A 202184-nucleotide genomic window follows, 5' to 3' on the forward strand; every position below is an offset into this window, starting at 1 on the left:
CGTGTGTGTGTGTGTGTGTACTTTTCTCATTTCATTCTGTCTTATTCTCTGCTCCGTTCCTTCGTTTCTGAATCCATCACTCCATTCATCTCCGCTCCTCGGTCGAAGATCGGATCTTTGCGAGCCGTTTTTCCTCGCCTGCAAGAGCAATGTAGCGAGAAGATGTATAATTTACAACGGCCGTTTGACCGGGAACCCGTTCTGTTCCCATACCCCGGTACGCCAGCGTTAGAGTCTCGCGAGCTGTTCCGTTCCGTTTACCCGTTCGGCTGGCTTTTTCTTTTCCCGCTTTTTGTGTTATTCTGTTTTCTGTTCACCTTACATCTAAAGTGTATTTTGTATCTTCTTCATTTGTTACCTTCAATTACTGTGTCTTTCTGCTTCGTTTCTTGTTCCTCTCGATTTTGCATCCTTTTTCTTTGTCGCTCGCTATGATCTTTTTCCTTTTTCTTTCTCACTTGCATTGCTGTTTCATTTCAAAGACTCGAGAGTGAGCGACTCTCTTTCGCGAAACGGAGCTATCCCTCTGGACATCGTGCACTTCCGCCCTTTTCCCTGCTAGCTTTAGCTTCTTCGCCACAGTGTGTGTTTGCGCTCTTTTCAAACTTCGAACAGGGCGCATCGTTCGCGAGGGTGCTTCCAAACCGCGAAAACGCTTTGAGGACAGCAATTATCTGTTTTGCCTGGGCTATTTGGAGAGTTTGAATGTTTTATTTAGTTTTATTTAAGGCTTGCTTAAGCTAGGTTTATAGGATCCTTCAACCAACGTAAGCCCTCCCATCTATTATCTGCCACCAATCCAGAGAACCAATATCGTTGGCAGATAGCAACCGATAAGGAAGGAAAAAGGAGCTTTAAAGTTTTACCAACATTACGACCAAAACTTTTTTTTCTGGAAGCCATCCTCGAAACACACATCAAATCACACCCGCCCAGGCTATAAACACCTGACCCGGCAATAGCTTTTAAATCCCTCCGAAACCATAAGCGTCAAACTCCGGCTTGAAGCTCTCGACTCGACCAAAAAGAAAACAAAAAGCGACACCATAAAAAGACTCCCGAAACGGAACGAAACAATAATCTCGTTAGGCGATGTAAGCTCCGAGTTTTGTCCGATGCCGCGCGATGGCAACGCAAACGATGCACCGGAAAGTCTTAAAGTAGCTAAGATAAGATGAAATAGTAGACTCACGTAAAAAGTCAACCAAGTAAAGAAAAGCGTGTTGCCCCCTAAACTTGCTAGAATTTCTTCTAGGTTCGTGGTAGAAGAAATCTTTTCTTTTCCATCTCTCTTCAGGGACTGTGTCTTCAGCACAATGGCCACCCTGAAGAAGGTGGGATGCAGGGGGAAGCTGTTCCTGTATGCATCTTCGAAAGAGAAGCAACGAGAACAAAAGGGCTACAGTGCCGAGCAAAGCAAACAAATGCAGGCTGCGGAACGGAGCTAAAGCAGCATAATCGGATAGTGTACGCTCTGACGGTACTGCACTTTGGGCAAGTCCTCGGGCATGTTTGTTGCACCCGTACGGTGGGGTTGGGAAAGACGGTGGAGTTGCTGGGGGGCTCGTCAAACTGGTCAACAAAGAACCGTCTGTAAAGCTGAGCATTACTACTGCAACTGCACACTGAACCCGTCCGCCCGGACAGCCTGGCTGCTGGCCGTGCAGCATTTATCAGCAAACACGGGCAAACGGTGAACTGTGCTCATACCCGGAAAGGGGGTTCGTAACCGAGGGTGGGCCATAATAAGCCCAGCTTCCTCTAAGCCCCCACTCACCCGCCCCAGGAGAAGATTCGTTTCAGTGAAAGCATGGATGGCAGCAGCAGGCATCTGCTTTGTGCAGGCATGCGAGAGGCAGCTCAACAGAAGCCAACAGTCAACAGCGGCCTCCAGCGCCAGCCAAGGGCCGTGAAGAGATTTCCGAATGGGTATTGTGCTAAAAAACAGATCTCCGGTCTTCGACCTACCCCTCGCGGTAACGGGTTGGACGAGGGGAAATAGGGATTAGTTTTATTGCTTGTAGCGATAACCGGTGGCCCTTTGCTGTTGGTGTTGTAAAATTAATACATTATTCTATTATCACTATCTTTATTATTTAAGCGTTTTAAAATGTTTGGCCTGATGGAATAATACGTGACAGTTAAATTATTTCTCTTTATCAAAGTTCTCAACAAATAAACTGTCTACTGCTTTAAATTTTAACTGGCTGCTCGGGTTGGCAAGAGGTGGAAAGGGATAAATCTTTTGCGGATGGAAGAAAGAAATTTGGGGTGGTCAGGATTCTGGGATGAAGAGTTAATGCAACCATTTTTCTGCCCAACCAAGGTTCGCCTCTTCGACACAAAAACGTAACGTCGTTAGCCAAGAAGGTCGTCGTAGCATCATATATAATTATTCAGGAAGACCACAATAGCAAAATAGAGCAATGGAATGAGAACCTACCTTGTAGACAATATCTGATCACTGACGGGTACTAGACTTGAACTTGGAAAAAATTGCCTAAATTCCATAACAGATAAACAATCTCTTTTTCGGTCTAATAGGGTTTAATTAATTAGAACTATGCGGTCCTACGCTTGGGAGGACCAAATACCTGAGAATGAACTCAGAGTTGTTCACATAAAATTGTTTGAAAATGTGGATCTTTAGCTAAAATATCTCCGTGCTAAACTTACTGCTTTAGCATCCTAAAAGTCGACATAGTCGGCCAATCCCATTCTGTCCCTTAGATGATTGAAGGTTAGTAAGACAGCAGGACGGAAGAACAATTCACTCGCCCTTAAACGGACGAAAATACGTTAATAGAATAACTCTTATCTAGTGCAGAGAAGATCGCAACTTCATCAAATCTAAATCGGATCGAATCCCAAAATATTCTGAATCCAGCAATTATGGTCCAGTCCTAACAGAAACAGTTGAACCACCTAATCTCCTGAGACCCGAAACTGCCAACTCTATTCAAAACACTTCTGCTACTTCAGTTGCAAGCAAGAAGTTTAAATATTTATTGGTGCATAACTAGGGAGCAATACGAGAACCTTTGTAATCGTTTGAAGAAACTCGTTCAAATTTACAGTAGCGGACAAAACTATACAATCATCGCATTTTTCAAAAGAGTCACGTGAGGTTTTTTTCATAATTTTTGTTCACTATTTAAGGTTTAACAATAAAAAAATACTTTCGAATGTTCAATCTTCCAAATCAAATTGAGCCACGATTTTTGTGTGTCTTACCTGTGTATCTTGCCTGTGCAATCAATTGCTGATACTTGATTGCAAAACACGGTACAAGGAAAGGGAATTCTGGACAATAACTATGCAAAATACCTATTTCACCTATGCAAAGTTTTACCATAACCAGAACTTGATAATAACATACCTTTGTTTCAATATTTAGTAAGCATCGACGCGTGTTGTAGTCAACTTGATGATACGAGGGTCTGATAATTTGAGCCAAAGCTTAACGACTCATTCGCCGTTGGATTGATTCTAGCCGTTTATTACAACACTCAATGTTTGGATGTATGGATCCGGATGCCTTTGATGATTGATTTTTATAACAAACGTGCCAGACTACAATAAATTACAGGGATTTTCAATTGATAAGGCAATAGCATCCATTTTTATGGCAGGCTTCTTAGATGAAATGGCAAACAAAGCTAGTTGATATGGAAACGGCTTCAGATCATAGGGAAATCAAATATCTTTTATTGTGATGTCCACAGATGGTATTGTCATAGTAGTCGTAGATATTGCACGCACTTACCCGAGCGCTGAAAGGACGCGTACAATGTCAACGGCTACTATGACAATATCGTTAAAGTACATTACGATAAAAGGTATTCGATTTCCCTGTCATCTGAAGCCGTTTCCATATCAACTAGCTTTGTTTGCCATTGCATCTAAGAAGCCTGGCATTAAAATCGAGGCTATTGCCTTATCAACTGTAAAACCTTGTAATGCATATATGGTCGATTGAGTCTTCATTTCTCATTAAATGTATGAGAACCAACGATTTCCATTTTTTCGGATTTTTTTTTTTCGGAATATGGTGCAGTTTTGCAAAGCGTCTTATTATATTGCTTTATTTATTTTATTTTATTTTGTTTCAATTTGATGCAGATATTGAAACAAAAATAAGCATATCATAGTAGTCGAGAGTAGGGGAACGAGAAATGATATTCGCGTCAAAATATCGCCTTCAATCATTATCAGCCATTTTAATACAAGCATTGTCAAAATAGGTGTGACCACAAAAAAATCCATTAATGAAATTCAAAATTATCAATTTGCTTCAAAAATTTAAAATACTTGGTTTGTTTTGGAGAGCTCTCCTTAATACTATTAAACGTAAAAAAACATTCAAATGTTAACATGGGCTAGATCAATTACTAGGAACAAGATGATGGTGTCTTTATTTTGTACATCACTGTATGGCACTGTTTTTTTCAATCTTTCGAACGCTTGATAATTTATTAGCACCATTTCAGTTTACGACAGCAGTTTTTTATTAAATCTCTCCTTTTAACAAAAATATTGCAATTTTTCAGCCAAACCCAATAATATCTGTCCCGTTGACCCTCGCCTTTCTACGGTGCTTGTGTACGCAAACCTTCGATCACTTTAACAGAATGATTCCGTTTCCTTTCCTTTCCTCCCCCCGTTATCGAACCCACTACGGTACAACAACAATTTGCATACTTTATTATCATCGCACGTTTGGGGGAATGCTTTCGTTTTGCACAACTTCGAGAAGACAAACAAAAAAGCGTCATCCCTCCAAACGGCCGGGTAAAAGCAAAACAAACACATTCCGATTTCCCGATTTCCCGTTACCTTTTACCACGAATTTATTGCGCAACAATGTCACCGGCTCGATCGTGACAGAACAACAAAAAAAACCCCATACGAAAGAACACCAACTCCATGCTGAGAGGGCAAAAAAACCCGGTCCAACCGATCAGCCGACGAATCGGATCATCAACCTTTTCAAGCTTCACCGTTACGAATGGGCCGATTATTTTGAGGTTGAAAATTGAAGTTTTCCCCGCAAACAACACCGGACACCACAGCACACGGTCTACCCGTCGGAGCTTAGAACTGGTGTAACACCAATTTGATGGCCAATTGGGTTGGCAGCGGCAGCGGAGTCAGAATCAGATCATCCCTGATCGGATCACCCTGATGGAACCGACCGCCATGCATGTGCTAGAGGGTTGTGGGTTTGGAAAGGTTTAAATTGATTCCGCCAACAAATATCAACCCAACCCTTTCTCCGCACCAGGGCCCGATTCTGGACAGCGATGGTTTGAATCGCGTCCTAAGTGACAGTGTCAATAGACGCGACTCACCCAAACAGTGGTTGCCTCGGACATGATCTGGTCAGTTTTTTTTTTCTTCTGATGGATCGTCAGCAACACGCACCATGGAAGAATCAACAAAACTCCACGCTTTTCTGGACGAAACTCACGCCCCAGCTTATTACACGGCCAGACGAATGATCGGTCCTCCTCCCATTCGGGTTTTTGTGCCTTCCAATGGATGCCTCTGCGCACGGACCACGAAGACGGACGCACATTCCAGCATCCGCAGTGGGATGGGTTCTGGCAGACGAAAGGTTCCAGCAAACAAGACTGCCCGCAACAGCCCCGGTTTCGGTCGTTCGCGCGAGAACCATTTACCAGAATGCCAGAAAAAGCATGAAAATGAACCCCCAAAATAAAATACGCACGAAGCAAATCGGCCCAGCCATGGCCGATTCTTTCCGACCAGCTCACCGAGGTAAACATTCCTGTTCGTTAATAACACGCACACCCTACAGACGAAAAAAAAATCACCCATACACACGCGCGCGGGGAACTTTGCTGGAGGCCAAAATGGTCTGCCAAAGTATGAAGTTATGCATGCCCCAAAGGGATTCCAACGAGAACAGAAAAAATCAGGCACCGAAGCAAGAGAAATGAACATTGGTGTAGAACAAATGTTGGATGTTCCCCTCGTGGGTCCCACTGTATAGGCCCTTGAAAGCGCCTTTGCAACTTTGCAACATACAAAAGAGTAAGCACCAAAAAAAAAGGACAAGTTACGCCAGAAGATGCAACAGTAAGAAATCATAAAACATAACCAACATTCCCACCCAAATGAAAAGAAAACAGCGAATCATTTTTTTCCTCTTCTACCCTATGGATACAATGGCCTGCAGCGAAGCAGGAATCAACCACACGGGCAAAAAACAGATTATGGTTGCCCAAAATCTGTGTGTTCGCCTTCATCGCAAGGCATCGACCACTCATAATCACGTTTTTTTCTGTTAGTCACGTCTTGAACTTGACACTGAAAACGATCCCACCTTGCACGTTCGCGTGTCTCAAGGGAGGCTCAACAGCTTCAATGGCGGCTTGAATGGTGTATGGTGGGTTTGGTGTTCGATTACATCAGGCGAGGCCGTGCGGAGTCGTGCAATATTTTGACCCGTGCTTTGACGTTGCTTAACAACACGTAAACAACACCATTGTTTGACGGTGCTATTGTTGCTTCTTCTTCCGTAGTTAAAGTAAATAGACCCTAAGGAAGAAAAGCAGAAAAAATGATCGGATTATAGCATCCGAAGGCGGCTTATAGTCACTGATGAATGAAGTGAAAAATTAACTGATTTTTGCGATTTTTTATCCGATTGTTCCATGATTCTACCTAACTTTTTGCAGCATTTTGTATGAAGTCTCTATTGGACGGACAAAATATTACAGTGGTGACGGTTGATTTGGTTTTATAATTTAATATTTGCAGCCCATTAAACATTCAAGGGAATATATTTGAAGATCCACTTCCACAGAACTACAACAACATTTCATTTCTGAAGACTAAAATTGCTTTTAAAAGGATGGATTCTGGCCACCAAACTCAACAGTGCCACATGATGAAGAAACAATTGAGGAAATCCAAATTTTGTATTGATTTTTTATCACCAGACTGTTTTACAGGGTTTCCGAGTAGAACTAATGATGTGCGAGCCATTTCTGGGCAATGGCTAGGATGAAGTAAACAATTTCCAGGTAGAACTGGCGATCTGTTACCCTTTCTAGGGTATGGCCAAGTTGAACTAAATTTGACAAAATTTGACATTTCAGTTCAACCTGGCCATCCTCCACTTCAACCTAGCCTGTGTCTAGTTCAACTTGGCCATACCCTAGAAAGGGTAACAGATCGCCAGTTCTACCTGGAAATTGTTTACTTCATCCTAGCCATTGCCCAGAAATGGCTCGCACATCGTTAGTTCTACTCGGAAACCCTGTAATACTAGTAAACCTTGATCCGGGGGTAAGAATATTATGCGGGGTACATGTTATGGAAGACAAATAGGATCCGCGATCTTAGTGTCTTGCTAGATTCTTAAATTCACGCAGAGTACATAGTAAACGGGCTATGTTTAATAGTAAACCCATTAGGACCACTAAATTTCGATTCTAGGGTACGTATCAACCTTCTTCTTTTTCTTCTTCTTTATTGGCCAAACAACCTCTTTACTCTTTAGGTCCGGCCTGCCATCTATGGCTTACTGGACTTATTGATACTGCATAGTTGGATAGTCAGCCCACGCTAAGGGGGTTCGGTCCAGATGGAATTTGAACCCCGATCCTGCCGTGTGAAGACCATCACCGCTGTCGCATCAACCCCCTAGCCACCCTCCTTACACATCAAGCTTGTAGTCTATATTCTGCCCGTTGGATTGAATGCATCGAAAGTGTCCAAAGAAAAATGGGTTGCTTTCCAAGTGATCCTCGACGGTATTGGCTGTGATATCGATTAATAGCTGGATGGAAATACACACACACACACACACACACACACACACACACAATGTACTTAGGTTATCAGAACAACAGGGAGAGATCAGAACAACAGGGAGAATCGCAGAGATATAAGAATTGAGGTATGCGAGTCTACTTTACTCATGTACATCGTATAACTCAAAAAGCGACTCAAATGGGCCGTTGACATCCCTACAATCAACCATGTCAGTCTTCTGTTAAGTGTTGCGCTATCAGCCACGGCAACTAATGCGCTGTCTAGGCCTGCTGCAGAACTTCTCGAAACTGCTGACGGTGTGGTGCAGTGTTTTTGGCGAATATCCACTACCATTTCAGTTTGAACCTTTCAAGCCTCTCCAGCCCATGTGTTTAAGGGCTTAAAAGATGGATACGGGTTGGATCGTCCTGTGCTATTATCATGACATAACTAGAACTAATAGGAAGTCTAACAAGAGTAGCTTTAATAAATGATACATGCTAATCTAGGACCTACTGCTGTATTGTCAAATGCTTAGTTTTGTTGTATTATTATCCCCTAAGGTTGGGATAATCTGCGAAGTCAAGGAGGTAGGTGTTGAGTACTCGATTTTAAAGTTGATTTGCAGAAAAAGAGGACCACCAAAGCAATAGTGGCAATAATAAAATAAATTTATTTTATTATTTATCTATTAAGTATAACGGTCCGATGCCGTATTGCCGTATTCGATGGGGGTTGGTTTGGTCCGGTTGTCTATTGTGGGTCTGGACTGAAACAAACAAGCACAGTTATTTTGACAGTACAAACAGCCTATGATCGACCAAGTCAACATCGAACTCAAAAGTGATCGGCGGATTCCATCTCGCAACAGCAAGAGTTACTCCACTGTTTACGAGGCTGTACCCGCCGACCACTCCCGAGCCCAGCGCCAACACAGGTGGACCCGCTGTATCAAAGCTGGACTGACTTGCAGCACACTGCTACAGACGAAACAGCCTACCTCCTCTTTACGGCAGTATGGAAATCACCTTCGAATAACATTGTGCCGTCAACGCATCACCTGTTGCACTACATAAAACACTTACTACAAAGACAACACTACGAATAACATAAAAGGAATGGCGGATATGGATTGGAAGGATAATGAGGATGCGGAATCAAAGGATGAGACCGTTGTCTCTGGTGAATCGGAAGATAAACCTCATGTAAGCGAGGTCTTTGGTCGCCAACACTTCTCTTATTTCTGTACCCGGTCGTCTGCCGAAGCTCTCGACTGCGCTCAACAAGGAGGGTCGGTTTCAAACTCCTCGCAGGACCACAGAAGGTGATCCACATCGTGAAATCCGTCACCGCAGCCACACACCTTTGTCTGAGCCAGAGTTATACGCTGTAAATGAGCATTAAACGCGAAATGATTCAACATAAGTCGAGACATCATGCGTATGAACGCCCGGTCTACAGAGAGCCCACCGAACCAAGGCCGCAGGGACACTTGCGGAGAGATCGAGAAAAGGAATCGCCCGAGATCGTCCGCCTCCCACAAGCTCTGCCAGCGAGACAGGAAAAGTTATTGTGGTAGACGAAGAAACTCTCGGGCCGAGATTGGACGGTCGTAAAATGCGCCTTGTTGGACGCCTGTTTTGGCCAGTGAGTCTGCCTTCTCGTTGCCGGGAATTCCACAATGAGAAGGTACCCAAATTAGCGAAATCCTGAACGCCTTGTCGAACATGGAGCCAAGCAATTCTATGATTTTAATGACAAGGAAATCCTGACTCTTAACAGCCTTCGGGGATCTTAGTGCTTCGATAGCGCTAAGGCTATCTGTAAAGATGAAGTACCTATCCGAAGATCTCGCTGCTATCATCAATAGTGCGTACAAGATTGCGGCAAGTTCTGCGGTGTAAACATTACACGGCTCCCGCAATTTGAAAACGCTTCGGCAAACTCACTAAAACACCGATGCCGGTGCCCTCCTTAGTGGATGATCCATCAATGTGATACTGGCTTATTTGGTCTAAATACAGTACTATAAATGTTAAATATACTACTGTGTCCGAAAAATAAAGTGACTTTGCGTTTTTCTCTTAAATGGTTTTTGTATTAGGTCAAATGAAGGTCGTCACCTTCGAAGTAATCCCCTTCCAATGCAATGCACCTCTTCCACCTCTGCTCCCACTCCTCGAAGCAGGTAGAAAACCCGGATGCTTGGATGTCCTTTAGTTCCGCCGTCGCTGCGGGTCTATCTCCTCGATAGAATCAAAACGATGTCCTCGAAGCGGCAGTTTTAGCTTGTTGAACATCCAGAAGTCGGCTGGTGCCAAATCTGGCGAATACGGTGGTTGCGGAACAATATTGGTGTCAGTTTTTGCGAAAACTCCCTCAAAATGATTTCAGGCATTTCGGTACCAGGCGAGATTTCACCCGCTTCAACCCCAAAACATCTTTTAGGATGGTGTTGACCGATGCTTTTGAAATCCCAACACTTTCTGAAAGGTCTCGTATCGTCAACCGACGATTGTTGACAACCAAATCCTTAATTTGGACGACATGGGCGTCGTGGGTCTAGGTGGATGGTCTCCCCGGACGGTCCTCGTCTTCGACCTTCTCACGGCCATTTTTAAAATCACTGTACACTTTTTATACATTTTTAGTTGACAAAGAGTCTTCCCCGAATGCTTTTCGTAACATCCGTAATGTTTCCGCAGCATTTATTTAATAGCGCAAACAAAATGTGATGCAAGCGCGCTGCTCCACAAACTTGGATATGGTCAATATGGACGAAAACACTTGGCGCAGCTCCGAAAACAATTTGTCACTCCTATCCGGGTTGGTGTAGTGACTTGAAACGTGGCAGATCTGTCAAAAACATACTTATTGACAAACGAAAAATAAAAACAAGGGGCTACTTTTGGCGCGCGAAATTTGGCATCCAATGTCACCTTACTTTTCGGACACAGTAGTATTTCTAATTAGGGGAGCGCCATTTCACAACCTGATGTCACAGTCACCCAAAACATTTGATAAGGAAGTAATTATTTTGAACTCAGATAATCGCATAGTCTAAATAATAATTTATTCGTTATTGAGAGCTTGGCCATATTTCTTAATTATTTTACACAATAATATACAATTCACACAAGCAGGAAGGCATTTATTTGGAGTCGCAATAAAAAATGTTTGAAAATATTAAAGTTACGCACAAAATAGTTAATCAGGAAACGTATCGGAATCTATAGAATTAATTTACTCCATCTCCTATCAGTAATCGTAAACACCAATATTTTCCACACACAATCTGCTTTCCGTTGGATTAACTATCTCGCCTTCAAGCATGAAACACATCCTCCAAAAATCACACTTTCCTCCCCAAACACACCAACAAAATCGATCCTGCCGTTCTTAACTCCCTTTTTGTCCACTGTCCACTGTCCAAAACTCGTTCTTTGAACTTTGAACGTGCACACAGATTGTGTCTAAACATCCTCGAGTTAATCTACTAATTGCTTTCTAGCTTTTTATCTGTTGGCCTCCCCTTTATCGGTACATTGCACCGTACGCACAAAATGCTTGACCCAGTTACACGACGAGCAGGGCCAGAAGCAGCCTCAAGCCTGGCACTCTTATCAACGTTCAGTTTTTGTTTGTTTGTTCCGAGCAGAAGAATCTGACCCAAATTCATTATGACATTTATCCATTAAAATTACTTCTACCGCTGTCGCTCGATCGGCCGCTGCCACACTGGATATAAGGGTTTTTGTGTTTTCTTGTCTTTTTTTGAAATTTCAATTTAAAATTGAAATAACAGCCGACAGCTAATGAGCCGGATGGGTGAAAAACGGGACAACCGAACATCATCGGCATAACGGCACCTCGGAAAGTGGTTGACATGAGCCGCCCCATTGGACAGTCCGGCTGGATGGAGTAGATTCGTCACACGAATGCAACATTAATATCACCACCGATTTAAGCGCCGTCGGTATTTTTTGTTGTTGTTGCATCACAAAAGCTGATGATGAAAATGGACCCCGCAATGGTTTTGTGATGATGTGCAGCACAACATACAAACGGCACACACACACACGAACAAAAAATCTAACAGGACATTCACACTCGGCAAGCGGGGAATCCGACATGTTTCAAATGCATGTGCAGTGCATGTTCATGAGGGGAGCGAGGTTGGCTGAGAGCCAGAGGATCGGGAGCCGTGAAGTTATGCTGTCAAACGATCCGACGATGGCATCCAGCATCCAATCAACCATTCTCCCCGTCGAATGACATCGGATTGCATTTTTCCTAGAACCATTCCCGTTCCACTGTCCCCATCAGGGTGTTCCCTTTTCTGTGCGTGTGTGTGTGTGCTGTGGCGGGTGGTGGGGTGGGTGGCTCGAAGGGATTTTAGCGATGGGTGGCACAGCCCGTCGGATGATGTTCTTTGTTCCGCGCAGCTGTCGGATTAATTTTCTTTCATTCTTTCTTGCCTGCATTTCGATTCCTTGCCTGCGCGCCCGTTGGCGATGATGGCACCGGGTACGCTTTTTCCTCTATCTTGAGCTTCACCCGGCAGCAGTTACGGGGTTAATTGTTCACTGGATTAGTGATCCTGCAGCCGGTTTCCGTGCCCCTGCTTTGCGAGCTGCTAGCCGTACCAATCTGATAGCCTGTTATTACAGGATGTATTTTTGTGTGTACGATGGTGGTGTATCTTCCCTGCCGTGTTACCTTTGCCCTTGGACGGGTGGCTCTAGTGTGTGTGTGTGTTTGTGTGCGTTTTTTTTTTTAATATCGCATAAATAGCTTAGCCAACCTATGCAGAAAGGAAATAAAGCATTCCGCTGTGCAGTTGCCTTTGGTTGCGAACTGAGATGAGACTTTAGTAAATCCTCAAAAAAAAAAAAAGATGAATGAGGCTGCATGCTGGTATTACATTGCACAATTGAATTGCTACAATTTCAATGTTTTTTTTTTTTTGCACAAAAGGTATTTAACCTTTTACTATGTTGCCTTAAGTAGATTCGAATAGGTGAAGTGAATTAGTTAGAATTTTATTTTCTCGCAATGATAACACACTGATGGATACAATGGCAATTTTTTTATTCGTGATGAACGGCCTGGCCCTATTGCTACAATGGCGAATTAAAATGAATACCATTAACCAGGTATGGATTTAAGAAAACCAAGCAGATCGAAGAAAGGTGGATCTTTCATCAGTAGACAGTGAAGTTCTGAGGGTTCATTGCGTTTAAAAGTACTTGGGATACTGGAAGTGAACCTGCTCACGGTCGTTAAACTGTCGTTGATTAACTGTCTGACTCTGGCCCAGATATCGGATAACATGTGTTAAAAGTCCCCAACATCCATTCTGCTAAGGGACTTCCAGAGCATTGGTCTGCCACTGCCAATAAGGTTAGTTTAATGGAGGCTAGGAAGCTCTCTACTATAGACGCGTAACTGAAGGGGCCTTTAACGCCTTTCAGTCCTAATGATCTTGTTTTTAAAGACGAAACATTTACCAAACGAGCAAGGAGACCTATATGTTTAAAGAGCCCTAAGCGTTTCTAAGGGTTCCACAAAGCATTCTCCAGAACATATCACAGGTTTTTAAAGACCACATTAACAGGTTTTAGGACATAAATAAGCACTTTAATCCTGATGATTATAAACTGTGTTTTTTGTGGGATCAATTTTGAGTTCAAGACACCCTGAGCTTGGTCAAGAGTCATACGGAAGTGCACGGATCCCAAACTGATCGAACACATATTTTGTAATAAGTTCGACCAGCTCCTTTGGTTGATAGTTCGAGTTCGAGAGAGCTTCTTTGGTCGATGGAAAAAATAAAAAAAGCCATGAAACATTTTTAGAAAAATATTGTTTTACAATTAATATGAACGAAAACTTATTTCAGTAATAAGAGTAAAAAGTAAAGCAGTACCGGTCCGGCCATTCTTTCCGAATTTAAAAAGGATAATCGTAATATAAAGGAATTAAAAAGGCGAGCCACTACTGAGTTTTATACTGGCATAAGTTAACAACAGGAAGGGATTGATATCAAATCCTAACCGAACAGCTTCTTGAGAAGCATTACTGGCTATCTAGTTACAGGTACATTAAGCGAAGGAGATCTAACAGTAGTTAGCAAGGCGTATAATTTTCTTACTGCTCGGTCGGCAATTTTTTTTGTTACTTGTTTTATTCTATTCCAATACCCCATAATGAACAGTTCCTTCAAGTGCAAGAATTAAACCAGTTCTTTATGGTCAAATAAGAAGTAGGAAAATAGGAAAGAACACTGTAGAAAACATAATCATAAGCATTTTAACGTGACAATCGTGTTAGGAAAAAAAAAGATCAAACCTGCTGAAAGCTGAACACATAGCGAAAAAGAGCCATAAGCCCATCTATCAAAGTTCTTACTCGGTCAACTCTTGGCTGAGAAGTACCAGGTCTTACCACATGGTTAGGAGCGTAGTAGCTCATATCCGTTGGGTCTTCACACAGAAATTAAATCCCATCCAGAATCCTAGGCTCCTCGTACGCAGGACTCAAGTCTCAGAAAAAATCTACGCTAAGGGTCTAGAGTTTGGTGGAATTCATTTGTGCGAAAACTGGCCTTGTGAAGTTGCAGAGTCAGCGCTCTCTCTCTCTCTCTCTCTCTCTCTCTCTCTCTCTCTCTCTATGCTTATGCAAAGACTACAGACCCAGTAAATTCTAGTTCTTATGGCATCTTACCGTTGAATATACCTTTATTCAAATTTTAAGGTTCAATCGGCTCAAGTTCCATTAGCTTAGCTTAGATTGTAAATATATCTTCCACTGTCGACAGGAGTGCATAGCTTCTCCATTAGCCGATGGGGTGCTTCTACAGGGTGCACCTAACTGTTTAAATATGATATTAAGCTTACCTTGGAAAGATCGAAATCATCATCATTTCCTCCTCCTTGTGAGAATCATAGCTCGGTGAGGCAGTCCTACTACTTGGGCTACCCCCAATAAAAAAAACCCCTATTGTGAAACACGAACTACTCTAACGAATCCTCTCAATAGTATCAATCCCTGGATACTGTTCGGATCGGCAACTAAGAGCTATAGGACCCGTAAGTAATCGTAATCGTGAAATAGGCGAAAACACAATATTCTCTATGTTTACTCGCAACACAAATCTTCTTCTTATTTAACAAATACAGCCTCAAAAATCCTTAGCCAGCCAATTATTGCTTCCCTTGCCTTTATTCTATCCATAGCTGGATAGTCAGTCCTGCGTACGGAGAGGCCTGATCTGGACGGGACTCGATACCCGGTCCTGTCATATAAAGACATGAGCCGCTATCGCCTATGCTCATTAATTGTTACCTTCACGATACAGAATTATAGCTAAAAACACATAAGTTGGCCTAAAATAGGTATTTGCTCCAATTTTAAATTTGCTCCAATTTTCCCTACCAAACCTTTAAGCACCTGCAAACATTGTCTAACACTTTAAAGACAACCAACACAATTCCGGACACAAAACACGACCCAAAATCCAACAGTGTATTACGCACCCACCCACCCAAAAGCGTCCGACGTCATGAAAATAGGATACGATTATCGCCGGTGATTAACGGAAGCTGTGATAATGCCCCCATGGATCCCGAAAAAAAAACAACTTTGCAAAAAGCTGGAATGCGTGACGATGATTAAGCTCATTTACCGGAAGAGACTGTGGACGAAACATGTAGCCAATTCATCCATCATTCTGCGCTGCGGCAAGGTCAGCCCGAACAGGAATCGATGGATTAATCGACCGGAGCACCAGCATTACTTAGCACGCGGCCCCAGGGGTTGCTTCCCCCGGAAGGGAAATGAGCGATCAAACCCACATCAAGGGCAGGAAGGATATTTTCCGTATTGGAAAACGGTTTTTGGGAATTTTCTACATAAAAAGCTCGCTGTTAAAGCATCTTGCTCTCGCTTTTGCGTACAGTGTATCGATTTTTCCGGGAGCCTTCTTCGACACTGTTTAAATTACAGCACAGCTCGGGTGTGTATGTAAAGTACAGGCACTTAACATAAATTGTCGACAGTTTATCAATGCCATCCAGCTCGGCTAAAGCACAGGAACCGTTTCGGGGTTTGAGATAATCAATTTATAGACCACCTGGTTTCCCGATGTTCCCTGATGCTGGGTAAGATACCATCTGGGTACAGCGCTGCTACATGCAAAAACAGGGATAATAAAAATAAATCATGAATGAACGCATATGTTCATCCGGCCCAGGGACACCACAACAAACTCTTTCATTCACTTCACTTAGAACCTTTGTTTCGGAATCCACACTCCGTTTGGTTTCTATTCAACAGAAATGTTCCCCGAAACGGAATGTTTTTATGCCATTGATATTCACGGAAGCATCTCGGGAAGGAAATTAATCCACCATCCTTCGGTTCCATTAGCTCCGGCCAATTCTGCTGGCTGCTGGAAGCCCGGCCAAAGCTACAAACTTGCACACTTCTTCCAATTTACACTAAGAAAATACATTCTATTCGTAATGAATTTAAAGCGCAATTTATTTTTCCCGCTTTGCTCCTTCGTCCTTGCCCTTGGACGGACGGCTTGCTCTTGTTTGCCGTTTTAATGGTAGCGCGTTCGTAAAACCTTCTTCAACCCCACCATACTAAACTTGCGGGAAATTTGAGCACATTTTATTGTACGCTTGCCATCGCTGTGGCAAGTGAACGCGTTTTTATCTGTTCGCAGTTCTCTCTCTCTGTCTCCCTCGCGGTCTCTCGATTGGCTTTGTAAAATTAAAATGTAGTTGATGGGAAGCAAAATCCCACAAGAAGGCGGCAGTGTAACGTCGTTTTCCACCCGAAAGCGGGTTGAATCATTTATCACATTTGCGCTAGTTTACGACACCACGAGCACGGTTTTGCCACACCGAATTTCGCCACCCCGGGCAGCGTCTTCAACCTTCGAGTCCACCCAGCGCCACGTGGCGTGCTGGGTGAAGCAACGCGATAAAGCTCTCAAGTCCTTGACTTCCTCTGGTAAGGTGGGTACAGGGACAGGGCAGATTGAACGAATTGCTTGAAAAAAAAAAGCCGTAACGATGAAGGTGGCTCCGTCCGTTTTCTAACCGCTTTTACCCGCGAAGTGTGACGAACAATTGCATTAAGATGTTGAAAGAGTAAAAATATTTACATTTTCCGGGTTGAACCGCTGGCTGGCTCGCTGCAAACTTCAGGGTGGTATGAAAAACGGGGAGCGAAAAAAACAGCAAGGAAACAACCAACTCCCACTTTGGATCGAATTCGATGCATTTGAAAATGCTATTTGTACGCCTGCAACCGTCAAGTGACGTACCGAAATTCTGAGGACGGAGAATAAATGCTGGCTGGAAAGCTCGTATCCCAACCCATAGGGCTTCTCAAAAGAGGAAGGCTTTAAATTATGCCAAGCACGCAACTTTATCCTGATTTCGTTCAGTAGCGGACCACAGAGGGAAAAAAACACAAACAACGCTGCCTACGGAGCACCAGAACGTGCAGTGCCTGTGAAAGTGGTTGCAGTTTTGTGACAGAAGTACGAATAAAATTTTCACTCGCCTTTAGAAATGGGGTAAACCGCTTTCGCTTTCTTACCGTGTGAAGCCTTCAACCGTGGGCAATGGGCAACCTTAACAGTTGCGTGATCAGGGGAAAACATTAAAGAGACTCACTTAAGAATTGTATTGAATATTGGTTCAATGCTAGGTTTTATAAGCATTGACAAAAAGCTTTATAAAGGAAGTATATAATTTAGAGACTCAATTAGACAGACCGGTACATGCATACCATCTGAAAGCAACATTTTCCTCCCTTGGCAATATATATTCTTGAAGATGTATCAAGAATGAATTGATGTCGTATCAATATTCCAAGTGTAGGGAAGACAACATTACGAGACATCAGATTTGTTGGATTAATAAAGCCAAATTATAGAAAAGCGGTTCGTTGGCTTTAAAGTACTGCTCAGCGATCTGTGGTCACCGTCGGCCAGCATCCATACTAACCGTATTGCGAAAGTGCCGAGGTCTTTTCTCAGGTTTGCTTTCCTTAAAATCCTTTTGCTCTGTTTCGATACATTCCCTTTGTTGCGAGGACAGTTTTCGGATATTTGATTTGCAGTCCCTAAACAAACTCTTCGTTCCAATTGCGGCCTGTTAAAGCATCTGTCGCGGGATCTAGCTAATCCAACTTTGGCTCAAACACCCTTTTTCTGATTAGTTAGATCAGCAGCAGAGCATGCATCCGTAGAGTGGTGGCCTAAGGATGATCAATCCCTGAGACGACTGGAGTCGTTCTAGTGAAATTTTGCGAGGATTAATAGTGGTCCCTGTGCGCTCCTCGGGATCAGTTTGGATTGATTTTAAGAAGTAAAGACCATTGTAAACCCTTGATGCAAACGATGAAAACAAAAACTAAATCAAGATAGGAAGAGGCTTTCTAGCAATATTAGTTTTATTCTCTCCAGAACTTTTTCGTTTTCTCTGGTTTAATCACTACATGGGTTATGTCTGCTTTATAATGAGCATCGGTTTGATAGAAAATGAGTCCAGATGAGCTCTGCTCCACGAAGTTGCATAATCCTCATATTGATTCGCATCATACCGATAATATATGCGCCAACTTCAATGTTAGTCCATGATATCTCACCAAGCTTCGCGCGCTATTCCCCCTCTCACTATCACCTCCTATCAATCTTGGCGATACAATACTAAAGCCCTTGGTACACTCATAGACAACTGATAAACATAGACTAAGTAACACTCATGGTCCAAGTGAAGAGACTCATATAACACTAAAGCATGAAAAAATTAAGAATTGTAATATATTAGATGTTACATTGAGTCTTAAGGATGTTCTTGATTTCTTTTTTGTTCAGTTATAGTATTACACCGTTTTCGAGCCCAACCAAACAACTGACAGGTCCTTCTAAGCAACTTTAAACCGTAAGTAAACATTCGCCGTCTAACTAAACTTCAGTCGTCCAACTAAACAGCGTCCAACCGTAACTAAACATTTTCAACCTCCAACCTGATACGATGACGTGATTGGGAGTTGGTTACTTCGTTAGAATTTTTTTCGTTTTGTTTTGTTTATTCAATGCAAAATAAGGTATTTAACTGAAGCAAAATTATTTTTCTATTTTTTATAAGTATTCAATTCATTCCTTAATCAGTAATCTCTTCTCCCATCAAACATCGCGAAAGTTAACCCCACATATGGTGAAAGTAATTTTCACAATTCCTAGTTGTTATTATTGTATTATTAGTATTAGTATTAGTTGTTATTGTAATACATGTGTGTGTATGTATGTGCATGTGTTTACCGTTGAATTACAAGACACGCGAACGCGTACTAAGAAGTAAACCCTGTAGTATATACATTTGGTTTGGTTGGAGGTTGCAAATGTTTAGTTACGCTTGGACGCTGTTTAGTTGGACGACTGAAGTTTAGTTAGATGGCGAATGTTTACTTACGGTTGACTGTTGCTTAGAAGGACCTGTCAGTTGTTTGGTTGGGCTCGAAAACGGTGTAAATTATGTAGATTGATCCCTCTCTTTCCCTCGATTATGGAAACTTGAATGGAACAAGCGCATGCACGCCACTGTACTCACCATTTTCGAGCGGAGGATTCTAAGGACGTTCTTTGGTGGTGTATGCTAGTAGTACGTGAGGAGAAAGAGACCGAACTATAGCTAACTGAGCTGTTTGGCGGCGCTGTTATCCTATCGGTGACCAAAGCTGGAAGGATTCGATGGCTGGCACAACTGATAAAGATGCCGGACTCATGCCTCACCAGGAAGGTGCTCGTGGTTGGAGGAGTGCATCTCAAGACTGTGTTTCCTGGAACTATGATATGTTCTTTGGACGTGCTCTACCCTGACCAGGCCAAGTAGAAGAAGCACACCGAATTACACTGTGTTAAAAGATATCAAAAACTTCAATCTCCTCTTATATACAATAAAATATTCAGTCGCCAGAACGTATCCAACAATTCCCATTCCCTTTCCAATGTCAAGCTACAAAATGCCCGGGAAATGTCAATGATGCTTCGCTTCACACATATCCCGTAGATCCTGCTCAGAGTTCCTCTTTATCAAATTATTGCTGCTGGCTCTCGATCACGTTATTAACATGGCACAGTAAATTAACTTCTACCGGTGAACACCGGTCTAGTAGTATACGGTGGAAAATGCAAACAGCTGCTTAATGCATCCAGTCGTACATTATATACCCTTGTTCCGGGCAGAAGCATAATGGCATGCATAGCATCGGACAACCCGTTTGTCTTGCCTCTTTCCTCAATGATGGTAATGACAGGTGCATCTGGCACTCTAAACCCATACAGGACGATGATGATGTAGATGATGATGCTGATGTGTCCCGAGAAAATCTTCCGCAAATCCATTACCCAACCCTACCAAACATAGGGTGGAGGCCGATTTTCTCCGGGTGGATCTTCGTTTTTACATAACGTTTTGTTTTTTGTTTTAAAGTCCGTTTTTATGAATGAAACTGTAATGCATTTTATGTAGCACGACGCTGCACCACTCACATGAATAGCTGCTCGAATGTATGATAATCCTTGCACATGTCGAATTAAAAACGTTGGGCAAGCAGGAAGAATAATCGTAATGGCCCTCTGTTGTGACGTTGGTAAGCTGGCACCGGAACATGGCGGCAACATTATCATAATAAATTAAAAAATCATGCATAGACATTAGCCATGGACAGACGACTACGGCTAAGCAAATCCCTACCAGGCGGTCGCCTTTTTTCCCCTACACACTGTTGTTGCCTACTTGGGCACTGGCAATGCATAATGATTATTATTAGCGAGCGGCAAGTAATAAGTCTTGCTGGAGGATTTTTTTGCTGTTTAGGTCCCAATCCAGTCGAAGCACCAGAACCAGTTTCGCGAAACCAGATGTTTATCATCAACAGCGTTCTAGGAGGCAGAAGAACGGCGCACTCGTGAAGGAAAAGCTTGCACCCAACAGACGATTGCCGTATTACTTGCTGGGTTTGCGGAGCGTTCGGAAGGAGACGAAGAGAGACAGGAAGATAAGATAAGAAATCATTCAGAGTCCAGAAGCTCGAAGAATGTTAAAGACGAACGTGGGTTCGGGTCACATGACAGAAGAATTGCTTCAGAACAGTTCCTCAACTTTTCGATTACTTTTTCATGTTTACAGCTCAGTAGCAACTTTGACGGTTACAGTATGGGTTTCTATTTGGAAGATCAACTTGAAGGAAGATATGTTTTTATGCTAGTTGTTTGTACCGAATTATAAGATAGTTCCCTAGCTCCCTAGGTAGAGAATCACAGTTGTTTGTTATTAACGATCCATTCCACCATTGTCCCCATCAAAAAAAGTAGTTTCCTTCTCATCGATCCATCATGGTACGGTTTGCATTCCAGACCACGATGCCGGTGCGAGTGATAATGGTTTGCCATTAAAAATGTAACGCAAAAGGCACCCTTTGTGTGTCAGTGCAGTAGGGTAGCTTTTCGTGGCAAGTGATTTTCCGCTTCCCTGAATCGTAAGACATGATCGGAGTCTTTATACAGCCACATCATACCATCCCCATGATAGATTTTCCCGCGAAGCTAACTAACTAGCGATATCGAACGCATTACGCCTACAAAGTACGACAGCTTGGGCCAGAAGCAAACAGCGCTCCCAGTAATGGCTCAACGGCAGCGATAAACCGACCGATGGCATTCGTGTCGGGCAGCATTGGAATCGTCGCCGCTCACGAGATACATCACGAGAGGCTGGTGATAAAAGGTGAAAAACACTTACTTTGGCACTGCGAGGGGGGCCGTAATTTCTCTATTCCGGCTCAGAACACTATAACACTTCAGCTTTGCCAAGCCAGTCGGGGATGGGTGAGAGGATTCCTGCTGCGATCCGATCACGTGCGCTTTACGAAAGGATTATCGGTAATGCTATCGGGTCGTGTTGGATGCTGGTGGAACAGTGGGACAGATACCGAGGTGTGGATGGAAAGAAAAATATCTGGGTGCTATTATTTGTCTGGTTGTAATTCATTTACAATTCAGTCAGAAGATTGTGTATTAATAAAATGTAGAAAATACATGGCTTCCAGTAAGTTTGCAAACACTGCAAAATAAGGGCCTACTTATGGGAATCATAAATTGGCATTTTATTTCCTTTGTGTTTTTTTCAAGCAATACAACCGTTCTTTAAATACGCCACAAGCAGCACGCACCAAATGCATGAGTATTTATGTCCCAAATTTCTAGTACGATCGTCTTAAACTGGCCCATATTCCTGATCGTATATTTGCTTAGTAACGTATACTGGGGCAGCCCGGTCGCAGATGCGATAGCGGCGCAGGTCTTCACACGGCAGGACTAGGCTTCAAATTGCATCTGGGCCGTTCCTCCAAAGTGAGGACTGACCATGCAACCATGTTGGGCCAAGAAAGAAAAGAACGTATACACAACACTAAGAAGGATTGAAATAAAAAAAATCCAATCCAGAAAACAGAATAGCAATTGAGATTCATTTTTAAAGCCTCTTAAATTATTCCGACACCACATTTTTACCACATTTTCCAAATTAGATGGTGCACCATCCTCCTGGAACACGTAGAGTTGATCTCGATAGAGTCAGTCGCTACAAGTTTCTGAAAACAGTGATTTTTGAAGTACTCCGCACTGTTAAGGAGAATTTTTAAATATTAATATAAGAACGTTTGAAATGCTTATAACTGCCAAGAGAGGATCATCTCGTGTCGACTAAACTGTATGCCATGAGCAGTGTCTAGCCGACGAAGTGTCTAGGAAAGTGGAATCAATTGGGCTAAGTTTGTAAAATTATCTGTTATATTTTATTAATTTTATAAACTGCCTTGTTTTTTTAAATGAGTACTACTCGTGGATGTTGCTTCTGCAACGCAAATACATGTTTTAAAAGTTTTTGATAAAACATTAAATCTTAAAAAATGGAATGAATACATCAATATCTAAAACACATCAAGTATCTTAATTTAAAAAAAAATCATTTCTTGCCCTTGCAAACTGATTCGAATATTAGCAAAACATAAATTAAAAACGTTCAAATAAAATAGTTCAAAAATATATTTAAGTTTAACAATATTGTTTAAAACTGATTAGCGTGTGTATTATTCTAAAAAGAAAACAGATATTTGTATAGCTCCGTTAGGGACTGAATAAAACAATAAGCTTTTTTAACAAAACTTGAGTGATTTACAAGATAAGGTTCTGTGAATGATTGATCTAAATCATTGTTTGAAATCCTTTTGATCATCAGAAAAATGGGAATAAATAAATCAACTGAAAGACTATTTATTTCAATTATTGTCTTCCATTCTTTTGTCCACCTATTCGACCCAGTGTGCAGGTCTCGGTGAAGTCGAGCCGGATCTATATCCCGGAAAAAGTCGTGCGAGTATTCTAGCGTTCCGAAGTACGTGACGTGTTTTACGTTAATGGACTCCCGTGGCCCGCACAAACGAGCCATGAAGGTGCCAATTGGCAGACAGTCGCCCGTGTTCTGAGTCTCCTCTGCTGCAAAAGAGTTCTACACGGCTATATAATTGACATCAAAATGTTGTAGAGCACACCGGAGACACATCCGCGCAATTGCAAAACAGCGCCCACGAAAGGCTCTAGGCATTGCCGAGCTGCATCTTCGGTAGCGATGCTGAATGGTTTAATCTTGATAAGAGTCTCACCTTCCAGCTTCAGCCGGTTGAGTGTACTATTCCCTGTAGTCGATTGAATTCAACAAAACAAAAAAATCTCCACTCAACCGTTTCAATTAAATGCTTCGATAAGAGCATCCAAGAGGCAAAACATCAAATAGAACCAATTAAATGAAGGTTTATGCAGCAAAAAAACTGGACGATTTAATATCCAACCGTTTGCGATGATTTAATCTCATCACTTCCGATGTGCGATAAGAATTGTTCCTTTCTGGAAATCCATTACCACTTGGCCCGCTCGTCCTTCGGTTTCGATAATGCGCGTTATAACGATGCTTCTACGAACTGAGTAAGCGAATTTTATGAATATGAATGATTTTATTAAACCTTCGCAGAACTCATTTTCATCCCATCGATACTAGGTCGAGCCTGGCCGAGAATTATCCTTTCCTCGAAAGTGCAACAAATGGAATCGTCCGTACAGAGTGCTTTCGTCCTATGGCTAACATCAAAAGCGATCCCATGTTTCTCACTAAAGCGTTGGCTTAACTTAAAGCGAATCTGAAACTGTTCAAGGGCCATCTTTAATCTGCAATGCACGCTCTATCATAGGATCGATGGTGGTATCTCACGCTCCACGAAAAACTCTCACGACTCCGACCCAAATCTCGGCCATCCCGGGGGGAAAATAATCGATTAGTTCGCGCGTCCGTGTGCATTCCATCCCTGCAGGAATCAAATCACTGTGATATCACGCAAACTCGCCAACTGTCGTACCAATTTTACCCGGAAGTCACTCAAATGACTGCAATTATGGTTCCATTTCAACGGTACATCAATATCCCTGTGTACGTCGTGTGTTTTGTGTACTTGCGGTATGAGCCCCTCGTTTTCGAGAACGCGACCACTCAACACTAGAATTAGCGTTCGGCGAGATGATCTTACGGCTCATCACGATCCGAGCTGATGATCGTCGGGGTAGAAGTTATGGCCGTCAGTGTGCTTTCTCCTGGTCACACAGTTTTTCAGCGATGGCGAATGGCAATTTTCGTCGTTATTTTCTTCTCGCCACCACGCAGTGGTGCAATTTAAGTTCCATCACGTCGTCGTACATTACGATTCGCGATACGCGCACCAAACGGTGGGCCGATGTCGTGAGCGACGCTTCGAAATCGTGGCACTGGAAACTGCAAACTGCAAACGATGCCAGCCCGAAAGCCGCACCGTTCCCGAGTTGTGTGCCAGTGTTGGAAATGTGAGAAACCAGGCTCCTCCAAGAAGGATCTGGTTCCGGGCAACCGCATGACCATTCGTAGATCAAACGGTGTGGATTTTTATGGTACCGAGAACGATACCATTACGCCTTCTAGTTCTAGTTCGACGTTGGGAGTTGCATTTTTGCTACTGACTGAAGTAATTGAACGTTTCACGAAAGTAGCGAAGATGCAGAACTGCCAGTAACGTTCGTGGGAAAAGAACTTTACAAATCAATGGTGCTCGGCGATGCGGATGCTGATCCATCGCACCAAACAACTTCGTGGAAAATGGCCAATCAGTTGCTGGAAAGTGGTGGTAAACATGTCAGAGAGTAGGGATGACAAATTTAATACAGTAACTAGTCAGCACTGCATTTCTCATCAAATGCATCAAACATGTATATATGCTCCGAATGATTTACGCCCGAAAGTATGCAATCATTGATAAGAAAATACTTTTTAAAAATCATTTTGAAAGGGGATCGATTTTGGGTGAGACTGTGTCGTGTAGGAAGTCTTTATACGCACCCCAAGATTCCGAGGAGACTCCTGTAAGTAATATAAAGAGTTGGTCAGCAGCTAAAGCTTTTACGAATATCTTTAATCAATTTTAGTTTCCTGATTGACTTGAGGCTCGAGTGGATGAGTACTTCATCAGGGAACAATTTTCTTGATGAAGGAAATACCCGTTGTTTGTAATTCGAAGTTGGTTTACTTTCTAAAGACATCATCATCTTCAAAGCTAGAAATTCTTGATGAGTATGAGTAAAACTCTGCCGGGATCATATTGCTAGCAATTCTTGAAGGCTCTGCTTAAGATGAGCTGGACAATGTTAATTTAGAACTTGACAAAAACATTTCAAATCTGTAATATAACGACAATACCAGGCTGCTAAACTGTCCATTTTATCTTTAGCAGTGTCGAGAGTGTGTAACTGAGCTCAATTCTAGCTGTAAACACCTGTCCAGAGTCCAGAAATCGACTACTACTTTACTAGTTAACCTCTGAAATCCTGTAAAGCATTTCGCAATCCTTCCAACCATCATTGTGTCCGGATGGCTTCACCTTCTTTAGTGCATCTTCGACTAAAACCAATAACTTTTTGACACGTTTCTTCAAATCATGCAGGTGGACGCATGGCCAGAAGACAATTTCTCATATCAGGGACTTGAAGGGATCAATGGGCCAAATAAACAAAGAAACGGTCCAAGCACAAAGGCAACGAACTTGCTGGTGTACCACTCTAATAAATTTGGTTTCTCATTAGGTCATCAGTGATGAGACGGAGTTTTCTGCATATTTCTTGAATGTAGTAGTTAACACTGGGTTTACAGGACCCCTTGCATTTGACACATTCCAAAAACAGCAGAATTCATGGTCATAATTACTATTTGTAAAACGATTATAATTTAGAGGTTACCACAAGGTATAAAAATAAATGCATAATCGGGGCCGCGTATATTAAAATAGATGTAGTGTGAAGAACTATATATCACATCGTTTTGAGTGTCTGCCAAGGGTTTTAAAACTCGGTAGCAAGTCAAAAAAGGAAGCAAAGAAGCATGGTGATGGGTTCTTTCGAATGGACCCACAGTACTACTCCAAATCCGACCAGTTCGAATCCGATTCCAATTCTGAGGAACTGGAATCATCGGTTCCAAACAGAACCGTAAAAAACCTGCAAGAACTATCGGAACCATCAGGAATCGTCGGAACCTTTTGAAACCATCTGGAACTGCGGAACCGTCGGAACAGTCTGAAACATTCGGAACCGTCTGAGACCGTCAGAACCGGCGGAATCAGTGGAACCTTTGGTAATTGATCCAACTATTTTAAAAGTTTTTGTGAGTTGATAATTTTAATGATGCTTGAGCGTTGGGGACGATGCAGAACTGTATTGCTTGCGTGATGAAATACTTTGCAGAAGAACTAAAGGATAGCTCATAAGTTTTTTTTACTAGTGCGTTATATTGGTTTTATCACGTTGGTTTAATGCAGTTCCAGACGTTTCCACCGATTCCGACGGATTTCGGACGTTTCCAAACGATTCCGACGATTTCGACGATTCCGGAAGATTCCACCAGTTCTCGAAGATTCCAACAAATCCAGACGGTTCGTTTGCTACTACCTTTTGTAACTATTTACTTTTTTTTTTGGAATCGGTTCCTCTTTTTGGCCAATTGTGTCTTTAGAAAATTAACAAAGCAATAATATGTTAACTTGAAACCCGATAAAAAAAACCCAATATTTCTACCAGGGATATATTAAAAGCCCGTTAAAAGTAGAAAACTGATAAAAGCCATGAATATACTTAAATGTATTTTTGCTTAGAATGAAATACACAATATTAACTTAGTTTAATCCAGTTCAGTCTAGAGTTTGGACGAAAGAGAGTGTGTCTCTTCGTACACCCTATCCTCCCTAGTGATTGGGAAAGTCCCTCAATGACTTCGAGGAACTGTGACTGTCAGGTAAAGAAGATTATTGCTACAAAATTCATTTCATTCATTTTCACATATAAAATATGACCCAACGTCCCCCAAAACCGAACTCCCGGGTCACATCTTCGAAACTCCAGTCAAATTCCATCAAACAAGATAAATGTAATCGGTTCTCTTTGGAAGCACACGTTTGAGCGTCGAACAACTTCCAAGGACCCAATGAAGATGCATTAAGCAAACAAGATGATACACCCTAAATTGCATCATCAGATGAAAAGTTTCAATTTCAATCATACTTTTCATGGCAGCATGGCCCGTACCGTAGAACCGTGTTCTGGTGGCTCATACCGGCGGGTTCATTTGCGGTGTGATTGACGGCCGCAGGGAAATGCGACAAATCCACACCCCAACCATTCATCACGCGGGCGTGCCGGGGAATTCACGTTCAACGACAGTTTTGTGTGATAAATTTTGCGAAAGAAGTTCACGAAACACGGTTCACGAGCACTTTGGGGTGTGTCTATCTGGGTGCTTTTTACTTCAAATGCTGTTTCAAACCACGGGGAGAGCATCTCGTTTCGTTTCGGATATTGGGGCTGAAAATAACGATCCATTTGAGTAAGTAAATGGAGTTTGTGTCCCTTTCCTGGATGTAGTTTCTATTTATATGAATTTGCAATGAATATGTTAACAAGATTAATAAGTTTGAGGTACTGTGTTTTTGGGGGCACGTACCGGTCAGTAGTAGAAGTAACAGACTTGACGTGACGCCGTATGGTCAAGGTGACGTATGGAGACGAATTATGAAGGTATAAAACTAACGAAAATTAATAAGGTTCTGTTTTTGCCTTATATCTAAAGGAATGCTCGGCTGTGGTTGTGTGGATTGCTCTATTGTTGTGTATTGATATGATGACGGTAGTATTGAGTGGTGTTTTTGAAACGAAACATCATCCTTCACTGTTACAAATCTGAACTGTAACAAAAAATGCCATCTGAACAGCACAAACATTTGCCGGTGAACAGTGTTCCTCAAATATACAAGCAGTAATATCACTATCTCGACCAGGCCAGTAACGAGCTCACAAACTATCGGCGAGTTCCATCCCGTAACGGCAGGATATCTGCTAATCACGTGGTAATAAACCAGAAATGGCAATCATGATCTAAGGCACCCAAGGTTGTGATATCATGAAGAGAGAGAATGTTAACCTTGGTGATCACACCTTGGAAGTCGTCCAATACTTCACCTATCTAGAGACAAAGGGCAGCACCTACAACAACGTAGATGATGATACTCATCAAGGGTGCTGGCTGCCAGCCGGTCATACTACTGCCTGAGTAAACTTCTTAATTCAAAATACCTCTAGTTGCTCCAAGCTTGCGGGAGCCTATGCGGACGGCAAGCCGTGAGGCGCGAATTTCTGTCGGGTAAGAAGCTGCGGAAGGAGGGCACTTGGCGCAAGACCGTGGTAGGCGGAGTCCGCTTCGTTCGACGACGGAAAGGCAGCGGGCATAAACTGCTGCTTGGAAGCCGACTGCATCGAGGACCAGTCACCTTTGCGGCTGATCGGTGTCCGACGGAAGCCGAGCAACATCCCGTATGTGGGAAAGGACAGTAGAGGAGACGTTAAAAGGAGAGCTCAAAATACTGTACAAGGATTTCACCATCGTGTAGCGAATTCGATATGCCAAGCTCCGGTGGACTTGTCATGTTATGAGAATGATACCAGACAACCCAGCCTATAAAGTAATTTTTCACCATAGACCGTGAGCGATGTCGAAGATTGTAACGCCTGATTGGTAAGCAAGTAATATCGAACATAGAATCATAATGTTTTTTTTTTTTACAATCCACTGATTCTTTTCATGTTTATTGTTGAACATTACCTTTTCTTAACCTATGGTAGCATTTTATATCATGCTACATCAAATTTTATTTTAAAACTGACTGTCTAAACATCAAAATCGGTTAAGAGCTTTAGCAGTTCTAGACAAGAGTCCAAAAATGTACGTCAATTTATTCGTCATCTAATGGAGCATTGAGAAAGTATTTTAGAAACGCGAAAACTATCCTAGAACAGCTACAGCTCCAAAAAAGCAAGAAAAATCTGAATTCAACACAACAGATCATAATACTTCCATCCACACCCTCATTTTCTCAAATTGTTCCGTCATTTATGCTTTGGTGAGGGTTAGTATTTAGCGAGTAAGATAATTGTTAAGTCACCTGGAAACTGTGTCAATAAATTTATTTTATAATTTAAGCCAAATCAAGAGTTTATTGATAAAATCAAAAATTCACTTGAGTAAATCCTGATAAACTTCAAACCTGGAAGCGATTTTCACTATCAATACATAACGATGTTTCAATCCTATCAATGAGAATGGAATTCAAAATTACTTTACCAATTTATATTGCAACTATTTACATATGCACGCTGAAGAGTGTGGTATGCATTTCACGCACCGTGAGTGTAAAAAATGACTTATAAAAGATTTGTTTTGCATTTGAAAAAAAACACTCTCCCTTGTGTTATGAATCCCATCCCGCATATATTTAAACCGCAAAGCGAGGCATAATAGAAATTGCAATTAATTTACCACCCAAAATCCCTGTGGCAAGGAAAACGGATTTCCACACGCACACACGCCATGTAATTTCCCTTTTTTCTATCAACACTTTTAAAACAAAATCACTTCAAGAAGGAGGTAGGACAAACACACAAACAATGTAACAGCTCCCTGTAGCATAATGTAACGAGCGTGTAATATTCAGGCTTCGGGCGATGAACACACGTTTAAAGCACCTCCCAACAGCCCGACGATCAAGCGTACCGCGATCAAGGACCGACAACAACTTTTCCGCTGCTCATTGTTCTGTGCGCAAAGTACGCGAGCAAATCGGGCGGGTTGCAGTTAATGGATTTTTAAACTCGCACAATTTAAAAACTCATTTTCCCACATAAAAGCTTCGTACGCGATTCAATTAAAAGTAAATTCGTTACTTAACCACATCCATCAATCCAGCTGGCGTGGCAGTTGCACGGCAAGACTGCAAAGAAAAGGGAAAATCAGCTAGGAAAAGTTTCCCCCCACTGGAAAGTGTCAACACGCATCGATCCGGTGAAGCGTTTGAGGGTGGAATTTAAAGGGCTATGGACACCGGTTCTTCTTCCATTCGATAACATTTACACCATATAAAAGGGAATTATTTTGAATTATTTTATTTTTGTATTTATCTCATTAAGCCTTGTTCGGCCTACATAACTATTCGCATCTTTAGTAGAACAAAGAACAAGAATCGTCTTACATATAAATTCAGGCAATGATATGCAGGTTAGTATGTGTGTAAGTATTATTCATTTTGTAAAGTATTTAACCAGATTTAGTGCATCTGAATCCCTCGTTAAGTAGAGGTCGTGAGTGTAAGGAACCAACTAGGTGCCTGATAGGTTCTTTTACCAAGAATGAACGGGGAATATGAAGCCTCATGGGAGTTTAGTCGAACATAGCAGCAGGTAATAAAAAGAACGAGTAATTTTTTTTATTAATAGATTCTGGTCGGTCAATTCGGTATTGTTGTGAAGGGGGCTAAATAATAAAGAGAAATTTAAGGCTTTATGGTTCCTTAAATGGAACACTTTAGACATAGTGAACTTGTGGTGTTCTTGCTGGAAATAGCTAGGAAAATTTCTGAATCGCGAACTACATTAGCTAAAGGAACTGATATCCCACCGAATTTATAATCGAACAAAATTGGTTATCTATTTCTATGAAACGTTGTAACCAAGCATTTGTTCACGCTGACACTCATTTACTTCAAGGAGGACCAAGAAACAAAAAACAAACGGACAGTTTTGAAGGATAGCACAGTCAAAAGGTTATTTTTATTATTTTGTTTATTTATTTAAAACCAACGGACAGATTAGCATTCTCAGATTTGACGACGAACATAAATTTACGGTTTCGTCATCAGAACTCGCCGCAGACATTCCCTATTCGAACCACCCGTTTCACCGACCGAATTGAGGAGAGGACACATAGAGACGAATGGGTCACGCGAACCACACGAGATTAGGAGCTCTGGGATTGATAGAATTGTTCGAGAATGGAGCGACCTGACTGGCACGTTTAGACCCACCGACGAGAGGAGCTCTGGACAATCTATATTACCTTTAAGAATACCAACAATGAAGGCAAAATGAGAAGAGGCACGTGATCGACAAAAGGTGATGGTGACGCATTTGTCGTAGCTCATAGACTCAGGGCGTTTCGCTTGTTCCAGGAATTGAACTCACAAAGCCTTAGGCTTGAAGAAGTAGATCCTAAGGCGTCCATAGTTTGTCATCGAGAAGCACAATCAACAGGTTGTTGATGTAGAGTACGAAAAGCAACGGCCCAAGATTACTACCCAGAGGAACACCGGAGCATGCACGGAGTGATCTTGAAGTGAAGAAGGCCAGCCTTACTGAGTAGGAACGATTCTAGAACTGAACAGGTACAATTCTAGACATATCCCCAAGGGAGTTATGCCTAGCCTTAGTCGAGTTGGTAAGTAGAACGTAAGTAGCACAGTATCAAGGCACACATCCTCCTGGAAGCAGCGTTCAATAATTTGTGGCAATTGCTAACGAATTGCACTAGGATCATCGTTGTGGACCTACTGGGCACAAAACCATGAGATTAACACTATCGGCTAGTAGGGGCTCATGAACCAAAAGCTTAAACATCTTGACAGTTATGCCACGAATAGATTTAACACAGGCCTAAATAATTTTAAATCACCAGCATACCGTAGTTCATGGCAATCAGGAATCGCATAGACAAAGTTATTAATAGAAATGACCAATCAGCAGTAGAGCGAGAATCCTGCTTTGTGATACCCATGAAGTGTTAGTGAAAACGAAAGCGTTGATTTTTACTGAAATGCTACTATTGATTACAGAGCTTGAGAGCCATCGAAGCAACGCATCATTGGCATCATATTTGGAGAACAAACAAATTGGATTTTATGCTGCAATTTGGGAAGAATCCATGCTGGTCGATCGAGATGACGTGCTTGAATCCGCACAACAGAGGCCGACAAATGAGGATGCCCTCATCAAAGCTGATTTCAATTAAGGAAGGAAGCATTTCGGCTGTAATGATTTGTAGCACAATGTTGTCTAGAAGGAAACTGAACCTTTTTCTAATATGAACCAAATCTGATAGAAACTAAAGCATCGCACTATAACTACGATAGCTAGGAATTGTTTAACGACCCATCAGCGAATGCAAGTATCAGCTCTTTTATTGCAGAGGCTACATCAGCTACAGAACAAACAGGCAGAGGATTCTGGTTGATTTCTATAGTCTGTTTCTATTTCTATGTGTACTAACAGAAAAGCAGACTTTCAAGCTTTGCATTCATAATGGAAATTAATGGTGAAAGATCCCTATCATCATCACAATTACAACTTCCATACCTCGGTCCTATGGTATCGGAAAAGCTTCCGCACACCGTGATAATGATACGTAAATTTAATACACAGCTAAATGGATTAAAAGAAAACTTGGCGCGCTCGCGCGCTCTTAGATTCCCAAAAACCAACGACGCAAAATGAAATAAAATATCACAGCCACCATCTGAAAGAAGAGTGGCTGTTTCCCCATAACTTACGCTTCGCTACCGAATGTGCTAAATGGGAAGCAGTATTTTTAAATTAACCGATTACCACAACAGCAGAATGGTGGTTTCTTTCGCTGTGGACCTAAGGGACCGTGAGTCCAACTTCAACGTTCCAGAATATTTAAAGCCCATCAAAACAGCTTCATCCTGTCGATGGATAGTCTTTAAGCCCGATCCCAACGCTCTTGCTACTGGCCATTTCACCCATAAACACCGCAGCCTCGAGTAAGCGCTCGAGTGGTTGCGTGCATGAATTTTTCGTCAACGACACGGTCCGGCTCGGGCTGTTTGGGACGCGGCGAAAAAAGTGCGTTAACCGGTAACGGTGGATTTTGCTGTTTTAATTTTGATTTTATCACCCACTTGGCCACGGTCGTGCACCGTTGCACTAAGGGTTTTCTTGGGGTGGGTTGTTTTTCCACGTTTCATTTTATCTGCACGCACTGGTGAAGGTGTTTGATATTCGGGGAAGGAGAAAAAAATTATCTTATAATAAGCCGTGGGACGTTGGCCCTACACCAATTTGCATACAATTTTCTAGAAGGAACGTAGCACGGGTAGAATTCGTAAGAATTTTTTGATTAACATTAACAGCCGTCTCCTTGGACGAAACCCCGTTACTTATCGGGTGAGAGATGCCGTCCAGGCATTTCTTATCTTTCTAGTCGTTTGTTTATCAATTTCCGCTTCATGGCTTTATGTTGTTGCCGAGTGGAAGTAACAACGCCGTTGGGCCTTTTTTCTAGTAGGTTTCAATTCCATTCTGCTCAAGTTCAAAGTCACAGCGCTAGATTTGAAATGTTTTTCCGTTCAAAGTTCTCATCAGATTTATAGTCGGGGATCAGCGTCAGTCAAGAGTTTACTTGGGAACTGCTCCTGACTCTGGACTCCATGGGCCTTAAAAGTACAACCTTGGGCAGTCTCGATAGGCTCGTGTTGGTGTTCTAGACTTTCCGGACGTTTATGCAGAATTGAACAGTCAGTTAGTTATGGTGATCCAGTCCAATTGATCTCAAGACAAGTCCAAGTGAGCTTGATTGTATTTTATAGCATCCAAACAACTTAGTTTGCTATCGGGTTTAAACTTTAAGAATGTTTGTTGGGTTTGTCCGATGTTTGTTCTTCTAAAAACTTCGAGAAAAGGTCTAGATAAACGTCTAGCTACACCATTTGGCAATAATATAATAAATGATAAAAGACTTCAATCAAATAGCATCGATTGAAGGCAACAAGTTTGCTATGTTAAACGATGATCAAGCGTTTATGGGAAACTGCTTCCTAAACTCACTATTCCTAACAAAATATTAATGTCCTACCTGGGTTTTTTAATCTCAAACAACAACTGTAGCTCTTTCTCTTTACCTAAACAGGGCGTTTGAAACAATATCTAGGCCAATGTTGTTAGATTCGCTAAGGCGAATAACTATCAGAGATAACGAGTTTCGATGATTTCAGAGCTACTTAGATGCTCGCACTCAACGGACAGTCTTCGACAACCAGATATCCAGTGCTGTGGAAAACACCCTTGGAGTTCCACAAGGGAGTGTGCTAGGGCCTATTCTACTTTTAATGTACATAAATGATATGAAAGGCATCTTACAATTTTGGGACATTAATTTATTTGCTGGCAACACGGTGATCTTCATCAATGGGCATTACTTAGAAATAATTAATAAACCCATTGAAGATCTGAAAGCTATCAATTCCTTGTTTAACGTATCCTCGTAGTATAGAAAAATTCTCAATCAACTCAATCCATTCAAGCAGTCAGGTATGTCATCATTATCATCATTATGGTGTTTAACAGTTTTCACAATCTCTTAATACATAAAGCCTCATAAAAATGACTATAAAACTGACTATTACAGCTATCATTTTCGTCATGTCGAAATCATAATATAAAAACGCCGGGCGTCATAAGATTGTCAAGACGCACAGACTTTGCGTCGTAAGATCAACTATTCTTCTTGTTTATGAGCATTAACACTATAAGAACCTTGCGACTTAAGAGTCGCTTCTGAGAGCGCATCCCCGAAACCAGGACTTCCTACTTTACTAAGAGTTAACTCAAGTGACAGAAAGCCAAAAATGGCAGGCCGACACCTTTCTAGGTTGTAGTGTCAAGGAAGTAGAAGTATCATTGTTTTTTATGCCATTTAAGAATTACACGTCTTGAGATTGGTCTCAATTGAAAGAGAATTGCACCATAGTTACAACTTTTATAAAACTGAAAAAGTTTCTAGAGCTACTCAATGAACCTTAAAAGCTAAGCCTCCAGCGTAACCCGTACCTTATTTGCAGAAAGGATATGAAGTATAAGAATATATGAGCTTCCTTGACATTTTGAACAATACTTTGAAAGCTTCTTCTGTCGCGAGAAATATGTAATGCATATCGACTGGATTACACATAACAATAACTTCTAAAATAAGATCATAACCATGTACAGTTTTCTAAAATTAGAATCTAAATGTAGGCCTAGAATTGCGATTTCAACAACTAAATGGACTTGAAAGAAGTCCAAATTATGAGTAAAAACTCATCTCACCAAACATTTAAATTTATTCATGAGGATAGTAGAAATTCATGTCCTGATTGTTTAAATGAATTCTACAAGCAGCTCATTTCCTCGAACACCACAATTTCACTAAGGAATAATATCTTGTTCGCTCTAGACGTATTCTAAGTATCGTACAGATTAACTTCCTTCTGAATAGCCTACTCAAACGTTAAAAAGTTGTGCTTGCGTCCTCAAAACTATTAATCATTTTTCAGAAATGTTGGCCAACGATTACTTTACTCCGTTCATGGTTTCAGAGAGATTGTCGCAAAGGCAAGTGTGATTTAGTTACACCTTTTTATGTTATATCATTCAATTCTTCGAAAGCTCACTTTCGTTCTTTCGATTCATCTGATTGATTTCCATAACCTGCAATAAGGTAATCAACTCAACTGATGCATGTCTGTCCGTGATACTTCACTCTCAGTTCAATACTGCCTAAAACAAAGACATTCAAGATTAAAGCGTATAGTATTTCTAAATTCCAATAACATACTAACCAATTTTTATTTTATTATTTACTGTCTCAAACTCAAAGTTGAAATAACATTATGTTCCCCACCAACAAGATAGCTAGTAAAAGTAAAAAGAAGAAAAAATCTTTCCCAAACTGTAATCACGCCCAAGCTGACCTCTGACCATCCGAATCCCATCAACGGTTACCGGTTTCTGGTCAAGAAAGTAATTTGCATACTTTACAGTTTCCGTCCTCCCCACCGTTGGCTGACGGCTGAAAACATTCCAAACCGGCCAACCGCCAAGCACTGGCATTCAAAAGCGAGCAAATTATTTAACCGAATTCATTAGCACTGCGATTCAGTAGCTGACCGTTCAGAGTCAGTATCTTTCACCAAGAAGCCCACTCCAAGAAAGTGTTTTTGCACATACTCTGAACGGCATTCCTGGTGTGAGGTAAAAAGGCCCAAACACTTCGTTCTTCGTTGGGCTGTAAGAACGAGTTTATTGAATTATTTCACTGCGTGCAGAGCTGCTGCACTGCCAGTAATCATGTTAAGGGGTTGCTTGCCTTCCGATTCTAAACGAAACCGAAAGCACGGTAAACCACATGCCACTTAATAACGGCCACACACATGTGTTTGTGTGGACGTGGAATGGGGAGTCCCTTCAAGCTGATGACAGTTAGGAAAGAGTTTGTCCCACCACTGAGCGGGATTAATGGTATGCGGACTAAATGGTGGCGAGACAGAGAGCTTCCTGAGAACACTGACCAAGCGCCACAGGTCACAGGAGGTCGAGATTTTCTGTTGGCATGTTTTCAAGATTCAACGAAGATCGACGAGCTTTTAAACTCTTTATTACTCTAGGTAATTTCTAAAGAATCGTTACAGAATATTTTAGGAATGAAGTTTTGTTAGAGCTTGGTTACAAAAATAAAGTTCGCTGTACTGAATGGAATCTTTATTATTTTATCTACCCAACAAGGAAGTCGCGGTTGTAAAGTCGTTATAACGCTGGCTTCTATTAGACAGGACATTATATCATCTGTTCTTCAGTATGCATGGACAGAGTTCCCTGCAGGTTAGACGAGTTAATACATAAAAAATATATTTTAATCGCTTAAGGAAATGTTTCTGACAATACGGCGTCAAGCCGTAATCCTAAAAATATAAATAAATAAGGAAATGTTTTAAATTGATATTGGAATATTCTTCTATTTAATTCAGTCTCATATAATGAAAGTTCTGTTAGAAGTTCCAAAATAACCTTCACCTGATATGGGAACATATACATAAATTCTGCAGCACAAATCAGCACAGAGAAGTTAGTTTCTGTACACTGGACACAGAAGTGTACAAGAAGTCTTCAAGTTTTCTCTTCTGATGCCAATACATTTGTTGAATGATTTATATTACCTCCAAAACAAATAAAAAAATCCATGAAACCCTCCTTTAAAAATTATATTTTATGCAAACAAAATCATCACGTTGTGCATAGTTTCTAAAATCTTTGTATAAAACTATTTTTATGAAATGCTGTCAAAACTATGACATTTTTATAAGGAACGTTCAATCCATCTATGTTTCAATAAAGTCAAGTGTTTTACATTGTGTTGCAGTGGTGACCGAAGTCCGGTGGCCGTGGTGATAACGGCGCCCCGATCTTCACACGACAGAACCGGGGTTCAAATCCCATTCAGATCGCCTCCCCGTACGTAGGGCTGACTACTTTAATACGGGTAAAATCAAGTCACAGAGAGCCAGAAATGGCAGGCCGCGGCCCCTCGAGGCTGTAGTGCCTTTTAATCCTTTTTTAAAAGCCTTTTAAATGTAGTGTGATTTCAAATCCCTCACGATGCTTGTTTTTAAGAAATCCCTGATGTAGTCTGATAAGGGCTACCAGAGAACGACTTGTTGCACATTTCCCCCTGGCCCATTTCCATCTACCCACACCATAATTCTTCTCCCAGCGCTTCAATGTGACATTAAAATTACTCAATTACCATCCGGGCAGCAGGAAGCAATCTATCCAGCATCTTGCGTCTCATTATCGAATCAAATAGCTCGATCAACGGCATCGATCAATCAAACCATGTCGCGTACGGCATTTAATCGCTCCGTGCCGTCGTCGGATCGGTGCCTGAGAATCGTCTGCCCTCTGACCGAAAAGGGTTGAAGCACCGAACAATCCACCCGATGCAACAATGTCAACAAACTTTTGTTCGTGCCTTCTCCGCTAGCCCTTTGGCTGACCTTTGATTGCATCGCCGAGAAACATTCGCCTCGAACTTGAACGAGCGAGAGCTCTTCGCTGCGCCCAGGAAGCATCACTTGATCACCCGGCTCCCGCACTCCGAACGGGCCATATTTCATCGTCCGCCGATCGTGCTTTGTGTTCGTTGTTCGCCTAAACCATCTCCCATCATCATCAGAAGCAACCCGCCATCTAGCAACAACAGCCCGCCGCAGCCACAACATCTGCGCAATGTCGTAATGGGCTGTAGGCTGGTTGGGGGAGGGGCGGGAAGTTGGGGTTATGCTGTCCAGCCGATCGGTCACTGAACCCTACCTACCGTTCCCCAGAGCAATCTTCCCGAGCAATCCGTACCGCAGCGCAAGCCGGAACGCAAGAACGCCGAAGCGTTTTGCAACGTGCAACAGTTGGACGAACGAACGAATCCACTGCGCACCCGGCCGGGTTCTGGGTGCAATCCCCGGTGCAAGCGAGAAGAATGCCAAGACCGCGCACGCTGTTTGGGGCTATTTATAGACTCATAAATTACTCTTCCATCGTATTTATCATTACCCATAGAAGACGTACCACGGGGTACACACACTTTTCCCCGGGTTTGTGCACAATTACGTGCCTGCATTCTTGGCCCGATCATAGAGCCCACCGGTTGACCGATGTGAGTCGATCAGTCGGTATATCGATCGCTAGAAGAATATTAAAAAAGGGTATGGTGTGGTCGCACAAAAATAGGTACATAGCTAGTGCGCCGCGATACGTTCGCGCAAAACACAAAAAACTTGCCCGCTCGATCAAGCGACGAACCCGATCGAGCGAGCGAGTCGCTCGTATCTGTCAACGATCGCCACCATGTGTCATGAGTCATACGCGCGTTCTGATGCTCTCTCCCTCTCTCTATCTCTCTCTCTCTGTGGCCTCTCTCTGTGCCAACAGCGCGTCCTGTTCCCGGATCGCCAGGCTTTGATTGTCATTTTCCGGCCACCGTACAAAACCGTCCCGGCCAGACGGCAAATAAATCATTGCGAATGCATTCTTTCCGCGTGTCTTTTGCCTCCCGAGTGGGGTTTACCGGGTTGGGGGAAAAGCGGAGTAACATCTGTCCGCACTTTATAGGCTTTCGTCGGCAAATGCTGGACAAAGTTGATCCTTTTTCCCCCTCCATTACGATAGATAAATCTTGCTGTACGCCGGACGTTCTATCCTGCCGGTGGTAATTACAGCGATTAAAGCACGCGATCGGTCCTCGGTTCCCAGGCCGCACGAGATGATGCATGGTGCTTTAAAATAGACCGGCGAATCGTCGAACTGTCACTTTGTGGTCCAACCGCTCCAGCTCCAACTCGCAATGTCAATCCGATCGAGTACAAGAAACCGATCAGACGATCGCGCAACAGGGAGAGCACTCGCCGCACAGGAAGATGTTGCTGGGAAGAACGGCGATTATTGCCTCTTGCACATGCATCATCACCACCACAACTTCGCCTCCCCAAAGGCAAGGGAAGGCCTTTTTACATTTCGCTCCCGGGCGTACGGTGGAATCGCTTTATTTATTATGCTCATCCGATTATAAGCAATTTAAATTTATTCACCTTGATGGCGGGCGCTTCCGTCGCGTATCGACCAATGCTCGCTTGGACGTACGCTTCGACCAATGCGCCCTTTTCACGTGCGCTTCTTGTGGGGCAAAAAGGGTGCAATGAATGCATTCCAATTACGGTGCCACAGTCTAAGATGGGTTTGCTAAGCAGCAGCAGCAACGGCCAACGTTTTGCACATCGTCTAGGTACGGGATGGACGAGTGTTCTGTTGCCCAGTAGACGATGCTAGCGAATGCCATCTTTAGCGATCCAATTCTTCTGCTCATGTTTTTGTGTTGTGTGCCGTTTGCATTTAAGTATCCTTGCGGGTGGGGTCGGAATGGCGAGAGTAAAAATGGTTCTGGGTGAATAGTTGTTACCGGGGATGGCTTGCTGTGCGACGGTGACCTACGGACACAAAGGTCACCAGAGGAGGGGTTGATGGCGATTGAAAAATGCATCTCACCTAATGCATTATACGGCTCTTGGATACATGCACGTGCACGTGGAAATGGATGTAATGTGCGCTGCAGGACTAACCCGACCGAATGGGCATCTAATGCGCTAGAAGACATACGATTGGAAAGAAAGTGCATGGACTGATGCTGTTTGCATGTTTCCTATTATGAGAATTACTTACAACAATTATAGACGTGTTCAACATAAAGAAGGCGTGCTCTCAAGATCGAATTTATTTCACAACGTTACTCTTTATATCACTTCCACCATAAAAGTCTGGACAAACTGCGAAATTGTGATGCAGTCCGGGGATGTTGCTAGCAACTCTTTTTGCTCGCTGGCTGGACATTGAGTGACCTAAAGAAAAGGTTATGGATTTGGCAGGTTAGAAAGTGGCTAATAACTTTGGCATTTATCAAACCCATACATGCTGCCAGCAACGTCGCTAGACGGCTAGTTATGTTGAATTTCGAAACGACTTGTTTTGCTCCCTTTCGCTAGAACTCTCTCCCATGTTTTCTGAAGTTTTGCCGCGTAAAGCGGTAGGTTCCTAAAACTGTTTAACCAGTACATGGGTTCAATTTTCCACGACAACTTCTTTAGTTAAAGATTAATGCCCAAATAGTCCTTTTGTGGCCCATATGAAGGGTCTACTATCCAGCAACGAGTAAAAAATTATACCATCCTCTTGTGATAATATTTGAAAATTTGCTTCTTTTTCTTCCCTGGCACTACAGGTCTAGGTTTATGATTTCTGGCCTCCTGTGACTTGATTTTTTTTAGAATGGTAGTCCCAGGAAAAGTTGAATAGGTAAAAAGGTACTATGTATGGGGAGGGGCGGTCTAGATGGGATTTGTACTCCGGTCCTGTCGTGCAAATCGGTACCTAATTAGACACGAATTACTTCTGCTGAATGATTTATTCTCGACTCTCTGGGCCATAAAAAGCAAGCGATAGAAAAAAAAGCCCAACATATTTCTCTGAAATGTGTAACTCAATAACAATTTGCGTGACAATTTTCTGCATATTTTATCAAACATAAATTCGAATAAAAAATCGTGAAGCTCAGTTTCTGACCTAGAACAGTGAAGCTTTATAAAATAAAGACCTTCTAGAACGAGAAGAACCTCATCATTTGGAAAATAATCCAGTGTGTTGAATGTTGATGCACATCTCATCACTGTTTTTGTTTCATTAAGTGAGCTGTCAGTTATTAGTTAACGAGTTTATAATTGCATTTTGTCCTTCACTTCTTCTTCTTCTTCTTCCTTGGTACTACAACCTCGAGAAGTCTCGGCCTGCCATTTCTGGCTTTCTGTGACTTAATTTTACCCGTAGCAAAGTAGTCAGCCTTGTTGTGTTTGCCGCGGAGCCTCTTATAGCTGTGTATGTGATATCGCTTAGTAACCTGGGACACGTCTGATGTGGTTAACAGCTATCATCGATCTGCCTTTATTTTCTATTACAATAAGCATCTCAGCGCTCTCGGATCAGCACTCATTTGTCTGAGATCCTTTATCCTCATCTTAACCCTTAACATCGCAACAAACCTTACGTCTGGATGGGATTTGAACCTGCCGTGTGAAGACCGGCGCCGCTGTCACCTCGGCCACCGGACCGCCCCTTCACTTAATGTCTTAAAAAAGTTCTTCATCGATAAGAAAAAAAGAACGATTGTCAAAAGGCCTATCCCAGGATCAGTCGCCCCTCACAGCTAGAAACACAGCTAGGAAACGAAAGCCCTATTTCTAGGAAACGAGAGCAGCCTATTTCTTAAATTTTATTTCAAACATTTAAATTTAAAATCAGAGATTTCTAAACAATTCTACGGCGTTTTTTAACCGAGAATATTCCTATTTGTAATTTTTAGCTTTAAACAATTGTATATTTGTAGCCAAAAAAGGAGTGCGGCAACCAACTTTCCAGTCTATTGGTATTAATAATTTATTTCCTACATCTAAATAACTAAAATATATATGACGTAGAGGTCAATGAAACTCAAAATTCATTTGCAATATTAACCATTTCAACTAAGCAAAATTCTAGCCTACCACTCATTGAAGCCATTAGGTCGCTTAAAACTGTACCATCAAAGAGGTGCCTTCTATCACTCGCCATAAACATAATTGAAATACGAGCACGCAGAAAGCGTGTGCCATTAACATTGCTAAATAAAACTGTCCTCGTTATAAACATTTATCACCTACAATCGAACCTGGACAAAAATAACCCAGGCTCTACACAATTCATCCACGGCACAGGATTTGCGCCGAAACCACAAATGCGTATGGGCCCACAAACGAGTGGGAAACGACGAGGCTAGATGTGCAATAAATGCGTGGAAAACCACACAAACGAATGTCGCTTTAGCATATTATCGACCAACTTTATCGGTGATCGCTGTGCATGTTTCAAGAGCTCGATTTCGATGCCCGGCCATGTCTGGCGGACTGGGCAGTTGGAGGACAAACCACTATCGCGCAATGTCCAGTGATGCATTTGGTGGGCAACGACACACGCTTCGGTATTGTTTTATTTAACATTCATCATTAGTTCCGGGATGTTATTGAGCATACAAGTTCTTTCGCTGGAAGTTCATTTGATATTTTATTTATTCAGAATATTGCGTTATAAACTACATTTACCATAACTAAATTTTGAAAGTCTTTAAAGCATGAAAATTCCAATCTTATTCAAAAAAAAAGTAAGAAAGACAATTCAAAGCACAGTTTTGAAGTCGTTTAAAAGACAAATGCGTAGTGGTTTGAAATGACTGTTTTAGTGACCATTAATGACATGCTGCCTAAAAGACTGCTCATTAAAGAAAAACGTTCCTTCTCCATTGTTTCGCGCGCTGAAGACTTTTCCCATCGCAGCCATCGTTGTGACATTGAATTGTCACCACGACCAGCAGCAGACGACGGAATCATTTGTCCCCTTAGCATCACGCCACATTACGTGACATAATTATGTCGATCCGGTCACTTCCCACCGCGTCACAAAGCTTGGCCATTACTTGCCCACTAAAAACTAACGATACGGGCGGTCAACTCATCTGGCAGAAGATGGTTCGGTTACCAGCCATTGGTTCGCGGCTTCTTTTCATCCAGCCAACCCGGGTGATTTGTCATAAATGTTCGCTTTGGGATGTTCTTTCGGGTTTGGGTGACTCTCTCTGTCTCTCTCTCTGTTTTATAAAGACACATGTCACGTGAAGGAATGGAATTGAAAAGTAAAATCCTCTACAAAGACATCACAACACAATGTTTTGGCCCATCAGTGAAGATGAAGACGGATGCTCGGGCACCCTTTTCGATGACGGGTGCCGCACGTGACGATTCGGCATTCCGTAGCCAAAGAAGCTGAAGCAAGTCAACGAACGAGCCGTAATCAGTGCGCCAAACCAGTGCGAATGTAATTAGTGTTACGTTCACGAAGCTCCCAGCATAAAGCGTAAGCCTCCCTCGGGGGAAAACTGAGCAAGCACACACACACACAAAAAGAGGAAAGAAGATCAACGAAATCGAAAAATACCCTGCCTCACGCGGCTTTGGGAAGCAACGCAACAACAACACGCCAAAGAACGAACATGAAGAAACAAAACTCATCTCACCACCGGCAAACGTCCGAAACGTCCCGGTAAGGCGAACGGACGCATGAAATGTACGCCAGCGACCGACCGGTAGCGCCTCGAGCGCTCGCCAAAGAACGATGCCGAGAAGGTATAGGCTTGGACCATAAGTCATTAAACTTCACAACACATAACCCATCGCATCGACGCAGGACGCACTGGTCGACGACGACCCGATCCACTGCCCAGGGTAAGAGAGGGGGAGAGGAGGAGGAATGGGAAGGGTGGCAATCGATTACGATGCAAAAACTGGGAAGAAACATGGGCGAAAACCTGAACAGCCGCCACAGAACACCCGCCGTTGCTGGGAGTTGTTCGGCCCAACCATTCGGACAGGGAAACGCATTCCTGTGTGCATTGGGATGCATTTTGTTCTCGCGGTTTGTTGGAACACCAACTGCAGCAGTGCTTGCGGGAGTGTATTGTATTCAAATGGTTCGGTTGCAATGGTATGGAAAACATAAGTCGATACATTTATTAGGAAAGCATCGTGGTAATAAGAGGCCGTTTCTCATTTTAACTCTAATGTTTATTACGAGCAAAAGAATTACGAGCAAGTGATCGTTTAATTGTTTAAAATATGTTAGGTTCACATATAAATAGAGCAAATTACGGTAGCTGTAACCAATGAATTGTTTTCATATTTTTTTTACATTCTTTTCACCCAACTACTTATTTACTCACTTTCTTACTTACTTACTTGCTTACTTACTTACTTACTTACTTACTTACTTACTTACAGGGTTTATCAGTTGATAATTTAAAAGCATTGATCTTGTTGGTAGGCTCCTTAGATTAAATGGTAAACAAAGCTAGATGAATTTGCGATGGCTTCAGATGACAGATGAATCGATTGCATTTTATTGTAAAGTTTCCACATGATATTGTAATCGCAGCCTATTATATTGTACACGGCCTTGCAGCGCCCGGGCAAGTGCGTAACATACAGGTATATATGCGGGCTGTGAGATTGTCACAAAGACTTGCTTTGAAGTTCATTGTGTTGGGAAAGTGACTCACTTACTGAATTAGTTAATATTCAAAAACTGGTTCCTTACGTAAAATTACATTTCGTACACCACCGCTTTTCTGCACGGCTTTTACTGCTCAATCTCACTGCCCCGCGTTTATACCAGTAAGTTAGGTACTTACTCGAGCGTTAACAGGTTGTGTATAGTATCATCGGCTTCGATTACAATATCATCTGGTAACATGTCAACTAGCTTGGTTGACATCTAAGGAGTCTATAAAAAAAGATCGACGCTTTTACATTATCAACTGAACAATCATGAACTTACTTACTGCGCCTTCGTCTTCGTAACCAATTTGCCCCGTACCACTCCATCTTATTTTGGACCTTCTAGTCCCTTTTTTTTTGTATATTTACAGAGGCCTTGGGGCTCTGGGACTTTATCTGTGTATGCCCTATCTATGGTAAAACATACAGCTTCCAAGCCCATCTTCATTTGGAACCCCCACTGGGTAGTCCAGTGTCATTCTCATGGGACGACCAACCCGTTGAAGTCTGACGAATCTAAGTCTGACGAAAGCCAAAAATGCTTCTGAATCAATTTCGTCAGTTTCGGACAGAGCTCATGTCTCAGAGGCGTATGTGAATAGTGAGTCTATATTTATGTTCATAAATAAGTTCAAGTTGTACGGCTGCAACGTAAAAGCCTTATTATAATATCGCTGATTCCTGACTATATCTCTAACTTTATTAAACAATTAGGATGTCAAGTGTATAAGTTTAGGCTTCAAAGATGATCGACAACTGCCATTCTTTGTTACCTCATAGCACTTTATACCAATTCTAATAAGAGAAGTCCGAAATTAATTATAAATTGTTTACTTTATCTTGAGCGATGTGGATAATGATCTTCTTGTAAATTGTTCACTTAGCAAAATGATCAGGTCGTTTTACTGGAATAAAAAATGAACTCTTTATTCGATAATGAGCAGAGATCATCTTAAAAACTCTCTAACACCTCAATTCTCTTTATTCTTAACATTCTATAACTAAATCTCAAATACAAATCTCAACCCAATTCGCTTGTTAACTAGCTTCACTAAATGAAGGAAAGTGAAAGAAACGCTTGGTTTGACGCATTTGAATAGTTGAAGTAGAATGTCACGCTGTAGAAATTCATATCCATATAATCAAACCATCCCCTGGACGTGCAAAACAGTACTTTCGAGGAATGAAAACGCTGTTCTTCAACGGAAAATCAACAATTAATAGTAAAAATTCCAAATGAGCCTCAGAGAGAATCTTTCAGGCATAAAATACTCATGAACCTGAGACAAACTTGTGCTCATAAGCATCGTTCCCGGTAGCCAACATAAGCCGGTCGATAGGATGAGTGTGTTCCAACTAAAAACAAAATCGACTACTGCCTTCAAGATGGCACAAACACTTCATCAGCACCCTGAAACAGAATCATCCATGTCATTTAAATGACAGGAGTTCTCAGAATTGAATCCTTTTCTGAGAATAAAAATTCGGACTAGCAATATCCTTTCTGAGTAACCGATATGCATATTTAGGATATGTATACTTTATTTTTAAATAGTTTTTTTTACAGTAACTCCAATTCTTTCAACCGACACTGATAATTAATACCTGCAGGATTCGTATCGGGTTACACAAAGCAGTGCATACATTCCACACTGCAAAAAGTCTAAAACACGCCAACATCGAACCCGTCTCGCGATGATTATTCAAGCTCGTCTGCGCGTCCCATCCCTCCCGGAGATCCCTCTTGCGATGGTGACCAAGCATGAACGTCACGACAAAGCATAAACGATTGCGAAACATTGCCAGTGCATCGTACACTTCAACGGGCTACGGCAGAGCTCAACATAAACGACCGCCCGTACGACTCACCCCTCCGTACTTGGGCTGAGGAGGGCGTACACCCAAGACGGGCAGGATGGATTTCTCACGACCCATCCCATCAGCGATCAGGGTTCAAAGCATGAACTTGGCCATGACCGTGGCCGCGAGGTGCTCGCATAAGTACGAACGACCTGGAAAACTGGAAATCGTGTAATACAACCTCCCGTCCGTCCGACCATCCCCATGCCCCTCTTCGCCCCCCCATCCCGTTCCCGCGGGGTCTGATCTGATCATCTTCGCTGTGTCTTCTTGCCTCACTGCTTCACCCTTACATCATACCCGCCGGAAGAACGTAAACGCTGCCTGCCTGGAGCAACCTTCCTTTCCAACCACTCTTTTGCACTGTTTTGCGTCCGGGCGGCGTTTCGTTTTGTTCGTCGTGCTTCCAGCTCCATTTTTCGCTGGAAACGCCCCATACAAAACCGCATCCCCCCAAGAGCCGATGACCGGTTACGGTGAAACGATGAAAGCAACTGAGCTTTTCGGGAAACGGAGCGACGTACATTGAGCGGATTTTTGGAGGTTTCTTCTTCTCCAAATCAATCAGTTACACTACAATCACCATGAAATCACTGGTTGCCCCGTAACAGGGCTAGAAGCTGAGAACAGAACAGAATTTCATCCAAAAATCGGTCCAAAGTTCTGGTGGCGAAATTGCTCCAACACCATCGGACAACAGCCTTCATTGAGGCTTCAGACCGGTACTGGGAAACGAAATTCGGACATTCCCTTTTGTCCGGACGACTCGAAACCGAAAGTTCGGACTGTGGCTGCGGTGCGATGGTCAGCAAAGCAAAAAGTGAAACGAGAAATTCGTTTTCCAGATTTTCTGGACTACGATAACATTCGGTGCGAGTTTCACTCTTGGGAGGAGCGTTCGGTTCGGAGCTGCTTGAATTTCCTATTCAATGCAGATAAGTCTCGCCCCAAAAAAAAAACAAAAAAGATAACTGGGGAACCTCAAAAATCGTATCCAAAGCTTCGTTACAATTTTTCGCCAACTCTTTCTAATTATCTGCATAGTTTGCTTACCACACAACTGCACAACCGGCGATAGAGTGAGCATTGATTGGCCGCAGTAAAGGACGGCAGGCATACTGAGCCGGTTGTGAGCATTGTGAGCAGCTAGCAGATGCAAAATGGGAAGCCTGCTAAAATAATGCCTCTGCCGGGGAAAACTTTGTTTAAATGTGGTTCAATTCTGCTTCAATTATTTCCCCCTTTTTTCAAGGGAAAGTTCACTGGTGCACGACAGGACATTCGCTTAAAGGAGGCGCATGGAGTCCTTAACTCCGTTACACGCGAACAAGTAAGCAACCGGGGAGTGTAACCGCACGGTGGCATGGTACGCTGAGCTACGGGTCAGTATCTGCAGTGTCGGTTGGTCGGTCACAGGACAAATCAAATTACTTTTCGCAGTTACTTCACCAATCAGTGTCACTGTGTTACCGCAATCAATAGCGAGCAGGGCCGAGTTACAGTTGAAAGGGGAATATCTATATTTTTTGTTTCATAAACCAAATTAAGGATATCCCTCACCGTGTGCCATCTAGCCTTCATTTTATTGACCACTCAAATCTAATACAACTGCTTTGAAGACACTCAAATCTAATACAACTGCTGTTATGGATTATTTACACTCAAGAGATGAGGAGTGGCAATGACGATTGTACTATAGTGAATGAATTGTGATAGTTAATGAATTAACAACTTCAAATAACTTTAATTACTTATGATTTCATCCAACAGACATTATAAAAACATTTTTAGCTTAATTTTCTATGTATTCCACAAGGCCTCTGGAGTAACCCAAGCTTCGTTCGAGTTATTCTGCCATATGTGCTTTCTTGCCTTTGTTTACGTATAAGCTCAATGTAAAACCCTCTTAATCTGTTTTTTTACTGAACATCAATAGGAACTACGTCCACGGTTGTCTTAACCTCTCTTTTTCGATATGATATGACCCACCTCGTTTGATCTCCGATGGTACTATGGACATAAGCAAAACTTCTTCAATCGCTTTAATTTGCCTGCAGCCGTTTTGCATCCGACCAACATGTTTACCGTTCCGACCACTTCCGACGAGAACTTTGTCCCTGGTAAAACATCTGCTCAGGATTTTTTTGACTCCATTAGGATAGCTGCTTCGGTAAACAGCCAAACAATTCAACGGTATGCTGGGACCAGGCGTCTTTAACGGTTCGTGAAATCTCAACAGACTAGTCAGGCATGGATAATTGTTTAAGTTGTCAAATTTTGCATGATTTTGCATGAGGGGCGATTTATCGAGACGGTTTATGGGGGATATTTGCATAATCGGAACTGTATCACCAAACACGACGAGAAGAAAAATATTTATATTTATTAGCCTCCGTTAACCTCCAAAGGAGTAGGCTTATTGCAAATCGCGTGAGTTTACTACGGAAAGGGCTCCAGACACTGCTGGCATTCTCAAAGACAGATCGAATCAGGAAGAAATCAGGAACGGTCCAGTTGAGATTTGATTAAATTGAGTATTTTAAGTGCAAGAGTCGAATGAGATCTTTCAGGCCCAAAGCCTACGACTACCAATGTGATCGACTACCAATCGTTCTACACCAACGATTGACAACACTTGCTACTGATCTAAGTAGGTAAGTAAGCTGCTGAAGAAATCCGCTGACGATGGTTTACCGACCGAAACACCGCTCCACCGTTACCGAAAAGCTGACGACGTTGATACGAACTAGAAACACCACGACGGATCGATGAGGAAGGAGAAACGGAGAAGGGAATGTAGGTTTGGTTCAAAATTTGTCTTTTGTCAGTTAAACTTCACGGAGAGATGTCGTCTTTATTATAGTGTATAAAAATTCTGAAAGAAACCTTTCACTATAAATAAACGATAAAAAAATCATTCATGAAAAACATAAAAGTTAAATTAGCTGGCCTTATTCCATTGTCCGTCTCTGTATGCTCCATTCGTCACATCGACCAATATTTTGATGTGACACAAGCTTCCGTTTCCATAAAGGTGGATTCCCCTTATCGGCCTCACGAGAAAATTCAACTAAATAATCACTTCTTTGTCCAGAAATGTTTGTCATCCATCATCGCTAACGCACTTCCCAGAGGAAACATGCACTACATTGTTCCACGTAGTCTATATTCATACAACAGGCACTAGAAGATAGCCAGCAGCCAGTAGCATAAATTTACATCAAATACTCAACAACTCATAAATCGGACACACATTTCACCTGACAGAAGGGGGGAAACATTTCCCAACAAAGATTTGGCCTTTAAACCTTCACCGAAGGTATGAAATATGTGCATTGTTGTAAAACCCATAAATTCTCGCCAATATTTAATTTACTATCCAAACTAGAATCGATTCCATCTTTATTTAACTGTGGGATGAATATCAGTTATGAACCCAATCAATCCCACGAATTTAAATAAATAAATTTGCGCACGGAGAAGTATTTTAATCATAATTTCAGCATGCGTACCGAAAACCACTAGTTGAATGGCATGTAGATATTTATTGTGAATTTTCCACCCAAACTAACGGCCACCGATACCTTCCAGTCCGAACAAAGTATTTCCTTTCGCAGAAACCATACGGCACACGCATAACGGGGCTCGGGCTCGTTCGCCAAACCATAAAACCACACACACAAACGTTGATCGTAAAAATGGGGGAACTCCCCCCATCGGCTGGATGGGTTGATAACGAGTGGGAGGGAACGGGTGGAAGTGGAGGTGCAATCTGTGCCCGGCCAACCCCACATTACTGCACAGAAAATCATACAAATCGATCGATTTTGAGCTCTCTAATCAGCCATCGCATCTTTACCCATTTTGGGGTGGATTTCTTTTGCAGCAGCAAAAGCGCTCGTTATGCAAATCGATAAGCTGTTGTTTATTTTTATTGTCAATTTTACAACCCAACGCTGTGGGCTTCCGGTCGGTCGGTCCGGAGCGTTTGTGCCCCTGGCGGGCGCGCATTCCACTGAACCAGCAGCTCGAACCAGAATATTCTCCCGCTCCCTGTTGATAGGATAATGAAAAGGGGAGGGGGGTGGTTTTTCTGTATTGATAACGATACGAGCAAAGAGAAAAAGGAAAAAGAAAAACAGATTCCGATGCTACACCAAAAAAGAAAAAGCTGATTAAATCTGATCTCGCAACGGAAAGCAAACCGATCGCGCCTTTTGTTTCACCGACAAGTATCTGCTAATTATTTGCATGATTGGCTTTTATAGTTTTTCCTCTCTATTGCTATTTTCGTTAAGCTTCATTTTCTCCACTTTCCTGTGTGCCGCTTCTAACGATTTGCATCGCTTTTGTTTTTCGTTTTTGTCGGTGTGCCATTTAGATCCAAAACATCGGCGGTTCCGTTTAAGGGTCGAAAGAATCTCCCTCCAGTTCTAGTGCAAAGGAACCTGGGATGCGCTTTTGCTGGCTGACTTGAGCTTTATCATGATCGTACAGCAATATTTTTTGTATTCAAAATATTTTGTTATTAATTTTTACTAAATCCCTTTTAAAACAGTACAGATAAGATAAGTAGTCAGCTTCATTTTTCAGTAGCTATCAAGCCTCGGCTTCTTCTGCCTGTCTTTCATAGTGACTGCTACCACTATGCCAACTGTCAGACTTATGGTTTTTGTCTAAGAAGTCAAAAATTGTGGGCATGACATAAGAAGTCATAAAGCCAAAAGAAGTGGATTTCAAAATAAGGATACATTTTGCAAGATAATGTATAAGCATCCAACCTTTGAATTAAAAACTGTGTTTTCCAGCACCTTGTTGGTTGATGATAACTAGTTTATGAATGATATTCCTTTATTGCTTAAGCCTAATTAACTTCAACATAATTTCACTAGCTAACCGTGATTACTTCACAAGAATTACCTTGTTATGATCTTAATGTTTGAGACCGATCTATCCGAGGCAGCATCTGCGCAGGACTGATTATTCAGTTACAGCTAAATTTAGTCAAGTTATCCAGTAATGGCGAGTCCAGAGGATGTGCTTGATGTTCTGGAGAGAACTTAAAAGCAAATAATCGTGATATTAGCATATCCATATTAGTCGAACGTTCTATGATACAATCTCCAGCTTATCCGACAACAAGCTCTCCAGTTATTGTAACAGAGAGCTCATGATGTAGCAGATGGTAAAGCAGATGTTGGGAATTTACTTACCTGACGAAAAAAGGGTCGCTTCATTATATAACTTTATAGCACAAGTAAACACGCCTCTAATCTCCTTCAAAATCGTCATGAGCATCCAAAATTGCTGAATGGCCTCTTAGCCGCAGTCGAGAGGAAGAAGCTATAAGTGCTCAGAAGGATTTTTCACTCCGTTAGTGATTAGGCACTAAAGGTAAAGTAAAGTCATTTTAGGCTGTCGACAATGAAGGAAGATGCGTAGGAGGTCGAAAGGGATGCGTCCTCCAGAAATGTCCAGAAAGTTGGATTGACAAGACCAAAAAGCTATCATAGCGCCTGATAAAGAAATAAGTAAGTTAACCAGTAAGTACAGCTCGACTATCTGGATCTGCCGGATTGTAAAGCACCGATCCTCAACACTGTGAAATTACTTGCCCGTTTTTCAACCATAATTCCAATTTATTCTATTCAATTCCAAACAATTCTTAAGTCTCATGCCACAAAACTCACTTCGACACCCTTGCAAATTCTCCCAACTATTGAGTACTTGAGGGTACGGGTGCCTAACATGCAGCAGCTGCTACCACCAGCATCAGCATTAGCTTTTTTCGCGGTTTCACGAGCTCCGTATGCAAGTAAATTGCTAATTAGCGTGTCTGCTCTGCTCTTTCCGGCTGCAATCGCAAGTTTAACCATTTGTTTTTTTCTTCTCCCCCTCTACAACCAACCCGCTGCTTTTAATCCACTTCACATTCACAAACGCAGCGGTGGGACTTAGAATCGATTAATTTCCGACAATTTTCCAACGCGAGTGTACCGACGCAAAGGAAAGGAGGGGGATCCGCAAGTTCAGGAACCGTTTTACAATGCTGTACGGAGCTGCTGATCGTTCCATGGGCTGGACGATTGGTTACGAAGTTTGTTCACGTTTCCAGCGCGGAATTCTCGCGGTTTTGCTGTGGCATCATGACTCATCTGGATAGGAGAGTTCCCCATCGCTCCCTCTGTCCGTATGTTTATCGGCCCTCTTCGCCCGATCCTTCCCCGCTGCCCGTGCTCTCGAATGGTCAAGTGCACACCGTAGTAAAACCGGTGGCAAATGTTCTTACGTTCATGGTCCACGGTACGCGCGATTGTAATCATGGTCCAGCGAGGACCAACCATGGTTACGCTTTGGCTCGATGCAATGCCCCAAACCGAACCGATCGACCGAGACAGGGTGCGAATGGTTTGTTATTTAATGTGGCATGCTCTTATCGGCCGACGGGGATCGTAACGCAATCGATCGCGCCAGCATATGGCCGGGGGAGAGTGTGGTGATTCGTGGAATTTTCTTCCCCGATGAACGTTACGTTACTCCATTTGGGATTCTACCAGCCAAGCGCGTAACTGTACCGTATGCCGTGTGCAGCATATGGTGTCTGCAGTCCGGTGAACGGGCTTATACGGGCATACCAGCAGGCAGGCAGGTTTGTCGATCGCAATCGGGTCATGAAGAGATAAAGAGGGAAGCGGGGCTAGTAAACGATTCCTGCAATTCGCATAGACATGCTCTACGACGACGATGCCTCTGGACGAAACACTTTCCACACACAATGTAACGTCTTCGAACGTAGTATTTGTTTGACTGTCTAGCGTTCTGTTCATGATTTGATGTACAATGTATAGGAACAGGAATGGGGCAAATAGTTCTTGGCAGTTTCATTAATTTTATCGAAACTAGAACGAACCTTACCTGGGAGAAACAAATGCATATTGACAAACTTTGTATGCTTAGTTTGATAAATATAGTAGACTTCGTTACAAAGAATTTACTTGGTTTGGAAGATGAAAATAGATATACACTGATCTGTACGCCAAACAAGGCCACAACCAGCAAGCGGATTACCTTTATTTTTAATGCTTAAGAATCGTTAATTAACTAGAGTCTTTACAATGCACCACATCACATCAGAAATACGAGCTCAAGGTTTTGAAAATTGTTTTCAATTCTCCTTCGCAATGCAGCACATTTACCTGATAGTTAGTGAGGTTAGTCCACTGAAATGTCACTACTTAGACATCATCAAAGCCTTTGACAATGAGTGGCACCATGGGCTGTCACATAAACCAAAGGCCCAAGGCTTACAAAGTTAAAATTATAAAAAAGCTACCTAAGCGACCGGACATCAGCAGTCCTTTTGAACTAAATCCGATCAGAGCCCTATACCAACAGCGCAGGAGTTCCACTGAACTACTGATGTACCAAACATCAATCACCGCACTCATCTGTCTCTCTACAGAGATGTCACAGCAATGTTGTACAGCTCCTCATTTTTATCAAAGCTGCAACCTGGACCACAAAAAAGGTGTTGGAATTTATATTAAATACCTAAACGACTGGAAAGTAATGGTAAACAGCAGTAAAACTCCAGCTATTGTACTACCATGTCGAAAGCGCATTATGAACACAATTCTAAGGAAAGTGAACACTATCCAAATCCATCACAATCTTGTACCTTGGTCCTCTACTGAACGGTATGTTGACGTTGCATTTCTCAAGATGATCCTCAACCACCCGCCAGGATGCCGCACAACTCAGCTTCACTCGGGAGCTGGAAACCTTACCATCGGGGACCAGATTGAAGGGAACCCGGAGAATCTTAAATCAACATCTAAACATCCGATTTTAGAATGATTTTAGAATGATGGACGAATAGGCTGTAGAAAACAAATATGTACATATTTCAACTATTGATTTTTTTGTTAAATATAAGTAAAGATAGGTTTGATAAATCATCAAAAGATGTTAATAATATATAGGATGATTTCTTTCATGAAAGCAGCCTCCACTATCAGCGGAAATATCTGGTTTAAATAAAATGTTGTCCTTCAGACATATTTTCTAACAATGTAAACACTTGCCAGAAAGGAACCTGATAAAAAATATTATTTTAAAATCAATTATTTTTTTGTTCTTTAAATAAAAATACCAGGTAAGCAATAAGGCCTGGCCGTTCTTTATGATAGTTAAAACGTTTTATAAGCCCATCGTCAGAAGATATAAGATTGAGACGACTTACATCGCATATATAGTATAAGACTTCGTGGAAGAAATATTTTTTTCTATCAAGATGACAGTATTATCCGTTACGGAATATCTAGTCCGCAATCTATTTTTTTTCTGTAAATCTCATATGATTTTCCATACACAATAGTCCTAATTACCATGCTCGAGTGTTTGACAGCTCACTAAATCGAGACCCATAGGTATTATGGTTGTCAAATTGGCTATCTACTAGACAGTGCAGAGAGCTTAAAACTTAATGAAAGCTTTTTCTCTTACGGTCGCATTACGGTAGACAAACGGAGACGCGATTTTAACTCGATCTTGTAGTGTTTTTCTGTAAAGTTAAGAGTTGTGAAGAACGCTTTCGAAGGATTTCTATCAAATGTTACTAATTGTTTATTAACTTTTGTTTTTGTTGTTAGTTTATTTTGGAAAGAAAATCGATAGAGTATGTTCAACTTTTATCTCACACATACGACCACCTTTTCCGGCACTAGTTTAGTTGACTTGTCTATAAAAATGGATAGCATAGCATAACGTTATCCAATCAGTCAATTAAAAAACCTCTCTCATGAAGGAAATTTATCCAGAATTTGCTGTGAACCCCTCTTCTTTCTCGAGAAGGTACTAGTATTTTACAATATGCCCAGGATCGAAGACTCAGGTTTTTTCCCCCACTCGATATGTGATAAGACCAGGTTTTTTCTTTGAGAGTTCGTTTATTAGAGAACCGTAAACAGCACTAAAGTCATAAACCATACCAACCAACCAAACCAAACCATACATTAGATCTTCTCTTAAAGAACTATAATAAATAATGACAATGAGAGACAAACATGAAAATGATCGGAACTTACACCAAAATTAGCAGACAAATTAAAACAATATTAGGATACTTTTCCAGTTACTCAGACTCATCGACCTCTCCAGCAAGAACTTGAGATAAAACTATGCAGTATGCAATACGTGTTTTCAGTCAAGTTACACGATTTTTAGCAAAATTAGATAGGACATGGATGACATCATGCCATGGGGGCATCCTGTCTAACAGAGGATTTATTGTCATCGTCAATCGATTGAGAGTAATCGACAAAAAATTTAAAAACAAATAAGGGCCAACTCCAGTGAACTTATTTACGAGTTGGTGAAACGCTTCATTAGAGTTGAGCGCTCATGATTGTAACGAGCAAGTATACTTACATGGAAAGGTTTATATCGAACTGCCGGCTACTCTCAGACAAGCCTTTATCGGCCACCCTGTATCCTAGGTTTTTCGAATAAAATTATTCTAGGATAACACTCAATTCGTTAAAATTAGAACTTAAAAAAAACTGGAAACTATGCATAGCCTGGGTGAGCGTAATACTGCCTTACTAGAAACCGAACAGAAATCGGATATAGATATTAACATACTCGCCCTAATTATCCGAATACACACACCTGCTCGTAGTCTACATTCTGCACACTTCAAGCGCTTAATCCCCACCGCAAGCCTGATTTCTGCATACGTAATCCGTTCAACAGGTCCGGTACAGGCTCTCGCCGGCAACAGGTGCGACTAGTATGAACCGCTCATCATATCCAGTCTCATCAAACTGTTATTATCATGCAAACTGGCATTGGCCGCATACCGGTTCAACACTTATCCGGGCACTTCGCTTCTCAGATCGATACCCTTACCTTACCCGGCGCTGCTTCCCAATAAACCCAATGTCCGTATGATGATGTTCCGAACGGGGCCCTCACTCCAAAGCCAACCCAAAAACCAAAGTCTCAATTGGATGAACGGGGGAGAGGGAAACCGAAGGGAGCGAAGTGGGGCGGAAGGGGGAGAAAAACAAATGGAACAAATTTCCCCCCACAACTGTCTCGTAAGTTAAGGAGAAATTATTGTCCGACAATGATGGGCCAGGTTGTTGTTGTTCTTAATGTGCTTGCTGTTGTTAGAGTTGATGATGATGCGGATGATGATGACGGCAATGGTAGTGGAAGTAGCAAACACATCCGTGTCAATGGCCTCTGTCGTACCGATCGTCCAAATACCGCCCGTGCCCAGCAATGACCGGCAGTGATTCCGATCGGCCAAAAGGGAAGCGAGCGGAAACCGGCAATGACTCAATACATCTGCGAACCGTGCAGCGAGACGGTTCTCGCACGGATTCTCGGTTCAACCGAGGTCGATTGAGTGTACCTGGCCGAAGGAAAAACAAAAAGCAATTTCCCTACCCTCAAACGCGCACTCACATTCCCGGGATAATAGCTTTTACTGGCTGCATTATAATCCCCTTAGCCCGGTGTGGTACGGGGTACGCCTGTTGGAGAGTGGGGCCGCCCGAGAAGTACGCACGGCGTACGCAAGATCATAAAGACTCGGTTCTTGGGGCGGACCCGGGCGGGCCTGCTTCAAGAGGCTGGATGTTAATTATGCAATCGATTGAAGATCGCACGGCAAGCGCGTGTAGTGGACATCTGACGAGGACGCTGTCCGACTGACAGAAGAGTCATTTGCCGCTCAGAAGCAGTGTCAGTGAAGTCAGCGCTGTTGAGCGACAGAAGCAACGACGAAGGGGGTACTGACCATTACCCGTACCGTTTAATCGTCTGTACGGGGTGGGAAGGGTCACGATTGGTGCCCGCTGACACTTGAACCCGACTGTTAAAACGGGTCTTTATGAGTGCAAATGAAGCAGACATTATCCGCTAGATGGCAGTTCGCTGTAGTGACTTCAGCTGACAACTATAAAATGATGGATTAAAATATTCTCTAGCGCTTATTGCTGGGAGAATTAAGTATACGTTTCCAATTAATAAGTTAGTGGTATACTGGGATAGGAGCGATACAGTGTGTAGCATTACAATAAATTTCTCTCTGGAAATTAAATGGATATTCAAGGAGATAAACAACAAAATTGGTTTCCATAATTGTATGAAGAATACGCTGTTTTATTTTCTGTTCAGGATGGGACTCAATTCCAATTGTTTCCAATCGAAACAAGTGTTACTGAGCCTAGTTAGTTGGAATCGTGGATTTAACCGTAACTCTCCAATTGTCAAACCGGCGTTACGAAGCGTTACTTTTAGCTGTCTTCTAACTTTTCGTTTTAATGTTTTTTTTTCTGTTGAAAGTGGCCAGCGTTTAGTGGCCTTTCTTCTCATCTTACTCTCATATTCTGATCGTCTTCTTCTGATCATAAACTTCGGAACAGATTTCCGTATTACACTGTGTTGCATTCTGCAATAAAGGGTTCGTCCTGGAGTCTTTGCGACTTAATAATTTATCACAAACAGCTTTTTTTAACTGCTACTAACATAAAACACTATTTAATAGTGTTTATCTATTCAGTAAACTGATACTATTTAAACACTGTTAAACTGAACACAAATCATCTCTTATTTTATGAAAAATTTTATATTAAACCTCTAGTTTTTTGTCGTTTCTTTATCGGAGGACGGTTATAAAGTCTTCTGCCTGTTCTACTTGCTGTGATCTAAAGTACTTATTGTCATTTCTCCTAACGCTTTAAAACAGGATCGAAGGTTCGTTCATTCTTTTCGTTGGTTGAGCTCAAGAGCACAATCATGAAATTACCCGAAGGTACACAGCGACAACTACCAATTGAAGCGTGTCGTATAGTTTATAAGTTTATTTATAGCTGACGAAGGGCACTTCTTGATGACCTATTACAGTGACTTCAATTTTTATAAGATTCGTCTTAAAAGAGAACATTTATAGTCTCACAATGTTGTGTGACAGAAGAATGCAGCTGCAATTGATGAGGATTTTCGGGCATTGTATTTTCTGGCGGTTTTAGTGTTGAAAATCTTGTATTCATCATTTAAAACAGCCGAAGACTATCCTGGACAAGTTAAACATTGTTATAGAAACAAAAACTCTTCTACCGTTTCCAGGCAAATTAGTCCAGGTAACTGACCAGCGTTAGGTACAAAGGAATGTTTTGGGCAGACCCTTTTTCGAAGAACCCTATTCAGTCATTTTAGATAGCCAAGATAGAGAAGCAAACGAGGAGCTTAGGTTCATACAGATCCGAAAAAAAGGTAAGAAAGAGTATCATTAGTATTTGATTAGAGGATTCTAAGTACAAGTAATCGATGGTATATTGAGTTATCTGTTGTAGTTTTATTTTCATCGCCCTTCTATTCTTCGCGTAAGTCTGTTCAAAGAAAAATTCAATTCTGTTGGCAACATGAATAAAACATGGACATTAAAAGGGAATAATAATTTTTTAACGCTAAATTTAAACTACAGCGGTTATCAAGTACTTGTACCATAAAATATTTGGGTTTTTATGTTTAATGAGAAATGAAGTTAAATGCTTAAAAAGAGCCCTTTATTTTATTTAATAATATTATACAATTTTTTTTTATTTATTTTATATTGCCTTCATTTACGTTGAAAGGTATTAGTTTTGTATAGCCCTCTTTGGCACTTCAGAAACTGTCTTAGGTGCTTCAACATACCCTTAATTAATATTTTACAGATTTTTTAGTCTACCTTCTTAAACTGTTTTTCCGTAGTCGCTAAGTTACTTGAGGCAGGGTGACTGGCCCTGCGCTCAAGCCTCCAAGTACCTCTGAAAGGCCTCGTGGCAGTTCGGTTTAGCAGCACTTTACCCAACACTAGTTGGGACAGACCCGTGTACCCAAGCTTGGATAGGTGGTGAGGCAAGCTACCACTCTGTACGACGAGGACGTGACGAAATAGGAGTTGGGTAGGCGAGCATGTGTGACCCCGAAAGGAGTTTCGGCGCCCACCCCATTAACAGAGCAACGTCATGAGAATGACACCGGACGACCCAGCCCGTAAAGTCCTTTAAGGCCGTCCACACGGACAGAGGAGGCGTCATCATCATCAACATGTTAGCCTACTCTTTTAAAGAGCACGTCGTCGTGACATGGCCCGGTCAACAATAGATTTCCAGGAAACTCGATCCCTGGAAAGCTGCAGCTTCTCATCCGTGTAGGCACCCGATCTCCGACAGGTCTCCCTTCACCTGATCCAGCCTCGCTGTGCTCCCCGACGCCTCGTTCCGAACTGAGAGTCGCTGACGAATACCTTCTTGGCGGGACATGAGTCAGGCATCCGCATAACATGCCCCACCCATCGTATCCTGCCGGTCTTCGCCAACGTCGCCGGTTCGCCGCATAGCTCAGCAAACTCGTGGTTCTTCCTTCTCCTCCACACTCCATTGCCGAACACCCACCGCCAAAGATGATCCGTCGGATGGTCCAAGACTCGTGGCCATATAGGACCACCGGGCAAATCAGTATGCGATAGATCTCACATTTCGTGCGGTCTCGAAGTCTTCTGGATCTCAGCAGACGGTGAAGGCCGTAGTAGGCACGATTCCCCAGCACAATGCGTCTCCGGATTTCGCTGCTGACATCGTTATCCGAAGTAACGACAGTCCCAAGTTAGTAGAACTCCTCTACCTGTTCGAGGTTGTCGCCGTCGACTAACACGCTGCTTTCCACTCGGGCTCTATCACGATCAGAGCCTCCGGCAGGCAGGTTTTTTCGTCTTCGTCGCATTGATCATCATTCCAATTCTTGCTGCTTCACGTTTCTGTCGGGTGTACCCCTCTCACACACCTTCGCTGTCGTCTTGCCAACGATATCTATGTCGTCCGCGAAGCCAAGAAATTGGAAGAGATTGATAGAGAATCGTGCCACGGATGTCGTTGTCTAGCCCCGCGCCTCGTATGACACCTTCGAAGGCTTTATTGAACAGTAGACAGGAGAGTCCGTCCCCTTGCCTCAGACCCCTGTGAGTTTCGAATGACTCCGACAGCATGTTCGATACTTTCCAGGAAAGTGGTGCCGCTGCATGATGTTCCATAGCTCATTCCCATCATTCCTTGAAGTCGATAAAGAGGTGGTGCGTAGGGATCTGGCGCTCTCGGCACTTCTGGAGGATCTGCCGAAAAGTAAAGATTTGTTCGGTGGTGGATTTGCCTCCAACAAACCCAGCTTGGACGCTGCCGATGAAATCCGTAGCAAGGGGGGCAAGTCTGCCTAACAAGATCTGGGACAGAATCTTATAGGCGGCATTAAAGACTGAAATGGCACGATAGTTCGAGCATTCCAATCTGTCGCCCTTTTTGTAGACTAGGTGAATGACGCCCAGCTTCCACTGCTCCGGTAATTCTTCCTGTTCCCGTGATTCTCGTGACCAGCTGGTGCATTTCGACGGTAAGCCTCTCAGGCCCCATCCCCCCCACAGAGGAGGTGTGACAGGCCTGTGATTGCGTTGATGCGTCCACCAGAACGGCCGGCACAACGAATTGACAGACGACGATGCTAAACCGTGAGGTGTATCGAGGATTGTTGCTGCAGGCCAAGACCGCAAAGCGGTTGTAGCGCCTGATAAGTACATAAGTAAGTTCTTAAACGCGTTTACAAGGGCTATAAAATGGTCAACTGTTTTCATTTTCAAACAACAAGTATTTATAAAATGATGGCACTCACTGTATACCCTCAATAGTTTCTCTTTTCCCTAGCAGAAAACAACACAACACCGTGATTACACCGCATAAACCGTACTTTGCGTGCAATTTGGTGTAAACGAGTTCGTAAAGTAAACTTCTTCTTAGTAACTTTATACTCTATCTAGCAGATTAATCGATTTTCCTGCGTCACTTTACTACACTTTGGGACAAAACTTTACACTACCTCGAGGAGATAGCTCGATCGATCCAAGTGCACACAAACACTCACACACTTTCAAGATCAATCAATATTCATCAATGTTTGGATTACTTTTAGCAAAATTCACACCAACTTCCTGGTCGCTGCCACTGCACTCTCCCCCTTGGACAGCTGCCATTTGTCCAGCCAGCGGACATAATTCTCACCATAATTCTCTCGCGACACTGGGAGAGGGGCAGAACGTGTTGCTGTTGGAGGGGTGGAAAATGGTGCATAAACCAATTCAATTACATCCGTTTCCGGCACCATTCCCGTCCACGGACGAGCGCTTTAAAATGATAAACGATATTGGCGCTATCATGGCGTTCGCCAGGGGAATCCGTCCAGCAGTTCAGGTCCAAACTTTATGCCACTGAGTAGTACAGCAGCCGCAAACTTTAGCACATCCGTCGATGGTCCGTTCTCGTTTGGAATTAATTTTGCAGCGCAAAAGTTTCGTCTTCAACCCCCCGCTGGTGCCACCAGCCAAAACCATAAATGCAAATAATTTCACCTTATTTTGCACTCTGCAGGCACTTTTCGTGTTGGAAAAAGTTTTTCCAGGGGTTATTTTTTTTCTGGGGGTTTGTTTGCATTTTTGCTTTCTATTTTCCGATGTCTGTTGCTGAAATGGGATGAAAAATGGTGACCAATAAAAACACACACATTGATAAGATAGCGTGCGAGAAGCGGCCGTGCGATCGAGCGAGTGTTGAAATTGAATTCGGTTGATCGGCCATTTGCTTTGGGAGGGGGCAGCCATAAGCAGCACGAACAACACCTCGAACAGACGAAGCGCAAAGGAATCGATTTTCCCTTCGAGAGTGTGAGATTCGCATTAAAATCGTCGAAACAAGATATGTTCTGGATGAGCCAAGCCCCAGCATAGAATTACATCGACTCAATGCTCTACCACAAATCTATACGATGCTGCCCTTTTGAAAGGTTATCCCCCCACGTACTACTACCAGCAGCGGGCCAAGCAACAACACAAACAAATCCACAACCACAGAACACAAACTCAAATAACACGGACGCCTCCAAACGAACCGAATTTTCAACCCCGCACTGCCCCTTTTGCCAACTGATAAGGATGGGTTTCCTTTGCTTCCCTTGAATGCCCTAGCCAGCGTTCCTCCCGCGTTCCCGAAACCGTACGCAACAGATCTGCCGCGTGTAAATTGTATACGACTCAAACTTGTTTCTGTCCACGTGTTATTGAATAAGTTTTTATTTTTTAATTTTCTCCCCAAAATGCTTCCAGCGCCAGCGGCAGGGATGTGATGTTTACATTATCCCGGCAGGATGGAGCGGTGTCGCTCGGGGCTGTTAATTTTCTTCAGGATTTTTCTACTTGCTGGTTTGTTTTCGATGCAGACACCGAGAACGGCAGGCAACGTCTGAGCCCTACGGGGCTGGCTGGCTGGCTGGCTCGCCGTAATGTCGGTCGGCTGCTAATGATCTTGTTAACAACGGCCTTTTCGGGCGGAGAAGTTTGGAGAATGTTTAGAAATGGCTGCTTCTGACATTTCGTTTCGCACTCGAACGCGACTTTCGACGACGGTTTAATTTATTGTTTTGCGGGCTTTTGTACCACGGTTTTTGATTGTTAACATTTACAATTGGAAATCGGACACATAATGGTCGCAGTTCCGTTGCAGTCGGTTGGAATAAATGCTTATTGAAGGTGAAGAATTGCTTTAATTAAATTTCGTTGTTTTGAAGTACATGTAACGTACAGATTTGAAAATGTTTAAATAGTTATGACTCTTTTTCTGAGCTGTTGGTTGGGGGCTCAGCGCCCGAAAGTATGCTATAATGCTGATTTAGTTTGGGGGCTGTTTTCAAGCCAGGCAATAATTCGTTCAAGAACCCTTTCGAGTCCTCTGATTAGTTCAAAATAGGCCCTTTTAAGTAATTTGAATAAATTGTTCGCAACGCCTGAAAGTATGCAATTAATAACTCTTGTACCCATTTTCAGCCGTTTTACAGTGTAATTTCGATTGCAAATTTCGACCTACTAAAATTCTCCTTATTCAGGTTTATTATTACTATAAATCGAAGGAATGAGGCCACTAATTGCGCAAACGTGTTGTGTACATACGGAAGGATCAATGCGACTCTATTGTTCTAATACGCAAGGAACTAACCAGAGAAATGATGGAGCAACTATACAATCAAACATGAGAAGGGAAAAGGGTTTGATCGGATGGCTTAGCAGAACAGCAGAAAAAATCGATATTAAGCGTCGAGCAATACTCAATAAGTTCTTGAACAGCGTAACACAGCTGACCATGACCTAGTCAAGCACACTCCTGTGCAATCGAGTACGGGAATCAGAAATCGCAATGACTTCACACTGTACAAAGGAACGTTCATTTAGGATGGAGATTACACACGAAATCTACTATCAGGTCGACAGTGGGAAGATCCAAAATTAGTCCTTAAGCCATCTACTAACATCTAGCCATCAGCGTCAGGATCAGGAAACTCGGTCCAAGGCTGTATATCACACCACGTGACTTGCTTGCATACACTGCGAAAGATATCGCCAGAGATTCTTAGCACCTTCCACTTCGACTCGAAGATTGCGTCCTCTTTCAGCATAGTTCAGGAGTTGGGCCGTTGAAGACCGTGGAGTCTTAGAAGTTTACTAAGCCCGTAACAGGCACGGCATTCTCCTCAAGGACGTGCCTCCGGATTTCGCGGCATACGTTGTTATCCAAAGTTACGTTCGTACGAAGAAAGCAAAACGGCTCTACCACCTCGAGATCGTTGCCGTTCATTGCTACTCTACTTCCGAGGCGGGTTTAACCACGACCAGAGCCACGGACAAGTAGGTAATGTGTCTTCGTCGCATTGATGTCCAATTCAATCCTGTGGTCATTCCTATATTTGCGTTCAGTTTAAACTTGCACTTCACCTCAGATGTCTGATGATTCTGATCAAAATTCAAACAGCATACAGGAAACATGATGAGATTCGAACGATTTTGACAAAATAATCATGACTCCATATCAGTGGTGGATTAACCGATAACCGGAGTAGCTAGTCGCCTTGGGCCCCTGCTCAGTAGAGGCCTCGTAGTAGAATTATCGAGTTGAAGGAATAGTATTAGAGGACTCATTGTAGAGGCGCTGTGTAAAGGTCCTCGTACAAGATTCCTCATGGAAATTTGTTTTCCACAAGATGCATAGCTGGATCTTCCAAAATCTTGCACCCCAGCAACAGCACAGCAGAATTGGAATCTCTAAAGTCAAGCTGTTAGGATCAATCTTTCATTCCACCTAAGGCCTCCATCCAAAGTGCTTGATGCGCTATTAGAGAACATGGCACACTCACCATGCACTGCACATCGTCCAGTGTTACCATCGACAGCCGCAGCAGCTTTCAAGAGAACCTGTACATGAATGGAGTTTCAAAATTCGATCTGCTCTATGGCGATATAGGTCGCTTTCAGGTCAATGTACAGATTCTGCGCGGAGATCTGGCCCTCCCAGAATTTCTGGACAAACTGACATAGAATTTATAGCATCTGTTCAGTAATAGATTTTCCTCCAAACACTGATAGCTTCCATTTTTCCTTCCTTCCTGATAGCTTCCAAGTCAGTCTGTTGCAAGAGGCGCAGACCTATAAAAAGTTTATTAGAGACAAGATATTATAGACAGTATTCAGGACTGTGAGGGCTCAGTTCGGTAGTTTCTCCTGGAAGTCGTACTATCGCATTCATCTTGAGCTATCATAACATAAGCCTTGTAGGAACTTGTGTGTCTCTAAGGTCCTCAACAACTCTCTTAAAGCCCTGGAAACTGATACAACTAGAAATTGTACGATAATCTTCATTCAGCTTATATTTCCATTTAATCATTTCCTTTCAACTATCACATCCTTTATTTAGGAATGAGTGAGGAAACATTCCCTGAACCTAGCATCAGACCTTACATTTCAACTACCGATCATATCACTCATAATAAATAACTTTCACTACCCACTCGTATCAAACTGCACAAAATGAACCACTCCATGAATTATTTTCCATTCCAGCGAAAACAGCAAAACTATTCAACTCACTTCGCGTTCCAATAATTGCGAACAACAGCGCAATAAAAAAGGCGCAAACTGCCGGTGAAAACTGTCTGCCGTCCAAATGATGTTGTTTTCGCGATTAAATGCTCATCGTCACTAAGCTGAGCCTTTTCTTCTGCACCGGCACTTCTAATAATAATGCCTACCGAGAAGCTCTCTGCGCTCATAAAACAAAACCCACACCCGGCTAGGGGTGGAATCGTCCAATCTGTATCGCGGAATTGAACTGACTCCCACCGACCGACCGGACCCAATCATGCAGGCTGAAATTATTATCTAATAAAAAACGAAGCATTTCCATATCGCGGTACTTGGGAGCTTGCTGGCACCATTTTAACCCAGTAGGATAGGCTTGCTTAAATGACCTTAGCAAGGTGTTGGGAGTAAAAACAAAATGAGGTAAAAGACTCGAGAAGGCCCCCCCTAGAATCTTTTGTGTGCAGCACTGTGGCCTGTCATTTTTGTTGTACGGTGGGATTTCTGTATGGTCAAAACCCATTTGATGTAAACATTGTGCATTGTTCCTTAATACTGTTAATAGACAGCGAGTAAAACTTGATACAATACATTGTAACAAGTGGTTTGAAATTATGATATTCTTATGTTTCCTCCTTTGCTGAATATCAATGCAAGGTAACAAGTATTCATCGAATTACTGTTCCGTTACTGTCCGAGAACGCCGTGCAGTTTTAGGCCCGATTGTTCACCCCTAGTGCGACTGAAAACTAGTACGAAGCCCCTGTAACCCAAAATGAATGGTAGGGTTAGCGGAGAGGGGATTTTAATCAAATAATAACAATATTTTATTCGACTTTCTTCAACCAATTTTGACCACACTGAAAGCACACTGAAAGCTCACTGTGAAGCGCTCGCAACGTGTACTGCGGATTGCATACCTTTAGGCGTAAATTCTACAGCGCCTAACAAATTTTGTCAGGGGGGGGCCTTCTCGAGTCTTTTACCCAAAATGATTTAAAAATTAGATGTAATGCAGATAGCATACTTTACAAATCTTATCTTGAAAGAACAGTGGGATTTAGTTGGCAGCTCTTTGGTCATAATTGCTTTCAATTTCTCGATGAGTTTAACCTGCCGCCTGGGAACTCTAATGCCGGCTACGTTCTAGTTGCTTAGGAATTCAATAATTCCAACCCTCGCTCGCTGGCCGCTGGTGTTAGCAGTCTGCTTTATTATCATTGAGCTGCTGCAGAATTAACAAGTGGGTTGTATTCGGCTGATGCTACGGATTAACACCACACCATGTAGAAATATAACATTACGAATGCTGGATGCATACTCACCTTTACTCGCACATAGGAAGGGCGTTCTTCAAGGTCTTCGAGCGACGGAAGGACAACGGGATATCCTTCCCAGACAAGGATGTGCCCCGGACGCTCGCGATGCAAATCGTGATCATGATCGCGATGGCCTCGCCGAAGGTTGGCCACTTGCACTTCCGGTCGTTGGCCGATTTCACCATGTGCGTAAGGCCCGACTTGTGCCAGAATGGTGGCAGAAACAGGATGTAACGAGCCACACGCGAAGACGCAACGAGCGACGAGCAAAGGACAGTGTAAAGCGTAATGCGCAATGAACGGGCGGCAGTAGGACGATCGTATTTAATATTTTATTCTTATTTAATGTCTTGCCGCTGCTTCTTCCTCGCTATCGCAACCGGTGAGCTTTATCGTGCCATCGGAATACATGATGAGCTGTATCAAGCGCGATGAACCAACGGGCTATCGCCGATGCCTGTACGATGCCACTTCCGGCGCTTCCGGATGTGTAATGTGTGCCCATCGTTGCGGTTTTTTTTATTACTTGACTTTTTAAATAAATTAAATCATAGTGAAATATCATCGCTTGAAATAGCTCATGATCGTACTATGATAAATGAGAAACATAAATCCGACACCAACGATTGGTATTGTCAAAGGCATAAATAGTCGTGGCATCGAATGGCTTTATGTTCTGACCTGTGAGATGTGGTTTATGGTTTGGTATTTTCGATGGTTCGTTGAAATGAATCCATTTTACTATGTTCGAGCGATAAAACAAAATACATAGAACCTTACTATGAATTGATTCTATACCATTAATAATACATTGTTGGGATCGTGCCTACAAATTTCACTCAAATTCCAAAATCATTCCTACATTTAAACAATACAGGTTTAATTAAAGCTATACGTGCAAGTTACATTTATTGCTTTACAAATAATATTACCCCAGCACAGTTTGAACATATTGAATATTGTACTAAACACTGTCTTCTTGAAAGTGATGCAGCTAGAGCTAATGTGCTCTAGGCGACTAAAATGTGCCTAAAATGTGACTTTGACCGTGGGATTAGACCGTGAATTTTGAGTCTATTTTTTACAATGTTGGGGCGGTCCAGTGGGCGAGGCGCTAACGGCGCCGGGGTTCAAATCCCATCCAGACCGCTTCCCCGTACGCAGGGCTAACTACCCTGCTACGGGTAAAATCGAGACACAGAAAGCCAGATATGGCAGGCCGAGACCTCTCGAGGTTGTAGTGCCAAGGAAGAAGAAGAAGATATTTTTTCCAAAAGTTCAGTCAAAACCGATTACCCTAGTTGTGCACTAGATTTTGTATTTTCTGTAGCCATTTATAGTAAAGTATGTTAGGTAAAGTTTGTTCTGCGCATAGCAATTTGTCACACTGCACGTGGGTTTCACAATTTTTGAAAGGTTAATTAATAAAGTATTAAGGCATACAAAAGTGGAATCAATACACGGAACGGTATGAAGAATTGGCTTCCATCCAAAAAAATCCTTCTCGTTAAGAACTGTATGGCAGGAAGCCAAAAAACTTATAATTGAATAAGCCATAAATATATTTGCATCAAAAATACGTTTCTTTTAAGCTGTCTGTACTTTTACAACCATTTTTAAAATCATTACAATAGCGTAAAAATTATACGTGTATTTAAGCGAGTAGTTTTATATTACATAAAGTTAAATGAGAGTTCTTTACCAGTTACCAGACGGTTGTACTACTGCACTACCTAAAATCATTTAACATAACTAGTTTTTGCTTAAGATTTTCTAAGCAAATTGTTTAACCAGCAACTACCGTCTAGCCCTTACGGCTGATCCTGAAAGTGAAATGGAGATTTAAAACCCGTACTTTGACAGGTGAGCTAAAGCATGAACCGTTACAACTTTTCCTTGTCTAGGTTACTTAAATAACCTTAAAAAATATTAAAAATAAAATTTAAAAGTACAATACAAAAATCCTTATAAAGAATGGAATTTATTTTGGCGGCGGTGCCTCTAGGCGACAGGAGCATCTAGCATCAAATCTTGTCCGGACTGATTCCAGCCATCAAAGCAGAATACATCGTACTGGTTACAAGTCTTGCAAACCAAAAACAATTCCTTCCTGAATAATCAAATTAAGCACTCCATCAAACTACAAAACTCAAAGATGTACTAAATAATGTAAACGCATTTCTTATCCTTCCTTTTTTAGTAAAATTCTATTGCACAGCATTTAACACTACGAGTTTAAAATAAATCTTGAACTTTTAGTCCTAAATCTTGGTGGTTGGTGTTTTTTTTCCTAAAAATTTCATCTTCTGCCAAACAACGTACAACGAATAATAGAATATATAACAAAATCAGGCAAATTCAACCACTGGTTGGACATTCAACCATGGACATTAAAACGTTTCGAAAGGAAGCTAAAGCATTACTTATCTTAGCTGGGCTTGGAAACGGATAATCACACTCAAAAGAGAAGAACCATCCTTTAACGGATCGTTTACTTTTTTAATTTTAAACCAATGTATCGGTCTTGAAATCTGTAGAACCGTCTTCAGCAGTATTCAGCAAAAACACATCCACGCCTGAAAGTATGCAACTTGGCGTTTCTCTTGTAATCGACGAAACGTTTAAAGCCTTCGCGCTGCTCTCAAACCGCAACAACTTCAACAGCGTGCATGTATCACGTGCCAAAATCGCGCCATTTCGGGTTTTCGATTTACCCTTTAATGGTGGCTTAATTTGGTGGTCGTTAAACATCAAAAGAGCAGGAAGCTATCGCGCACAAATTTGTTATAACGACAAACGACCGACGGCGACGATGATGATGATGAGGATGATGATGATGATCTGTGCTGTTGGTAGTTGGTAGTTGGCAAATTATCCTTCGCTTCTGACACACACACACACACAAAACCCACCCAAACCACGCATCGGTCCGTTCGTGCCGCGTATAATGGAATTGTGTTAAGCAATTACCAAACCGAGCCATAATGTACTGTCCACCGGGCCGACAACAATCAATTAAAACTAGCCCACCCGCACACACACGTGGTAAACTGGCGGTTAAACGGTGTTGCTTGCTTGTCATCAGCGAAGAGGATTTTACACTCTTCTTTTTACAATTAAAAAGCACCGGCAAATGTGTTACACGTGGTACCGTCGTTTTATTTCAACGCTGTATTGTTTTTCTGTTTTCGAGCTCAACAGTGAAAATTGAAGGCCCCTCACACGTCAAATCTTCTGACTGAGCCAGAATCAAAGGTCTGGAGTAGTAGTAAGTAATGAAATTCGGAGCCTTTTAAATGGGTGAGGTGTGCAGGACCCCACAGTCTGCTTACAGGAAGATACGTCCCGTTCGATATGAGCAGAGCCCCTTTTAATAATGGTATCCTTTTATAGGGTGCACCTCTGTGTTTGAAGCTCATATTATGAGTAATGAGCATATTATAATCTTGGGGAAAAAATAAAAAAATAAACACAGCAATTGTATAATTAAAATCATCCCCTGAATTACAACCCAATCATATTTAAAACTCCTGCACAGTTTGCGATGTGAGCGCCATCTCACGGCAAAACAGCGGTACCAACCGATGAAGCTTCGAATCCTCAACAAAAGATGTCGCTAATACAACTTAAAACAAAACTCATGTAACGGTTTTATAAGTGCGTTTTAATATAACATACAGAATGCAATTAACAAAGCAAACCCAAGAAGCCCGCTTGTACTTGAAAAATCTCCATCCACGATCAAATCACCAGTCTGTCTTCATTATGCGCAGATAGAACCTTCTGCATGGATACGTCGGAGAATCCCGCAGACATTCCTTTACTTTAAAAGCAGATCGCTTACTTCCCAAGAGGAATAAACAAAAACCACCGGTTTGATATTTAGTGAACTTTATTGTTTCCTTCATTCATCATTGCATTGCATCCCCCTAGCTGCTGCTGCAACACTTGGTTTCGCTGCCTATTTCCCCTCTAGCACTTGAAATCCGCGCCTCGTGCTCGTTGATTTAGATCCAGTTTTCTTCACTCCCACTACCCTCAACAACCGAGCCGACCCCCCTCTATGCTGCTATAACTAATCAGACTCTCGAAAATCGCATGCGCTCTACCTACACATCTTCTACCGTTTCCTAATGTTCCACTGTTCAGCACATCAGCAACTCTCACAGGTATTATGCGCCAATTCAGGAGCTTATAATGATGGCCCCTCTCTTACCGTAATGTAGGCGCGCTAATAGTTGTTACCTATTCCTCTCGCTCTCTCTCTCCCTACCCTATACCCCCTAAAACCCACAATCCCAATAACTGTGTTAGTAAGTTGGTTGCTTGTTCCTCCCTTCCTTTCTTATCTGTTTGGAGCTGATTCCTATAGGTGTTATGGTACTAGATATATGTGTACGTGTATGTATTTATGTATATGTATTTATATTCTTACAAGCGTGATCGTCAAAATACGACACTTGTATAGTAAATCATCAAAGGGGAGAGCAAAAAATAGCAACAAAACATAAACCCGGCTTAACTTACTGTTGGGTACACCACCTTGTTTTTTCTATACAGAGTAATCGCACAATCGCAGTGATTAGTGATGATCACCGCGCCGCTGCCTAAACCTAACCCCGCACGTACGATATACTTATATGTACACATAATTGCCACGATTGAAGCCTAGCCTCGGCACCTTATTTGTCTGTCTGTCTGTCGAGCCTGTCTGTCTCTATCAAGTAGTGTAACAACCGTAACAAACGAGTCCCACACCTCGTCTCTCGTGGCTGGCCTCTGCCTTTGGCTCCTAACCTCTCGTTCGCCATGTCCCCAAAAAAACAAAACTGAAACCTAAACCACCACACTACACGCTACCAAAAAGCTCCAAAAGTTCAATTCGTCGATCATTATCGTTCGTTAGGGGGGGACGACTTACTAATTTCAAGTCTAAATCGCGCGCCGCTTTAGTTTGTTTTGTTTAGCTAAACTACTATCTACTTGGTACAATAATTTATTACTGGTAAACCCTCACCCAGCTCCTCCTTTTTGCATCATTTTATACATCGATGAAGAACAGAGGGACGCAACGAAGCGCTTACGGAGAGCCGCAAATGTGAAAGAAAAATGTAACCGTGTTAAAGGATGGGCGCTGGATTTTGCTACATTTTATTAAAGACTATTCGCGTACGTGTTACATCGCCCTACACGAGAGCCATTTGTTTTGCACACACACACACACACACACACTCTTCAAACACCAGGTTTTGTTCGAAACTGATTCCCACATGCCCATTAGAGCGCGCGTCCCCTTTGGTTGGAATTCCGATTTTGTTTGTTTGTAATAAAGTCTTTCTATCTACCCTGTGCCTATACAAAACCCCGCCCCGCCGCCCCCTTCCAGATTCCTCCTTCATCTGGTATATAATAGCGCACTTAAACTCAGCCGGGGGAATCGATCCTACTCGATCGCGATGATCTCTTAGGCGCAAGGAAGGAACATACCACTTAGAACGAATACTCGAAGCTCTCTTTTCTCACGCTTGTTTGCTCTTATTTCGTCTTCGAACACCAGCACAATAGAGGTGAACGGTACTACTAAAACAAACCAAAAACAAATCAAAACAACGTACAGCGCAACTACTACAACTAACCGAAAGTACGGAAGAAAACGAAGACGGATAGAAAACGAAGGGTGTGTGTGTGTGTATACGTATATGCTATAAAGTAACGAAAACAAACAATAAATTCAACTCTTCATCCCGCCCCAAAAAAGAAAACAAAAAAGAAGAAACAAATACGACTAGCCGGACGCGTTGCTGTTGGTGGGTGGGAACCCAACATGATGAATCAAAACTTCATCGCCGATCTCCTCAATGCAATATTCCTTTCCATTTGGCTACCGTTTGGCTCACTCATGAAGTACAGGGTCAGAGCTTTACGCCCGCTGGCAGGGTAAAGGTTGGCCATTAATGTCACCCCCTATCAGCATGTTAAGCAAATCGAACCAAAGCCTCTGCCGTCTGTTGGGGGTTTGTGTTTGCTGTCGAGAAAGGAGCACGAGATAGCACGCGGATGCGCTTCTGACTGTCTGCTGTGAGAACTGTGTTGCCTCTGTTGCCTATTCTTGTTTTGCATTCGTTCGCCTTGTTGGGAGGGGGAGTTTGAATGATTTCTACTACAGCCTTACGTGTACAACAAAAATCACGAATTCGCTTCGCTTGTTTTCTCTTGGTATGTGTTTGCTTGTTCTGCTGTGTCTGCGCGCGCTTGCCGGGATAAGCGGGTAGCTGGATCTACGACGCGTACATCTTGGTGATTTCGGCCTGATACCGCTCCTGGATGTCTTTGCGCTTCAGCTTGAAGGCGGCCGTCACCAGACCCATGTCGGGCGTCCAGATGTCCTTGCACAGGTGTACGGCGGCAGGGATTTCGCTACGGTGCAGTTTGCCTGTATGGGAAACGCGGAATTTCAAATCAATCATTCGCCTTTCTTGCAACCCCAAACCCCTACGTACATTTACGGCCATGGTCAGCCATCTCCTGCAGGACCGCCTTCTCCACCTTCTTGTTGTCGCACAGATCCTCAAACTCGACCCCGCGTATGTCCAACCGTTCGGCGATATCTTCCAAATGTTTCGGGTTCGGCACGACCAGCGCCACCGTGAACTGCTTCGTCGAGTCGCCGTACACGCAGATGTTTTCCACCACCGGGCACGTTTTCAGCTCCGATTCCACCTTACCGAGCGACACATATTCGCCGGCCTGCAGCTTCACCAGGTCCTTCTTACGATCTGCACAAAACGACAATCGAGACGGTCAATAGGAATGCCTCCGCGTGGTGTTCACTGTGCTTCCCCCACACTACTACTCACCAATAATCTTAAGCGCTCCATCGGGATGGATTTCGCCCACGTCCCCGGTGCGGAACCACCGCTGGCCGTCCTCCTCGAAGAAGTCTTCCTGCGTTTTGCCGGGCAGTTTGTAGTAACCTTTCGAGACGGTCGTACCACCGACGACGATCTCACCCTGCGGGTAAGGTTTGTTCGTGACGCGATAGTTGCCTTCCTCCCAGTTTATTAATCGTATATCGTTGCTGGAGGATGGCGCACCGACCCGGCTGTACTCCATGTCCCATTCTGTGAGTGGGAAATGGGAGAGGCAAGAGGTAGAACGTTAGCGGTCGAGTGATGGAAAAACGTAGGCAAGATATACGCACTGTCCATTACGGCCGCTCCGGCTGTCGTTTCCGTCAGACCGTAACCCTGGATCACGTCCACGCACAGGCAAAGCTTAATCTGTTCGTGGGTGTCCGGTGCAAGCGGTGCACCACCGGACAGGACACTGCGGATGCGGCCCCCGAGCAGCTTGGCGATCTTTTTGAAGAGGATCCTTTAAAAAAACGGGACGTTCGTTTGTTAGTGGTGCTTGCGTTGCTAATCGTGATCGTGCGCTGGAACTTACTTGTCCATTAGCGGCGTTTGGTAGCCTCGAGACGTCCATTTCGATTTGTAATTGTAGGCGAACTTGAAGAATGCTTTCTTCATGGGCGTTTCTGCGTTTACCTTGTCGTTGATACCCTTCGAAATTCGATCCAGGATGAGCTGGGGAAGGGGGGGAAAGAAATGTGACACCGATCAGCAGCCTGCTAGGATGACGCCAATCCTCTCCCATCGACTTACCGGTACCGATGTCATGCAGGTTGGCCGCAGCACGGACGCATCTCCCTTGCAGCCCTTCATCACCTTGCTGCTCGAATCGATCAGTGTGAGAGGTGTCGAGTACCCGATCGGTACGCCCGTTAGCAGGCAGACACTTTCTGCCAGCAGCTCAAACACGTGCGCCAACGGTAGGAAGCCGATCAGCACATCGTCCGGATAAATCTTGAAGATGTCGCAGAAGTTCTTCATCGTACCGATACAGTTCGCGTGTGACAGCAGGACACCCTTCGGCGTTCCGGTGGAGCCGGACGTGTACATGATGATGGCGGTGTCTTCGGCGGCCGGTGGAGAACCAGCTGTAGTGGAAGAAAAATCGTATGAGATCGCGCACCACGGGCAATAAAGTATAAATATCTAAACACTCACGAATCGTGCTCTTGTTGCCGGTTTCGATCACCTTGCTGAAGGGAATGATCTCCACGCCCTCCTTGAACCCGGTCGTTTCCGTCGGATGCAGCTGATCTTCCATGAAGATGATCTTCTTCACGTTCGGCGTCACGTTCAGCACGCTCTTAAACTTGGGCAGCAGCTCGTGCGACGTAATCACGGTCGTTACTTCCGTCTCGTTGATGCCGTGCGCCACACCATCATCGCCGAGCGTTGCGTAGATCGTCACCACCGGCATATTCTGCTTGAAGCAACCGTGCGCCGCAATCATCCATTCCGCGCGCGTTTCCGCAAAGATGACAATGTTCTGCTTTGGCTGCTGGCCAAGCTCGCGCAGACCGCGCCCGAAGCAGGCGGCGGCGTGCTCCGTTTCGATGAAGTTGCGCCACTTGTAGTCGCCCATGCGGAACTTCTTGAACATCCGACCGTTCGGTTGCATCTCGTCCTCTTCGCCGAGGATCTGGCGCGTACCGATGCACCGCTTGGTGGTGTGCACCTTCGTGACGAAGTTGAACATCCGCTCGAGCGTGTCGATGTTGTTCTGCATCATCTTGACGTGCATCTCGCCGGGCGAATCGACCGTCCGGTATGTGACCGAGGTGCTGTCCTGCTGGATGATCTTGGCCTGGAGTACACCGTAGGGAAGAACAGAAGGAAAGAAAGCAAGCCATTAGAGAAGAGTTTGATGAATAAATCCTTTCGGGAAACATGAAGTAGATGTGCCCTTTTCACTACTTTTTCTGTTAAAGACTTGCTACACCAAGCTCTACAGTAGTAATGGATCATACGACTCTTTTCACGAATCGATCCGGATTCGGGTTCGACCCTATAGGAATCGATTTCGACCCTTGGAAGCATTGAGTTCGGAGCAGCAAAGCAAATGCGAGTTCGACTCGTTGGTTCAGATCCACCCGTGGGTGCAACGAGTCCGAGTCCAGAAATTTCAGGACGACCCTTGGATTAGACCGGACTCATGGATCTCACGGGTTGACCCAAACTGATTGGAACTATGATTATGACCCGAAGGATTCTGGGTCGCTTACGGATGGCTCCGTCCCGGTAGGTTCGGGTTGACCCACCCATCACTACTCTACACCTGATGTAGCGGCCGAAAGGAGTAGTCCAGCCACTGGTCAGAGATTTATTATATTTAGCCCAAAAACAGAACAATAAAGCTAAGTACAGTTGTAGACGCCGCCTGATCGTACTGTCCCCTTAAATAGATAAAGGATCAAAAGACCAACGAAAAAGAGCTCTCAAGCCCCTGGTCAGTAGCACCATTATTCCCGACTTCAATCTATTTACCCTAATGCTTTTACTACTGCTCGTCTACCCCCCAGAAGCAGTACGATTTCCAGGCTAGACATCTTGATAAACCCAACATCGACACGCACACGCAACAACCCTTCTCCCTTATCGAACGAAACGGATCTCACCGGATCAATCAGCGACCTCGGGCACGCAGCAATCATTACCGCTGCCGCCCTGCTGCTGCTCTTTTGCACATCGCGTTCTGCTGCAGACTATTTACGGCTCAGAACCGTCGAGGCATGCCGTGTGCCGTCCCAAGGGTAAGGGCATCGGCGATACCAAAAAAAAAACAACAACATAAACCAGTATTGACCGATGCGCAGAAAGGTAAAATATTTTTCTGCACTTCTGGCTTCGGTTCGACAGGAAGGAAGGAAGGAATAGTTAAATATAAAAAGCTGAAACACTTGCTGTGCGCTGTGTTGGTGGTAATTTGCTTCATTTGGCTACGGTGGCCATGGTCATTCTTTGCGCTCGAACGCGCATGCAACAGAGCACACCTGTTGCACACTACACTATGGCCGGGTTGGTGGTTGCCGGTCTGCTAGCCTAGCGCTAGGATCCCTCTTCTGGCTCTCTTTTCGTCCGCGGATTCGATTTCTCTTTACGTTAGCGAAATCATAGGGCTGATGATAAGCGTGTCCCTACCCGGGGGAAAAAAAAACAAGGAAACCACCCCCAACTCCACACAAAATTATGCCACCGGCCATAAGCACAGCGCAATGAAGCTATAGTAAACCAGTGCTTCCGAAATCCGAGATAAAGCGTTGATTGTGATAAGCACCCGGCATACAAGCCCCATGCTTAAAGCACATGCTTGCGTCAAAACAATCCCTCCACTGTGGGGCACAAAGTTCGCCTTAATCTCCTCGGTGAGGTGAGCGTGGTGGGGGCTTAAATGGGTGGCAGGCGGAAACCAGAATCTACGGTTTCGCTAAATACGCCCCCTGCCGCTGTAATAACCTCTGCCGCCGCGACCACAACCTGCTACTAATCCTTCGTACGTGTCGACGATGATAATTCACCTTTTTTCGAGACTCGGAACGTGTTGCATAAGGTAATATTTTTAAAATCTCTCACTGAGAGATGCTGCTTACCTTTACCCTTCGGGCGAGCTGCTTGCGCTTCCACGGTCGCTGGATGGCCAGATAGATCGGCATCGTGATGATGTCGTACACCATCGTGATGATCTTGATCGCCCCGATGGCCGTCTGCACCCAGGCGCTTTCCATGCTGTTTGGCGGAAACGGAAAAGGATGAATGAATTAGTTAGGGTGCATTGAAAGTGCCACTAAGATGTCGCTACTACATCGTAACACAGTGAGATGCAAAACTATTAACTAAAGGGATGAAAAGGCTAGTATAACATTACGGATGGAGAAAGCTACATCATGCGGTTCCAACTGCTTGTTAAGGTTAGGTAAATTAATGTGAAGAAATAAATAATTCATAAACGATAAAGTACAATGAGAAGGTGAAAGATTACTAATAGAAGACTACTCATAGTTTAAAGACTACTTGTATCAAACACTATCTACATTGTAGAGACTGTCTGTTAGGTGCAATACACTGCGTCTCCTTCCCATAGGGACACTTGATATTCGTAAGATCATGTAACTATGTTAACAATCCCACAGTCGGTTTTTTCTACGATGTCATGTCAGTTTACTGATCAAATATGACTACGATATCAAGTGATTAAGATGTACTGAAATACGAGCAACTACCATTTTAAAATTTCTTCGTACTGCGAAAAAGTTTTTCGAAGATCCAGACGATCTTTAATAACCGCTTCGAGTTAACAGACAGATATCGGCCACCCAACAGTATTTTGTGACCATAAAGTGCAGCAGAAACTGATGAGGAAACTTGAGGCATTATCGCCAGGTGGCTTAACCTCGCGGAAGCTTTGATCCAGCCGGTCAAAGTCTGAACATTTCTGCGGTGAAGAGATCTGGTCAAATGCGGGCTTTCGGCTCGAGATCGGGCGGCAAGAATATAGAATTCACATCACGTATAATATTCCTAATATTATATGCAATCAATTGAATCACGTAATTTAATGATCACGATTGAATGAGCGATTTAATTGATCTCGTAAGAGAATAAGTTTAGGACTAGGGAAATTACAGGACAGATTGGGGTGGCTCTATAGAAACTTGAAGCAGTGTGAAAGGTGTTAAGAGCATTCCTTTCCTTCCTTCCTTCACTGCTACGATACCGATAGTCCGTTCTTTCAAAGAAGAGCAAGTGCGAATATTCCATCCACACTAAACCCCAAGTGCCAATGGATAGATCCAGCAACGTCTTTTCATTCTACATGTCAAACAACTACCCAACTATCCCGCAATGTCTACCATCTTCAACCCCTTGCCCCTACAGTTATAGTTTGATCGCCGCTAGTCCTCGAACAGTATCGTCTCAGATCGGTAACCTCACGAATACATGGGGGCTCGCCCCTTTCTTACAACTTTTCTTTAATCACCACAACAGCTCTTACTCTTGCTTAGGCATCCTGTCCGTAGCTCTTCGCACTCGGTCTTCAGCAATCAAAACAGGCGCATACACACTGGCACACGAAACAGACCACACTATACACCCCCGGTACACGGAACGGCACGGCAAGCGCACGATCCGGAAGACTGGAGCGGAAACCGAAGCGGATCGATGATGTCAAGAACCACCGCACTGTAGCGTGTAGTAGCACGAACTGAACGTTGCACCGGTACGGTCACAAACATAAAAAGGCTTACCAGAAGAACCACACACATGCTCCTCAAGAAAGGCGTAGTAACAACCCCGGACATCCCGGAGCGGGGAAGGAACGCTAGAGGCAAGCCGAGCGCGAGGATACGCCATGCTCGGGAAACTTACTTATCGGCCCACCACATCTTATCGCACAGGGCTTTCTTTTGTTGGGCCGGCCGGTCGACCCTCCTGCAGTGATAACACACGCACACACATGTAGAGATGGGCGAGTGCGACCGCGCGCACCGTTTAACCTTGCCCGGGGGAGGGAGGGTGTAAAGCCTAGCCAAGTTAACCAAGGTTTACGCATATGCGAGATAAATTGATAAATGGTCAGCGTGCGTCCCAGGACGGACGGGGTTGTTGGGTTGGAAGAATTCGCCAAGAGATGCAAGAGCACTGCTGCAACCGGGCTTATGCGCCCTGTACAGTACAGTAGAATCCTGTTGGGTCCACCAACCATGCTGGGGATTAAACGGTTGCACCAAACTCTCACAGAAGAACCGAAAGAGGAAGCAACAAAAAAAAAGAAGCAGTCACACACGCCCGGATAAGATTAAACACAATCGCCGAGAGTCGACCGCGACAATAATCTGCCAGCAGCTCCCGATAATGGTGGTGGAGTGTGCCTTAAAAGTTTATTGATGTACGGGATTTCGGTTGCCTTTTTGCCAATCTCCGCCACTGGGGACAATCTCCTGCTAGGCCGCCGCCCATCATTATGTAAGCGATACAATCATTTGTATTTCTATCCTTATCGGAGGGCCCAATAGCCGCCCCGAAGGAACCGACCAACCAAATCACGATACCTTGTGGTCTGCAGTTGCAGATTGGAGGAGGTATCATAAAAATAAAGCTTTGGCCATTTCTTTTTTTGCTGTTACTATTTTTTGGTTTTGCTACCTTGCTTTAATTGCGATTACGGCAACCGTGGAGGATCGTGGCTCTAATCGTAATTGCTAGCTCCGCTTACCGTGCGTACGTCATTACGCGACCGCATCGCGCAACACTGACGTACACGCTCTCCTAACGTCCCTATTTGAAAGATCCGATCTGAGTTGCATTAGCTCGTGAGGTCTCCATCCCTACAAAAAACAGACTTCGATAGGATTTTGGCTTCTTTTCCTGGAAACAAGCTTTCCCTTATCAGGTTGCAATTCGGAATGTGCTGCACATGGAACGAGCAGCACCACCCCTTTGTCACTGTAATTCCTGCCACTTCTCCAGATCTTCCTACCGAGGAGCGGACTTTGGCCCAGACGCGAGTGCCAACCATAAAATACGACAACCGAGCGTGTCCCACCAGTTGCGATAAAGCAAACACGCACAACACATAAGGTGCATTTCCTGTCCGTCATCATCTTATCGGCTATTGACTATCAGAAATTCTCACGCATGCTTCCCCGCACCGGGTCTCGTTGTTTCAACGCTCCAAAAGATACGGGGCGAGATTAATAGATATCTCGGCTACTACTATCGGAATGGAATGGTAGACACCCGGCACCGGTTCGGGCCAGCACTATATTAATCCTCAAAACAGTGCTGGGCGCGCAGGCGTCAACGCTGTGATGCGATATTGCAAGAAAACTAACGAAACGGAAACACCTTTGGACCTTCTGGCTCGTCTTCCTTCATCCCAATCGTTCGGAAAAAGTTCATCGTTCATTGGTGACTCAAGTGCGGTGTGATAAGAGTGATAAGAAACTGTAGTCTGTCTGTAGCTCGATAGCTAACGGGCATGCACGTGTGTCCTCAGTGAATGAGGGTCGTGAAGAAGTACGGGATGCGAGTTAAACAACTTAAAGTCTGGTTTAGTGCGCACACTGAATGAATCGATCTACAATAAATAAAGCTATGTTAATCACGTGCAGCAAGTTAAAGGTAATGTTAAACAACGGAACAGCAACAGTATCAGTTAGAAAACTGTCTCTGGGTGTGATCTTACAGTTTTCTCACTTTGGCATGCATGTTATTGCTAAAAGTAGACCGGGATAAAAGGATAACGAGAGAACAAGAAAAGAAAAAAGAGGTAAAGGTAGAGAGAGAGGTTGATTGTTTTGTGAGTGGTTTTAGAATTTAAATATTTCGTTTTGGCGCCACTTTCGCGTTAGCGCTTTCATAAGTGAGTCGAAGGCAAACAAAACAGACTAAATAAGGTAAGCGTTCGGTTTAGTAGGAATGTTATTTTCACACACTAGAAAACAAAAAAACAAAAACCGATAAAGGGTTAAGAAAAGTAAGGAAAGCAACCAACATTTGCCAACTTGAAAGCCTTGACTTGAAAACGGGGGCTGGTAGGTTCGGGCAAGCCCGCTTACTTACTTAATGTCCTCTTCGATGAACATTTTGTCGGGCAGATGGGGGTTTTGTTTTGTTTTCTTTAAACTACACGATCCCAGATCCTACATACACGCACACAACAAACACAATATGTGTGTGTGTGATGGGTAACTCTTCCGATACGATCGCCAATAGTTGTTCTTCAAATTTTCTTATAACACTAACAAACTCACTAAAGAAACGAAACGACCCACACAGGACGCACGTTACACAGGTGTGCCCTTGACGATAGGCGAGAGCACACAGAGAGAGAGTGTGATCAATAATTTACTACAAATTATACTGCCTGTACTCTTAAACACTGATATGCTGCTAGCTTTGGCTAGGATATGATCACACCACGTAAACGCAAGCAATGCACAGACACACACACACGATGAATTTGGATGTTTTGATTCCTTTTCCCCCCGCCCGTGTGAGATGTGAATTCCCCGATGTGGAACTTTGGGCAACGAAATGAGATGATGAGATGATGAGGATCCCACGTTGCTCCTACCCAAGCTATCGGACGTCACACCTTACTGAACACTGAGCACAACACACAGCACAATGACTTGGGACGGGAGACGGGACAGCAAAACGCACGCACGCACGTGCGTCCCGGAACCGTTTTGCACCAAAGCAACACTGCGCGCAACACTGCTGCGCGATGATATAGGTCTGCGCGGGACAACGGAACGATCAGCACCTGTACACGCGATGGACGCTTACACGATCAATCGACGTTTGATGATGAGCTAGTGGCGAGTAGGTGGTGTATGCAATATTCACGCGTGTCCTGTAAAACAAGAGAGAACAGAAATCGTGAGTAAGCATCATGTGCTACGTGAGCATTAGCGACAGCAACAAGTGGCGAAACAAACAAGCAAGAAGTGATCGTCCTATGGACTAATGTAACCGATTGACGTAAAACTTGAGGGGAGCTACCACAGCACAGAATTATTATTTAGACCAAAAAAGTGATTGAACTCGATTTTTTTTTAACTAGATAATTTTATGAACTAATCACGATCAATCGTTAACTAATCCAGCCTCAAAAAGCCTTGCTTGTACTCCCTACCGAATGCGGCGACGACGTCAGTAAGCGATCAATCTTGTGTCGAAGCTGGCTAACGAATGACGCTAGCGACACGTGCAATATCTTATTAATTACTTTGCGAAATTACTACCCCGCTTTAGCGGGCAGACCACCTGCTCCCCTGACATAGATACCTTCTCCCCCCCGGTTCTGTCCCGCAGGCTTCCTCCATTCGACTACTAGACAGACGGTTGATGTGACACTCCGAAAGATACCGCTTGACCGGTATTGAAAATGGTTTGATGTCAACGCTGACCTCAAAGCTTCGTTTCGGAACCGGTTACATCGGAACGGACAGGCACACACAAGCCCGCTTAGCCACCCCCTTTCACAGCCACACGATGCAAATTGGCACCACCGCGGTTGAGAATCTTTCCAGAACCCTGCTTGCGTGCTTTGCGCAAACAATTCATTTGATTAGTTGTTTAACTTTATGCTACAGAGATAAAGCAAAATCTGTTCCACTAAATGAATTATCTACGATCGCGATCGCTATCGGGATTGCAGTCTGACTCTGCAGCAATACCGAAGGGCTTCGCGGAGTCTGCAATTGTCTTTTTTTCTAGGTCAATTTTCAATGTCCCTCACGGTGATGATCCCTTATCTTGGGGATGGTGATGATGACTCCCGCTCGAGAAAACGAGCTCGATCCATCCATTAGAAACCCAAGTCCAACACCGCCGGCATCTTGGCGACATTCAACTCGAGATGCCTTATCAGTGACAAAGATTCTATCCCTTCCCACCATCACCAGGGACGCCCGGCGGCTCACTTGCACTAATTCAATTGTTCTAGATGAGCACAAATTGTTCTTTCCCGTTTCGATCGTACTGAAGCACACGAGCATCACTGCGACCTACGAGTGTGATAAGCCGGAGCCCGGAAGATGCACCACTGCATTTGGTTTTGTTTTCCGATTTTTGCATCTCGTACGACATGGTGGTGATGGGTGCACGGTTCAGTGTGTGGATAAGAAACAATTACCGACGGGTTACGGCTATAATGGAAACGCCATAAACGCCTTTTCGTGTTGTAAGTGCGCGCGCGCGGGGAGTTTGCGCCAGTGTGTGAGATAATTTATCATAATGACCGGGTGCTAGGGGCAAAACCACCCCGCGCCGGCCCGGGCCTATGCAGTAGAAGCATCACGTGGTACAGGTACAAAGTGCACCCTGGACTGGATTGGTGGCGATCACGCGTGTATGTACATCGCAAGCCACACCACACACATGCATAACGCTCCAAATGTAAATCACCGCCGCGTGCGTGACCGGAGACGGTCATGGCCGGGAGGGAGGGAGAGAGCGAGATCATCAAACAGCCGGTCCGATCCGGTCGGCGAGGATGTTTCTTGCTGCTGATTTGTTGATTATGTTGTTGATCGCCATTATGCAACGCTTCATGTGCAGTGTGTATCTAAAACGAGTTAGTATTAATACAAGTAAAGTCATTTTCCGCTCCTGCCTAGAGTTGCTTTGGGATTCTGTATTGTAAAACGATAATAAGCGATCATTTTCCTAGCGATACGCATCACACCACTCATAGCAATGCGCACGTGCTTGCACTGTCACGAGGACTGAATCTTATTCGTGCTTTTTTATTCCAGGCCCCAGGTACATTCCTCTGTTCGATATTTATTATAAAAGTTAAAAACAAATCAGGTGTAGCTGCACGGTGATCTCACCATCTAATTCAGCCCACCTTACATCAAACATGTGAAGCATACGGCTTGGTCCTTTCAATCCGGCCTGGCAAAGGACTGTTGGTATAATCAACAACTGGGATCATTTCATTCGTTTTCCAAATTTTGCTCGGCATCAGTGATCGAAATGGACCACAGATCCATTCCAGGATGAAACCTCCACCAAAATGGCTGGGATATTGGATAGGTAGATCACCACGCGTTTAAAACGCCTGATACGTCATGTGTATCAAAAACAAACCAAGAAAGAAGTATAAATTCAAAACAAATAAGCAATCTTTGTGTGAATACCATCATTGTGGCACCGGCATTTGATACTAGTAACAGCACATCATGCCAGACAATAGCAAGGGAACCCCGAGTGAAATTAGTCACATATACGCGTTCCTTCGCGCACACACGTCGCAAATGAATCATTTCGATTTCCTTTAAGCAGCCTTTGTCGAAGGGTTAGTATTACTGATTGGGTGCATTTAATCCACCACAACAAAGAACCTTACGGATGGCATTATGTGCTTCAGAACAGGGGTATGTTTACTTTACGCTTTTTTCCTACTCACTTCCAACAAGTTTTATACAAAGATCTCCGGAGAAAAATCTCATAAAGATCTTTTAAAAAGAATACGCTTAACTTTACAGTAAAAAAGCTACCCAAAAACGCAATCGGAACGCAATTAATTAGAACGATGCTAGCTAGAGTGGTTTATAATTAATATGTGAAGCAACACACGGCTTAGCTTCTTTTGCTGACGCTAAACGAGCCAAGTAATTCAATCCGATGCACACCGCGCCTTTGTGGTTAAATGGACCGAAGAAAAGCATCCAGTCCTGAGCGTATGGGTTTGATTGGAGAAAAAAACGGAGATTATCGTTAGTGTAAATTATTCAGTGAGGAAGGATGGGACCAAGAGGTTTTATTGACAACCACGTGGCGTTGTGAGGGTTCCAACATGGCTTAATTATTCATGCAACATTTTGAGAGCCGTGCAATGGATGTGAAGGAACACTTTCAAACTGGAACCAAATTTTATAGTAAAACAATGCCAATTTCATAGCATTTTGCAACAAAGTATATTAAGCGTTAATCTATTTTAAACCGATTTCACCGCAAGTTGCTCTAAAATAAAATCACGATTTATGATAAGTCTTTCTGGTTGAAGCCATTAAACACAAAGGATACCATAACACAAAGCAAACCCTAAGAGTTCTCATGTTTCAGGAGATAATTGCAAAGCTCAGTAAGTAGTAAGGACTTCTGGATCAAAAGGCTCTAATGATTTTGGGCGTTGAATGTTTAATATTCCCAGCGATATTATCAACACACCACAGTGAAGGAGTTTTCTAGACCAACATTAATCTAATATGTTATTTGCACTGATTGGCAAATTAAATTAATAATATTGACAGACAGATTTAGTGGCCAATCCTATGTTACAGGATGGATTTCTCCAATAGTAACTCTGCTTTAATAATTAGAATTGTATCTTTTTTTTTATTATTCATAAAGAACGGCCTGGCCGTATTGCTAGAATTGTATCTTCATTAGTTTAAAATCAAGTACATCCTGTAAAACCCAACATTAGGCCATATTCTTCAATATAGAACCTTGCGGACTGACTATCCAAACACGTGGTATCATTAAGTCTAGTAAGCCAGAAATGACAGGAATGACCTAAGAGGTCGCTAAGCCAGGAAAGAAGAAGAAGAATCTTATTGGGGAAACAATTTTCCCACAATAAAATTTGCATGTGTTGGGAATTTTACAGCAAACGGTGCAAGTGTTATTAATTGTTACCATAAGGAAGAAGGTACTCTACTGCTGATCGCTTACCGATTCCCACTATAGTCACAAAAAGGACTTAATTTATCCTTCAAATAGATTAAATGCATACATATGTGTGTGATGGATAAATTAAAGAAGAAAAAAAGCAGAAACGTACAATAAAGGGCTAGTTTCTGAGCCAGTTCACCCTTACACCACAGGGTGTGTAAGGGCTAATCGGCACTATGATAGAGCAAGGTTCATGTGTTCGACCCACACCACCATCGATTAATCGATCGATGTTAATCGTCGGAGTCGTCGTCGTCGTAGCGAACACTTACACCGACCCCATCTGAACTTTTGCTTGTAACGGATCGGAATGACACACTGTTGGCGCCCGGTCTAATTTCGTTCGATCCGCTCGGCACGGACAGATCGAAGTGCAACAAAACACGCTATGATTAGCGACCAATTAAAACGGACGATGCTATAAAAGGGGCCAAGGGCTAAATGCATTCGTATCGGTAGGGCGATAAGGTGTACACACCGAAAGGTAAACAAGATTAAGCGTTGCATTTCCTGTGGCACCGGCACCAGACGGCGGACAGGGATGAGGTAATCATCGGGGGACACATTCGATCGCACTTATCTTCCTGGTTGCTGTCTGATCCTTTTGGTCAAGTGTGTTTACTAAACAAAGTCTGATGTACTTCCTATAACCGATAATTGCCGAGCACCTTATCGGTTGGGGTGTATAAAGCGATCGTTAAATACAATCAAACAAGTGCACCAAGATTAGCCGCCCCTCCAGTTGAAGGACTATGGCTTTGCGATCAAGTATAGCAGGAAAAGCATTGCGAGAGTTAATCTCTTTTCCGCAAAAGAATTAGCTTTCAACCTCCAATCCTGCTGCAACACGAACAATCAATCTTCACCATCACAACATGCTGCTACGCCGACTCCTACCATCATTTCGATCAAGATCAATTTCTCTCAACCGGATCATTCCGGCTTCAAATCGTTTGACCCAGTGTCTTGAACTATTCGCTGGGCCGATGGTTGGGAATGAACCAAGGACGAAAGGTCTTCCCCTGTGCACACGGGCATTAAACGAGTTGACAAAGACCGACGACGATCACGATCATGGCGCCTGGATGAACTTGAACTTGAAACTTGAGTCCGATGGCCGATGTTGGCTTTTAGTGTGGTGAACGGTGATGGCAGCATTCGTCTTTCGTGTTGTGGTACGATTAAGCCGCTTTCAATTGGCCACTGTCGATTGGTGTTGGACGGTTCCGTCAAGTACCAAACGGGCTGTGTTTGTCAGCTGACCGACAACCCGCCGTCGTCGTCGTCGTCCTCAATCAGTTAGACTTTGACCGGGATTCTTTTTTTGTTGCCCGTCCGTCGCGTCACTTCAATTGTTTGTTTGTACCGTGTCTTTGTGCTCAATTGAAGGTCTTTAGCACACGCGAACCGATCTGCGTTTGCTTGCCAGCCGATGATGCTGCTGACTGTCCACACAACCTGTTGTGGTGTGTTAAGTGGTTCAGAAATCACGAGAAATAAAAATACGCTCCAACTGTTTTTTTTTTCCTTTTCGCACTGATGATGCAACAAACCGGAATTCCACTTCCTATATGAAGTCGCCTCCTGCCGTGGGGTTTTTTCGGTTTTTGTGGGCCAAACACCAAGATTATATTGGCGAAAGATTACACCGCATGAGATCGCAGCGGGAACCAACACACACACACACACAACAGCGGGGAACACTCGGAGGAGATTTTCACTCGAATGCTCTCGAACGGAGCGATCTGAGAGTCGACTACATCAGCGCCGATAACCGGACGTACCAGGGCTTGGAATGAATGTTTTGACAAAAGTTCGTTCACCATTCGAAAACCATTCGGAGAATCCGAGTTGACCGTAACCGTAGGGCTATATAAGCTATCAGATTCAAATTTGCTTATTCTTCCTTGCTTAACGACTTTTACTAGGTCATGCTGGGCACACAATACTAGATAGCTTAATAGCATTATTGATAGGAACGACCCGGTGGTCTTTAACATAGGCCATCGAGAGATCGGTTGCAACCCTCCTCAGGACCGTCTTTCCAAACTCTGAACTGATCTTCCGGGAATAGTGCTTCCCGAGGTTAAACTCTCGTTGTCCTTGTTACGAGGGAATCGTCCGGATATTGGAATTCGATACCGTTCGATGTCCTTCTGAGTTTTGTCCCATCTACATTGAATAGCAAACTTATCACACATCTATCGTGCAGTGGCTCATCAACTCATGAGTGAGAATCATTCAAAAAACACACTAAAAATATGAAAGATAGTCATGTAAATGTTCACAACTACATCATCGAGGCTCTTCCAATGACAGTGAAATGGTCTCTAGCTTTCTCCGTACGCTTGATAGCATCACAAATTGCAGCTTTAATTGCTCCAGTAATTGTCTACCAGGCAAGACGAGCTGATGGAAAGTGTCCCCGCAGCCCAAAAGACACTTTCTTTCTTCACAGAAGCTCTTAAGATAAGAAATGGTGTAAATTAAGCACGTCCCAAACAAATTAAGCCTTGTCTTTATGATGCGCGCTGGCAAAATGGCAAACGGTTTGCACATACAATCCCCACCTCTAATATGACTCGAATCGAATCGTTGTGGCACGTTTTGCCGAATCAATTACATGATCAAGTGAAGCATGGTGGATGACTTGGCACTCAGTAGCAAACATGCCGCGCGCCACATCAAAACCATCTACTGTTACCGCGCGCCTTTGGGCAAAAGAAAATCATTTTGATATCACCCAAACCAACACACACACACGCACACCTGCACCGCGTAAGAAAATCGGAAAAACTTTATCATCAAACTTTTTCTTCTCCACTACTACTTTCACTTTACCCCGGCGTGAGCACGTGATTACGCGATCGCACACCCGTAGTACTATAGCGCGCGATCACCGCTACAACTACTAATGAGTCCACCAACGACCGTCGTCGGTTGCAAGTAGCAGCAGCAGCAGACGACCCAACCATGCAGAGGATCAACCATTTTCTTGTCGCGAGGTCATTCGTCTCGGCGAACCCGCGAAGTGCAACGGAGATAGTGGAGAAAGATCCCGTCGCAGCAGCAGTTACATCAGAGCACTACTGCTCAACTGCGTCCGTCGACTTTGCTCCCGCCTCGATGCGTGCGATACACGATCAGGTAGGAAAAATGGTAGCGAAAAGCGAGCGCGCGTGTGGACTGGTTGCGAGGCAGTTGAAAAATCTCTACGCCACAACACCATCGCCAGCCTCAGTGCCTGGGGCTCTGCCCGATAAGACACAAGAGCACTGAGAGGTCGTCGAAGTAGGGGGACGCGGACATTCGTTGGTGGGACAATTTTTTTTTTCTTCCTTCTTGTTGGTTGGTGGCGACTCAGCGGTTCGGCCCCGTGTATGCGTTTACGTACGTGCCAAACGCGATCTTTGGACTCATCGTACGACAGCGATGATCGAGTACTGTCTGACTGAAGGATGGGTTCGGACGGGCGAACGATCGCGGAGAGCCGCGCATTATTTGCATCCTACAGTGCTTGACTTATTTCTATCATTGTTTTATACAGCAATGCATCATAATAGTGACCCAGGTTAATGTGATCTCTTCCTGCTGATTGCTGCATTAATTTGCATTGCTTTAACTTATTCTATTATTTTTTGTGTGTGGATTGCTATCAGCGATCCCTTGAGCTATTGATCGATCCTGCTAACTATTAACAGCATACTTTAAGTAATAAATTTTACAACACTTTCCCTACTGCTTAGCACCTCCTCACTGTACGCACAGGTAGGTACGCACCGTGTGGCACACACACACACATTTGAAGTTACGCGCAACTTTCCTTCCTTTCGTTCGTTTATTGCCTTCTTCTCAACTCATTCCACACATATCGACACGTCGTATGCTGCATTACGCAATTTGAAAAATCGGTTAGCCCGTGTTGGTTGGTTCCTCGTGTTCGGTAGAAACACTACAAGAGCCGGCTTTTTACTTCTTCTTGCATCCAAGCCCGGTGGAAATGACACGACACCGTCACTCAAGGGTGCATCCCAACAGTCCAACGTGTCCAAAATAAACCACGTGCCACGAGCAGAACAATTACTGTGGGCTCCTCCGCCGTGTTTCGTCTGTCGATGCGATTTATTCTAGCCTCTGCCACGATATTTTTGCCGGCGAGCGGTTGGATGAGGATGGATGACGATTCATTCGCTGCACTTCGGCGTGTGTTAATTTTAGAACGAAACGCACTTTCCTCTGCCCATCGGCCAACCAGAACGACAAAAATCACCCAAAAATGAAAGTTATGTGGTGTGTTCGTGCCCGTCGATTTCGATAGAACTATTAGCTTTTTAATTTCCTTTACGAAACGTACTCGTTTGGGATGGTGGTGTCTCTACAATAGATAAGGAAAAAGTTAGCGTTGCAAAGGAATTTGCACGTACTGCTCCTCTAAACAGACGAGTAATATGTATCAGTTATGCTTCGTTGCTGTAAGATGTGCCCATTAAACGGTCTGCAAATGCAAAACAATGATGCACTCTAAGCTTGTCAAACACATTAAAAGTACCTTTTTCTTGCTAATAACACCGCCATTAAACCACGGTAGCAGGTTTTCGAGTTAACGCAGTGCTTTGTAAAAAGGCACACTTACGTACGCGGTTCAACCTGATACACACGAGGCTCTGGCAAAGGCCAAAGGGAATGTTGCAAAAAGCAACATCAACATGTCGTTTTTCTTTGACCAAACAAGATTATAATGTGGCCTTCGTGCGTTTTCCCTTTGCAGCAAAAGCTCGACTGCCCCCACTCGCGAATGGACACTCTACTCCGATTGCAAAAAAGGTAACGTTAAGCCGCTTCAAATAGAAAAGACACAAGGCAGAGCTATGGTAGTGCTCCACACGATTACCACACCCCGCCCGCACACATGCACACCATATCCGATCGGAGAAAATTGTCCCCACGAATGGGGGACACAGAAAAACCAAACCAGTGCGCTTCGGAGGTGTTTGCCGCGTACCTAAGTCACCTCAGAGAGCAGGGGTCTCCAAACTGCGGTGCAAGGTCCGCCGATGCGTTAAAGCTAATTTGAAGCTATCCTAAGCGTCCTAAGTTGGTAAACGAATGAATAAAATCAGTTTTCACCTATTGCCAACAGCAAGATTTATTATAATTCCTTCTTTGAATTATTCTGTTCTAGAACAAACTGCTATTGAATGAATTGTTTATGACAATAAAAAATATAATAAATATAATATTAATTTCACAAAACCAAATACATCTTAAGAAGAAGTTTAATACAATCTCTTTATTACAATACAATTTATTGCCCTAGACTATATTTTAAAACAAGAAGCAAGAACCAGATAATTATTCTAGCTAAGCTAATTTTTTATAAACAATCTGACGCTATTGCTCATTCTGAGTTTAAAAGTATCCCAAAAGTAACTTTACACAATATTAGTTTTTCCCCTTAATATCGAAAATAAAATAAAAACGGGGACGTACGGATTTTTAGTATGTTTATTTATCCACCGATGATCCATATCGTTATGGTTCTGATAAAAACCTAAATTTGGAATGGAAAGAATCCAAAGCTCTCAAAAGCAATTACGGCCAGATCGTGTTGAATAAATAAAAGTCAGAAGCCTTTTTGAAAAGGTATTAAATTTAAATTACCAATCGATTAGTGATGGATTGTCTGGAATGCACCAACGATTCCACTCCGGTTTCGGCCGCTGTGACTCCGGCTTCGATTCCAAGGAAATGGAATCACCGGTTCCCCCTGGAACCGTCCTGAATCGATGGAACCCGTTTGTTGAACGGATTAACGATTTTACAATATTCTGTGGGGTGACGATTTTAACAATGCTTGAATTTTTTTGTCACTTATTTCTTTGCTAAAAATAAATAAAATCGTCTATCCATATAAAGCTTAAAAATTTAAAAAATCCGTTCACCAAAGGTTGGCTCAGATTCACTGATACTTGTCGACTACGATTCTAGACGGTTCCAACGGTATCAACGATTCCATCCTGTTTGCCGATTTCGACGATTCCGACCGTTCCGTTGAAATGGTCCGGAACCAGTTCCCCCATCTTTAATTTCGCTCTCGCGCTCTCGTCTGAAACAAAATTCTTAGACTTAGATATTGGAGTGTACGACTAAGCCCTAAGCCAATTCTTTAAATGTGTTATGACGTTATGAAGTTTTGGACATGCTTGGCCATCCTCTCCAAACACCTGGCCCTGCAACTATTATTACATCGATGTCCCTTGCCTCGTAGTGCGACCCTTGCCTCAAAAAAACCCTTGGGAACCCCTGCCTTGCACAAGCACGTACTATGTAAGCAAACGTCTTCTTGGTACGTCTAAATTAAGCTTTGCTAATGACAACGGCTGACTGGATAAGGAATGTGGTAGGATCAGAAATTAGAACACCCCGCCATACCCATCTGACGGTTGGCGGAGACAACACATCAGTAGCCACACGAACAACAAACAAATAAATATAGCCCCTAGCTAACAAGTACGCTAAATAATGTCCGTTCCTTATGTTTCTCCATCTGTTGAAGGCTTTCTGGAAGAGCCAACTCGGCAAAGGTTAGATCAATTAGCAACTCACATACGCAGTGCCAGTAGAATGTGGGGAAGAAGAGCATTCTTTATCGCTAAACGCTGCTAAACAAACTTAACACAACTCCCTGAACCAATCGGGGTTTTCAAGTACCCACTGCCTGGTGAAGCTTCCTCCATGGAATGGAACCAGTAAAGCAAAACCGGGAGATCTTCACGCGGAATATGGTTTACCAAGGAGAAAGTCAACGTTCACGCACGAGTGGCAATGAAAAACTGCTCATATTATATTCCATTTCACTTTTGAATTTAGCTTCGTGTGTGTGTGTGTTTGGTGCATTCACGCATTTTATGAAAATTCCCATTCCAAGAACCTTAGCCCTTTTTCTCTAAGCTTTGCGTGCTTCATGTGGGTACAGTTGCTTTCACATCGGTAAGTGAAGACATTCACTATAAATGCAACTGACAGACATGCTTCCCCGTTCTGTAGGATCACTCTGTTGCAGGAGAATTGCAATCTGCATTATGGTCTGCACATTTGTTTGGCTTGTCTCGCGCAGCAGACAGGGATCCATTTACATGGAAATAGCCTCTTTACCTACCGCCAAGACATTTATTCAACCATACACAACGTTACCATGTGTGCAGTTTAAACCTCTTTTTTGCACTGCAAGAATAGTGCATAATGATGCACTCGCCCCACACGGCTATGGGCAGTTGCTGTAGCGCATAAAAGGGAACACACAGACGAACAGGCATCGAATAATAAATTAAGTCCTTCGATGCCGCAAACGACCAAACACATACAACGACGACGACGACCCATCCGTTCCATAACCTCTCCCACAGGGCTTTGAGTTGTGGCAGGGCCGGTTTTGGGAAAAATGGCAACAACCACAACGACGACGGTGAAAAGTGAAAAACCAGTTTAAAACGGTTGGTCGTTCTTCTTCATCGTGTTCGGATTGCATCCTGATCGAATGCGAGTCTTGCAGGCGCTACCTCCTCTGGTGCTGCGTGGCCTTGAATTAAAATAACAATAAACACGAAGATGCACACTACGCATCGAAAACCCCCATAGGGGCGGTTGCAGAAGCATTCATTTCCTACCGAGCATAGTTGTAATAAATAAACAAAAGACCCCCCCTCTCGATGGGGAGGTAAGTAAGCTCACGCACACAACCGTTGCGAAATCGATCAAAATTCCCCTTTTTTGGGGGGTAGACACCGGGAATGGTTCGATGTGAAGGTAAACATAAAATTAGCAACTGCGGACGCAAGCTGGTTCTTCTTCTCCACCCAAATAGGATCGAAGCTTGGAACGTTCGACCGGCACCGAGAGAGCGACCAACCAGCGCTGCTTAAACGAAGAACACGTTCGAAGGAAAGAATACGCTGGAACAACATGCTATAAAATAGGTGGCGTAAAATTCCAGACCATTCCGAAGCAGGTGCTCAACCCGGGGGTGATGTTTGGCTTGGGCGGATGGAGTTGGAACAAAAAACAATTAATACACATTTAACAACTAATCGAACGATGGGAGGATAGGGAAACAAACAGTCATAGGAGAATGCGACTGCAACCACTTCACTTACTCTCTGAAAACCTTCCTCTGACATCAATTCTTCTGCCCTTCTTATGAAGGTAATATTGATTTTTTAATATTCTAAAAACTAGCGACAAGTCCATCCAATCGACTGATTTATCATTTGAAGTCCTTAAATTAGCTCAAGTCATTCTATCACTTAAAAATAAAAGTAGTTAAACTATCACAAATAACTCCAATGGTTTAAATCTTGCTCAAATTACTAAATCCAAGAAGAGTTCCCTAACCATGATTGTCGAAAATGCAAATGTCAGCATTTTATTTCAGATAAAGGCTTTAAAATTCAAATGATCGTTCAGTTGATAGAATGAGAGGTGGACATTACAAAGACAACTTTTTCTCAGACATGGACGACATGTTTTGCGAACCAATGTCGGTCTCGTCTAGCATATTCATCTTGAGAATCCGTTTAGACGGAAGCTATAACAACTGGATCTAAGCTATAGCAATAGAAGCTCCAAAAATTGACAGCTTTGTAGTACATAAAAGGCAGAATAAGAAAGATGACAAACATTACGTGCATGAATGTTGATGGGTAAAGGGTCAACGCATGAAAAATAGGGAAAATCTTGTTCTTTTTCGGCAATTACAACCTCCAAAGCACTTAGGCGGACCAGAAAATGATACCATACTTGACTTAAATAACCCGTTGCTGGTTAATTCTGGTTGGTTGGTTGGTCTGCGAACGGGAGAGGCTTTGCAGGTAGTGTTATTTAATAACGGTCTCTTCGTATTAACAACTGGTGCCGCTATCACTAATCCACTATCTCGAAGGTAGTCCCGAAAATCAGTCTCCATTTTAATGCTTACATTATTAGTTGTATAAGAGAGTTCATCTGCATTTTTAAGTCTACAGCGTGTCGTAGCTTCAAAGCTTCCAGTTAGTCATCGATTAAAATTTCATCAACCCTTTTTGGGGTAATGCTAACCCGAGGGACATGTGCATGGAAAGTAAATTGGAGTTAAGTAAAGTTGGAGTTGAGTAAAAGTAAATTATACGCCCTGGAAGAACTTGCCCTACATTCTGTGGCTATTTGAAAGAATACTCATGGGAAGAAGCACATTTGTTGTTTATGTGGTGGGAACAATCAGAAATTGTTTCCCTTGAGCTGAAGATTCCCCCTTCATGACATTGTGCAGTCGCAGATGAGAAACACCATTTAAATTAAACCTAAATTTTCATGTGCTTTAGCCTTGAAATAAGTGATATTACTTCTAGTTGCCAGCGAGCAAGAGAAACAACTTTGTGGAACTATTATATGGAGGCAAAGTGATCCCTTCCAACAGCAGCACACAGCTTGAAGGGTTTCAATCGATATTTTTATGCCACGAAATTTGATTCGTGCGAGCCACGGGTGCAAGAGTGCTACCTTTAACGGATAGTTTCAAGAGACAACCCGCAAAAGCCTTGAAAAGTGCGACGATGAACCGGAAGCACGCCACCATAATGATGAGTGTGAACTGTTATGCTCCACTCATTCAATTAATGATCGACATTGATGGCAAATTCTACCTACATTACAGGACATTTAAGAGTTTAACGTATTGCCGACGATGACGGTTCAGTTTATCGCTTCTTTAGCTAATAGCTCTCGTAAAGCGGAAATGCGACATATGCCACCACCACCACAATATTCAAGGTGGACTCCATCGTCAACTAAAAATCCATAACAAAGCACCCATCGTTTATCCGTTTAAAGCCTTTCTCCCGATACATCTGCGATCGGGGTGTCCGTTTGCGGATTTCGTTCCATCACGCGACAGAGATAAGGCACGGCGCGCGCACTGCGGGTGGTGGTCAGCATTCAGAAATGGGATGCCGCCGCAAAAAAAGGGGGAGGAATCCACTGTTGCCCCAGCCTCGTCGGTGGTGATGTGCCTACAAATGGAAGTAAAAACGGTCGATGAAAATGGGGTCGCGCTAATTAACCGGTAGCGGCTTCTGCCCCCTTCTCTAGCTGCTAGCCACAGTACTGACCTCCTTTGGCAGCCGTTTTGCTACACCGAGGGAGAAAACCTCGTCAGACACTTCTTCGGTATGAATACTCCTGCCTGTGCAGTATATGTTCCCGGGGTTTCATGTTTGGTATGTTCGGGAATACGAAACTCGCACATCAAGCAGGCCACGAAATTCTTGCAGCCGGTGATTACAGCATAGAGTTTGACATACAAAAAAAGCGCACAGACACACACACACACACATACCAGGATGTAGGACACGCAATACGAAACTGTCAAAATTGCATTGCACCAGGTAGCTTCCCTTGCCCCCTTACCGGCACCTCTTCCACCCCCCCAACAAACAATTGATCTAGTGGGTGGGTGTTGTGTTACAGGGTTTCCGAGAAGAACTAACGATGTGCGAGCCATTTCTGGGCAATGGCTAGGATGAAGTATACAGTTGCCAGATAGAACTGGCGATCTGTCACCCTTTCTGGACTATGGCCAAGTTGAACTAGACACAGGCTAGGTTGAAGTGGAGGATGGACAGGTTGAACTGAAATGTCAAATTTGAAACGATTGTATTGTTGTTTAAATTTTGCCTTTTGACAGAAGATGACAGTTGAAGTTTATGTTTATAGTCAATGACTCGAATCCTTTTAACTATTGTTTTGCATATTTTACAGAAAAATAAAAAATATATTGGAAAGCAAAAACAACATTACAATAAAAAAATATTTCTTTTTGAGCATTGAAACATGTTCAAAGCGCAGTAAATAATAATTTTATTATTACATACAAGCTACGTTGCAAGCAATCGTTTCAAATTTGACATTTCAGTTCAACCTGGCCATCCTCCACTTCAACCTAGCCTGTGTCTAGTTCAACTTGGCCATAGTCTAGAAAGGGTAACAGATCGCCTGTTCTACCTGGCAATTGTTTACTTCATCCTAGCCATTGCCCAGAAATGGCTCGCACATCGTTAGTTCTTCTCGGAAACCCTGTATTGTTCGACAACAAATACACCAATACAGCATTGCTTTTGCACTTCCACAAAACGCACACAAATACAAAGCCATGTCTCAGGGACACGTCGTCGGCTGTACGTACACGCAGCAGCACCAGCAGCAGCAGCAGCAGCATGTGGTGCGATGTTTTTGTTTCGGTGCGGCCGGTCCTGCGCCGTAACGTCACACGGCATCGTACGATATCCTGCCAAACACCCCGAAAGCAGATTCGCGCGCGCGGACTACGAACTACCGGCAATCCGGTGCTGCCCACATTCCCGTATGATTTCCTCTGTGCGTGGCTGTGTGTGTTTGTGTGTTTCGCTCTCTTGAGGGGGGTGCGACCTGCCGGTATGTGTTTTGCAAGATGCAAGCGAAGAAAGCGACGAGAATTGAAAAAAAAACAACACACATCAAGGTACATTAATGAGGCCACCACTCACACAGCACATACACGAGGGGTGGTGCAAGAATAAGCGCGGCTGCGGGGCTGCTGTGTGGAAATGTGTTGCTGGCATGCAGTCGCGCGCGCACACACACACACACGTAGCTACACGTGTACACATGCTTTTGAGAGCATGCTGCGGCAGATACTTTCTTCGCCGGATGGCATGGCGGTATATGTGGGCGCGACTCGTGGAGTACCGAACGAGAAAGAAGAGATCTGTGTGTCCATCCACACAAAAAGCAGCCATAGACCGAGACCAACCAAAACCGGCCATCGGACACGACGATCGACGGTCTCCAGTAGCAGTAGTTGCTTGAGCGGGTTGTAATGCTTCATCGGTAAATGGAGACCATGATGTGATTCCGTCATAAACTGCACGCACTTTTCTTTAATGCAAATTTTCGGTATTGTAAAAATAACCAGTTGTTCTCTATCGACGTGGTAAAACGGATTCTCTTTCTCTGTCTCCCTCTTCCTAGTGTTCTTCCTTGATAGACCATTCTACTTCTATCTTTGCCATCGAACACCACACCGGACAGTAAGAACGAAGAAGAAATGGTAAAACACCAACCCAACACACACATACACACACAGCTTCGTCTAAGAAACACGCAATCTTTTCGGACCCAGCCTGCTGTAGGAATTGCTGCCCGTCTCCCGGACACGTTTTCCGCTATATTTTCTGGTCACTCACGGTGTGGCAAAGTGGACACAAAAAAAAACTTTGAGGTTATGCAAAGCAGCCGTAGTGTAGGTACCACGGCAGCCTTGAGATCGATCGGACCCGCAAACTCTTCTTGACGTTTATTTTTATATCCAAAAACCTTCAACGTAACGTCAGGTTCGATTCGGTGGCGAGTAAAGAGAGGTGTATTTTCCACAGCACAGGAGGCCCCGCACAACAACTCGGCCCAAACCCATCGAATCCGTCGTACAGCCGCGCATACCTTGGCCTTGTTAGCACCGGGTTCGATCGGGTTATATGACGACGACGGTTGCTACACACTACTCTGATGACGTTTCCAATATGGTATCGTGCGATGTGTGTCGTGATGATGGCTTTCTTCCTTTTTCGATGATGTTTCGTACCACTTTTGCCTCGCCGGATGGACAACAAATCACACACAAACACCACCGTTCTTCAAGTAAGGAGCCTACTTTGTTCTTCTTGCTTGTAACCCACCATCAAACACGAAACACGGTGGGTGCCCCCAAAATTAGGTTGCAAATTTTCACAAACCAAACCCCTTTTTCTCACACACAAACAACGTTGATGTTGGCCCACGGCGCGTCACAGTTTTCACACAGTCGAACCCGTATTAAACACATACACACACACATGAAACAAAACGCCACGCCACCACACACAACAAGAGTGTGCGAGCGGTGAAAGGACTCTGTGGTCGGGAAAATTGATTTTGCACAACGCTTCCAACTCTTTTCAATCACGCCACTGGTGCACCGCTCGGAAGCACATGGGAAATGTTGCGGACGCACACACACACACATAAATACACACATACATAAACACAAAAACACGCACAAACCTTGCTGCAGCGGGGTGGATTCTGCTTGTTGATTTCGGGAAGATGTCAATTGTCACACGATAACACGACAGACACACATTCACACAAACACGCCGAACACGGAGGATGCACGCACGTAATCCGTTCTTTATCAGCAGTTGCAAGTGACCCGTTTGGGACGAATGGATGCGATGCAATGTGATGCGAAAAAACAATAGGGACACGACTGAACCGTTAAAGCTGCGCTGGCTTACCGAGAGCGAGAGAGCGAACGAGCGAGCGAGAGCGAACGGGAACAGAGAGCGAGAGACCAAACGTTTCCCACAGGCGAGAGCAGTTTCAGATGATTCGATCGCGCGCGCCCACGGCCAGAGAAAGGAGATAACACAGAAATCGTGCCATTCAACCGTTAGCGGGCACACCGAAGCGTTCAAACATTATCAGTACAAACGGCTACTAGAACTGTGGTTTGTAAGTTACATCGGCTGGGTGATCGGTATCGGTGAAAAAGCCAGCACGCCTCATCGATACACTAATGGGAAAATCACTCCACACAATCGGTGACAGTCGCAGTTTTTTCCCTCCCGAAGCGGCTCAAGTGTTTTTTGTTGCTGTCGTAAGTGCGTAACCGTGAAACATCCGTAAAAATACACGTGTGCGCTTACACTCGCACCATGTCGCTGCTGTCTCTTTTCATCCAACGAGAGCGGATGCCTGCTGTTGCTGCACTACTCTAACAGAAAAACGGTGAACGGGCTCTCTGGAAAGATTGCACCGCCAGAGAGCTGCTCGCCAGTAGCGTCAACCAATCAGAAGGCCGAAAAAGATGGCGTGATTGCTTACGTCATCTTTTACGCTCCCAGCTGCTGCTCTTCTCTCTTTGTTGGCGGATGGAACGGGCGAATACAGATGCGACAAACGCACGCGGCCGCGTGTTGTTTACATTTGCAACCGTCGTATGACTCATGTTGGTGGAAGCGGGGCGGTTAATGTTCGTGACGTGGTGCACGGGCCGGAAGTAGAAATCTTCCGGTGGGGTCGATTTACAGGCGAAGGGCGGAAAGTACTTACAAATTCGATTGGGCAAAGACGGGGTAGAACTTCAAGTCATCGTGATCTGATGCAATGTTCTGTATCGAATGATCACGAATGCATGGTGTTGTATTGATGTTGCAACAAATATTTGAATTAATTTGAAAAAAAAACATCAACAACCGTTTGACAGCTACGCATTTGCTGTTCGCCAATAAGCTCAAGGTTGCTGGAGGAAAGATGGGAGACAAGAAAATGTAATCTGTTGTTTAATTTAGCTTGAAAATCTATTACCAGCAGTTTCATCATATTTTATAAGGCTTTTAAATTATTTCATAATTATTCTTGTATTGAATCACTTGAAATTAAACGTTTTTATTGAACAATCTCGTATCACACGATAAACTTATTTCCACTATACACCTTGAGACTGTCAAGTCCGTCGTATCCCTGTGAAAAAGATGTATGGAATGCCGGTCACAGTTGCACAACTTTAAAAAAAGCATTGCAAACAAGGTATGTAGATATAGAAGGTAGAGTTGTTTAGAGCAAATTGACATTTCTCGACCTGACATAACAGTTCCGTGGTGATCAAGGGGAAGGGTATTGAGAAGAGTGACGGCAGCGTCGGAGGAGGCGCCGGTGGTGGTATCGCTTGCGATTTTTTGACGAAAAATGCAACCAAATATCGTCAATCGTCTGTGGGACAACACTTAATATGCGAAGATGACCCATAAATTAGCGAAATTGCTCAAAGGACTGAGAATCGAGGCTGTTTGTTCATGTTGGTAGCCCCATACCATATGTTTTTGTAAACAAACTCTGACATAACTCGACTAAAATGTCGCCCTGTCAAATCGATAAAAATCCACCTTCTAAATACATACACCTTGATTGCAAACAATTTTGCTACACACAAAACAAAGGCAAAAAAGAAACAGAGTGTCTTCACAGTACATAATTATCCCAAAAACGCAACAGATTCTCTACCATCACCAGACTCAGCCCACGACAACGTGCAGCAGCTGCTGCTGAGCCGGCGCCGAAGAAAACGAAGAAGAAGAGCGCGCGCGCGCCGGTCCAAATTGCATGTTTACATCACGAGCAATCAAACCTCTTTTCGCCTCGGGCCTACACGTGCCCACAAGCTACGCTTCCGTCTGGCAAGCTTCCTCCACGGCAATGGAGTCACCAACAGCTATCCCGAACGGAGCTTCCGAGGATTCGAACACGACCAACATTCCACCGTTGCGGTACCGCGTGACGGCCAAGTGCAGCGTGACAAAGGCGCGCGTAGGAGTGATGAGCGTGCGGCATGCGGATGTTGACACGCCGGTGTTTATGCCGGTGGGCACACAGGGCACGCTCAAGGGTGTGCTGCCGGACCAGCTGCTGGAGCTCGATTGTCGTATAATGCTCGGCAACACGTACCATCTGGGAATGCGGCCCGGGACGACCGTGCTGGAGAAGGCGGGCGGTTTGCATCGGTTCATGGGCTGGCCCCGGGCACTGTTGACCGATTCGGGCGGCTTTCAGATGGTGTCGCTGTTGCAGCTGGCCGAAATCACCGAACAGGGCGTACGGTTCCAGAGCCCGTACGACGGCAGCGAATGCATGCTAACGCCAGAACGAAGCATGGAGATACAGAACGCGATCGGGGCGGACATTATGATGCAGCTGGACGATGTGGTCAAAACGACGACGACTGGACCGCGCGTGGAGGAAGCGATGCACCGGACGATCCGCTGGCTGGATCGAAGCATAGCGGCGCACGGGCGTGACGACGATCAAAGCATCTTTCCGATCGTGCAGGGAGGTTTGCAGCCCGACTTGAGGCGCGTATGTGCGGCAGAACTGACCAAGCGCAATACGCGAGGTTTTGCTGTCGGTGGACTGAGTGGAGGCGAAAGTAAGGACGAATTTTGGCGCACGGTACATCTCTGCACGGATCTGCTGCCCGAGGACAAACCACGGTATCTGATGGGTGTTGGGTTTGCGGCCGACCTGGTCGTGTGTGTGGCGCTCGGTGTGGATATGTTTGATTGCGTGTTTCCAACGCGAACGGCACGGTTTGGCTGTGCGCTGACCCGCGCCGGACAGATCAATCTGAAGCAGCGCACTTTTGCACAGGACATGCGACCAATCGAGGACGATTGCGAGTGTTCCACGTGTCGTACTTACACCCGAGCTTATCTGCATCACATCGTTACCGTTGAGCCGGTGGCCTGTAGCATCGTGAGCGTGCATAATGTGGCGTTCCAGCTGCGCCTTATGAGCGATATGCGGAACGCAATCCAGGAGGATCGGTTTCCGGAGTTTGTGAAATCGTACATGGCTGTGCGCTTCCCGGACGACACTGTCCCACAGTGGATTCGGGATGCTCTTGCCGCCGTCAATGTGAACCTGTAACGCTAGTCCTTCGAGTGAATTCCCCTATAACAGTAGGCTACCAACGATCCAGTTTCATTCCTATTTGCGTAATTTGAACCAAAACGGACGGATTTTATCCAAAAACGGCTAGTTTCTTCTTTCCTTTTCGATTGTGTACGACGACCACTTATACACTGAAATAAAACAATCAATAATTTATTCGTAATCTTCGCGCCTCGCCGGACCAGTTCCATTGTCTCTCTCTCTCCTATCCTCACGCCCCTCACATAAACTCATCCGAATCGTTACCGGCGTCGTAGTTGGACGTCATGTTTTCCGGTTTCATTAGCGAATTGTAGCTCCGCAGTTCCGCCTCCTCCTGGCGCCGCTTCTCGTCCTCCCTTTCCTGTTCGCGCTGCTCGCGCGCAATCCGCTTCTTATCGGCACGCTCCAGCGCGTCCCGCTTTTCTCGCTCCGCCCGAAAGTCGATCGATTCTTCCCGCTTCGTCTTGTTCAGCCGGTTCACTATGTCGTTGCTGCGCTTTTCCACCCGAAACATGCGCACCTCCTTCTCGCGATGGAACGCCACCTGGCCCACCTCCATGGCGGCTGTTTTCTTCAGATTGTCCCACATGGTGTACACGATGTCGACGTTGTTCATCTTGTTGCCGTTGATGCTGTTAGCCTTGACCAGCTGGCAGGCATCTTCCAGCACGGTCGTCGGGATGTCGTCCAGCGTTTGGCCCGGCTCGAGCCGCAGGTACACGTGGGCCGACGAGACCTTGTGCACGTGAAACCACACATCTTCCGGCCAGCCCCATCGGATCAGATCCTCATCTGTGTGTAGCGGAGGTGCACAAAAACAAACGGGTAATTAGACGTCGGCCGATAAAACCCCGGCGCAAGTGATGACTTACTTTCGTACTTATCCAAACCCATGAACAGTGTCACCGGTGGCTGAACAACATTGCTGGTGAAGTAAAATACCATCGTGTTCCGGAGCGCAGACGTTTCCTATCCTTCCCAATCACCTTATTTACATTACGTGCTGGACTAGATGGAGGCCGATAGTGCGCGCACCTTTTAGTTCGAACAGAAATTGGCGAAAAACGTTGTTTAGTTTATTTCGTTTGCTTTGACACATACAGCGCGGTTTGTGGAGAGAAGGTTGGTTCAGTTTGCTAAGCGAGCGCTGACAAGCGATTTTGACAGTTGCCAACAACCGAATGTCATGTGCTCCGACCCAAAACAAACCAACCGGTGCAGTGGGTGCGTGAAAAGTTCTGTGATAAATGTTTAGTGTGATGTTAGCGATCGTTGTTTAGCTTTATTTGTGTACAAACGGCAAGGCAAGTTAAGTTTCAAAGGTGAGTTTGGTAATGGTATTCTATTTTTACTACAGCTACTAGAAACAAAATGTTTCTAATAGAAACAATGACGGACCAAACACCTTGGTGGTAGTTCTGTTGACCGGAGGATGGTGAAATGAGAGGGGTGGGTGGTAGGGAAGGGGATGGTTCTTTTAGGAGGCCCCTTACGCGAAGTACCTAATATGAGGTCACTTATACTAGGCACCGACTCGAGACCCTTACTAAAGAATCCCTACTATAAGGCTGCTTGTATGAGGTAGCCGATAGGGCCCCAGTAGGATGCCTACTTAGTCCGACGTTTGCTCCGCCACTAACTACAGATTCGTTCGGGTTCCATGTATCCCGACCAAATGCTGTACTTACTTCCTTTTGCACTTGAAATTTGTTCTCAAAATGCGCTTCTCATCTACAAGCAAACAGAGTATATGTATTCCTCAAGGAAGAGGACTCGCTCAAACTCATACGCAGCCTGGGATCGTGATCCTGATCGTACCTATGCCCGAAGTCTGTTCTGAGGAAGGACAATGGAAAAGCTAGCAAAATGATTAGCTTTACTGTAGGACCTCGCGATCGTTCAGCGAACCCCTGCAGCACCGGTGAGCTGATCATGTCCTGAGAATGGCACCGAAAGATCTCTATGTAAGTTGTCAGCATTTGGACAATGTAGTAGTCGCAATGAGCAGTACTAGCTTCTGCAGCAGTACTCGAAACTGATCTTAATAGGTATAAAACTCATGAAACGCTTAGAGACGATCAAGTATCAAGTAAAAAAAAACAGTCTTCTCTTTTTGAGAGATGATAATCAGAAGGCATCGAGGTCTCGAGGTCATCTAATTTGTGCAACCTAAAACACATCATTTGACTGCCACCCAGACATTCTAGAAAGAAAACACTTTTCTTTCGATCCTCTTACCATAACCGGTCGGCACGGGCACGGTCGGTTGTTGTTGATGTGCTTGTACGAAAGAGCTTCCCTTTTTGGAGCGGGAGGAACCAAAAAAGATGATGCAATAACGACAACATGTGAAATCAGCCCGCCCGTTTCTCGGCCGATTTTGTTGGCGGCTCGTGCAATACATTAACACACAGATGCATTTAATATATATGCACCGGTTACAGGCATCGGGTGATCGGAAAGCTTTGGTGAACGATAATGCAACCCGCATTGAAGGAAACGGTACGCACCGGGGTTTATGCACAGTCTTATTCAAGAGACGAATAATTTAATGGTTTTTATTAACAAAATAATCCTCCCATCCTTGCGCTGCTAGGTCTATCGGGGGAGGTCACACGCTCATGTGACTCCTGCATCTCGCTTGCGTTGGCTCACGAGAAGTGCATGCTCACGAAATGGTCCCGATTTTTGAAGTGTGGTCCCCAGCTCCCATTACCGGCATTGCTGCCGTTGGTGGTGGTCTTCGCCTGCGAGGTAGGACTGGTGTAGCTGGGGGTGCTTTTCTTCATGTTTCCGCCACCCGGGGCTTTGGCGTACGCCGACTGTTGGTTCTGTCTGGCCATCGTGCTTGAACGATCCTGCATGCTAATGCGCTCGGGACCGGGCAGTTACCGCTCTCAGGGTACGTACTGGATCTGGGTGAGCACCTGGAACTCGAGATGGTTGCCGGAATTTCCCGTACGGCTACCCTTGCGGTTGTTCAAGTTGTTGATAAGCCTGCAAAAGCAAGTAGAGCGAAACGGGAAGGGGGAAGATTAGTGACCATTTTTGGGTGCGGGAATTTCGGGACACAGCCTCATCGTACATGTATTGTAGTAGAGAGCGTTTTGATGGAGCTTTGCCAGCACTAATATAGTTCGCAAAATGCTTGTTGGGAGTGAAGTCGAAACCGGAAAGCGGATACCTGTTCAGGTCCACGTAGTCACGCGCCGAGAGCGTGTGCGATTTGAAACCGGTTTACGAATCATCCCTGAAATGTTACTTCTTGCAAACAGTAAAGTCACAGGCATAGAGAAAGGCTCCGCGGTGCCAATCGTCCCCAATCGGGAAGCCTTAAACGCAAGCGGATAAAGGATTTACGCGCTCCCACATCACTATCACACTATCTAGACCCATCTGCTGGAAGAGCCACTGATCATCATCATCATTATAGGGCTGAGACTCCCATTACAACAAAAAAACACATCACAAAGCTTCACCAACTCCTTCACGATCCAACTTCAGATGATCTGATCACTACCAGGGGTTAACGGTCCCACATGCTGAAAGAGCCCGCTAATGCTGTATTTACCTGACGGATGGCAGAAACTTGAGCGTTGAGTCTGGTTTAACAATTAACATTGACACCAATTTATTTTTTTCTAAACTTTTGAATTGAATCGAATCATGTATGCAAACCGAAACGAATGCTGCTGACGGGTTCCGAAGGAGACTGACGGGACCGTGCGCTCTCGCACCCGCTTTTATACGGCCCGGACCGCGCGTAGAGCCTCCGCTGGCTCAACCTTCCCGTCCGGCTCGTCCTCTCGGGGTGCTTGGGCTGAGGCTTGAAAACTGCGAACACAAAAAACTGGTTCCCCGTACGGCAGCAGGCAGCAGTCCTCCGTTCTCTGGTTGCTCTCCCCCGCTCCCCCCCCCCCCCCCCCCCCATCTGGGCTGGACGAGACGCACGAACAAGTTTCTACGATGAATTCATCAGCATCACCCGCGCAACAAACAAGGCACCCCAGGACCCAGACGTCCACCAGGCTCTGGGGTTTGGAGTTCTCTCTCCCCGAATGTTTGGAGATCTTCAGAGACATTACTAGTAATGTGCACTATTTTCTAGCTTGTTTATTTTTTGGGTAGAATCACTTCTCTTGCATGAGAGAAGAGTGATTTGAGTTCTATGATTGTTTATTGGCCAGAGACTGTTTTTGGCTGCATAGTTCTGCCACAAAAGGATAGATCGCCCAAGAATCTTTGAGGATCAGTAATGAGTGAGAGTTCGGTGGCAGATGCGACAGCGGCGCCGGTCTTCACACGTCTGGGCCGGGGTTCAAATCCCATCCTGACGGGTTAAATCAAGTCACAGAAAGCCAGAAATGGCAGGCCAAGACCTCTCGAGGTTGTAGTGCCAAGGAAAAAGAAAGAAGAAGAAGAATCAGTGTAACCTCTTATTTGGATCACGCTCGAAAGTATGCAATCGGCTCAACCGAAGATCGTGATCGTGACAAAGTCCAAAGTACAACGCCGTGAAGATCATCATTTGATAAGGATACATAAATTTGAAACGGACTGTTTTTCATTGGCGGAAATTAGACAAATTCCTTCAAGGAATATGGCAGATCCTTATGATGTACCTAGTGATCGGTATTACCACTGGGCTTCTCAGTCTCTCAGTCTCGACTCAGTCTAGACTATATCGATCCCACACGGGTAAACTCCAATAAAGGAAGCTAGAAATGGTAGTATAAGATCTATGGAGGTTCGTCTGCTTGAGTTAACGCCCGGGCGTGGTCATGCAGGCTATATCATGGCATACTAGACTTAATGATATCATGTAGTTGGGTAGTCAGTCCTCACTCACGGGGGAACAGACAGGATGGGATTTTGACCCTCTGGAAGTTCTAGAACCGATGAAGAAGAAGATCGGGTTTTCTCCTGAGGTCCTGTTATGACGTCATTACCCATTACAAACTAATCGGAACAGCCCATGCACAGCTAGTTTTTGTCCAGAAGTTCATTTTATGGCACATCAAGCACATCCACAGCTCATCCTGAGCCACATTCTCATATCTCCTTTTGATCATCTGCTTCTGATCTAATAGTGCGGCGTAAGGACCTCCTACTTCCGTGTCCTTGAGGCGCTCGTTGTCTTCCGTGTCCAAATCTCCTGTCAATCTCCCGAAACTTCTACTTCCAAAAAACCCTGTTGCTCAGTGCTTCGGAAAGCGAACAAATCAACAACGCGGCGTGGCGTAGTATTCAGCAGCCCAACATGCTGAATGCATAATCAAGCATGCAACCAGCCGGAATCGGGTGGGAATATCAAGGGAAATTCCAACTAGCTTGCCAACCTACCGAGGATGGAAACGTTCTTGAACATTCTCTCGCTCCCATCGAAAGTCCCACAGAGCAGTTCTGAAGTTTGATTAGAGAAATTCCCTTACATAAGCAACAACAGGTGCTATAAGTGCCAAAAAATGAATGCAGAATCAAACATTCCTCAATATCAAAGTCCACAGACCCTCCAACACCGGCCATTTTCTTCCCAGTGTCGTGTTGTCTTTGGTTGCAGTCAAAAAAAACCATTCATATGCACCACAACCACCATTCGCGCAAACTATTGAAATGCAGAAATGGAAAATTTTTAAAAACCAGTTCAAACCGGCTCCAACGAAATTGTGCACTCTATATATATATTCCGCCAGAGAAAAAGATAACGCCCGTATGCACAAAGAAAAAACGGCGATGAAAAGGAAAATTATATAAAAATGAGCAAAAGCGAGCGAAACCGGCCAACCCTTCCCTTTCCGGACAACAGAACACCTCCAGATTGTTTTTTGAAATTGTCGTTCGAAAGGAACGTATCATCGTTTGCAGCAGAAGATGTAGAAAATAACAAGAAAAAAAAACACTCGCGAAACACATAAAAACGACAGTTTACCGATTAATCGCCATCGATCCGAAACCGAGGTGCCGAATCCGGTTCGAGCCGGTTTCGCGAGCGGATCTGGGTCTCATCATTAAACACCAAACGAGCTGCCACCGCCAAAACCATTCCGGTTTATCGAAAAACCGGGGTGGATGTCCCCCACCACCACCCCCCCCCCCCCCAAAGGGAGGGGGAAAGTCGACCTTCCTCACCGTTCCTCGCGCGTTCTCAAAAAAAGGGTATGTCGCCGTCCGTTTCACCGTTCACGCAAGCACACGCACCGACCGCATGATCAGGCTCCGAGAGCTCCAATGTCAATTCGCGGCGAGCCACCTGCCAAACCTCCCACCGCAAGCGCGCGGCCAAACCACCCACCCGGCGCAGAAGAAAGGTAGCAAAGAAGAAAGAACCAAACATGTATGCTGTACTAAAATGCAACGCGCTGTACTAAAAACTATCGCTTCTCTGACACGGAATGAACCTCTGACACGTGTGGCCGTGCGTTACAGTTTAAAAAAAAATGTCTATACTTTTTATTAAAGGATCTTAAACGCTAGGAAAAAGGGGAAGGGGGTTCGTTTCTGAATTGTTAAGCCGATGTAACCACCCACCGGCGGTCGATACCGGTTGGAAACCCATGCGTCCGTTGCGGTTATCAGTGTTGGCCCTGCCGTCCAAGCAGTCCGAAGATTGAAATTGAGTATCCATCGTGCGTCACAGCGCGCTAGTAGCCCCGCAGCACACAATGAGAGGTGAGACGCAATCGCAAAGTTGATCGACCAACAACAGTTCGCGCCGGTTGCTGTCCTTGATGATCGCCGCTTATCTGAAATACTTCCGGACCCAGGTGGTCTTCCTACGCGTTGATTCCAAAGTCCAATCGCAATCGGTTGGACCGTGTGTGACACGATGAATAGCAGCAAGTAGGAAAGGGATGCTGAAGATCGCTTTTATCCATCGCCCAGGGGCGAATATATTGGGAGCTTGCTTATCATTCTTAAAAAAACGCGATTAATGATTGTTTCTCCTGGAGTAGCGCCTGTGCTAGAAAATCTCCTATTCGTCCCACAGTGGCGTCGCATCGCCGAGCGTTAAAGAGGCAGCAGCTGCCGCCGTCGATGCCGCCTGGGCTTGCTGTTGGGATGGTGTCGCCGACGACGAGGGAGGCGGTTGGGAAGGTGGCGGCATCGGGGACCGGCTGGCCGAATATTTGGACGATGAGCGCGGTGTCATGCGATGGTCGTGCGAGTTGGACGAGGTCACGGAATCGCTAGATCGGCCGGCATCACCACGATGATGATGCTGGTAAGATCCACCGGAGCTGCCAAAGGAAAGCCGTTGAAAAAAGTCGTTAAAATGAGTAAAACAACAAATGAGTCCCCGCTTTTCATCTACCTTCGGTCTGATGAAGCGTGATGGCTCTTCATCATACTGCTACCACCCCGGTTGCTCCAGGAATCGGTGGCCTTGGACCAGCTGTCGTACTCGTTGTTGCGCGCATGGTGCATCTGGTGCTGCAGCTGCTGCTGGGACGACGCTTGCGTCCGGTAGTGATGGTCACTGCTGTTCGAGTACGGTGAGGGTTGCTGCATCATCATGAGGCTGCTGCTGCTGGCCGCACTGCTCGCACCGCCCATCCCGCCACGCGCGGACGAGGACGATTTGTACCCGTGGTGGCTGACGGAAGGTGGCGGATGGCCGGTCGGGATCCCGGTGTACGAGGATTTGTTGGAGTACTGGGAAGGTGTCGAGGTGCCGTAGCGGGGCGTTTGCGAGAAGTGGGGCGTTTGCTGGTACGGCGTCATGTACGGCGTTTGTCCGCTCGGTGTGTAGGGCTATTACGGTGATGGATGGATGACAGAGGAACGTAATAAATACGTAAGATTATTAATTACTCTTCCTCGCCTAGAAGAGGTAGATGAAAACTGTCATAGATGATTCCGAAACGAAAGGTTCGGACACAGAGGATATCTTTACCAGGTGACCAATGCTGGAGAAGATGGCAGAGCAGCACTTTCAATCCTTACCAATTCTACCTTTATTCTTTACCCTTCAAACCCGTATATCATACGACCAGATGACCATGTTTGTCCGCTTGTTAGAATGACAAAGACTAACATGATATATCCGCAATCAGAATGAGTGGACAGTTTTCCAGAGTTCATTGCTATTACCGAGAGTCCTTGATTGGTTAAAAGATCTTCAGGAACGAGATCAAGCACAGTTGCAATACGTCAGTCGTGGATGAGTTCTTTCCCGACCGACCTTTGATGGAACAACAGGAAGTAGACGACAGCGGCGCCAGCCTTCACACGGCAGGACCGTGGATCTAATCCCACCCGAACGGGTAAAATCAAGTCACAGAAAGCCAGCAATGGCAGGCCGAGACATTTGTAATGCCACCGAAGAAGAAGACGACAGCCGAGAAACCGAGTTCAGCATAGTATTTGGAAACCGACAAGGAGCAGGAGGAGATGATGACTTACGGGGATATTGGAGATCTGGAACGACTCTTCCAATTTTATCCGATGAAGTAATGAAGGACTACGACTACAATGGTGAGCTCTATGAGCTGTCAAATGACCTCATTTATGAATATTGGATGTCTACCTCACTAATTTACGGTGGGCCAGTCATGTCATTGGAATGCCACCGAACAATTAAGTGCTAATAGTAACATTGAGGATGCCTTCCTTACCGGCGACGAAGGAAATTTTCCTGAGCAGTAAAGCACAACCTGCTGCAGGCTATAAACCCTGCTAGGCGACTGGTGCTACTGTCACCTAGCACGAATGGCCATCCGTCGGCTCAAGAACAACAAGGCACCAGGCACCGACGGAATAGTAGCCGAACTGATCAAAAACGGTGGTGCAGCACTCGAACAGGAAATTCATCAAATTATTACTGAGGTATGGGATAGCGAATCGATGCCTTGTGATTGGAATCTTGGCATCATCTATCCCACATACAAGAAGGGAGATAGGCTAGAGTGCAGCAACTACAGGGGTATTACGGTGTTGAATACCGCCTACAAGATTTTCTCCCTTATCTTACAAGATCGACTTGTCCCATTCATTGAAGAGATAGTCGAAAACTATCAGAGAGGATTCCGAAACGGAATATAAACCACTGACCAGATCTTCACGATGCGGCAAATCTTGGAGAAGATGACGGAGCAGCAGCTCCACTCCTACCATCTCTTCATTGATTTTAAAGCCGCATATGACAGCATAGCCAGGGTAAAACTGTACGACGCAATGAGCTCTTTTGGAATCCCGGCCAAGCTTACCAGGATTGTAGGGATGACAATGGTCAACATCACATGCCAGGTGAAGGGGGATGGAAAAGTCTCAGGGCCCTTTGCTACCACCAAGGGCCTGCGCCAGGGAGATGGGCTCGCCTGTCTCCTCTTCAATCTGGCGTCCGTAACTCGGAGGTGGAAACTTCGAGGACCATCTTCTATAAGTCAATCCAGATCCTGGCATACGCTGATGACATAGACATCATTGGTTTGAGGCTCTCCTATGTAGCAGAAGCTTATCAAAGAATCGAGCGTGCGGCACAGAACCTCGGGTCGGTGCTAACAAACACTGATTTACGCAGGGGTGATGTACAGATAGGTGACAGCACTTTCGAAGTCGTCCAAAAGTCACCTATTTGGCGCAAGGGTGCTGGCTGCCAACCGGTCATTCTACAGCCTGAGAAAACTTCTCCACTCTAAATAACTGTCGCGACGGACGGAAGCTGGGACTGTACAGAACATTTATAGTCCCAGTACTCACATACGCCTCTGAGACATGGACTCTGTCCAAAACTGACGAAGCCCTCTATGGCCGCGTTCGAGAGGAAGATGCTCAGAAGGATTTTTGGCCCCGTATGTGTGGAAGGACAATGGAGGAGCCGCTACAACGACGAGCTCTACGAGCTGTACGATGATCTCACTATCGTACAGCGCATAAGACTCGCCAGGCTCCGGTGGGCTGGTCACGTCATAAGAATGACACCGGCGGACCCAGCCCGTAAAGTCCTGTTGGGCCGTCCACACGGACAGAGGAGGCGTGGTAGGCCCAAATTGAGATGGAGTGATGGCGTTGATGCGTCCGCCAGAACGGCCGGGATAACGGATTGGCAGACGACGGCACTGAACCGTGAGCGGTATCGAGGATTGTTGCAGCAGGCCAAGACCGCAAAGCGGTTGTAGCGCCTGATAAGTAAGTAAGTAAGTAAGCTACTGGTCTTCCTGCGCGTGGATATACAAGTTCGATTCTAACCCAACTCATGTGGTGTGAACTTACGCCTTTTGCTATACACTTATGCGCCTTTTGCTGTGAAGTGTGCCCACAAAACTTACCGTAGTCACGAAATTGCTCGACCCATACTCGAGCGGCGTGAAGGAATAGTGCGGCGTCCGGTGTGCCGCGGCCGACAACGAGTTCAGCATGTGCGGAGGCATATTTTTCGCAACCGACTCGATCGTTTCACCTATGGCAGGGCAGCACCAGGAACAAAACAGACAGCAACAAAAGCGAGTACGTGTTAGTAAATGCAGGCAAATCACGTCCAGCCAACGGTCATCCGAAATACTCACTATTAATATCGCTAAACTTGGGCGTGCTGCCGTACGGTGTGCGCGACGACATTCCTCCCACCTTGGGCGTGCTCTTGGGCGTATCGACCGGTATCGGGTCGCGAAAGTGTTCCTTAAACCATTTGAGCAGCGAGTTTACCGAATCGAACGTCTGGTGCCGAAACCGGTAGCCGTCGGGCGTGACCGTCACGTACTCGTGCCGGAACTTGTTGCGCGGCAGATAGGACAGCAGAAACCGGCCCGGGTACGTTTTCGAGACGGATAGGATGTAGTGGATTTTGTTGGGATTTTTCTGCTTTTCCGCCTTGATGATTTCCTCCGCTTTCTCCTTCGATCCGCCGTCCGTGTCCCGGTAGTACTTGTAGTTGAGCAAATCGCGCACGTAGATGGCCATCGGCGTGATGTGCCGGGCGATGATTTCGTCCAAATCTTCAAACTCATCGTTCCCGATCCACAGCGATTGGCCGAGACTGAACACGTTCTCTTTGCCCTCTTCGCGCACATCGATGTGCTGGTAGATGTCGTCCGTCACCTTCCACGTCGCCGTCAGGTGGTCGGAACCCTTGCTCGACGGGCGCACCACCACATCGCCCTGATCGTACCCTTCCAGCAGCTTCAGTGCCTCCGCGTACGAGATGTTGTGGAAGGAAGGATGCACGATCACGCGCTTCACGTACTGTTGCCGCGCCTGTTGCTTCTTCGAATCGGCCTCCTTGCGCGAGTCCGCTTCTTCCGCTTCCTGATCGTAGCAGGCGTCCTTCCGCGGGCGCCACTCTTGCTTGCGATCGCACAGATCCGAACTTTTCGACGAACACTCCAACGAAAACCGCTCAATGTCGATCTTCGTCACGCGCACGTGCACCGTCTGCCCGATCTGCACGCGCTCCTCCGGATTCTTCACGTGCTTGTCGGACAGATTCTTGATGTGAATGAACCCGTTCAGCCCGTTGTCGAACCGTACCCGTACGCCGGTCGCCTGCCCCGGACACTCGCCCGCATCGAAGTGATTCCACACCTCGGACAGTTCGGGAAATTCCGTTTTCATACAGAACGGGCACTGCCAGAAGCCGGTCTCATCGTTGCGCACCGGGTTAGCCTGATCCAGCTGTTCGCCCTGCGGCTTCCGGTAGGTAAACCCGGTCACCGTCGCCAGCATCATCTTACCGACGTACAGCGATTCGGGCGTTTCCTTCGTGAGGTAATCGAACAACTCTTCCGCCGTCACCGAGCGGAACGGCGTGCGAAGATCCTTGTAGCGCGAGTTCAACTCCGCCCGAATGTCGTACAGCGTAATGCTCTTGTTGCCGAACCCTTGCCGATCGAGCTCGATCGCGAACGCGTCCAAATCGAGATCCTTCAGCCGTTCCGGTGCTTCCAAAATTTCTTCCAGCGCACCAGCCGGATTAGCTTCCTCGTCGTCGTACTCCAGCGCATCGACTGCCATCTTGCGTGCCCATTCGTAGGTTTCCGGATGGACGCGCGAACCGTCCAACACCTCCACGTACGTTTCCGTGCTATCGCCGAGCGAGTTGGTATCGATTTTGATGAAGCCGGAGCAGTTGATGAAAACCTTCGGACCCATGTGACACGTCGTAACGAGCTGCGTTCGGTTCTCGAGCCGTGAGTTGGTTTGCTTCAACAGCTTCAACATTGTCTGCCCTTTGCGCGGACCCAAGCCGCAGATAAACTGCACCAGGTTCGCCGTCAGCGGGTTCTGCACGGCCAGATTCACATCCACACCCACCTCGTTAGTGCGATTGATAAACTCGAGCTGAATGTTCTCCAACAGCTCCTCCTTGCTTAGCTGCTCTTGGAGCGAGTGATACCGCAGGCAAAGGATTTCCTCGTCCGAGTTACACAGCTGCGAAAACTCAACCAACGGATCCTGCACGCGCCGTGCGATCGAGATTGCCTGCCGCAGCAGTGGTGGATACTCCTTAAAATCGCTCGTACCCTTGATCGAGTTGGCGTACACCTTGGCCAGCTCGTTGTCCACGATCTCGACCGCTATCTGCGGGAATTGTTCCTCTTCCTGCAGTCGCTTTAAGCACTCGACAAAATCCTGCTGCACCATCAGCGCATCCTTCGATTCGCCCCCGATCACGATCACGTGCGGCTTTTTGCTGCGAATGAAGTTGGTGATTGTGCGCAAATCCGTCTCTTTGCACTGCTTTTCCGATTCGCGGTACGCGTTCTTCTTCTTGAGCAAGTGCGGTATGCGCAGATAGTCCGTCACCTCACCGTCGGGGGCGATTATTGCCCCGAACGCGGATTGTGTGTAGTCGGGCACGTAGGCGACACCCATCACCCGAACGCCGCGTGTCGTTTCCCACTCGTAATCGTCAAAATCGGGCACCGGTGGTCGGTACGGTGCGACCTTGATCCAGTTGTACAGCTTTCGGCAGCAAACACGCAGCACTGCGTCCTTCGCCTCGGTCAGTAGCGTGTTGTGCAGCTCGCGCTTTAGATCCGGAATGACCATGCGGTTAACGGCCAGCACGACACATTCCGCCCGAACTTTGTTCCACTCCTGCACGTTCTTTGCAAACTCGTCGCGATGGTAGAGTGCCTTCAGTTCCTCGAGAAAGTCGCCCGACGTGTTGCCTTCGATCCGGTCCACCAGCTCCATCGTTAGCAGCTTGTCTTCCTGGGCGATGTAGAGCTTCAGATACTGATCGCCAGTCAGATCGCGGACCGGCTTCTCCTTCAGATACTTCATCGTGTAGCATGGGTGCGTTTCATCGATTTCTTTCATGCCTTTCTTAGTCGGGCGCACGTTAAGCTTGGCGCGCTCGAAGTACAACTCCCGGATACACTTCCGGAACAGTGGTTCACGGGCGAGCTGTCGTGCGACCATAAACACGCCACCCTGCAGTACTTCCTCGGGCGATTCGAACGTCGTGCCCATGTATTCTTTGGCCACCTCGAGCGGTTCCTTCGTTTCCTGCTCTACCTCGTGCCGTTGGTAGCTGTCCCGCACGTTCTCCGCAAACTGTTCCGGCGTTAGGCCGAACCGTTTCGTCAGCCCTGTCAGTCCACGCTTCCGACAGATCTCGTACGGACCAATGTCAATGTTCAGCCGTACACGGTCCTTCCCACCTTGATCCGCTTTAGCGTCCTCCCGTGATCCTCCGGCTCCTTTTGGCTTTTCTTCCTCCTCCTCCTCCCCCAGATCCTTATCCTCCTCATCTCCATTCTCCTCGACCTCGTTCTCATCGCCTTCCCCATCCTCGGTGCTTTTCTTCTTCGCAGCGGAAGCTTTCTTTGACACCGATTGCATCGACTGACGTGATTTTTCGCGCAGCCGCGTCCGCATCGGCGCAATGTCGTGCGCATAATAGAGCAAAAAGTGTAGATGCACATCCTTCAGCTCTTCGTGTGACTGTACCAAACGCAGCCGGGCTAGATCTTCGTCCCGGATCACGCGCATATCCTCCGGTATCGGTGCGTCCGGGTTTTCCATCAGCTTGTCCAACTGATAGTTGCGCATATTCTCGTACAACCGCTGGAGTGAAGTTTTGCGCCCCAGCAGCTGGCACCACATCGAGTCGAACTTGTAGATCTTCCACAGATCGTTAATGTTCAGATCCGGCTGGACGTACTCCTTCCGGTAGAAGGCAATGAACGGGACCTCCAGATGCTGGTTGCGCATAAAATCTAGCGTATGCTTAATTTTCGGCACGTTCGAGGGAGGCTTGCGCGTTACCGTGCCCTGGTCGGAGACGTGCGGCTTGCAGAACGCTTGCTGATAGATCCATTCCGCTTCCTCGTCCAGCTCGTTCGAACCTTCCGGCACCGCCGTCACCGGGACGTCTCGCAGCTGCATTCGTTCCGGCACGTCGAGCTTCCGGATCACGTTGTCCATATCGGTAAAATGACCACGCTTCAGTTCGCTCGGTTCGTAAATTTCGTAGATGGATTTTTTCAACATTCGCTTCCGGGCGGCCGGTTTAGCCTTTTTGCCCCGATCCCCACCACTCGGACGATCGACCTGCTCCAGTTGCTCCTCCTCGTACTCATCCTCCGCTTCCGAACCTTCCTCGTACTCGTCGTCGTACTTCTCAAACTCATCGTAATCGAAATCCACCCCGAATATGTCCTGCCCCTCCTGCAGCGATGCATCGGTAAAGATGTGTCGACGCTTTTTGCGCTTATCGCTGATCGGCACACCGTCATCATCCACGATGAAATCGTCCGCGTCCGATTCTTCGTCCTCCTCCTCGTCGTAGTGCTCGCGCACGTTCGCCATCGTATCGCGCTGGCCACCTCCGTCGTGATCCGAGGCACGCTCCTCGTCATCGTCGGATGCGGCATCGAACAGGCGATTTTCGATCGTTTCCCGTATCATGCCCTCATCGCCCGACTCGCCATCGCTCCCATCGTCGTTGGTAAACTTTTTCAAGCGCTTGAAGCGTTTCTATGGAAACCAAACCGAAAGCGATCCAATTTTATGGAACCATTTTTGCCGAAAAGCAACCCGAGCAATCAATCCGCCCTTCTCGACTTACCCGCTCGACTTTGACGCCCAGATTCTCCTCGATCAGCTCGTAATCTTCGTCCTCGAGCCGATCGTCCAGCTCGTCGTCGCTTTTCTTGCGCTTCTGGTGCCCTCCTTCGGAACCATCGTCCGAATCGTCATTGTCGCTTTCCTCCTCGATCGGATTATCATCGATCAGATCCTTCAGTTCCTCGCGCAATCGGTCTTCATCGTCTAGAGAAAGGATGTGATTAATAAAGCATGGGTTAGCAAGTGCACTGGCTTATGCAATAAGTCGCACGATTTCATCGCATTCTGCGTATTTCCGATTCTGGCAAGACGATTCATTCAACCGGTACGACCAGTTCACGTGCTACTCAGCCGCCAGGGCAGTGTTCCGGTTTTCCCATAGCGCCGCCGATCTAGACAGGATTAGCCTGCGAGATTTCGATACGTGCATAACAGCACGCCATCGTATGCAAATCGTGGGCAAACTTGCTTGTACTTTCCGTCCTACTTGCATTTACGCGTTGCAAGCCTGATGCGACATTGTGGCACAGGAATATAAATAAATGTAAACGGGTGTACATTAGCCACACTTCGAGTCTAGTTCGATCTGGTTCGAAGCAGATGTTTCTCTTTCTCTCCAGATTCCGGAATTGTAAGCGCTGGTGTAGTAAACCAGCAACCCGGTAACGCTCGGTATTTAAACTCCCGTGGTGGACCGGTAGCGATGGGAAAAAAATGCATTCACAGCTCGCTCTCTCGGTGGAGCTGCTGAGGTTATTGAATCGAAAACCCGCCAATGGCTTCCGATGTAAGGTGATTCGTATAATCCTTTACCATCTTTTTCGGTTAATGAATGGTCAAATCGATTCTGTTGGCAATTGCAGTCCTCCTGACCGCTTTAGAAATTCTTTAGCGTGAAAGTTTAACTAGCATCGTGGAATATTATCATCCAAATAATGTGTTCCGGATTGACACAGGACAACAAACAAAGTCCGACACAAAATAATGCCCTTGTTGTTTACTCACCTTCTTCCTCATCCTCGCTGTCCGAAACGGCCTTATTTTTTCTTAGCTTTTTACGCTCATGTGGTTCCAACTCCTCCTCCTCCTGTAAATAAAAATGTTGGGATATATTTAGGTCAAACACGGTCATATCTGTCGTTCAAAACTGCGAAGGTTATCATATAAATTATGTCTGGTAATCGAAGTTCAGGGATATTACACATCCTTCACAGGTCGCATGCACACATACACACAGTCACACACACGCGTGGCCTTGCGCATTACATACCTCACTTTCCTCCGCTTCTGAATCGATGAAATCGGCCATCTCTTCTACCGGGGTTTGCTTCGAATCTCAAGTAGCTCCGGATGTAACCGAGCCTCCTGCTCAGGTGGTTTTCTTTCGAGAGGTTTTCACTGAGAAGAAGAAAACCGCCCTTCACTTCTTCCCGCACTACCTGCTACGGGTAACCCCTTCACTTTCTTTGATGACACAACGCAAAAACACAGAAGCCCCAGTTCGGTTGTGCTATTTTACGCTGTATCCTAATGAACCACCACCGTGCGGCACGCGGTTGTTGGACCAGCTGATGTAGTGAGTTCAAAGACCGCTGCAAAGCGACCCCCGAAGCTGGAAAGTGCAACGTTGAAATCGATGCCGACAGCGATGATGCATCAAGTCGCGCGTTCCCTGCTATGGGACAATCAGCTATCAAATAGTACACTTCGACACACGCGACACAAGCCTTCGCGCGAGGTCAAACGCTTTCGCGTGTTACGTTTTACTTTGGGTTGCGTTCAGATGCGTTATTTGGCTCACTTTTTCTACGCTTAACACAATAAAATATGAAAAAATGCCGTCCGACGGCGATTCACCACGATGTACCACAAAGTTTTGGATCGGCCATGTTGGATCGCTCGGTTTTTTTTCTGTTGTTTTTGACAGCTGCTCAAGTTTGACAGGTGGTGGTGTTTCCAGCAGACGGTGGACAATTCGGTAATTTTGTAATTAAAAATAGCATTTTTTATACAATCACTTCAAATATTTAAAGAAAGAAATGATTATTTACAGGAGGAATATTACAAGATTATTTTAAGCATATTTAGAAAAGAAATGTGCAGGCGCCGATTCTTTGAGATCGATCCATGAAAACAAAAGTTGTTTATGCTATTACCATTATATTACAGCTCTATGAAGAGGTTTTTACATAAAGAAAATTATCAAAAATTTAATTTTGTGTTTTCAAATAAACACCAATAAAACAAAAAATATTCAACAAACGTTCAAAATTCTCAAAATTCTACGACACTATACGTTTACAGCAGCAGGTTCAGTTCTTATGCAAGCTGTGAGCTCAGCTCCCTCGGCTACTGCGGTATTCAGCGGCCCAGCAACCGTATTCAGCTCCGACAAATGTCGGAATCGCTGAAATCGCGCAGTGCCCGTGCGTGTGCGTGCGTATGTGTGCGCCCCTTTTTTGTGTTGTTGATAAACGTCAAAACTACAAAAATTCGATATTTTCGTGACGAGAATTTGCTGCCCGAGAGCAACTCTACTACCGACTACCACTGCTGATCCCTCGCGATCTGCTGTGAAAACGCGCAACCCACCGCAAATATTTGCCAGTGAAATATGCGAAGGTAAAATTGTGTGGCCCCGTTTTTTTCTCAGTCCAACCATCCTTCGTTCTTTTCTTTTTCACCCCCTGGTGTGTGCGTGTGTGCGTGTGTGTGTGTCGATTTTTCCTCCTCCCACCTCGCTCTCGTTCGTGCTACTGCTGGGTTGTCATCCTCGGCTGTACGTGTGCGTACGTGAATGTGCGATGAAGAAGAGGACGTATTTGCGTCCGTGATTGCGTGCGTGCGTGCGTTCGTGCGTGCGTGCGTTCGTGCGTGCATAAATCTCTCGGAAAGAGGGTACCCCGCTGCCGTCCGCCTGTCCCCCTGTCTGCGCAAGGTGGTGGTGGGTACACGGAAGCAAAGTGGGGAAAAAATGTGCCCGTGAAGAGTGTTGGTGCTTACAACAAGAGTGGTGTGGAATGAGAAGCAGAAGAAGTAGTGGAAGAAAAAGAGGCAAAAGAATGAACGCACAGACTGTGCGGGAGAGAAGAAATTGCATTGGTATGTGGAATCTTATTTTCGTCGTGATCAAAACGCGTGTGTGAAATGGCAAACGGTCTGTGTGTGTGCGTGTGTGTGCGCGCGGGGGAAATGAGGAAAAAGATGGGGGTCCCAGTGTGATCATGGTGATATTCTAAGGGCAAAAGACATACACACACACATGCACGCAAGCGTTGCTACAAGGAGAAAACGCAATGGAATATTCGATAATCGCTGACCGAAGGGATTGTGGAATGTGGAATTGGAAGCAATCCCATCGTGCAACTGTGTGTCTCCGTGTGTGAGTGTGTATGTGTGTCGCGATGTTTGTACGAGCGCGCGCGCGCCTGTGTGTGTTTCTCTGTGTGTACATGTGTCGTTTTTTTGCTGTGTGTGGCTGGCTGCTACTACGCGCGATTCCCTGAATCGGATTGCATTAAAATTGTCCCCGCTTAACCCGCTCATCGGACTGCTCCCGTGGAACGGATGGGACAAAATACGGTTCGTGCGGATTACACACTCACACACACACACACTCCCGTGCTGGGAAGAGTGAAGAATGAGAAGGAGGTGGAGGGGTTTTCATCTCGCGTAAACAAAAGTTCGATGAAAATGGAGTAGTATGGTGATGATGGTGTGTGGATGGCCACAACAGCACCCCAGCACCACATTCCATCGCTCGAGGAGGAAGGGGAGTGGTGCGCGGGAGGCGGAGGAGAAGGGAGGCAGTGTGTCGATCAAGCAATGATTTTGTAGCGGAAAACGAATGAAAGATGTCGTCAAATCACTCACGATGGAATCTTGGCCGAGCAAAAGTCTGGACTACTTTGATCACAGTTCATAAAATGAATAGCAGGCTTGTTCGTACGGATCGTCCTGCAGCCCCCTACAATCATTTGTGATAAGAAATGGAAAATTCTGCAACGCACGGGTGGGATGGTGTGAAAAATATGTCCGTGGAATGTGTTACACAAATCGGGTTTGCCGTTCATTCGTTCCACATGGTAGAGAAAGACGACACCGATGACATTTACCCAAAACGCATCGAACAAAGCTTGGCTGTAGTTTTGTGCAATCGACGACTGCACATCAACAAAGTGTACCCACCTGTGAGGGGCTATGCATCTTTGTGCAGCGAAATGTCCAACAATAATCATTGTGTCCACCAGCCTTTATATTGTCCAACACTGCACAACAGCGCAGCATTCTCTTCGTTCTTTGTAGTACGTGATTTCCATCTCCACGGCAACGGAATCGCGTGTCACACGCAGATCCGTCCAGAATGGCCAACACACATGATCTTATGCCATTATTTTCGATATTTAATGAAAATTGAAAAACTTCTTGTGGCTTGCCGCAACAAAGCAGCAAAAAGAAACCCCGATCCAATGTTGACATTTAATGTTCACCTGCCAAAACCCTGCCCATCATGGACATACTAATAATGTGCAAAAAGAAGCACACACGCAAAGCAAAAAAAAATCTGCGCACCGAGACGTGTGTGACGTCTTCTTCTTCGCGTTTCTTATTGTCCCCCCCCCCCCCGTGCTTTTTTGTTTCGTTCTGTCTACTTTGCATTCCGTGCATTCCACGAATAATTAGAATAAACACGCATCTGTGAGCGTGAACCATGTGCATGTGTGTAGTGTGCGAGAGCGGGAGAGAATGAGCCGAGCGCGCGCGATGGTGATGTTCTGCCGTGAGTCACGGTTTATGCAGCTAAAAGATGATCTGCCTTCTTACCCGCGGGATTGGGGTGGTGCGAGCACTCTTCTTCTTTGCCTGTGCTGTGATTTTCCGTGTCCGTGTCACTTCAATGCGTATGTGTGTGTGTGTTTATGTAAAGAATCACGGCAGGGGAGATATTTCGTATCCTAGAGGAGAGGTGCAGGTTTGGTGAGGGAGCGCCGTATCCTTGGATAATTTTTCATTGCTGACGATCGTCCTGCTGAAGATTGTTTGCGCTTGCTATAGTTATTATTGATCGTGTTTTTTTACTCTGTGAAGCCGTTTCTGATTTGTCCGTGAGCAGAACAGATGGCCGCGACAGGGGTTAAAGAAATAAATCACTGTTAAAAAGGCTAAAAATCTCCACTAACTCTGTGTCTATTTTATTCATCCTTTCAGATCTAGGAAATAGCAGTAAGTTATGCATATTATAAATCAGCATGAATGGAAAAGGCGGCAAAGTTCCGTTGTCAGTGGCGCGCCACTCGACGTACAACGCGATAGCACTGGAGCAGATCAAAAACGAGTTGATGCCGTACGAGACTGGCCAAGCATTGGGTGGTAGTCAACAGGTAAGCTTCATCAGCAGCGGCGGTACCATTATCTCGGAACGCTGATTAACGTATTGTCGGCCGCACTTTTACCCCTCTCCCCAGCTCGTCGCACCGTTGAAGCGCAAACCAAGCATCGAGAAGGATGCACCGCAATCGCCGCTGCACATGCAGCGCACCAGCCCGGCCCTCGATTCCGGTGCCGGCAGCTCGCGCTCCAACAGTCCCCACTCGCAGCAACCGTTCTCGACGGCCATGGTGGTCGGGCGCAGCTCGCAATACTCCCCATCGCCCTGTCCGACCAACTTTAGCGATGCGCCGCCCATACCGCCACCGCGCTGCTCCTCCACACCGTCCACTCCTCAGCCCCCGAACCCGATGCATATGCTGAAGCGCATGTCACCGGCCTCGGTCGCATCCGGTCGGAACGGGCAGTTTGGTGGGCCGGCCTCGCAATCGCCTGCCCGCGGTTCCTCGCCGATTGCCAGCGGTGGCAACCATCAGCTACGGCAGCCGATCATCGTGCAGAATGGGCCGCAGGTGCAGCAACAGCTGAGCCAGCAGATGGCAGTCTACACCGGCAACGAACCACCGCCACCGTACCCGCAGCAGATTGGACCGTCGTCACCACCCAACTACCTGACGTCGTTCCACAGCCGCCAAAGCCCGACCCAATCGTCGACGCAGTCGGACTTTCGCAAAAGTCCTAGCTCGGGCTTCTACTCGAACGCATCGATCGGCTCATCCAGCCCGATTACCGTTTCGCAGGGCAGTGGTGGGGGCGGCGGGGGTGGAGCTGGAGGTAGCGGGATGGGTGGTGGTTCGATACAGCGACCGATACCACTGCAACCGAAGCCGTCAACCGTGCATACACCTGCCTCGAAAGCGGCCCAGCATCCGATCATCATGCACTCGGTCAAATCGACCCAGGTCCAGAAGCCAATACTGCAAACGGCCGTCGCACCGCCTGCACCGGCCGGAGGCGTGTCTGGTGGTGGTGGTGGTGGCGGAGGTGTTGGTCCACCGCCACCCTCGTACGCCGTCTCGGTGCAGCACAAGTTGAATAAGGCGGCATCCGGGTATGCCACACCGCCCCCACCTTCGCAATCGGCCCACGCGCACGATGGTACTACGTCTAGCAGGCACACCGCCGTTGGACCGCTGGGAGCAGGAGGTCCCTCGGGAGCGCCCGGTACGGGCAGCAGTGTCGTTCCGAAGCAACCACTGCGAGCGAAACCATCGCTGCCCGGGCTACAAACCGTGCTTCCTTCCAATGTGCCAGGCGTGCAGACCACCGGCGGTGGTGGTGGTGGTGGTGGCGGGGGTAGTGTGAATGGTCATCAATCGTCACCCGCCCAACCCCAGGTGCTGTCCAGCGGTGGTGGCAACAGCAGTAGCAACAACGGATCGCCCAACGATCCTCCGTCGTACGATTCGACCATGATACTGTTGCAAAAACATTCATCGCCCAAGAAAGAACCTCCGCCGGCGTATTTGCTGGATGGTGGTGGAGGGACACCACCTCCGTTACCACCCTCACCACACTGTCCCCCGTCGGCGATGGAATTGGAGCAACAGCAGTATCGAAACGGTAGCGGCAATGGGAGTAACAATCACCACCAGTCACATCAGCAGCACCACCTGCAGAACCATCTGCACCATCAGCAGCAGCAGCAGCACCACAATGGGCACGGCGATGGTGGCGTGAACGGCAGTGCGAACGGTAACCTGTCCAGCAGCAACACCAGTACGAACGGTAGCAGCAGCAGCAGCAGTAGTCATAACGCGAACGCTAACACTATTAACAGTAATATGAGTAGTAACACTAACGCAAATGCAAATAATAATATAAAAAATAGTATGCACAACAACAACAATCACGATCATCATGGTGGGAGCGTGATGATCAGCAATGGCAAGACGCCCGGTTTATCGCGAACGGCGATAGATGAGGACCGGCTGGCGCAGCACCATCACCATCACCATGTGCAGCAGCATCATGGTGTCACCGCCAGCAACGGGCTGATGCAGCAACATTCGGCCGATCCGAAACAGCTGCCCAAAGCGCCGCCAAAATCGAACAACGGTAATGCTGGCTCGCAGCACGCTTTTACCGGTGCGCTTAAAAGCCTTGGTGCACTGATGGGAGCAGGGGGCGGACAACAGCAGCAGCAGCAGCAGCAGCAACTAAACCATCACCAACAGCAACATCATGCGGTAACGCATGACGCTTCCAAGCAACGCGTCGGCATGGCAACGACAGCGGCGGCTGCTGGCAGTGGCGTTCGAAGTAGTCTCATGAAAACGGTACGCTTTCCGGCTGGTAACAGTAATGGGCCGGCAGTGGCGGCAGCACCGGCCTACACGAACGGTGCCTCCGGTAGCGGTATGGATCACGCACCTTCGGGTGGCAGTAGCGAATCATCCGCGTCGGCCACAACGCCAACCGGCGCACCATCCAGTACACCGGTCGTTGGAAACGCTTCGTCTAGCGGTGGCAGTGCCGGTGGTGGTGGAAGTGGTGGTGGCGGTGGTGGAGGGGGCGAAGATAATCCACGCAAGATAAAGCATCAATCTCCCATACCGGAGCGCAAGAATCTGTCCAAGGAAAAGGAAGCGGAACGGTCCGAATGTAAGGTGAAGCATTACTCGCCCCAGGCGTACAAGTTCTTCATGGAGCAGCACATCGAAAATGTGCTCAAGTCCTACTCCCAGCGCAACTTCCGCATCAAGCAGCTCGAAAGTGAAATGTCCAAGCTCGATCTGCCGGAGGAGACGAAGATCGAAATGCGCAAGCTGCTCTGCCAGAAGGAAAGCAACTACATTCGGCTAAAGCGTGCCAAGATGGATAAGTCAATGTTTGCCAAGATCAAAACGATCGGCGTCGGTGCGTTCGGGGAGGTAACGCTGGTGAAGAAGATCGACACCACCAACCATCTGTACGCGATGAAAACGTTACGCAAGGCGGACGTGCTGAAGCGCAATCAGGTGGCGCACGTTAAGGCGGAACGGGACATCCTGGCCGAGGCGGACAACGAATGGGTGGTGAAGCTGTACTACAGCTTCCAGGACAAGGATAATCTTTACTTCGTGATGGATTACATACCGGGTAGGTAGCAGCAGGCCGGGCGAGTGTCCGGCGGCCACCGCACGCGTTTGTTACGCTAATCACTCTATCATTTCGGCAGGTGGAGATCTCATGTCGCTGCTGATCAAGAAAGGCATATTTGAGGAGGATTTGGCCCGGTTCTACATCGCCGAGCTGACGTGCGCGATTGACAGCGTCCATAAAATGGGATTCATTCATCGGTGAGATTTAATGTCTCTTTTCTTAATATAAGCTGAGCTAGCTTCCACTTCCTCTTCGGTCCTACAAGCTCGAGAGGCCGGTCATTTCTGGCTTCCTTGATCGAATTGTACCAGTAGCTGAATAGTCATACCGCGGACTCCGGACCGTTCTTTGTCTCTCAAATCTTTATCTGGCTCACAATGACCCAGTATACCGCCGTGAATGAGTGTTTGCTGGCAGTCGACCACTCGCCTACCATAAATTTAGTTTACGCCACGTTCCTTCGGGTCTCTGGGCTGTAGCCCCCAGCCTTGAAATACTGAGCTTACCGCGAGAAGACCTCTGGCTGGCAGGACGAGATTCTTAACCTCATTTTTAACACCAGATTACGCCGTGATCTGCCATAGCCTGTGGTGCAACTTAGTCCTTGCTCCTAAGCTCTCTTTAATATCCTTTCTGTTTATGTAAACTTAATAAAAAAAATTATATCAAAACTACATATACATATACACATTACAGAGACATCAAGCCGGATAATGTGCTGATCGATCGTAAGGGCCACATCAAGCTGACGGATTTCGGGCTATGCACCGGGTTCCGCTGGACGCACGATTCAAAGTACTATCAGAAGAGCGGTATGTTGTATTGTTGCTTACTCGATTTTCCCCCTCTAATGCGATTACGATCAATATTTGAATGCAATCCATCGCCCCTTAACAGATCACGCAAGGCAAGACTCGATGGAAGCGTGGAGCAAATTTGGTTCGGAAATTCCCCCACCACTGGAAAGGTGAGGAGCAGATTGCACGAACAAAACAAACGAATGCACGAGCTTAAGAAACTAATCACTTCTTCTTCGGTAGGCGAAAGTTCCGGGAGAAAAACCGCGCCAAAGCACACTCAATCGTCGGCACGCCCAACTACATCGCGCCGGAGGTGTTGCTGCGAAGCGGCTACACCCAGCTGTGCGATTGGTGGAGCGTCGGCGTCATACTGTACGAGATGCTAGTCGGACAGCCTCCCTTTTTGGCAAACACTGCCGAGGAAACACAGATTAAGGTAAGCCGAACCGTACCGTACCCGTAATTGGCCAGGCCCAATTACAGCAGCAGCTGATACTTACGCACGACCCCCGATTGCAGGTCATTAACTGGCGGCAAACGTTGCGCATACCGGCGGAAGCGCAACTGACGCCGGAAGCGAAGGACATCATACTGCGGCTGTGCAAAAACGAGGACGAGCGGATCGGGCGGAATGTGGACGAAATCAAGTCGCACCCGTTCTTCCGCACGATCGACTTTAGCAAGGATCTGCGCAGCCAGCAGGCACTGTACGAGCCGAAGATCAAGTACCCGACCGACACGTCCAACTTTGATCCGATCGATCCGGGCCGGTTGCAGGATTCGTCCTCGTCGTGCGACGAGGGCGGGCACGGCAATCTGGACGAGGTGTGCGACAGCGGGAAACCGTTCCACCACGGGTTCTTCGAGTTTACCTTCCGCCGGTTTTTCGACGACGAGTGTGATCACAAAATCACGCTCGACTCGAGCGAGGGACAGGCGGAAGCTATTTATGTATAAAATAATGATTACTAATATTATTAATCTATTAATTATTACCGAACACACCGACACAAACCTACCCACACACAGACACACACAAAAACACATCTACTAAACGCTAAAATCCATAAATATTATTATCTTCTCTTCTAATCACACACACGAAGGACACGTTCTCTCAAAGCTGGAAGGAGATTAGGGTGAAGTGCGGGGGGGGGGGGGGGGGTATGGAGGGGAAGGGTAGGACAGAACGAAATCCCGGGTTTCGTTAAATAAAGTGCTCTTATAAAATTATACGAAACCTCACACACACACACATAAACACAAGAAAATGGGGGGCCTTTTTGTGGCAATGCGAAAGACGCGCAAGCCAAGCCTTTGTGTGTGTGTGTGCATGTGTCCCCGCGGGAAACAACACCGGGTTATAGAACCGAAAGGAATCTATATCGGATGTCGGAACACGGGGTCAACACGATCGAAAGCTAGGGACTATATATATACATATAGGAAAATGGGCAACACGCCGCCGCCTTCGGATTGCCTTCAGTTTTTTTTTTATCGTAGGGTTGTACACATCAGTGCCGCGCTTCAGCATATATATATATATACATATTACAGGATTTGCGTGTTTGGACGATGATTAATATAACTATTATTATTTTATTACTTTTATACGCGAATTGTTGTACAGTGCAAATATGTGTGATTCTGAATTTACAGAGTATTTAGACAGTAAGCTTGGGGGAGTGGGGGGAGACCGAGAGAGAGCGAGAGAGCGAGCGAGCGAGAGGGATTTACATAAAAACGGATACACAAAACAATCGGAAAGCACAGCACCCCAAACCTAGCCTAGGGGTAAACGTGTTCTGAATCGCGTAATACTCTCAGTAGAATCGAAATATGGACACGAAACGCAAAACACGACGAGACAAGCAGGGGGGTAGAAACGGAAATCACAGACAATCATACGGAAATCAGTAAAAAGAGAAAATAGGGTGTGAGAAAAAGGGAAATTTCGAAAACAAAATAGAAGCAAAGGGAGCAAACACAGAAACATGTAGAAACACGAATGAAAAAAAAACAGATTGGAACAGAAGAGTAAAGCAGGGGGGTGAGGAAGAAGGGGGCTCCACTGCAACAGATGGTGAAAAAGGAAGGCAGGTTTTATTGTTGTTGTTGTTGTTGTTGATGTTATGAACACCGATGATAGCGGCGGATCAGGAGAGAAAAAAAAATGGAATCAGATGGAACTCATTTGGCAAACAGACAGATCATCCTCCAGGAGGAACAGCAGGAGAAATAGCATCAGACGGTTTTGGCCTTTAAGCGAAATATTTATGTGGGATTTACATGGCCGCGAACGAACGGTAGCAGAAGATGGTGGCCACAAACACAACCCCCATACACACGTACAGGCACGCGCGCGGTACCGTTTTTCTCATCACAAATAAAACGAGCGGAATAAAATCAAAAATCGATCGAATCGAACGGTTTGTTTGCATGCGTGCAATGGGCCCTTACGCCTACTCCGAACAGAGCAGAACAGTTCCCCTAGTACGCACACAGATGCAACCCAACCTGATTGATTTGTCGATGGTAAGTGCCTGCAATTCAGACTCCTGAGATCCGGAAAATGCGCCATATACGGCCGGTTGTTCTCTACGGGCACGGACTATTGCTTATTGTCATTATAACACAACGAGCCACGCAGGGAGGGCCCCCTTGAAGCCTAATTGCTAAGACACCTAACAGTTACAAGGACGGACGGATCGAATACAATTTAAAAGCGAAGCGCGTGACAAGTCCGGTTGGTGACGGTTACTGATACAATTACACTCACGGCACATACGGAGAAAGGGATCAAAGGTACCCTACGGCATCGAGATTGTTTTCCGCGAGCGAGCAACCTTCGCGAAGAGAGTAGCACCCGTCTACAATACAGCCATCCGCTACGCCACTGGTGCTTTTGTCACCAGCCCGATTGTTTCCCTCCTCTGCGAAAGCGGTTTTCTTCCATTTCAGCACATCATCACCAACAGACTCGTGGCAGCTGCAGCTCGGATCCTTGAGAAAGGAATCGACGCAACTGCCCTCCTTACCAGAGCTAACTCCGACCTGCAACAACTCACCAACCACCAGCTTCCTCCGATGGTACGTCCCTGGTACCATAGCACTCCTGCCGTAGACTGGGAACTGAAACAAACTCTCCGGGGAACCGGAAAAAGCAGCCACATCGCCAATACCACCTTTACGCACCTGATCCGGACCAAATACCAGCACCATCACCACATCTACACAGACGGCTCCGTCAGCCGAATTAATAGCCATCCGTCTTGCCGCCGACGAAGGACTTCGGACCGAGATTCCGAACGTCATCTTCACCGACAGCGCTAGTGTTCTGGCAGCCCTTTTTTATTCTATTCTTCTTAATTCAAATTGTTTGCCTCAAGGGCTTTACAAAGTCAATTTATCTTATAACTAAACATACATAACACATAAGGAGGATATAGGGAGCAGGCAGAGATGGCTAGTGAAGAAAAGAAAAATAGATTTTAGGATGAAGAAGACAAAAGACGGGAGCGGAAACAATTAATGGAGATATTGTGGTCAAACAGATCACCAACCGAATTGAATGCTAGTAACGCGCGCATCCATGGATCGCTCTGGGAAAACCGCGTACGACAAAAAGGGATAAGCAGGGGAGGACGTACGCGTAAGCGATGGGAGGGGACATATAAAGGGATAGCTGCCAGAAGGGCGGGGGAGTCAATGTTGGAAAGTAGGATGTTGGCAATAAATAACTTGCGAGCATGACCATGACGATCTTCCAGCTTAACCAAACCCAGTAGCTGGCACCGCTCCGAATAAGAAGGTAAGGTTGTGCTGGGGTCGTTCAGTAAACGCCTAGCGGCTATCCGCGTAAACTTCCTCTGCACCCTCTCCAACCTATTCATAGCGGTGACACCAGCGGGGGACCATACAACACTGGCGTACTCCAGGATGGGACGCACCCAGCAACAATACAGCGCTCTCAGGCATAACGGGTCTCGAATCTCAGTGGACATACGAGCGATTAGACCCGCTCAAGGACCGAGTTGAGATGCGGCTCGAAGGACAATTTGTCGTCCAGCCGCACTCCAAGGTTCCTGACCAAGGAAACTCGCGGAAGTGTTGAGTCGTAGAGCCGATACTGGTGTAAATGTTTGGAAGAAGAGCGACCAAACGAAATTACACAGCACTTCGAGACACAAAGAACGAGCCCGTTGGATATGCACCAGCCAGCGAAAGCATCTATGTAGGATTGGAGGGAGCGGGAGTCGCGGGACGAAGACACAGGAAGATAAAACTTGACATCGTCGGCATACAACAAACAACCGTTAGGGGGAAGCGATTGAATGCAATCGGCGATGAAAAGTGAAAACAATAAAGGACTCAAGACTCTACCCTGAGGAACCCCAGATTTGCTGATGAACGGGTCCGACAGAGCCCCATCGACCCTTACCCTGTACGACCGGTCCTTCCAAAAAGGAACAGAGCCAGAGAAGAAGGGCTCCACCGAAACCCATTCGCTCGAGCTTTGCCATAAGCAATTGATGCGACAAACAGTCGAACGCAGCTTTGAAATCTGTGTAGATGACGTCAACCTGCCTACCAGCGACTGTGTGCGGAAACAGATCGATCATCAACGACATAAGGTTCGACAGGGTAGAGCGTCTCGGCACGAAACCGTGCTGGGAGGATGGTATTAACGGGGAAACAATAGGAAGGATAGAAGAGTAGATCACATACTCGAGGACTTTGGACGCTGCACAAAGGATGGAGATGCCTCGATAATTTAAGGGGGACGTCCGGCAACCTTTCTTAAAGACTGGGATCAGCCAAGCTGATCTCCAAAGAGAGGGAAAAACTCCTGTATCAACCGACCTAGTGCATAGGCGAATCAACATAGGAGCAATCGCCTCTATAGCGTCAATGAGTGCGGAAGAAGGGATGCCGTCAGGACCAGGAGAAAAAGAGCGTTTAAGCTGACAAAGTGCAGTGAACACCATCTGCTCGTCGATATGCACCGAGTGAGCGTTAATATAGTCCCGAGGAACACTCGAGAGCCCAGCCACAAGAGACGCGGTAGAGTGAGTCGGATCAACAAAAAGACCATCGAAGTGATGCGCAAACAAATTAGATATTTCCAACGGGGAGGAAGCAGAGCAATCGCCCATGGTCTTGACCCTTCAACACGGTTCCTCAAAAGACCCACACATTCAGCTCCTAGATGACATCCGTCCATCTCCTGAAATAGTCCTCTGTTGGATTCCGGGTCATTCCGGAATCGACGGAAACGAGAAAGCCGATTGTCTTGCAAACGAAGGTCGGCTCCGTCCGGCCGAACCGCACAGCTCTCTTTCGCGCCGTGACGCCATCCGCTTCACTAACGCAATAGTCGCTCAACACTGGAACACCACCTGGCACAACCTAGACCTCTCCACAAAACTCCGCTCCATCAAACACAACACCGCACCCTGGGACGATCCCGATTCCAGCCACATCCAACGAGTCCTTTCCCGGCTTCGCTTTGGTCACACCCGTCTGACCCACTCCTACCTTCTCGACAGATCCAGTCCTCCACTTTGCAGCTTCTGTGGCGTCGACATTACCGTCCGCCACATCCTTACCGATTGCCATGGATACACTACACACCGAACAACCTGCCATCTAGATACCGACCTAGCCATCATACTATCTCCCGACAAGCAACAGCAGAACCGCCTCATCCGATTTTTACACATCAGCAACCTGTACCGAGAACTATAAATTTATAGCACAATAGTTTCCATATTACAAAAAGAATAATAGTTAAGCAATAGTTAAGCCATAGTTTTTAACCACACATATGTAACAATAGACAGGAAAGAGGCGAATGAAGTCTCAAAGACCCAAAGCCTCTATAAATAAACGAAAAAAAAATCAAAGATACCAAAACGGGTTCGGCGATCCTCTACGTCAAGCAGCGTCCTTGGGCGAAGCGTCCTTGGTTGGGATGTGTAAGTTGAGCCCAGAGAGTAGTGTTGGGGAGTCGAGTTAGATTCCAATTGCTAGCATCAGCACTGGATCGTCAAAATGCAGAGAATCCTCTCCTTACATCTCGATGATGCGCTGAGCGTCAACTTGTTCCTGTCTTGTTAGTCCTGTCGAAGAAGTCGACAAACTCCTGGTACGGGGTCTTGTTCAGTGGCAGATCCTTCCACAAGTCCGGCGTGAGGAAGGCGTACGTCTTGGCAATGGCGGCGTACGTGGCCTTGGCGAAGGTGCCGAGCGTCGTGGTCGAACCACTGCAACTGCCATCTGCAGCAGCTTCTTCGGTACCGGGGCAGACACAATGCCGGTACCACGTGGGGCCGGAATCAGACGCACCAGAACGGATCGATAGCTTGGCCAGGATGATGGCACCACGGATGGTGGTGGCCACTTCACACCGAGACCGATGTGACCGTTGCTATCGCCGATGGCGACGAACGCCTTCAAGCGGGTACGCTGACCGGCACGGGTCTGCTTCTGGACGGGCATCATCTTCAGCACCTCATCCATCAGCAGACGGTTCAGGAAGAAGTCGATGAGCTCGAACTCTTTGATCGGGAGCGAGTACAGGTAGATCTCCTCGAGCGTGCGAATCTTGCCATCCTTTACCAGGCGGCCCAGCTTCGTCACCGGCACCCATTCCTTCGAGTCTTCCTTTCCGCCGCGACCACGGCCACGACCACCGCCTAAATCCACCACGGGCTGGAGCAGCGTCCGCCATGCTGATCTTGGTGTTGAATGTGTTATTACGGTAACCCGAATGGCCAGAGAGTAGTGTTGGGGAGCCGGTAGTCCAATAGTCCCGCAACAAATAGTCTCTGGGCGTTGCAGTTACGCTGGTTCACGCGACTCGATACCCAAAAGCGCACAGCGAGCGTCGTAGTCCACTTGGGACCCTCCAGAAGCGCAATGCGAACCGGGTGAATTTGCGCTGGACGGATTCCAAACAGGCTAGGGGTCGAACAGCAGATGGCCACCGTACAATGGAGGCATACTCCAGCACCGATCGAACCAAGGAGCAGAGAGCGTCTCGATGGAGACCGGGTCCGTGAAGTCGCGAGTAAGTTGCTTAAGCAAGCCTTTCAGCTGGTAGCCCTTGGTGACGACGTGTCCGAGCTGTTCGTGGAAGCTCAGTTTCTCATCGTGGAGCACTCCTGAATCCCTAACACAGCTTTTGCGGACAATAGCAGAACCAGTTATTGTGGGGTCGTACACCAGAGGACAGCGCTTTGAACGTGAACGTTACGACAACAAACTTCTCAACAAACAATTCAAGACCATTCTCTGAACACACCAGGATTGGAATGAACCGAGTGTAGCTTGAAGGCGGAGGTGGTAAACAGTAGGTGGCTTCCAGCGGGGAGCACCTTAGTTACGGTCATTGATGAAAATGACGAACAGCAGCAGCCCGAGGTTTTGCTCCCTTGAGGCACCCCTGAAGAAGCAGGAATACAACGCGACAAATGGGGTCCCATTTTCACGCGGTACGATCGGCCGGCGAGATACGAACGCGGAACCAAGTTAGCAATTGGACGGGCGTACCCAACACCTGGAACTTGGCGAGTAGCAAGGCTACTTTGATGTCCGTATATACCGCGTCCACCTGGGAGCCGGAGTCGATGGTTCTGTGGCATTGGCTGACAAATGCAACTAAGTTTGTGGTGGTTGAGCGCTTGGGGACGAATCCGTGTTGAGTAGTGCTGAGGTAGTTCGAGGCAGCAGCGAGAAGCGGTTCGTACACAACAAGCTCGAAAACCTTAGCGCAGGCGCAAAGCGATGTGATGCCGCGGTAATTTGTCTCCCTGTTTTGTGCACTGGAACTAACCACGAGGCTTTCCAGCTAGCAGGATAAGGTACCCAGACGGAACGAGTCGCGAAAAATCGAGACCAGGATTGGCGCAATGGTGGCAGCACTTCGCTCCAGGATGGAAGGCGCAGAATCGCGTCCCGGGACAAACGATGGCTTGAGACGGTCAATAGCTGTTAGTATTGAAGACTCATCACAGATAGGCAAGCGAGCAGTCATGGCATCACGTGTGATATCATGTGTGTGTGATAGTGCATCAACAATTTGCCCCGTCTCATTCACTTCCGGAAGAAAGGTGGCGGTGAAACGTGAGGCAAAGATATCACAAACTGCTGATGGTGTGTTGCCAGTGTGTCAGAGCGAAGCAGATGGAGCTGGGAAAGCCGGAGGATTTCCGCCTGGCATTGACAAACTTCCAAAGTGGACGGGGGGCACGGACGGATGCTGGCGGAGGACTCCAATGCACTCGCCATTCACCGAGTTTCCTGGAAACTGATAGAACACCAGGCCCTGATCTCCATAGAATCAGGCCAAGAAAGAAGAAGAAGAAGGGACGTGCCTGCAATGGACTTGGGCTGCCACCAACTGAGTTACCATGTGGTGAGACTACGGAAGGTTTCGATGGGCGGGTCATGTTGTACGCATGTCCCAAAACATGCCTGCAAGGATCGTAGACATGAGAGGAAACGGATGAAACAAGACGCACAATCGCGTCAAAAGATGAGTTGAACAGATCGTTTGACCAAGCGAAGCAATCACCGACTGAGTAAAGTGCGGAAGGAAAGACTTCGGATATAAAATCGACTGTTTCAGCCCGTTGGGCTGTTGGGCGTTGGCTTGGGGGAAACTTCACCTATCTGGGGTCATAAGTCAGCACCGACAACAACATTAATGTTGAGTTACGCGCACGGGTGCTGGCTGCCAACCGGTCATACTACAGCCTGAGGAAACTTCTCCACTCTAAATACCTGTCGCGACGGACGAAGCTGGGACTGTACAGAACATTTATAGTCCCAGTACTCACATACGCTCCTGAGACATGGAATCTGTCCAAAACTGACGAAACCCTCTTAGCCGTGTTCGAGGGGAAGATGCTCAGAAGGATTTTTGGCCCCGTATGAGTGGAAGGACAATGGAGGAGCCGCTACAACGACGAGCTCTACGAGCTGTACGATGATCTCACTATCGTACAGCGCATTAGACTCGCCAGGCTCCGGTGGCCTGGTCACGTCATGAGAATGACACCGGACGACCCAGCCCGTAAAGTCCTTTTAGGCCGTCCACAAGGACAGAGGAGGCGTGGTAGGCCCAAATTGAGATGGAGTGATGGCGTTGATGCGTCCGCCAGATCGGCCGGGATAACGTATTGGCAGACGACGGCGCTGAACCGTGAGCGGTATCGAGGATTGTTGCAGCAGGCCAAGACCGCAAAGCGGTTGTAGCGCCTGATAAGTAAGTAAGTAAGTAAGTTTCAGCCCGTTGAGCAAAGGGCGAGGTCATCCCGTCAAAATCCCAGAGAACGATGGCGACATGCATGCCACAATCCAAGCGGGGCATCTCACAGGCCGCCGGTAGGCTGGTCATGTCATGAGAATTGCACCAGACAGCCCCAGAAGCTGGCAAACTCCTTTACGACCGTCCACGTGGACAGAGTAGGCGTGGTATGCCCAAAGCGCCTGATAAGTGGGTAAGAAGAAGATGTAAAATCCAGTATCTGTTTTTATTGGCCAGTTACCAAGCAACTATTGCTACGATTAATGTTGGCCCAGATCTAGAGCGACCCGGTTTTCCAGATTGCGCGAAGCTTGCTGCAACGATCATTCAAGCACGATCACATCCATCGGATCATCGGCGGGCGGTTTTGGTTTCGCGGTGGTGGTGTTGACCGCTGCACCCCCCTGATGACCCGATCCACCGCCACCAGCACCTTCACTTTCGCGCGCCTTGTTCGCTTTCTGGCGTTCGGCAAGCTTTTGCTGCAGGGTTTTCGCCTGTTGCTGGTTTGATCTAAAACATCATTTAGAGAAGAGCTGGTTAATAGAGGGAGATCGGGATTGATTGATCGACCACTTACCCAACACCCATCGGATGCATTGAGATTGGGGAAGGGGTGGACGAGGTACCGGCACCACCACCACCACCCCCAGCACCGATCATCGCCGATTGTCTGTTGTAGCTGTCGGTCGGTGGATACCCGCCGGCACCCGTCGGGACCGGTGTTATGGTCGCACCGATTCGTGGAATGCCGGCAGTGGGACTCGCGGAAGCGAAACGATTGCTTCCCACCAGCGCGTTCTGCATTGCGGCAGTCGCTTTGGCGGACTGCTTAGCAGATTGCTTCCGGCCACCCGTTGCTGGCAGGGGTGGCATACCGGGAACGGTGGGAGCCGTCGCGCCAGTTCCTCCCTTCATGCTCATCAACCACGACCGTGCCATGTGGGGATACTTTTGCAGCAGTTCCATGTAGGAGGCTATCAAATCTTTCGGCACGCTGGCATCGAACTGGCCGGCGGCGAGCGATTTATCCGTACGGCCGGTGTTTGTTGTCGATCCGGATGCTTTCCCTGTACCGACGGGTTGCATCAGCGGACCCATCACGGGTTCGATCGAAAGGCCGGGAACTCCGAGCTGCGGTATTGGCTGATTCATAGCGTTGGGTCTGCTGTACGGTGCCGGGCGCGTTTGTTGCCCCGCTCCCGCCTTTCTGCCCTTCGCTTTGCGACCACCCGCCGCTGGGTCTTTGCTCCGTGCCGGGATTGGACCGTCCGACGGTGTAATGGTGGGGATGGGCGACGGCGAAGCCACGCGCTGCGCTGTGCCTCCGAAGGGTGAGGATACGCGGGCATCTTTCTTCGTCGGCAGTGGACCAGTGCCGGTCAGTGTTGACATCGGCGTGAGCGTAATGGTAGCGAGCTGATGCTGGTGTTGCTCAACGTTTATGGATTTTGTTCCGGAAGAGCCTTTTTTGCTTGCTCCGAGCGTGGTGCTAGCGGTGGGAGCGGTGGTTTGCTGACTGCTGCTGCTGCCGCTGCCGACCGGGTTGTAATCTTTACTGGCGGAACTGGCCATCTGACCTTTCGGCATGCCCAGCGCCATCGGGGGAGGTAGTGGGGAAGGTGTGGAGGTGCTTCGATCGGTGCTCGGAGAAAGTGCAGCTTTCTGGCTTTGCATTTTAAAAGCAGCTGAGAAAATGGGGAAAGAAGAATTAGAGCGGGTTTTCCGCAAAACTATGCATACTTGCAATACTACCTAGATACTCGGTAAAAGCGGCCGTCATCATGGGACTGTTGCCGATCGCAGCAATGTTTGGAATTTGGCTGAACAGCTTCAGATACTGTTGGTAGAGCGTGGAAGAGCTCACGGCACCGGTTGCCGGCGAGCTAGCCGTTGGTGTTGGTGGCGTTACCGATGGCAGTGGTAGGAGCAGATCGCTGGAAGATGTTCCGGGCGAAAAGGGCATCGATTTCGCTGCCGCGGTTGGTACGGTCGTGGCGGACGTTGAAGACGAAGCGGTGGTTGCTTTATTCGAACTGTTGCTACCGGTCGTCGAGGATGGTACGGAATCGAGCATAATCGGCGTGATGGTGACGCGTGACGAAAGGTCGGACATCATCATGCTGGTCAGCGCGCTTTGTGCGTATTGATGCGTGGCAGGATAGGAAGGCTGCGGAACGCTGGACTGTTCAGTGGTTGCGGCCGTTGACGTTGGTGGTGCAGCGGAAGCAGAAGCGGTGGCTTTCGTCACACCCAAGCGCCGATTTTGTTTCGTAAGCCCAGGGATAAAGTTCTGTTGAGAGTAAATAAAGGATAGCTTTAAAGCTGTGGCCCTTTAAATGAAGAACAAGAACGAATAACTTACCGCCGATATCGGTTGCATCGGTACAATCATCGTTGCCGGCAGCTCACCGCTGGTTAGCATCTGTTTCGAACCATTGCCACCGTTACCTGCGGCGGACACAGCTGCTGCTGCTGCCCCGGTCGTTCCTGAGGTCGATCCTGTACCAGCGCTAGCGCTTGCCTGTTGCTGCTTTTCCTGCGTTTTGCGATAGTTCATCTCGTACGTGCACAGCTTGACGGCTAAATCGAGCACGCTAATGTTGTCGGGCAGTTTCGGCACCTTATCGCTGACAAACACCCGGTACGCGTCGACCAGCACGGTCGCAAACATCGACTCCTTCGCCTGCATGTGCTTGATGATCTTGCGGTACGCTTTGTACATGTCGACCATGAGCGAGAGCAGCTCGGCGTCGTTGCGACCGTCTGTGTACTTCTTGAGCAAGCTCCGGTACACCTGGACGCAGTACAGTATCGCCTGCTGGACCAGCTCTTTGCGCTCGTAATCGTTCAAATACTTCCTAGCGATGAGAAGAGACATTGTGATTGGTAGTGGAATACTTTTTGGGAAATGGATACAAGATCACCGACTTTCACTCGGCCGCGCGGATAACACCGACATCATCGGATCGGAAACGCGAGGCCGATGCTTCCTGTCGGAGGCTTTGATCGTGATAGAGCACGACTCGGAAACAGAGTATTGGTTGACGTCGACGATCTTGAAGTGGTCGAGGAGTTTTGCTACTTTGGCACGATCTTAACTTCGGACAACAACGGCGACAGCTAGGAGGTCCTCCTATGTATCACCCATCGATATGGCCGATAGTCCTCTACGGGCACGAGTCCTGGACTATGCTGGCGGAGGACACCATTTTCGAACAGCCGGTGCTATGGACTAACTTTGGCCCTACCAGGAAGGTGCTCACCAGCAACCCGTTCGGCACTAGGCTTACAGACCTGAGGGAGTGAGTGCAGCCATTGACCGTATTTCCTGGAAATGGATTGGAAACTGAGGCTCCCGCTGTTCCCCGTTAACGCCCTGTTAGTGTCTTCCACCAGCGCAGTACAGGATTTGAGTAAGTAGAAGACTATCGAATGCATTGGTGTGCGATGGGTTGAGCATTTCCTGTGTTGCTATTCAGCCCGAACCTACCGGGCCGGAGCCATCCGTAAGCGACCCGGAATTGTTCGGGCCGTATTCCTAGTGCCAACGAGTTCGGGTCGACCCCAACATAACTCCTTTCCAATCCATTTTGATGGTATTGAAGGTGCTTCTCAAGGATTAACCTACACGCTCAAGCTACTGTTTCGTCGGAAGGCTTATGCCCTCTTAGTTAATGTTAATTCATGACAAAGATAGGAGAGGATGGATCTGTATACTCCTTCTCACCTCAGTTGTGGCATATCAATTAACACTTCTAAGAAGAGACTTTTCTTCACAACCTCAGAGAGTTCGATCTGAACCGGTTAGATCTAGGTACTTACTTGTCCGGTTCTGGCGTGCGCTGCAGCTGCAGTGCCAAATCGAGCAGAATGTCGTACTCGGCAAACTCCTTCAACGTTTCCATCAGCACGATCACGCACTTTGAAATGTGGGAAGCAAAGTTACCCGGCCGATCAATGTCCGACGCCGGAATTCTCCACAAACCCTGCAAAGCGTTGCGAACAGACAGCACATATTAAGCAGTTCAATAGATTTTAAACTAACACACTTACGTTAAAGAAATTGGTCGTCTTGCGTTCGGTAAACAGTCCCGGAATTTGATTACCGAGCGTGGTGCGGTACGTGCCGAGCAGTAGCTGCCGTGCACTCGCGAAAGATTTTGTCGAGCCGGGCGCGTGCATGAAATGGTGTACGAGACGGTACATCGATTTGTAGTGTTCCGGGAAGCGCGTTATGCACTCTTCCAGATTTTTAATGCACAGCTTGAAGATGGTGTCCCGCTGCGTTGGGTCGATCGGTTGCTGGTTCTAGGAGTGGGCGAATCGGGTTAGAAACATGTGCGAGCAGTAACTTGCTCTCCATCACACTTACAATGAGCTCATCGTCCGTGGAGGTACTGTCACTGTCCGAGTCGGAGGACGTATCCGAATCACTGTCGGACGAATCGCTGGACGTGGACGAGGAATTGCTGGTGGTGGTGGTGGTCGTCGTAGTGGTGGATGTAATTGCACTTTCCTGCGATCCACGACGCATGGCTGGATGCTGAAGGTCACCCAGCTGCTTAATTTCCTCCACTCGCAGATGTTCCAGTGCACGGGCAGGCATCGGAGCGGCACCGGCTGCCGGTGAGGGAACGTATGCAACCTCTTCCACCACCTGAACATCACTCGCTCCCGGGTTCGGTGCTTGTGGCTGAGGACCGGTGACGGACACAGTAGCCGCCGATTCTGGTTGCTCGCGTACAGTAGATTCTTCCCCAACATCCGATGGCGCTGGAACAGGTCCGACAGCTTCCGGCGCAGTTTGCTCTCCGGCTTTAGCGACCTTGGGAGAATCAACCGGAACGTCCACTTCCGTCGCGCCGGCTGCATTACCACCGGCGTTCGGTGAGATCTTTCGCTTCAGCATGTTTTCATTTATCTTGGCACGATTCACCGCAAACGGGCTGGTTGATAGCTCCTTGAGCGTGCGCAAGAATAATCGAGACGTTTTTTTGCTTATCGGCGAATGTTGCTCCACGTACTTGATGATGGCCGCGTTGATGCGGTAAAATATCTCGAGCGCTTCGATCGCGAGCTGCGACGGGCTGCTGTGGTTGATCTTGATCGGGTAGGTCGCGTTGCATTCGTACAGATATTTGGCCGACTTCAGGTAGTGCGTCAGGTAGACGGCCGGATGTTCCTTCTTTTTCTCCGCTATCTTACCGAGCATGTAGTGATGCAGCCAAACTTCGTCCTCGTGATTGTGGCCGTTCTCTTGGTTCGATTGTAGCTGCTGCTGCTGCTGCTGCTGCTGCTGCTGCTCATCGATACCGTCACCGGTCGCAGTGCTGTAGCACAGCTTGATAAGACTCACCTTGTTGAAGCACGTGAACGCTATATCCAGGCAGCGCTCCTTGTGCGTTTCCACCAGAGCGAAGCTGGAAATTCGGATCACAAGGGAAGCATTAGCGCTGATGAACGTCCTAGTCACCTAGCTCAAACACCGTATTACCTCTCCATGGACAGTGTATCGCTGAGCAACTTTAAGCTACGCGAGCAGAACGAATGAATGTTGTAAGCGAACGAGCCGTACTCGATCCACAGCTGCGAATCTTCTTCGTTTAGCTGCAAACACTGATCGAAGCACTTCATACCGTTGTCCGTTTCATCGAGAAACTCCTGCAAGCTGTAACACAAAACGACAAAAAAAAACCTTAACTTGTTGGACTTTCATTGCTTCCAAATCGCATCATCACTTACGGTATTGTTTCAGTTGAGTTAAGCTTCGTCTCAACCTTGCTTGCTTTGGACAGTGAAATTCCTGCCCACGAGTCAAAGCGCGACGGTTCCAGGGCCAGATCCATTACGTAGTACCGAATGGCACGGGTAAAATCACGACTTTTAAAGTAAAAATCGGCCAACAGATAGAAAATCGGCTTCACTTCGCTCTGCAGAATGTTGGCCGGCTCCGGCAACGTGTTGCCCTTGCCATCGATAAACTCGGATATCGGGCGGGACAGCTTCATCATGTTGATTTCGCGCGGTATCAGCAGAATAATGCGCTGCAGCAGTGCCTCCATATCGGTCGAAATTGATTCCAGCCTGTAGATGCAAAACGGGAGCATTAAATGGGTGTTCAATTTTGACTTCCCTTACACTTACTTGTATGAGTTAAATTCCGGCAGACTGTCGGGGCGGTACAGATCGAACAGCTGAATCGCTCGTTCCCAGGTAAGCGCTACTTGCACAGCACAGTGATCCTGTATGTGTCGGAGCCGGGGCCGTTTCTGTGGGTAGCCGTACAGGCAGTACGTTACCTGCTCGAGATACTCGTTCAACGTTTCGCGGAACGGTTCCAACATTGGGGAACGAATCTTGGGCACAACGACATCGAGCGTGTGAAATAGCAGCCCACTGTCACCTTTCGAGCACCAATTTTTCCTATTTTGGGTGGTGGAAAACAAAAACCCGCTCCATTACTACCGGGTGAAAGAGGGCGGGATGAATTCAAACTCACTTTCCCAGCAGCTCATGGGCAACGAAGCACATCATAATCGAATTGCAAAGACGTTCTGGTTCCAACTCTAACGTCCCACTTTGATCGGCAATGGCCAGCGGGCGATTCAGCTTAAGCGAACTATCCATATCGTCTTGCCTGCAAACGAAAGGAATCGTATAAAGCAATGGATACCATGGAACCCTGGGGGGAAATGTATGATTACCGCTCTAAAATGTAGTACAGCACAATCCAAGCTCTCCAGCATTCGATCAGGCAAAGTGGGGCGGTATAATTCTTCTCCCCACTCGGGTCCAGCTGGTGCGTTAGCAAGCGATGCAGCGATTGGATGAGACGCGATAGATTTTTACCAAGCATATCGACTGCCAAAAAGGGAGAGAGAAAATATTGGAATGTTTAAAAAAGCCTCCATACGACAGGCATCGTCCAAAACGTACTGATAGCTACTCCTTCCTGCTTGATGATCGACTCAATGTAGAGCAGCGTGAAGTTTACATTGTTTGCCCACATGCGTGACTTGCGGCTGTCGTGCTGTACCGGGGCGGTCATAAACTGTTGCACGGAGTAGGTGAAGGATTTTTCCGACCAGAGAAAACATTCCTGCAAACAGTACAGAAGGACGACCCCGTGAGGACATTTCGCAATGCAGCTGCTTTGCCTTCTTCGAGCGCATTACCTCCATCTCGGCCATACTCCAGAGCGATTCCAGCAACATTTGCGTTTGAATGGTGAGGCTAAGAATCGATTCGTCCGGATTCCCATCGGAGGTGTAGTACTGCAGTGTGTCTTTCAGTATTGTGACCACCGGCTCATGCTCACCGCTGTCGTAGTGGCGCTTAACACGTTCGATGCGCAGCTTGCGTTCCGTCTCGCCGATCAACTCTCGAACCGAGCCTTTGCTGACGCTGGTGTTGGCTCGCTGATTTGGAAAGTTTAGCTCGATGCACGCACCACCCGGTGCGTCTACCAGCTCGGAAAGCTACGGGAAAGGAAAAATCAAATGCATTAATTAGAATGAGGAGGAAGCAAGGAAGGAATAAGCTTACCAAATAGAGATTATCTAAAGCTTCGTCGAATTTTTGCATACTGCAGTCGAGAATGTAAGCAATCCACAGCAATCGAATGCGATACACCGTCACGGTTTGCGGACTGGGTAGGCTGTCCACGTAGAACCGGCAGCGATGGAAAACTTCCTCATCGAATCGATCAAACACACTGCAAAGGGCGGAAAGGGCTGAATTAAACACTGAGCTTTGAAGCTAGGGCAAAGAATAGGCTTGTTTCTCGTGACGGCAAGCCAAGTAACCGATATCTATCCCCATAACGAGGACAGAGGAGGACGTGCCAAGGACTCAACCGGCAACATCCCTGGCGAAAGACCCCTGCAATGGCCCTCAGTCATGCTTCACTTAGTATTAGATTACCTTCGCGTTTGCTCATCGCTCTGCGCCAAACCGGCATCCAGCTTAAGCTCGAGATGAAACAGTGTGATTTGAAATATCACCTCCAGCCGATCCTCCGGCAGTTGATTCCACGAGCCGTAATCGGTGTACTGTGTGAAGTGTGAATGCAATTCCAGGTAGAGCGAGCGTAGTTCCGGTTTCATCGCGACGCCCCACGATTTAGAGACGTGCGCCAAAAATCCGTACATTAACGCATACACATCAACGTTGCTTTCCTTCATCTCGGAGACAAAGCTGTGCAAATTACATTCACTGCAAAAATTCAACTGCGTAATAGTAGGCGATTGCTCGGTGGATCCGCTGGTGGAATGTGCTTCGGCAGATTCTGTCCGTCCCTTGGCTTGATCGCTTGGTTGGGCCTCGGTACATGCTTCCGGCACAAATGGAGAGTCCTTGAAATGTAAATCCTCGCTAAAAACATAATATTTTCAAGCATTATTGTACGAAAGGAAAGCAGGCAACAAGGTAGGTACACTCACGAAAGATGTTGTTTAACGGCTTGCTTGAAGAATGAATCGACCGTTGCATCGACCGGATCGTTCACTTCCTGTACGCTTTTCTTTCGCGTCGAGCGTCGGTTCTTATGCCAGCCCCACTGCTCGAGAATCTTCAGCTCGGAACCTCTTCGGCGGGCTTTGTTTTTGGCTTGCTCGTTCGCATCTGTGGAGCAAGGAAGAGTGATGAGCTTTGGGACAGGTTTAGCGCACAAGACATCCTTACCAACTCCAGAATCAGCACTATCAGCAGCAGACGTACCATTGCCATTCGCTTCGTCATTGCTTTTGGCCGCCGCACCGCAAACATCGTTCGCTTCTTCTGCAAAGGTTTTGCGAACATTTCTATTGCTACCGAGCATATAACTTAAAATTGATGAAAAACTAATCACTCACCACCACACACTTCCTCCTCTTCAATTTCCATGCGATTATCGTCTTTCGCCGCCGACTGTTCCGCACTACATTCGGTTGCGTCCGGTGACATCTGCACATCTTCCACGATTCGTTCCGGTGTTGCCTTCTGGTGTTCGCAGAACAGTTCGTCCGTGTCTACCATGAACACACAGCGCTGTGGGTAAAATTTTACACCCGTCGCCATTAGCAACCCCAATAGTGTCGTTCAGAATTCCAATCAACCTACCAAATCTAGTTCCTCCATCAGCTGGTTCAGCTTTACCAGTACGTTGCCGATCGTTTCGAAACTAAGATCCTCTATTTTCATAACATTTCGCAACGTTTCCGGCATTACGGTGAAATCTGGCGTATCATCCGCCTGGTGACATGGTTTGAACAGCTGATCGAACGTTTCCAAGGCAGCTGCCAGCGGCCGGTGCTTCTCTTCCTCCGAAAAATCGAACGACGGTGGCACGGTGAACACCGTATCCAGGTATGGCAGTGTCGATTTAAACCGTTCCCTGATTGCTCTCACCACGTCGATGTACAGCTTGTTGCGACCGTCCTTTCGGTGGCATTGGCTGGCCCATCCGTACGCTTCGACCACGTTCGAAGCGCTACAAAACACTCGCAGCAGCCCTTCCATGCTTGGCCAGTGGTTCGGATTGCGTTTAAGACACTTTTCGAAGTACATTTTCGCTATCTGCAGGTGGCCGATCTTGAGGGCCATGTGTGCCAAACGGGACATAGTGTACACGTCCGTTTCGTCCAGATCCATTGCCTTCATAAGGAATTCGATGGCAAGATGTTCCTTACCTTGCTCCTCGTAGATCAGCCCAATGTTTCGAAAGCAGTTGTACTTGACCGCGAACAGCTTGTTGTCCGCCTGGGTGGGCGTAACCTAAAACAAGCAACATGGACGTAAAAAGAAGGCAGACCAGTCCGGCACTGCGATCGAGGGCAAATTACGTACATCGTTGATGACCTGCGTATCCAACAGTTCCAGCAGCAGTTCTAACGCATCCTGCTGCCGGTTCTCCTTTTTCATCTGCAGCGCACGTACATACTCCGAGATGGCAATGGTTTCCTGTTGAAAAAGGGAAAAGCCGACACATTGGTAAACACGTCCACTGCGGCAAGCGAACGCACCAAATCCACCGTACCTCGGCTTCTTTCGTAACTATTAGCTCGGTATCGGAAACGTTACTGTCTTCGTCCGATTCTTCCTCGTTGAGCGCTGATATTCGGATCATTTTGAGCGTTTTTTCACACACAATTCGGCACTTTACTGTGGACGAGTTTGCGATGGCGGCAAAATGGGCCAGTTTGTTTACATGTTTGCATCGATCCTTGCGTCAAAAATCAACCGCTCTTGGTCAGAGGCACATGAAGCTGCACGCACACGAACTCAATCTAGTTGGCGCAGATTGTCAAACGTCTGACAGGTGTAGTGTTCTGCACAGAGCGCTACAAATGTGCGCTTTTTGAAATGATTTTTAACCCGATGCTAGTATTGCGATAGAAATATATTATTTATTAGCTAAAGTTCTATACAAGTTACATTAATTTAGTTTCTTAATTTTGAAAGCATGTTCAGTTCGATTTTTCGCCATTTTCTTTCTTCAAACAATGCGTCAGATTAAAGTTTTAAAATCATCAAACGCGGGAAACTGCAACGAATTGACACATACAGAAATTTGCGTTGGATAGAGTATATGCCTAGCGTACATTTATTAAATACAGTTAGAAGCTTTCGTAAATATTAACATAAACAACAAAATTATTGGAAGGTTCAATAAACTTGCCCAAGCGGCGGGGATTCAGCGGCACTGTAAAATGCGTTCGGTCTTAAGCGCATCACCATCATCTTATCTTCTTTCACCTGCTTCGCTTATCGTTTCCCAGTCTAGCTGCTCATCTGCAGCAGGGCATTGATGACTGCGTCGCGGTCCTGGTTGTTGGCTACGGCGACCGATTTGACCACCTCCTTATCGATCTGCGGGAACATCTCGTGAATGCGCGTCAGATCGTCGTCGGAAAGCACGGGAGGTGGTGGCCGTGCCACCTGCGGTTGATTCGGAGCAACAAACACGGGCATCGGGGTGCCGGTGGCCACGTTCGGTACCAACACGACCGGAGCGTTGGTTTGTATCATCCGCGGCTGTACGACCATATTCTGGAAGAGAGTGATGAACGGCAAAGGTTTAATTGCAGTAAAATCTCCCACCATTCGTCTGCTAGATACTTACATTAAAGCTCATTACCATATCGATGCTGCCCTCCAGCCCTTCGCCCTGTTTACCGCTAAGCGGGTACCAGTCTTCGTGCGTCTCACCACGCAGCACCGACTGCGGGATGCGAATTTCGGCCCACGCTATCAGTTCGTCCATGGAAAAGTTGCACTCGTCGTAGATCTCGAGCGCGATCGTGTCGACACCGGCCGGCAGCTGACAGTGTATGACACGGTTCCAGCGCGGATTCCGGCCACCGTTCGGCGCCGTTTGCGTTTCGTAAACAAAGTGCCCCACTCGCAAACGCACGTACGGATCCATGCGGGTGATGCCGTAGTTTTTCACCAGCTTGGCCTGTGCAATGGTGATGCTTAGTCGGCCGACAAAGTTGGGAGCCTGGAAAGGGTGCAGAATGGGATTAGTCATTCCATTACAATCTTACGCTTCTGGTGTCCGGAGTCTTACCATGTGCGGAGTGTACGTGTTGTGGTAACTTTGAAGTGCCAAAGCGGCCTGCCTATCGGAGACTTCCTGAATGTCTTGTGCTGTCGTAACACGCAGAAACTCATCCGGCAGCGGACCAAGATAAGCCTACAAATTGTACAAACAGAATGTTCTCGATTCAGTTCCATGAAAGATTCTACGAATACGGCATAGTAACGACGGTTCGGAGGAGGCTTGGATATCGGTGAGAACCGCAAGCCCGGTAAATGATAATTTTGATGTTTTTCGCTGCCCTCTTGGACTATCAAACCTGTGCCGTGCATTTGGAGGGCTTCCCTTTCCCGAGTTCGACGATGCAGGTAAAACAAACAGAGGCGCGTTCGAACTACAATATGGTGCGCCGTGGAAGATTGCACACGTTTTGCATAGGAATCTGCTCAATCTACTCAATCTATGCCCAATGACGACACAATCTTTCCAATCCACCTGCTGCCTACATGCATGAATCATATCAGCTTTGTGTGTTTAAATTACATTTTTTATCGCTGATAAAGAACGACGTAGATAGATAGGGAGCGGGTAGAATGCCAGCCAGCCCTTCTGGGCACGGTAGGCGCACAGCAAAGATATCGAAATTGTGAGCAATTTACCCGCTTCCAGTGTTCGTTAGATCGTGGGGTCACTTCCTCCATGGTTGAGGGCAAAGTTTAGTTGGTATACGCGGGTCTTTTTCTACACTTGCTATCAACAAAAATACAACACAACTGGCTGGATTTGCAATGCAGCGGGCACAGAACAATGCGGAATGTGTCAGGTTGGTTCAGGTGTTGTTTTGGTGGTCCGCCATATTGAAGAGCGCTGTGACAGCTGTAGCATGTAAACAAACAAAGTTTTTAAACGCAAACAGAATGCAATTGCAATCGAAAGGGAGTGCTGGTATGTTATCCCCTTTTTGTAATTATGTTTTATTCATTTTTATAAATCGGGGACTTGCGGTTAATAAGGATGTAAGGCTGAGATAGATGCATGGTTAATTATAAGTTCAATTAACTTTGTTGTTGTTCTGCAAGATTATACTGGATTGATGTTTTAGGGATGCTTTGTCCATAGAATACTGTTACAAAAATTATTTACAAACGCGACTTATTTATACTCAGAAGTCACTTGTGCCGAAAGATAACGTAGACATAAAAGTGCAAGGAAAGTGTGGTTGAAAGGTTTGCTGAAGCACAACGGCACATGCAAATTAGTAAACAGAGGGATCAGGACTACTCCGGAACCAGTGGTGCATCCAGTGCCGTGTAGCCCTAAGGGAATGGATTTGAGGCAGATACATTGAGATGTCGAGAGGGGTCCTAAAGGTGTCGCTTATATGGTGCACCCCTACGTAGAGTTCGGTGCCCTGTAGAGGCCCTAGGAGGAATGGAAGTTGGGAGCCCCTATCAGCCCGAGTTTCGTGATTGGCGAGATCAGCTAGATTTTTGAGAGGACCTTTGTGAGATGTATACTGAAGAAAAATGACAAACACTGACGGCCAGCTCTCTGTCTAACACCAGGCCCCTTTTACGGGTCATCCTGATACTAGATCCATACTAAGGGCGCTCCTTTTACGAGACCTCTTATGCGAACTGTTAGGTAGTCGATACAGGGAGTACCACTTCTTTAGATACATGAAGGAAGGGTACCTTGCCGAATTTATTTATTATTTAATAGATTTTATTTAACGTATAAATTTGCTACACTGTACCTCATAAAACATTTAAAGTCCCAGGAATCTCATAAGTCTGTGAGACATGGATTTAGTGAGGAAAATGCCCAAATTTTGATGTGGTGGACAATGGAAAAGCCATTACAATAATTTGAATAAGAGAAACAATGCAACAATACGTGAAAAGTGTCCTTATTGAATATAAAAAAGTAAAGATAGCCAGGCTCTGATAGGCTGGTAATTTCATGAGAATGGCACGAAATTAATCAGCAATAAAATCACAAAAAGATGGAGTTGTGATTTTGGTGCAACGATCACAAAGGCTGGAATGGAATGAAGGACGCCGGCATGACGTCGTTTAGCGCAGTTTCCCTCTAAAATCTTCCTGTAACAGCCATACCTTATATGCTAAGCTGGCTCAGGTATCAGCTAGCTTCGAGATATCTGCTCCTATCAGGACACTTGTCTCCTTATTTATTTAAAGTCATTGCCATATTCAATTAAGCTTGTCAAGTTGGATCAGTTGGATAGATCAATTCGTGATCCATGATCGATAGAATGATGCTTAAAAGATTCGTTATGTTTCCAGCAAAGCTAGTCGTGCCGTTAGGAAAACATAATCCATAATTCAATTAGAATTTATTTAACGATAAACAAGATCAATATCCTTGCAGCGAACTCGATCGTATCATTTTTTTATCGGAGTCGTATATGTCATCTTCTTTTAAGCTATTCTAAAGATATTCTATCGTTATTGATAGTTAATGTGATATTAATATAATATTAAATATTAAATTAAATTATCATCATCACTGCCATGTCAACTTACCTTTCATTGGTTGAAAACTTACATTCTCCACAACAAACTACAACGAACTTTTCTTTCATTTCTTATACGATAAAACGTTTGCGTTACATATTAGTACCTATAATTTATTGATAATTCTATTTTTTGGTTCCAAACGCCTAAATACACTCACGCACGCTATGCGTGTGATCCTGTTGCTGCTCAAATGTAGGACAGGTAGCTGGAGGCGCCCTTCTTCTTCTTGCCATACTCCCAGCCATGCTCATCGTCGTGCGTCTTGACGTTCTTTACCGGGATGCCGACATGCACCGTTTTCACCACGGTTTTCGTGTGCAGATGTGTGTGGTGCTTGATCGGCACGTGGATACGAATTCTGTGGGATAGCAGTAAAATGGCAAAATCGGGTAAATCCTCGGAGTAAGGCTGGGTAAAGCACCATACTCACTTGGCATGATCGGGAACAGGAAGTGCATCGAAGGCACACACAAGCATGGTAATGATGAGGAAAGCGGCAAAAACCTGTCCGAAGGTAGAACGGTAGACGGTATTAGTTTGTGTTACCTATCCACTCGAAGGATCACTAAAGATTGTTTAAAACATCCTATCTGGATCGATCTCTTCAGCAAAGATAACCTCTCCGACATTTTCGGAAGTCTACCAAACCGTGTTCTTTTGCACTATGTTAATCACGAAATCAGACATTTTTAATTGAAGATACACACTCAACTACTAGTGTAATTCCACACATCGGTCATGTCCTTCATGGTCACAGACCAGCCACTTGTAATAACTCATCAACTATTCATTGTTCACTTATAAAGTCTCTTTGTTACACAGAGTTCCTTCAACGACACTTATTGAAAGTTGCATTTAAACCAGTCGGAGCGTCATTACTTACAATCTTCGATGCCATTTTCATGCTGTATCACTGCTACTATTTTTTGAGTATTATTAGCGACTGAACTCTGCAAAACCGCTTCACTAAAGCACCTCAACAAAGTCACAAGCACTGCAACACCCCGTCCGTATCTCACGCGGCCACCTGAATCGAATCTGAATCAACTTCTCGCTGCAGCAGCACAATTGGTTCGGCGTTTTTTTTTTCTCGTGTTCCGGTTGTTCGCGGACGCGGTGTCTCGCTGAGCTCGCAGCTGATCGCGGTAGTTATGGTCAGTTTTTGAAACCGACCGATCTTTAAATATCTATGCGAGAAATGGCTGCGATGCCGTTTGGTGGCCCCAACCCCAATCCCAACCCACCCCGATCGGCTGGTGGTGGTCGGGCCCGAAGGTGTTGGAGGGAGCTGGGTGGTAACCAACATCCAGCCACGGTTCATCGAGTGTGTCTGGCTGGTTGAAGTTGTCCACAGTCTCGGATGGTTGAAAACCCGCTAACCCGTGGCGTGGCTTCAGCAGGCAAGGCGCATGACGTTGGAACTGGCCACTCGAGTGTGGGGCCGTGATTGTGTGCTTGATGTCGGAGCTCCATCTTTCATCCCCACCGACCCACCCCTTCCCATCCGGAAGCTTGTTGGGTTCCACCCCTGGTAATGGGTGGTTGGGTGAAGGCAAAAGATAAACAAAAGTCCAACATTATCTCCCCATTGCTGTCGCCGATCGGGCGGTGGGATCTCCTTCTATGGGGGATTTTTTTTCATTATTGCTGCTTTTCGTTACACACACACACAGAGCGGACGCGAGTATACCGAAATTCATAGCAAGCAAGGCAGAAATGGGCGCCAAACATAATGTTGGTGTTTGCCCTCCCTTCCGGTTTCGAGTACTCCTCCCAAAAGTGGCGTTCATAATGATCTCGCGATTAAGGAGGGAGAGAGAGAGAAAGGGGGGGGGGGGAGCATGGGTGGATGGAAATCGCGGAAAGTTCGTTCGCGGGAAGGATCGAGAAAAGAAAATTAACCAAAAAAAAAAACTGACCCGCGTACGGTACGACCTCCGTTCGTTTCGATCAGTGGGCCAGCCGTAATGATGGACAGCATTGGAAACATATTTTGTTCCGATATTATCTGCTTCATTTCGGCTGCTTAGGCACGCGAAAGACGTGGGACCATGTGCGAAAAGTGACGATTAACCGACATTGTTGTTCGGGTGTTGTTAGAGGCTGATGGCTGACACGTAACAGAAACTGATAGCCTGTCGTTGGGTGTTTAGTACCGCGTTGCGAGTACCCTTCAATCAGTGCGTATTATTGTACCGATACGTCATTGAAGAATTTGCATAAATAATAGTGGCATAAGTGGAATAGGTAACTGTAAAACAAACGGGAGAACGTTGTACCTGGATACAACAGTAGACTTCAGAGAGCTGTCATGCCTCAGACCAGTTGTTGTACTAGAAGTGTGGATTTAATAAAATTGTGAGAAGCATTTTAATTTAAAATATTTAATTTTTAAAATATTTCCTACTTTATCATCTACTTCATTCTTCAGCATGTGCTAAGTTTTTTTGTTGTTGATTAATATATCTTCTGTTTGTCTTATGTTTGGTCTATTTTTTGCTTCAAGAAAGTTGGAGCCAAAAGGACCAATTTTGATATTTTTTTTAATCCGAGCTTATCAAACCTTACCCTTCTTTTGACAAATAATACACTCCCTAACACGGCTAAATGCATATGATTTTATTGTTTTTTTTATAATATATACATTTTAGGAGCGTAATTAAAATAAAGTTCTAGTATTAGCATTTATGTGTTTAAGAAATTATCCTAAACATAAGTCATTTATATGTTATTATTAGTTTGTAATAGTTGTGATAAGGACTGGATACGCAAAAATCTTTTGTCCGCCTTATTTCGGCGACAGATTTTCGTGATCATTTTTTCGTCGTTCGTCTTGAGTTCTAGTTAAATGTTAAATTTTTCCAAAAATATCTCGAGAATTTATTTATATTTTCAGTGTTGCGGCTTGAAACCGTGGTTTCAACCACTGGAGAGTAATGAACAAAAAAATTGAGTAACAAAATTACGTTGATCCTATGTTTTTTAAACATTTTCGAAACAACCATCATTTGCCTGTACTTCCTTAAAAACTTTTTCCTTTTTATTTGGATCCTCAGGAAATGGGAGGTCTTTCTTCTGTTAATGCTGGCTTCATTATTTTTTGACATGTATCGAAATAGTCCTGTAGCTGTTAATAAGTTACGCCGAGTTGATGTGATAGGTAATCGCAACTGTGACATCCCCCAAATCTTCACCTTTCTTGGGTTAAAAATCTGAGACTCTCAGAAGGATGTTGACCCACTGCCGCTCATACTATAGGCTGAGTAAGGTAGCATAGCACATTTTAAGTATAGAAAATATTCATATACGCTTCTCAGACTTTAAATCTGACGAATCTTTCTTTGTCGCGTTCGCGAAAAACATTTTGCCCTCGTATGAGTACCAACATATAAGCTTCTGAGACATGGGCTCTATCAAAAACTGACGGAATCCATTTAACCGCATTCGAGAGGAAGATGCTGAGAAAGATTGTTAGTCCCGTATGTGAAGGACAATAGACGAGCCGTTACAATGATGAGCTGTTCGGTAATATCACCATCCTGCTGTGAAGAAGACCTGGCAGGCTCTGGTGGACTGGTCATATCTTGAGAATGTCACAGGAAGACCCAGTCCAAAAAGACCGTCCACACGGACAGAGGAGGCGTGGTAGGTCCAAATGGAGATAGAGTGATGGCGTTGATGGGTACGCAAGAACGGCCGGGATAGTATCGAATTAAAAGTGCCAGGCTCCGATAGGTTGATAGGTTATGTTGTGAGAATGCAACCAGATGACCAATCGTCTGTTAAAAAAGGTGAGCTATCTCCGTGCACCCCGATAACCGTGCACTTCTACAGCAAGCCAAACCCTTCAAGCAATTGTAGCGTCTGATAAGCTATTTAGTAAGGTAGTCAGTCCAGCGTACACGGAAGTTAGTAAAAGATTTCTGAATAAATGAGTAAGGAATGGGTTTATTAACTTTAATTAACTAAACTTATTCAAAAAATATTATTAACAGCACTTATTTAAAAATAGGTTATAAAAAGTTGGCTTCACAATTCTTTAATTGGTAACTCCAATATAAAGACAAAATTGAAAAATAAAGATTTCTCGGCCCAAAAGTTCTAAAAAAAATAACGAATAGTACTTTATTGAATGGAAATTATTTTGTTAAACTCCAATTTCGGAACACATTTCAAATCCGTTTTACCACAAATCCGGGTGTAAAAATTTGCATGCTTGCAAAGTGTACTTTTCCTACTAGTCGCACCCTCAAAGTTGAATCTCCCCCACGTTTGGCCGGTTTCAAATGCGTGCCCCAAGCTGCTCTCACTTTTAAATACATAATCTGTTAGCCCCGTTTTGGGTTCCTGCTCCAGTTCCCGGCCCGGTGCTCCATAAAAACTCGTTCCCACTGCCCGAGATTGGGCAAGATGTCAAAAAAGGGTTGGTCGTGCGAAAAACCTGCTCAAAGCGGATCTCCGGTGTCCGAGTGTCACCGAGGGTGGAAAACATGCGATCGAACATGCTGGAAAGCTGAAAAAGCGTGTGTGCAAGTGTGTGGTGCCAACCAATTTCCCTTTTGCTCAGTTAAAATGGATTAAATTGGAACATTTTATTCATCACGTCTTGATCGATAAACTGCAATAATTGAATTTCGTGCCTTTATCGTCGAAAAAAAGCTCTCCGCATTTGTGATGCTGTCCGTCTGTGTGTCCCTTCCGGTTACGAACAAATATTTTATCAGACGTCAGATGGATAGCGAAACTACACCCAGGGGCCATCACAGGTGTTGGGTGTGAAAAGCACCGTCGTAATCACGCACGTGGAAACGTAATCAATTACGAGCGCTCATTTTCGCCGGTCGTCCTCTAGCCTCGGCCACGGTAGTTTCCGTCCGTTTCGTATCAGTGGAAAGGCGCACACTGGTGTCGGTGAATTCTGCTGCTGCCTTTAATTGTCCCCGGTCTTGCCGTTGTTTCATGGGCAACAGCTTTGCATACCGAGCACACAAACGCGCGCGCGGAACTATCGAACTAGCGGTTGGCACCATTTCTCCGCCCGAAAGGTTTCGTAACCGATGCGGTGGTTGTGATTTGTGATGTGTATCTTCGCACATCATTACGCACGGTTGTTTCCCATGTAGCCCTTTTTGGTTTTTGGTAAACATGGCTGTTCGCGAGAGACACTTAAAATGCGATAATATTATTCGATTTTTCCATGCGCGGTACGGGCGCTCATAACAAGCAGACAGTGCAGTTCGGTCAGAAATCGGCGAACGGCGACTCATAATCGGTGGTTCATCTAAATCAAACACTTCAATTTGTTGGCCCACAGTCGAATGCTTTTGTTTGCCGGTTGGGCGTTAATGAGAGCGGCGTGGTTTATTTTTGTTTTGGTCCACAAGTGACTTTAACGGGGTTCGTCGCTTGTGTGTGACTGGTTGAAGTCTTTCGATCGCAAATTTAGATATCCATGTCGAAGAAGCTCTCCAATAATTTTCCTTATTTCATACTAAAAAGCAAACCTAATTTTATGCAAAAAAATCAATAAATACAGTAAGAAGAGTTCAATTGAAATCACAACTTTTTTTTTTTTAAATAAATCACAAATCGATCATTTTTCTCATCACTTTAATCCCTCACGATTCCACTAGATACAAACCCGTTTGTACCGTTAACTGGGTTACGAATTGCAACTTTTCACCATTTCACACCCACTCCCCCCTCATCGGCCAATCATTTTCTCGCGCCCCTAGCCAAGAAAAACCTGGTTCGTTATCATCGGTTTTTTGTTTCTGTCTTTCTTCGCTCACCGTCTGTGGTGCTGGTGCTGCTGTCTCGTCGGCTGCTGGTCGACGAGCTGAAAATGGGAAATAATGGGCCGGTGCAAGATTCCGGTGTGATTAATTTCCGTTTCCGCAAATGCACGATCCGGTGGCCGGTGGTGGTTTGAAATAAAAAAAGAGGCGATCAAAAAGCGAAAGGGAAAAGCGAAACATGCACTTCTGTTTTCGGTGAAGAGCGCTGATTGCGCTTGCATAATGATAAACCGTTTTATTGTTCTGCTCGCCGGCCATAATATGCTGGTGGGTTTGGTAAGTAACGAGAGTCATAATGTTAGGTTACTTAAGGGACAAGTCTGTAACTTAAACAGTACCTCTAGTTTAAAATGCTGATTTAAATTTAAATTTTCTTCTTCTTCTTCTCCTTTCAGCACACACCCGATGCGATATGGGTTCGTCTTCGATTTTCCACGCGTCATCCATGCACCGTGTAATGTGAGTACACTTTCACTATCAAACGCTACCCACCGGAGCCGGACTGCTCCTATTTGCCTCCCACTTTATCGTGCTTGAGTGCCGGCGCTTGTACGGGAGAGGTCAGTACTGTTTTGCCCGCGCATCGCGAATAAGGAAACCCCGCCACCATCGTATGTGCATGGCGCCAGCCGCCGATGATGGTTTGCCATTCAGAGTGGCACAAAGGAAAAATGCTTCTTGCTCTGACGCGGGGCAGCAAATGATTGCGTAAAACGGCACGAGATTTTAAAGGCAGAAGAAGGAAAATCGTGCTGTACAAAAATTGGAACCTCGGATACCAGGCGTACATTGCCCATTGTCAATTGTATATAATTTTAAACCATTTTGACCGAACGCATGCATTGTTGGGTTGGGCATGCTGGGCATGAAGATACTAGAGGGAAATGCTTACGTTTTTTCGTACTTCGGGCTATTATTTAGGTATTTTTGTTAATTAATGTTCATGTGCTCTCGTTATGAGGCGTTTCACATTTCTTTTGGTTTTTGTTGTATTTTAAGTGAAAAGTTTATAATGATAGGAAATTAAGGGATTTTTTTTGGCAACACTTATTACGATGGCCCGCTTCTTGCGGCACGAAGATGTTATGTACGCTTCCGCAAAAGGTGAAGGTTGTGCCTGTCTCATCCGAGTGGACCTTCCCTTTATGGGAGCAAAACGTACTCCAGTTTCCTCCACTTCCCTCATGTCTTGTATCTATATGGAAGGGGAGAAGAAAAACTCGTCCACCACTAACGGTGTTTCATACAAAAAAGAAACAATTTCAAATCCTGCGACGCCCATACATGGGCAAAGTGTTGACGGCGAGTCTATTCCGGTTGAACAATTCAGACATGCGACAGGCATTTAGTTGAAAAGTTTATGGAGACAAAAAAAAGGAATGAAAACAAAATCACATCACTGATATGCTGACCGCAGCGAAATCATCATCATAACCGACAGACGACAAGACAACGCTAGCAGCAACAGCAGCTTAAAGTGGGTCGACATCGACGGCGGTGTGAGCCGTACCTTTGGCTGTGGTTTATTTATTTCTCGGCCACCAGGTAGCAGTTTGTTGCGAGAAGTGATTTGTTGATGATGTAACGGCAGCGAGAAGAAGGACAACGAAAGTGAGTGAACGTGTTGCAGCTAGTGTGCACGGGCAAGCATGGCTCAACGGGATCAATGACACTCACTAAACGCACTACAAAATGGCTTAATTAGTATTGCCGATGTTGCGTCGGGGAGAAAATTAATTAGCAATTGGAAGAGACATTGGCGATTTCGATTTTTATTCGCCCTCTGATGAAGTTTGATAACTGATGGGTAGGTTTGTTCGTCAGGTACGGCAGCCGGAAGTCATGGAAAAGCCAGTCATTACAGAACAGTGCCTCAATTACATTGTAATCGTTCCTATATCGTTTTGTTGTTCGATACTGTTGAGATGTGTTTTTTGCCGTATTAGATATTATTTTGGGAACTCATCTAAAAATAGTGTAATTAACTTGTATGTGAAAAATGTTCGCTCGGATTTGGTTTAACTGCTTGAGTGTTCTCCTAATCCTTGATAAAGTCCATATCGATCATTTCTTAGTCCTCGGGATTTTATCTTCTGAAGGTCTAAAGAAGCCTGCTATTTTTACTTCTTCCACGCATTGATGTTGACTCTCAATCCACTCAATGCTAGATTTCAATTCCAACGTTTTTGAGAATACTTCTGACATGTGACAGATCGCACGCCAGCGAGGGTTCACGATCACTTAATCATTAAGGACCTTAATGTGATTTGATTCATGCTGATTCAACTTATATGTTAAGTATTTCATTCAATATTATTTCTATTTATATTTGACAACTAGCAATACGACCAGGCCTTTCCTATCGAATAAAAATATTGACAGCAACTAGGAATCAACTTTCATTCAGACTAGGCTTCAAAATATCTACTTAATGATCAGTAAAAATATTCTAAAGACTTTTTATCTCGGGTTGTTCTGGTTTTTCTCATGTCAATACCAGATATCGAATCGCATTGCGCCAGCATTAACTATAGTTTTTTTTTTATTCCAGCAATAGGCAAAGGCAGCAATAATGTCCCATAATATCAAATTACGTACCAAACGTACGTTTAATGATCCTCATTATTAATTTAGGGTTTTCAGGATAATCGGTTCTTGCTATGTTGCACCCACAAATTCAAACATGCCAGTTCTTCTATATATCAATCTTTTATGTATTTCGACACCATAAGTGCTATTGCGGCTAACGCGAATTTCATTATCTTACAGCTTATCATACACATTGCTTGTAATGCTGAGAATGTAGGACATCCGTTTTGCTGGTTGTTTCTTGCATAATTCCACCATCAAGAACTTGTGTTTGTACCTTAAAACACATATTAAATAATTTAATAAAACACAAAAGATTCAGCATGATGAATACAGACCAAATCGCCTCTAAATTTATTTTAAATTTTATATATTTGTTAGGGTGAAATTAATTCACAACTACGTCCCACCGGCTGGCCCAGTGGTAGATGCGACAGCGGCGCCGGCCATCTCACGGCAGGACCGGAGTTCAAATTTCTTCTAGGCCTCTCTCTCATAGTGAGAACTGACTATCCAACTATGTGTATGTATGTCTAGTAAGCCAGAAATGGCCTGCATGTCTTAAGATAAGAGGTCGTTAGACCAAGAAAGGAGGTCCCATAAAAAAACTTACAAATCTCGTTACAAACGTTACGGAGGAAAGCTCTTTAAGCTCTTGATAATAACCTAAATCATACATATTTCTATGAACCTTGACGATTTTGGTGCTCCAAGGCTTAAGAGAAAAGATATCTGGAAAGGTGTACATCAGGAATCATCTTCTTGGCTTAATGACTTCCGAGACAACGCCGTCATTTTATGGGTTCTAGACTTAATTATACCAAGTAGCCAAATAGTCAATCCGTGCTAGAAGTAAACGGTCTCGGATTTGAAACCGGTACCTGCCGTATGAAGAACGGTGTCCCATCGTATCGCACCAAAATCAACCAATAAAATATTGGAAGTAAATACATCAGAAAGACGATACTCAACTAAGCAACTTCTAGAGTTTGTTCGATTCCTCGTGGTAACGCTCTACCATGTTCTACTTGATCTACTTGATGTACTTGAGTTAATGACTAATCTGCGTCCATACATACTGATAGTAATGTATGTTATGTTGCACGTGATCTCCGTCCGTCGACAGTCCATATACTTGAGCAGTGATCAGATACAGTCTGTGAAGGATCTTCGAGTTTTATTTGACACGAAGCTTTCAGGAAACTTTCAGAAACAGCTTGATCATGTCACATCGAGAAGCATCCAACTGGTAGTCCAAATCGTCAACATGATTTGTGAACTTTGAGAGCTAACTCCTGTTATCCAATCATATAATTCACATAAGATTACCGGATCAGGTCTCTGATTAGACGATCTGCCTTAGGAAATCTTAAAGAAAGAATTTTTTTCCTATTATGATTTGTTTTCGCGCATCTGTGGAAAACTCTGGCTAATCCTAAGGCCTCTGATTGTTCGTTGTCCTTTTTAAATTTCCTTTCATTTGTTTAATTTGTTCATAAAAAGAAGTTAAATGGACGTTGACGAGGCTCATCAAAATGTCGACTGATATGACATGAAACAGGAAATCTTCTCCGTACACGACTGCAAATTATTTCCGGTAGATAAGCTTATACAACATGAAATTTGTAGAAATTAGTCAACATAAGCGAACAGCATCTTCTAGAACTGACTACTCTCTAAGAGAATCAACCACAAACCAAAAGGATAATAAAAATAACCATTTTATTTATTGTTTAAGCACCTAAAGTTAGTATAATAGACGAGGTGAGAAGAGATGCAGATGCACAATTATAATTGTAGCATTCCTGAGCAAGAAACGACAAAGAGTCTCTAGTAGAACAGTCGGCTACTTATAGCAGCCCGGAGTTGGAAATCTCGATCGCACAAAAACGAATCTCTGCGATCGCACTTTGGTTTACAGCCTTACATAATTTACTGTGTATAAATAAGCGATTCGCCGTGCACACAAGCGGTGCACACAAATTAAATAACGTCTGAAAGCCATCGCCACCATGCATGCACGGGGCTCCGGCTCCGGTTTTAGCTCTGCTAGCGGGCGACTAATATCGCCATACATATCTTCACCGAATCTCTGCGTATTGCTAAGTGCTACGGGCAAACAAATTACTGTTACGGTCTATCACCTTCTCCCTTCCAACTTGCCACGACCAGCGCCCTACCGGTAAATGTGGTCCGGGTTTTTCTCGAGCGCATCCTTAAACTTGATCGTGCCCCGATTGCGGCTGTACTTCGGGTCGAACTTTTTCTTCACCCGCAGCTCGGTTTTGCTCGAACCGGCCACGACACTGTCACCGGTTTTCTCAACCGCCCGGCGGAGGCTTGTCACGGACGGGCCCGTTTCTGACCGGTTGTGGTGGTTATGGTGGTGGTGGTGGTGATGGTTTGTTCGTTTCTTGGTCGTACCTTTCGTCCCTTGCGAGCCGCCAGTCGGTTTGTGAGTGGTGGTCGAAGTAACCGTGGCATCACCCTGTCCCACGTACGCCGTTCCCGGCACGTACGGTTTGGGCGTTTTGGTGTAGCTCTTCTTTACGCCAGTACTGTAGAAGTTTGCCAGCCCGCTGCTGGTACTGACGCTGGACGATGGTTCCGAGAGTGCGGTGAAGGTGGTAACGGGTGGGGCAGATTGGGTGCTAACCTCTTCCTGCCCAACGGATGCCACCTGTGTCCAGGGACTAACGGCGAACGTAGGCGGAGCGATGGTGCGATTGTTGTACTGGATCTCCACATTGCTGTAGGACTGTGCTACCGCTGCCGGTGCTTTACCATTATTACCGTAGAACATTGTCGCGTCGTACGTAGGACCGAAGCGTTGCGACTGGGCACCACCAGCTGCTGACGTTTGTTTCGGTGTGGTGGAATACGTTACGGACGAAGGCTGCCGAGCGGACACCGTACCAGAGGTAGACGGGACACAGTTCCAACATTTAACACGATCCTTCGTCCGTTTTTCCTTCCCAAGTGAGGCTGTCTTAGAACGATGCTTCGGACTCGGAGCAATCGTCGATTTGGGACTAACGGAAGTACTCGTCAAACCGTACCGAACTCCGGAACTTACACCGGTAACTGTTGGTTTCGGCTTCGCACTTCGTACAGCCGTCTCTTGAGGACGCTTTTCGGCCGGCACAGCCGTCAACGAGGTAACGATCTTCGACTCGGAAAGTTCCGGCGCTGTACCACGAACGACTCCGCTCGTGAGTGGCGTCTTCTTGATGGAAGCAATCGGTCGCCAATCATCATCGCTTGCATCCGGGAACAGCGAATGTATGGTGGCCTCCACCTTAAGCTCTTCACGACGCTCCAAATCCCGGATGACGGCGTTCTCGAAGTGTTTGTAACCGGAGATGCCCAAATCGGACATTAACGAATCGTACTTCCCGGGTGGTGACGCAGCTGCCGACTGGTGTCGGCCACGTTTCGGCCCCTGCACGCTTTTCTTGCCATAGGTGACGGGAGCTGACGTTTTGTAGTGACCGCCCGCTTGCTTGGTGAACGGTTGTCCGTACCGTAGCTCGTTGGCGTTGGAATAGTAACCGGCCGCGTTGTGTATGCCCGCCACCGGTCGGTGACTACCGAGCAGGTTGATTGGTCCGTGTCCGGGCATCGAGACGGCCTGTTGGATGGCTCCGGTTACACCGTTCACTGCATGGGCAAGCTTTGATGCACCGATGCCCGTTTTGAGGTTGTTGATGAAGTGCTGCAGGTTGTTCTCCAGGTTGGTCACCGTGGGGATATAGTAGGACCGTTTCTTTGGGCCACCGCTCGTATGGGCTGGTTTCGAGAAGGGTGCAGGCTTTGCCGAGCCGAGCTCGTGGATTGCGTTGGATGTTCCGTCGGTAGACGTTCTTGATTGCCAGCGTCCTACTGCGGTTGTACCGCGTGATGATCTATGCTTTTTGGATCTGGCGGAGAGTTGGGAATATGGCCAAGTTTAACAGACGAAACTGAACGACATTGTTAGGATTTCTGGACATGGTCTTACCTCACACGACTCCCACTAGCTAGCACTCCTGTCAGCAGAAGAACCAACAGCAACACAACATGAATGCTGCACTGTAAATACAGAAGAAGACGTCAGTTTGGCCACGATGTCTCCACACTCTTCAAGGACACCTACAGTCCTCCGGGAGCTGCTCTGCCACCGGATGGGTACCATCATTTTGGGAAACACTTATTGCTATAACCACCAACTACCACACAAACAAACACGATCACCGTGTCGACCACTAATTCACCAAAGCTCAACTGCTCTTTAGCGGGTGAAAAATTGCAACACCCGAGAGTCTCTTGATCGCGCGTGCTCACCGGACTAGACGCGATTGCTTCGGAAGCATCGGATGGCTAGTGTTTTTATAACTTAGCTAATTGTCGGCTAGTTCCGATCCTCGCACAAACGCCCAACAGCGATCCCTATCGTACCCCACTCCGTATGGCATGAGACCCCACCCAACGTGTGTCGGTTAATGGCCGATGTGTGTGTGTGTGTGTGTGTGATGCTACCGTTACAGTATTTAGGAAGAATTCACACCTGCTGCACGCCCTAAGTATCTAATGGGCGGATACAAAACACAAAACGGAAGGAAACAACACACCATACGATGAAAGGCAAAATTCGCGTATCGAGGGTGCCGTGTATCGGGGAGGCTCATTTAGTGTTACCCCAACACGGGGTAACTATTCTGTTTTTCCAACGACAGGCGGTGGCGTGTGTGAGGTGTCTGCCAAAGCGGTGTAAGTAAGGGAAACAACAGTTGGTAACCAGTTGATTGGTTGACTTATTTGGGTAAGTGTAATGAGAGAAGGGTTTAAGAAACCGAGTTTTGGTGATGAGGTAGAAGTGGCTGAAACATTTCTGGATTTCTGTTTAGGATGAAGAGGAACGTTATTAGGATCTTTTGCACCTTCTCCACGTATCACGAAATAGTGGTAATATTGGTGATGGACACATTTACAAATAGAGCTTGATTCTGGCTCACTTTCTGGTGACTCACTCTGTTTAAAATGAAGTGGCCAATCCAAGGTAGAATTGTACAGAGTTCTGTTAATCTGAGTTAATCTAATCTAGTTAATCTGAGACTTTACCACATTATCTTAAACACGGAGAAGAAAGTACGAAAGAGTCCAGTGTTACCAGACCATTGTCCACCTAATTTTGAACAATGTCCAAAAATAGCTGGAGCTAATTTATCTCGGTATAACGCTTTATTGAAGTAACAATTCGTCTTCCAGTTGAACATATTGGTGTCAGTGGCACATATAGCAAAAGGTCCTACACATGTTCTTGAACAGTGTTCTTTATGTTGAACAGTGTCTAGAAACGGCTATAATATTTATAGTCTATCCCAAAAATCCTCAACATTTAAGTCTAAGTATCCATCTTTTTTCTAAATAATGGGTCTGTTGGCACATAAGATAGCGATAGGACCGGGGATCACATGGTGTCATGGTCATGGTCACATGGTGGTGTCATTAAGACTTGTAAGCCATTACATAGCAGACATCAGCTCATAGGTCTTTAAGTCAGGAAGAAAATTTTCTAAAGATATGTTTATAGTTAATCCACTTCATTATATGAACCTCGAACCTGATCCCCTTCTGTATTGCTCCCAATAATGGAACGATCCTTACACCACCTTTTGAAAAAGCCCCAACAATAGGTGCCGATCGATACGCACGATAAGTGCCGGGGCAAGAAAGTCCGAAACTCCTTTCGCTTTTTTCTTTGTTGTCGCTCCCCCATCCACACGAACACCATCGCCAATTTTCTCGGAAACTCTCATTTTCATTTCGTGTTTAACTTGAGCATTTATTGTACCGCGTGTGGGTGTGTGTTTTTTTGCCCCGTTGCATGTTACCTTGAATGTCGTGCGGAAAACTAGAAACAGGCGCATTAGTGAGAGCGAAAGGTAACATCGAAGCCCAGCCATCCTAAGAAAAGTGCATCCAATCGGTCATCGCAACGTGTGAGTTTGTGTGTGCGTGTGTGTGTTTGTGTGCACGCTAAGGAAAGGCAAGATAAGTAGACGGGAAGTGCATTGGTACCGCAACGAGCGTATGCACTTCACGCTTCGCAGAACCATACAGCGTAGGAAGTCTGCCAAATGTCTGCTACAATCTCCGTACAACAATCGCTGTGACAATCGTGTATGCGTGTGAGCGATCGATTTGATCGAGCAATAATAAAGTCCATGTATCGAATGCGGCTGTGAGCGGTAGGCCGACCGGGTAGACCAAATGGAAACAATATAACATAATCGTTTAGCAACGATTTTCAAACGCACACGCGATCGTTCGGCTCGGATCGCGAAAGGTGAATGAGCGCCGGTGACCGACGGTTATGGTGCTTTCTGCAACTGCTATGCGTATGTGCGGCACGCACCGGATGATTGGTTGGCGATTTCCGGTGCTCCGGCCGGAAATATGTACGCAGGTGGGCTGGCTTGTGTTTCGAGTGTTTTAACACGTAGAGTGCAGTGACTTATGGCCGTGAACGTCCTCGATAAAGTGTGTTTACTGGTACTGTTGGCACGATATAGTAGGGACGTTTCTGTTCCTTCGTTCGACTTGAAGCGGGATAGTCAGTCTTGCGTACGGGAAGGCGGTCTAGGATGGTATTTGATCGTCGTCGTGTGAACATGTATAGAGTAGGATGTTTCCTGTTTTGTTGTTCTTCTTTTTCCGTGGTGCTACAACCTTCAGGGGTCTCGGCCTGCCATTTTCTGGCTTTTTTATGACTTGATTTTACCTGTAGCAAAGTACCTGTAGCGATCTGGATAGGATACGAACCCCTGTCCTGTCGTATGAACACCGGCGTTAATTGTCGCCTCAGGGGGCAGCAGGATCACCGGACCGCCTCCTGGTATAGTTATTCTATATAAAAAACCCAAAAAAATCCTACAAAATGTGAGAAATTCCCGAGAAATGCTCATCGACTTGATTCAACTGAAACTCGTTTGTTGATAAGATGGTTAAATGGAAAAACAAACAATGACTTAAGACAAAAACAATTTACAAGAGTATCATAAAACTCAAAAATTAAATAAAACAAATAACACTTAGTGCTTTATATTTTACAAAACGTATTTTTACATACATGCACATATCAACAAATGGGAATAAAGAACACTTAAAACTGGATAGGTATAGTAAATTACGCAACTGGTAACAAGAATGAAAGGAGTATACAACGCTTGCCCTGATGTAGAAGTTCCATAGCCGTGCGGGATAAACGGTTGATTCGGTCTGTCCGATCGTACGTTCAAATCCCGTCATCATCATGTTGCAGGGGGTTTTTCAAGTTTGAAACCAATTTAGTTTGTGTAAATGCCCCTCAATAAGGATAAGCAGGACATGTACGATTATGTATATGAATTCACGGAATTTCACTTAAAATGCTGCTGAGTGGGAGATCTTCGTCCCCAACGCTACTGATCCGATAGATGTACGTGTTTTTCAAGAGTCATCCTCTGCTAAAGAGAAATAGAAATTAGTTGACATGATATTACACGCCAGTACAATTTGTTACCTTAACATCTGCATCTTTGCGAGGTACTCCATCGGAGACATGTGCTGCTGTTGTTGCTCCATCGGATGAACGTGTTTATCCATGCTATAGCCCAACAGCTTATAGTCCGTCTTTTGGAACGTTCGATGATGAATCGGCTTCACCCGTGTCTTGGTCATGTGAACGTTCTTGTAGTTGATTGGGACGTGGAAAACCAACCGATCGCCTGCGATTGCTGACTCAACGCGCACCAACACACTGCATAGAACGATCAGCCACAGTAGCGCAATGGGCTGTGTACAGAAATGGGATAAAACGTTTTTGAAGTTGATGTACATTTGCACATTATTCTGAATCCCTTACCAATAGCTGTTTCATCTTGGAGCACTTGTTGGAGAACCGACTGTTGAAAGCGGCGCTTCAGATTGTGATGGCTTTGTCTCGCAAAGACACTTTGTACCACAGGTGTCCAGATCTTGACGGCTTATCGAATGGCTTTGACTCTAACGTTGCATTAGCCAGCTGCATTTATACTCGCACCTGATGAAACCGTTGAAATCGGTGTCTTAAAACAGTTTCCAGCCAAGGGAAGAAATTTAAGACACTTGCCCGGAGATACATTTTCACGCAACCGGCAGGAATTGAATTTCGGACAGTGACAAACTTTCATTGCAGAGTTTAATACGTTCGTGACCTTCCCGGGCTTGAAGCAGAAACGATCGGTGGTAAGGAAAACTCGTCAGTCCATGACGCCCGGTCACAGTCATTGACATTCGCCAGCTCGTGCCTTTTTATGCTTCACCGTGACACTGTGCGATCGTACGCATAACTTGCCGGTGCATTTTTCCTCGCTTGGATGAACGGTGCGAGTAAAGCGAGGCAGTTTTTAAGTTGCATAAGAGATTGAACGTGACAATCAGCTGTACGGGTAAATCGGATGCACCGAACCGTACTGCTACAGCTGATCAGCTGTGGCTAATCGTACCAAACGTTCAAGTGCAGCAGCATGTGATTTTGGTTAATTGTATTTGATTAAATTAAATTGGAATCGAGTGAACACTTTGACTGTAAGCGTGCATGTTAATGCGACTATTTGGTTTTTGGGGATGACATACTAATTATAGCTAATTTAACAAATTATTTTAAATGTCTATTTAGATCGTCGATTTATGAAAAAACGTTGTGTTAAATGTCGTACGCGATGAATTTAAAAGTAGAATCTTAATAACGATGGATTAAAAATTAAGTCACAGAAAGCCAAAAATGGCCGAGACCTCTAGAGGTTGTTGTGCCAAAGAAGAAGAAGACGAAGACATGTTTATGTGAAATTTGTTATGTTTTATTCTTAGTAAAGTATTCAGTCACTTTATTAAATATTTAATCTTTGGTTTGGTACTTGACCTGCCCGAGTATAAAATCAATTACTGGATTTTATTTATTTATTAATAAAAATTAAAAATAATGTTGTAATTTTCTTTGTTTTTTATAGTTAAGAAGTTTTGTGTAATTAGCTTTTTTAAAAAATTATTCAACAAAATTGTTTATTTTATTTACTAATTAATGATGACGGTAAGCAATACGGCCAGGCCGTTCTTTATGAATAAAAAAAAATGATGACGGTATTTTAAAAATGTTTGAGGTTTATTTTTATTTTTTTTTATTTTTTTTAATTTTTTTTATTTACTTCATTTTGTTTTAATCTTAAAATTTTTTAAAGCAATTTCATTTAGCTTCATTGTTTTTTGAATTTCTATACATCAACATTGAATAATACAGTTTAAGGTTTAATTTGTAACAGTATTTAAAAAATATCTCAATTTATAAGGAAAATAACTAATTAAGCAAGAAATGCGCGATATTATTAAGATTAAGTAAATATATAGAAAAGAAGAATAGAACAGTAAATTTGTAAGCCTACAAAAAAATTGCTTCTCCACAATCTTTCCTGACAAAATTTTGCTATGGCTTAAAAATATTTATGAAACTTTTCAAATAAAATAATCGCACATTATTACGAAATAATCAATACTTTATTTAAATATCACTCCCAACATCAACAACAAATAACAGCATAACAAATTCAACTTTAACAACGTAGTTTCTCCCCGAAGAACAGCTACAGATTGCCATACGCCTTCTTCTTTTTCGACTTCTTCGGAAGCAGGGTAGACTTTTCACCGTCGCTCGACTTCACACCGAACGACTTGTCCCAGTTGTACCCCATATTGGACAGGTACTTGGTTTGCGCAAAGTTCGGCAACTGCATCGCTTCCTGCAGCATTAGCTGATCGGACAGCTTCCGCTGCTGCCGGTAGTAGTCCCGCAGATAGTCGGAAGCATCGGGAGTGGTAGCATCGCGTAAGTCGGCCATTCCACCCACGGCCGGTGCGTCCAGATTGCGGTAGCGCATCATCAGCTCCTGGGCTAGCTGCGTCGACAGTTTGTCCTGTACCATCGAGGATAGGGAGGCGGCCGCAGCTGCAGCCATGGCTGAGGAGGAGGCTGACGAGAGGGCCGACGAGGGGGAAGAAACCATGCCGGAGGGAAGCGCACCGGACGGCATCCACATGCCGTGGTCGAGCGCCATCGGTTGCTGATCGACGAACGTTGGCGGCATCCCCTGGACGACCTTTTTCGGATGGTACACGTGCATGTACTTCGTCTTTACGTGGACGTGTCGGTTGATGATTTCGGGAACGTGAAGTTTTATGTGGACACTGGCGATAAGGAGGTAATTATTAGAATAAGGTGAAAGGGGGCGACAAGCGATGACTCACTGTTCGGTGTCATCATCGCCATAGCACCGATCGCGTAGAAGTGTAGTAAACACGCCGAGACTTAGGACAACTTGCTGTAGATTCATGGTTGGAAGACGCGTTGCTAGTCTTTCTTCGATGTAGTTATTAAAACAGGCTCTCTCTCTCTATATATCTAAGAGGCAAGAGCTCACAAACGACACTGATGCTGTCGGTGGCACAGGATGTGCTTTAAATACAAGCATTACAAGATCATACCGACACCCTAGCATGTAGTCAAAATGGATCATTTCAATGCATTTCGTTGAGCTGCCATTCGATAGCCATTGGAATGGGGAGGGCTTTTGCAGTGTTTTTTTCCCCCTAGAGCCTTCCCGCATATCAGATATCAGAAAAGGGTAGCAAAAGTGACCTTCCTTGCAGAGTCGCCTCTGGTGTAGGACCCTCCGAAGACATGAGCGAAATGCGACGGAAACTTACGTTCGCTTCGTTTCATTGTCTTGCGAGTGTTTCCGCTTTCGCTCGATGTGACACATTTGGCGCTGGGAGGCCCGGCGCAGGGCAGACGTGACATTCCGATTGCATAATCTGGCTAACTCAAGCTCTACCGTTTAGCAGGGTAGTTAAGACGAAGGGTCACAAAATTTCTAGAGCCTGGATGCGATCCAAAGATTGTGGGAAAAAATTAATGAAGGTGAAACTCACACATCCGAATACCATATTTTCTGCATTTTCTTAGTATATTTTTCTTTCTCAAATAAATAGATGAAGAAATAGAAATATCCTTATTTTTTCATGGAAATTAACTAAATAGCATCCACCAGAAGTTTAATCAAACGGGAACAGCTAAATTTCTATCCTATTTCTCAACCGCACTGTGGTACAAAAAGCGGACATATAGGATAAAATGTAACAGTCCTTTTAATAAAATTATTTCGTTGTGGCATAAGCATTATCTATATAGCAATACGGCCTGTCCTGAGGTCAATAAAAAAGCATCCCTTTTAAGAGGGACAGACATTAAATTTTTATATCGAAAATTTTGTTTAGGGTTTCTTATTTTGCTTAAAATGTAACTGTCTCATTTCTTAAATGTAACGCTGAATATTTTTTCCCCGTGGGTATGAATTTTCATCTCAAGGCGTTTTATTTATGCTGTGCTGTTATACTTTAAAGATCTTATCTAACTGGTCGTATTGTTTGTACAGTGACGAGACCAGCTAATGTTTTAAAATCGTAAAATGTAGGTAATGTAGCCGATTTTCAAAAAAAATTACTTAGTTAGGCAGCTAACCCATATTATACAATAAAATAAGATTGCAGGATTTTTATAAGTATTATTTTATTATTTTTTATTTATTTATTTACATTTATACGTATTATTATATTTATTCAATCTTTTAAAACTAATAAAGAAAAAAATCTACCTATTATTTGACCTTTGCGGTTCCACTGTGCGCTTTAGACGAGTTATCTTTAAAGAAAGATCTACTTTTTAATACACATCGGTCATCCCTAATAATTCTGCATAAAAATCGAATCAAAGCTTAGATTTACATTACATGTGGAATCATCTTGAAAGAAGGAGTTAAAAATTTATAAATCTGTTTAAAAAAATTATGTATTTTCCCCTTTTAATTTTAAAGCCGACGTTTTGGCTATGAGATTGGCTTAATAGCTGTCTAGCTTTATGGTTCAACTACCATCAGGTAAATATGCAATCCAGTGAAAGGGAGACACGAGATTTAAGCACGTAAATGGTCGAATTTTTCAAACCATGCATTTTTTGTCGTGTTTTCTATTCAATTTGGCCGGTCACGATTAGCTGCAACCTACGCGCAAAGAAAAAAAAACGCCAATATTTCTTGCCTTTTTGTAACGGGACAGTGTATAAGAAGATTAACCTTAACGCCTTTACCTGCCGACACATTTCAACAATTCACATAATCGTACTTTACACACCTGCTAAAGCTCACCAATAAACCAGTCCTGTGCTTATAATAGCTTAGCGCTTTTACCTACCCATTGAACTACCATTCAAATGAGGCTGTAAAACTGTAACTCGTGCGGATTATTATAAGTCCGACACCGTTTTACAACATTACATAAGAGTGTGGGCAATCACGGGCTCACTTCACCACTGGATTTTTTCTATTTTACATCTCAAAAGAACAACCAAGCTTGCCTGCTCTCCTTCCAAAACGAAAAAAAAACACAGCTCGATCCGCTTTCTCACAATAGGAAATAGATTTAGAATGATTTAGTATCCTACAGCGGACCCGGCACTCGTATTTCTTTCTTCTTCTTATTCTCCGGGCTCGAACGTGGTACGGGCTCGAAGCCTGTTTTATGCGCTTCACGCGTTCCATTTTAAACGTTACCACCATAACACTTAAATTCTACGATTATGGTGCATTTACAATGGAGGTTATGTTTATTGCACCCCAAACCCCGTGTGCGTCACACAGCCGAACTGGGTGCTGGACCGAGTGGAACCGTGAAACGAAAGCGGCATTACAAAACCAAGCAAAGCAGTTCGTTTAAGCCTTAAATCTATGACGCTAGATTTGGGTGAGCGTTAAGAACGGGAACGGCTAGTGATTCGCTGATCGGCTCAACTGTAAATTTGAGCCTGTTTGTGGTATAAATTTAGCTTACATTATGACTCGTTTTGAGTCCTTCGACCGGTTGTTCTCAAAAACAACTCGGCGGGCCTTAATTAGCCGAGAGCTTCGGTTGTTCCATGGATCGGAACTCGCCGAGCCAGACTCGTGGTGCCATACAGGCACACTTTGAAAGAGAAAGCGATGTGTGTTGCAACGATCGGAATGCATTCCGGTGCAGTTACGAAGAGAAAGAGAGAGAGAGAGATAGAGAGGGGGGAGAAATAGGCGATCCAACTTCCTTATTCTACACTATCTTACATGTATTAGTCAATGTGTCAGCAATTAATGTAAGCCATCATGATTAAATACTAAAAAATATAGAAAACAAAAATCCTGCCCTGCCGTTGTTGCATCTGAAATGCATTTTTTTTATTTTGGGAACTCGTTGGGTTCGATTATCCTTCGCTTGGGAAGTCTTCAATGAACCCCCCGCCGTTTAGCCGGTCAGTGACCCTGTGCGTCGGGTCGGGTCGGGCCGATGCCGGTGATTGAGGGCAAGTTCGATCGAAAGTAATAACAAGCTTGACCGGTTACGCTGTCAGTGGAACTGTCTAACAGATCATTTCGGTGGACCGTATTCTAATCCCTTCAATCCTTTGGGGCGGTCCTGTTCCTGGGAAAGAGAGATAGAGAGAGAAAGTGGGCAAAGAAAAAAGGGGTTCTAGACTCATGACTAGGTGACCTACGATGAAGTTCCATGAGGAACGGAACCGTTCCCATATCGGCGTTCCCGAACACAGGCGGAGAAATGTTACAGACCCACATTTAAAAGTTCGGACAGATAATATCTTAATCTCCTTTTGCCGCGTCCTACCGTCCCAGTTCTTGTTTTTGTTGGTTCAGCCCGGGATGTCTTTGCACCCATCCCGAGCGCGGAATCTCACTCCGGTTACATTTTTCTCGGTTCTCTTCCTTATATGGATTCCACCACCGCAACCAACCGAATCCGGCCCCGAACGTCACTTTACATCGCTCTTGAGCAAAACCCCTTCTTCTGCATTCCAGCGAGGGGGTCCAGAACGCAGACCGGCGGCATCACCGATAGCTGTGACATCCAAGTGCGGTTTAGCACGGCCAGTGTTTCGGCTAAGCTTGACTGATTATTTTTCACCCTCCGCACGGTGTTTCGAGTGTTCTTTCGTCGAAAGCTAGCTGACCCGTTCTCGTCTTTCACTTTCTAAGCCGGGGGATCTTGGCTGGCTGGCTGGCTGGCTGGCTGGTTGATAGGAACGCGTCATTGGGAATGTATGGCTCCGAATGTAAACACTTGTCACACGGCTGTCATTAAACTCTCGCAGTAAGAGACGCAGTGGTTGATTGGCTGCACGCACTCTTGACACGCGAGCGTAGTAGTTTCGGTCATTTGTGACTGATAAGTAGGAGAAGAATATTTGTGTGTAAAGTAGGGTTTTCAAAAGTGAGTGGTGAGATTCAAGGACACTTTGGGGCCAATCTTCAACAAATTATGTGTGTTGTGGAGTAGTTCCCGATACTAATCTTGCCAATAAGTGTTGTCGGGTAATATTCATCATCCACTTGGTGGTTTAATACAAGTAGCTGATAAATCAGTAACTCCGGGAATCTTCTAACTATTCTAACAACTTCAAAATTCCTTTGCTATACAGCCAGTCCGTTTTTTTAGGAAAATAAGGTAAACACTTATCTGATAAAAATATATATTGTGGTGTTCTCGACTTTAGAGACATGCACATCAAATTGCAGATCATTCCTGGCAGTAAGGGAGATCGTGAGAGCTCTGTTCTGTATTTTAGCGTCTGTACCTATCGATGAGGAGGATTGCCAGCATCTAGCCAGTAATTCAACTTATGGAAAAGAATTATTTGTTGAAGTTACTGAATGCAGAGCCCCTTTTATCTTATGGCGTTCGATTTTTCCTTAAAACAAATTGAAATACTACCAAACATTTGGAAAACTGGGTGAATTAATGGCTATTAAAATAGCTTGCTATGCCTTCCATACAACTTAAAACTTCCCGAGGTTTATGAAAATATTTTCGTAGTTATATGGGTAGTCCAAAAGTATAATTGATGTTATATTTAGCAAGCCGTTTCTGTCACCAAAATATCTGCCCATCTCTCTTTCTTCCTTCCTTAACAATCCTTTAAGGTCATGCGTGCCAGTTTTGGCTTGCTAGACTTAATAATACCACGTAGTTGGATTTGTGGGAGGCTTGGTGGTAGAGTGGTTCATATCCCATCCAGACCGTTCCCCCGTAGTGATTAGTCAGTCCTCAACTCAACTACGTGATATCAAGCCAGAAGTGGCGGGTATGATCTAATAAGAGGTCGTTTGGCCAAGAGGAGAAAGAGAGAGAGAGAGAGAGAGAGAGAGAGAGAGAGAGAGAGAGAGAGAGAGATGGGCAATGATTTTGAAGACTCATGGTAAGAAAATGCTTGTTAAAAATAAAATCAAACATACTTTTGAGCAAGCCTTGTTACTGGAAATTAAACAGGTTGAAAAATGTCTGAAAAACGTCGGAAAGTGCATTCCATAAGTATTCTATGATGCTTTATCGACGGTCCAGATGAGATTTTATCCTCGGACCTGCATCATCTCAAAACTAAAGTGATTAATGTCACAGAGATATTTTGTACCACTTTATAGCTAAATCAATAATAGTAGTGATCAAGAATGGTAAAAGATTCATATTCTATGTGAAGACTATCTGATTTTAGGACTATTTTACTACAAGAGCACTGTTTGTATACCTTGCTAAATTAAAACTGTATAAATGTCATGCCAAATAATAGCTCTTTTGCTAAGATGTACTGCATTTTTACCGAGAAAGAGGCGGCCATCCAGCCATCCATCAGAATACAATTTTATTCAGTTAATATACATGTCCATTCGCTGGAATGAACTCTTCCGACAGGTCACGATCGCTAATCGCTTATAGCGCCGCACAAGCAGCTAACAAAATTTCATGGGAAAGGGCCCAGAGTGGTAGCAGTTATAGTGCAGTTGATCGATTTTAAATCAGGCCCACCATCATCACCACCATCGATATCGATCTTGCCCCGAACCATTATCCACAGATTAAAAGAAAGCATCCGGTGGCGTCCGTGCGTTCATACTAGCTTGCTAGAAGCTCCGCCAGCTAATTACTAGCTGACCACCCAATTCTCCGACCGACCGACTAAATGAGAATGTTTATTTGTTTTTTCAACGGTCTCAAAGCATCAGACATTTCACTTTCTCCTCCAGCCCATCTCGCCATCTCGAACAACTTTATCTCGATTGCGGAGGGTGATCGGGCATGCCCGCCGATGACTTACTAACCTTCCAAGATTCACCCAGCCCATCTCATCAAATCAATTTCTCACAGCCCATTCCATGGAATGGATCAATTCTGTTGATTGTTTTTTTAAACCTTCCCGCTGATGCGGCCTGCCATCGAATGCGAAACAGGGATGCCTCCCTGTAAAACACTCACCCGATTGTCCTTCCACGGTGTATAATTAATGGATCAAATCAAATCACTTTTCCACCACCGGGTTGGGATTGACTCACATCTCTATACGGTTTTGGGAGCTTCCAGACTCACCCCATTCTTAATAGGAATCCACACACGGAAGGTAGAAACGAGGGCGTATAATGTAACCGCGCGCACTTAAAAGGTTTATCTCCCTTGTTTTGGACTTTATAAACATCCCCAAGTGATGAGATTGGATCCGCAAAACTTCCGCCCGAATACGGAGCTGCAGAACGAAGCTAAGCAAGGCGGGAAAGTGATTTCGTGCGGACGGAGAGCTCTTACCGATATTCGCTCCCTTTATTCCAGAGCATTTATACATGCCGCCCCGGTATGTTCTGTGTCTGGGTCGGAACTGTCATTAAAGCAGAAAATAAACCATCAACTCATCGGCAGCCGATTGCGATGACCGACCCTTATCGTGATGTCCCCTGCGGCGAAGGTGGATAAGATCGCGGTCTATGGCAAAGCTGATGGAGTTTTCTTCGGATCATGCCACCTACATCATCGACCAACATGCTCAACGAGCTTTAACCGTTGTGGCCGGATTTCCTTTTGCGTGATGTACAGTGTTTAATCATGGCGTACGTGAGCTAACGATCGATCGGTTCTCGTTTGGAGGGACCTTGGAGGACCACCATCGTTACGCAGGATTGACAAATTAGCCTATCATAGGCGTATCAAAGCTTCTATTTTGCTTTGTGTCTGTGAGGGAGTTATGTACAATAACCCAAGAGAAGAACGTTCCTGTGATATGTGAAAGCGGAATGAAAAGAAACACGCGCTTCAAAAACCGAAGCGCTCCACCCATTAGCTGCATGATCGAGATGAAAGGAAAGATCACACAGAAAAAGAGCCTACGATTGCCCCATTCTTCTGGAGCTTATGTTTAAACAAGCTACTAGCGTTGGAAGATGCTCTACCAGTAACTAACCCGAACAGGTTATCCGTGTTCGTGCACACAAGACACTGGTCACTTTGGTCCCTATTCTTCCTCTCCAGAATCGATAGAATGCAGAGCGGGGGAGAGAAATGTGCAGGGTTAGGGAAAGAATCCAGCAAGTTAGGAAAGTGAAACACAAGGGAAGGTCAAACTGAACGAGAACGAGAGTTCGTGTCATCCCATCTTCCAGCCCTCGAAGCTCCCGATCGAGTGGAGTGGTGGATGTGATAAAAAGCCGCTAGAGAGAACCTCGTGCAGCCCTAATTGCGGGGTAGGGACGAGCATTATAAATATCTCGACAAATGGTGCATTCTTGGTCATTACGCGTCTGGAGGTATTCGGGAATAGCAGAACCGTTCCTAGCAATCGAAGTCGGCAGCTCGGTGTGACTTTAACAGGGTGCCGGTGAAACAGTGTGTGATTGGTTCTGTGTGGAGAGCTTTGTTTGAATCGGTGGCTGTCATTAGCTGTACCAAGTGCCATTGTGACTCTGGAAAGAGAAGCGAAATAATACAAAGTGCCACTAGTAAGATGCAGCAATTGAAGTTGTTGGTAAGCAGGCGCAGTTCATTTGGGTTTTTGTGGGCTAAAGTGATGGGTAATGATAGTGACTGTTGGACAGCTTAATGAAGTCTAGCATCGTGTGTCTGAAGATCGCCAACGTTCCGTTAATTGAAGTGTTCTCCTATTATCCAACCGTTGCAGTTTGTGCTTTTACTGTCCAGCGCATCCGTACGAGCATTCTGGTGGTCTACCAGCCAGACTAGGTATGTATGCACATCTACTCGTGCTGCGAAAGTAGATCATCGTTGACACGCACCATCTCGGTTTTATCTTGAACCCACCCAGTGATCCACCAGTGCCCAGCAAACAGGTGCAGTATGTCCGGGCCTTTACCTACCAACCGGTGGCATTCCCGGCACACTCGCTGCTAGCACCACCGTCACCGTACAAGTTCATCCAAGCTAGTCCAGCGTCCATCATACCAACGGCAAAGCAGATCGCTCCGGTACAGCCCACCAGCCAGCCCGTACAGCAGCAGGTCCAGCAGCAGAGCAACAGTAGTCCATTTAGCAGCTTTTTTGGCAATGCTTTTGGTGGTATGGGCCAATCCATCGGTGGATCTCTGCCATCGTTCCAGCAGCAGCAGCAGCAGCAGCAGCAACAGCATCAGCAACACCAACAGCATCAGCAGCATCTACAGCAAGTTCAACAGCAGCAGCACCAGCAGCAACAGCAGCACCAGCAGCAACATCAGCCGCAGCAACAGGTAGTACAGGTACCATCATCACCTCCGGCAACACCTTCACCAACCGAAGTGCCAACCGTGAACCAAACTCCCTCCGTGACGGGATTTTACGGCCAGCAGCATCCGAGCAAATATCCGTACTTCACCATGGACCAGGTCCAGTACCTGTCCAGCCTACCGTCGAACGCACCGCACACGCCCCAGGTTCAGTTCGTGCCCTGCATGTGCCCGATCGCGGTCAATGTGCAGAGTCACGGGGAGGTCGCCGACAAGCGGTTAGATGAAACGGCAACCACCGACGCGGAAGTGGTCGTACCGAGCGGTGGTGAAAGTGAAAAGTGAACAACCCACAAGACCACAGACCCTAGTTCTAGGGAGTGATCGTGTAGGCGATCGTGGACATAAAGTGGAGCCAATATCTAAAAGTTCTGTTGTGCTATTTATTTTTGAATGTTTGTTTCACGTTGAAACTGCCGGGCTCTGTTTGTGTTAGAGTACAAATGTCTTAACGTAATAGTTTGGAGAAAGCTTTTCTAGGGAACCTATTTATAGTGCCGTTCTGTAGCAAACGAAAGCCCCACACCGATAGATAGATTGATGAATTGAGGAGCGAAGGAAACAAATAAATCAATTAACTTTGTAGCGAAAGTTGCGCTCGTATTCTATTACCGATCGGCTAATTAGAGCACCGACTGACTGACCGAGTGGTTCCATTATCTAGGTTTCTGTACCGCTCGTTCTTCGGGCTCTGCCAGTGAAAATCAATCATTCGATCGCTGACAGGTCGGAAAAGTGAATCTGGTTTCTCTAAAAAAACCCGGTTTTGGCCTAGTTCTAAGTATCTTCCAATTTTCAAACAGCTCGAGATGTTTTGACCCTGGCGTCTGGCGTGAATTAATCATTCTTCCAAGGGGTAATCGATTTTCCAAGACCCTGGCAAACGACGTGATCCATCAGCAGCAGCAGCAACGGCGGACATTAATTGGACGGAGGCAAACCCCTGATCATCAATCATCGATCGTTGACGGATATCTGTCAATTGGGCTGATCGTTGGTATGCACAGCGCAACTATCCCGATCGAAGGGGAAGATCGCATTAGCATTCCAGTAAATGTGTTCGCTTTTCGGAGTCTTGCAGAGAAAATCGGCGTTGCGTTGCTAAAATTTTATTTGAAAAAACAAATTGATGTTCATATCCGAACTACAGAGGCATCATCGGTAGGAGCGCGCGATCTAGTCGAAATTGAACCGTCGCTTACCATCGAACCGGAATCCGTAGGCGGCTGCATTGCGGACCTCCACCAGGGCCGGATTGCGGTGCGCGTAGAAGCTACCGTGGGCATGGGCAGGCCTTGCATTCCCATTCTTTACGCCGTACATCTCCCGGGGGTAGAACGCTTCGAACGTGCCTTTCGGTGGAACGATGTTCGGGATCTCCTTGTCGGTTGGATCGTACGCTTGTGCGGTGCGAAGTGTCAGTGCAATCAGCAGACACAGCAACAGCACCCAGGGCAGCGTCTTGAGGATTCGCGTCATTGTGACAACCTGAGCTTAACTTACGAGGAGAAATTGGAACATGCAAGAAGGGAGGAGAAGGTTATTTAGCCAAACCATTTACTGGTTGAGATCTCTTGATGAGTAATGCCCATTGTCTAACACTCCGAGCTCCGGAACCAAACTCACACCGACTAATACGTTCAGGTTAGGGTTCAACCGTGAAGAAGCGCTACCAGGCAGCTCGGGTCCACAGGTTACGTTTGCTGATGATCCACACCGGAGCCCTACTAGACCCGGCTCACTGTGCTTTAGGTTAAGCTCTCCCTCCCCGCTCCCCGAGAGTCCAAAAAACAAAGTGGATTGACTACTTTCACTATGCACGATGGGCCCTGGTGCGTTCGGGCCCCCGGTTCCGACACGTATCTGTCTCATCTGATTTGTGAGCCGTTGCCGTCTAAGCATGCGTTGGCATACCATCTCGCTCGCTCTCGTACAACGACACACGTTACCATGGTGATCTCTGGCTGCTGTGGAAGTCTGTATGCGTGCGATGATCGTTAAATCTCCCCTGTTTGACAGATGCGCAATGCGATCAGTTTCTTCCAAAACGAGATGAGGCCGCTCATTAACAATGTGTAATTAGAAAATAGCGCTTAAACAGCACAGCTAATGTGATGTTTATGTTCGCACGTCTCGTCTCGGTTCGAAAAAACGAAACGGCCACCACACTTCCGCTTTAATCAACCGCGCGATACGCACTCTAATCTTGAAGCGCCAAGGTGTGTGTGTGCAGATCATGATTACCCGCGCCGTTAACAGCGGGCAAACAATTGCAATTAGCTACCACCAAGGTGGTTTGCTTCCGAGTTGCTGAAGAAAAAGCTGTGTACTATCAGCCGCGCTTGTAGATATGTGAGTGTGTGAGAAATTATGTTTATCATCATGTAAATTTGAATACGGAACCTAGACGGACGGCCGGCACTCGCTTTAGGGCGGAAGTGAGCCGCGGTTTATTAGAATCGGCGCAACATTAGCAATAAAATATTTTATTTATTGTCCAGGAAATCCGCGCGCGATCGTCCATTATGCGCGTGATCGATGAGTTGGTTGGCCAGTGTTACGCAACGCTACAATTGAAGGGTTGAAAAGGTAAGGACCTGATGACTGATGAGGTGTAAGTATCGTTAGCATCTTGGTCATTGTAATTAGCGATTAATGGCTGTTGGAGAGTGCTCACGTACAGCCATTTCTCGTTAACAAAATGAGATGATTACAAAATCGCCCCTGCAACACTGTGCAATATGTTCAAGTTGTACACTAAACTAAGACACATACAAAACGATTCATTTATTTACAGTGTACGTGGGAATTGCTAATCGAGACAAGCATATAAAATTTGTAAACCATCAAAAAGATTGCTTCTTTACCGTGATTGGTGTACAACAAACAAAACCCGGCACACAAAACCACAACCATACGATGTGTCCCTAATCAGAGCACATCGGTTGGTTTATTGCGAAATCGGGCTGCATACGACTTAATTATTCCTTTTGCTGCTACACTGCTCCAGCGGCATATTTGGGTGGGCAGCAAATAAAAAAAAAAACAATTTGAGAGTGCATAATCGTAACAACCGTACCGCCCTTGTGGCTGACCGTTTAGATAACTGGTTCGATTTGCCACCAGTGTGCATTATGTTGGTTGCCAAATATGCATACATTTGCTGCGGCAGTTGGGGTTTGCAATTAAAAGGTTCTGACTGTGTTTTCCACCGCCGTAACCTAATTTATTCGTACGCAAAGCTTTAGTAACGTTTGGCATTTCTTTTCTGTGTGATTTTTTATTGACATTACTATGAGTTTTCCATTCAAATTGTTCTTCTTTCTTTTAAAATAATCATATGTTAAATGGTAACGATTAGCATCGCTCGCTGTTCGAGGCTAATTATTTTAATGCATGCACCTGATTGAAATCGGTGGGGCCTTTGGCTGCCACGAGCATAATTATGCTGTCAATCAAGGGGTATCGTGCATAGTTCATTTTTAATTGCTGACCGAAATGATCAGTTTCTAGAATGGATTAAATAGTGAAATATAATTTTTAATAAAAAAAAATCAATTATTCTTTTATTACCTTTTCATGTTCTTCTGTGTTGAATTTCAAAGCAAAAAGCTAATATAAAATAAATTAGGGTTTATGGGGGTTTGCAGATGATATCAAAAGAAAGAACTACAATTTAATCAATAACAGTATATGATCAAAATGATGAGATCATTTTTGTATTATTTTAACTGTTTGATGATTTTTTTGCTTGATGTTGGTCGATGAAAGAAGCGATAGCGGCACCGATCGCGGCTGTCTTCTCATCTACAGGTAAACTTAAGTCAAGGAAGAGAGAAATGGCAGGCATTTTTGCTTAAGACTAGTCTTAAGCCTTATCTCAAACAAAATTTTAGACAAGAGAAATTACTGACTAGAATATAAGGCCCAAAAGAAAGGTAAAAAGTGGCAGCTGCAATTGAAGTGCAAAACAAATCATGCAGGAATATTTAAGAAAAAATTCTCATTTGATATCATAGTTGTAGCACATAAGTTTGTATGACAGCCAGGCGTCGTTGGTAGGAAGTGTTTACTAACAATTGAATTACTGCAATGAATTTGTGGTATTTAAAAACATTTTCATAAATTTTAATGTACGCCTGTGGAACATATGGACATAGCCATGGTCAAGAAGGGTTTAAGAACAAATTTCTCAGTCAGTTAATAATACGCTAGTTGCGTACCTCTTTGAAGCTGCTTTGCTGCCTTTATGATATCATGAGCATCTTAAAACTTTAATGAGAACTGAGAGCTTAAATGTGAACCCATGCATTTATCCCATTATTTGCTGACGTTTTCTTACATGATGTTGTGTTTGTGATACGGTCTGAAAACCGATGCAAAATAGAAAAATGGAAAAAAACATAAGCTGTAGTTAAATTGATAACCAAAATTTTTTTGATAAATATTTAAAAGAAAAACACACAACAAAGCATAATTGTACGCTTATCGTGAGAAAGCATCATTTTTCTAGTTGATTTATAAAATTAATAAACAGCACCGTAACTTATCGTTTAACAACCCAGGGGAAACTTTTTTTTCCGCATGCGCTTTTGTTTTGTGTTTTTGGCGAACTTACTGGCGACTGTTTTGACTCCTATTATGGTGTTACCGTCTCCCACAACCTCTTGCTCCAGCTGCATTGCTGCGTGCGTTTTTACATGAACTTCAATCGCAAAAACAAACTTACAAAATAGTTGATGCATTTCCTTAAATTTTCCCATGAGTGTGCCGTGTGAGCGGGTGAGTGGTTGGACCGAGGCGTGCGACACCAGTTGCATGCAAACGCAGAACGTGTGCATAAGGGAGCGGCGCCCTTGCATGCGCATCGCGGTGAACGAGCGCAAGGCTGAAGGAAGGAAAGAAAGAAAGAAAGCAAGCAGGCTGTGGTGTGAAGCTCTCATTCATAATGAAGTGCCTTCGACGATGTGCAGCGGCGGTGCATCGGTTCTATGTGTCTTCCTTTTTTGGCACTGGCACTGCAGCCGCCTGCAGGCGCTTTGCAGCACATCGGTGGGGGTGTTTGTGTGCATCGCGCGTTTACCGTACTATAAAAAGGCAAAGCATATCAGCCAAAGGTGTTCATTTATTCATTATCAGTTAGTAAGTAACGAGTAGTTCGTGTTAGTAGCTGTAGTGGCCTCGGGTCCAGATTTCAGAAAAAAAACCATAACCACAATGCGGCTAAGATTGGTGGTGAGTTTTTTGTTGTTTGGTGATCAAGTGAATACTACTGGGGACTTTATTGTGATATTATTGGACGATACGAACAAGAGTGTAGTGCTGCCATTTGAGACTGTGTGTTCTAGAGCACGTGCTGCTAAGTGTGGTTGTGTTTGTTGTTTCAACTCGAAGTGATTAGTCGATGCTAATGCGATTGGCTCGGTTGGTTAAGTGGTTAAAGACATCGTGTTAGATCCTTCGGGTTCTAGTTCAAAACTTGCAACAGGATTTTGAGAAGGATCTTTTATTTATTGTTTTGTTGGCTGTTTTGTGCTGCTTTTGCTAATTTTGTCTGTCAATGTTTTAAAATAGATTGATTTTATAGTACAGGTTATAAGGGGGTAGCATGCTATTTTTCATGTAAAATTAGGCAAAAAAGAAACAATTGAAAATCCTTATCCATCACTCAACTATATATACAACATGTCTTCCGCAAGACTATAACTGAATATTTAAAAACAATGTTACTTTCTAAAATTGTTTACCATTTACAGCCTTAAAGACATAATTTTTAAAACATAAAAAAGAAATTGAAATCGTTTGTACGAAAATTAAAATTTATTTAAACTCTCTCAAAACAAGAAAAAATACAAAAGACTTGAACGAGCGTTAGCAACGAACCTTAAGCGAGTTTTACTTTAATCCTTTGTGCTTCTACTGCTTCTGTCTGCTGCTCAAGGTTTCCTGTTTACAGAATGATAACAGACTTGCCTATCTTAAGCCAGACAATAAAACTTGCTTGGTATCTACAATCCACCCTTTAATGTTCGAATTCAGCATTTAACGAACAATCATCAAATCATGAAATTTAAATAGCAACTACGTTTAGAAACAAACGACAATACGGTGTCAAGCCATGATGCTTAAAACATCAATATTTAAAACATATTTTAAAATAAATAAAACAAAAGTTTCTAGTGACAAAAAAGCAGCGTACAAAAGACTTGAGCGAGCGAAAGCGACGAACCATAAGCAATATTTTCTTATTACTTACACATTTTGTTTCGTAATTTCTATTCATAGAAAATTTGTGAATTGTGAAGATTTTAATGTCTTCAAATAGAGCAACACTGTGAAAACGATTATCTAGACGATTAGCAGTATATTTTAAATAAAAATTAGGCCAATTCCCAAAGGGCAACATTCAAAGAGCTTAAAAATAGGCAAAATTAACAACCGAAATTGGGTTTTTATCAACCAAAACTTACCAAACATTCAAAAGACTTAAGCCGAGGGCAGCAGGCGATGAACCCCCCAAATATTCGGTGTGATTTACAATGCGTGTAACAGACCAACGTATCGATGGTATGATACTAATCAATCTCCAACCAGCCCGTATTTAATGATTGCCACCTTTTTTTTGGCGCCAAAAACGCATTGCTTCCCACCTTTCTTCAACGCGCGTTAAAGGCCCTAAGTGCAGCGTTTGCTGAAGAAGCTGTAAAAATAAAAATTCATGGCACCCAATTTTGAACGGGCCGCGTAAAATGGTTAATGGTGCAGTGGCGAACGGGTGTTAAACCATTAGTGCCATTCATCTGGTTCCCCTGGTACGATTTCCTTCCGTTCATCCCCATTCATCCATCGGGGGGGCTTTTTATTTTTTTTCTCTCTCTCTCCCTCTCTCTCTCTGTTGTTGAAGGGTTAATGAGCTAAGCAGCGGAGGTACACCCGGTACGCAAAGTAATGGCGATAATTTATTTTATAATTCGTTACCGAAAACCAAACCAAAACAACAACAAGCTAAACGAACTTAACGAGCCACGGTTAAAGGGTGGAAAAGGGGGGGGGGGGGAAACACGCACCCCCAAAAGCGATCATCTCAGCAGTAGTAAGCGTCAGATGGATCGTTTCTCATCGTTTTCACTTTCCTTTTCGACGAGACCCAATTCTGCATTGATGGCTTGGCTTTTTTTTACATGCCTTTGGTAAAATGATTCACTTTTCCTTTTCTCTCTGTCTCTCTCTCCCTTGATCGACCCTGATCGCTTTGTAAACGGTGCGGCCCAACTCGCAACAGATCCTTGCGGCATTTATGCTTCTGTTCCTGCTCGTCGAATCTGCCGCTGCCGGGTAAGCAAAACGGTGGAAACTTCGCGAACCCCAACGCGTAGCGCGGAAAGCAGAAAATCGAACAAAGCGCTCGATCGCTGACGCCATTTTCTTCCCCCCTTTGCTACGTCTTTGCAGCAAACGGCGGAAAATCATCATCCACGTACCGGTCAAAGTGAAGCAGCAGAAGCATGTGCACACGGAAGTGAAAACCGTGCACCACCACCACAAACCGACCGTGATCAAGGAGGAGAAGATCGTGAAGAAGGAGGTGCACAAGCCGGTCGTGATCAAGGAGGAGGTGGAGCACGAACATTTCCACCATCACTACAAACACGACCATCCAACGTTCGAGATCGATGGGCACGATGCGAACGGGCTCGGCTCAAGCCTAATCAGCTAGGCGCTGCAAGCACACCGACGGAAGCTATTACGATAGAAGATGGAACGAAGAAGAGGAAGGATAGGGAAAACAATTTGCAAAAACGGAACCACCAAAATACAAATGGACGATAAAATAGAAAACATAAACGAAGGAAGCAAAACGAACAAAAAAAAATCATAATGAAACCCAACCCAACAAACGGGGAACGGAAAAAATGAACTACATAAACATTAATAAAATACTGTGAAAAGAAAAACCCCAGCCCAGTGGCTCTATTATTACACATTAACCATTTCCTTGTGTTGTACACCGGCGGGGCGCCAATTGATTATTGTTTTCGTTTCGTTTGCCCCTCCGTTTCCTCATCACGATCGTGGCTCTCCGAAAGCAGGCGTGAATTTACTTTTTGCGAAAAATATGCGGAAAACCGAGCCGAGCCTTGGCTTGTGTTTTGCGGGCTACCGCCACCACCGGAAAAGTAGCTTCGAGTAGGAAAACAACGGTAGCATTATTGCATGAAAGAAAGTATCCGGCACAACGATGTGCATGCTCACGGCGACGATGCAAGAGGGGGCTGCCATTTACGCGCCACTTTTACGCCGCTTGTAATCGGGTAATCGGGGGCGCCAATGGCCTTTACTTATTTATGATTTACTTAACTTTAACGTTTTTATTTTACCCTCGCAGATTACTCATACTTGAGTGAAATTGATGCCAAATTTTCGATACAATAAAGTGGTTGAAATGATGTATCTTATTATTTAGATGCGAAAATAGGAGTGTGTATTTACTTAATGTTTGGAATTGCTATATTTTCGCTCGTAACTCATACGCCAATCAATAGAAGCTCTGTGCTGCATAATGATGATAAGTTTTTCCACCCATTCGAATGCATAAACTCGGAAACATATCTTGTTGTTTGATTAGAAAATTTCTAATCAATGCTAATTAAGTTATCGATCGCTGTTACGTCCTTTGGTAGGGTTTGAAATCACTGCACGCAATCGAACGGTTTGTGGTTGTTGCATAAATGAGTCATAACTGATCGTGCTGAATAATAAGACCCAGTCAGTTAAGGGCCGAAATGTAAAAATTATTGCTTTTAATTAGCTGAATTTGTTTCTGAGAGTAGTAAGGGGATTTGAGGAAAATACATAAATAAACGTAAAATTTTTAACAGAATTGTTTAAGTTAATAAGTACTTAAGGTTGCGCTGACACAATACCTGCACCAGAACGCGATTCTTTGGAATTTAGCTGGCAGCTTAACCATTGCTGCCTTAAAATGTCGTTCTTTATCAGTTCTTTCTGAGCCATGAACCTATGAAGATCAGTCTACATAATTATTGGATAAGGTTCTAAATGTCCTATTGCCTGCTGCTGATATCGTCCATTGTCAGAAACATATTTTATACAAACGTCGTAACTCCTTATTTTGATTCATTGTCACATAGAGGACGTCGTCAAATGCATTGCGACAGAGCTTTTAAATTAAAAGTACAAACACTCAGATTTTAGTCCGATATGCCGCATATCCTGTCATACTAACAGGATTTCTTCATAAGAAGTTGCAATCTAAGAAGGATTCTAACGGGCCTACACATTTACACTGATGGCTGGTCTATTTTCGCTAAAAGTGAGAAGGTTTTGTAATAAGCAAAGCGGTTATAACCCATTGTCAGGATGAGTCTTACTATTTCATATTGTACGAACAAATCGTATGTTGCAATTCCCTGGTCATTCCTCCATCAAATGAACAGATATTGATTACAGCATGCGCTATTGTTGGTAGCAGAAGATTATTATATATTCTGCTAGCTTTGGCTTTTCATATAACAACATTGGAACGATATAGAGACGATTTGCATAATCTCTGCGCAAGATCAAAATGTACTACTCAACGCCTTTAGTTGAAATTTTCAACCAACCACGTTGCAGCTGCAACGCAAGGCACGGATAATCGGATCAATGCAGATCCCGCCTTTTCCGCACAGTGGGTAGCTTCATATAACAAAACAAAACTTTGGCCAGCATAATTTATTTTATCAACTCATCTGGGTAAAATAAATAATTCTTTAGCAGTATTTTTAGTATCATTGTCTCATAAAAATATTGTAGCTTATAAAGTAAATTTTAAATATTTTATTATTTTCGGGCGTCTTCTATTTGCCCGCGTGACCGACCGCTGTGCACACGAGCTGACAGTTAAATGCCGATGTGTTTTGACTCGGCACAACGAACGCTGCAGCGAAAGCGGAAAAGAGCAAAACAGCCAGCACTAAACAATTTAGCACTTCCGCACCATGTCGGTAGGTAGTGGCCGCGAAAGAGGAACTTAAAATAAAACCCGCTCAGAATATCTAATCTCCGTTTCCACTTTACAGCAACAACAGCAACCACCCAAAAAGAAGGCTACCAAGGGAAGCAAACAGATAGTGGAAGAAAATGTGGCCACGGTCAAGTTTTATCGAAACATGTCACTCATTGCGAGTGCGGTGCAGTTCCTCGGGTTCGCTGTGTACGCCGAACTTTCCACACTGGCGGTGGTACGTATAGAAAAGGGGCAGGTGGTTTTAGGAAAAACATGCTCTATGTGATGCTTCGCTATGCTTTTGCCTAGGTCATGACGATCCTGTGCCTTGTAGCGCATTTCGCCAGCTACTACTTTATGGTGATGGTAAGCAAACCGAAACTTACCGAAAAAGGTGATATCATCGAAACGGGCACGGATCTTAATATTGAGGGAGGCGTCACGGAGTAAGTACCATGCACCGTACCGTTAGAGACCGCCTGCTCATGCCATGTTCCCATTTCCTTCCACACACACACACAGACACGTGAAAGACATCGTCATCCTGACCTCGGGCACGCAGCTAGTATCGATTCTGTCCGAATTCTTCTGGCTGCTAATGTTGCTGCTGCCGGTGCGGGCCGGCTGGCTGCTGTGGCAGACGGTGGGCAAACAATTTTTCCAGGGCGACCCAACCGAAGAAGCGCCCGTCAATGAGAAGAAGCAAAAGAAGCTAATGCGAAAGATGAACCGGGCACGGCAGTGACACTGAGCGGCGCTGTAGTAACGGGAGCTGCTAATAAAATATGGAAATGATTTAACCCGGGAAGCTAGCCGCCATAGTTCCTGCCCCTGCTCAGGAATAACCCCCAACAGGATGGACCGGTCGGTGGACTTAAGGCAAAGCGAGAACAACACTCTACGCGCGTGTTTGTTAAGCAAATATTGTTTCTTTTTAGTGTGTGGTTTTTGTTGTTTTATTAGACTGAATATAAATAATTTTCGTGCTTTGCTCTTAGCGGTTGTGTAAACGGTGAAAACCAGGCCAGCGAGAAATGGCCAAACACGGCCTGAAAACTTTTCCAGCGTGACTTCTTCACCCATCGGGCTTCCTCCTTCTTCAGCTGCTCTATGCCCTGCGTTGAAAAAAATAGGTGACAAACATTAGACAAAATGATGGACACAAAAAGGGAGTTGAAGTGTTCGCCCTACCGTTTCATCGGTCCATATTGCATTCAGCTGGGTGCCGAGCATGATCATCGTGAAGACGGCAAACAGTAGCGCTTCCAGTATGAGGAAGAGCAACAGTATTACCGTGGCCGGTGGCGAATAGTTCGAGCATTCTCGCCACTCATTCTTAATGCACAGACAGAACTGATTTACAGCCAGAAATATCGAATGGATGGAAATGAATGCGATGTAAAACTGGTGGTTGAAAGTAGAACGGTTGCACACATTAGCAGTTGCAGCAGTTGATTCCTGGAGGCGCGGAGGAACTCACCGTAAAAAGTACAAAAAACTTTTGATTGTTCTCCCCGACGCAATTGTTTATCCACGGGCAGTGGTGATCCATCTTGCGTATGCACCGCTGGCACACGGAACAGTGATGCGCCCGTTCCGGCTTAATACTGCAGCATTTGGGACACTTGAAAAACACCTGTCCCTCCTGGTAGCCGAGCTGCTGGATCATTTCCTTCGTAGCGTTACCTTTCGGCACGGCGCCCTTTTAAAAAGCCAAAGACAAAGACATTAATTAGTTTAAATTGTTCAATAGGAATGCAAAGTATAGTTGTTTGCTTTTAAAACTAAACGTGCTTGATTGTGTGTGTGGGGGAATCGTTATCACAACACGGGTTAATCCGGAAGGTTAAGATATTCTTATCAGCACGATGCGCCCATTATCGTCGATCAATCAATCGGTCAGACCCGTACGACATTGTACAATCTTAAGAACTTGCTAGGGTGACTAAACGTGCGATCTCATCCCGCATTTTTTTACCCTAAACTTTGTTGCGGTCGTGCTTCGGCCACGGTACTTACCGGATCGGACAGCATGGTTCGAAGGTGCGATGCAAACGCCAGGAACGAGCCCGTGTTAAAGATAATAAAATTAATGTACCGATATGCCTTGTAAGGATGCGGCAGCAGGATCACCATTGTAACGACAAACTCTGCATACAATCTACAATCAGAAGCAAGCAATAAGGAATGTGGTCGGACGAAACTTAGACCATCTGGCACTTACATCAAACTCCACGTTAGGACGGCACAAATGATACCGCAAATATCCTGCAAAGAGACGATGGATGAGAGGAAGCGATTGGAGGGGGGGGGGGGAGGGACTGGTAATTTAATAAGGTCGCGCGCATAACGGCAAAACATTCTACACGGTACCTGGACACACCAGACGCGGCCACCGCAGCAGCGGTTTTGCGTTTCCTTCTCGTTCCTCATCAGCATGTACTCATACTCCATGGTGCTGGTCGTCGCGGATGTGGCCCAAAGGATACGCTCCTAATCGAAACCCTGCTGCACACCGTAACCAGCCAGTGCCCCCCGTACATCCACTGGCGGCCTGGGTAAGGTGGGGCGTAATGTATAGTGCCACCCTGCAGGCACGCACGCACTCACGACACGACACTCCTACCGCAAATCAATCGATATCGCGCGGACTGGGAAGGAAAACGCAAAAATCTTTGCACATTCTGTGGGGTTCTTCAGTGGCTTTCTTCGCTCCGCCCGTGGTATGTTGTTTATACGCAAGACGGACGGAACTTTGTCCGCACGTACGGTTGGTGTGCGCGGTTCGCGGGTGCCGTCAAAATCATGTAAGTTTTTCTTCTGTCACCCGCACAGTGGGCGATCGCCATGGGAATACGTCTTGAAATTTTACACATTTAAATAAATATTTTATTTCACTGTATATTTGACAATTTTTTAGAATTTTAGAATTATAAAATGAACAGAATAATTGAAAGCTAAAAACGCCGTTTGTTGTCGATTTGTTTAGATCTCTGCGCCGACATCAAGCTGGAAACAGAATTGATTGTGAATTATCGTCTTTACTTTCGTTATATTTTTTTTTTTGCTAAAGCAATTTATAGTGAAATCTCTGTTCATTTAGTGCTCACAAAAAAGCTTTTAATGGTTTGTAAAACCGAATTAGAATATATTTTATTTTGAATCTCAGCAACCAACTGTCAAAGTGCACACCGATAGCCGGACCCGGTTGACAGCGGTCGCCTTCGCCTGACAGCAGCACGCACGTTGTGTCATTCTTCTCCGTATTCCTCCCATCATTCGTGTCGGTGTCGGGGTTTCCAGCGCGAGAAAAATCCACCAGGCATTTTGCACTCATTTTTGTGCCCGAGATAAAAGCAGGGTTGCCGGTTGTGTGCCGTACGGGAAGTGAATCTTGCACAGTTTGTTGCGCTGCGTATTCCGATCGAACCATGGCCGATTTGGATGATTTTTTCGCAAAGAAAGACAAAAAGAAGGGAAAGGCGAAAAAGTTTGGCACCGCCGAGGAGATAGCCAAGAAGCTAGATGACACGTCGAAGAAGGTCGTCGAAAGTAAGATGAAGATGAAACCCATCGATCTGACCGACGGAAGGCACGAGGCGCACGATGTTAGTACCGAAAGGGGGACGGGATTGGGCCACCTGCCAGGGAATTCCTGTCAGGAGAGAAGCGATGCAATCATGCTTATGCCTCCCTTTCTTTGCAGCATGATGACGAATGGAGGGTGGTGGAGGAGACGAAGAAGGATTACAGTGGACTGAAACTGGCACAGCTATCGATAGACGATGAGGGTAATCAGATCGATTCGGAAAATGCTGGCGATATGAACGATGGGAACTACGACGCCAGGGGCAGGGAAGGTGAGGACCGCGATCTGACCAAACCGTGGAACAAAGTGGACGCAAATGCGGCGGCCAAAGAGAAGATCGTTGCTCCGGAACCGGCCGCTACCACAAGCAATATCTACATCAGTCCAGCTATGAAAAATCTGGTAAGTTTCCCCCCTGCATGGCTTGCTGTGTTGCGAAATACTTAGTACTCCGAGGCGACCCGCTAACCTATCCCTGACCATTATCACGCCCACTTTCTCCAGATGGCAAAACAAAAACAAAAGAAAGGAATCGCACCGGATCTGCAGAGCGAGGAGTATTTCCCCACCCTAGGCCAGGAAAAGCCGGCCGATGCGCCGAAACAGCCGAAACCGGACCCCACGTTCGAGGAGGTAAAGCACGGCATGCGAGCGAAACCGGTCGAACAGTCCGCCACTAGCCAGATCAGCATCGGTAACCGGTACAACACGCTGAACAACGATGCGAGCTAGGGGACAACGTGCCAGAATCGCTCAGTATATCGTTTTACCTTCTTATACTACTACTGCTACAGCTACTACAGAGCTACTACTACTGCATCCATGATGCGGCTACTTCGTTTTTGTACTCTCTGTTAACAGCATTTTTGGTGCCTTCGGTCATTTCGTTTGTTGCCCTGGGGTTTTTTTTGGCCGTAGTCTGTGCTGGATTTTTGTTCTATTTTTTTTTCTTTCCCTCCGTTTTTGTTATACTTCTGCCTCCTGACCAGTTAAGTAAGGCACACATAAACACCCATCGTGATGCGCGCGCAATGTGACAGATAACATGATAATGAATTGGAATTATCCTTCAAAACAAACACACACACACACAAAACACACAGTGATTTCCTGGTGCGTTGGTTTTGGTTTACCAATACGCCGTACTACTACTACTACTACTACTGCCCAAGATTGTATAATAGCAACATAAAGTAAAGTCAAAACTGAACCTCGAAATGGCTTAAATACACAGACAGGAACACAATACACTCTGGTACATATGGAAAAGATAGTTAATTGTTTTTTCGCTTACCACTACTGCAGGTGCATACCTCCACTTCGCGATCGGTTGGAGTCTCTGGAGGAGTATCCGAAAGTCCGCATGGTCGTCGGAGGTCTTCATCTGTCAATCATTTATCCTGGCTATATCTTGGGTAACACTTCGACACCATCAAACATGTCTCCTTGAGGATGATTCAAACGGGCTGAACAGCACCTGATGCTGACAAATTTCCAGCCAAAATAAGTCGCATGTGACACGCTTTATATTTCTAAAGCACCTAATGAGTAATTTCTACTTCTAGATGCAACCGGTCCGGTGGTCCGGTGGCAGAAAGCTACTTGGTAGCGGAGCGGGGCCTCTCCGTAAATCCCACCAAGACCGGCCTCTCCGTACGCAGAACTGGTTATCCAGCTACGCGTGGAATCAAGTCACAGAGTGCCAGAAATTGCAGGCCGAAACCTATCGAGGTTGTAGTGCCAAGAAAAGGATGCAACCGGAGCACTGCTGAGCAGCATGGTATTCTGCAAATTCCTTTTTTGGTTTTAACGACGGGTCCACGATTCCAACAAGAACTCTAGTCATTGATTTGAAGTAGCATTTGAGCTCTTGTTGAACGCTACTTCCTGAGCAAGAACGCATTATACCCAGCCAGTGGCGGACCAAGCACCTTTGGAGACCTTAGGTGGAATGGAAGTTGGGGCCCGTAACAGCTCGAGCAAATCTCCTGACCGGGGAGTGGATAATCTTTAATTCTTTTAAGGTGAGAGGATATTTGTCGCGTAACTTTCATACGGTCATTTCCCTTTACACGAAGCCCTATATGAAGCCCTTGCTACGAGATTCCTTTTACGAGGCTAATTATACGCGGAAACCGATGGGACTCTAGCGGGCTGGCTACCCACCTTTCGATTCGCCCCTGTCTATTCTCAATGCCAGCTCTATTCGTGATAGTTAGTCGCTATTTGTTAAGCTTCGAACAATGTTCTAGTTACGGGGTACTTTACATCTGATATGCAACATAGTACAAAGTCCTTAACAAGGTTTCTATCTTGATTAATAACTCGCAAAAAAGAACTAGCTCGACCCTCGATGCAAGGCAGCTCCTGACATTATTTTCTTGCTGGAGAAAAGCGAGAACAGCTTACCAGGAACAGGTACTAGCCACTCGAATGTCTTGTACCACAACTTGACTCTATGGGATCAGAGCCTCCGTCGAGAGGCTGAAGAAGACCATGGACAAGATTGTTATACTAAGCCCGGGCAAAGACTTGTCTCTTACTCAGGATCAGTGGAATATGTCGCTGGAGGAAAAAAGCTTTCTGATACTGGGTACACATGTGATAGAAGAGATTCTTAATTTCTGCTCAGTCGCAACCAAAAAGTCTTGAACAACCTCACTCAGTGGTCCTTTTCTAATCGCCATGTGGTCTAAACTGAGCAGTAGCATGCCAACATTGGAGCAAACTAACAGCCAAAAGGCATACTTGGATGGTAGCTACACATTATCATCGTGGAGGATCAAGGTCCTTGGAGGCCCCGAGCGGAATGGCAGTTGAGGAACAGGATGTCCCTCGTCCTGAACCTCCCTTCCGCTCCTAGGTTGATCCGCCACTGTCAGTGCTACATCCGATGCCGAAAAACTGGCCGCAGCCACAAGACAGCAAGAGAGATTGAAAGGGTTGTCTCGCACTAGCAATGGCAGCTCATTCCTGAATCGGCATTTTGAATAGCCCGGCGTGTTGGAGAAGTCTTGTTGGAGGTGTTCTTCACGACGCAGTTCATTATTAGGGAAGCGCACTGTCCCGAGTTTCCGGACCTCAGAGAGAGATAGAGACACCTATGCACGTATCATTCGAATGTCCTCGCTGCGATACGTTGCATGAGTATCCAGGCCGGTAAAGCGGTGACTGTGGAGAACATCATCGCCCTGATGTGTTCCAACCGAAATAGCTGGTGCATTATTGCTGTCCATCATCAGGGATATCCTTTCCTGCAGCAGCGACGTATTTGGGTTCAGCTAAGACCAGTATCAGGAGCTCAGCAGCATGTCAGCCGGGAAATCCATACAACTAATGGGAGAGCCCGGCTTTATACCGTAATGGTGGTGGTTATGTCTTCCTTGGAAGATAATGCTACCCCAAGTTACTTTCCCTCGTTGGTAATCTTGGAATGTTTGGCGAAAGGCTCGAGGAGTATTTAGTCGGTACGAATCCGGCAGTACCCAATCGATTGTTCCTTGGGTCTCTATGAAGATGTCCTCCTCGGGATAGAAAGGGTGTTTGTGTTTAAAGTTGGTGGTAGTTGTTTGGGAAGTTTCTCATTACTCGAAGACGTTAATCACAATTCATCTCATCTAGAATCATTCACTGTATTTTACGTATTGGTTCCTTACTTTATTACGTGATTGCTTTGACACAAATGAAACACAAAACAAACAAAACACACTCAAACGGAGCACACTACCATCGGTGTTGGCCACGTTGTTCCAGAAACAAAATTATAACCATTTCCCAGCTGAGTATTTCGCGTCCCGCAAAAAAAGGGAGGAATGTGCACTGCACGGTAAAAACCGTTCGATGGCAAAACCGGATCACGCCCAGCCGAGCATTTCGTAAACGGGCGCCTTCAGCCCAGTCAGCGTAAGGAAAAGCCAGGCCATCAGATAGAGCATGAACGCTTTCGCCACCTTGTCCAGCACGTACAGACACTTGAGCTGGATGCGTGCCTTCGGCAGCGTGGACAGTGGTTCTCGCATGCAGAACTGACGACCGCCGAGTATGATCCGCCGCAGATAGTCCTTCGTATCGATCGCGTCCACATCCATCGTGAAGATCACGTTATCCTCCGGGGTGAGATGCTTCGCGATCGCTTGGTACTGGTGCGATTTAAAGTCCCACTGTCGGGTGGTGAAGAACTGCAGTAGACTCAGACCCTCCGACACCATGTTCTGTATGCGGATCATGCTAGAAAGTGAAGGATCGAGCAGAATGTTTCTCAGTTTAAGGCCCTAACGAGTCATTCGGGGAGCTACTTACAATCGCTTCTGGCCAAAGCAAAACATTAGAAAGTCGATAAAGTAGGCGGGCAGCCAGTGGAACAGCATGACGCAGATCGTGTGGTACGTTTTGTTCATCGTAATGTCACCATCGGGGTACCAAACGCCGGCCTCGAACGGGTACTCGTAGGCGGTCGCCTTGCCCAGATCCAACACCTCCTTCCAGGTGGTTCGCTTCGTCTCCCGGCACGTAATATTGTACACCGGGATTTCCTTCGGCCTGTGGATGAGTTGGGATTAGGGTGAGATAAGCCCACGCTTCTACAGGTCAGACAACGACTTCACTTACATCTCCTCCATCTGACCTAGGGTGTACGCGATCGTGATAAGCCCATTGATCGCAATGTCAACGGGGATGACTTCCGCGTTGTACTCTCCATTGCACAGCATCGATCGGATAATGCCCTTGCCGCCGGCCACCATGATACCGACGGGACCGTTCAAGCTGTCCACCCATCCTTCGACCGGTTCCGCATTGGCAGGACACACTAGCGAGAGTAGAGGAGGACCCCGTTTAGATCATCACCAGTCAAGCATCGGCGACATGAATACCACTCACCAATACTGGGCCGGACGATGCATACGCGCAGCTTGGAGTAGGTATCGCGCACCAACATTTCGGCCAACCGCTTCGAGTAGGTGTAGGTGTTCGGATGAGGCGTCAGCAGGGTCGGTGTGATCATGTCGATCGCCTTCTCATCCATCCACTCCACGGTACGCATCAGATCGTACGGATTGTGATGGAAGTCGTGCACCTTCTCGGTGAGTACTTCCTGCAGGAGCATAGAACAGAGACCAACTGATCAGTAAGCGAAGGAGAATCTCCCAGGAACGTATGTCCCCCACCAAAATCCTACCTTATCGCAGTAACAGAACGCGGTGGACAAGTGCAGCAACGCCTTCAGACGCTTCATCTGCAGACAAAGATCGAGGATGCGCTTCGTCCCGATCGTGTTCATCTCGATCGCATCCTTCAGTCTCGCTTCCAGCTTCAGCGTAGCGGCACAGTGAAACACAACCTCGGCCGTGTCGATCAGCAGCTGCTCGTGCTCCGCGCTAATGCCCAGCTTATCGCTCGTCACATCGCCCGGAATCGGGACGAGCTTTTTGTACACTTCCGGCTTTTCCTCGCGGATACGCTTGAAAACCTACGCAACCGAAAAAAAGAAAAGAACAACATCGTGATTAATCGTGGATTCTGCTTGCCTACGTGCTTCACAACACGCATCACATCCCGCCCGAAGGTGATCTTTGAAGCACGGCTGCGTGGCTCCAATTAATCTTCAAGCAAGCGGGCAATTGAACCGTCATGGCAGTGTACCGCACTTGCTGATGATGGAGATGATCGAGTGTGTGTGTGTGTTTTTTCTTTGCTTTAAACTGATCTGATCTTTTGGCTGTACCCTTTTGCCCTTGAGGATGGACGGGGCAGGTGTCGGGATCATAATTACTTAGACGCCATTGACGTCAAGAGTCGGCTCGGATGAATTAAGTCATCACCAACTTCCCACTGTTATCTAACGATCCATCTCCGCTGTTGTAAAGGAGACTTACCGGTAATTTCAACCAATCGTCAATGCGCGTTTGTGGTGATTTGCCGCGCTTCGGTCGCATCAGGACGTAGATGCGCTCGAGGTCCGAGCAGGAGTAGAGCAACTTTTCCAGCAGCACCTGCAAATATTTGAATGAAATGAGTGACCGTAGTGTCGTTAGCTGTGGATGTGCCTTTAGTACCTTGCCCATGAAACCGGAACCGCCGGTGACAAAGATCGTTTTGCCTGTGTACCATGTCTGCACAGGCGTTTTCTTCACTAGATCTGTAAGAGTAATAAGAATAGGAATCAAAATTTTAATTGGTATTTAAATGACAAAGAGCAGGTTTATTTTAGTAATCTTTTTCGAGGTTCACCGCTTGCCATAAATTCCATCGTATATAAAATTGCTTACTCATACTCTAGGATTATCTTATTACAGAATGGGAATATGTTACTGGTATCATCTATTTTCAGAAGGTCTTGACAGGCTCTTGCAGGTTCGATCGTAGTCTCAGTTCCTAAATACACCTCTGAGACATGAACTCAGTCCAAACCTATGAAACATGTTCAGAAGACGGTAAACGATCATGAGCTACTACAATCAGCAATGTGTGTCAATATCCAAGGAGGCTTATTTAAACGGCTGTATGTTCTTGAAGCAAGAGTCTCCAATCTGCGATGTTTAATTTTAATCAAACTATAGCTTCCTATTCTTGTCCTTAAAATACTGTCTAAAAAATCGGCTGGCGAGCTGGCGGAAATGGACACAAGGCTGAAGAAAGTGAGTTTCTGAACGGAAGCCTAGCCAACTTGATTGGACACTGGGTGGATGATTTATGGAGATAGTCTTTAAATTCTCATCCTAGTTATTTTCGTTTCACAACATTTTTTACTGACCCTTCGTATGCTTGGAATTATAGAAATTATAATGGAAAACAGTGTATTGTTTTTACGAAGGTTTTTGACATACGAATCCTGTGAATCGAAAGGCTATAGTAAGGTGAATTTATGCATGTAGCTGCCTAGGCCGGCCTAATAGACTAAGCGAAGGGAATCGCATGTGACTCGACGATCAATCAAAGATCAATTGGAAATTGCACCCCGTTTTTGAATTGTCTTCATTCTCGAACTGTCATTGACTGTCATTGTCATTGACACGAGCATTATAGGCTGTTCCAATAGCCTTCCGACTTCTATATTACGGGTAAAAAAAATCACAGAAAGCCAGAATTGCGAAGATAAGTCCCAACGGAAGGATCACGTACAAGCTACCGTTTGTTTCGTGTCTCAAATCAATCGAACAGAATCCCGAAGCAACATTGATATAATCAGCTTCGGAATATCCGTACTTCGGAGGCTGCACTCTATTTGGATAATTCACAGGTAGGTTTCTGGTTGAAGGTTTCATGTAGCTACAGCCCTGGGTGAAGTCTCGAAGAAATTCAAGTCCTTTTCTGCTGACATATTTTTTCTAAAATGGCTTCATGTTTAAGAAGCCCAAATGTTTGTGGTTCAGAGGTTGATGCATTGATAGGCAAATAGAAATATCCAAGCCTAGCATCAAACTTTATTTTTGCGTGAATGCGTCATTCAGATGACTAGTGATCGGAGCATGGAAATTATTATACTCCTGAGCGGTATAATAACGCCAAGTGAAAAATAAAATTTGTATCTAATAGTTGCTTCCCTTTTCTTTTACTTTTGCAACAGTACGCCACAAAGAATCTGCGTTTTTCTCAAAAATACAAAGAAAAATCAAAATTTTCTTAGCTAAGGATAGCATTTTATCCGAGTCGAAATCCGTCATTTTAGTCTTTTCTTGAATTTATGGTTATCCAGAAGGTTGTTAGGATACAGGTCCTATTGACTGATACCTGATACTTCTATAGACATGGTTCTCTCCAAGGATAGATTTTTGAGAATCTTGACTACTTTCAATTTTAAAACTTCTCAACCCAATTTCTGCATGTGTCACATGTTTACTATCCATTGGATATCCTAAAAGCTTCACATGATACAAGTCTCCAATCAACCTAGGGCTGACCTCTTCAATGAATAAAATGAATCAATGATTCAATCAATCAATGAATAAAAAAGCTCTATTTATAAGGACAGCCGAAACGAAAACTTCCTCTCACATACAGTAAATCCAATGAGTTGTTTTTTTTTTGCAGTCATGGTACACTAATTGGTAGACTCCGATACTCAACTTCAACTTTAACTCTGTTGAATGCATAATTGATTGATAGGCGGCTTGATGCATCACGGAGATTGCCGGACAATTTAAAAATCAGTACGGAGCTGCCTTAACTCCCAACCAACAAAAAGAAGTTATATAAAGAAAACTTTGGTAAAAGTTTTTTTTTAAATGCAATGAAGAAACTTTCACTTCACCCTCTACAGCTGTAGCTAATGAAAGCGAATGAGTTGTTTCACTTTAACATAGTTTAACATCACCGATGGAGAGCACCGTAGAGACAAAATCACCGATACACGCACCGGAAACGGGTCAATAATTCATTTCGCATAAATTTGTAACATGCCCCCCCAAAAAAAAAAGCAAACGAAAGAAAAACCGGAAGCGGATGGCTCTGTTACTTCACCACAGTTCGTCGTTCTGTTTCGATAACTCCCCAACATAAGTCAGGGACGGCCCTATTCGCGCGCAAAAAAAAGCTTGCATGTTGGAACCATCTGGCAAATCGAGAATTGGGTGCAAAAAAAAAATCGGACGAGAGTTGACCTTCTTGAGAAGGCATTTGTTTCGATAGATACCGCGGTGCGAACCGCGCAACAGAAACAAACCGATAGCTCAAGGGTATGGAAATGCTCCCTAGCGCCCAAGGTTTCTGGCGCCGTGGATTTCCACGGTGTACGAAAATTTTCCCACCCGAGAACAGCGGCGTGAAAGTGAACGCGGCTCGTTTCGGATATGAGCCCATGCCACGCGAGGGCTTAGGCCAGGTTACCTACGCTCCGGTTCTGCCCGCCGAATGCGCAACCAGCATGGACACGAGCTTGTAACGTGTGCGCTTGTCTTTAAACGCTTTTGGTCGGTCGAGTGGCGCGAGAGGGCGCGCACGCAAGGAAGGTCAAATCGCGGCAGCGTGTTCCAAGTACCAAGAGCTTTCCAGACGTTTTGCAAAGTTCCGAGCACGCATGCAAACAACGCACGCACGCACGCATCCGGTCGAGTTCTAACCACATTGGGAGCACTGTTCAACGACTTCACCAGCGGTCCGAGTCTCGCGATGATGCTGAAACCCGGGTGATTTATGACGACGCAACTTTGCACTTCCTTCACTTGGACTAGATGGTGATGATGGTGATGGAGGCTTAATCAACGCGATCGTTTCACTCTTCCTTTGCACCGAAGCCGAGATGAACTATTAGCTGTAGTGGACGTTTCTTCCCAAGCTCCAGTTCCCTTGGCGATCGAGTCGATGGGCTTTACCTTTCATTTTTTTGGATGTGTAAACTGTTCCACTTCTTCAGCTCTGTACACTCGCTGGACACTCGGTAGGTAATTTAAAACGACGACCGAGAATGATCGGTACGGCACACGCGGTACGGGCACACGCGAACGGCAACACGATGCTCCAAGCGTTCCGAGCTCCAAGCGCAGACTGTTGGCACCGTTCAACACGATCGCTAAGTCTATGACTATGACGCTTTACCACCGAAAAACACACTACACTGCATCGAAGTCGGGGGCCCCCTTGTGGTGGTGCCTCCCCTTGATGGCTGCGCTGTGGTATGGTGGGGCTGTGCATAAGGGTCAATCGCCATACGTCGGCGGGGGTTAGCGAAGTTGGAGCGCATCTGTAGGTCTCGGGGGCTTAGAGACGCGTGGCTGTGAGTGAAAGCCCACTCAGGTGCGTAGTCTAGATCAAGTGTGCGAACGCGGAACTCATATCCGCAATTAGACTGTTAATGTCCAGCAGTGTGAGCGGGCCAGATCAATGGCAGCATCATAAGCTTGAAGCCTTCCGGAACAATCTTGAAGCGAAGCCCTGAATCCCTTAGTCTCCCGCAGAAGATCTTGCGGTCGATACTAGTTGTTTGGAACTCATCAACCACAACTCCCCGGTTGACGCTAGACTAGAGATCAAATCTTTCACGACCTACCACTCGCTAGCTCCCCGAAAATCGCTGCTGAGCGCCAACTTTACGTAATCTTCTCCCCCCGAAAACAGCAGAAATAGTTTACCATTTCACCAACACCACGCAGCGTGGCTTAATGAACCCTCCCCGGCCAACCCAGGACGCTGGACACTGGGCGCTTGGCTGGCGTAAGATTTGGCCACGCGTTGCCACGCACTGCCCGCACTGCTGACTGTGCTGGTGGCCCTGAAAAACACGAAACGAGCCGCCTCATCTGCTGGGCGACGATCGTCAAGTGCCGCACAGTTTACACAGACTCACGCGGGACGGTTGGTACGGATTGTGGCCGCTGTTGACCCGGTTCGGAACGGTTTAGAGAGCATGCGCACGCTGTCCGGGCGTTGCGTTTTGGATAGACGTTGCGCAACTTCACCGCAGCCGCTGAAGTGATTGAAATATTCGAATAATTCATTGTGTTATTGGTGTGCGCGTGTGTGTGTGTGTGTGTATGGATCGCACTTTTACTCAACCCAAGAGCAAAAGGAAAGCAAACCGAAGGACGTCCGACGTCGAGGGCATCCCTCTCGTGTGTTGCGGCCATCTTCAAAGTGTCATGGCGTCGACGTCAGCCAACGATAAGCGGACGTCAGCTTTTTGGGCACAGAAAAAGCGTTCCAGAAATTTGCATTCCATTTCCACCAACCGGTAGCTTTCGGTTTCGTCAGCTGTGCCGTTGAACTGAAACTAGAACATAAACATCCTGTCGTAGCGAGAAGGTTTAAAAACCTGTTTCCCTTACACCTCACATCGACCGCAGCACATCCCCACCATTTTCGCGTGCGATCGCGATGTATGTCGTCTGAGCGTTCCGAGGAGCATAGAAAGGGAAACTGCGTGCAAGATCAGCTGCAACGTGGGGTTTCCATTCTCCGGGCCCAACACTTTGCCCAGAAGATTCCGCCAGAAGTTGAAGTTGAAAACCCGTTCCCAAAGCCACCAGTAATCCCGGTAGGTTTTAGCGAGCCTTATTCCTAGTTCCAAAAGCGATTGGTAAAAGGTATTAGGCGAATTGGTTGAATTGGGTGTTTATTGCATAATTTCAGCGATCGTGCTCTGATCAGGTCCAGCCGTGCTGTGGGCTAGCATGGTACGGGCGATATGTAAAACAGGTGGCAGCAGATGTTAAAATTATTGCTGCAGATCGATAAGCAGTACCTGCAATTGCGAGGAGGGCAGTAAACTGCTTATTACCGTTGCAC

General features: G+C 45.4%; 19 protein-coding genes, 2 long non-coding RNA genes and 1 pseudogene across 36 annotated transcripts; 7 read left to right on the forward strand and 15 right to left on the reverse strand.

Moving 5' to 3' along the window:
- Nucleotides 1-70879: 70879 nt before the first annotated feature.
- LOC118507060 (long-chain-fatty-acid--CoA ligase 3) lies at nucleotides 70880-99394 on the reverse strand. 10 transcript variants are annotated; one of them, XM_036045030.1, is made up of 11 exons: nucleotides 99213-99389; nucleotides 82206-82272; nucleotides 81477-81715; nucleotides 77504-77639; nucleotides 75075-75720; nucleotides 74670-75004; nucleotides 74452-74591; nucleotides 74207-74379; nucleotides 73863-74126; nucleotides 73506-73781; nucleotides 70880-73438 (listed from the first exon to the last, which is right to left on the reverse strand). In XM_036045030.1, exons 3-11 carry the CDS (start codon nucleotides 81497-81499, stop codon nucleotides 73284-73286), a joined length of 2148 nt encoding a protein of 715 aa, XP_035900923.1. In that variant the 5' UTR covers nucleotides 81500-81715; nucleotides 82206-82272; nucleotides 99213-99389; the 3' UTR covers nucleotides 70880-73283. The 10 variants fall into 10 exon arrangements, with proteins under 10 accessions (XP_035900923.1, XP_035900927.1, XP_035900925.1 ...); XM_036045034.1 differs by lacking the exon at nucleotides 81477-81715 and having other exon boundaries at nucleotides 99213-99394; XM_036045032.1 differs by lacking the exon at nucleotides 81477-81715 and having other exon boundaries at nucleotides 82183-82272; nucleotides 99213-99394.
- On the forward strand, nucleotides 97941-98333 carry LOC118507064. The gene is made up of 2 exons (XR_004905584.1): nucleotides 97941-98069; nucleotides 98145-98333. It is a non-coding gene; the product is annotated as an uncharacterized LOC118507064 (long non-coding RNA).
- Nucleotides 99395-101090: 1696 nt separating the features above from the next.
- Nucleotides 101091-102820, forward strand: LOC118507061 (queuine tRNA-ribosyltransferase catalytic subunit). The gene has a single exon (XM_036045039.1). It carries the CDS (start codon nucleotides 101313-101315, stop codon nucleotides 102630-102632), a length of 1320 nt encoding a protein of 439 aa, XP_035900932.1. The 5' UTR covers nucleotides 101091-101312; the 3' UTR covers nucleotides 102633-102820.
- LOC118507062 (coiled-coil domain-containing protein 25) lies at nucleotides 102784-103795 on the reverse strand. The gene is made up of 2 exons (XM_036045040.1): nucleotides 103511-103795; nucleotides 102784-103430 (listed from the first exon to the last, which is right to left on the reverse strand). Exons 1-2 carry the CDS (start codon nucleotides 103581-103583, stop codon nucleotides 102877-102879), a joined length of 627 nt encoding a protein of 208 aa, XP_035900933.1. The 5' UTR covers nucleotides 103584-103795; the 3' UTR covers nucleotides 102784-102876.
- A 1358-nt stretch (nucleotides 103796-105153) lies between these two features.
- On the reverse strand, nucleotides 105154-106366 carry LOC118507063. The gene is made up of 2 exons (XM_036045041.1): nucleotides 106210-106366; nucleotides 105154-105635 (listed from the first exon to the last, which is right to left on the reverse strand). Exons 1-2 carry the CDS (start codon nucleotides 106257-106259, stop codon nucleotides 105536-105538), a joined length of 150 nt encoding a protein of 49 aa, XP_035900934.1. The 5' UTR covers nucleotides 106260-106366; the 3' UTR covers nucleotides 105154-105535.
- Nucleotides 106367-109058: 2692 nt separating this feature from the next.
- Nucleotides 109059-119566, reverse strand: LOC118507058 (transcription elongation factor SPT6). The gene is made up of 7 exons (XM_036045024.1): nucleotides 118921-119566; nucleotides 118656-118737; nucleotides 117652-117854; nucleotides 113144-117560; nucleotides 112907-113037; nucleotides 109951-110390; nucleotides 109059-109876 (listed from the first exon to the last, which is right to left on the reverse strand). Exons 1-7 carry the CDS (start codon nucleotides 118957-118959, stop codon nucleotides 109612-109614), a joined length of 5577 nt encoding a protein of 1858 aa, XP_035900917.1. The 5' UTR covers nucleotides 118960-119566; the 3' UTR covers nucleotides 109059-109611.
- Nucleotides 119567-120076: 510 nt separating this feature from the next.
- On the forward strand, nucleotides 120077-129344 carry LOC118507059 (serine/threonine-protein kinase Warts). Of its 3 annotated transcripts, none has more exons than XM_036045025.1 (8): nucleotides 120077-120272; nucleotides 122859-123031; nucleotides 123116-126119; nucleotides 126199-126319; nucleotides 126819-126934; nucleotides 127020-127089; nucleotides 127163-127358; nucleotides 127442-129344. In XM_036045025.1, exons 2-8 carry the CDS (start codon nucleotides 122900-122902, stop codon nucleotides 127877-127879), a joined length of 4077 nt encoding a protein of 1358 aa, XP_035900918.1. In that variant the 5' UTR covers nucleotides 120077-120272; nucleotides 122859-122899; the 3' UTR covers nucleotides 127880-129344. The 3 variants fall into 3 exon arrangements, with proteins under 3 accessions (XP_035900918.1, XP_035900919.1, XP_035900920.1); XM_036045026.1 differs by lacking the exon at nucleotides 120077-120272 and adding an exon at nucleotides 120383-120752; XM_036045027.1 differs by lacking the exon at nucleotides 120077-120272 and adding an exon at nucleotides 121083-121232.
- Nucleotides 129345-133019: 3675 nt separating this feature from the next.
- Nucleotides 133020-135375, reverse strand: LOC118502396 (annotated as a pseudogene).
- Nucleotides 135376-136442: 1067 nt separating this feature from the next.
- Nucleotides 136443-146454, reverse strand: LOC118507065. Its single transcript, XM_036045044.1, has 22 exons — nucleotides 146254-146454; nucleotides 146064-146177; nucleotides 145338-145991; nucleotides 145091-145265; nucleotides 144921-145016; nucleotides 144680-144860; nucleotides 144162-144611; nucleotides 143784-143952; nucleotides 143414-143716; nucleotides 143175-143337; nucleotides 142943-143099; nucleotides 142738-142875; nucleotides 142383-142661; nucleotides 141981-142322; nucleotides 141733-141906; nucleotides 140611-141658; nucleotides 140292-140546; nucleotides 140061-140224; nucleotides 138601-139096; nucleotides 137991-138528; nucleotides 136816-137923; nucleotides 136443-136748 (listed from the first exon to the last, which is right to left on the reverse strand). Exons 1-22 carry the CDS (start codon nucleotides 146341-146343, stop codon nucleotides 136559-136561), a joined length of 7284 nt encoding a protein of 2427 aa, XP_035900937.1. The 5' UTR covers nucleotides 146344-146454; the 3' UTR covers nucleotides 136443-136558.
- A 332-nt stretch (nucleotides 146455-146786) lies between these two features.
- LOC118507068 (toll-interacting protein-like) lies at nucleotides 146787-148582 on the reverse strand. The gene is made up of 4 exons (XM_036045047.1): nucleotides 148416-148582; nucleotides 147787-147912; nucleotides 147340-147717; nucleotides 146787-147266 (listed from the first exon to the last, which is right to left on the reverse strand). Exons 1-4 carry the CDS (start codon nucleotides 148455-148457, stop codon nucleotides 146997-146999), a joined length of 816 nt encoding a protein of 271 aa, XP_035900940.1. The 5' UTR covers nucleotides 148458-148582; the 3' UTR covers nucleotides 146787-146996.
- Nucleotides 148505-185242, forward strand: LOC118507070. 2 transcript variants are annotated; one of them, XM_036045049.1, is made up of 4 exons: nucleotides 148505-148579; nucleotides 156490-156553; nucleotides 184652-184704; nucleotides 184822-185242. In XM_036045049.1, exons 1-4 carry the CDS (start codon nucleotides 148545-148547, stop codon nucleotides 185084-185086), a joined length of 417 nt encoding a protein of 138 aa, XP_035900942.1. In that variant the 5' UTR covers nucleotides 148505-148544; the 3' UTR covers nucleotides 185087-185242. The 2 variants fall into 2 exon arrangements, with proteins under 2 accessions (XP_035900942.1, XP_035900943.1); XM_036045050.1 differs by lacking the exons at nucleotides 148505-148579; nucleotides 156490-156553 and adding an exon at nucleotides 182404-182604.
- Nucleotides 150386-151464, reverse strand: LOC118507074. Its single transcript, XM_036045057.1, has 3 exons — nucleotides 151180-151464; nucleotides 150727-150800; nucleotides 150386-150654 (listed from the first exon to the last, which is right to left on the reverse strand). Exons 1-3 carry the CDS (start codon nucleotides 151198-151200, stop codon nucleotides 150483-150485), a joined length of 267 nt encoding a protein of 88 aa, XP_035900950.1. The 5' UTR covers nucleotides 151201-151464; the 3' UTR covers nucleotides 150386-150482.
- Nucleotides 160391-163148, reverse strand: LOC118507066. Its single transcript, XM_036045045.1, has 3 exons — nucleotides 162819-163148; nucleotides 162684-162754; nucleotides 160391-162603 (listed from the first exon to the last, which is right to left on the reverse strand). The coding sequence occupies exons 1-3, from the start codon at nucleotides 162858-162860 to the stop codon at nucleotides 160860-160862; spliced, it is 1857 nt and encodes a 618-aa protein (XP_035900938.1). The 5' UTR covers nucleotides 162861-163148; the 3' UTR covers nucleotides 160391-160859.
- LOC118507072 lies at nucleotides 164347-167506 on the reverse strand. 2 transcript variants are annotated; one of them, XM_036045052.1, is made up of 2 exons: nucleotides 166227-167506; nucleotides 164347-166167 (listed from the first exon to the last, which is right to left on the reverse strand). In XM_036045052.1, the coding sequence occupies exons 1-2, from the start codon at nucleotides 166541-166543 to the stop codon at nucleotides 166161-166163; spliced, it is 324 nt and encodes a 107-aa protein (XP_035900945.1). In that variant the 5' UTR covers nucleotides 166544-167506; the 3' UTR covers nucleotides 164347-166160. The 2 variants fall into 2 exon arrangements, with proteins under 2 accessions (XP_035900945.1, XP_035900944.1); XM_036045051.1 differs by having other exon boundaries at nucleotides 164347-166170.
- LOC118507069 lies at nucleotides 167906-169231 on the reverse strand. Its single transcript, XM_036045048.1, has 2 exons — nucleotides 168983-169231; nucleotides 167906-168922 (listed from the first exon to the last, which is right to left on the reverse strand). Exons 1-2 carry the CDS (start codon nucleotides 169066-169068, stop codon nucleotides 168322-168324), a joined length of 687 nt encoding a protein of 228 aa, XP_035900941.1. The 5' UTR covers nucleotides 169069-169231; the 3' UTR covers nucleotides 167906-168321.
- On the reverse strand, nucleotides 172000-172847 carry LOC118507075. Its single transcript, XR_004905585.1, has 2 exons — nucleotides 172314-172847; nucleotides 172000-172240 (listed from the first exon to the last, which is right to left on the reverse strand). It is a non-coding gene; the product is annotated as an uncharacterized LOC118507075 (long non-coding RNA).
- On the forward strand, nucleotides 176344-177960 carry LOC118507067 (chromatin modification-related protein EAF1-like). Its single transcript, XM_036045046.1, has 3 exons — nucleotides 176344-176615; nucleotides 176769-176830; nucleotides 176913-177960. Exons 1-3 carry the CDS (start codon nucleotides 176595-176597, stop codon nucleotides 177652-177654), a joined length of 825 nt encoding a protein of 274 aa, XP_035900939.1. The 5' UTR covers nucleotides 176344-176594; the 3' UTR covers nucleotides 177655-177960.
- Nucleotides 178463-179220, reverse strand: LOC118507073. 3 transcript variants are annotated; one of them, XM_036045056.1, is made up of 2 exons: nucleotides 178996-179220; nucleotides 178463-178857 (listed from the first exon to the last, which is right to left on the reverse strand). In XM_036045056.1, exon 2 carries the CDS (start codon nucleotides 178846-178848, stop codon nucleotides 178546-178548), a length of 303 nt encoding a protein of 100 aa, XP_035900949.1. In that variant the 5' UTR covers nucleotides 178849-178857; nucleotides 178996-179220; the 3' UTR covers nucleotides 178463-178545. The 3 variants fall into 3 exon arrangements, with proteins under 3 accessions (XP_035900949.1, XP_035900948.1, XP_035900946.1); XM_036045055.1 differs by having other exon boundaries at nucleotides 178463-178862; XM_036045053.1 differs by having other exon boundaries at nucleotides 178463-178867.
- Nucleotides 185243-187247: 2005 nt separating the features above from the next.
- LOC118507077 (transmembrane protein 208) lies at nucleotides 187248-188375 on the forward strand. Its single transcript, XM_036045059.1, has 4 exons — nucleotides 187248-187376; nucleotides 187452-187613; nucleotides 187688-187824; nucleotides 187901-188375. The coding sequence occupies exons 1-4, from the start codon at nucleotides 187371-187373 to the stop codon at nucleotides 188121-188123; spliced, it is 528 nt and encodes a 175-aa protein (XP_035900952.1). The 5' UTR covers nucleotides 187248-187370; the 3' UTR covers nucleotides 188124-188375.
- Nucleotides 188299-190180, reverse strand: LOC118507076 (palmitoyltransferase ZDHHC3). The gene is made up of 6 exons (XM_036045058.1): nucleotides 189752-190180; nucleotides 189603-189646; nucleotides 189398-189539; nucleotides 188859-189080; nucleotides 188570-188782; nucleotides 188299-188493 (listed from the first exon to the last, which is right to left on the reverse strand). Exons 1-6 carry the CDS (start codon nucleotides 189830-189832, stop codon nucleotides 188338-188340), a joined length of 858 nt encoding a protein of 285 aa, XP_035900951.1. The 5' UTR covers nucleotides 189833-190180; the 3' UTR covers nucleotides 188299-188337.
- Nucleotides 190181-190633: 453 nt separating this feature from the next.
- LOC118507079 (protein CDV3 homolog) lies at nucleotides 190634-192240 on the forward strand. The gene is made up of 3 exons (XM_036045061.1): nucleotides 190634-190986; nucleotides 191085-191369; nucleotides 191472-192240. Exons 1-3 carry the CDS (start codon nucleotides 190810-190812, stop codon nucleotides 191697-191699), a joined length of 690 nt encoding a protein of 229 aa, XP_035900954.1. The 5' UTR covers nucleotides 190634-190809; the 3' UTR covers nucleotides 191700-192240.
- A 2343-nt stretch (nucleotides 192241-194583) lies between these two features.
- On the reverse strand, nucleotides 194584-200517 carry LOC118507078 (putative fatty acyl-CoA reductase CG5065). Its single transcript, XM_036045060.1, has 8 exons — nucleotides 200276-200517; nucleotides 197021-197103; nucleotides 196841-196957; nucleotides 196144-196434; nucleotides 195846-196059; nucleotides 195576-195774; nucleotides 195267-195506; nucleotides 194584-195194 (listed from the first exon to the last, which is right to left on the reverse strand). Exons 1-8 carry the CDS (start codon nucleotides 200280-200282, stop codon nucleotides 194822-194824), a joined length of 1524 nt encoding a protein of 507 aa, XP_035900953.1. The 5' UTR covers nucleotides 200283-200517; the 3' UTR covers nucleotides 194584-194821.
- Between the last annotated feature and the right edge of the window lie 1667 nt (nucleotides 200518-202184).

This window comes from Anopheles stephensi, chromosome 2 (genome assembly GCF_013141755.1).
Source record: "Anopheles stephensi strain Indian chromosome 2, UCI_ANSTEP_V1.0, whole genome shotgun sequence".
NCBI classification, from domain to species: Eukaryota; Metazoa; Arthropoda; class Insecta; order Diptera; family Culicidae; genus Anopheles; species Anopheles stephensi.

Coding starts and splice junctions, on each gene's coding strand:
- LOC118507060 (XM_036045029.1), bottom strand. CDS start 81,499: ATGTTCATCGAAGAGGACATTAA. Junction 75,721..77,503: donor AGCTCGCCCGAAGGGTAAAG/GTAAGCAGCATC, acceptor GGTGTACTCCAG/GCCAAGATCATCCAGCAGGA. Junction 74,127..74,206: donor CGGAGCGGCCGTAATGGACA/GTGCGTATATCT, acceptor TCCCACTCACAG/AATGGGACATGGAGTACAGC.
- LOC118507061 (XM_036045039.1), top strand. CDS start 101,313: ATGTTTACATCACGAGCAATCAAACCTCTTTTCGCCTCGGGCCTACAC.
- LOC118507062 (XM_036045040.1), bottom strand. CDS start 103,583: ATGGTATTTTACTTCACCAGCAATGTTGTTCAGCCACCGGTGACACTG. Junction 103,431..103,510: donor GGGTTTGGATAAGTACGAAA/GTAAGTCATCAC, acceptor CGCTACACACAG/ATGAGGATCTGATCCGATGG.
- LOC118507063 (XM_036045041.1), bottom strand. CDS start 106,259: ATGTTAATTGTTAAACCAGACTCAACGCTCAAGTTTCTGCCATCCGTC. Junction 105,636..106,209: donor AAGTTTCTGCCATCCGTCAG/GTAAATACAGCA, acceptor TTGCTTTTGCAG/GCTTATCAACAACTTGAACA.
- LOC118507058 (XM_036045024.1), bottom strand. CDS start 118,959: ATGGCCGATTTCATCGATTCAGAAGCGGAGGAAAGTGAG. Junction 118,738..118,920: donor CAGAAGCGGAGGAAAGTGAG/GTATGTAATGCG, acceptor TTTTATTTACAG/GAGGAGGAGGAGTTGGAACC. Junction 117,855..118,655: donor CAGCGAGGATGAGGAAGAAG/GTGAGTAAACAA, acceptor TCCTTTCTCTAG/ACGATGAAGACCGATTGCGC.
- LOC118507059 (XM_036045025.1), top strand. CDS start 122,900: ATGAATGGAAAAGGCGGCAAAGTTCCGTTGTCAGTGGCGCGCCACTCG. Junction 126,120..126,198: donor CGTGATGGATTACATACCGG/GTAGGTAGCAGC, acceptor TCATTTCGGCAG/GTGGAGATCTCATGTCGCTG. Junction 126,320..126,818: donor AAAATGGGATTCATTCATCG/GTGAGATTTAAT, acceptor TACACATTACAG/AGACATCAAGCCGGATAATG.
- LOC118507065 (XM_036045044.1), bottom strand. CDS start 146,343: ATGATCCGAATATCAGCGCTCAACGAGGAAGAATCGGACGAAGACAGT. Junction 145,017..145,090: donor AGAGGAGGAAGTGTGTGGTG/GTGAGTGATTAG, acceptor AAACCTTTGCAG/AAGAAGCGAACGATGTTTGC. Junction 142,323..142,382: donor CCGGAATTTAACTCATACAA/GTAAGTGTAAGG, acceptor TTGCATCTACAG/GCTGGAATCAATTTCGACCG.
- LOC118507068 (XM_036045047.1), bottom strand. CDS start 148,457: ATGGAGGAAGTGACCCCACGATCTAACGAACACTGGAAGCGG. Junction 147,718..147,786: donor ACACGTACACTCCGCACATG/GTAAGACTCCGG, acceptor CACCCTTTCCAG/GCTCCCAACTTTGTCGGCCG. Junction 147,267..147,339: donor ATATGGTAATGAGCTTTAAT/GTAAGTATCTAG, acceptor ACTCTCTTCCAG/AATATGGTCGTACAGCCGCG.
- LOC118507070 (XM_036045049.1), top strand. CDS start 148,545: ATGCAGCGGGCACAGAACAATGCGGAATGTGTCAG. Junction 156,554..184,651: donor TCATCCATGCACCGTGTAAT/GTGAGTACACTT, acceptor AACTCGCAACAG/ATCCTTGCGGCATTTATGCT. Junction 184,705..184,821: donor GTCGAATCTGCCGCTGCCGG/GTAAGCAAAACG, acceptor ACGTCTTTGCAG/CAAACGGCGGAAAATCATCA.
- LOC118507074 (XM_036045057.1), bottom strand. CDS start 151,200: ATGAAAATGGCATCGAAGATT. Junction 150,801..151,179: donor TGAAAATGGCATCGAAGATT/GTAAGTAATGAC, acceptor ACCTTCGGACAG/GTTTTTGCCGCTTTCCTCAT. Junction 150,655..150,726: donor CCTGTTCCCGATCATGCCAA/GTGAGTATGGTG, acceptor GCTATCCCACAG/AATTCGTATCCACGTGCCGA.
- LOC118507066 (XM_036045045.1), bottom strand. CDS start 162,860: ATGATGGTACCCATCCGGTGGCAGAGCAGCTCCCGGAGGACT. Junction 162,755..162,818: donor AGAGCAGCTCCCGGAGGACT/GTAGGTGTCCTT, acceptor CTGTATTTACAG/TGCAGCATTCATGTTGTGTT. Junction 162,604..162,683: donor GCTAGTGGGAGTCGTGTGAG/GTAAGACCATGT, acceptor ACTCTCCGCCAG/ATCCAAAAAGCATAGATCAT.
- LOC118507072 (XM_036045051.1), bottom strand. CDS start 166,543: ATGTACATCAACTTCAAAAACGTTTTATCCCATTTCTGTACACAGCCC.
- LOC118507069 (XM_036045048.1), bottom strand. CDS start 169,068: ATGAATCTACAGCAAGTTGTCCTAAGTCTCGGCGTGTTTACTACACTT. Junction 168,923..168,982: donor GGCGATGATGACACCGAACA/GTGAGTCATCGC, acceptor CCTTATCGCCAG/TGTCCACATAAAACTTCACG.
- LOC118507067 (XM_036045046.1), top strand. CDS start 176,595: ATGCAGCAATTGAAGTTGTTG. Junction 176,616..176,768: donor TGCAGCAATTGAAGTTGTTG/GTAAGCAGGCGC, acceptor CAACCGTTGCAG/TTTGTGCTTTTACTGTCCAG. Junction 176,831..176,912: donor TGGTCTACCAGCCAGACTAG/GTATGTATGCAC, acceptor GAACCCACCCAG/TGATCCACCAGTGCCCAGCA.
- LOC118507073 (XM_036045056.1), bottom strand. CDS start 178,848: ATGACGCGAATCCTCAAGACGCTGCCCTGGGTGCTGTTGCTGTGTCTG.
- LOC118507077 (XM_036045059.1), top strand. Junction 187,614..187,687: donor AACTTTCCACACTGGCGGTG/GTACGTATAGAA, acceptor GCTTTTGCCTAG/GTCATGACGATCCTGTGCCT. Junction 187,825..187,900: donor ATTGAGGGAGGCGTCACGGA/GTAAGTACCATG, acceptor ACACACACACAG/ACACGTGAAAGACATCGTCA.
- LOC118507076 (XM_036045058.1), bottom strand. CDS start 189,832: ATGGAGTATGAGTACATGCTGATGAGGAACGAGAAGGAAACGCAAAAC. Junction 189,081..189,397: donor GAACCATGCTGTCCGATCCG/GTAAGTACCGTG, acceptor GCTTTTTAAAAG/GGCGCCGTGCCGAAAGGTAA. Junction 188,783..188,858: donor AGTTTTTTGTACTTTTTACG/GTGAGTTCCTCC, acceptor TTCAACCACCAG/TTTTACATCGCATTCATTTC.
- LOC118507079 (XM_036045061.1), top strand. CDS start 190,810: ATGGCCGATTTGGATGATTTTTTCGCAAAGAAAGACAAAAAGAAGGGA. Junction 190,987..191,084: donor GAAGGCACGAGGCGCACGAT/GTTAGTACCGAA, acceptor CTTTCTTTGCAG/CATGATGACGAATGGAGGGT. Junction 191,370..191,471: donor GTCCAGCTATGAAAAATCTG/GTAAGTTTCCCC, acceptor CACTTTCTCCAG/ATGGCAAAACAAAAACAAAA.
- LOC118507078 (XM_036045060.1), bottom strand. Junction 196,060..196,143: donor CGTTCTGTTACTGCGATAAG/GTAGGATTTTGG, acceptor ATGCTCCTGCAG/GAAGTACTCACCGAGAAGGT. Junction 195,507..195,575: donor CTAGGTCAGATGGAGGAGAT/GTAAGTGAAGTC, acceptor ACTCATCCACAG/GCCGAAGGAAATCCCGGTGT.